This window comes from Ailuropoda melanoleuca, chromosome 17 (assembly GCF_002007445.2).
Source record: "Ailuropoda melanoleuca isolate Jingjing chromosome 17, ASM200744v2, whole genome shotgun sequence".
Classification (NCBI taxonomy): domain Eukaryota; kingdom Metazoa; phylum Chordata; class Mammalia; order Carnivora; family Ursidae; genus Ailuropoda; species Ailuropoda melanoleuca.
In genome coordinates, this window is record NC_048234.1 from 8,416,934 (window position 1) to 8,666,339 (window position 249,406).

At 45.5% G+C, this 249,406-nt stretch overlaps 2 protein-coding genes and 1 long non-coding RNA gene across 3 annotated transcripts in view; 2 read left to right on the forward strand and 1 right to left on the reverse strand.

Annotated features, from left to right (window-relative positions):
• Positions 1 to 48,955: 48,955 nt before the first annotated feature.
• Positions 48,956 to 50,099, reverse strand: LOC117797013. The gene is made up of 2 exons (XR_004621823.1): positions 49,651 to 50,099; positions 48,956 to 49,383 (listed from the first exon to the last, which is right to left on the reverse strand). It is a non-coding gene; the product is annotated as an uncharacterized LOC117797013 (long non-coding RNA).
• A 4-nt stretch (positions 50,100 to 50,103) lies between these two features.
• On the forward strand, positions 50,104 to 176,205 carry LOC100472806 (protoheme IX farnesyltransferase, mitochondrial). Its single transcript, XM_002927914.4, has 7 exons — positions 50,104 to 50,282; positions 54,584 to 54,717; positions 56,609 to 56,930; positions 82,020 to 82,144; positions 138,337 to 138,407; positions 161,931 to 162,163; positions 175,423 to 176,205. The coding sequence occupies exons 1-7, from the start codon at positions 50,240 to 50,242 to the stop codon at positions 175,827 to 175,829; spliced, it is 1,335 nt and encodes a 444-aa protein (XP_002927960.2). The 5' UTR covers positions 50,104 to 50,239; the 3' UTR covers positions 175,830 to 176,205.
• Positions 176,206 to 215,790: 39,585 nt separating this feature from the next.
• The window catches only part of LOC100473060 (heparan sulfate glucosamine 3-O-sulfotransferase 3B1), a 54,375-nt gene continuing 20,759 nt past the window's right edge, over positions 215,791 to 249,406 (forward strand). Inside the window, exon 1 of the mRNA XM_034646947.1 lies at positions 215,791 to 216,958. Within this exon, the coding sequence (XP_034502838.1) occupies positions 216,405 to 216,958 (554 nt within the window). The 5' untranslated portion in view covers positions 215,791 to 216,404. The remainder of the gene's footprint in view (positions 216,959 to 249,406) is intronic.

Here is a 249,406-nt window from a genome sequence, read left to right on the forward strand (position 1 = left end):
ATGACTGAAAAGGGAGAGGTCACGACCAGCACCATTGAAATTGCAAGGATTATTAGAAACTTTTATCAACAGCTATATGCCAAAAAACTAAACAATCTGGAAGAGATGGAGGCCTTCCTGGAAACCTATAAACTACCAAGACTGAAACAGGAAGAAATAGATTTCTTAAATAGGCCAATTAACTATGAAGAAATTGAGTCAGTGATAAACAACCTTCCAAATAATAAAACTCCAGGCCCAGACGGTTTTCCTGGGGAATTCTACCAAACATTCAAAGAAGAAATAATACCTATTCTCCTAAAGCTATTTCAAAAAATAGAAACAGAAGGAAAGCTACCAAACTCATTCTATGAGGCTAATATTACCTTGATCCCCAAACCAGGCAAAGACCCCCTCAAAAAGGAGAATTACAGACCGATTTCTCTAATGAATATGGATGCCAAAATCCTCAACAAGATCCTTGCTAATAGAATCCAACAGTACATTAAAAGGATTATCCATCATGACCAAGTGGGATTCATACCTGGGATGCAAGCATGGTTCAACACTCGCAAATCAATCAATGTGATACATCATATCAACAAGAAAAGACTCAAGAACCATATGATCCTCTCAATTGATGCAGAAAAAGCATTTGACAAAATACAGCATCCTTTCCTGATTAAAACCCTTCAGAGTGTAGGAATAGAGGGTACATTTCTCAATCTCATAAAAGCCATCTATGAAAAGCCTACTGCAAGCATTATTCTCAATGGGGAAAAGCTGGAAGCCTTTCCCTTAAGATCAGGAACACGACAAGGATGCCCACTCTCGCCACTATTATTCAACATAGTACTAGAAGTCCTTGCAACAGCAATCAGAAGACAAAAAGGGATCAAAGGTATCCAAATCGGCAAAGAAGAAGTCAAACTGTCTCTCTTTGCAGATGACATGATACTCTATATGGAAAACCCAAAGGAATCCACTCCCAAACTATTAGAAGTTATAGAACAATTCAGTAAGGTGGCAGGATACAAAATCAATGCCCAGAAATCAGTTGCATTTCTATACACGAATAACGAGACTGAAGAAAGAGAAATTAGGGAATCCATCCCATTTACAATAACACCAAAAACCATGCGTTACCTTGGAATTAACTTAACCAGAGACGTAAAGGACCTATATGCTAGAAACTATAGATCACTTTTGAAAGATATTGAGGAAGACATAAAAAGATGGAAAAATATTCCATGCTCATGGATTGGAAGAATTAACATAGTTAAAATGTCCATACTACCCAGAGCAATCTACACTTTCAATGCTATCCCGATCAAAATACCGAGGACATTTTTCAAAGAACTGGAACAAATAGTCCTTAAATTTGTATGGAACCAGAAAAGGCCCCGAATCTCCAAGGAACTGTTGAAAAGGAAAAACAAAGCTGGGGGCATCACAATGCCGGATTTCGAGCTGTACTACAAAGCTGTGATCACAAAGACAGCATGGTACTGGCACAAAAACAGACACATCGACCAATGGAACAGAATAGAGAACCCAGAAATGGACCCTCGGCTCTTTGGGCAACTAATCTTTGATAAAGCAGGAAAAAACATCCGGTGGAAAAAAGACAGTCTCTTCAATAAATGGTGCTGGGAAAATTGGACAGCTACATGCAAAAGAATGAAACTTGACCACTCTCTCACACCATACACAAAAATAAACTCCAAATGGATGAAAGACCTCAATGTGAGACAGGAATCCATCAAAATTCTAGAGGAGAACATAGGCAACAACTTCTATGACATCGGCCAGAGCAACCTTTTTCACGACACATCTCCAAAGGCAAGAGAAATAAAAGATAAAATGAACTTATGGGACTTTATCAGGATAAAGAGCTTCTGCACAGCCAAGGAAACAGTCAAAAAAACTAAGAGACAGCCCACGGAATGGGAGAATATATTTGCAAAGGACACCACAGATAAAGGACTGGTATCCAAGATCTACAAAGAACTTCTCAAACTCAATACACGAGAAACAAATAAACAAATCATAAAATGGGCAGAAGATATGAACAGACACTTTTCCAATGAAGACATACAAATGGCTAACAGACACATGAAAAAATGTTCAAAATCATTAGCCATCAGGGAAATTCAAATCAAAACCACACTGAGATACCACCTTACGCCAGTTAGAATGGCAAAGATAGACAAGGCAAGAAACAACAATTGTTGGAGAGGATGTGGAGAAAGGGGATCCCTCCTACATTGTTGGTGGGAATGCAAGTTGGTACAGCCACTCTGGAAAACAGTGTGGAGGTCCCTTAAAAAGTTAAAAATTGAACTACCCTATGACCCAGCCATTGCACTACTGGGTGTTTACCCCAAAGATACAGACGTAGTAAAGAGAAGGGCCATATGCACCCCAATGTTCATAGCTGCATTGTCCACAATAGCCAAATCATGGAAGGAGCCGAGATGCCCTTCAACAGATGACTGGATTAAGAAGCTGTGGTCCATATATACAATGGAATATTACTCAGCTATCAGAAAGAACGAATTCTCAACATTTGCTGCAACATGGACGGCACTGGAGGAGATAATGCTAAGTGAAATAAGTCAAGCAGAGAAAGACAATTATCATATGATTTCTCTCATCTATGGAACATAAGAACTAGGATGATCGGTAGGGGAAGAAAGGGATAAAGAAAGGGGGGGGTAATGAGAAGGGGGAATGAAACATGAGAGACTATGGACTCTGAGAAACAAACTGAGGGCCTCAGAGGGGAGGGGGGTAGGGGAACGGGATAGACCGGTGATGGGTGGTAAGGAGGGCACGTATTGCATGGTGCACTGGGTGTTATACACAACTAATGAATCATCGAACTTTACATCGGAAACGGGATGTACTGTATGGTGACTAACATAATATAATAAAAAATCATTAAAAAAAGAAAAGAAAAGAAAGCCAATAGATAGCATCTCAAAAGTCAACAAGTAACAGGATCAAAATAGTATTTAGAGATATACACCAGAATAAATCATAAAAGGATTGAAAGCAAGTACAGGGACTTACAGATGGGCTGTGGCAGTTTTCACCAAAAGTACGAGGCAACTTTTCAATAAACATGCCTGTATTGATTTGATTTTTTTAAAAATTTCAGATTGAAATAAGAGATGAGATTTTGAAAGGAATTATTTGGATTTTCTACTTACCTGGATTCAAAAATGTGCCAGGTTTTACTGTATATGGTTAGAAAAAAAAATCAGCTTCTAAATTAATAGCATTCGATCAAACAAAGGTTGGTTTTCTTTCTTCTTTGTTGTCTTTGTCCAGGCTGCTGTGACAAAATTCCACAAACTGGGTGGCTTATGAACAGCAGAAATGTATTTCTCCCAGTTCTGAGGCTGAGAGGTCCAAGATCAAGGTACCGCTATGGTAGCCTACTGGTGAGGATCCTCGTCCTGGGTCATAGCCATCTTCTCGCTGTGTGTTAGCATGGTGCGGAGGGGCGAGGGAGCTCTCTGGAACCTCTTTTATAAAGGCAGTAATCCAATTCATGAGGGTACCATCCTCCTCAGGATCTAAGCCCCTCCCAAAAGCCCCACTTCCTGGTACCGTCAGTCACATCAGGCATCAGAAGTTCAACACATGAATTTGGGAAGACACAAAACATCCAACCCATGCATTTACCTATCAAGTTTTTGAATGGGTGTCCCATGCCAACGTTTACAAAGATAAAACGCAGTTAGAAGCAAGGTGCTTCCCCACTCTCGGGGATCCAAACGTGTCCCAGTGAATCAGACTAGAATCAATGAGGCACTTCTCACAGTGGCCAATTTAAGATTTAACAGATCTTAGATCTCTTTCACAGGTCACAGATTTAACAGTCCTCAACTGTCCCCCAAATCCCAACTTCCTGTGGTTTTGCTTGCCAAGGTCATGTATCTCTCGTTAGCTCCCACCCAGCAGTGGGACCAAGAGAAGGCCCACATGGTGGTAACAGAACAGATAAGTAACAGTAGGAGAAACATTTATCAGTTCAACAAACATTCCTGCTGTAGACCAGGCACTGGGCTCAGCTCTGGAGAGATCTCATTAGGAAGTACATCAGGATTTTCAATACATTGTGGCAAATGCTTAGATTAAAATACCCAAAGGGCATGGTGAGAGCCCAGATAAGAGACACACCCAGATGACCCTCTTGAGTGACCTTCTTTTTTTTTTTAATTTTTTTTAAAAGATTTTATTTTTATTTATGTGACAGAGAGACAGCCAGCGAGAGAGGGAGCACAGCAGAGGAGTGGGAGAGGAAGAAGCAGGCTCCCAGCGGAGGAGCCCGATGTGGGACTTGATCCTGGAACACCGGGATCACGCCCTGAGCCAAAGGCAGACGCTTAACGACTGTGCTACCCAGGCGCCCCTTGAGTGACCTTCTTGAAGAAGGTATGATTGAGGATTAAGCAGTTAAGAGATGGGGCGCCTGGGTGTCTCAGTCAGTTGAGTGTCCAACTCTTAGTTTCAGCTCAGATCATGATCTCACAGTTGTGAGATTGAGCCCCGCGTCAGGCTCCAAGCTCAGCGAGGAGTCTGCTTGGGATCCTCTCTCTTCCCTCTCCATCAGTCCCTCACCCCACTCACATGCTCTTTCTCTCTTTAAAATAAATAAATGAACCTTAAAAAAAAAAAAAGACGTTAAGAGTAAGATTAAGAAATGAGGGCAGTTCGGCTCAGGGCGTGATCCCGGCGTTGTGGGATCGAGCCCCATGTCAGGCTCCTCCTCTATGAGCCTGCTTCTTCCTCTCCCACTCCCCCTGCTTGTGTTCCCTCTCTCGCTGGCTGTCTCTATCTCTGTCAAATAAATAAATAAAAAATCTTTAAAAAAAAAAAAAGAAATGAGGGCAGGTTTAGAACACAGACCCTAGAGCCAGACAGACCTCAGCTCTGACCCCAGCTCCGTTAATTTTGAAACCAGTAGTAAGTCACTTAACCTTTCCAAGCTTTAGTTTTGCCCGCTGTCAAATCAGCTAAGAGATAGTGTACACAAAGTACCTAGTGAATAACAGGCACTCAAAGATGCTTCTTACAATGATTCTTTTCAAATTTAAAGGACTCCTATCATGTAGAACAGAGTAGAGGCATCCAGGTCTTCCAGAGGGAAAAGACATGGATGAATTTCAGAGAAAAGGGCCCTGGCCCTCTTCCCAGGACAGAGTTCTAGGGAAAGAGAAAGAAATCTAAAAATAACTTATGGAATCTTTGATCAGGGAAGACACAGGTCTTATTGTTTGGATGAAATATGGAGATGCAGCAAAATTCAGAGTAGAAATTGGGGTGTGAAACGTCTAGGAAGAGGAGCTTTAGATCTCTCCCCAGTTTTTTCTGGTATGGTGAGTTGGTACATCCAAGCAGTGGATGAGCTTGCTGCCACCCAGGAATGCACTTGGAACTAGAATTGAGGAAAATGTTTGGTTACTTCAGTTAAACCAATGACCGAGAAGCAGGTCGGGTGCTGGATGTAGTGAGGACCGACAGATACAAAGCCTTGACCCCTAATGTGCTTCATCAACCCATCAAAACTTAGAGGAACCTTGGGGAGGGGGATGTTGTGAACTGACAGTACTTAACAGAATGAGAGCCCCAAACAGAAATTTAGGTTGAATTAGAAAAATGAGTCACTTCTTTTTCCATACCACAGTTTGTAAGCTGATGCTTGTACCTGTTACATTCATTCTTCTAAAAATCTCCAAAACATTCCAAAGCTCCAACAGGCTTGGGACTCACTGAATTATTTATGCTTTGCAGGAGCCGAAGCTTGCGCATGTCAATGCCCAGGGGCGACTGAGCCCTGAGAACACATGAGACCAAGGTGGATGTTGGAATGCCAGCTTCCTAACCTAACTGTTGTTTAGAGCACAAATACATCAGCTTGATCTGCACACACTCTCCCTGTAGTCAGTCTAGATGGATGCCACATATTATAAGAAGTCACTCTCGGGGCGCCTGGGTGGCTCAGTTGGTCAAGTGTCTGCTTTTGGCTCAGGTCATGATCCCAGGGTCCTGAGATCATGTGTTGGGCTCCCCACTCAGCGGGAACCTGTTACTCCATCTACAGCTCCCTCTGCTTGTGCTCTCTCACTTGCTCTCTCACTTGCTCTCTCAAATAAATAAATAAAATCTTAAAAGAGAGAGAGAAGTCACTCTCGTCATGAGGACAAGAAACATGAGAAGTCAGGATGGTCAGCACACTCCCCGTGGATAGCCAGCACTCTTGCTCTACTTAGTCTTTCGAAGACTTCAGATAGTCCATAGCTATGGTCCAAATCCTTAGGATGCCATGTGAGTTTCTGCCCTCTTGTCTGACCATGTCTCACCATTCCCCCTCACAACGCCACCACTCCCGCATCATGGAAGTTCTTGCAAGACATGTGTCTACCCGAAGCACCCTTCCTTACCCTACTTCTTCTATGAGACCCACTTCATCAGCTAACTTACTAATATTGAAAGAAGATTTCACTAACCTCTGGCTTCTACTGCTGCTATTGAGAAGACAGGCATCAGTCTAAGCAGAACCTTCTTAATAGGTGACCCATGTTTTCTCTGTGGCTTCACTTAAGATCTTGTCTTTGACCTTACATGTTATGCAGTTTCATTATGATGTGCCCGGGTTTGACACGTCTTCTTGCATATTCCTTTCTGGAACTTGTTTGACTTCCTGAGTCTCAAATTGGTATCTTTCATCCATTATGGTCTTTTTTTTTTTTTTTTTGTCTATTCTCTATCTGTTCAAATATTGATGCTCCCCTTCCTCGCTTTCATTCTCTCCTCTCCTTCTGGAATTGTGAGTAAATATTTTTCTATCTCTTTTTACCTCTGTACTGTAGTCCAGCATTTCTTTAAATCTATTTTCTAGCTCACTAGTTCTCTCTTCTACTGGGTCTTATCTGCTGTTAAACTCATATAGTGAGTTTTAAAATTTTGATTATGGTATTTTTCAAATCTGCTTGATCATCTTTATACTCTCATGTCCCTTTAATGTCTTCTTGATTTCTTTAGATATGCCTACTTTATAATCTATCGACAGCTCCAACATCTGAAATCTTTTTGTGTTTGATATTGGTGTCTATACTTTCTGCTGTCTCTCACTCGTGGTAACTTGCTTCATTGTTATTTGGGCATTTCTTACACCAATTAGTATCTTTTGGAAGTTCTTACATAAGAATTTTTTTTTAGGTCTGGTTTAAAGGTTGGTTCCTTCAGAGAAATCCTCCATAGAGGACTTATTTTTGTGTCTGCCAGGTGTCAGAAAGCACAAACAACTCAAGATCACTTTAAATAAAATTCTAGGCCTGAGGATTTTGCAGAGATTCCAGTTAGTACCACTTTGGGCCACAAATCCGTGTGAGAAATCAGTGGCAAGAGACGTGGATTCAATGGGGAAATTTTTTCTTTTACTCAGCAAACGATTTCAAGACCAGGAAATTTTCTGGATGTTCCTTGGATGTCAAATTATTTCTAGTTCAGTTTTACACAGTAACCTTCGGGAGCCCCAGCTCTACTGATGGGAGCACCAATTATATCCTGCATCTTGGGCAGCCCCTATACTCTGTCTTCTGTCCCTTGAAGCTGTAAGAACAAAAGCTTATGGTCACCAGGATTCAGTATATATTCGTGAGTATTCTGCTCATCCCTTTGAGTCTCTACGTTCACTTAATTTGGCCTCTAAGGAATCCTTATTTTTATAGCAGTTTATCAGTAGAAGCTTTTAAAAATTTGATCGCATTTTAACTAGCATTTTGTTGTGTTCAGAGGAACAACTGGCCAGAGCCTCAAGTCTACCATACTGTTTGACACAGATGTCTGGAGTTATTTGTTTTCATAACTGCCTTCCCGATAATGAACTATTTGTGAAGGAGGCACCATGTCTTGTTTATCTATCACCTGTTGCAGTGTGAGGAACTCAGCAAGTGTTTGCTGATTAAAATTATGAATGAATGTAAGTTTGATTAAAGTACAGAGCCCATTCAAAGGGATACAATTTTATTTTCTTTGTAACTACAATTTAATGAAAGAGTAATGTTTTTGAAGCTTTTCCTTTCACTAAAAATGACTTTCTCCATAATAGGTTCACTCTTTTCTCCAGAAGAGAAAAAAAAATGTAAAGGTAAGGTGATACTAACTTCAAGAAAATTCTGGAGGGGCGCCTGGGTGACTCAGTGGGTTAAGCATCTGCCTTCAGCTCAGGTCGTGATCCCAGGGTCCTAGGATTGAGTCCCACATCAGGCTCCCTGCTCAGCGGGAAGTCTGCTTCTCCTTCTGCCTCTCTCTCTGTCTCTCATGAATAAATAAATACAATCTTAAAAAAAATTGTGGAGAAAATAGTATATTATAGAATATTTCAGCATGCTCAGAGAAACTTAATGAAGTTAAAAACCTCTGGAAAAAGAACTGGAATTTTGTTTTACCTCAATCATTAAATATCATCCTATATTTAACACTGCTTATATTTTAATAAGGGAAGCTAAGTAAACTCATCGTTATGAAATACACTTGGAGCAGACACACAATTTAAGTGGAAAAAACAACCCAGACTTTTGTGATCAGATATATTCTTACATGATAAGAATACAAAACTCTTTAAGTACAAGCTAACCCATTTATAAGAATGGTTCCCTCAGAGAGACTTTGTACCTCCAAACTTATGAAGAGGCATACCACTGCTTTACCCAGGTCCATGTGCCTTACCCATTTTTGCCTGAGCAGACCTGTGTTAGCTTAGTTCTTCTGGAATGGCTAACTAGGACCTGGAATAATCACAGAAAGACATTGGGTAAAAAAAAGGAATGAATCTATGGCTGTTGTTGTGGAAAATAGTATGGCAGGTTCTTAAAAAATTAAACATAGAAGTACCAAACGATCCAGCAATTCCACTTTTGGATGGAGATATATATACCCCAAAGACCTGAAAACAGGGACTTGAACAGGTATTTGTACACCTATGTTTATAGCAGCATTATTTACAATGATTGCCAAAAGGTGGCAACAGCCCAAGTGGCCACTGATGGATGAATGGGTAAACAAAATGTGGTATATATATCCAAGGAAATAGTCAACCTTAAAAAGTAAGGAAATCCTGGGATGCCTGGGTTGCTCATTTGGTTAAGCATCGGACTCCTGATTTTGGCTCAGCTCATGATCTCAGGGTCTTGAGATCAAGCCCTGCATCAGGCTCCATGCTGGGTGTGGAGTCTGCTTAAGATTCTCTCTCTCCCTTTCCTTCTGTCCCTCCCCCCTGCTCATGTACTCACACACTCTCTCTCTAAAAAATAAATAATAAAAAAAATATTTTTTTTAATTTGAAAAAATATTTTTTAAAAAGAAAGGAAATCCAGACACATTACAACATGGATGAACCCTGAAGACATTATGCTCAGTGAAATAAGCCAGTTACAAAAGGACAGATTCCATACAATTCTCCTTCTGTGAGGCACCTAGGGTCATCAAATTCATAGAGATATAAGGTAGAATGGTGGTTCCAGGATCTGGGTGTGGAGGATGATGAGGGAGTTAGTGTGTAATGGATATGGAGTTTCAGTTTGGGAAGATAAAACATTCTGAAAATCAGAAGTAGTGATGGTTGCACAACAGTGTGCATGCACTTCATGCCTCCGAACTGTACACTTAAAATTGTTTAAATGGTAAATTGTATGCTATGTGTATTTTATCATAATAAAAAAAAATCTATGGCTGCACTCTCGAAAAGAAATCCTACATGTCAGAAGCTAGCAGAGAGCTGAGGGCCACAGCACATGGGCATGAGTTGATATTCTTGTCATTGGAGTTATCTAATCTGGTTACTTAGGAATTCAACACTTGATGGATTGCTAACTCAGTGAAAACTAGGACTAATAAACTTTGCCCACTAGTCCAGAGAGACAATATGGAAGTTGTCTCAGCCATGACTCTAGCTGGGGAATTAGAAGGCTAAATCAATAAATAATTCCTCCATGGAAACTCAACATACCAGGCCTGTGTGTTTAGAGGTTGCACCACGCTGCATTCATGGTGTGGGAAATCCCTGAGCCAAAAAGTAATATAAAATTGCTCTTGGGCTGGTACTAGCTCTGGGGTGTTCAGGAGAAGCAAACAAAAACACACTGGAGGGATTCTTTGACCACTCAGGCTGCCCAGATTCCCAAAGAAAAATGAGTCCCTCTTATAACCCCAAGTTACAATGTGCACAAGGATATTATTCATTGTGAATGAAAGTCAACAAAAATAGGAAACATAAGAACTAAAGCTCCCAAATACAAAATAATTGAAAAATAACCCAAAAGAGAGTACAATATGACATGAATGAATAAAGGTATTAAATGATACAGAAGTGATAAGGTAGAAAAAGAATTAATGAACTGGAGGCCAAATCTGGGTAGATTGCCCAGAACACACATTGAAAGATGTTAGAACACACGAAATTTTAAAGAGAAGTTAGAAGACATGGAATATATATTGAAAAACTCCAATGTACATCTAATAGAAATGCCAGGAAGAGAGAATAAAGATGGGGAAGAATTCAGAAGAAACAGTGTTCAAAATGATAATAGCCTAGAATTATCTAGATTTGATTTAAAAAAATGAATTTTCAGATTAAAGAAGCCCAGTAAGTCTAAACATAATAAAAATAAATTACATTTCAATTCATGCAGTGAAATGATATAAAATCTAAGGAAACCAAAATATCCAGTGGCAGGGGGAAATAAATTATCAATAACAGAACAACAACCTAAATGGCAATGAAATTTTTAACAGTAATGTTAGAGGCTGGAAGGCATGGAATAATAGTTTCAAAGTGCTGAGGGAAAGTAATCAGCAACTTAGAATTCTACTATCAGCTACACTGAAGAGAGCGGGTGAAATAAAGTGAGAAGGGGTTATTAGTGTTTGCCACCAGGAGAAGAAAGCAAAAATAATACACTCACCATGGAGCAAAGTACATACTTGGTAAAGCTAAATAAACATTGACTCAAANCTCATCTATGGAACATAAGAAATAGGATGATCGGTAGGGGAAGAAAGGGATAAAGAAAGGGGGGGTAATCAGAAGGGGGAATGAAACATGAGAGACTATGGACTATGAGAAACAAACTGAGGACTTCAGAGGGGAGGGGGTGGGGGAATGGGATAGACCGGTGATGGGTGGTAAGGAGGGCACGTATTGCATGGTGCACTGGGTGTTATACGCAACTAATAGAGGCATCGAACTTTACATCGGAATCCGGGGATGTACTGTATGGTGACTAACACAATATAATAAAAAATCATTAAAAAAAAACAAAATATAAAAAATAGAAATAAGGAATAATTTGGAGGGTAGCATTTAAAAATAAAATACTCGCAAACCATAATATACAAGTTGGATGGGTGACAGCGATTGGGGTTAAAGCATTCTGAGGTCCCAGTCTTATGTCAAGTCACAGATGCATGTTAACAAGCTAATGGTTGATGCTATGATAAATAGGAATAGAATTAATAATTTCCAAAGAGAAGATCAAAAAATAGGGGAATAAAGTAAATATTCACCCTAAAAAGAAAGTTTTGAAACAAATGTGGTATCATGGTAAAATCTGATAGAGCCAGGGGTGCCTGGGTGGCACAGCGGTTAAGCATCTGCCTTCGGCTCAGGGCGTGATCCCGGCGTTATGGGATCGAGCCCCACATCGGGCTCCTCTGCTATGAGCCTGCTTCTTCCTCTTCCACTCCCCCTGCTTGTGTTCCCTCTCTTGCTGGCTGTCTCTATCTCTGTCAAATAAATAAAAATCTTTAAAAAAAAAATCTGATAGAGCTGGGTACTAGGTACACAGAATTTTTTAACATCTATACTGGTCTCTACTCTTATCTACATGTATGAAATATTTCATATAAATAATAATAATTATCATAATGATATTGAAAACCTAATCATCAAGCAAAGGAGAAGGCAGAATCTAAAGAAAAATCTGATCAATGCTGCTGAATGTAAAGATTCTCTTATTAATTACAATATTAAAAAACTTGTATCAAGAAAAAATTCGGTATAGACTGTGTATCAAAGATATATCTAAAATATAATGGAAAAGTGAATGATAAAGGATGGAAAGATATATACCAGGCAATTATTAACTAAAAAATGGCCACCATTTGACAGAGGTATCAGATAAAAGAATAATTAAGGCAAAAGACAATGTTGAGGATAAAGAGAGCACTACATATTAATAAAAGGAAAAATTTATCAGAAAGTTGTAGTAATCATATATGTACCTAACAATTTAGCCTCAAAACATATAAAGCAAGAGTGGATGAAAAACAAAAAGAAATTAATGAATCAATATAGACGAAGATTGTTAATATTCCTTTCTCAGAATTTACAGATTAAGCAGACAAAAAATTGGTAATGGTAGAGACAATATAGACAACACAATTAAGCTGATCAAAGGGAGAGATGTAGAGTCCTGAGAATTAAAGAACACACATTTTCAAGTACACATGGCATATTTTAAATAAATTGACTATATCATATGCTACCAACCAAGTCCCAACAAATGACAAAGAATTTATATCCTACAGACTACAACATAAAATTAAAAATCAGGAACCAAAAAATGATTCAAAATGCTTGGAAATTTTTAAAAAATATTTCCAAGCAAGCAGTGAGTAAAGAAGAAATAATGCAATATAACCAAATCATAATACAAACACTAAATACTGAATCTGGAAAACAGCAAGAGGTGCCCTGATAAAAGTTTTCCAACAGGTTCTCTGGGTTGGAGTGTGTGTGTGTGTGTGTGTGTGTGTATGTTTGTTGGGGGATGGGATGGGGGGGTAGACGTGCAGCATCTGCCAACATCTGTATTATAAATATCCCACCGGGTCTATTTCAGGCTATCAACTCAAAGGGCAAAATTGGAAAGAAATACACACTATCAACTCTCACAAACCAGTATGAGCTGGCTACAGTTGGTTCTGGCACACCACTGTAAACAATTGAAATATATCTTCAAATGCATATATTAAACAAAGAAAAAAGGTTGAAACTGATTTTACTTAGTATCTAAATCAAAGGCTAGAAAAAGAACAGGAGAGTAAACCCAAAAGAATTAGAAGGAAGGAAATAATAAAGATAAGAGCAGAAGTTAATAACATAAAAACAAAGACACAGTCAAGAAGATTAACAGAAGGGGGGAAAATGGCTCTTTTGGAAGACAAATTAACTAGGCAAACATCTGGCTAACATGATCAAAAGAAGAGAAATTAAAATAAAAATAAACAATGCTCCGAATAGAAAGAACATATGAGATGCAGTAGAAAAATAAAAGATAAATATAAATGATGCCAACGAGCTTGAAAACTTAGATTAAAAGGGCAATTTTCTGGAAAAATACTAAGAACAAAACTGACTCAAGAAAAAGTATAAAATGTGAGCACACATGTTACTATCAAAGAAACAGAATCAATTCCTTTGCTCCCTGCTGTGGCTCTCCCTTAGCACACACAAACACAATCACCAAGCCTGGTTGGTTTTACAGGTAAGTTCTGCCTTCAAGAAATGGATAATTTTAATATCATAAAATTGCTTCAGAAAAATAGAAGGAAGAAAGCTATCCAGCTCATTTTATGAGGCCATTAAACCTTGAAACAAAACTGGAAAGAAAAACCATAGGCCACTTTCATACATGAACAAAGAGACAAGTGTATGACATAGCATATTATTTTAAAAATCCGGCAGTGTAATTTCATAACTCATTGCTAATTAAGATTTATTCAAGAATGTAAAAAAATCCCTTCGACAATCAATTCATATAATCATCACATGAACAGGTTAAAGGAGAAAAATCATTTCCATAGATGCAGAAAAAGTATTTAACACAATTCAAAAATCATTCCTGATTAGTGTGAATATATGTCCCCTAAATAAAAAAAATCCTCTTTAGCAAACTAGGAATAGATGGGAACTCTCTTAACTTAAAAGGACATCTTTGAAAAATCCAGCGCAAAACAAAAATCACTAATGTTAAAAACATAAGAATTACTCCCTTATTCTGGTTTCGATGTTATATGTAGGTACTAGCTAACAAAATAAGAAAATAAAAGAAAAAATTAAAGACCGAAATGTTCATAGCAACCTTATTCGTAACAGTCAAAATTTCAAAGCAACCCAAATGTCTTTCAACGGGAGAATGGGTAAACAAGTTATGGACTATCCACACAATGGAATACTGTTCAGTCATAAAAAGAACGCATTGCTGGTGGTGGCAACGACATGGATGAATCTTAAAATAACATTATGCTGTGCAAAAGCAACCAATCTCAAAATAAAATATACCGTGTGATTCCATTTATAGAAAGTTCAAGAATAGGAAACACTGATAGCCACAGAAACCTGACAGTTGTTTGCCTACAAATCAACTGCAGTTAGGGATTGACTGCAGGGAGGAAGCCTTTTGGATTTGGAGTGATGAACTGTGTTCTATATCCTGATTGGGGTGTTGATTATACAAGTATATATAGTTGTCAGAGCTAATTGAACTGAATAAGATCTGTGTACTTCGTTGTTTGGTAATTATATCTCAATTTTAAAAGCACAGTAGATACAAAAGGCTAAAGAAAGACTGGGAAGAAGGGGGTAATGTAATCGGTACATACAATGTGTTTATATAGAATATCCAAGAGAATCTACAAATAAATATTTGTACAAATAAGAAAGTTTAACGAGTTGCCAGAAATCAATATTACAAAAATCAATAGTTATTTTTAAAGGACATTATTAACCATGGCAATAAAAGCTTTTAAGGTGCCCAGAAATAAATCTAACAAATGGTGTGTGTGTAAGATTTTTATGGAGAAAGCCACAAAACCTTATTGGAGGGGGAAAGAAAAAAGGATTTACTATATTCATGGATGGGAGGGTTCAGTATTTTAAAGATTGCAATTTTCCCCCAATTTACCTATAAATTCAATATTTTTTCAATAAAAATCTCAGTTGGGTTTTTCAAAGACCTGACAGAATAAGCTAGAAAACTGCAAAGAAAAAGGAGGGGAGGCGGCTTCGGAAAGAGGAGGAGGAAAAGAAAAAGGGGGTTATCCTTTTGAATATTGGTATTCATCATAAAGCTATAGTAATTTAAATAGTGTGATATTGCCACAGGGAATAGAGAGCTTAGAAATAGAACCACTTAGCTATGGAAATTTGGAATATGACAGAGATGGCATTGTAAATCACTGGGCAAAGAATGAAAGCATTCAATAAATGATGCTCAGACATCACCATATGGAAAAAGAGAAATCCAACTATTCGTATGCAAAAGGGTAAAATTGGATATTGACTGCGTATCATGCACAAAAATCACATAAATGTGAAAATCAAAACCTAAAAAGAAAATATAGGTGCTCACTTCAGCAGCACAATTATTTTTAAAAATGTAGGAGAATATCTTGATGACATCTGCATACTGTCATATGATTTATAGTAAAAGTGGAAGCCATATTGAGAAAAGAAATATTGTAAATATAATTACATTAAACTAAGGACTTCTGTGTACCAGGACAATGACAAAAAGGAGGCACATAGCTACTGTGGGAAGGTGTTTACAACCCATATAATTAACTTTATATAATTAGAATATAATAGAATTCCTTAAAAATCAAGCAAGACAATCCAAGAAAAAAAAGAAACACAAATAAACATATGAAAAGATGTTTTAACCTATCCAGTAATCAAAGAAAGTGTAAATTAGAATGAAATACCGTCCATACCTATAGGGTGGGCAAAAATCAATAGCCAATAATAAATACATCCGATTCCAACAAGGGTGGGGCTACAGGGAAATGGGAAGCTTTATGCAGAGCTGGCATGGCTGCAAATTGGTAAAGCTATTTTGAAGAACAATTCTGGAATAACTGTTTAAAAAAGGAAGCGTTGATGATGTTTTTCCGACCAGAAATTTGGCTTCTAGATGTTTGCCATGGAGCTGTACGTGCAAAGACATATGTGCAAGAAATGTTCATTGCAACGTGGCTTGTAACAACAAAAAACTAGGGGAAAAAAACACAAGTGTTACCAAATCATATATTTTTCTAAATATAAAAAATCCAATGCATATTTATTATGGCTGCATATGTATTTAGAGATAGTACATAATGATATATAGCAATATCAGTATAGGGGTGGTATATGGGAAACTTAAATTGCCTGGGTTGGAATCGAGGTTACCAGCTATATGGTCTTGGACAAATTATTTAACCAATCTTTCCTCTTCCCCTCATCTATAAAATGGGGTATGATAATAGTATCTATGTCATATGTCTACAGTGGGCATTAAAGGAGCTAATGTATGCAAAGTGCTTAGAATAATGGCTAGCATCCAGTACATTTGCTGCTTTTATTACCATCATTATCATCATCATCACCATCACCATCGTCATCGCCATTGTCATTACCATCATCATCAAGACAATGGTTACCACTAATGCGAAGGGAGGAGAAATGACGGAGGTAAATCTATAGCTTTATCTGTAAGGAAATATGGCTACGTTAACATATATTAAGCTTGAATCTAATATGAATATAAGGCCAAGGGTACTAAGTACATGATTATTTGCCGATAACTTTCTGGGCTTTGCTGTGTATTTCAAATCTTTCATATATTAAAAGTTCCCTTTTTTTTTTAAAGTAAAAAGATGAATGGTCTGTGGAATATTATGGAGAAATGTTTAAGCTGCCCTTGTATATTGAATACTGTGAGAGGAAATTATGGTGGGAACATATTTTTGGACAAGTGCTTGACAGCCAAAGGCTAGCAACAGCAAGTTACAAAGTCTGCAATTAAAGAAAGAAAAGCCAGGGAAGTTACAAGTAATTCTTTCCAAGAACATCCGGGATCTCAAAGTTGCAGAAAAATGTGCAGAAATGCAGTTTCTAGGGAGGACAAGCACAGAGTTCCTGCAAGTGCCAAAGAAATAATGTTAGTTGATATAAGGATCCCAAAAACGTCTCCTGAGAGAACTATTATAGTAAACTTGTAGAACATTTATTCATTTTTTTAATGAATATTTACTGAGCCTCAATCATGTATATGTATATGTTTGCTCTTTGACTTTTTGCCCAAGGGAGACCAGCTATTATTTCTTAAAAAGAAAGGAAATTTGGGGTGCCTGGGTGGCTCAGTTGGCTAAGCATCTGACTCTTGATCTCAGCTGAGGTCTTGATCTCGGGATCGTGAGTTCAAGCCCCGTGTCAGACTCCGCATTGGGTGTGGAACCTTCTTAACAACAAAAAAATTTTTTAAAGAAAGAAAACTTTTATGTCCTTTATGTACATATATCACAATAAAGGGCTTTGCAGCTATAGTCCTAGGAAGAAGATTATCCATCCGTCAGAGTGCTTTCAGTAGCAAGGAGCAATAGCCATCTAGATCTTAAATCACAGGGGTTTATTGTTATCTCATTAAGGAAAAGTCTGAAGCAAAGTAGTCCCAGGGCTGATTCAATTGCTCAGCAACATTCACAACACTCAGACCCTTTCTGCCTCTCTGTTCTGCTATCTTGTATATCAGGAATGTTCCACTCAAGGTAATGAGATGCTTACAGCAAATCTCCATCGCGTCTTCTAGCAACCAACTCAAAGGCAGGAAACAAGTCAAGGGACAGACCCCCTGCTTGTCTGCCATGTTATCAGGTAGAAAAATCGTTCCCAGAAACCCACTCAAGAGAATTTCTTTTCTATCTTCAGGACCAGAACTGGGTCACCAGACTTTCCCTAAACCATTCATTGGCAAACAGAACTGGGGTTACCGTGACTGTTTTAAGACTCATCACTAACTCATCACCTAGGACTGGAATCAGCTTCTTTTAGACTATTACCCCTTGTACCTGAACAAAGCCTAAGTTATGTTATCAAGGAGGAAAGCCACAGGAGAAATGTGAGCAACTCCCACTAATGAAAGAGGCAAAGGCAAACAATAGGGAAAACAGACCTACACGGCATCTACCCAGTTTTCTCTAGTAAGACATGTGGCTTATAGCAGACACTATTACCTGTATCCAATGGTTATTACCAACCTCTTTCTTACCAGCAGGGCCAGATTTGCTTATTCTTGCGTTCCTGGACCCAATTCCAATGTGGAGGTGAGGAGTTGTTCTCCCACACATGACACCAACCAAGTCTTAGTCACAGATCAGGTGTCTGAGAATTCAACCTAATTCTAACACTATCTACCCAGAGATAGCATCAGATCCCACAGGTTAAGGGGTTCGGTCGTCCAAGACTGCTCCACATCCCCCATTTGAGACGCCAGACACAAGCCTCAGGCTGTTACCTGTGCTTCTCACTGACCAACCACAGATGAGAGGTTCCAGTAACCTTAAATGTGATTAATTTGCTAAGGCAGCTCACAGAACTCAGGGAAATACTTTCTTACATTGACAAGTTCATTAAAGGATATGAACCAATAGCTGGATGTAGACATAAAGAAGAGGAGGTCCCAAACAAAGGAGCTTCCCTCTTGGGTTGTTTTTTTTTTTTTTTAAGATTTATTTATTTACTTATTTGAGAGAGAGAGAGAGAGGGAGGAGCAGAGGGAGAAGGACAAGCAGACTCCACGTGAGCACAGCCTGGTACAAAGCTCTATCTCAGGACACTGAGATTCTGACCTGAGACACATCAAGAGGCAGGAGCTCAACCAACTGAGCCACCCAGGAACCCCTCCCTTGGGTTTTTAAGGAGGCTTCATTACATAGTCATGATTGACTAAGTCATTGGCCACTGACTGATTCAATCTCCTCTCCCTCCCCCATCCCCAGTGGGGATGGGACCGAAAATTCCAGCCTCCTAATCACAGGGTTGTTTCTCCTGGAAACCAGCCGTCATTCTTAGGTCTGGCCAGCCTTAAAGTTATCTCATTAACATTAAAAAGACACCTTAACAACTCTTAGCATTTAGAAAATCCCAAGGGTTTGGGGCCCTGTGAGCCAGAACTATGGAAGAAGATCAATAACACTTCATCCAGATGACCACAGGATATTTCTCATATATCACAATATCACTTTTATGCTTCGAGCAGCCAAATGCTTTCCAGAGATTGGGGCTCTTTATGGCCTATGGGTGAATCTTCATTGGTCTGGACCCACCCAAGTAATTCCATCTCCTTGCCAGTGACCAGTATAGGAATGGAAATGTGGCATGAAGGGAAGTCTTCTGGGGAGCCTCTGGACAGGCACAGAAGAGAAGAGGGCCCCTCTCTAGTGTGGGGACACTGCTGTGGGGATATCTTGGCTGTAACCATTACAGTCATCTTGCAACCATGAGGGACATCAGGCTTTAGCTATCGTAGTGAGAATAGGCCCTGGATGTTATTGTCAACTTGCTAAATTAATCAACCTATTAGCCAGTCTACTCCTAAACTTCTTATAATATGAGATAATAAGTTTTCTTCTTTGTTTAGGCCATTTTAGTTTGATTCTTTGGCACACGCTGTCAAATCATTCTGATGGCATACTCTTTTGAAAATATAAAGCAATTTAAAGAGAGATTTTTTTTAAACCTAGATAAAAAAAAAAGAAACTAACGAGAGCACCTCTAGCTGCTTTAAATTGGTTTGAATCCACGTGTTCAGAATAATCAAGTGTCATAATACCTAAGGAAAACCTTTTACTAAGCATTTCCTCTCTGTAAGGCACTTTTATGAGCCCCATGATGAGGTAGCCATTGAGCAAGTAGGTAGGGACACAAAAAAATATGGAAATGCATAATCCTTAAATTCAAGGAGCTTATACTACAGTTGGGGAAAAAGTTCGCTTGACAGTAAAAATTCTAAATTATACATCAGTTTTAGAGAAGTGGTCCCATTATGTTCAAAGATGGTACCTATTATCAGTCAAGTAATAAATTGTACCATCACTCCATAATACATCAAATATCAGAATCCCTTTCCACACAAAAATCTCTACTTCCTAAAGTACATTAGAAAAACCTTTAATTTCATAAGATCAATCCTTTTTTTTGAAATAGCAACCGACATCTGAACAGATTTACTTTACCCCTGAGCAAGCTGAAAATTCATACAGAAAGACCTCGTGCCTGATTTTGTACTTAAAGCACTTTACCGTTTATGAATGATTGTCATAGACCTGGAATTAGTGGAGTCTAGATTAATGAGTCTTCACTGAATTTGCATGGGAGTATGGTGATACCTGATTTGATAGTTTAACATTAAATTTATGGAGGAAAAGAAAGCCACCGCGGAGATGGTGGAGAGCAAGTTGACCTGTTCACGCTTGATGTAACACACTTTGGTATTTATGGAGAGAGTGCCCAAGGCAAGCAGGAATCTAAGTAGTGATAAGTGTGCATTTTGCCTTCATGGGGACCCTGAGGGAGATGAAGAGTGGTAAGCCTTGGCAGGAAAGCAGCAACCCAGATATAAAATACTTCAGCTCTGAATGTGTCTACCAGAGCATAAATTTATTAAAACCCCATTTTAGACCATAAAGCAAATGCATCAACAAAGCAGCAGCTCCCACAAGCTAAGTCAGGTTTGTTTTGTGTTTTGTTGTAGTATTTTTCCTTTAAATAAAAGTAAGCGTGGTTTAGCAACCCTGGGCTTTAAAAGAGGCCTCTCAAGCACCAGGTCGATGGTTGGTTTTAGAAGAGTTGGTGTGCTCCGAAATACAGAACGGCCAAGTCGTGGCCTTCTGTGTAAAACCACTTGAAAGCCTTTCTCTACGGTGGAAGGTTCCATTTTCTTCTGTAAAAACCAGCAAGTACCAACACAGCCTATAAATAGTAGTTCTTCATTAATAGAGGGTGGTCATTTCCACTGAATCCCAACTGGGAGAGTTTGACTGGATCAGACAGAAGAGGGGAAAGGCAGGTGGAGAACGAAAGAAGCTACAAGATACAAAGTGGGGGGGGTGTTTCAGCTTCTAAAACTTCCTCTTCATCAGACAGACTCCTGTTTGCAAGGGCTGTCTGTCCCCCACTTTTCATGGAATCCTGCGATCCTGGAGGAGGGTGTTACTACGTTGATTTTTAAATGAACGTGTTTCAGTGTCAATGCCATGAAAGACAGGGGAAGATGGAGAAACTGTCACAAATTGGTGGAGACTGAGGACACATGATAGCTAAACGCAATGTGGCATCCTGGATTGAATCCCAGAGTCGAGAAAGGACACGAGTGGAAAGACTGGGGAAAATCCGAATAATGTGTCTAGTTTAGTTAATTGCGCTGTACTGTGTTAATTTCTTATTTCTTAACAGTTCATCTTTATCTTTCCTGGACACTAAAATTTACTACCTAAGGCTATGTTTAAAAGTAAAACATGTTCAAGAAATTATTTTCTGTGTGACAGAAATGCAGTGTGTTTTTCTCCAGTTTAAGCGGTGATGGTCACGGAATGGGTCTTCACTATTGAACATGATATCTAAAGAAATACCTAAACCCGATATTGAAAGGAATCCAGGGAACTCACATGACTTGACTTCAAGGGAAATATTATGTCCGGTATTGTCCATATGCTCATCGTCTCTTGAGAGAGATCAATGTGCGTGAGGAGAAAACTGAAGCATACCATTGTCAATACTATTACTCCTTACCTACTTCCTACATGCCAATCTATTTACCAGCAGTGTCCTGGGAAAGAACTAGAATTTGGGGAAGCCAAGAGGCAGGGCAAGGAGATTACAAGGAATTCATAGCTATGGGCTCTGGGTTCAAAGCCTTAGGCATATAAGAACAGCTATCTTTCCACCCATACTTTGTAGCCTAAATTTCCATGTGAGATTTCATTTGGGAAAAAATTTCTATTTCAGTTTCACCATGGTGGGGTGGGGGTAGGGGAGAACATTCTTTTTCAAATATCCACGAAAACAGAATGGAGTGAATCCCCTTGTACACATCATCTAGCTTCAACAATTATCCATACATGGCCATTCTGATCTCATTTATACCATAATCACTCCCCCACCGTCTGCTCCCACAAGATTATTTTGCGATAAATCTCAGTCAGACATCACATCTTTGTATCTGTAAATATTTCTGTATGCATCTCTAAAAGATCTTATTTTGTGTGAAAAAACATAACCACATTATGCTAAGTGAAAGAAACCAACCACGAAAAGACAAATACTCTATGACTCCGCGCATATGACACACTTAGAGTAGTCAAAATTATAGACAGAAAGGAGAATGGGAGTTGCCAGGGGCTAGAAAGAAGGGGGAAGTGGGGGATTAGCGTTTAATGGGTACAGAGATTCAGTTTTGCAAGATCAAAAGAATTGTGGACATCAATGGTGGCGATGGTTGCACAACATTATAAATGTATCTATTGTCACTGAACTGTACACTTAAAAATGGTTGGTTGGTAAATTTTGTTATGTGTGTTTTACCACAATAAAAAAATAGAACAAAAACAATTAAAAAAAATACAACCACAGTAGCCTTCTCATACTGAAAAAATTAACTCTAATGCCTCCTCAAATACCCAGGAAGTGTTTAAATTTCCCCAATTACTCACAAGCTTTTTTTTTTTTTTTTTTTTTTTTACAGTTTCTTTAAACAAGATTCACACTTTGCGCTTGGTTTTTACGTCTCTTAATTGTTATATAATCTAAAGGTCTGCAGAATTTTGCATTTTCTGGGTTTTACTGGTTACATCCTTGTGGTGTCATTTAACACATTCTTCCGGGTATAGGTTTTTCTTCTGCTGAACCTCCGCCCCCCCACCCCGCACACACATTCTTCATTCTCATGTCTGTTCTGGGCCCTGTTATGCTAAGCACCCCCCAGAAGGGATTTGATTCATTGCTTTGGTTTTATTCTGGTACACTTGAGAACTGCACACCCACCTACCCAATGGAAATCATCTCCAATCTCAATGAGATGGTCCAAAACAGAGTTCACGGTCTTCTCTCCCTTCCACTATCAAACCTTCAGCGCTTCCTGCGTTCCTTTCTCCTCAGTGAACGGAACCACGGTCTGCACAGAGGTCCAAGCCACAAGCATGGGCGCCATCTTGGGCCCCTCCCTCTCCTACACTTCCTAAACCATCTGTTCCAAGTCCTGTCAATTCTACCTGACATCCATCACCCACACCAACACTCCAGTTGATGCCACTCCTCTCGCTTATCTGGATCTTACCTGGAATCTCTTTGGATCGCTTTAACAGGCCCCTGAGTGGTTTTCCTATTAAAATTCTCCCTGTATTGCACATTACCTTTTCACTCTGCACTTAGAATTTGTCTTCCTAAAACAAATCTGACTACATTGCTCTGCTATTTAGAACCCTTCAACAGCTCTTCATTCCTATAAGGATAAAATCCAGACTGTTAGACGTGGAAAGCCTTTCAAGATTTGGACCCTTCCTTCCTTTCAAGACTCACTTCTCTCCTACCTCCTCTATTACCCCTCCCACTACACCCCTGTCATCGAGGGCTCCTTCTCTAGATATGCCTTCAGGCTCTTATCCCTCTTCTCATTGCCCTCACAGCCTGTTCCCTTCAACTGCTTAAACCCTACTCGTGCTTGGATTTATGCTGTGATGGTCCTCCTGTTCCCTTGGCTGTAATCCCCCAAGGACAGTGTTGGTGGTTTCTCCTCTATGCTCTCACAGCCCCTAGATTCAGCCCTAACAGCACTGTTTGTATCTCTCACTACCCAGAAATATCCCTAAGAGCATGTCTTGATGCTTTTGTGTGCTTAGGAAAAATGCCTTGGCATGCACTGGAGTAAAGGAATAAATGAATGAATCAATCAATGGGTGAGTGAAAACTTCTTATGTGAATGATCTAAGTACAACAAAGGCAAGCTAGATAATTCTGATTTTCAAAAATTCCCATCTGTTAGCCTTTTAATATAAACTACTCAGATTCGTCCAATACCAAGCCACTATTCCCTTTATCTGGCACCATAGGACTTTTTTAATGTGGCAAAAGAAAATTCTCTTCAAAGCATTTCCCAGATAAATGATGAAGTTAGAACACAGGGCATAGAACTGAACCAAAGCTATTAGTTAACGTGCTCCTAATATCTGATAACTCTCCTGTGAGTACAGGAGATTATGGATCTTGAGGACGTTCCGAAACAATCTGTTAAAAAAATCAGATGCAATATTAAACTGTTTTCTTTCCAAAATACCAAAAGTGTGCAATATTCTGCTCTTAGGAGGCTATTTCTATTAATGTGACATTTCTGTGGCTTTTTAAGTCCATATTTCTAATGTTGTACTCCCTCTTAACAGGCTTGGATCCTCTTTTGATTTGTCAATAATGCCACTAGAGTTCTTTGGTGACTGTCCTAGATGAGGGTCCTTCCACCACCCCTCCTGCGGCCTCTCTGGCGCTCAAAGAAATATAAAAGAGAAACCATGAAAGCCTGCAAGCTTAGAAAATGCTCTTGACCTTATGATGGCCACTGTCATCTTAGGAGATGATGAGGTGATCTCTCAAACCCAGTTCCAAGGGATAAACATTGATAGTTTATATAGGTTATTATGTCCCTCCTTGCTCACTCCCCTTTTTACCATCACAATGCATATCCCATTAATAATATGATAAGGACTAGGAGAAGCAAACCTCCAAATTCCCTCATGAAGTCCCCGTTCCAAATAGTATATCCCAATAGTATTTGTTTTTTAGCAAAAATATATTTTTTTATTTATAATTGACAGTTCCTCGAATGAAAACCATACATTTTTACACATACAATTTCATTTGGTTAAATGTGCCCACACTACAGAACTTCGACACAGTGAGCACCAGAAACCAAGCGAGCAGTAGGAAATGCAAGCACTAAAATGCATTTTTGAACTGAGTAAGGCCCTGCCTCAGTGAGGCAAGTTGTATAGATAAATGTCTATATACACATTAAAAGTTTTTCTAGCTCCAGGGGGGCCTGGGTGGCTCAGTTGTTAAGCATCTGCCTTCAGCTCAGGTCATGACCCCAGAGTCCTGGGATTGAGCCCCACGTCGGGCTCCCTGCTCAGTGGGAAGCCTCCTTCTCCCTCTCCCACTCCCCCTGCTTTGTTCCCTCTCTCTGTGTCTCTCTCTCTCAAATAAATAAATAAAATCTTAAAAAAAAAAAAAGTTCTACTAGATCCAACAGCAGCTTTTTTTTTTTAAATAAAAAGAAAAGAAAAACATTACCTGTCTCATTTTACTTAAAGTGACTGGACAGTATCATTTTCTGTTTAATTTCAGTGGGAGTTGCTAGGCTTGCTTCTGTCCTAGCTCATACACATACTAGAAAGCAGATACCGACAGTGTATCCATAAGGAACCTCATCTGTGATATCAGAAGCCCTCACTGTATGCTGCCCAATCAGCCCTTGAAAAGCACCTTCTAGGTAAGATCTTTCCAGATTTTTAGCTGCAGGAAAAGCAAGAATAGCCATAATCATCCAAGCATCTGTGGGAAAAGGCTAGCAGAAAAGAGGAGGTAAAGCAAGTGTGCTCTCATTAATCACAACCAAAGAAACAGCAGAGCCTAAAAGGATCCCAAAGACGAATTGAGGGATTCCGGGGTGACTCAGTCAGTTAAGCATCTGCTTTCAGCTCAGGTCATGATCTCAGGGTCCTGGGGTCGAGCCCTGCATCAGGCTCCCTGCTCAGCAGGGAGTCTGCTTCTCCCTCTCGCTCTCCCTCTGTGCTCTTTCTCTTTCAAATAAATAAATAAAATCTTAAACAAAAAAATGAGCTAAATTGGAGGCATCCAGGTGGCTAAGTCGGTTAAGCACCTGACTCTTGGTTTAGCTCAGGTCATGATCTCAGGGTCCTGGGATCGAGCCCCGAGTCAGGTTCGGTGCTCAGCACGGAGTCGGCTTCTCCCTCTCCCTCTCCCTCTGTTCCTCCTCTCTCTCTCCCTCTCATATAAATAAAATCTTAAAAAAAAAAAAAAAGATGAGTTGAATTGAACTTAGTTCAATTATTCTCATTGTACTTAAGGTAATAAATTTACCTCTAAGTACAGTTTAATCCACACCCGATTAAGCGTGATATGTAATCTCAAAAAGTAGTCTGAAATTGCTGTTTTGATTTCTTCTTCATCTCAGATTATTCAAGAAAATTTTAAATTGCCAAGAAGTTTTATTTTTTGGGTGTTTATGCTTGTGCTAAAACTTGTAAGTTTTCTTGCATTTGGGGCCTGTATGATTCCTATGATTTGGGATTTATTGGAAAGTTTGTGGCTTCTAGTACGAACAGTATTTATAAATATTTCATGATATAGTGTGTGGTTTGTTTCAAGATTTGTTCCTTTTGTTTATAGTTCTTCTTGATCACAGTAACAATGATTACGTAAACGTCAGCTTTTTTTATGCTTTCATTATACATCACTATTTTTTTATAGAATATTCTCTTATTCTCGAAGTCTTTGTTGTAATTTATTTCCAGTGAGCAGGACATTTTCAGGTCTTTTTTTTTTTTTTTAGGACAGGCATAACATGAGGTGTACTTTCTGAGTCCCCAAATATATCTAAAAATATCTCTGTCACGTTTCCACGTAAAACCATACTGGCTTGGGTGCCTGAGCGGCTCAGTCAGTTAAATGTCTGACTCTTGGTTTCAGCTCAGGTCATGATCTCAGGGTCGTGGGATGGAGCCCCACGTCAGGCTCTGTGCTCAGCGTGGAGCCTGACTGAGATTCTCTTTCTCCCTCTCCCTCTGCCCCTCCCCCTGCTCATGCTCTCTCTCTCTCTCAAATAAATATGTAAATCTAAAAAAAACCAAACAAACCCATACTGGCTTGATATAGAACCCTTAGGTTACTTTTTTCCCCTGCAGAATTATATTTTATTTTATTTTATTTTTTTTAAAGATTTTTTTTTAAATTTATTTATTCGACTGAGATAGAGACAGCCAGCGAGAGAGGGAACACAAGCAGGGGGAGTGGGAGAGGAAGAAGCAGGCTCATAGCGGAGGAGCCTGATGTGGGGCTCGATCCCATAACTCTGGGATCACGCCCTGAGCCGAAGCCAGACGCTTAACCGCTGTGCCACCCAGGTGCCCCTGCAGAATTATATTTTAATTTTCATTTTTTTCTGGTATTTATTTTTACAGGGGAAAAAAATAATCCCTAATTTTTCCCATTACGTTGAAATTCCTTGAAATTAAAAAATTTTAATTCGGATAATCTAGGTCTCTTTTCACCAAATTTGCCTGACATTAATTTTGCCCTTTCATTTAAATATCTAAATCTTTTTCTGGTTTTAAAAAAAAATGATGCATAATTTCTTTCATTATTTTTTTTAAATGTTTTATTATGTTATGTTAGTCACCATACAGTACATCATTAGTTTTTGATGCAGTGTTCCATGATTCATTGTTTGCATGTAACACCCAGGGCTCCATGCAATACGGGCCCTCGTTAATACCCATCACCGGCCTATCCCAATCCCCCACCCCCCTCCCCTCTGAAACCCTCAATTTGTCTCCCAGAGTCCATAGTCTCTCGTGGTTCATTCCCCCTTCTGCTTACTCCCCCTTCATTCTTCTACTGATCTCCCTGCTATTCCTTATGTTCCATAAATGAGTGAAACCATATGATAATTGTCTTTCTCTGCTTGACTTATTTCATAGCATAATCTCCTCCTAGAAGTCCTTGCAACAGCAATCAGAAAACAAAAAAGAATAAAAGGTATTCAAATTGGCAAAGAAGTCAAACTCTCTCTCTTTGCAGATGACATGATACTTTATATGGAAAACCCAAAAGACTCCACCCCCAAATTACTAGAACACATAGAACAATTCAGTAATGTGGCAGGATACAAAATCAATGCTCAGAAATCAGTTGCATTTCTATACACGAACAATGAGACTGAAGAAAGAGAAATTAGGGAATCAATTCCATTTACAATAGCACCAAAAATCATACGATACCTTGGAACTAACTTAACCATAGAGGTAAAGGATCTGTATTCTAGAAACTACAGAACACTGTTGAAAGACATTGAAGAAGACACAAAAAGATGGAAAAATATTCCATGCTCATGGATCGGAAGAATAAACATAGTTAAAATGTCTATGCTACCCAGAGCAATCTACACTTTCAACGCCATCCCGATCAAAATACCAATGACATTTTTCAAAGAGCTGGAACAAACAATCCTAAAATTTGTGTGGAACCAGAAAAGACACCGAATCGCCAAGGGAAATGTTGAAAAAGAAAAACAAAGCTGGGGGCATCACGTTGCCTGATTTCAAGTTATACTACAAAGCTGTGATCACCAAGACAGCATGGTACTGGCACAAAAACAGACACATAGACCAACGGAACAGAACAGAGAATCCAGAAATGGACCCTCGGCTCTATGGTCAACTAATCTTTGACAAAGCAGGAATTTCTTTCATTATTGCTTCTCTTTGCATGCTTTGTTCTTTCTTACTAGAAGTACGTTTGTGTATATATGAAATTTCTTGATTTTCTCTTCAGAGTGTCTCTCTTCTATAACTCTTCATATATTGCTAAAATTAATAGACTTCTTAAAGCACTTTTAGTTTTCAGGGAATAAAATGAGAGCAAAGTAATCTTGAGTTCGGGTGCTCATTTCTTGCAACCTGTGAGCCCAAATGAATATATCACCACAAATTAAAGTCTATAGTTCATAGGGTTCACTCCCGTTGTACTACATTCTATAGGATTTTTAAAAAGATTTTATTTATTGGAGAGAGAGCGCACACGATATAGAAAGAGAGAGAGAGAGAACACGCACGAGTGGGGTGAGGAGAAGGGCAGAGTGAGAGGGAGAAGTAGGCTCCCCGCTGAGCAGATGTTTAGCCGACTGAGCCACCCAGTCGCCCCTACATTCTATGGGCTTTTGATAAATACATAATAGCTTCCATTCACTCATACAGTGACTTGCAGAATAATAGTTTCACTTCCCTAAAAATCTCCTGTACTCTACTTATTCATCCTTCCCTCATACCCTCCTAACTCCTGACTTTTTAACTGTCTCCATCGTTTTCTCTTTCTCACAATGTCATATAAATGGAATCATAAAGTATGTTGCCTCTTCAGATTGGCTTCTTTCCCTTAGCGATGTGCATTTAAGGTTCCTCTATGCCTTTTAATGGCTTGATAGCTCTTTATTTTTTTTTATTGCTTAATAATATTCTTTGTCTGGATGGACCAGAGTTTGCTTATCCATTCACCTACTGAAGGACATCTTGGTCGCTTCCAAGACTTGGCAGTTATGAATAAAGCTTCTCCTAACACCTGTGTGCAGCTTTTTATGGGAACATAAGTTTTCAGCTCATTTGTGTAAATACCAAGGACCACAATTGCTGGATCATCTGGTGAGAATGTATTTACTTCCATAAGAAAGCGCCAAGCTGTCTTCCAAAGTAGCTGTATCATTTTGCATTCCCACCGGCAATGAATAAGAGGTCCCAATCCTCCGCATGGTCTCCAGAACTTGATGCTGTCAGTATACTGAATTTGGCCATTCCAAAAGGTGGGTAGTGGGATCTCATTGTTTTATTTACACGTCCCCACTCACATATGGTGTAGCACATCTTTTCCTATGTTCATTTGCCACCTGTGTATCTTCTTTGCCGAAACATCTGTTCTTATCTTTGGCTCATTTTTAATGGTTTTTTTCCCCCAAGATTTTATTTATTTTAGAGAGAGAGAAAGAGCACAAGCAGGGGGAGGGGCAGAGGGGGAGAGAGAGAAAGAATCTCAAGCAGATTCCGCGCTGAGCACGGAGCCCATTGCGGGCTTGATCCCACGACCCTGAGATCATGACCTGAGCCGAAATCAAGAGTCGGCTGTTCAACCAACTGAGCCACCCAGGCACCCCTTAATGGGTTGTTTTCTTGTTTTTCAGTTCTTTTTGAACCTTGAACACCAGTCCTTTAACTGATACGTGTTTTGCAAAGATTTCCTCCCAGTCTGGGGCTTGTCTTCTCGTGCTCTTCACAGTGTCTTTTTTGTAAAGCAGGACTTCCTAAACGGTGTTATATCTAAAGTAGTCATCACCAAATGCAAGGTCACCTAGATTTTTGCCCATGTGTCTTCTAGGAGTTTTACAGTTGGGCATTTTTTGTGTAGATCTATGATGCATTTTGAGTTAATTTTTGCTAAAAGGGGGGAAGTCTATGTCTAGATTAATTTCTTTTGCTTATGGACATAAAATTGTGACAGCACCATTTCTTATATACTTTTTTTTCAGATAAGCTTCTTCGTTTGTTGCTGTTTTTGTTGTTGTTGTTTTTAGTTTTCATTTATTTATTTAACAGAGGGAACATAAGCAAGGGGAGTGTGAGAGGGAGAAGCAGGCTTCCCGCCGAGCAGGGAGCCAGATGCTGGGCTCGATCCCAGGACCCTGGGATCATGACCTGAGCCTCTTCTTCGTTTTTTCCTTTGAATTCTAGGAGAACTTGAACTTTCCCCCCAAGTCTCTTAATTCATTTTCTGTACTCTCCAGTCTCCCGTTCCCTGTTTCTATTGATGTTTAGTAATCGCTTCTAGTTAACTCTTTACTTTTTATCTGATTCTTTCCTTATCTCAGAGTGTTTTGGTAAGTGAGCAATGACCTCTCCAGTTTTCTTGGAGAATATGGACTACGGATTTTTTTTTTAACTTAAATATGTAGAAATTGGGGGAGCATGCATCCTGCTGAGGGTCTGCCTACATCTGTTATATTGCCATCTAGTCACTGATAGCTAAATACAGGATAGTGTTCAAAAGTGTTCCAGTTTGGACAATAAATTATATGATCGCTCTCCATGCAAAACTTAGTTATGTTTCCCTGAGGTTCCGCTGAGCCTTGTTTTCACTGTGTGCTTCGGCCTTCTCACTTCATGCTTCTTTCATTACGGCTGAAAGACATTAATTGTCATCCTTTATTATTTTACCCTGTGCACACAAGTCATTCCACATGATACATCATTTAACCTTTCCCCAAATCCGACAAGTCAGAACTATCCTCCCCATTTTACCGGTGGAGAAATTGATGCCCAGAGATGGGGGCTGGGGGCAGGGCAGAGCTCTGTGCTTTTCTTAACTTTCCTTACTATGAAAAAGCCTACAAGACAAGAGGTAGGAGAGGGTCGTTGCTGTATTGGCTGGCTTGTTTTAGAGAGAGAAAGTGGAGGAGCCCTTTGACCCAGGCTGGTATCTGGCAAAGGTGACACTTTCTTGAGGTTTCCAGGAGGCATCTTTCCGTGTGTAGAACATTTGGGATGGGAATGGACGTGGATAATGAGCAGAAGCAGAGTCAGACCTCTCCTTCTGAGAGGCTGAGGATGACTCCTTTTGCAGAATGACCAAGCCAGAAAGATACTTCTGGGCCTGCAGAAATCCAGCCTGCCTGCAAAATCTACCCCTGGCCTGCACCCCTGACTTTGAGAGCTACCTACATGGCCTTCGTCAGTCCTATGACGTGGTGCAGGATGAATACAAAGGCCAAAAAGTTGACCAGCGCAGGAAGACTGACAACAATGGCCCTGATGTATTAAACATTCAATAGACTGAGAGGCTGGACACAATGACTACCCCTGATACATGGACCTCACCAGAGATGTGGCCCAGCCCAAACATATTTTAAACCCAATGATGATCCAAACTGACTTCTCCAGAAAGTAATCACCCTGAATACACTAAGTCCTCCAGACATAGAACAAGCCTGATACGTGGGCCACTTCACACACTCAAAGCAGCACTGACTCGCTACCATCCCAGACCTACTAAGATGCACAAGCCCCTCCTAGCACCATGAGAGGCTCCACCTGCTGGAACCACGGTGGGTAAGGTGGAGAAAGAGGCCAACTTGAGATCACCTGGAGTTCCCAGTGGAGCAACACCTTCCATCCTCTAGCCATACAAAACCCTGCTACTGAAAGTGTGGTCCACGGTCCGGGAGCCTTGGTATCACCTAGACATCTGTCAGAAGTGCAAAAACTCAGACCCCACCCCAGACCTACTGAATCACAATCTGTATAATAAATTCCCCAGGGGGGTTGCGTGCCCCGGTGGCTCAGTCAGTTAAGCGTCTGCCTTCCGCTCAGGTCATGATCCCAGGGTCCTGGGATCGAGTCTCACATCGAGCTCCCTGCTCAGCGGGGTGTCTGCTTCTCCCTCTCCTCCCCACTCCTGCTCTCTCTCGCTATCTCTGTCTCTCTCTCTCAAATAAACAAATAAAATCTTAAAAACAAATTAGTTAATTAAAAAAAATTCCCCAGGGCGCTCATATGCATTTGAAGAATGAGAAACACTGATACAAACATTTGCATATCTTTCTAGAAGTTTGAGCTGGGCATCCAGGAGCCGAAGGATGATTGCACATCCATCGTTCAGGTGAAAACGTGCCTGTTCACTCTCGAATGTTGTCATAGGCAACACAGCAAGCAGGTGGTGATGGTTTACAAGTAACATGTGTTTTCGAAGCTTTATTTTCTTACTCTTTAAAAAAAATCATCTCAGGATATGCACATACTTCTGTGAGCCTAATCCAATGCCAAAACAGAATTACGAGAATTCCACATGCTTCCAAGTCTGTCACAGGGATAAACTTCTGGCAGAATCTGCCTGTTTCCCTCAAAATCTGAATACAATCCTGGTCGGGTACATATTACTCTGTTGGCTGGACTCATTCATAGTGATCCCTGACAAGAGCAAGATTATTAATTGTGTTGATGATAAAACATAGGAAAAATAAACAAAATGCATTATCACGTTATGAATTACTGAGAACTGTGAGAATGGTTTTCACGTATATCTCACTCTTCACAGGTACCCAAGTCCACGAGGAAACTTCCATGGGGCTCATTGATCCGGTTCCCTGATTTTGAACCATTGGCCAAATGCGTTCTGATGTTTCCAATGACTCCACCTGACACGGAGAATCTGTGTTTGCCTTGCTCAGAAAGTTGAGATGGGTTCTGTCGGAGTTGTTTTCATTCCCTTCCAAACATTTCAGTCCCGGATGAAGGGAGAAGGGAAATCTACCCTTTCTCTTTGCCAGATTAGAATTCCGACTGCCTGGAAGGACTAAGAGATCGGCGGATACTGCCTTACTGGCTTCCCCCTCCCCCCATAACACACACACACACACACACACACACACACACACACTAAAGCAGCAGTCACGTTACTCCGGGCTGTTTGTCTTACAGAAGTGATGTATTAGAAAGAAAAAAAAAGGGGGGGGGGAGAAAAAGGAATCTCTTTCTGGCTATTGAGCTTCAAATACCCGTATTCCAAAAGCATAGATTTTGGACAATTTCCTTCCCTATGATCAGAGAAGCAATGAGATCGTGGGTGAAGGATGTCCGTTCTACTTCCAATCCCCCTGCCCCCCCCACCAGAAGAAGGAGACCTCTTTGTTAGCACAAAGGTACTTCTGCTCACCAAGCAGTAAGCCTGGATGGTTTCATCCACCCACAGGGCACACTGTTTCCTATTTGGACCATCCAGATGGGTGCCTTTTTCTGATTTGCATGAAGGCAACATATATGCTCACAGAGACCTAGGGAGGGGGTGGTTCCTGGGCAACAGGGGCTCAGTTTCCTGCGCTTCAATCGGGCCCAGGAAGGTCAGGAGGTAAGGAGAGGACCTAGATTTGCAATCCCCATGTAGATTCCTCAGGAGACAGAAAGCCTCCAGAGAAGAAATGGTTTGGGACATATCTAGGCAGAGGCAACATCACGTCTTGCTGTTTCTTGTGCCAGAGCAGGGAGCAGGACCAGCAAAGAAACTGCTGCATCGTGAGGGGCCTTGCCGAAAGATGGAGAAACAGGTCCACTGTGAACTTCACAGACAAGGAAATGGAGGAAGGAGAGAGCACGGACAGAGGGGGCTAGCTGGAGAAAACCAAAATCTTAACCAGAACTCAAATGATGAATACCTGCTCTTCCCTGACCTGTCACTCCCCCTCCTGACAAATGTCCACCTTATTAGATAAGCTTACCAGTATTTTCAGGGAGCGGGGGACAGTGCAAAGGGCAGTGGACCCAGAGTTGACTGAGTCTAAACTTTCTCCATCACGGTAGAATAGAAGCTTGGGCTGGAAGGTAAAGTGGTTACCGGAAAAGGGAAATAAATTGAATAAAAGAGGATATATTTCTTGCTTCCCTATATTTGTAGGCTGAGAGTTACACCTGCTACACTTTCTTCTGCCCAGTCAGGCACCACTATTTATTTTGAGACGGAGACACTACATAACATCATGCTTTTAATCAGCATTAAGTGCACATTTTTTAACTTGGCAAACGATGTAGTTCCTTAGAAAAACATTTTTGGTTTTCTGTGTGTGTTTTTTTAAAACAGCGTAATTCTCCAAAACAACATTTAAGGAATTCTTAAGCAAATTCAGATTTTTTCTGATACTAATTAGTGGCAATATCCTGAACTCTTACATTCTAGACAAAGTTTTCTAATAGCACAAATATTTCACAACTTATGGATAAATTCATAATCTGTATGACGTACCAATTACTTTGTCGATGTTTAAAGCATCTTAACTTACTTAAGCTCACTGTGTTTGTCCTCTCATTTTTAAGAAACAAACTAGTTTTGAGCCCAAATTAAAGGTATAATTGTATTTTAAAAAAAGATGTTTAAAACAAAATAGGACATCTTGACCCATTTTAAAAGCAGCAGCCTGGTAAATAAATACAGGCATGGTAAATAAAGGTCTCTGGCATTCTTCTCTATGAAGCAATAGTTGGAAGAGATGAATGAAAAATAAATTAATACAGTAATTTTCCTACTTGGCTCCTCTTCTAAACTTTCTTCAGCTCTCCAGCCTTTATACTAGATTTGCCCTAGTTATTATTTGAAGGGGACAGTCATGGAAAAGTCTTGGGAAGTGTTATAAAGTTTGTTTCCCAATTAAGATATATGTTTTTTTCTAATATGGATTTTAAAAAATGTTCTATGTTTAAAAGTCTTCGGTATACAGCAACGACAACAAAATCTTTCTGGTTTACAAGTCAGAAACAAGGAAAAATACACATTACTTTTCACTTTTACAGAAATGCACATCTCATGTGCACCCAGATTCAGACACAGACCCTGAAATCGAAAGTACACAATTCGAACAATTGTCACCAGCATCCATTTGTCACCGACTTCAAATCAGAAATGTTTTATTTTTATTTCAGTTTTCTTTGGTCCCCCACCCTCAACCCCTGCCATATTCTCATCATCCCCAATAGTCTTTCCACTCTGCTACATTCTTCTTGAAATCAGGGTGTAAAGTGACCTCTTCCAGAAACCTTTCCCCAGGTCAGTGTACCCTCCCCTTTACAAAAACTGCACAGAAATTATTTCCAGCCCTCCACATCAATCTTAGACCTTTAATTTCAATTGCACACTTATGTGGGGCCCATGTTATGCCCGCTGTTCTACTCTATTCCATTAGCTTCTCCGTGAGGGTACACACAGATGTACTTTAGACTTTGGGACTTCACGTCCCCAAATTTGGGGCTACACACCTTTCCCATCTCTGGGAGAGATGGACATTAAACTTTCCAGCATTAATTTCTCATTTTCTTGGTAGTGAAATCCTCAAAAGTGACCACATTAAACAACTCCACTTCTCAACTTCTCTGAATTTGGGGGGAAAGAGGAAGGATGTAAATGGTGGTTGTTGAGTGAAGCGTGGGGGGAAAGCCCCCTTTTTTTGGCTTTCTCTTCCTCCCCTTCTTTTTGTCGGGACAGGAAATGATGACTGCAGTCTGATGATTCCACCTTGGGATCTTGAAGATTGAAGCTCTTGTAATAAGGGTGGTTGAGCTAGAAGACAAGGGGGCTGAATCCCTCATGACTGGATGGGACCGCCATTCTGAAGTTGGGTTGTCCACTGTGTAACAGGTAAGTTTCCATCAGAGAAGCAGAATACGAAAGTGTGTGTGTGTGTGTGTGTGTGTGTGTGTGTGTGCATGTGTGCTTGCATGTGTTCTGTGACAGAGACTGGAGCTCGACTAATTGTAGGAGCTGGTTAAGCAGTGTTTCATAACTAAGGCTCTTGTCTTTGCCCCTGATGCTGGAGCTGCACACAGCTGAGAAGGAAAGATGGATAGGAGGTGAAAGACAAGAACAAAAGGGAACACACAAGCACAATCTAGAGTCCTTGGGACAGACTGAACCCATGGTAGGTCTTACTGACTCTGATCTGAGAGGTGTAAACATCCCTTAGAAACCGGGGGGTCTTATCATGGAGCTAAATACATACACCTGACCCAGGCACCCAAGAAATGAAAGGAGGATCCAAAAAAAGGTGGAACAATGGTGGGCCCAGGTGATTGCCTCACACCAATGGTGTGAGCCAACAGATAATCGATAACATGTGTGAGCTACAAAATGGCTGCCATGGGCCTTCTCCTCCCCAAACCTCTCTGTGACCCAGTCAAACCAGGGACACACAGGAAAGGGGATTCTGAGATATGTAGTTTCATACTGCTTGAAGTTGACTTTACAAAGCCATCATATTCTGGATTTCTGTAAATTTTTCTATTTTTTTTAAGATTTTATTTATTTATTTGACAGAGAGAGACACAGTGAGAGAGGGAACACCAGCAGGGGGAGTGGGAGAGGGAGAAGCAGGCTTCCTGCTGAGCAGGGAGCCCGATGTGGGGCTCAAACCCAGGACCCTGGGATCATGTCCTGAGCTGAAGGCAGACGCTTAACAACTGAGCCACCCAGGCACCCCTAAATTTTCTATTTTTAAAACTACTTTATTTGGGACACTATTAGCAACTTTATTTGGATGCTGGGCCCCTATAAATAAACTAGATAATGAATATGACATGTGGACTCATAACTTCAACACAGAGACTTTTCTTGTCTTGATTCTATGTAAGACATCACTTTAAAGTAAACTTTTGAAAACCTTCAAGAAATGCATAGTTGGAGACGGAAAAGTTAAAAGGTCAAGGCACTGATTGAGAAGGGTAGAATGGAAGAATGGAAAGAAAAGAATCCTATTCTTCATTCTGGAAAGAAGGCCGGGAAGGGATAATGTCATCGTCTAATTGGTCACAAAAGACATGGGCAAGGGAAATATGGGGCCTGTAAGGAAAATTCTGAAATGTTAGTTCCAGGATGAAAGAATAATATCACAATGCGAAGTTGTTTTTTTAAGTATGGCCGTTTTTGAGCATGGCGTAAACTTCTGCAATATAAGTGTTTATGTTTGGAGTTTGCTACTAACTCGTACAAATGAGATAGTTCCTTGTAATTTTGGAAGGCAGGTGTCATACCACCTGTGTCAGGTAGACCCTCTGGAACGGAGTTAGGATTGCAAGGTGGCCAGTGGAAGGGGTGGGATGCCTGTGAACAATAAAAGGGGCAGGAAGCAGAACTGACAGAGAAAGCTTAGAGAGCCTAATGGAGCTCTGACTCCCATGAAGAAAGGGGAGGGAAGCAGGAAGCCCAGGGAAAGCCTCAGATTATGATACAGATTTGACAAAGATTAGGTTAATTCCAGTGGGGAGCCCTGGAAGAGCCCCACATCGAACAGAAATGGTGCCAAGCGCTAGTATTCATGTGATGTGCAGTCACTGATTGGGACATTTCTAGAAAGAATATGGTGTCGACTCAAAAGCTGGGTTGAATCCTGAAGGTGCTGGCATTGGAGGCTGTCAGCTAACTGCACTCCTTACAGATGAACACCAGGCTCTTCCTCGAAGGAGATCTAAGTAGCACACCTCTGTGGCTGCCGCAAGCACAGTTACTAATACACATATCCTTTCAACACAGCGACAAACCCGTTTCTCAAAGCTAAGATGAGAAGAACGATACTTTTTAGGGCAGAACGACTTGCCTCAGATCAGACATTAATTGGAAAGAATGACTAAGAAATTAGTGGGCCTCTTCCAAAATATCTTACTCTTGATTTTGAGCTAGGAGTTTTCACTGCGTTCACACAGACCCTAAACCAGATTGCAACACATGTCAACATTTAGAGAACTTTCTATACTTGAGATGTTCTACTCGAGAGAGGAATAGAAAGAGTAATAAAATAACTATTAAGTACCTGCTGGATACAAAGAATGGTGCTTGGTACTTTGCAGGTACCATGGGTTTAACTTGGTTGTCCTACAGATTATACACTATAATTCCATTTTACAGATGAGGGCCAGAAAAGTTCAGCGGCCTAGGATCAATCACCCAGCAAATTGTAATGGTTAGGCCTGATTTAGATCTGGTGTACCTGACTCCCAACTCTTCCACTCAGTTCTTTCTTGTCCTACAATTCACAATTACTTACTAGAGTCTAACTTCTGACTTGAACTCCAACTCTGCTGGCATCAGAAGTATCTAACAGTTGGTGTGGGAAGGTGGTTGGGATTATAAAGAAAAGAAGATTGGCCATGCGTTGATGGTTGCTGAAGGAATTACCCCTACCCATATTTGAGGAGGGTCATTATACGAATTTCTTTGCTTTTTATATATTTGAAAATTTCCGTAATAAACCTAGGCTTATAGGAATTTTCATTCTGTAAAGGCACAGATGGTTCGGCACCTAACCAGGACATTATGAAGGACCCCAACTGGCCACACACACACACACAGAGTTAAAAACATCTTCTAGAACAAACAATGCAGATATTAATTAGCTGTCAAGGTGCAAAACACAAGTCTAGAGATCTCCGCGTTTCCAGCATATATCAGTATAAGCAAATGTTCCCTTTCCGTGCATGAATCACAGCATTCAGCAACATTCACTGTCATGTTCCTCACCGTTTGCTCAAGCCCAGCCAAACCAAACGAGGGATCACCAGTGGAGAGAACGGCAAATGTTTGCAAACTGTGAGCAAATTAGGAGAGCGTCCTACATTTAGAGAGACATGAATTATTGTGTGCAGATATAAATAAACATTGTTCTCAGCTCAGGCTCTGTCAACACCTCAGCCCTCCACACAAACTCATCCAAAGATAAATGAGCTAGTGTTACTCATACCTGATGAGCTCCAAAAACCACCTGAAGGGGCACACGCTGTACTTTGCTAAGCTTGTTTGCAAAACTCAGCCCTGGGAATACAAAGCTACCACAAAGTATGCAGCCAACTCTGAAATATGTGTTTTTAGGGAGCCATAAGGGCAAAACAGTCATTCTCTTTTGTTGATCCACGTTCCGAATCTTGGCAGGGGGCCCTCCGGGGGTCCCATAATTATTTTTCCCTCTACCTTGTCCATTTTTTTAATTAAGGCATGCTTATTGTATAATGTTTTAAAATACAATCAAAAGGAACATTTAAAATTGCCTTAATTCTACCAACCAGAAGTAACCACTGCTAATTTTGAACATATGCTTCTAGAATTTTTAATGCATATATAAACTCTTCAGAATTAAAATAGGAACATACTGGAGGTAACTTGCATTGTTCATTCAAAAAGAGCCTATGAACATTTTAATACCTATAAACAACCTTTACAACAATATTTACAATGTCTGCACACATGGACATAAAACAATTTATTAGGTCAAGACATATTATTGGATATTTACCAAGAACTGAATACTCAGGCTGCTATCACATTTTTGCTCCTGAAACTGAGCTTGGATAAATATTTTAATAGATAATAATTTCTACAAATCCATCATTATTTCCTTAGGATAAATCCTTAGAAGTAGAATGCACAGATTAGAACTTTGGAGGCTTCTAATATGAATTGCCTTCCAGAGAGAAGGTATAAAAGGTTACATTCCTCATCATTATACACTCTTAACGGCACTGAATGATGATTATTCTTTTTTTTTTATTTTTGCCAATTCAATAGGTAGAGCATTATATCACATTTTTTTTTTTGGAATTTGTATTTCTCTTACACTAATGATATTGAAGTTTCATCATGTTTATTGAAAAATATACTATCTTCCTCTCTGTTCCTTTAGTTTTGTGCATTTAGTATTTATCTCTAAGGCTGTTCACATTTTAATAGTGGTATTTCCTTGTCTGTCCTATGTGATGCAATTTCTTTCCTCATTTTTGATTGCCTTTTAACTTAATTTGCTCTTTGGAACACAGACAAGTTGAAAATTTTTAGGTTAAAAAATGCATGTATCTTCCTCTTTATGGAGTCTATGATTTAAATTGTATTTAGACTTCCCTTCCGAATGTTATATTTTCTTCTATTACCTTATTAAAAAATTTTAATCCACCCAAAACAAACTTTGGAGAATAGTGTGAGAAATAGACATAACATTTTTTCTCCTAAGGGATAATTCAGTGATCCCTACAGTTCTTTATATAAACACTCTTACTTGATGTGATGAGCACTGGGTGGTGTATGCAAGCGTTGAATCACTATATTGCACACCTGAAACTAATATTACAATTTACGTTAAACTGGAATTTAAATAAAAACTTAAATAATAAAAACTGGAATTTAAATTTAAATAAGCACTCTTTTCCATACCAATTTAACACATCATCCTTATTTAAATATGTGAAATACTTATATAGTCTTTGGTCTGTTCTCAGACTTACCATTCTTTTTCAGTGATCCTGCTACGTATTCTTGGGCAAGTACCACCAAATTATTTTAGCTCTTGCCACTTTCCACTATGTTTTAATAACCTTAATGGGGAGCCCTATCTTATTCCATTTTATTTTCCGACTTTTCTTAGCTCTTCTTGCTCATTATTCTTCCTAAAACACTTTGGAATCATTTTATTAGGCACTGTGTCTGGGATTATGTTACAGTCATAGATTATATTGGAGAGAATTAACAGAACGACGATATTATTTCTCCTAACATAGAACGATGGTGTGTCTTTTCATGCATTGTAGTTATGCTGGGTGGGGCCACTGGATTAGCTCTGAGCCATGAGCTGGGAATATAAGAGACATTTACGTTTCCGTATCAGAGGGAATTAAGAGTATACATGAGTCTTTCACACTCTCTTCCTCTAAGATGACGACCACAGAGTCCACATCTTGAGAGTGGTGGAGTCACAATACGAAAATGGAAACAGCCTAGATCCTTGAGTTACTGCCTGGAGGGTGGCAATCTTGAAGTCACCCAGCCTGCGTCAAGCTTTAAGTGAGCAAGACAGAAATCTTTGGTTTGTGTCAAGCCATACATGTTTGCTGATTTGTTATCCCAGTATAGTCCCTTCGTAAACGTTGCAACTTTCTTCCTCAGTAAGTATTGATATGTCTCTTGTTATTGTGATAAGGGAATCAATAGCGTTTTCATTTACCATCATGTTAATTTCTACTGGATAGGGACAGGATCTCCATTTGCCTAGTAGGAGAGGAGGGGGACAGATACAAAGTAGGAACTTCACTGCTGCACCTAAAATCTTCTATTTCCTCAGCCAGAGCAGCAGGGCAATGCTCCAGGGCAGTATTTCCCAACGCAGACCCACTTCCTCTGTGTTGAGCCAGCTTGTGCTGCTGCCCTGCTTTCCTGAGCCGAGGAACTCATTCCAAGTAGAAAGGCGATTGAACGCTTCAAGCAGCCTCTGTGTCTGTACCTGATACACTCACTCCCAGATTGTTTGTCCTGGCTCCCAGCCCCTCTAAGTCCGGGGAGGGAGGGATTGGTTGAATTTTGCTTTGTGGCCCCTCCTCGTTCTCCGGACGTGAGTCTCACCCTTTCTATGTCATGAATCATGGACTGATGGGCTCTTTTCTCAATCTGGCCTCACCTATATACTCTAATTTGCAGGAGTTCTTAGAAACTTCTAGCCAAGTGGGCAGTACCCCTGATTTCACATGCACACATGTTCTTTTCATAGAAAATCGGGGTGGGGGGAGAATTAATTAAATGTGTGAGTGCAAGTCATCATTTTAGATCAGTGGTCCTTTCATGAATATTTTCATGAGAACTTGGAAAAACTAAGTGGAAACCCAGATGTCGGGTGAGGGAGCAAGTTATCTCCTCTACCCTCCACCATCCTCTCCATGTGGAAGGGAGTAGCACTCCCAAGATTTATTTTCCCACTGAAACTCTCCTTAGAAAATGGAAATGATTACGGTCAGTTTCAAATAATATTTTTCCCTCAGTTGCATAAATCACGAATGCTAGCCAGCACTCAGTCGATGTCCTTCCTTGTGTTCCTGTCAGTTCCTGGTTTTCAAACACCCATTCATGAATGAGATCTTATCTGTGGAAAGTTCTTCACAACTCTGGGGTCAAATATATCACATAGGAGTATTTTTTTTTTCATAAAGCAAAACTATTCAATTTAAATAGCTTCAGATTATGCCCTTTTAATATTTTTGGCATTAAAACGATCTATCTTTTATGGAGCAATTCTATGTACACTAGATGGTAGTTTGATCTGTTTTAAACGCCTTCACAAGGTTAAAAGTTGGCATTGCTGTGTTGGTTTCTAAATTATTTTTGAAATGTTTTGTGGTCTATATAATCCCAAACCCTGTGAACCACTGGAATGTATCTTCAAATAGTTTTTCAACAAGTGGAATATTTTCTGAGCCCTTGCATTTCTGAGAATGCCCGCCTGTCCCACTGAAAGACAAATCGCTGACTATCAAATTCTTAGCTCATAACTTTTTCCACCTCAAAACCCCATGGAGTCATTTGGCATCTAACTGTTGCAGAGGAAATGTCTGAGACCAACCCAAAGTTCTGTCCTCTTGTAAATAAATTTTTACTGAATAGTTGCAAGACTTTTTTTCTCCCCTTTCTCAAGGCATTGCAGTGTAATTTTCCCAGTGCATTTGCTGAGATGGCATGTGTGCTGGCTGATGGCCAAGGGGAGACATTCTGGCATCACCCAAGTTCGAATCTAGTTCAACACGTCACCAGCCACTGTATCCTGGGCAGTGTTATGGGTCGAATTGCATCCACCAAAAAGATATGTTGAAGTCCTATCCCCCAGTACCCTTGAACATGACCTTAGTTGGCAGTAGGGTCTTTGCCAATGCAATCAAATGAAGATGAGGTCATTAGGGTGGGCTCTCATTCAATGACTCATATCTTTATAAGAAAAGAGAAATTTGGGGGCGCCTGGGTGGCACAGCGGTTAAGCGTCTGCCTTCAGCTCAGGGCGTGATCCTGGCGTTCCGGGATCGAGCCCCATCAGGCTCCTCTGCTATGAGCCTGCTTCTTCCTCTCCCACTCCCCCTGCTTGTTGTTCCCTCTCTCGCTGGCTGTCTCTATCTCTGTCCAATAAATAAAATCTTTAAAAAAAAAAAAAGAGAAATTTGGACACACACACACTGTACATTGTGTGAAGACACAGACATAGACACAGAAGGAAGATGGCCACATGAAGACAAACTGGAGTTTCGCTGCCACATGCCAAGGAATGGAATGACCGGAGTGATCAGAAGCTGAAGGAGGCGAGGAAGGTCCTCCCCTAGAGGCCTCAGAAGGAACATGGCCCTGCTGGGACCTTGATTTCAAATTTCCAGCCTCCATAACTGGGAGACAACACACAACTGTTGTTTTAAGCCACCCAGTTTGTGGTGCTTTGTTATGGAAGGTCTGGGCAATGAATACAGATTTCTCAAAGACTATGAACTTCAATTACTTTATCTATAAAATGTAGATAATAATTTGTTAGCAGACTGTTGAGAAGATGAAATGTGGTGAGATGGGACAAGATATGTAAGTATCTGGTACACAGTAAATAGGTTATATCACCATCTTGCTCCCCACTCCCCCATCGCCTTCCTTGGGTAGCTTTCTCTCCTGGAAATGCTTTCTCTTTCTGTCCTCTTGACATTTTTCATACAAAACTTATATGATTTTTATAGAATAATGCAGTCATTAACTGTGGATTCCCAGGCCCACCCCCAAAGATTTTTTGATTCAGTAGGTCTTAGGTAGACCTCCAGAATGAATATTATTTGAAGGTGTCCAGACGTGAACTCTCATTAAGTATCGAAAGTGCGATGTAATTTAAGTGGTAGACCTGGTATTAGTATTCCTGTTCTATAAATACAGAAACCGGGGTCAAAGGAAATTGAACCCAAGTCAGAAAACGTAAAATCAAGTAGTTTTTTGAGGCTGAGCTTCAAGAACTTCAATAGTTTGATGAAATGTGAAACTCTAGAGTGGTATGAAAAAACACCAGATAATGAGGGCTCTATAATATATAAAATATGGGAGACGGTCCAGTATTGGATTAAGAACACATGGAATCAGCAAGGTTTAAACTCTAGCTGTGGCCCTTACTTTCTAGCTGCACGATCTTGAGAAAAACTATTTAACCTTTCACGGTCTCAAGCTCTTCTCATCTGAAAATGGGAATAACACATATCAGGGTTCTTGTGGAAGCGAGTGAGATGCCACAACAAAGCTTTTAATACACGTCATTGATTTGTTTTTGCAAACACGCATTGATCTTTATTTCAAAAGAGGTCACAACATCTTCATTTCCTGGTCTTGACTGCCTTAAAAGTAAAAATGCAGAGAGAACGTAGGTCCATAGGTGAGAATTAGTAACTTATTTCAGAAAAGACGTGATGTCCATGCTTTCCTGCTAGCTTATAAATGAGTAATTGTTGTGAGAATAACTTCCTTGGGATTCTTATTAATTTGCCTTTAACAGGTCTCCTTGTATCTTGGGATTCTGTTTTCACAACAGTGACAGGTCACTTAACCAAAACACGTAAGAACCATTTTTAAGAGTTGTTAGTAGCTAACAGAAAAAATGTGTTTAAGGATGCTCTCAGTGGGTTATGATTTTCTCAATGAATAGTGATTTGTTTCCTGCTACTCTTGGAACATTTCATTCTATTCTTGCACTAGGCCCCAGGATGCTGAGGATGGGACCAGGAAAGGAATCCTTTTCTGATGTGGGGGAGCAGGATATTTTGACATCATCAAAGGAGTCAGGCACACAGAAAATAACAAGCGAAAGGACAGGAAACGCATCTGCACAAAACTGCTTCTTTTATTTTGGTGTTATTTAAACCACTGTGGATTTATATCGAATTAGAAACAGCCAACATATTCAAATCCGTTTTATTTTTTTGTTGAACAGGACATGCTTTTCAGGTATCTGATTCCAGTTGTTTCTCCATGTCAACTGTCCTCAGCAAGCTGCAATGCCAGGTTGCTCACCTCCCCTGTCCTACTCGTTGAATAGATCATCCAGGATGCGAAGAACCGGAAACCGCATAGTAGCTTACACTTAACGGTATGCTTGTAGCAGTTAAGTCTGCAATGGATGTTCCAGACAGGGCAGTGGCTCAACATTTTTTTTTAAATTTTTTAAAGATTTTATTTATTAGAGAGAGAGAGAGAAAGAGAGCACACAAGCAGGGAGAGGGGCAGAGGTAGAAGGAGAAGAAGACTCCCCACTGAGCAGGGAGCCAACTTGGGGCTTGACCCCAGGACCCTGGGATCATGACCTGAGCCAAAGGCAGACGCTTGATGGACTGAGCCACCCACGTGCCCCTGGCTCACCAATTTCACTCAGAAACTGGGCTCTGTTTCTTCCACCCTGCTTCCCACTGCCTGTTCTCTTGTCCTCAAGCTTGTCACTTCATAGTTGCAACATGGGAATTATATTCTCAGCCTGGCTTCCTGAGAATGAAAGGGAAGGGCCAAGAAAGTACCTTCCTTGGCTTGCCCGGCTTTTTTCGCAGTAAACAAAATTATTCCAGAAACATTGCCTGCAGGTCTCTCCTATCTTTCGAACCAAACTGTGTAACGTGGCCGTCTTCGGAGTTAAACTGTGGGAAATGTGAACTAGATTACTCTGATGGACTTAAGGCGATCATGATTCACCTCCTGGGGCTGGACGTGTTGCTTCCCTTCACAAAATGAGAGCATCATTTAAGAAGGCAGAAGGCCAGGGCAGTGACTAGCATTTCCTATTGTGTATCTCTCTGCTGCTCTTTTCTTTTTTCTGCTTTCTGGGACCACACTTTTCCCTTCTGATATCCCAAAACTCATGTATGGAAGCAGCCCTGGGGAGCTGAGAGGGAAAAGTGCAGCCGGTTACAGCCGAGGTGTTGGATCTGATTGGCACGATCTTGGACTCAGATCCTATCCTGATGTTACCAGTTATCCCGGAGGAACTATTCGCGGGTCAGACTAACTGATTTAAGCCTGGTCAAGCTCATAGGAGGCTGATTTGTAAACTCTAAGCTACACACTTCGAGTGGAACATCTATTCAAATAAGAGCTCACAGCCGTTTCTCTGCCCTGACTCTGAATCTACTTTGTACACTCTTCTAACACTTCAACACCCCTCCCCCCACCGGAAACCCTTGAAGTTTCTAAATTGCAATAACCCTGACCTCTTCCTCTTGTTCCCCTGGCCAGAGATGTGGTAGCTGCTTCCTGCAGTTCCTACTTCTGTGATGCCAGAGAGATCGCTCTTCATGCTTTTGTCTACCCAGTTAACACTTTTGTCCATGCGGATTCTGATATCAAATTCACTGTTCAATTAGTTGGTGTGACTTCTCTCTCCTGACCGGACCTGACCTGGTGGCGCTGTCAGGTAGAGCCAGACGGCCAAGGGCAGGGTGCTGAAATACTCAATGCTTCCTCACACCTGAGTTGCCAGTAGCAGTTGACCTTTACTAAGCTTCCAAAGGAGGAAGCCATTAAAGCCATTGTTTATGATTACATTAAGGTCCTGGACACACCCACTTACGTGGAAACTCTTAAGTCTGGTGAGCAGAGCTAGACCTGGTGGGAGCCCATTTGACTAGGAGTCTGAGCATCCACCCCTCTTCCAAGCCCCTTTCAAAGCAGGAGACCGCTCTCAGGCAAGGAACAAACCGAGGCCTGTCTTATCACCACCCACTCCCAAAAGTCATGGGACCAGAAGAGCCATCAAAGGTGACGGGCAGTGGCAGTAGATTCCGAGAGAAGAAAATTCGAAGACCAGAAATCTCAAAAGACTGAATCCAGAAAAGATGTGAAGTCGAACCCAGTATTCTTTTTAAAATTTTATTTATTTATTTGAGAGAGAGAGAGAGAGTACGAGCATGGGGGGTAGGGGATATAGAGGGAGAGGGAGGAGCAGACTTCCTGCTGAGCAGGGAGCAGGACGCAGGGCTCAATCCCAGGACCCTGGGATCATGACCCAAGCTGAAGGCAGATGCCCAGCTGACTGAGCCCCTCAGGTGCCCTGAAACCCAGTATTTTAATCTCTTTGACCTTCCTTCCAAAAGCTGGGCTCTTAGCAGCACGCTCTGTAACCTCTACACCTTACATCATTTCATTTGTAAAGTTACTAAAGGTAAAGTAAGGGATGAGACAGACACTATAACGACACAGAAAAATGCTGGCCGGGATGTCTGGAGAGGGGGTTCTGCTGCTTACAGTAAATTAACCTCTCTGGACCCTACTTTCCAAATCTATGAAATGAAAAGGTCGAGGTCTATGGATGTCTGACGCCTACCCCTCCAAATCCCATTAATCAACATTGTAAAGGACAAGGCTTCTGTGCAGCTGTTTTCTAAAGAAACCTGTCCAGTAACAGTAAGTCTAATGAAACATGATAGTTTCAAATCAGGAAGTCTGACTCACCTTAGACTAAGTAAAAACCGTCAGTACAAACATATTCCAATCCCTGAAACTGTTCGTGTGTGTGTGTGTGTGTGTGTGTGTGTGTGTGTGTAAGGCATTTCCCAAGTTTTCATGGTATTTCACAAAATGGGTTGTGTTCAAAATGTTTGGAAAACAGCAGGTTCAACAAAATTGTGAAAGACTCTTTTACAGAGAGAGAGAGAGAGAGAGAGAGAGAGAGAGAGTGCAAGTGTGCTGGGGCAGGTGAGGAGGGGCAGAAGCTGGATGGAGAGAGAGAGGATCTTAAATGTGGAGCCTGACTTGGGGCTTGATCTCACAATCCTGAGATCAAGACCTAAGCCGAAATCAAGAGTCACGTACCCAACCCGTTGAGCCACCCAGGTGACCCTGTGGCAGACTCTTTTAGTTGCTTACCCAAAATCCATTCCTTACTTCTTCCCCAGATTTAACATTACTTCGATGTGATTAGGGACAGCTTCCCTTGCAGCTAAGGGTGGCCAACTCATTGTGTACAGCCATGGAACCCTGTTCTTTCTAGAAGTACTTCTGGGGATTACTTTTCAGGAGAGTATGCTTTGAGACTATTGACCTGGGGTAACTTAATTATAAACATTTAGATAGATGAATGCACTTCCTGACCAATCACACCAAGATGTATCCATCTTTTAGGCCATGTATCACATAAAACATTCACTCTGGTTTCTCTCAATAAATTGGGGCATCTGGGTGGCTTAGTTGGTAGGTGTCTGCCTTTGGCTCGGGTCATGATCCCAGGATCCTGGGATCAAGTCCCACATCGGGCTCCCTTGCTCAGTGCAGAGCCTGCTTCTCCCTCTTTCTCTGCCTGCCACTCCCCCTGCTTGTTCTAATAAATAAACAAAATCTTAAAAAAAAAAAGATAATAAATAAAAACTTATGCATTAATTTGTGGAAAGGATTTAAAATGAAGGAAAAATCTGATAGCCAGAGAGGAACACGTCTATTCAACACCTTGTCAATCATAAACCAAGAGCACTTGGGAATTTGTATTTTCTGAGCATATGAAATATAACATTCATGTTAATCTTCTAGACATAGCTGTGTCGTCAAGTTAAAAAAAAAAAGAAAGAAAAAAAAAGCTGAAATCCAGTAATTCTCAGTTCTGTGTACCAAAATCACCTGACGTGCTTTAAAAAGGAAATTACAGGTCTCTTCCTTCCATTCCACACCCCTTCTGATTTAATTGGTCTCTAACTGGCTTAGGCATCTGTAATTTTTGAAGCCCTCTCGGTGATTCTGTCAGCCAGCCAATGTTGAAATACCATGGTTTACAAATCACAGAAGCTGTGACACTTCAGGACGCTCAGGTGAACAAGGCTGTACGGTATGGTAGGAAGAACAGGTATAAGGGGTTCTGGTCTTGGTTCTGAAACCCAGTAGCTAGGAGACTTTGGGCAGATCACTGAAAACTCTGAGGCTCCACGTGTCAAATCATAAAGACTTGCTATGGATATGAACACCAAATGTTTATAAAAGCACGCGATAAAGTACAAGGAGTTTGAAAACTTTCAACACAGTATTTAATGCTGCTTTTCTCTACATGGAGTGTCCTTTTCCAGTCTGCAGGAAAAATCTGTCCTCCGACTGAATGGAGTTCAAATCTCTGAGGTCTTCCCTGACCCAATTAGAACTGTTACCTCATCTGTATTTCTGCAATACCTTTTACATTACACCATCACGCGGACTATTAACTGAACCTCTCCCACCCTCACTGGCACAGCGCAAGCTCCCACAGAAGCTCCCACAGATCGGGACAATCTTACTCTTCCTATCCTGTGTCTAGCAATGTTAGCAGAGGTGAACCAAAACGGCTATCACCTTATGAATGAGCACACAAATTGCCCTTATAGAAGCAGTTACCTATTTCTCTCCTTTTTCCAAAAGCTGCATCTTTCTTCCTCAGCGTCCTTTTACTTGTGAAACTCCTACATTAAAAAACAATAAAACAGAGGATTGATCATTTATTTGAGCCTATCCACAGTAGGTGCCTGGCTACCCATTATAGAGACATTATTTAATTCTCTCGACCATCTTATAAAATAGATATTACCCCCGTTATACAGCTAGATAATGAAGTTCGGGGGAGGGGGGGCTTATGTAATAATTTGCTCAAGCAGGTCAGAGGCCAGAGGTGAAGTGAGGACTCGAATACAGCCCTCTCACCAGAGCTCGACACCAACCACCACACGCACCTGTCACATCTTGAGATACTCTGACGATTCCACTCCCCGGTGTGGCTCAGGGACAAGCAACCCCGAGTTCACTGGTCAGCCCGCTTGATAGCCAATAGAGTAAAGCTGCCACTGATCAGACTGGAAGGTGGCGGAATCGCCCCGAGAACCATTATCTCTTGACGATTCAGTCTGCAAAGCGTCCCAAACGTGACTTTAAATTGAAGCGCGCGGAACCCGCAGTCCAGCCCTGCCCCTCGCACGACGTCACTGGGATCCGGCCAGAGGACGCCTGGAAACCTCTGGGGAACAGAGGCGCGGGCCGACGTCCGCGCGCGGCCTCTTTTCCGGAAAGACTCAGCCACACCGTGCTCTTCCCGTTTCTCGAAGTAACCTCAGGCCTCAGACCTCCGGCACTGCACTCTCCCGCCCGCCCCGTGGCGAACACCTCCGGTCACAGTCCTTTCCTTCCGCGTCTCGCTCGCCGGAAGTGACGCACCGGAAGCGGCTCCGCTCCCACGGGGGCGGGGAAGGAAGATGGCGGCCCCCAGCAGCCGGTGAGGAGAGAGGAGGACACGGGGATCCCGGGGAGCGCCGGGACTCTTGCGTAATGGCCGCATCCCCGCACACTGTTTCCTCACGCCTCCTGACAGGTACGGCACCCGTCCTTGGGCACGACTTTGGGAAAAGTCTCATCTTGTTGCCACGTGCAACGCCGTGGTTCCGGCTGGCTGCAACCTTGGGAGCCCTTGGCGAGGTCGGCTGGGCACCGGTGGGGGGAAGTGACCTCTGGAGCAGCCTGAAGTGAAGACGCCGTGGAACTAGGGTCTAGTCTTGCCCTGTGGCCCCGGTGGTCCGCACTGCCTCCGTCCCCCTCCCCCGGAGGGGTGGTGTCCTGTGCTGCCTTCGGTTTTCCGTGAGGAGGCTGGTAGAGAGGATGGAGTAGAACCTTGTCTCCCCCCCTTCCCCCGAGTTTCTCGGTTTCTCAGAGCCTCAGTTCCTTGTTACAAGTGTAAGTTACTTGTAAGCTCCCTTGTGAGGACTAGCGAGCGCTTTTCCCTCACTCAGAAGCCTTGTTCCAATTCCATGGGTTGTGCTGACAACGATGATGATGTCATGATAAAGATAAAATGGTACAGATGATGACAGCTATAGATAGTGGGCCACAGTCCCTCTCGAACTTTTGGCTTTGTACCATCAGCGTGGGCCCTGATAATCATCCTCCCACTTAAAGGACCTGTAACAACTACCTGTTAAAGTTGGTAGGTGCTTCCGTGGCCCTTGGCTAGGTCTCAGTTCAAGTGGCACCTTTTCGGAGATGCCTACCCTGACCTCCCTATTTAAGATAGACACCTGCCCCTCTTTTCTCGCATCACTCATTTCTTTCCCCACGGTTAGCATAGTCTGTAAAAAAAATTTTTTTTTAGGATTTTATTTTTTTGAGAGAGCATGGGAGGGCAGAGAGAGAGGGAGAAGCAGGCTCTGGGGCTCCGTCCCAGGACCCCAGGGATCATGAACTGAGTCACCCAGGAGCCACTGTAATTGTTTATTTATATACAGGTTTATTGTGTATTTCTCCCAACTAGAATATAAACCCTGTGAAGGTAAGGGACCGTTCCTCTCTGGCTGGTCTCTGCGCTCCCAGGGCCAAAAACAGTACGTCTATATTGTTGACTTTAAGTAGTTGTCAGTTAATCGTATTTGTCCACTCATTATGGAGATTAATTAAAGAAATGCTGAAGAGGAGTTTGGGAATTGTTTTGCTCCCAGTAGTTTTGATGCTATCAAATGGCTGTGTGAGGAATGTGTTGTTGGTGGTCTGTGTTGGAGATGGGTAGCAGAAGCCAGGGACTCCTTTTTGGTCCAAATTCCATTTTTAGGCCTCACCTATTCACAAGCTTTCTGCAGCGCGGAGCAGTGTTGATCACAGTGACTCTATGAAACTCCTTTCTTCCTTTTCTCTTATCATATTGTTGTTTTATGGGCCTCTTGGCTGTGTAACCTCAGGCCATATCATTTGTGTTTTCTGGTATTGGGTTTACTCATCTATAAAATGAGGCATTTGAACCAGATGATCTCAAAGGTCCCTTCTTGTTCAAAAAGAGGGGAGGAGAGTGGGAAGCGGGAGGGAGTATAGATGAAACAAGATTGGCCATGGTTTGAATAATCGTTGAAGCTGGGGAATAAGTAATGGGAGCTCATTGTATTCTTACATTATTGTCTATGACTGAAATTTTTCATAATGAAAAGTTTTTTTAAAAAGGTCTGCGATTCTTTTTTGTGTCATCCCTGACTGTGAGTGTTCTTTGATCGTGACCCTAGGCACTGATTTCTCAGAGAGCTCATCCTTTCTTAGTGTTTGAATTGCTACCTCCACATGGAGGTAGCAATTCAATTTTCACAGTGAGCGTTCCTCAGGCTAGCTGCCCTTCTGCCTTTCAGTCCCCTACTCGCAGCTTCCTGTAAGAACAATCTTACTTCACTGCTCAGAGTTCCCCAGTTCTAGTAAGTGGGCTGCATATGGTTTGTTGCTGGATCAGTCTTTTCAGTGCTGGTACAAAGACAGTTTAGCTTCCTGAAACCATGAACACAATCCCCCCCAAAATCTGCTAGTGAGTGGTCTGTACAACCTGCTATGACCCACTTGAAAGATCATTACACAAGCCTGATATGGAAGCACCATGGCGGAAAGGGGGGGCAGAAGGCAAAGTGCGACCGTTTTAGCTATCTAGTGATTGTGTCTGCTTTTGCTTCTAAAAATTCAAAATATTTTATCTCCATTTAAAGAAATTCAGGAGCTACAGTTAACGCATCTGTGCACCACATCTTAAAAGCTCTACCATTATGACTCAGTATGATATCGAATGGTGGATATGGCCATGTTTGCAGATTTTTAATGTAATGCTTATAAGCTCTGGGTATCTTCAAACCTACGTTTGTTTACACAGGGCTGAAATGTCTTTCAGTTTCTAGGCACCGATTCATAGAAATGGAACATGTTTTGACTGAGTGAAGTGTTTTCATCATTTAAAAGTGCAGTTTCCAGCTGGTTTCTTTTTTTTCCTTACTACTATTCTGTAAAATCTCAGTTTGACCCACTTAACCTTGAGAGATATTTTACAAGGTGGTTCTTTCCCTCCCAGCAACTTTTATTTCTCATTGGACCAAATGACCTCAAAACTGGTTTTGAAATTGAGGCCCAAACACTAAAACTTTGATGTTTTCTGACATAATCTTTTATTTATATTTTTAAATTTTGTTTGTTTATTTGAGAGATAGAGAGTGCACATGCACAGGAGCTGGGGGAGGGGTAGAAGGAGAGGGAGAAGCTGACTCCCCACTGAGCAGGGAGCCCTAAGCGAAGCAAAGGGAAGCGAAGAGGGGCAGCAGGGCTCAATCCCAGGACCCCGGGATCATGACCTGAGCCGAAGGCAGACGCTTAACTGACTGAGCCACCCAGGCGCCCTGACATATTTTAATATTAAAATCCTATCTTCCCAAAGAACAATGTCAAGGCAAAAAAAAAGGGAAATTGAACACCATCAAACAAAACGAGCAAACCCTTGAGTATCAGGACTCATTTGAAAGGACATTTCAGAGGACTAATTTCAGTGCTACTGTTCCCTCCCGTACACATATGCAGGCAGTGACATTCACATATATGGAAAATAAGCATTTCATAATTAACCAAGGTTGGGGAGTATGACTCCAGTGAGGAAGTGAGTTATCTCCAGTCTAGGATAATTGCCATGTATTCTGAGGGGCAGTGATACTTCCAAGTAAGTTATGTAGAAAATCCAGTCACCAAACATTATCTCGTTGTAGAGAAAGCACTCTGCCAGCTGTTGTAGCAGAGCTGAGTGAAGGAGAACCCCTGGCCATCAAGGAACCCAAAACTACGATGCCAGAAACAAATGGAAGCAATTGGCGGTAGGAAGTGCCATAAAAAAAAAAGAGTATAAAGTGATAGAGTGGTTGAAAAGAGACTTTGAAAATTTGACAGGCAGAGAGTGGAGGCAAGACACGGCCAGCAGGGACACATCAACAGAGATGAGCAAATTGTGAAATCTGTGGTGTGCTTAGTGGAGACTGATGAGTTATACATACGTGTCTGGGCAAGTACTGTCTATCCTGGGCTTCCGAAAGAAAACCCATCTTTACAACCCATGCGTGTGGAGATACTGAGAGAGTAATTGGAAGTAGGCATGATGTCCCTGGAAATGAGTCGAAGCTTAGAAATTACCTTATAATTGCGTTTTCTCTGGGACAATATATAGTGGGACACAAGGGACACAAATGTCTTAAAGTGGCCAGACATGGCAAGAGGAGATGAGTGAAGGTGGCAGAGAATGAGAAATATTTTGGGTCATGGAAGCCATGGGACCATCGCTTGCTTACCTGGCCTTACACAGAAGCATTGGATTTGTTATTTGAGAGAAGGTTTCTTTCGATTAAAGGCCAAATTCAGACCACAGCTATTTTGCTTCTTCCTGCCTAGACTGATAGAGCCAAACTTCACTGAGGACTCTTTCCGCTCCCTTTTGGTTAGTTGCCTTACCCAACATGGCCAGAGTATTAATCTGAAATGTATTTTCCAGTTTATTGTCACTTGCTGAGAAAACCTGTGTGTCTCATTTTCCACTATTTTAAAAGGGACTCAACTGATTGTTTTATATTTTTCTCCAAAAGATCTGCAAGTGTGGTCATTTCAGCATTTCATGATAAAACCATAACTATCCCAAACTGAGACACTACTCTATCCCTGCTGGAAGAATTACGCTTAGTGAATCGAGCTGATACGTGGCAGTGATTCACGAATCCGATCAGAGTTCCGACCCATCACAAGTGCCGTTGCTTACGGTGGTGGCCGGCTTTGTTTCTGGGTAGGCACGGCCAGCATTTGGTGAGAATCACTAATCATGTGACCTTTGTCTTCCCTTTTTCTCTCTTACAGGTTGGGTAGGAGGATGTGTCTGGTATCTAGAGAGAAGAGCTCTGCAGGAATCCCCTCACACCTTCATGCATCTTTTCAGAAGTGTCAGCAAGCAGTGGATTACATTTCAGCACTTGACCTTCCTCAGGCGCATGGTATGTTCAGAAGACCATCCCCACTCTGCTGCTGTCTGCCTTTACTTTCTTTGTATGAGGGAATTGAGAAATACCGATGAAAAGAAGAGTTCTAGGAAGTACCACTTGAAAAAGACTTCTATTTAGTGTTCTCTTGAGTTTATCCAAAACCTTAATTCCTTGTTTTGATTATTCGTAACTGAAACCAGAATAGTCCCGGCGTTGGAGGTTAAAAGTATGATCTTGAACTTGCTGATTAAGTTTGGAGGAAGATTGAAAACTTCTGAAATATTTCACCTGGGAGAAAATTGGGAAAAGCTGAACCGTTATCTTACGTCTCTTTAAATTCTTTAAAGTTTTGTGAATATATCAGTGATACAGAAATAATTTAACAGTGTGGCCTTCCCATTTTCCTTCATCAGCAGTGCATCTAAAAGTCTTTTAAATGTATGCACCTCTGAGTAGACTCAAGCAAATTGAGATTTTAGAATTTGCTCGGCATTTTTATAGTGGGCATTACTCCTACGTCCCGGTCCTCTAGGTTGGCTCCATGATACTGTGGCGACATGCTAGCTTACTCTTAATTACCAGTGAGGGCATTTGCCAATAAATAGAAAAGTATAGAATGGAGAAATGATAGCTAAAAACTCATAACTATGATGCAAGCGTGAACAATGAACAAATTTCATAATCTCAAACCTGAGTTGACGCTTCTGTCCTCTTTTTTAATTTAGAATGCCAACTTTAACTTAAAACTTAAAGTTCACTTAAAATCTTAATGTAACTCATTATTTTGATAAGGGATTTACATTTCCAGAAACGTTCTTATTTCTTACGTTGGGGAACAAGGATAATGGGTATTTAGTTAGTTATTTCAGCTCTGATTTATTTGACAAAACTGTGACAAGATCAGTTAGAATGCAAAGGATTAAAACAGAGCAGAAGCATTGTTCAAACAATACTAATTTACTAGTACTTATGGGAAGTTACTGTTCCATTACTACATCTCCTTCATAAGTCATTTTTAGTTGGCTGATTAAGGATAATGGGTATTTAGAAGAGGAACGCAAGTATGCATAATGCTTTTTTTATATACACAGAATTCTGGGTTCATTCATGAGTTCGTAATTCCTTTCTAGGACTAGTGTATGTAATTTCAAGTCTTCGTGATACAACAGAAAAGTCATTTAACTGATTATCAGAGTAGGTGACGCCGAGTACCAGGGCCACTTACAACTAACTGGTTGTCAGCCCTTGTCGGTTACAACTAGCTGGTTGTTGACTCTGTCGCTTTATTTCTGAGCCTTGGTTTTCTCTTCTGTAAGTTAAAGAAAGAGATACTGATAATGATCCGGCTTCTTAAATAGCCTTTAAGAAGCACAAATAAGAAATACACTTTATAAACTATGAACATCTATGTTATATAAAACTATGCAGTGCCTCACTATGTTAGTAATAGTTGCTGTTTCTTGCTAGTAAGCGATAGCCCTGAATTGCACCTTATCACCGAGCCCCTGCACTGTTTGCCTAGAAATGTGGAAAGTCAACAGGTTGACTTGGGCTCTTGATGTTAGAACATTTTTTCAATGTATTTGGTACCATGTTGGGGATCATGTGGAGGGAATGCATAAGAAATAAATTTATATTTCTTTCAAGGAACTTTAATGTCCAGAATTTTCTAATCCATACAATTAAAAACCAACACCGAGGTGTCAGTTATGTTCTCCATACCTCTTAATGTAGTGATTTCCATGTAACAAACGCTCGAATATTCGTTAATTCAGCATGTATTTACAAAAGTATAGGAAAATCCTTCCAGTTCTCTAACAGACTGGTGGGAGGTGTTCCCCAACAGCGATGTAAGAGCACTTTGGGCCTTGGGTTTAGAGTAACATGTACTTTCCTTATTTAGTATGTCACACAACTGAACAGAAGCCTCAACCAGCAAGTAAAACGGAAGCCAGAACCCGTGTCCTCTCCTTTCCTTGAGAAAACACCTTTGGGTCAGGCCAAAGCAGAAATCTGTGAAATGAGACCTCTTCCGCCCCCCAGCCTCCCTTTACCCAGAAAACCAAATGAAAAAGAATTGCTAGAACTGGAATCAGCCTCCATAATTGACAGCTCGCTAGATGCAGAGAAAGAGACAAAGGAGGAAAAGCACTGGAAAGAGATGAAGTTGCATCTGGATGATTTGCCAGGAATTTTGGCGCGGCTGTCCAAAATCAAGCTCACAGGTACTTTGTTTCTCTGATACAGTTAGGTTCTTTACTCGAAACTTTATTTTTAGTTGAACAAAACGCTCGTTTTATCACAGCACCAAAAGGAATGTCTTGAAACTACCAATCCTCTATTAGTATTTTTTTCTCTCTTTGATTTAATTGGGATTCAAACTCAACTTTTCCAGATTCCTGTTTACACAGAACTGTAAAGAGTTTTGCAGTAAACATATTGTACTAAAACTAGTCTTTTTTTATTTGCAATTAAAGTAGAATGCCTGTCCTGGTTATTTCCTTGTCTTTTTGTGTTCTTACGCCTGCTACCCTTTAAAGATGGCAGTGGGGTAATGAGTTCTGTTTGAGTTCTGAAAACAAAAGGGCCTGCACACCTGTGGCCACTGGGACTCCGAGCGCACCGCGGGGTTTTGCTTCTTGTAGGGCCTCTGCGATTGTCCCAGGCATGCAAGGATTTAGAGTGCATCTCTGGAGAAAAGGTCTGGAACCAGACTGTATGACCTCAGGCTAGCAAACTGTACCAAATTTTATTGTATGCGTTGAGTATTAACCCATAATTCTGTCATTCGGTTATCACAGCCGCCCGGTGGGTCAGGCAAAGCACTATGGTCCTCATCCCATCTGGCAGCTAAACTTAGAAGTAGCTTATTCTGGGCTAACCGTGTTCGGAAGGTATGTTCTGGGTCATCTGCAGCTTGAACACCCCGATTCTCCTTTTCTGCTTGGACGAGCATAGGGAGAAGAAATACAGTGGGGGTCATAATAAAGTTAAACCCGGTACCCTTTGAGGAAAGAAGTGGAAAGCAATGTTACTGAGTCAAAATGGAGAAATGAACAGATGAGACCGAGAGGTTTTGGAGAGTAGAGAAGACCAGGGAAAGAGTGGTGTGTGTGTGTGTGTGTGTGTGTGTGTTTCAGGACAGTTGAGCCTGAAATCCCAGGCAAAAGGAGGTAAAGCAGGTAACTTCTGTCCTCGGTGACCAAAGTCACTTAAAGAAAATCTTTTTGGGGGGGGAGGGTAGAAGAGCTAAAAAATCATAGTAAGACTTACCTCGTGGAACTCGAGACGGTGAGGCCAATTGCAGGTGGCTTCCTTGAAAACAGGTCTCAGTGCTTTATGGCCGCTGAGCAAGGCATCACCACATTCCAGTGAAAAGTTATCTTTTGTCCTTTATACATGCGGTGTATCATGTTGCTGACGTGGTAAGAATGACTGCCAAAGGATGTCACCCCAAAAACGAGTCCTCAGTCTGAAGGCAGCAGAAGTGACCTCTGTCAGCAGCAGGAGCCGGTTGCATTGCGCGCCGTGTCGTTGAGCGTGCGTTCACGTCAGCATCGCCCTCTCGCTCTGCAGACTGCTTCCGTCTCACCGTCCCATTCCTGGCGGTGATACCAGCTTTCTTTGCTTCCCCCAGACGGGAAACCTTAGTATCATCCTTAATTCTTCGCTCTGCAGTCTCCCTGCCTCTAGTCTAACATCCAGCAGTTAGCATTGGTGTCTTTTCAACGCCTGTGAGATTGCTCATCCCGTTTCTTTCTTTTTTTTAAAAGATTTTATTTATTTGACAGAGAGAGACAGCCAGTGAGAGAGGGAACATAAGTGGGGGGAGTAGGAGAGGAAGAAGCAGGCTCCCAGCGGAGGAGCCTGATGTGGGGCGCGATCCCAGAATGCTGGGATCACGCCCTGAGCCAAAGGCAGATGCTTAACGACTGTGCCACCTAGGCGCCCCACTCATCCTGTTTCTGAAGCTGCAGTCCTAGCTGAGGTCCAAAACACAGGAGGCTTGTGGTCACTGCAGCCGCTCCCAGCTATTGTCTCCACCTCTCTCCTCCTGCTGGACCGACTTTCCCAAAACATTGCTTCTACATATTCCTTACCTACTCAAGAGTCTGCAGTCCTTCCATATTGCCTCCTGCCTCAACTCTGCTGGCTTTAGAGGAAAGTTGTGATCTGTAGTGATTAAACTCTCGCCCAGAAACAGACCCCGTCCCACCCCCCACCGTGCCCGCTACCCTGTCCTGCCAATTAGGCTAGGCCTTCCACCCACCATACCCATTCCTTCCGCCTCCATGGGAGACTGGTTGGCCTCTCTCATATCCAGTTAGAGCCCTCCAGACTTCTCCATTAAGCCTTCTCTTGCCTGCTTTTGGCTTGACTCTCCCTTCTCAAAGCTTGGAATATGGATTTGAGGTCCAGCAGACTTGAGTTCAGATCCTGGCTAGGACATTTACTAGTCAAGTGAGCCTTTGTGCAGTTTCTCAGCCTTGTTGAGACAACTTCCTCACCTGTAGAGTAGGAACAATAATAAATCCTCGAAGAGTTAAATCACATAATGCATTCAGAGTACCCTGCAGCAGGCCTGACGCAGGGAGCACCCCCAAGGTTAGTTTCCAAATAGACGTTTGCTTGTCTATTTAATGTATATTCCCCTAAGATGTTCGAGGGCAAAAATCCTGCCATCTCCGTGTTGGGTATTGTCGTCTCTTGAGTCCAGAGAAGCTCTGAGTCCAAGCTTCTCACTTGGAAGGACTTGCTGTTAAGAGGGAACATGACAAACTGAAGTCGTCCAGAGTAGGACAACTGCGAGGAAGAGGGGATATGGAAACCCCGTCACTTGGGGAAGGAGATTGGCTTGGGAGAGAGAAGGGAGGAGGGAGAAAGAAGGCAAGCAAAGAGAGAGTGGCCATGTTCGAGTAGCTGTAGGTCCTGTGATGTAAGGGAGCAGTGCTAGGGCAGAATGGTCGAGAGTCCAGTCCAGAGGGCAGAAAAAGGAGATTGCACGTCCAGCAGCATGAAGGAGAGCTGTCAGAATGTTTGGATGGGAAATGGGCTGCCTTGTGAGGCAGTGGTCCTTGTCATTGGAACCATCCAGGTAGAAGCAGGTCATCTTTGGGGGAAGTTGAAGGGATTCCTGCATTGTGTAGTGGGTGGATCTAGATGATACTAGAAGCCGGCCTCCCTTCAGTATTTGTTGGGTGCCTACCTTGCACCTTTGTGCGAGATGCCAAAGATACGGAGATACATGATTTCTGTCCTCAAGAAGAAGCTGATCGTGTGGTGGGGAGATTTTATAGCTATACATATATATATATATATACACACAAATAAAACAACTGTGGTCAGATGCGTCTGCATTTCAAACCCAGAACCTTTAGTAACCTTTGTGATCTTGGGTCATTAACCTTAGAGTGTCGTAGTCTTTATCTGTGAGACAGAGATAATGAGATAATGGTACTCACTTATAGCCTCACCATGAGGATTAAATGAGATAATGTGTGTGAAACACTCCTGTCCCCAGCACCTTGGAGATGCTTAATTAGCTATTATTAATACTATTATTCTTGCTATATCCATATTTAGGCCAGTTGGTGTTATGGGCGTTGTAGCAGCTGTGTGGTAAGGCAGAGCGGGCACCCAGCGAAGGGAGTATTGTTTCTGCCTGCGAAGGGGGTTGAGGTGAATGAGTGTTTACTAGGTACGGAAGGCAAGGATTGTAAGCAGAGGGAGAAGGCTTTGCAAAGGCAAAGAAGCTACATGCATCCTGGCATCTTCCGAAAACTGCGGATTCGAGGAGCGATGCAGCAGGACCTGTGTGTGACACGGAGGAGATGCTCCCTGAGAGTGTGAAGAGTTAGGCAGGGCCACGGTGCCATGTTGGCATGCACTTCATGCTAGGGACTTTGGCTCTAATGCCCAAGCAGCAGGAAGTTCTGGAAGGTTCTTTGGAGGAACATACAATCACTTTGTGTTCTGTCTCATTTTCAAGTGGCTTCATTATGACCTGATTATTATAGACTTATTGCAACAAAAATTAAAATAATACAGAAACATGTATCCAAAATTGAAAAAGTATCCTTTCCGGCCATTCTAGATCAAACCGCTGCTTGAAATGTAGCCTCTTCTGTGTATCTGTAAATAGGCAGATCTAAAGCCATGGATGTGGTTGTACGTTTTAGTGGAAATAGGATCATTACCCGTACACACCCACGCACGGTTCTGCACTTGCCACTTTCTCTCGCTGTATAGCTTTCGCTGAAAGTATTTGCCGCTGCCTACGCTCCCATTATGGAGAACTGCCATCGTTTGCTGACCTAACCTTTACTGCTAAACATGCAGGCTGTTTCCAGCACGTGGGAATCTGATTCCCTCTGTATTCTGTGCTTATGCATAAGCAGTCTTTTTTTTTTTTTTAAGATTTTATTTATTTATTCGACAGAGATAGAGACAGCCAGCGAGAGAGGGAACACAAGCAGGGGGAGTGGGAGAGGAAGAAGCAGGCTCGTAGTGGAAGAGCCCGATGTGGGGCTCGATCCAATAACGCCAGGATCACGCCCTGAGCCGAAGGCAGATGCTTAACCGCTGTGCCACCCAGGCGCCCCATGCATAAGCAGTCTTTACCAGTTTTGCCTCTAGGATAACGGAAAACGATTTTTATGTGTGTTAGGTTTCACGTTTTAAGTCATGATGGGATTTAGCATCTTTTTCTCTATTTTGATCATTTGTATTTTTTCTTCTATTTTTTGTTTCTTATACCCTCAGTCATTTCATACTGATATTTTTTGTGATGTTTTGTTGTGTTGTTTCATTTTGCCCCACAGAGATATTAACTTTTATGTATTCAAATTATTTATTAGTTGGTTTTTTTTTTTTTTTAATGCTTAGAAAGATTTTTCTCTGCCCTGTGGTTATAAAAGCATTCACTCATGTTTTTTTCCTGGTACTTTTCTATTTTTATCATATTCTCTAAGGTGTGGGAACCATGTCGAATTTAGTTCCACAGAAGGATTGATTAAGAGATCTGTGGTAGCAGCATCATTGAGCAAGGGTTGCCTGATTTTGTAAATAAAGTTTTATTGGAACACAGCCATATCCGTTTGTTCTATGCTGACATCATGCTGTATCAGCAGAGCCGAGTAATTGTGATAGAAAAGCCTGGAAAACCTGAAACATTTCTTCTCTGGTTGTTTAGAGGGAAAAACTTGCTGAGCCAGGCTATAGAGCACAGGCCAGTGAGAGGTAAGCATGATGACCAGCATACCAGTGTTAGTCAGCTGAGACATGACATGGGCTGCACTAAGGCTGTGGTGGGTTAGGGGGAGAGGGGAGAGAGAGAGATTGAGGAAATAGAATGAGCAGGACCTTACGTAGAGGTGGGAGGGTGCTGGGAGGCCTGGAATAAAAGGTTAGGACACAGAGCCGCAAAGAGTTGGGCTGCCACGAAGCAAGCATTCTCCAGTTCTCTGGGCCTCGTGCTTTTTACTATACTACACCCGACCCAGTTCTCAGAGAGAGCATGGTGTAGTGACCTGGGGGCCAGAGTCCCTGCATTCAGACCCTGGCTCTTACTAATTGAGTGACCTTGAGCAAGTTCCATAAAAAAAGAAAAAAACACACAGCAACTCTGTGTGCCTCAGTTTACCCACCTGTAAAGTAGAGCTAATGCTAGCTGCTTCAAAGGGTTGTTCTGACTAAATGGGATAAAATTTGCAAACTACATAGGTGATAGGTTCAGAGCTATACACTTGTCTCTTAAAAAATAAATCTGCTACCTAGGCACTGACGCAGGCATTCGAGTTTGAGATGATTATCCCTGCTCTAGAAAAACTTCCAGCTCTCTGGTATGGATCAATGGTAGCGTGAGGCTGAAGAGTGTGAACACTGAAGGAAGAAACAGGTTTTGGGGGGAAAGGTGAAGAGCTCAGGTTTGGACTCGTGGATTTTGAGCTGCCACTGCCATATCCCGGTGGAGGGGTTCCAGTGGGCAGTTGGCCGTGGAGGACAGGAGCTCAGATAACATGGGGCTGCAAGCCTGAGGGGTCTGCAGCGTGGAGCCAGCCACAAAGCCTACGTGGTAGTGAACAAAGTTGTCCGAGGTCGACGTGTAGTAACCAGAAGACCAAGGACGTTTGGGGTGCATCCACTTTTAAGGATTGGGTAGAGCGTGTAATAGAGCCTGCCAGAAGCTAAATGGTCAGAGGAAGGGAAACAGGAAAGGGCTTCATCACAGAAGCCAAAAGAAGGCACAGTTCATTAAGGAAGTGATGACCAACACTTTTTTTTTTAAATAGATTTCACTCCCAATATGGGGCTCGAACTCACAACCGTGAGGTCACGAGTCTCATGCTCTCCCCACTGAGCCAGACAACGGCCCAAGCAAGCGAGCAACACTTAAATGCTAGAGGTCTACTAAGAGGTCTGGACGGAGAGTTATTTTATTTGGCCGTTAGGAAGTCAGTGTTGACTGACTGCTAAATCAGAAAATAATTGTCAGTGTTTCCTCTTCTTAGAGCCTTAAATGAGGTCCTTGAAATGATTCATTTAAAATAATTCCTTAAAGTTTATCTTCAGAGTGCTAACTTCTTCGGGAACAGAAGGAAAGTATGGTAATTGGGTTCAGATCCATTTTTTTGGTGGGAGGCCACACCTTCCTCGCCTTCATCCTGGCTGCTGTCGTCATGCTTTTCCTGTTATGTGCCTTAACGGTGTTGTATATCAGAACAGGCATTCCGGCTGCAGGGTTTGATATTTAAAACAGTGACTGAAATCTAAAGCAATGATTAAATTGCTCATTTAATAGTACATAATGTGTTAGAGAGTGTGCATTGACTCATCGGTTCCCACACATCAGTGTGCTAATGAGCGCACACCGCCCACGTGTTCACACGACACTTCCTGGCCACCGTCCCCAGGGATCTCGATCCTGTAGGCCTGGGACAGGACCCAGAGATCTGCATTTCTGACAAGCATGCCAGATGATCTAATGCAGGTGGTCCTGGACCACCCTTCAAGCAAGTGAAGTAGGTGTTGGGCAGGAAGAGTGCTGGTCCCAGACCCCGTGGTCTGGCTGGATGTGGGGGGCACTCACCTAGTGCGAGCCAGAGCGGCCCTCGCTACCGCTGGCAGCAGGAAAAGCCAGCTGGGCAGGATCTGGACCACACAAGAGACGGATGCGAAAGCAAGGTGCACCGAGGAAAAGGGGAGCAGCAGGCTGCCTGCAACCACAGATGGAGAAGTCCCAGGGCAGTAAATTTTCCCTCGTATCATTTTATATATTCCATGCCCCAGGTTTCTGGATGAGCTAATTGAATTAAAGTCATTTCCTTCTGCTTATCCCATTTAAAGAGGCAGCACCCTTTGGGTGACCCCTACCCCCTTATTTGACCTTTTACCTCCCTATTTAGTTTATTACTTGAATTCGCACATGACTTGGAGTCAGCAGGTTTTTTTTATTTAAGAAAATCCTTGGTATCTATCAATTGATTTCTTTCGGACTCTTAACATCTTGGGCCATTCATTTATAGCTAATGATAGCCGAGGCAGAAATATCTGAGAGTCAGCGATCACTTTTATAGAACTAGTCTTTCTTTACCTTCCTTTGTTTATAGCTGTAATATACCAAGGATAATTAACTATAGAATAAGTGAAGGGCCATACAGTGATCCTACTTGTATTTCATTTGTAGGATAGCGGGATAGCAGCAGACGGATGCCTTGCCCTACATGCCAGGATTTGAGCCAAATGTTTGTTGGTGCTATACCATTTAAGGATTTGTTTTTTCTATCTATGAAAGGAAGTAAGACTGAATTTATAAAGAAGTCATAATATGTCTCCCTTGAGTTTTTCTTGCCAACTGAGCTATTTACAATATGTTTTTGGAGTTTGTTGCAAGGACCACACTGGGTTGGGAAATTTTATTTGGGTTAGGATCATAAGAGGCTTTGGTGACTCAAATGAGTTTATACTTAATATGGGTCAATAAAAAGCAGGGTTTTTTTCTCCCCCTGCCCTCGAATAACATCTCTGCTGTAAAGCTACAACGTACTTTCTGAGACCAGAACACGAAAATAGATTGTTTGTTGGAACCAATAGATTATGCTGTTGATGGGACTGATATAAACTACAGTCTGTCAACGTATAGATTTTTTCCCCCTAGAGCCGAGAATGCTTTTTGTTAAAAGAAAAAAAAAAACCCACAAGAATAGAGGATACAATTTTATTTTAGATTGCTTGTATGGTTTTTAAAAGGCAACTTACTGTAATCTTCAGCTCTCAGATACTGTATAAGGAATCTTTATATTGATCGAGTAGAATTATGATTTCCTGACTTTTCATTTATATTTTGAAATAATTGCCTTAATAATATTATGCTTATAAATGTTAAAATGGTATCTTTATTAATTGTTTACTATTAGGAAACAAAATGGAAAATACAGATAAGCAAAAATGAAAAGAATGTAATCTCCCCTTAATTTCTGCCTTTCAAAATAATACGCATTTTTATTATTTTGGCATATTCTAGAATTTTTTTCTATACATCCTATTCATACGTGTTTGCTTCTTAAGCAGATGTAAGATCACAATGTCAATGCTTTTTGCAAAATATTATTATGTGCATATGTTTTTGTGTCAGTATGTTTACCCTGTTTTTGCTGACTTAATTTAAAGTTTTAAAAGGAGTGTTTTCTTACGAAGGAAACATGTAATATAAAAAGGTCCCCTTTGGCCTGGGCAGGTAATTGTTTGGCATACAGTGTTTGAGCCCCTTCTGTGTGCACCATGCGTCTTAGTATGAACAGCATGGCCTCTGGACTCAGGCTGGCTGGGCTGCAGTCTCTCCTCTACCATTTATTGACTTTGTGATAACGGACACATATCTTTTCATTTCTGTAAGCCTCAGTTTCTTCATCGGTAAAATAGGGGTAATCCTACCTCATGGGTTTGTTGTCAAGATTATGTGAGATAGGGGCGCCTGGGTGGCGCAGCGGTTAAACGTCTGCCTTCGGCTCAGGGCGTGATCCCGGCGTTATGGGATCGAGCCCCACATCAGGCTCCTCTGCTATGCCTGCTTCTTCCTCTCCCACTCCCCCTGCTTGTGTTCCCTCTCTCCCTGGCTGTCTCTATCTCTGTCAAATAAATAAAATCCTTTAAAAAAAAAAAAAAAAAAAAAAAGATTATGTGAGATAATGCAGGAAAATAATTGAGTACTGAACCTATCATACAGTAAAGGTTCAAGAAAGGTTAGTTTTCTCCATGTTATGTTATATATTATATTTATTATATTATATTATATTAACACATACATAGGTTTTGATGTGTTTGTTTTATAAAAATGGGCTCATAATACACATTTTGTTCAGTTATTTGCTTTTTGCCCTAATAGTGTGTTACAGACAAGCTTCCTTGTCCCTATAGTTAAATCTGCTTCCTTTTTTTTTTTTTTTTAAGGTTGCTTGTACTCCATAGTGTGGATACATTGAATTTATTGAACCATTTCCTGTTTGATACTTAGGTAGTCAATAGCCTTTACTACTAGTAATAATGATTTTTAATATCATCATACATCTGTCCTTGTACACATTTATTTCTGAAAGAGCCTTAGACATGCACTTTTGCTTTTATTTTACTTTTTAATTTTTTTTTTAAGATTTTATTTATTTATTTGAGGGAGAGAGAAAACAAGCGGAGTGGGGAGGAGCAAGGGAGCGGGGAAAAAACAGGGAGCCCGCTGAGCAGGGAGCCCGATGCGGGACTCGATCCCAGGACCCTGAGATCATGACCTGAGCCGAAGGTAGACACTTAACCGACTGAGCCACCCAGGCTCCCAGTACACTTTTGCTTTTAACGGGTAGATAGCATGCTGTTGCATGGCTGTGTCGTAATTTATTTACCACCTATTCCCTTTAGATTGTTTTCAGTTTTTTTTGTTACAAATGGTGCTGTAACATCCGTGACCATTTTCCTGTGGTAGGTGCCTACAGGGGGCCTTGGTGAATCAAAGGCTATGCAGACTCTGGAAGCTTTTATTTTTTCTAACGGATTTCTCTTGAGAAAAGTTCGCACCAGTCTGTGCTGTTATTAACCAACTCTCTATACCTTCACCAGTGAATGCTAGATGATAATATACTTTTCGAAATGACTGCCTCTTTGGTGGGTGAAGAATGGCACTGGAGTGTTTAAATCTAGTAATTTTTTTTTTTAATTTTGTGATTTTATATTTTCATTTAAATACTTCCCTTCGAGGAAATGTATTTCAGGTGATGGTATAAGGTGGAGATACCCAGTTTTTAATGGTCATTAACCAGTGTTGAATGTCATACACACAGATCTAAGAATTTGTGAAATTCTGTCCCTGGTAGACAAAACCCCATTGCCCTTAACCCAAAAAAATTCTGTTCGTATTTTAATGGAAATTTCCACATGTGTACAGATGAATTGAGATCTTTACGATATTACCTCGTCTTCATTTATCCAAATCTTTTATGCTCTCAAGTTTTATCGTTTTCTTTGAATAGACTATATATTCTTACTGATGATTGAAATAGTAAAAAAAATATATATATATTTTCAGTTGATTCTTTCTTGAGTTTTTCAGGTAATCAAGTAATGATCAGGTTGTCTCCTTTTTCATATTTATACCAATTATTTCATTGTCTGCTGTAATCCCTGCTTTATTCCGTTCCCTCCACTTGCCCTCCTCACTGTAGTTTCTGCTTCGTTCAGAAGGCTCCGTGAGGTGTGTTACGTACAACACTGATTTGATTTGATGCTGTCTGCTTCTCATTACCGCTCCAGACTTCGAGCCTTCTGCTCTGGCAATTTCTGTTTCTGTATCCTTTTCTTAGCCTTTTTATTCTGTTTCACGGGGTTTGTTTTTTCTGCTTCGTCCACTCATCCCCCTGCTATTCACGGATCCCTTTTATGCCCCAGGTGTGCCCTTCCAAGTGTCCGGGGTAGGGTGACGTCCCCCCCACGCAGGCCCCCCGCTCCTGGGTCCATTCTGTGGGGAGCTGGTTCTGTGGCACATCTCCTTCAGAAATATATTTAACCTCTTTTTTGTCCATGCTATTTGTTTTCTTTTATGTTGTGGAATCCTTTTTTTAAAGCTTCCAATTGGCCTATTTTACCACTCTTCATCTTAATCCATTCCTGAGTGAAGAGGACTCTTCCCGACAGTAGTCACACCCCCCAACAGAGTGTAACGTCCAGGAGGACAGGCATTTTGTCCGTTCGCACCGTTCCACCCTCCCTGCCTTGAGCAACGCCTGGCACATAGTAGGCGCTCATCATGGACTGATTGAAGGAATGCACAGTTGGATTTTTCTTGATCACCTACCAGTCTAACTTGGCACTGTTGGATTTCTCTTGGGTTTTAAATTGGAGGATGGAGGTTATCGGTTCACGTGATCAGTGTAAAGTTCCTGTGGTCTGAAGAGATGCAGAGGGAGCTGGCTACCAGCAAGGGGAACTTTTTCTCGAAAGGGGTTTGCACGGTGTTTTTGAAATCACAGCGCCAGTGTCTTGCTCCCCAAGTCTGGTTTTTGGTGTATCTCCCCCTTCTCTCAGCAGAGCCCAGCCTTTTCTCTGGTGCTGCTGCCTGCGGAGCTGAAGCATACCCCCAGGGCGTCGTGTTAGTGGGCATCCTGCTATGCTGGATTAGATGGGCTAGAATGTTTCTGCATTGTCTTGGTGAGGACATCAAGGCAAGGCCCTGCTTTCTCTTTGGTGTGACCACTTTTCTCTGCCTCTGTGATGTGACTGCCTCTATAAATACTCTTGCTGGGATGGGGAAGGAGTTTTCATAGAGTGGGCCTATCCCACCCGTGGTCCCCCCCTGGCCTCTGTCCCTGGCTTCCTACCGCTCCACGTTAGGAAGAAATAATGGGTACTGTCAAACAGCCTTCATTTCCCATATTTTTCTATTTCCTTATTAGTTGGTACTTAGGTACTCTCACTTTTTGCCAATCAAATAATGAAAGTAGTAAGTCATCTCTCAGCAACTGTCTTCAATTGAGTTTCCTCTGTGCTATATATTTAATAAATGTTTCTTGAGGATTTTAAGTATATCCTCTCTGCCTAGTTTTTTGCTGATGGAGCTTTTTCTGTGGTTTTTAGTTTTATTCCTTCATTTCAGCTGGTTTCTGGGAGGGGTGAGCCATGAAGATGCCTTAGCCAATGTTCTAAGATGAAAAATACGTGTATCTAGGTTATTCTGTTTTCTGGTGATTTATTTGTTTTATATCAGTTCAGTGTTAATTAAATTGATCGTAAGTGTGAGATGCTATGGTTGATGCCAGAGGAGCATAAAGATAAATTTCATGAGGATGATAATCATTCTCAAAAGGTATTGACAAATTTGGGGCGCCTGGGGGCTCAGTCGGTTGAGCATCTAGCCCTTGATTTCTGCTCAGGGTCGTGGGATCCAGCCCTGAGTTGGGCTCCCTGCTCAGTGGGGAGTCTACTCCTCCCTCTCCTTTTGCCCCTCCCCCCAGTTCATGCTCTCTCTCTCAAATAAATAAATAAAATCTTTAGAAACATAGATTAACAAATTTAAAGACAAGAAACAGGAAAAAAAAATAAGGTTGAGAATGGGCTCAGCTGCACGTAACTGAAAACTTGAAGAACAGTGACTTAAACAAATAAAGGGTTTATTTTTCTCTTGTTTAGAGGAGTGCGAAATTACGAGCTAGCACTAAAGGATATTGTCAGCATAGCCAGCTCCTCCTTTTGGCCGCCGTTATGTGCTCGTGGCTTTTGTTCTCAAGACCCCAGAATGGCTGCCACCCCTCCGTCGTCATGCTATACTCCCGGCCGAAAGAATGAAGAAGGGGGCCTGTGTGGAAAGGCAGAACCCTCCTTACAAGACTTTGCGTTTCCATTTGAAAGGAAAGCTCTTGACGGGGACCTCCCCTTCAGTCTCCCTGGCCAGTGTGGTACAAAGTGCTACCTCTAGCTGCAAGGGAGGTTGGAAAGTCTGGCATCATTCTTACAGAAGTGAAGCATCGAAAATCCAGCCACGTCGACTGCCAGTAGCCAAGTGGTCTGTGTTGCCCTGGCACTCACCGGGCTGTCTAAATTGCAGCTCATCCCCTTCCAGGCAGAGGACGTAGGGCTGCCCGCCTCTCCACGGTCCACTTTCCCAAAGAAGACCCTATGCCGCCGCGTAGTCTGCGGAGGGACCTGCCCCGTGCGTAGAGTGTTTCAGCGAGGGCCAGCTTGCCAAGGCGACACTGACTTCCCCAGTAGTGGTGGTGGGTGTCTTTCCCTAGCATCTTGATCGGCACATGCACATTTGGCGACCCGTCCTGAAGTCCGAGTTGTGCCCCTGCAGGCACCGAGGGCTTTGGCGTCTGGCTCCGTTCGCTTCCCCCCCAAGGCCACCGTCAGCCTGGAGAGCGTCCCTGTCTGTAGTGATTCGAACGCTTCATTTGCCATCAAGAGCCTTGCAATGCTGGTTATCACACAGATGTCTGGTTCTCATCTGCAGTCTGGGTCTGGGCAGGGGTTGGTGCTGGCAGTGTGCCCCGGCTCGGAAGGCCCCCGGAACACCCTTTGAGAAACTCTTCCTCTCTGGAGAACTTCCTCTCCCCGACCGCCCTTCGCTGCCAGCAAAGTACTCGCTCCCCATTTCAAACGGACACGAAGGTTGAGTTCTCTTCAAGTGGGAGCCCCGAGACTTCCTGCCAGCGCAGTTTATCTGAACTCACACCCGTTTTTGCCTTTTCTCCCCTGGACCCGGTTCCTCTCCCCCGCTACCTCCTGCCAGTGTGGACAGCTCCATCCACAGGACACCTGGGCGTCCTCCCGACCTCCGTGGGGGGTGTGTTGTCCGAGTCTCCAGGGAGGTTCACATGCTGGCTTCTCACCCCTGCACGGCGGACTGGCCCAGGTGCCTAGATCTCTCTGGCTTTGGGGTATTCACAAGAGCTTGGTTTCCCAATTCAGAGCCAAGTATGCTAGCGTCTCCTTTATTGAGCTCAAGGAATGAAACACAAAAGCGAGTTTTAAGAGAATACTACAAGGTTACCACTTTAAGTGCTAAAAAAAGTTTTTGCTCAATAGCTTTATGTTTTAATATCGCAAAAACGGCGGGATGGTGAATTTGGAGAGGACAAAGAATGGAAAGAGCATATCAATATTTTGTAAGAAGATACAGGGTGCATTTTTAAGATTTTATTTTTTTGAGAGACGGGAGAGAGAGCATGAGTGTGGGAGGTGGTCAGAGAAGCAGACTCCCTGTTGAGCAGGGAGCCGGATGTGGGACTCAGTCTCAGGACCCTGGGATCATGACCTGAGCTGAAGGCAGACGCTTCACTGAGCAGGGAGCATGATGCGGGGCTCAGTCTCAGGACCCCAAGGTCATGACCTGAGCCGAAGGCAGACACTTAACCGACTGAGCCACCCAGGCACCCACCCCACAAGGCTGCCTTTTTATGTGTATTTACACTTCGTGATTTTTATTTTGTCCATAGGTGGGGAGTGAATGTGTGATTTTTATTTTTTTTGTCTGTAGATGGAGAGTGAATGTTGTGGGGGTTTTTGTTTCTTTGTTTGTTTGTGCATAGGCAGGGAGTGAAAGTTTGTCTGGAGCCTTTTCTCCCCCTGTGGCTTTTGTGTTGGCTTTTCCTTCTGCCTCCAACAGTTACAACCTCGCCCCCTTTCCTGCTCAGCAGGCTGACTCCTACTTACCCTTCTGCCTTCCACTTTGACACCAGTCTGGGGAGCCTCCTAAGCGAGGAGCCCCGTCTGTGTTCTTCACAGCATCCTTGACTTGCCCCTCCGAAGCACTAACAACACGCTGTGTTGTAACGCCTGTTGGCTTGTCTGAACGTTCACCAGCATGTGAGCACCAGGACGGCAGGAACCGCATCTGCCTCGTTCACTGTTGCAGTCCGGGGGTGCTGGGGGCCCAGCTCAAGCCTTGCACGTAATAGGTGCTCAAAAAACAGACGATCAGGGGCGCCTGGGTGGCGCAGTCGTTAAGCATCTGCCTTCAGCTCAGGGCGTGATCCCAGAGTCCTGGGATCGAGCCCCACATCAGGCTCCTCCGCTGGGAGCCTGCTTCTTCCTCTCCCACTCCCCCTGCTTGTGTTCCCTCTCTCGCTGGCTGTCTCTCTCTGTCAAATAAATAAAATTTTTAAAAAACAGAAAACAAAACAAAAAAAACCAGATGATCAGTGGAGGGAAAGAAGTATGACAAACTCTGTCCCCATCATCTGCAGAATTTTAAACAGTTTAGCCTTTAATTAGAAATAATCGATTATTTTACTCTACTGGAGTAGTTGAATGCTTCGTGGTGACTGAAAACTGTTTACTGTACCTGAACCAGGTGACTTCAGGCTGTCATGCTTTGTTCTGTTGTCATTCCGTACTGAAGTTTTTAACGTGCTACCTTATTTTGTAACCCAGCCCTACTGTGTTACCCAGAAAGGTCACGGAACTTGTGAAAGCTTGGAAGCTCAGAGGGGCCCATGAGGACGTGACTTTGCTTTAATCTAGTCCCCAGCTAAGAGACCTTTTTTTTGGGGGGGGGGATCTTTCAGATAAGTAGTGACCATAAAGGTTATTGATGAGTCATCTCTTAGGGGCGCCTGGGTGGCACAGCGGTTGAGCGTCTGCCTTCAGCTCAGGGCATGATCCCGGCGTTATGGAATTGAGCCCCACATCAGGCTCCTCTGCTATGAGCCTGCTTCTTCCTCTCCCACTCCCCCTGCTTGTGTTCCCTCTCTCGCTGGCTGTCTCTATCTCTGTCGAATAAATAAATAAAATCTTAAAAAAAAAAAAATGAGTCATCTCTTAGAGTTGGCAAATGATTATTGATTGTCAGTTTCACTTAAAGGGACAGCCGCGTCATTAAGAGAACTCTTCCATTTGTTGGTTATCTTAAAAGTATTTCTGAAAAAGTCTTCATGCCAGAAAGTTATCTTGAACGCCCAGAATAATGACATAGCCGACATTATTTCGTACCTAATCACCAGGAGTAAACGAAAATTTTCCATGCAAAACAAGATCACAGTGCATTAATAAATCTATGCATTTAGGCCCAGATACAACTAACAAGTGAGCAGGCCCATTTTATTGACCCGTTACATGTGTAGCAAAAAATGTTCAAATGTAGATAAACACTGAATACTGTCAAAATCAGAATGATGCTTTAAATGAACACTTCATCTTAGTTCTTTATTTTAAAGGTTTATCGTAGGGGCGCCTGGGTGGCACAGCGGTTAAGCGTCTGCCTTCGGCTCAGGGCGTGATCCCGGCGTTCCGGGATTGAGCCCCACGTCAGGCTCCTCTGCTGAGAGCCTGCTTCTTCCTCTCCCACTCCCCCTGCTTGTGTTCCCTCTCTCGCTGACTGTCTCTATCTCTGTCAAATAAATCAATAAAATCTTAAAAAAAAAAAAAAAAAAAAAAAAAGTTTATCGTAAAATATCTGCTCCCTGGACAGTAACACTTCAACAATTTTGAGATGAAACAGGAAAAGTTCAGCTAACAGTGTCTTCTTGCCAAACTCCTTTTTTGAAAGACAGATTTCCACTTCTTAAAAGTTTAGTGTGCATCAGTTTTATGGAAAAGTTTTCTAGTTAATTACAAAGGTTGCAAAGTGGTGTTTATTAAGTATATTAAGAAGTATTTCTTTATTGAAAAGAGGAAAAAGAAGTCTAAAAATAGGATGACAGTAGAAAAGCTTGGGTGGTTCAAGGAAAAACTAATTGAAAGAACAATCTTGTTGCATTATTAACTTAGATACAAACAGGTTTTATTTATGTATTTATTTAAACAGAAGACCTGATAGATATTTCATTTCCCTTTTCTGACTGAAAATCCAAACCAAATGCTTCCTGGTGAATTGCCTTGGGGACCATACTTAAATGTTTCATTTTGGTAGCAGTATTGCTCCATCAATTTGAAGTATGAGTTTTAATTTGGTCCTAGGATTTTTTTGGACTGGCTTTGGTCATTAAGTATGTGGAAAAAAAGACAGAGGGAAGCAGGAAGTCCCCGTAAGTTCTTAATTTTGCAGCTGTGTTATTAAAAATCTCTATAGAAAGTCTTATCTTTTAACCAGAAGTGGTTATGGTTTGTAATCAGTTACCCCGGATTGATACCCTTTAATGTGGCTGAGCAAAAAAATACCTTGTCTCTCATCAGCTGACTTTTCATCTGAATTTAGCAGTAAGCAGAAGCATTACCACCTTCTTTGATATGTGTGTTGGTAAGAGGACTGTGTCAAGAGGTTCGCAGACCACCGCCAAGCCAGGAAGCCTAAAAAACTCACTTAAATTAGAAATTGAACCATTTGAAGCTTAAGCTGTTAATAGAAATGAAGAGAGAGGAGGAAATCTTAAGTACAGCTATTAAGTAAAAACTACATGCTCATTTTAAAATCAGAAAAGACTTAATTCCTGCCTCTTAATTAAGTTACATCATTTTGAACCTTGAGATCAGCTAACGGATTCCATTGCTCGGACACACACATAAGCAAAACCACGTACAGGTTCATTAACTGCCTGTTCCTGTCAGCTTTGTACATGCAAAGCTTTAAAGAGAACACGTCTCAGGTTTGTAGGATTTGGATTCCAGTGTTGCACAGTAACCGCTGTCCGCGATAATGAGATATAATAGATCACAAGGATAATTTGAAATCTATAGAGAGTCTCAAACTCTCATTTAGCCGGGGGTTTTAATCTTTTGACTAAATCTTTTACCAGAGTTGATAATTATCCAAATTGATTTATTGGAATTTTGTTTTTCACTTAATTCTTTAGGAGCCCATGCTAAAAAAATAAAATAAATAATAATAATAATAATAGTGAGGTTTTAAAAGACAGAGATAAAATCAGGATGTAGATGACCGGTTTATAATCCCATCCTTACAGTTATTTTTAACTGATGATCTCGGGAAATAAAGTGCCTTCGTTATGCTTATGCTCAGAGAACAGTAGTTCTGAAAGTATTGAGCCTTTAAAAAAAATCTTTTCTTTTTTCTTTCTGTCTGACTGTCTTTCTGTCTTTCTGTCTCTGTCAAAGAATATCCCATAAAGCAGAGAGCCAAACATTGTGCATAACCGTGTGATTCTCTTGATTAGACCCTGGAATGATTTCACTACCACTGATTTGTGCATGACTCTCTCTACGAAATCAGACGTTATTAGCTACCATCGCTTACGTTGCTGTTTTCTCAGAGCAGGGCCTACAGAGTTTGTTAGTCATGTATTTTATCAGTAAAGAAGTTTTAAGTGCACATCCCTATATTTATAACGTTTATGCTAGTGTGTATAAAATGTCACATATAGCAGGACGATGGTTACTTGCAAATGAAATTCATGTACTCTTACACCAATGCACCGTGTTCATTTTAAGATATGCGTAATGTGTGTTTTAAAATAATTAAAGTCAAACATAAGTGAACATTCTCATGGTTTCTTGCCATGTTCCTCCTCAGTTATCCACACCCTCCTTTTTTTGGAAGTGCAGTGCCTCCGAGATTTAAATACACATAAAAGCACTTCGGCATTGTAAAGTGCTTCACAAACGTAAGTTTTGTTTTTTATCGTTACCATTTTTACCATTTTTAGTCCACATTTATGAAAGGACTGCTCTCCAGTCACTCGCCTGGAGCCACGGAGAAGTAACTCGGGTCACAACGTAGAGGCACGTGGAGCTTGTTGGCAAGTGTTTTGTTGTCTCTCGAAGTTCCTTAAGGCGCCGCTTTGAAATATGAAGTCTAAGCTTCGTGGCCAGAGACATATTTCACCTAGAATTCTAGCAACCACATTTCAAGAATTACCAAGAACACCACTTACTAGTGCTAAGTCCTTATTTGTGGGCATTGTGCTGAATGCTTTTGTTAGAGTGGAACACTAGTGTGTCTCTTAAAGGTCTCACAAGGTGTGGACAAGAGTGCAGAAGTCAAGAGTTGTTGGTCCCTAGGGACACTTAGCTTGGGGAAACCAAGACGGTGGGATCGTTGCATTTGAGCGAAAGATTGTGCTGAGAGAGGGGTCCTTCAGTGTCACTCGGGAAGAGAGAAATGACAGGGAGGTATTTCAAGGAAGCTGATTTGACTCGGTGGAGAGAGAACTGTCCAACGGCTAGAGCTCTTGTGTACAGAAGGGGAGAATAACTTCCCATCCCCAGATTTGGAGATAGCATCCATCTGAAAGGTTGTCCCGGGGGGTTCTGAGATCAGGACAGAGATGCCACCAGTTGACCCTAAGTTCCCTTTGACCTTAATTTAAGGTCGTATTATTCTTCAAGTTAGCTCCTTGCTGTAACCACTTATATCTATTCAGTACAGAAGGCCTGGGCCAGAGCCTTCAGACTGGTTATCTACACCTCTGTTTGCGCTGTCACCGCCCTTCCCAGGCCCTCACCACCTTTTCCTCCCCTGCAGTCCGTTCTCTGCATTGTTGATAGACTGGTCATTCCTAAAAGCTACTCTCCTCATGGCATGCACTACTTTTCTTTTCCTGCAAAACAAGTTACCACAACTTAACAGTTTAAAACAGCACACAGTTACCATTTCCCCGCTTCTGTGGGTCACGAGTCCAGGCCTGGCCCGGCCGGATCCTCTGCTTGGGGTCTCACCGAGCTTGAAATCAGCACGATGGTCCGGGCTGTGGTTCTCACCTGGGGTCCCCTTCCAGGCTCGCGGCAGAATTCATTTCTTTGCCTGGCTCTCCCCGTTCCTTGCCTTGCGGCCCTCCTTGCCAGTTCCCATCAGGGACTCTTGCTTACTTCTAGCCCTGTGGGGCCGGCGTTCTTGCGACTATTTCAGAATAAATATATGTTATATGGAGCATAAGGAAGAACTTCTCCCTGGAGAGGGCTGGCAGACGAGAACATATTTGTTGACTCCGTGAGTGATGGGCTCTGGAAGAAGGTGGCCCTGGCTGGAAGAGATTGGTGGGGCCGCAGCTGAGATGAGCTTGGGCCAAATATTCAGACTTCCTATATCCTAAGAACCTTCAGAGACCACCACTGACCGTCTTTGCACAAGGGTGCTTGCAATTCACTGGCTGGACACCCACCCGTGGGCAGGAATGGCAGTGGGTCGGGCTTCATGGGGGATGGGCATATTCCTCTTCCTTGACTTCCTTCCAGAGCCGTCATCCCAAAAGCTTGCCGGCCAGCGCCTCCGGGCCTCTCTCAGATGGGTCACTCTTCGTTGGCAACATTGATTTTATGTTTACATGTGAAGGGACAGAATATGAGATTACCAAATAAAATATAATTTCAAGTGCTATTAATGAAAGAATATATTACACTCACTTTTAATGAGATCCTGGTGTTGCAGAATGATTCCATGTAATGAATCCCAGGAAATCAATGAAAAGTTTAATTACAGTTGTGGCAGTGCTGTATGAGAATATTGCCTTGGTCAATTTTGCTTGTACAGTTTATCAATCCTTTCTGCCCTCCTCTTTCTTTAAATTAATTGCCTTGATGAAGTAAGGATAAATACATTCTTTGTTAGCATTGGATGTTTTTAAGAAACGTGTTACAAAATGCAGATTTCCTCCTTAATAATGATAATAATAATGATAGTCCTGATGAGGGTTTATTGTACATTATAGTTTGTACAGTTTTAAATTAGGCAGAGTTTCCGTTTTGTAAACTGAGTCCTTGTTAGGTCTTACTAAAACATCGTCCTTTCCCTTTGTTAGTTTTTTTTGCAAACCACCTTGCCTCTTCTCAACTCCTGAGTTGACCCGTTAGTCAAAATTTGATGTGCCTTCTGTATCATTCATCACTCAGTCAAGCTCTGAGGCAAATAAAAGGAGAAACAAGATACTTTCTCCTCTGAATTAACAGTTTTATTTTTATGTAGCTGCACACCCTTTCTGGGCTTAAACAAAGTGAGTTTTCTTCTTGCAGCATTTTTATCTGGACAGTTCAGTGATTATGGTATTGTCCTGTCCACTACGATGGAAATTGCTCTTTTTATTTGTTTATAAAACACAATACAAAATGTTGATGTGGATATTGAGAGATAGCTAAAGTTACTTTGGTGACTCTGGATTTTGCTAATTATATATGGAGAAAGTTATTGTGCACTTTCTGTGCTCTTTTAACTACCATAGTTGTTTATTAATAGTCTACTTTTGGTTTGAGGTTCAAGGCTTTGAGAGTCAAGCTTTATTTTAGGGGTGCCTGGGTGGCTTAGTCGGTGAAGAGTCTAACTCTTGATTTTGGCACAGGTCACGATCTCAGGGCTGTGAGATGGAGCCCTGAGTCGGGCTCCGTACTCGGCTGGGAGTCTGCTTGAGATGCTGTCTCTCCCTCTGCTTTGCCCTTCCCCACTGCACTCTCCCTCTACTCTGTCTCTCAAATAAATAAGTAAATCTTAAAAAATATATATATATTATATATATTTCAACTGATTGACTCCATGGGTGGGAGCAATTCACTTAGTTCGTTTTGAGAGGGAAAGCCCCGCTGTCTCTTTTCCTCCCAATTCTCCCAGTGACACCATCCACCTGTCTTCCTGGGTGGGTCAGTTGAGAAGTAGCCGGGTGTTAACAGACTTCTCTTCCAGTCCTGGCTTGTCACCACCCACGGTGATATATGAGGAGTCGCCTGACCTCTCTGGAGAGCTCTTAAGTTGTGCAAAGCAAGATGACTCATTTTGGGACACCGGCCTGTCCGCGAGGCTTGGTGATCGATGATGGCGTGTATCCATAAAGAATGAAAAAGCCTCCTCACAGAAGGAAGGTGTTTTGAGTATTCTAAAAGGAGCTTTGTTTGCTCTAAAACAGGTTACTTTCCTTAGGAGTCATTACATAGTTGCAGGTATGGCTCAGTGGGCCGTCAAGTGAGGGGCTGTTCTTTCCCCATCGTTGGTAGAACGAACGTCCTTTTACTTGCACCTGCGATGACCGTGGGCAAGCCTGGAGTCACGTGGTATTTTCTTCTGGGTGTAAGTCTCTGTGTGGCTGGTCGCTGGTCTGGGCTTAGGTGAGATCGCTGTGCTCCCACTCTGGCCAGCCCCAGAGCCGAGGAAGGGAGGGGGGAGCAGTACACACTTGCTCGCCCAGGCCGGCCTCTTTTTTCCTGTTTGCCTTCATGTGCTAATCTTCCGCTTGTCTTTTTATAACCTTTTATCATTCTTGTACTTGCTCTGCTATCTCCTTCATGCGGTGCCTCTGTCCTCTGTTCTGGAGGGAAATCTCCTCCCAGGAGATGTGGACGCACACCACATTTGGGGGACAACATCGTTAAAGGAGGGACCTTTTGGCCAACGGCATGTTCGGGTGACCATCTATACACACGTACTCAAGTTCCCTTTGCATGTTGTCATTGAGCCCAATCAAAGAAACACAGAAATGCCAAGAAAACTGTGTCCGGACTAGACATTAGGGGCTTGTCCGTATGGTAAAACAACAAAGAGTTTCTGTATGCTGCTGATGAAACTAGATTGACAGACATGCCACCCAATTCCAGATCATTAGGAAGAGCCGTCAGTGTCCCAGCCATTTCTTGTTGATGTCAGTGGTGGTGCCCCCCCACCACACCTCCTCCTCCTGGTTCTTGTCTCCTGATGTTTTTTGTGTCTGACGTCGTTTCCATTCCCCCCATCTGTGAAGTTTTGACATTTTTTAAAAGATTTTATTTATTTTTTAAAGAGAGAGAAAGAGAACACACGTGGGGAGACGAAATGCAAGCAGACTCCCCGCTGAGTGCAGAGCCTGACAAAGGGCTCGATCTCACGACCCCGAGATCACAACCTGAGCCGAAATCAAGAATCAGGCACTTATTAACCAACTGAACCACCCAGGCGCCCCGAAGTTCTGACATTTTTTATATACTTCTTTCCACCGAACTTCATTGATAATCTCATGCATTCCCTCAGGCTCAGCCGTGGTCTCTGGGCAAGTGACCCTAGAGCTTCGTGCCTCTCTCCTGCCTCCCCAGTCTCTCCTGAGCTCCAGGTTCATATTCCTTCTACTTTCTGTACATTTTTACTTGGGTATCCTGTGGTCCTTCAAAAGCAGCACATTTTCCTAAGACCAGCCAGCTCCATCACCTTTCCCCAGGTGGACTTCTTTCGGTTAATATTATAATTCTTCTCCAAGTCACCCAGTGGTGCAGCACTTTACCTTTTATCCTTTTTTTGTGGTTATTTTGTTTTGTCTTTCTCCTTCTCGTAATTGCCAAGTCCTAACAACTGACCAGTCACAATATCCCTTATATCTATTTGAGTCCCGCTTTTATTACCCTTAGAGTGGATTAACAGGAGAGCCTCTCCAATTGTTTTTCTGAAAAACCCGCTGCCAGTGGTAAATCGCAGTGCCGACTGCTTCTAGGCTGACCTTCCAGTGACAGGTCACTTCCTTGCATTGGGCTGTCAGTGACTCTGTCCTGCCAACCAGACGACATGCAAACTATTCAACTAGAAATTCTGCCGTCTGGCAGCCACCACTCTTCCACCCCAACCCCTTCCTCTATACTTGCCATAATGGTAGCCCTGAAAATCTAGCAGTGAACCACATAGCTCCTGCCTGAAGGAGTATCTGGGGAGGGCCTCCCTAAGAAGTCGTATATGAAGGGCTCCTGGGTAGCTCAGTCGGGGAAGCGTCCGACTCTTGACTTTGGCTCAGGTCATGATCCTGGGGTCCTGGGATCGAGCCCAGTGTCAGGCTCCCTGCTCAGCGGGGAGCCTGTTCTCCCTCTGCCTGCTGCCCCCCCCCCGCTTGTGCTCTCTCTCCTCTTTCTCTGACAAATAAATAAAATCTAAAAAATAAAATATCATTTTGGAGAGGGGCAAGGTGGAACAAGGAGCCCACTTAGGGACAAGCTCCTGCCGTTGTCCAGAGAAGATAATACCTTGGACTAGATTACATGTTTCTCAGCCTCAGCACTATTGACATTTTGGACCAGAAAATTCTTTGTTGTGGGGGCTGTCCTGTGCACGAGACGAGGTTTAGAGGCATCCCTGGCCTGTGTCTGCCCACCTCCAGCGTGACAACCAAATATGTCTCCAGATGTTACCAGATGTCCCCAGGGGACAGAACCACCCTTGGTGGTGAGTCAGTGGGCTTGATGGGGGCGTTAGAGGTGGGTTTGAAACAGACAGTACTCGCAGCCGATGGGATGTCAAGCAGGGCAAGAGAGACTGAGTAGTGCTTCCGACGTGTTTGGTTTGAAATCCTGGCAGATGGCATCAGATTTCTTTAGGCTCTTGACATTGGTCTCTCTTGCCCCTGTGCCTGTTCGTGGAACTATCCAACCACCTGTGATGTCACCCACCCTACCATTCTTCTCCTTTTCTCACCTCCCCTCCTGAAGGTCCAGCTTCAATGCCATCTTCTTGAAGTCTTCTCCCATCAGCCCACCACTGGCGATCCTTTTTCCAGTGAATTTCTACAGCCCTGGATCAGTACCGCCCCTAGACACTTTCTGGGCCTGTCAGCCTCTGTAAACCCCCAGGAAAGAAGGACCAGGGCCTAAAGGAAGGAGCAGCCTTAGCAGATGCTTGAATTATATGGGTTTGCTTGTACACCTTGCCACGTCCCTCTGTTCCCATTGGTGGCTGTAGGATTATCATTTCCCACTGGTCATCCTCTAACCGTAATCTGGACCCCAGAACCATTTTCTTTTACAGGCGAGCCTCTGCTCAGGTGGTCTGGAGCTTATCACAGAATTGGGACACTTACCATATGCTGCCCTGTGTTAGAATTATTGATGTATGGGGGCGCCTGGGTGGCACAGCGGTTAGGCATCTGCCTTGGGCTCGGGGCGTGATCCCGGCATTGTGGGATCGGGCCCCACATCAGGCTCCTCCACTATGAGCCTGCTTCTTCCTCTCCCACTCCCTGCTTGTGTTCCCTCTCTCGCTGCCTGTCTCTATCTCTGTCAAATAAATAAATAAAATCTTAAAAAAAAAAAAAAGAATTATTGATGTATGACTGTCATCTCCCTGTCAAGTAAAGTGCCTGAGAGCAGGAAGGAACCCTTACATACCTTTATCCCATACACTGCCTGATGCCCAGCACAGTACTGATCATGAATTAGGTAGTCAGTAAATGTTTGTTGAATGAATAAGTGACTGATTGGATCGGAACATCACTTTTTTTGTTTTTTTTTTTTACTCTTATGGAAGTTAAAGGAAAATTAGCATTTTTCTATAATGAACACATATAATTTTGATAATCAGAAAAATTTTTTAAATCTTTTAATGAGAGAGGAACAGCCTATAGTTTGTGTCGCCGATGAGACCGAATTGGTTTGTATGGAAGAGGGATTGGTTTTTGGTGTTTATAGTCCAGAGTGTGCTTTGGTGATGAGACATCTGCTCTGTTTCTCTGTTGCAGCTCTGGTCGTCAGCACCACTTCAGCCGGGTTTGTGCTGGCCCCAGGACCTTTTGACTGGCCCTGTTTCCTGCTCACTTCTCTGGGCACAGGCCTCGCATCCTGTGCTGCCAATTCCATCAATCAGGTCAGTGGGTCACTTTTCAGCTCGATCGTGGTATTATTACTTTTTCCTAGACTGTGGTACTGTCACATTTTTTAAAAAAGATTTGCCCAAACCACATACACAGATGAAGAGGTTCCAGGAACTTGGGACACTGCGTATCTTGTCAGGGTCTCTGGGTAGCAGAGCTGATCTGTCTCATCTCTCGAGGTGATGGTTTTCGGGTGAGAGAGCAGTCGTGTGTCTGCTTCAACTGACCAGGAGTCCTTGGGTTGGAAGCGTTTCAGAGCCGTCAGACTTTGCTCTCATCCGTTTCAGGCACATTCCCCTGAGCTTATCCTTTTTTGTGTTCTTCTTTCTTTGGTTTGATTTGTTTGCATTTGTTTACATACACAGCAATGTATTTTTTTAAGATTTATTTATTTATTTTGGCGGAGGAGGGGCAGAGGGAGAGAGAATCCCAAGTAGATGCCATGCTGAGTGCGGAGCCCGACGTGGGGCTCGATCTCACGACCCTGAGATCATGACCTGAGCCAAAACCAAGAGTCATACGCTCGACCGACTGCACCACCCAGGTGCCCCAACGGTGTTTTTTAAACAAGTATATCCAGGGTGCCTGGGTGGCTCAGCTGTTAAGCGTCTGCCTCCAGCTCAAGTCATGATCCCAGGGTCCTGGGATCGAGCCCCGCATCGGGCTCCCTGCTCCATGGGAAGCCTGCTTCTCCCTCTCACACGCCCCCTGCTTGTGTTCCCTCTCTCGCTGTCTCTGTCAAATAACTAAATAAATAAAATCTTTAAAAAAATAAAGAATAAATAAGTATATCCAGCTTTCTAAAAAAAAGACAGTAATTCAGTATTCAGTAAACTTGGGGTATGGAGTCATAGAATATATTAAACAATTAATTAGCATGTTATTTTTAATGCATGTTTTTCCCCCTGTTATTTTAAACGTCAAAATAGTTCTCTAAAAATTAGCTCTCCCCCCGGCCCCCGGCCTGGTCATTGTGGTGTGTGCCCCCACGCATCCTTTTTCTCATCAGATACCAGAGTGAAAAAGTCTTGGCTAAAACTTAAGGAAAGTCGTTTTCATCACCAGAACACCCAAGAGGAGTTGGCCCAGTTTTAAAACAGGAATTCATCTTACGAGGAGGAAAACAGCGTGGCTGAGTGGATATATAAGTTGGTATTCTGTTAAAGATGGGAATTTTAATTTGATGATGCCTCAAATCATTATGCTTTCACAATGTGTTATCAGCTGCTTGCGGGGGGGGACTCAATCTATTTCAAATAAGGCTTATTTTTTGTTATCATTTTTGTTACTATTTTTAATGGCCAAACAGTCTTTTAGGGAGGCCCCACCAGTCCTGCCCCACTCCAGACGTACCATCCCATCCTGTAAACCATGGTGCAGCCCTTCAAGCTGTTCTTCCTTCTGCTCCCCTCCCTCACTGCTTGGCTAAGAGAAGCATCCTGGTTTCACAATGAACATGTTTTTAATGAAATTCTGAGTAGAAAGCAATATAAGCAAAATGGATTTGTGTTGCTATTTTGGGTCTATTTCTCAAAATATTTTTAAAATTATTACTTTTATTTAATTATAAATCTAGGTCGTGAGATTAAGCCAGGAACACATTCCAATTTTCAGGCCCCTTTTTTCAGTTGAAGAGCTGCACTTAATCCTTGAGATGTTAACTGCTGTCTCCTGCTTAAATTACATAGATTTAAATAAAAATTTAAAATGGAAGTGTAGGCATTTAGAAAAACAGCAACAACTAACTAATAAGCATCATATGGTTCAGAAATCCCCAAACATTATAAAAAATAATACAGTTGCCTTGAGTTTGAGCTGCTGTGCTCCTTCCATCACCCCCCCCCCCGGCCTAAAAAAAGGGGGTTCAAGATTTTATCGTGGAAAAAAAGCCTGTCACTACCAAGAAATTACCTAGAGAGAAAAAAATGGAATGATTTACATTTAGGCAGAAGTTTCCAGAAACTGAACATAAGCTAAGGTGTTAGAAATTTTAAAAGTTTAAATGCGTTTGGCTGCTTTGTTTTGTCGTCTGTAGGAAGTATATTTGCTGCAGGGGTGACTTAGGGTCTGTCCATCTCAAACTCCTGAGACAAGCAGACGGCGGAAGGCGGGATGGGATTCTTTCCGGAACGGACAAATCGTGTTGTCTGCCTCCTCTCGTTAGCGTTTTCTTCTTAGCTTGGCTTCCTAGCCCGGTTCTGCACTCACTCACGCAGCTCTCCTGTCCTTCCTTTGCAACACTCCACGTCCTCCTCCATGGTCGCTCGTCCCCCTCGTGCGTAACATGGGCCCTTAATTTCTTCATCTTCTCGTGTTCATCCTGTCACCTCCTTCCACTCACCCTGGGCTCCAGTTTCCTTTGGAAACATCACAGTACTTAAACATCTTAATGACCACCATCACTGTTGAATTCCGCCGTTGTTATGGTATCGGTAAGCTTCCCAGATTATAATATTTTCTCAATTTCGTTGGAAGGAGTTTAGTTCTAGTATTACTAAGCAGTCGCACAGAATTAAAATAAAGGCATTCGAGAGCACTTTCATTAGTGCCTTTAATTAGAGGGAGCGGAGAGAAGAGCACTGGGCACCAAGCCTTTCACTGAGTTTTGAATAGCAGGTGAAGAAGTAGCTATTGGTGAAAAGCATGAGCTTCCTGCTTTTTTAGGGAACTGGCATCCGACTTAAAGAATGCATACATGTGGTTGGTATGGATAAAAGTTTACAGCTTCTTACGGAGTTCCGTGGGAGGAAAAAAAATTTCTTTCCGTCCGCATTTATAAAAGGATTCGAGTTACATTTCATATTTTTTAAATACTTCTTTTAGCTGTTACTAATTGAGTTCTGAGTGTTGCTTCTTTGTACCCCACGTCTGTGATCTCTTGTGAAAGTAGGAAAAAATAAAGCTTTGGAAAACAATTCCTGCGTTTGTTTTAGGGAGAGAAAATGAGCTTCAGCTTCTGATTTATGATGTAATGACTAACGGATAAATATATATATATATTTAGAACCACTAACATTAAAACGTAAGAAGGAATTACGTCCATGTTTTGTAAAATACACGCGTGCTTCATTTGAAACCATAGTGAGGCCTGAAAACAGGCGTGCCTTCAAAGGAGGAAAGCCATCCTTAAAATTTAGCAACTGAAAGATAAAATGTGGTAGATGGCTGGGGCGCCTGGGTGGCAGAGCGGTTAAGCATCTGCCTTCGGCTCAGGGCGTGATCCTGGCGTTATGGGATCGAGCCCCACGTCAGGCTCCTCTGCTATGAGCCTGCTTCTTCCTCTCCCACTCCCCCTGCTTGTGTTCCCTCTCTCGCTGGCTGTCTCTATCTCTGTCTTATAAATAAATAAAAAAAATCTTTAAAAAAAAAAATGTGGTAGATGGCTTTGACGGATCAAATCTGAGAAAAGAGCGACTCAAGAGTGAAAAGCTGAGTAAATTCAAATGGGATGAATTAAAAAAATTGAAAAAGGTAAGACTTGTTAGAAAATTATCAGCATAATGGAGTATTTGACATAGTAGATATTGTTACGATAAACTGTATTTGGGATTGTTTTACTTACGTTACATAGAGATTCTTTTTTTTAAGATTTTTTTTTATTTATTTATTTGACATAGATAGAGACAGCCAGGGAGAGAGGGAACACAAGCACGGAGTGGGAGAGGAAGAAGCAGGCTCATAGCGGAGGAGCCCTGATGTGGGGCTTGATCCCATAACGCCGGGATCACGCCCTGAGCCGAAGGCAGACGCCCAACCACTGTGCCACCCAGGCGCCCCAAGATTTTTTTTTTTTAATAGAGGTTAGGAGTGGATGTCAATCAATACCTTCCTACAGGATCCATTTTCTTGGTGACCTGCTGTCCCCCCTGATGGAGGTGCCCCACTTTCTCGATCTATGCTCTGTTGTCGCAGCTTTGGGCTTCTGAAGGCACCGCACACACCTCTGAGTGTTTTCAGAGGACAAGATAGTGGCAGTGGCGTGGATGGGGTGAGGGCTGCCAGCCATCCCATATATGAGACCAATTTCACTTGGAATGTAGGGTCTTAACAAAATAACTAATTGTTGACGTTCATACAGTGTTTAGAGTTTACAAAGCATATTTACATCAATTATTATTTAAACCTTTCTACCCCATGAGGGAGGTGGCATTACTGCCATTTCTATTTGTAAAACATTCTGTTTCACCTTCAAATTACTCTTTTTTTTTTTTAAGATTTTATAAATTTATTTGAGAGAGAGCGCGTGCACGTGTGCACACAGTGGGAGAGAGAGAGACAGGCTCCCCGCTAAGTAGGGAGCCTGACACGGGGCTCGATCCCAGGACCCTGAATTCATTACCTGAGCTGAAGGCAGCCACATAACCCACTAAGACACCTTGGTGCCCCCGAATTATTCTTTTTAAAAAAAGCATTTTAACAAATGTATTATGCAAATAATGGTTCCATTGCAGATCAGTGAGAAAATATAAATTAACAAAAATAGCAATAACATTCTTTATTTTATGTTTCCCTGTGTTTCTGAGTCAGAGCAGAGGGCAAACGGAAACCTCTGGCTTTGTGGGGCTTCTATCCCACCACCCAGATAGAAATGATTTATGTGTATAATACATATAGCTTCTATATATTTCTCCCTTAAATGTTGTATCATGAATATTTTTCCATGTCAGTATTTGCTATAACATGGTATATAGGTATAGAGTGATTTGTTTAATCAGTCTCTCCTTATTTGGCATTTTAAGGATTTCTACACTTTTGCCCACGTAAGTAATGCTGAGCTGAAAATCTTGTAGCTAAACATTTGAACATGTCCTTAGTTATTTCTTTAGTTAAATTACTAAAATCGTGTGTTAAAAGAGACATAGTTTTTAAAATACAAAGTTAAGGGGCACCTGGGTGGCTGAGTCGGTTAAGCCTCTGATTCTTGATTTTGGCTCAGGTCATGATCTCAGGGTCATGAGACCGAGCCCCGTGTCGGGCTCTGCACTCAGCGTGGAGTCAGGTTGAGATTCTCTCTCCCCCTCCCTCTGTCCCCGCTCTCTCTTTCTCTCTCTTTAAAGAAATCTTAAAATAACATAAAAAGTTAACATCAAACAAGGTATGTATTGCAAGTGCAGAGAAATTCCTTCCCGGGAGGTCTTTTGTTTGTGTGTTTGCATATTTTAAATCACCTTATGCTTCTGTGCGGCACCTGCGAAGAGCTCATCATGGACAGCGCATGTCAGGAAGTCTGGGCCAGGTTTGTAGGTAACGTTAAGTGCGTTCTTTTAATTCAAGGTGTTTTGATGATGTAGGACGCGGAGGTATTTTTTGTTTTGGGGCGGGGGAGGCTTTTGATGTTTGTTGGCCATTGTGTTTGCCAGTATATTCTGATGTGTGCAGATCGGATTATTAACTCTTTGTCCTGTAACGTCTGAATATTTTCTACAGTTTTCTTTTGAAGCACAGACATTTCGTATGTTTGTGCCGGCAGAACTTTTCATTTTTAACATAGGGATTCTTGGCCTCGGCGCTCTTGCCAGCGTGGGTTGGCTGACTTTGTTGTGAGGGGCTGTCCTGTGCTTTGTGGGGTGTCGCCCGGCATCCCTGGTCTTAACCCACCGGCCGGTATCAGCAACACACCCCTGAGTTGTGACAACTGAAAACGTCTTCAGACATTGCCCAGTGTTCCCTGGGGACCAAAATCGCCCCTGATTGAGAACCACTGCTTTAATGATTTCTCCTTTTGATTTCACTCTCAGATCTTTACCCACGATCCTGGCTACAGTTTCTGCCTCAGGCATTCTCTGGCTCACGTTTCTCTGTGTGTAACTACCCACTGATAGCTGGGCGACCATATGTCCTGCTTTATGCTTGCATTCCTGGCGTAATTATTAATAATGCCCCCTTTTCCCTCTCTCCGCTCTTCCAGTTTGGACAAGAAATTATATGGGCTCTATTCATAGCCCCCCTTGCCTTCAGTCTTTCACCCGAAATGAGAGGTGGTAAAAGCACCTTTGTCCCCAAAGATCTGGCCTTGGGTTCTGGCTCTTCTCCTAACACGTGTGCAGACTGGACAAGTGGGGGTTTCCACCCTGTGGGCCGGGCCCCCTGACTTGCCTCTCCTCTACCATTTCTGTAGTCACAGGCAGGACCCACTGCCGGGCTGAACTGTGTTGCTGCACGTGCACACAGAAAACAGAGCTTAAAGAGTCGTCTTCTCCACTGTTCCTCTGTTAGTAAATTGTTTTTTTTTTATTTTTTTTTTAAAGATTTTATTTATTTATTTGACAGAGAGAGACAGCCAGCGAGAGAGGGAACACAAGCAGGGGCAGTGGGAGAGGAAGAAGCAGGCTCATAGCGGAGGAGCCTGATGTGGGGCTCGATCCCATAACGCCGGGATCACGCCCTGAGCCAAAGGCAGACGCTTAACCGCTGTGCCACCCAGGCGCCCCTGTTAGTAAATTGTTGAAGAACATTGACGATTTCTTTTGTGTTGGATCTCTTTCATTTTCACACTAGCCCCGGCAGATACTGCTTACACGTTTACCACTGATTGCCGTGGCGGCCGGTTCCCTAGGTGGGCAGCCCGACGATTGGAAATGTCTTCCTCGTATGGAGCAGAGTATGTGTCCTTACAGCTCCAGCCTGTTGCTCGTAGTTCTCCTCTCTGGGAGAGCTCAGCTTGTCTTCTTCCATGCGACAGTCCTTTCAAGCTATCGCTTTCTAACCACGGTTAACAGGCACTTGTGGCATCACCGTATAATTCTTCCTCTGTATCTCTTCCCTGGAGAACTCTCAACTTTGAGACTAACAGTTATGACTTAATTGCTCTGTACATCCAGCTTCTCTTCCCCACAAGCGTGTAGCAGGCCAGTGGGGTAAAATTCCCAAGGACGGCATGTTGGGAATAAAGGAACATCGATGGGGGAAGTGGGGGAAAGGAGCAAGAAGTGGTGTTCATCGTAACCATAATCGCAGCTAACACTTACTTCGCAATTGCTGTATGCCAAGGAATGTTCGAAGCATTGTGCATTAGCTCATCTGCTTAAGTCTAGGTTCATAGGATTTCCCCTCCTCCTCCCCCCCCAAAATGGCTTTTTTTGAAAGATCAAATAAACGATGAATGAATTCATAACCTAGACTTAGCTCTAAGAACCACTGATGTTCTCGGGGACTTTATTTTGGAGAAAATTACAAGAAAGGCACAAAACATAAGTAAACTTTCAGATCTGCCAGGTAGGTTATAATTAGAAAGTAAAGCTGATAAGGGTATGTTATCTCTAGGATCTAGTGTCTCTGGGAATGCTGAAGAGTTTTTCTGAAAGGAAATGAAAGAGATCAAGAGGTGTGAATGAAGCAAGGTCAAGAAGAAACGTGTTTTTTGTTTGATACTGACAGTGCTTGAGAGACTTCATGGCTGAAATAAGGTAAAAAGGAAGAGCTTTGGATAAAAAGCTCTGAATTACAGGGTGGGTAGGGCCACAGAAAATTCACAGCCTTTTAAACTCTGAAAGGAGAAACAGATAAAGATTTTTCTGTTTTCCCAGTGAATACAAGATTAATATCTAATGCACCTTTCTCTGTTCTCCCTTTCTGTGATGTCTCTTTTGTTTTGACGATGCCATCTGCCTTGAGCAACAGGAATTGACTTTCATCTTCTGTGTTGAACGAAAGTGGTTATTAAACTTGGTGGCATCTTCTAGGAGAATAAGACCGATGTGAGCAAACATCAGTGATGGGATTCATAGAACATCCTATGTGTAAAAGAAATCAATATGAGGGGGCGCCTGGGCGGTGCAGCCGTTAAGCGTCTGCCTTTGGCTCAGGGCGTGATCCCGACGTTCCGGGGATCGAGTCCCACATCAGGTTCCTCCGCTGGGAGCCTGCTTCTTCCTCTCCCACTCCCCCTGCTGTGTTCCCTCTCTCGCTGGCTGTCTCTCTGTCACATAAATAAATAAAATCTTTTTAAAAAAATCAATATGAGGAATATACTTTCCCTCTGGATGTTGTGACTTGTTTGACTTTGATGTTCTAACCGGCGGGCAACTCGCATTCGTTGAGTGGCCTCTGAAGTCCACAACTTGTGCCTTCTTCAGATGATTCACATTAGCTACTGCGCCAGATCAGATCTGCCTAGAGCCTCTGACTAGCATGTGGGAAAGAGTCGCCAACCAAATATGTTTTTTATATAAGGCAAATGACGAGCATTACTGAACGATGTCCAAAAGAAGACGCATTTTAAATGCGGACTCTCCTTTCCTGAATTTATGTAACCCCAAATCGTTCCTAAATTGCGTTTGATTCCCCTCTCCGGAATGATCCGTCGGAGTGAGTTTGGCATTGGTATTCGTAACGAAAATAACTCCAGGTGAAGTTTTGCCGCAAATGCAGAGATGACGATAATGTGAACGTGAATCTGTAGATAGTGTTTTGTAATTTGCACGCCACCGTAACTGGCCATTATTTAATTCAGTTTATTCATTTTGCCTCTTATGACATCTCCGTGAGGTGGCATTATTCCAGCGTGGTAGAGGAGTAAAATGAAGCTTAGGGATGCCATGGATCACATGTCTGAAAATGGTCAAATTGGGAACAAAACCTATAGACCATGGACTCTAGGTTCGCTGCATTTTCCTCCCAATTGAAATGTCCTGGTGCAGTCCCCACTTCAGAATGGGGTTACTCGCATTAATATGAGTCTTCCTTCCACCGGGCTAACTGCCGACATCGTTGCCACTACGTGCTAACGGTGGTCATAGAGCCGTGTCCGTGAGAGTGGAGGATTTAAAGCACTTTGCCTTTGGAAAGCTAGGCGCTCAATTAACGCTAGCTGTTTTTATTGATATTAATATGAAAGTGTGGTCTGTGTTCAGCCCATATCCTCCATGCTTTCGGAATCTGATTCTCCATCAGCTGTCTCCAGTTAGGGTCTCAAGACAGAGACTGGGAAGGGAAGGTGTGTTAATTTTCCTCAGTGTACGGAGACTTGGGCTCTACTTGCAAACTATAATATGTGTGCACACTTAGAATATACGTACACACTTCTTTCAGGTGTGGATTTACCTTCATTTGAATTCTTCACATTTGAATGCCTGGTTTCTTTGGTTCAGCAGACATTACTGGTTCCCCACGATTTCGTAGGAGCTGTGGAATGGTGTAGTCGGTTCTGGTAAATCTAAGAAGTGCCGGTAAAAAATGGTTCGTGAATCAAACAGCAGATGTTTAACCGAGACATAATGGAAAGAATACCAATTTGGATTTTTGGAGTTAGGATTCTTGGCTTGTGTCTTGGGTAGTGTGTCGTGATTAAACCTGGTTTGGGGGACTCGGAGACTGCCCCCTTCCTGGATGTCTCTATGTCATTCCATTGCGAAATCAAGCTGAGTTTCTTCCCAAGTGATTTCTCTCATTCTTCTTTTCTTTTCTTTTTTCTTTTCTTTTCTTCTTTTCCTTTCCTTTCCCTTTCCTTTCCTTTCCTTTTCCTTTCCTTTCCTTTCTTCTCTTCTCTTCCCTTTTCTTTTCTTTTCCTTTCCTCCCCCCTTCCCTTTCTTTTCTTTCCTGTCTTCAGTTATGTTTTACTTTTCCCAATAGTCTGTTCATCTGAATCCCAGTAGCCTCTTTGTTTTCTGCTGCAAACTGCAGACTCCCCCTTCCCCCTCCCCATTCTCTAGGTTAGGGGGACTCCAGCTGACTGAGGGCTGATGACAAGGATTCGAAGCTGACTGTGTGGCCCATCTCTGGGAGACTTGTCTGTCCCCAGGAGACTTGTCCTTACTTTATCTCATACGCACTCCCTTTGCCTTCGTGACAAACTGCTTTTAAGGTTTAATACATAAAAAATTTTGATGCCTTGATATTTGTACTGTAAAATTAGAGTCATTTGCTGATCCTGAATTCCCTGCTGAGCTCCCAGACACTTGAAAGGAGCAGGGCTAGGAATCGGGGCGTCTGGGATGGACAGTGGAACAGATTGTTGTATCCATGCTCTTTAACCCAGACCAGCTTTCGAGAACTCTTTGTATTGCTGTTTCCAGCCCCAAACTGCTTCAGGTGAGCGATTAGACCTTTAAAAGCTGTGTGTAAATGATTACGTAAATCCTAAAAATTCACATTTTCATGACCACCCAGTTCTGTCTTATTGATTTTCTAAGGAGTTGTAGGAAATATTGTTTGGCAAGAAGGGGAAATTACTTACCTGTGTGATTAATCTTAAGGAAAATTTCACTCTGGCATTTCCTTCAGATCCTATGCCAGATTTCTCCCGGAAGCAGTGATCACAGAGGGAACAAAGAAATTCTAAAGGATTTGAATGATGGAATGTAGAGATAGGATGAAACAAAAGAGAAAATTTGGTAGTTAATAAGATTTATGTATACTTGTAATTTAGAGTGTCCTTATGCCTTAAAATACACAGTGCAACCTTAAAATACTAAGAGAGTGTGCAATTTAGCTTTTATTCCAACTGAGGTTCCTTTTTTTTTTAAAGATTTTTTTATTTATTTATTCGACAGAGATAGAGACAGCCAGCGAGAGAGGGAACACAAGCAGGGGGAGTGGGAGAGGAAGAAGCAGCCTCCCAGGGGAAGAGCCTGATGTGGGGCCCGATCCCATAACGCCAGGATCATGCCCTGAGCCGAAGGCAGACACCCAACTGCTGTGCCACCCAGGCGCCCCCAACTGAGTTTCCTTTTGAACTGGAAGATACTTACTTGTTAGCTTATAAGAAAGAAAAGTAACACTGAGATAAAAATCTAGTAATATTTCTGAGTAACGTTACTCCGGTATGGCTTCAGGCGCCAAGTCTGGTCGATGGTCTAGAATGTGCTGTTGCTCACACTGCTGTCGTGAGGTGAACCGAATGAGAAGGATTCCCAGTGCTGCGTGTCATTGCCACAGGCAGCTTGCCGAAACCCCATGCGTAAAGATCCGTCCCCTGAAGTTACTGCTGTCCTCTCCTAATTTAACACGATTGGTTAACTGTAAAAATATCTTAAGGCCAGATTCTTAGTTCTTGTAAAAAACACTCAGGGATTTGAAGATCGGGGTATTTAGTAAAGGACAGACTGTCCTTTGCCTGGATTCCCTCCACAGTTTACACTTACTCTTGAGTGAAGGACCGAGTGAACAGCAAAAGAGCTCATTTAAATAAGCGTGCGGTTAACCTTGCACAATTCGGCAGTCCTGATTCAAAGTCTAATGTGTTTTCTCACAAGAAGGGCAGCGGTTGATGTCTTTCAACAGGTAGATATATTCAGCCATCCCAACTGTCTCTGGTGTAAGTAAAGTGAGCTTCTGCTAAAAAAAAAAAAAAAAAAAAAAATGACCCTTTTCATAAGTACTTGGTGAATATTCAGGCTTGAGGACTTGGCCTTAATGCCTTGGAAAGACAGGAACATGCGACTGGACGAGTTCTCACTCGCACAGAATTTTGTTTATTCTGCATAGTTCAGGTTAAAATTATTGAGGCAGGGAAAGCTGTTGAAATCCCCTTGATGTTTACCTGCCTGTTAGAAATTTCGATTTGCCTGGGACCAGAAAGCAAAGCGTCATTAAAGTAGCAGAAAGTGCTAATGCCGTATGGTGGCCTTTTCCTGAAAGTTCTTTACAGAAAGAATCCTCACGCATCTACTGATGACTTTTGCTAGTGATAGCAAGATCTGTCCCTGCCCTGGAGCAGCTGCCAGCTAGCAGAGGAAGACAGACGTCTAGGTAAGTACAATAAATAATTAAGTATGTTGCTACTGCGGTAGAAACAGGCAGTGCCTTCGGTGTACAAAAGAAGGCATAGGGAGCGGTCATTTCTACCTGGGGAGGTCAGGAAGGCTTCACAGAGAAGGCACCGGAGTCCCAGAAGCAAGGTTAGGTGGGTGTTCATCAGGTAGAGAGAACATCATGAGTAAAGATACAGGGGATGTGAAATTCTATGAATAGGAGACCATCTGGGCGCCCGCACACAATACAGTGTAGCAGAAACATAAGGCCCACGGTGCCAGGGATCCTACGAGAGAGTTGGCTGAAGTAGTCATCGGGCCAGGTCATAAGGGGCCTTGCGTGCCTTGCGAAGCACCCAGACTTACCCTGTAGGTATCGGGCAGCCACTGGTAGGTGTTAATAAGGCCACAACACAACTAACTACTGGCTTTCTGTCACTCTAAGGATAGAGAAGACCGTCCTAACTTTGACCTACAGACTCTGCGTGGCCAGTTTCTTCCCCAGACTCTCCTCCTTCCCCTGCCCACACCTTAGATCACAGGGTGGTCTGCCTGGATCTCTGCTAAAATGTCACCCAGTCAACAAGTGTTTCTTGAGCACCTGGTTTGTGCCAGGCACTGTGCTGGGCACACATATAGGTCACTCCTCTCGTGGTGTTTTACATAGAAGAGCAAGAGTTGCGCAATAAATATACAAATAAATACCAAGAAAGTAGCAGGCAGGGACAGGACTAGGTGGAAAGTAAAAGCAGACAGTGCAGCCCTATCAGGGTCCTCACAGACTTCCTGTCCCCCCGACCTGTCACCTGTTCCTCATACATCACACCATGCAGCTTTCCTTTGTAAAGTGCTTTGCACGATTTTAAGTGGACATTCAGGTGATCGATTGTAAGCTCAGCAAGCGCAGGGGCCCTGTTTGTTTATCCACAAATCAGGTCCTGGCGCAAGGGAGCTGCTCGGAGGCCAGTAAGGACCGGTGGTCGAGAACGGCCTCAGGGCAGGATCTGTATCTGCCCCTTATTAGCCCTGTGACTTTGGAAAATGAAATGATACATTTAGTCCTTAGAGAAGGGCCTGGTACTTACTAAGCATGCACTTCATGTTAATTATGTGACTATTTATTAATGATCATTTATTGAATGAGGGAGGCGGGGGGATTTTGCTTTCTCTAAAAGTTGGTTTAGCCATTCCATGAACCAAAGCCGGAGGACAGATCGATTCAGATAACACAGTAGGTAAGATCCCGAGGGCCAGAGGGGCATCATCAGGACAGACACAGAGTTGAAAGGCCCCATCGTTAATCGGATGTCTGTCCTAGTGAGGAAAAGACAGGTGGAGGTGATTTCGGACACGGGTGGCGTGCCATCCCAGGAGGCAGGGAATCCCGAAGAAGGAGTGAGTCTTGGCAAGGAAATAATAATTCAGCTTGGATTTGGTGGGTGGGTTCCAGGTTTGCCATGCTCTCTCCTGGTGTATCCAGGGGGAGATGGATTGAGCCCTCGGTGGCTCCCAGGAGATTTTGACGAGGGGATAGAGAAACCAAGCGTGCGGAGGGCTGGGCCCATGAAGCTGCTGGTTGACAGAGGAGAGTGAACGAATGGGGGGCAGGGGGGAGCGGTGCAGACTTGAGGACAGTCGAGAGGATGGGACCCACGGAGCTGCAGCAGTGTTAAAATTTGTGGCGTTTTCTGTGATGGGAAAATAAAGGTACTGGACAGATGGAGTGAAGGCTGTGACACAGGAGTGCGACTGGATTAGCCTAGAGTAAGACCTGTGTCCTTCCTTCAGGCGCTCTGGCCTCGGCCTCCGCTTTTCTACCTCTGGCACCCTGCTCTCCCCACACCGGCGGTGCCTGCTTCCTTGCCAGCCCCCAGCCCGTCCAGAACTCTCCGCCGCACAGTCTTGGCAATCCCTGTGCCCTTTGCCTGCTCATTCCCCCCTCTACCCAGGTAGCGCCTCCTTGGAGGTAAGGACACAGGGGCACTTTCTGCCCTCCCATCCCTCTCCTCTGGCATATTCTTTCTGGTTGTCTGTTTCCTAGAATGTCAGCACCGCGAGAGCAGAGACCTGGTTTGATCCATTGTTCATCCCGCAGTGCCTAGAAAATTGTCTGACGCACAATAGGAGCTCAGCGTATGAATGAACGAATACATAAGTCCCAACTGTTGCCCGTTGTTTGGTGGGAGAAATAGCCATCAGTCAAAAAATCACACAGATAAATGTCCAATTACAACTGTGGTAAGTGGTGCGCACAGAGGGGTCGCCTAACCTCTCCCTTGAGGCAGAGTTGGATTGATGCCGGGTGGAAGTCCAAGCTGGAGACCTGTGCTTGGCCCTCATTGCTCACTTTGTTTTTCCCATCCGTGGCTTCCCGGGGTGGGGAGGGAATTCCCTGGGGACGGATCTAGCCCTGCTTCTCCCCCCCCACCCCCCCTCAGGGTACTGAGTTTCTAGGACTGTAATTGCCTTTGTAGGAGGCAGTCTTGCTGGAAAGTGATTATAGGCAAGCCTTAGAAATGAGTCTTTTTTTTTTTTTTAAAGCTATTCCCTGGTCACGAGGATCTCATCTTAGTCACCCGCAGTGACTTTTTCCATTTTCAGAGACACATAGTCTCAGGTCTCTTCCTCACCTGTTTTACTTGCTGTTTTAGGGCTGTGTGGTGGTCTTGACGAATTGGAGAGTGATCTGAGCAAGGGATTGGCCTAGAGAAATGCAGGCCCCGTGTTGCTGGAACCTCTGCTCCTTGAATACAGGCTGGACACTTGGGTTTTCATGTGAAATTTCTTGACTTTTAAGTGTTAAATATTGGCTCAATTTGTTGTTGTCGGCTCAGTTGTATGTAAATCCCGTGCGTACCGAACAAAACCTGTCAGTGGGTTGGATTTGCCTGGAGGACTCCCCCCCACCGCTCCCTCCCACACCAGTTCTAGCCTTTGAAATAGGATATATAATTTATATGTCATCGTCTGCCAGAATTTTTTTAAAAAGAAGAAAGATCTTCCTTCTGAAAATAGAATTCTCAATGATTAACTAGTGAAATGTGGTTTTCTCTCCTGATTTTCAACACACCGAGAAAAGTGAGGCACAGATATCAGTAACTTCCTTAGAATCAAGCCATGGATGCTGAATTGTACTTTGTGGGTTAAGCTGCTGGCTTTCTTGGCCATGTGTGGCTCCTCGAGCTGGACCATGAGGGAGCTCATTATTTTTAAATTAAAAAGGGGGGGTGCTAGGGCTTTAGCACCCAAAAGGTAAAGGCGAGGAAGGTCAAGTAAAAATTGCTTCAAGAAACACCTGGAAATTTCAAATGTGTTTACAATTATTTCTCCACCGATGGCGCCTTATGTTTCAGAGAGTGCCATTAATTCTAATAGAGTAACACACAGCTCTTTGTGAAATTTAAGTCCACTGAGTATCAGTACCTTCAAAGACAATAAAAACCCCAGCCCGCATTTATCTGTTCCCCTGTGAGGAGTTACTACAATGTATATTGTGTCATTCCATGTGAAATGGCTTTGGCTTAATCGTCTCTCATTTATTTGCAGTTGTCCGAGGTCAGCTTTCCATGCCGCAGTTGTCAAACAGCTGTCAAATTAAGAGACCAGATCCTGAAGTTCATTTACATTTCGTGCCATTCCATCCCCGTACATTTCTCGGCTTAAGTATTGGAATAGTCATCCACATTTCTTAATCATCCTGCCCCCCTCATTAGCCCGTTTCTTTCACTGCAAATGCCTACACATACATTAAGTGCGATATCCTAAGTATTTTTATTATTTTCCAAGCATCGTGTTAAAAAATTCACATGAACTTTACCAACAGCAACAGAAAATCAGCTTGCATTAGACAGCCAATTAACTTCACTGCTCTTTTTTTGCAAGAAGAGAAAATCCAGTCAATTTAAACTCGTGACCCTTATTTTCATTGTCATGCTGCTTTTCACCCTTACTTTTATCGTTTCCGTCAAGTTGAAATCTAAATCGTAATTGACCGTAGAACTCTTCATTTGCTTTCTAAATGTCGGCATGGGGTAGCGTAAGAGTAACGAATTCAGCATTCATTTTTAATAATCCGTTGATCAAAGCAGTACTCCTGGATATGCCATTGATGTTTTACTACAAAGTATCTCAGGCTGCCAGCAGGTGACATCGCCACTCTGTTGCTCTGTAAACGAGGTGCGGAAAAGTTAAACTGAGGCATCTTAAGATCTTGAAGAGTGTCTTTGAGCAACAGTAGATTTGAATCGGGTGGCACCATGGAAGTGATGAGGACCATCCTACGGACAGGAGCCAGGAGCCAGGGAAGAGGCGAGGAAGCAGAGCAGGGAAGTTATTTGGGAAATTATTTGATTGGCTGTAGCTTTAGCGGTTGCCTTATTTGGGAAAGTTGGCTGTTTGTGATTGGTTGCCCTTGGGTTTTACCTTCTTAACCTTGAGGCGTTATAGGCTCAGGTTTTGGTTTGCTTCTGTCCTAGCTGCTAAGGTGTTAGAACCGCCTCGGTGTCATGGCCTCCTCGTCCCCTCGGCTTAACGGACATCCACTCTTAGGTGTCTGAGGAATACTGTGGAGTTCAGTCATGTGCTGGAAGAGCTACAGGCACGTGTAACTGTTAGCTGTTGGGTAGAAAACACCTAAGATGGACACTGTTACGTTTGGTTGTTAGATCAGAAAGTGGTAGAGCACAAAACATTCCCACGTGAGTTATAGTTAACCTTCTGCACTGAGGTCACTTAAACCAATATTTGTTTAGCACTTGTTTTCCATAACCTTGTGTGTTACGCCGGGCTTAACCTTTTCTGGGTTTTGACACGTTCCACTCTCATCTCAGAGGTTCTCGTCTGTTTCTCCGGTGCAACCTTTATTAAATAGCACATTGCCTTTTTACAGATCTGAAGGGTCCACTGACCTCTGAGCCCCTCTTTGGCTAAAAGGTCATATTTTATTTACCTAACTCTCTGGCACTCGGTGAATGGTTGTTGAATAAATGAATGAGAAAATGAGTCAGCAAATGAGAACCTATGTTCCCGGGTTTAAAGGAGCCTAAATAAACATTATTCCTTTGTTATTCTAACTTCATGGAAGCTATGATTTAAAAATGAAGTTACATTTTACTAGGTAAAGAGGAAGATAATCCCATTATTTGTACAAATTTTCTGGGAAATTTATCTGTCATTTTTGAAAGGATTAGCATTGAGATCGTAATAAAACAAGTGAAATTAAAATTGGGTAATGCAAAGCAAGCAGATAAAATCCAGCTAAATTGAATGACAGTATAAAAGTTATCTATGACAGGGGTGCCTGGGTGGCACAGCAGTTAAGCGTCTGCCTTCCACTCAGGGCGTGATCCCGGTGTTATGGGATCGAGCCCCACATCAGGCTCCTCCGCTGTGAGCCTGCTTCTTCCTCTCCCACTCCCCTGCTTGTGTTCCCTCTCTCGCTGGCTGTCTCTGTCAAATAAATAAATAAAATCTTTAAAAAAAAAAAAGTTATCTACTATAGCAAAATAGGTTGTTTCAAACAATACTAAACGAAATTGTGTATTAATTTCATCTACGTTGTCATTTGAAGGTTTTTAAAAATTATTCTTCATTAACTGGTCTTCCAAAGTGATTTGGAGACACCATTATGAGTTATGTGTTCTCTGTTATTACAACAAATAGTGAAAACACATGCCATTGATATATTTCCTTGTCAGAAACATCATTACCAGACAGAGAACTTAGGTGGGAGATAGAGAAACCCAGACTCTCCATATATCCTCCCACCTACCCAACAGCTCCACTTGGATTTCTGCAAGATAACTGAAATGTTACTTCTGAACCCAAACTCCCCATCTTTTACCTCGAGCCTGCTCTGACTGCTCGTCTCAGCTGCTGTTAACCAATCCTATGTGACGGTTGCTCAGGTCAGACACTTTGGAGTCTCTCATGATCCCCAGTGTTCTCTCAAACCCCATATCAGTCCTCCAGGATACACACACACACACACACACACACACACACACACACACACGAGTTAGCTGCGGGGTTGTGGGAAGTGGCTAGAGGATGTCTGGACTGTACAGCCAACTCTCACAATCTTCACATTACCAGGACTAGGACTGTTGCCTGGGTTATTATTTTTTTTTTTTTAAGATTTTATTTTTTTGAGAGAGAGAGAGAAAGCACAAGCAGGGGGAAGGAGAGGCACAGAGGGAGAAGCAGATTCCCCGCTGAGCAGGGAGCCAGAAGCAGGGCTCGATCCCAGGACTCTGAGATCATGACCCGAGCTGAAGGCAGACGCTTAGTTGACTGAGCCACCTAGGCGCCCCCCTTGCCTGGGTTATTGTAATAACCACCTAACTGGTGTGGCTCCTTCTACCCTGGCCTTCTCCAGACGGTTCCCAGAACAGCGTTCAGGGTAATGTTCTAAAACGTAAGTGGCATCACATCCCTCCTCTGGTGAAACCCTCCAGGCCCATGTGAACACCTGTTCTGTTTCTTCCCATTAGCAACTGTTTTGTTTTTTTTAAGTCTTGAGAAGAAGAAAACAGCCTTACGTTCATAATGCGTGAATTATAAGCATTTATTAGTCATATGGATTTTCTTATTTAATTGCCATGATTGTCTTTTGTCCACTTTAGCGTGAAGATACTTTCTTTTTCAAGGACACCTAAGAGCTTTTTGTGTACTTAACCATTTGTTGCAAATATTTTTCCAAGCCTGCTCTTGACATTGCACTTTAATTATGTTTATGTTGTTTTGGAACACAGTTGACCCTTGAACAACACGGGGCCGCTTACACGGTGGGTTTCTTTCTATGAATACAGTATGATACTGGGAATGTATTTTCTCTGCCTCCTGACTTTCTTGGTTACATGCTCTTTCCTCTAGCTTCCTTCGTTGTAAGAATACAGTTTATAATACATACCACGTACAGAATGGGTGTTCATCATTGTTGTCATGGAGAAGGCTTCTGGTCAACAGTAGGCTGTCAGTAGTTAAGCTCCTGGGGAGTCAAGTTGAAGGTGGATTTCTGGCTGTGCCGGGGGTCAGCACCCCTCCCCCCTGTGTTGTTCAAGCCTCTGTGTTCAAGCCTTACGCTTTTAAATATTCAAATCTGTCATTTTATAAAAGCTTCTTCCTTGAGAAGAATAATTAGAAAGGCCTTAGATCTTAACATGTGGATTCTTTTCAAAAATAGGTTGTGGGTTGGCTACTTAACTTGCTTTGGTTTTAAATTGTCAGCTTCCTATCCTAGGATTATTTCGAAATGCCACTGTTGTAAGAGCTACGTTCCTGTACACTCTGGATTGGTGTCTGTTTCCAGAACCGCACCCTGTTAAGTAGTGTATCTCTACTGTACACCCGAGTATCCGAGAGAGCGAGGTTTCCCGCAGTGCGTTTCTTTTTCAAGACTTTTGTGGTGCTTCTCATTGGTTTGTTGTTTCAGATGAATCACTGTTTTGAAGTCCTTACACACGAAAATTGGGATTTTAATCAGAACTACATTGTATCACTAAATTTATCAGACAAAAGTAGACATCTTTGCACTAGTGTTCTTATTCAAGAGCGTTTCTTAGATTTTAGTCTCAGTTTCCTTAGATTCTAAGATTTGCTAACACTCGAGGACAGGAGGGTCCTAATAGAACACTGGACAGCATTAGATCATAATCAGTCTGAAGATGAGGGGCGCCTGGGTGGCTCAGTCGTTAGGCGTCTGCCTTCGGCTCAGGGCGTGATCCCGGCATTCTGGGATCGAGCCCCACATCGGGCTCCTCCGCCGGGAGCCTGCTTCTTCCTCTCCCACTCCCCCTGCTTGTGTTCCCTCTCTCGCTGGCTGTCTCTCTCTCTCTGTCAAATAAATAAATAAAATCTTTTTAAAAAAATCAGTCTGAAGATGAATGTGTTTCAGAAACATTAAAATGTAAGGGAGAAAAGCACATACAGGAGTCAAATACGCTAATCTTGTCCTGTTTGCTCACACTCTATATTTTAGTAAAATGCAACTGCTAAAATTTAGAGCTTGTACCTTTTTTTTTTTTGAGTGTTCATTCCAAAGTTTTCTTAGTCAGCTCTTACATTTTTAGTTCATTTAGAATAGTTTAATTTTTCGTCCATTTTCTTTTTATATCTGCCCGCGCCCAGGCAGCTTTTTTCTCCTCCCATACAAGTACGTCGTCATATCTTCCTTTGGTTCTTTTATGGTATTGAGAGTGAAAAAGCAAATGCTTTCCAGAATTTACTTTCTGTTCGTTGCTAGTAGGATTTTTTTTTTTTTCCCAAACGTACATTCTGCTGCTTCCCACTTTTTCTGTTGGGACGTCTGTCAGTCCCCCCGTTTATTCCCCCCATTTATTCAGCCTTGGCCTCACAGGGGCATATTTCTTGAACCTCCAGGACTTGATGCTCCAATCCTCCTCTCCGCTCCTGTGGTTTGCCACAGTGCATACGTTTCTCCCACCCACCTTGATGGTAGAGACTGTTGATCTGCTCTGAAGTGTGTTATCTCCCGGCCCCACTTCCTGTATTCTATAGAAGTCTGTAATGTTCGCTTTCGTGAGGCAGTTGCCTCATGTATTCAACTCATGTTCTACTAGTCTGTCTTCAGCTGAGCGCCTATTATATATACCAGTCACTAGGCAACAGCGTTCACAGCGGTAAGCGAGAAACAGACACGATCCTTCCTCTCAGTGGACCTGACGCCTCGTGGGGAGTAAGGAGGCAGACAAAAATTAAATAATCGCAAGTTTCGTTGGAAAAATTAGAAGATGCTTTAGTGAGTGCTGCAAATGAGAGATACTGCTGGTACTGTTTGAGCTGGTAAAAGTGACGGAAATGATATTGGGGCTGAGATCCTACAGATGAGTTTACCAGGGAAATAGGAAGAAGGTTCTAGGCAGAGTGAATGACGTGCACAGGCCCCATGGCAGAAGGGAGCGTGGTTTAGAATACTGAGAGCACTGTGAATGCACAGAAACAGGGACGGGGACGTGGAGGGAAATGAGGCTGCATGAGAGGACAGTCGGTGTAGTGTATGGTCTTATGGGCTATGTTAAGTTTTTTTGTTTTGGGGTTTTGTTTTGTTTTTTTCTCTGAATTGTGTTTGGAAACCATTGTCGTCCGTTTGCGGAGAGAGATAAACTGAACCAATTTGTTATTTGAGCCAGAATGGACACAGACAACAGCCAGGAGGCTTTGCCATGCTCTAGGCAAGAGCTGCTGATGGCTTACACCAGGCTGGTGCACAAGGGGGCGATTTGGAGAGAGATTGAAGAGATAAAATGAACAGTACTTACAGACTGATTAGCGGTGGAGAAAAAAAAGGGAGAAAAGTTGTCTAGGTTGAGTCCTAGGGTGTGGCTCGTAAGATCCAGTGGATGGTGATACCACCATTCACTGCTCAAAGAGGACCTAGGTTTGCTGGAAGGACCCTGAGTTCAGTTTGGAAATGTTGAATTTGCGGTGCCTCAGTGTAGCCGAGAGGAAATGTCAAGTAGACAGATGGCTATATGGGGCCTGGAAGTCAGAACAGAAAAATGTGCTGCAGGTAGAAGTTTGACAGTCGTGTGCATAGAAGTGGTCATCGTAGCTGAGGACACGAATGAGGTTAATTGGCCCAGTAGCAGCCCTGAGGAGCCATGCTACGTAATGGCACGTGGAAGAGGATGACCTTGCCAAAGACACTAAGAAGAAAGCCAGGAAGAAAACCAAGCCACCGCAGAAGCAGAATGGTGTCAGTAAGAAGCGGGGAGTGGCCAGAGGTCTGGAACGGTATCCGGAGGTTAGTGGGCTGGAGACTAAGAAAGTCTCTTGGGGACGGCGACGAGGAGATCATGGGCGATCCTTAGGAGGGCTGTTTTGGAATAGTCCAGTGGATGCGGAGGCCACGGGCCCACAATGGGGCAGTATTCCAGAAGATGTCATTCACGTGGGGTCAGAGTGAATGGTCCTTTAAGGAGTGGTGCAGGACGGTAACCCCGGGAAGCCAGGTTGCAACGAGAAGTGGAGGGTGGTGAAGTGGCCAGCGTGTTATCCCCATGGCGGAGTGGTAGACGACCCTGTCCTCCGCCAAATGGAGCTCAAGGTCACGGGCAGATACACCAGCCCAGTGAACCCGGCTGTCCTCCCGCACTGACCGTGGTGCTGTTGGCCTCTGGCATGTTCTTCACCGCCTGGTTCTGTGTGTATGAGGTGACTGCGTCTACAGAGGCTGCTCTGTGGCCTCTCTCGTCGTGGGCTTTGGAGTCCTCTTCCTGCCACTCTTGTTGGCACCTGCGAATGAGCTCCCGAGGGCTCCAGCCAGGCGGCTTCCCTGAAGCCCTGCTTTTGTAAATTCATTTCTTGACTACTGCGGACGTGTCCCACCTGCTGCTCACGATACAGGCAGATGCGTGACTGTCAGAAAATAAAAAAGGTGCCACGGAGGTGGTGAGTGTGAGACACTTCACAGGGAAATGATGAGTGAAAGCCATGGCCTCTGGAATCGAGTCCGCAGGCTTGTCCAGGCTGGGTGTCTCCAGCATTAGAACTAGACCCTCCGCAGTAACAGAAGTTAGGATGCGGAGAATCGAGAGCCCTGTAACTTTCCGTCTTCCCGTCCAGGCATCGGTTGTGTTTCCTTTTCTGCTGTCTTCCGTACCATTAATTTCCTTTCTTGACAGGTTCGTCTGTCTGTCTTTCTGGAATCTGCACATGTTGTCACACTCCCTCTGCCTATGACTAATTTCCTTCTTGGTGGGTTTTGTTCTTTAATATTTCTAGTGCCGATTTTAATTTCGTAAGGATAGTTTTAAAATGACTCGTTCGCATCTTCCAGCTCTCTTTTCCTATTGTGCCTGCCTCACCCAGCTGCACTTCATCTCACCTTTGATTTTGTGCTTTGTGATCTGAATTCTGTTATGAATAGGAAGTAAACATCCATTAAAAAAATTACGCATTTATTCCCAGGTACTTTCTAAGAACCACAGCGAGGGAAAAACAATAAATTGCGAAACTTAAACCAGAAGCAGGGTTAATGGTTAGGGATGCATATCTTAATACCCTGCCCCATTGCCATAGTGGCCCCAGCTTAGCCACTTCCGCTTTAAGCAGCCCAATAATCAACACGAAAGTGAAAATAATCATGAGTTCCAACAGTGGCAGCATCCTGATAGAGAAGCTGTGTAGCATAATGTTAGCGCTAAGAACACGGGTGTGAGCCGAGGTGTGTGACATGGGGCAAGTTAGTTAACCTTTCTGTGTTTTGGTTTCTTCATCTGTAAAATGGAGACAGTAATAATAGTAACTGCCTGTATCATGTGCTGTCATTGGAGACAGGTAAATAGGACATTATTTCTACACCTACAGCCTAGTGGGATGGGGGCTGTATACACAGGTAACCGTGGTTGAGCATAGAAAGTAAATAAGGGAAACGAAGCGATATAGGATATCATAGAAGAAAGATTCTCTCTGGCTTGGATGGTGGAAAGAGTTAGGTCTGGATTCCAGAGGAGATGGTGCATTGATTTTGAAGATGATTGGACGGTTTCAGTCAGAAGAAATAACCTGGGCCCAAACAGGGGCTCTAGAAACACATATGCAAACATGCATGTGTATGGTATGGAAGGACCTAGAATGTCAGGTTGCAGAAAGGAAGTAATTGGCCATAAGACTGGAGCCGTGTTGTAGAGTGTCAAAATGGCCTAGTAGGAGATGAGATTTAATTCAGGAGGAGGTAAAGAGCCATTGACACAGGAAAAGCCTGGAGGCATGTTGACCAGTCAGGGTATAATCACCACAGACCCAGCAAGCGCAGACAATGGGAACTCAGAAATGATGGTGATAGTAAGGCAGAGGAAATGAATTTGAGGGGGACAAGGGAGCCTTCCTTCTGAGAAAGTTCATTGACTTTGAGCTTTGACTTTATTACTGTGCTGATGCACTTGCTGGCCTGGGTGGTGCCTACGTTCTGTAATCAGTGTCCTCGTCTTCGAGAACACGTCAGGTTGCAACGCCTCTGCGTGCTCTGGCAGTCACTGTCACCCAGTCAAGGGAAGTCACCGTCATCCAGTGAAACCAAAATACAACCTTGCCATCTGTGGTCTTCCCGAATCCACAGTAGCCTACTTTCTGTAGTTTATCATACTTTGGTTAACAATTTTTTTTTCAAGGGGGTGCCTGGGTGGCACAGTCCTTAAGCATCTGCCTTCGGCTCAGGGCGTGATCCCAGCGTTCTGGGATCGAGCCCCACATCGGGCTCCTCTGCTAGGAGCCTGCTTCTTCCTCTCCCACTCCCCGTGCTTGTGTTCCCTCTCTCGCTGGCTCTCTGTCAAATAAATTTTAAAAAAATCTTTAAAAAAAATTTTTTTTTTCAAGGAGTGAAAATCAAGAAAAATGTGATACAATTATAAATGAGACTCGTAATAGAAAGTATTTCTCCTGTACTTTTGTGAAGAGGGATTAGCAGTGCTTTTTCATGAAATTGGGGGAAAAAATTTTTTTAGAAATGTCAAACTTTCTATTTAAATTTCCAGTTCTCACTTATTCCATTAATTAATTACCTAACTTTTGCTACCTAGAAATTTCAAAAATGTTAAAATTGGGGTGTATTACAAGTGAGGCAAACTTGGCTAATGATCATTTCTTAGAAATTCTTACTCTTACTTGAAGCTCTGGAATGGTAGTGGTGGGACCAGGAACTCTTTTTAGTTGCTGGTCAGATGACCGCGGCCGTTTCCGTGGAGAATAAACCCAGCCTGTTGCTATCCTTCTTTTTGGGTGATTTTTCCCTCTGTAGATGTTTTTATTGACACTTGTCCAATTTGATGAAGGGTGGACTGAGATGGTCAGCGGTCTGTCCTTTGTAAGAGGAGACTCGTTTGTGTCTTTGTGGACATCCTTGAACTCTGTGAAACCTGATGTCACCTGTGTAGAAATCTCACCATTATCAGAGTTGTAAATAGAGGGCTGCTCCCTTTTCCAGTCCACACGTGATTCCCTTCTGTCAGGTGTGTGCCCGATAACTGCCTCCACCTTCTATCTCATCTGTTACTAGATTGGTTCTGTTGGGTCGGTTCCTGCCTCTGTGGGAACAGCATCAGCACTCTATGCCTTAGGCAAGGAGTCCCCGCAGCTCTGTGTCTGCAGGGTGGCCAGGTGTCCCCTCTCCTGCCAGTCTCTTATATCTTCTGGTTCCTGGTCAAGTGGGCTATGCTTTGAACTTCCCTTTTGGCTCTGCTTGCAGCAGGTAAGCCCTCCAGGTTTGTGCCTTGGATGACTCACTGCTTCCTCTTGCCTCTGGCTCGGCTACTTTGCAAATAACCATAATCATATGATGATGATAATGGAGACCATCACTTTAGGTCACAGGGCACTTTACATACAGCATCTGATTTTTATCTCCATAGACGTTGTGTTCACTACCTGTCAGCTGGGAAGATGGATGCCCAGAGATGTTAAGTGCTCTTCCTGAGGTCATTTGGCCAAATGGCCGAGCTAGAAGTCATTCCAGTTTTATCTGACTCTTGAGCTCTTTGTGGCCTGACTCTGATGTAGCCCCCTGATGTCTAACCTCGTTTGACCAAGCCTTCACTCACAGTGCGTCTATCCCGATTCTTACCTTCCTTTTGCCATCAGCAGATTTTTGGATCTCATCTGTTCCTCTGATGTTTCCTGCTTGATGCTTTCAGGCTTGTCGTGCCTCTCTCTGTTCTAGCTCCTCGCAGTAGCCCGAGATTTTTCGAGGTGCAGGGCTGACTGAAGTCTTGGTGGGTGGCAGTGACTGTGTTGAGATTGAGGAAGAAAAATGCCCTTGACCAACTGGAAGAGGTCCTGCCAGGTAGCAAATGGCGCTCCGATCTCGGAGACTTGGCCTGCTCGTGACCGCAAGACACGCCACACTGTTCCTTAGTCATCCCAGAAGCCGAGGTACTGAACATTGGTGCTGGACTGATCCGTTGGCCAAAGTACCATTGCTTCAGTAAACCATGTTACCGGAATATCGTTCATGATAATGCATCTGTCAGAAACTGGTTAAATTCTGCCTAAACCCAGAGAAACCAAGGTGATGTCTCCAGTGCTTGCCTTTGGGGGAGTTGCCTCTACATGGAGTTAACCTGGTTGAGAAAGGGCTTGAGAGGGGCCCCTGGGTGCCTCAGTCAGTGAAGCGTCTGCCTTCGGCTCAGGTCATGATCCCAGGGTCCTGGGATCGAGTCCCCGCATCGGGCACCCTGCTCGGCGGGGAGTCTGCCTCTCCCCTTGGGCTCATGCTCGCTCGCTCTCACTCACCCCCCCCCCAAATAAATAAAATCTTGGAAAAAAGAAAGAAAAAGGGCTTGAGAGCTGAAGCCACACCCATTCAGTACTAGAACTAAAGGACACCTTAGAGGTTGTGGAGAGAAGCCGAGGAATGAGACTAGTACCGTAATGCCTTACATTTCTAGAGCACTTTACAGTTTACAGAGCTATTTCATGTGGCAGGTCTTTGAGGTACATGGGGTCACCAAGTGAGTGCAGTAGGAAACCGAGGCTCAGTTCAAATGCCTTGTCTTGTACCAAAGCTCAAACTCAGAATCCATTCTTCTATCACTAAACCTACTGGTTCTGCCCGCTCACACAGTAGACTTCTGATCTGGGGAAGTGACTCCCAGAATTTCTCTGTAGGCTGTAGATTCACAGTCTGCTGTAATGAATCTGGGTCTCCAGGTCATAAATCTATTCTCAGCAGCATTAACTCAATAATTTCCTTGAGATTATATGACTAGAGTGGACTCGCGTAGGCCATATTGTTGATGCGTGAGCTGTGAAAATTAAAACGTTCTTTAAGAATTCCAGATTTCCCCCCAGTTGTGGATAAAGTAGCCTGGAGCACGATGGAAACACATGAAACTAATTTGTCTGATGAAAAAGAAAAAAAAATTACACAAATCATAAAATTAGGAAGGCAGTTTATAATGGAAGGCATTAAATAGGGAACGTCAATGTTATTTCTGTGGTCTATTTGGTATTACATTTTAATGTAAATAATGTTTCCCAAAGAAACTGTGAAATTGATTAATAAATCCCATCCCCTCCCGTGTGAGGCCGCCGCGAGCCAGGGCGCTCCGTCCACGGAGAAGCGTTCTCAGGCTCACAGGGGCGTGGAAGGGCTGCCACTAGGAGAACAACAGGTGCGCACAATTTATGTTCAAGAGTAGTTTAAGTATCTTTAATCAGACCGCTTTAAGTCAAACCATATGATGCTCAGACAGAGACATGTTTGCGTTCAGTATCAAGTACTTTCCCCTTTCCTCAGTGCTCCGTATTAGTAGCACCCAGCTGTGAAACTAAGCTTGCCTTTTGTGACTTAAAAGCAGATAAAATGTTTACAACAGTTACAGTTGATTGCATGGTGGTTAGTTTCACATTTCTCACTCCCGTGGTGTGACAGTGGGTCTCCGAAGAATAAATCAGGTACCTGCCTCTGGCTTCCTGCTCAGTCCGGCTAGAAATAGGTTTGCTGTTGCAGCAAATACTGCAAGATGACCGCTCTGTTAGACGCACGCGGCCCTTTTCTGCTGGGGACAGGAACCGCTTCGTCTGGACTCTGTGAATTGTGAACCACCGCTGTAGAGAAATTCGTATTTAGAGCTCGTTACCCTTCGTTGCCATTTCTCCCAGGATAGAGAAGTGGGGGAGAGTTGCTGCAAAGTAGAGCCCTGTCCCAAGAATAGTGCGCCAGAAGCTACATTCTGGACTTCCCATGATTCCCATTAACACGGAATTAAGAGGTTAGAGTAAAATTGGCACAGGACAATTCAAAGTTGGTTTTTTTCCGTATTCTGTTCAGAATGTTCGAGTTCGGGTGTGCCTCTGCTAGTCCTGCTGTTCTTTGTTGGTGTGGATTTGTTCTCACAGTTCGTGTGCACATGTAATTTGTTAATGGGCCTCCTGATAATTAAGATGGTGTATTCATTTCATAACACCCTGTTGTTAGGTGATTACTTGTGGGAATTACATAAAGAGGGAAAAACTGACCTGTCACGTTCTTGCCCTCGGTGGTCCAGTGCAGAGAGCCCTCCTCAGCTTCCTCAGCGTCCCCCCTGTGCTTCGATTTCTCGACCTGTGGAAATGTGAAGTCTTCGTTCCCACCCTCAGGAGCGATTGTGGGGTGAGGTGTTTTCCTGCTGCGCGAATCCGTGGTGAGCATTGGGTATCATCTGTTCTGTGCGTGGCGAGTCACCGTCATTTTATAAGTTAAGCCTGAAACAAATACCCTGCAGTTTTAGAAACGTTCCCTTTTGTGTAAAATTATTTAAATTTCCTTCTTTTTCCTCTTGCATTATCTGTTTTCACTTCGGTTTGAGATAGAGAATGGCCAGTAAGAGCAGGTGACAAATTGATTTATGAGATGCCGCTTGGGTTTTTTTCCTCCCCCGCCCCGAAATGTGAACTTCGTCTTTAAATGTGTTTACACAGGTTGTCACCGATGAACGCACGTTGGTAAAATAACTACAGGAATGTTTTTACCCTGTCACCTCCAGTTGGAACATTTCATGGAGGCACTGAAAATTCGAAGGCTCCACTCCTGCAGCTGATAGGAAGGGACAGCATGGCCTTCTTGCCCACCATTGTCATCTTACTAATAAAAATGTTACGTTGTCCCGCAGCCTTCCAGAAAGGAAGTTGAGGTGCCATTTGTAACGTTTGCAGTGTGACATTTGCCCTTGGCTGAATAAGCCTCGTGCCGTATCAAGGGGCTTCCCTGCCACTGAGAGGGAAGCACTGGGGCTATTGAAAAATAAATTTTTACTTGAATCCCAAAAACCACATTGCAAAATGTCAAACATACACAGTATTCAGGGCCAGAGGATGAAATGCAGCTCTTTTGAAAGGCAAATAAATTTGAGAACGGATTACGAAGGGAGATGCCCGTGGGTTTAAAGAACTGAACCAGGACTCCTACGAGGAAGAGTGGTTGAGGCCTGTGTGTTTTCATCTTTATTCTGTGTTCCCTGAGAAGACTTCACAGCTAATGTTCTGGGTAGTAGAAGGCATCCAGTTCGCTTTCAGTCTTTAAAATACATGTCACTACTTAAGTAGGGTAGACAGCAGCACTAATCATATTAAGCACAGTGTCTGAACTCACGGTGAATGCATAATTAATGTATTGTTTTTGAGGACCTAATGTATTAGTCAGGGGCAAGAGCGTCACGGAGAGCCTCTTCTGTGGGCCCTTCGGTGGTGCTGTTTTTGCACGGCCGCGGCTAACCGTGCTCACTAAATCTGTTTTGTTACACCTCTAATACGCACCAAAGCCATCAGACAGCCCCCATTAAAGTGTTTGCCACAGAGAACTCTCTCTGGGATAGTAAATGCTAATTCAGTGTCAATTAGAAAAATGCTTCCAACAAAACACCGCGATTAATAAGGGTCCTTGTGTTGATTCATTGCTGGGATTTTTTTCCCCCCATTCCTTATAAGGATCCGTCTTTCATTACCTGCTATTTATTATTTTAAATATGTTTAGCTTGAAGGCACTTTACCATTTCATCTTTATTTTAAAATGTACCCAAATGTTTACTTCTCCATCAATATCCATTTAAACTGAAGCCATTCGGGTCTCACTAATTTAAATTCCTTTAGTCAAACCATTGAATAAAAGGTTCGGTATAAACTCTTGAATTACTGCATTCAAACACACTTTTAAAAGTTTCTGATTTCTATAATCCTCTTCTCGGTTTTAAAAATGTAGAATGCACACTTTAAAAATAAATTCAGCTTTAAGAAACCTCCCATTGCCTCCCCTAATTCACAACTGAAAACGAACTTTTCTTCACAGCTTTCAGACTTTATGTAGATGTGTTGAAATTTTAATAATGGGATTTTTACTTTCTCATATATACAGTTTTTAAGCTATCTGGTTGAACTCTTTAACGGTGAAAGTGGTCACTATTCTGTTTTTCTTATTATTTTCATGAAAATAATTTTTGTTAAGCTCATTGATAGGAGGGTGTTTGGGGAGGAGGCGGGGGGGGTGTCAGCCAGGTGGGGGCATGTGATGGGGAGAACGTGGTCATGTGCCTTTGGTAATTTGGTGTTTTATATATATATACTTCTGTGTAATGTTTTATTAGTGTTAAAAATTACAAGGAAATATTTAAGTATTAATCAGTGTGAGCATTATTGAGATATGCTAAATCATACTGATTTGGTCTCTGATCTGTTTTTAACTTTAGAGAAAAATAAGTTGTTAATAACTATAATTCATGTTTCCTTAAATAATAGAATCATAGATTTGGTGCAAAGGACCAAAAGTCCAGGCTTCATATTTAAATCTTTGAAATACAATCTTGAAAGAAAATAGCTTAATTTGACCAAGACTGTGGTAAAACTTTTGAATTAGCTTTGGCTCTTTTTAAGAGAGTTAGTTTTAACTCAGATCATGGAGCAATGTGTAAATTTAAGCTATTTGCTTTCTTTGTTAAACCAACTTCTCTACTATAGAGGTATGTTTTTTAAAAAATTTAATGTTTCGAATAGATTATTTTTTGAAGAGTATTTTTCCTGTATCCACTTTCCCGGTGATCCCAGTTAAGTCAGATTAGAGAGCATTGAGACATCCTGATGGGGTTGGCGACAGCTCGGCTGTAATAAGTATATCTCACTATTTATTATTCGTACCTCGGTTTTCTCAAATATTTATGTAGTGCTGGCAAAGAAGAACAGGCGACATATATTCTGATATAAAGTCTTAAAGTTTTTAAGTGAAAATAAGATGAAGTCAGTTTAAATTTTCTCTACCTATAGGAAGTTTTAAGATCACTTACAAAACTAAATGCAGTAAATGCATTCTACTCGTTCGATTCATGTAGGTCAAAAACTAAGAAAAGAATATTGAGCTAGCCAACTCCAGTAAATAAAAATTTTATGTACGTGTGTGAATGTGATGCCCGGAGAATCTGTGCGTTCTGCCCTATGCTTGAATTAAAATGTTAATATTGTTACTCTGTCGTTCTGTATTTAGAAATAATTTTTTTTTGCACACTTAGATGTTCTTCTAATTACACGCTACTAACAAGTTATTATTTTGCCCTCAAGTACTGAAACATTCTGGTAACATGGCCACATCAAAGTTAGTACCACCTTCAGAAGTGTTTTTAATTTTTTTCAAAAGTTGCATTTTTAATAGTAATTTGAATCTTTAACTCTGTCTGTATACGTGTGCACGCGTGCGTGTGTGGTTTTTAAATTATAGCATGGAACCTTGAAGGCCTAGCCAGTCCCTCAAATTTGTTGCAGATGTCGTATATAAATCTGATTTATCTTTTTTTTTTTACAGTGTAGACATTTTATGTTTAATTTTACTCTTTTTAGTACCTCTGATAGTGTAATAAGCGAATTTCACTAACGGAATTCTTAGTACAAAGCAAAGATAGGAAGACAAGCTATCTTATGCTCCTACGTAGAATTTAAAACTCAGGAAGATTGTGGAATTATGTCATTTTATCTATTTTAACTCTGCAGTTTTGAGCATTTGCATTTTCAGCCGTTACTTATGTTTTCAGTTATATACTTATGAGATAAAAATGTTAGCTTTGAACATCAGAAGGGGACAGTGCTTACTTGACAAAAGCTATCCCTATGGTCATTAATAAAAAATGCTAGTATCAGATACTTACTTTTGTTTTCAGGTACGACTTGATGATGATACCTGTTTCTTGTTCTTCTATTTTATATTTTAGAAATAGACACTCTCTCAAATATTCTTTTGGTCTCAATAAACTGTCAAAATTGGGTGACTTAGGACACATATTATCCAGAATCCTCCTAACACAGTGTGCAGGGTGTAAGGACCCCCAGTTGTTTTGCGTGCATGAATTCCTGTAAAAATGCTTTCAGCTCAAATATTTAGATAATTAAATAAAAGGGTATTGGCGGAGGGGAACAGGGTGCTTTGAGAGGGAAGTTAAGTACGTTACGGGGGGATTTATGATAGTACAGCTGGACCGAGTTACAGCAAGCACACGGAATCTAAACAAAAGCATTTTACTCTGAGAAGAGCATATCTCAAGGTACACTTCTAAAATCTGGATTTCTGCGTTTATTTTTTTAAAACACCTGTTTTGCATTAGTAAAAATAAATCTTTTTCTTTAGCTGTAAGATATTGCTAAGGACGTTATGCTTAAATTTTAGTTTGCAGAAATAAAATTTCTTCCCTTTGATGAGACCTTATTTTTATATTGTTACGGCCATGTATAAATAATGGAACCTTTCCTCAGCTGATGAGCTGCTTGCCACGAAGGCTCTCAGTTTCTCCTACCTGAATTCCATCGTTTGATTTCTGGTTATACAGACTGTCTGAATCAGCTTAAAACTTCCTGCGGCATTTACCTCTTTTGTCATCTTTACCGGGATCTTATTCTTAGTGCTGATGTGAGTAGAGCTGTTTTTACTTTGTCTTATATGGGTAAACGAGGTCATTCAACCTCCTGTATTTTTGTTTGCTTTTCCTCTGTTTCTTTAAGGCCTCTTGAGAAAACTCATAATCACCTCGCAGTGATTTTCTTCATTGCACTGTAGTGACGCACTGTTGGCCACACGTCCCGTTAGCAAAAGATGCAAAAATGCAGGCTGGTTGTGCCCCAGAAAGGCAGACCTCTTTACTTTGAAAAGCACGCCTGTATTGAAAAGCCACCTTTTGCGGAGCTCTGATAGCAAGAGGATGGGAGAGACTGGGTAAAACACGGCCAAATACGGTTTTGTTTCTGTGTATCGAAAGATCAAGACTGCAAGCCTACTTCTCCTTTCTCAGCCTGCACGTCAGCTTGTTTAGGAAGTTCTGCAGTCACCTATGAAGAAACCCAGATAAATTAGCTTGCGATACTCCTTAATCCCAGGTGTGTATACCTGTGGGCCCTAGCATCTTCTCACAGCTCCTGCCTCCCAGGAGAATACAGGGCATGTGCTGAAGTCAGCCATGCCCGCCCGGCGTTTCAACCCAAGTCAAGGAAGGAAAATCCTTTGGATGTAAATGGGAGGTGTTTAGTCCCCAATTAAATTACACTGGAAAAATAAGTACCGGAGGGGTGAAAATATGCTTCTTCCTTCACAGTAATTCCACTCTTCCTAAGAAAATACTGCTCCCATATTTGTAAAATATTTTTACAAGTCAAGGCACTAGATATGTTATTGTTATTGTGTGATTTTTCCTCTTTAAGATAAAATCTGAGTCCTGTCTGTCAATGATTGGGGGATTTGAAGCCCAATCACCACCTCTGTAATGGAGCTTCGTAGACAATTAAAAATTCTCAGGAACTTCTAACTAAGTTATTTGTATTAGATGGGAATCTACATGGGAGTGTACTGGTTCAGATCACACTTTTGGGAGTAGAACAGGCGTGGACTCAAATTCTAGCCCCGCGTACTTACTAGGGGTGTTGTTTATGTAACTACCTAATTTTGTGGACCCTCAGCTTTTTCATCTAGAAACTGAGGCCTCTAACATCAGCCCTCTAGAATTTGTTTCTGAGACCTAAGTTAGGTCTGTAATTTTTAAAACTTTCGTCTTGCCATCTTCTTCATCACTGCCTTTGTCTTCGTGGCCATCGTCTCCATGATCACCGCTCTCTTTGCCACGTCCCGTCTTCATGGCCCTCTTCTCCATTGTCTTCGTCTTTGTTGTTTTCCCTTCCTCCTTTGCTGTGATTTTTCCCTCTTCGTCATCCTGCCCCCCATCTCTCCCTCCTCCTTCGCTTCTCTTCTCCTTTATCATCTCCTCGAACACGAGACCCTCCAGGAACCTTCCTAGAGCCTTGCGGACTCTTCCAATGCTGACAGCCCCTGAGTTCTCAAGCCTGTGTTCGAGAAGTCCTCACAGAGTGGCTGGTCTGTGGCTGTGCCTCCTTAAATGGTAGCTTCTTCCTAAGATCAGGAACTCAGCTCCACATTGTATCCCCAGCAGCACACGATGGATGCTTAATAGCATTCTTCTCAAATACATGAACAATTGGATTTCCCTTGTGATGTGTTGTTCGGTTATATTCAAGTCAGTTAAATGAATGGCCAACTGGTCATTGGTTTGTAAGCTTCTTAAAAATGGCAGTTTATATGACGAGGAAGTCCAATAGTTGCTGTAATTTAGAAGAGTAACCACAAAGCAGCTTACAGAAAACTAAAAGACGTGTCCATGGAAGGAATGACTCTGTACCCATGACAGATGATGACGTAGGTCTATCTGTGTATGTGTATTTTAACGCCAGTGACGTTCACTGTACGTTGCTCAGTGAAAGAGCCTATTACAAAATGGTCCATATGGAGGTGGAGCTAAAACTCTCTTAGCTCTTTATATATGAGTAGCAGTACTGTGGTTTTTCTTTTATTTTTTTCTTTACTTTTCCGTTTTCTCTGATTTTATAATTAGAAAACAAAGCGTGAAACTTGTTTAAAGCCTAAGAAAACTGTTTTATATATTAAATGACGAATACACAGACTGCTTTGCCTGTGGTCAGATGGGGTTCTGAAGACTTCCATCGAACTTAAGGTTATCACTAACGTCTTAATTACAGTTCCATAATTAAACACAATAGTCAGTGCTCTATTGCTGGAATTTTCCCAGCGATTCACAATTTTGGATGTTTCCTTCACAATCAAATACACCATCCCCCAGCTTAACCCACTAACTAAACACTGAAGATTGCAAGTTCTAGGCACGGGTTTTGCTTTACGGTTTTTCTGATCACTGGTACCAGTGCTTTCGGTTTTCATCTAATACTCATTTTGCAGATATGAGAGAAGACTCAATAAAATATTTAAATAATTGCACTAGTACTATCATTGAGACCAGAGAAGCAATACTGCCAAACTCAAATGTGACAAGGCTCTGTAATGGCTCAGATTTGTTATTTGTTAGCCGGTGTACAAAAGTTAGAACTTGTATCACAGAAGACCATTTTAGGTGTATTTAAAATATATAATGTACAAGGAGGAACATACAGATGTTAAAGACTGTATATGAGGTGAGGACAATGAGTTCTCAGAACCCATTCTAACATACCCCTGATACTGTGGAATAGTCCCGTTTAAACGCAGGGACAAACACCTATGTGCAAGGCTGATATTCAGCAGTTACTCATTGTTCAAATAGGGTTGATAAATAGCTCCTGCCCCTAGGCTGCCTCCCTTCCCCCCTTTCTAGGACTCCCGGACTTCAGAGCAGTGTAGCAAGGGGGCCAGTATCCCTTTGGATTGGCCCCATGCCCATGCTATACTAGTTGCTAAATATTTTGAATTGCCCCTGCTCTGTATCACTTACAAGTTGTGGTTAAAAAAATTGCACCAACCGTCTTTTTAGCAAAAAGGACCTCAGTTTTATGCAATTAAACCTCAGCCCAAGGGAAAACCTAGAAGCAACCAAACAGGCTATGATACAGAGAAACAAAAAGGGGCACAAACGTACCCATCTCATTTTACCTAAGGCTATATAAACATATGTCTATGAAAAAGCACTTCCAAGTGAAATAATATACGTGGAAACATTATGTAAGCTGTGAAATACTATTTAAGGCTAATTTATTCATAAGCCCGTGAGGCTGAAAGATTGAAAATGTTCCATGAGACTAGGTGGGTCACATCTAAAACACTGTTGAATGGGATTGCAGGCTGGTGATAAGACCAGCAGCCCTTCATTGAGCACTTAGTAAATACCAGACACTGATGCAACAACTTTGAGAGGCAGGTATCATCATCCTGTTCCAGAGCCAATGAAACAGCAGAAACACAAAAATGCCCCTAGCTTGGCTTGTGTTTCCCCTGTGTTCCCTGGCTTGAGTCATACACACCAGGGAGTTTCTGCCTCTTTGACTTTTCTCCTCCCCTGGGACACTAGAGAGATGTTAACACTACCTCTGTGTCTGGCAGAACCCCATAGCAAAAGCCAAGGGAGTAGGAACGGGAAGGTTCCAATTCTCAACTTAACTTACAGTGAGGAAAGTGAGTCCCCTGTGAGGGGATGTGTCTGGCCCCAGCTTCGCACAGTGAGACAGTTTTAAAGTAAGCGAATGTGACAAGATGACCAGGTTATACCATGAACCGTACTGGATGGAGCCAGCCAGACAGCCAAGACATCCCACTTCAGATGTCCTACTGGTAACCATTTAGAAAGCAGTATTAGAAAATATTATAAAGCAGTGTTTTCCTCTTCAGTGATAGTACCGCGGCCCATATTGTTACCGTATGAGAACAGCACTTACACAGGAGTATTTTGAAACCGACAAACCCATTGTCCTGAAGAATGTTGGTGTGTGTATTGCAATACTGACATTCATCCGGAGTGGAAAGTAATTAGGAAGGAGACTGAAACCACAGCCAGTAGCTCCTTGACAGAGTCCTTTTCATTTAGGGGATCTTCCGACTAAAAGAAGTTGGGGGATTAAATGATAAAATGATGAATCATAGGATTGTTTATGATTTCCTAGTAACTAGACTTTTCCTTTTCAGTATGTGCATTTTTATTCTTTATATCTATGTCAAAGTACTTAAATTTGCTTTTGTTTGGGTTTCATTTTCCGTCATATTCCTACATTCTACGTTAGAATTTAATCACAAACAAAATGCCACATCATTCTTTACCCAAACATCATGAAATCATTGCAGATGAGGTGAGGAGATAAAGTAATTGGATTAGAAATGGGTGGTTTAAGTTTACACCATTTTATTATATCAGGAATTTTTGATATTTGAGACGTCGATCTCCACAGCTGTGCGATCGCTTGTGCCCAAGATGAGATGCATATATGAAACCAGGTTCTGTAACTTTGTTATTTTAAATGCTAAAGGAGGGTAAGTGCAGAGGCTCAAATCTATTACCTAAGAAAGCTTCATCTGAAATAAAACAATTGATGGATTAATTTATACGACACAGAGGTATGATCCTTGTATTACTAAATACTCCTTTCTTTGACTCTCTGCTTTCTGTTCCTTTGAGTTTATAAGCATCTTAGTGAATGGTGGCAGGAGTGTGTGGGCATAATGGTTTGTGTTTAAACATTTTCTATCTGTAGTTTTCCCCTAATCTTAAAAATTACCACTTTATGTATTTTTCTTTTTTTCTTTTTTTTTTTTTTTTTTTAGTCTAACAAATACACGGACCTATTGCGGACTATTTGTTTATAAAGTGTTAAATTTTCAGTAGGCTATATATGGAGTTTAACCTCCTAACCCATTAAATTATTTGAGAAGGAGAAAAAGAAATCTGTCTGTTGCATTAAGAAACATCAATATCAAAGAACAGTCCTGGTATTTTGAATTTTTCCTGTGTTTATGCTGATGTTAAATCATTGCCTAAGAAATTTTTAGGTAGTATTAGATAAAATGTATGCACTATAGAAATTTAATCATCTAATCATGTTGAACGAATTGTGTGATTAGAACTTTAACCATTATTTTGGTACGTGTAATTCATTTTAGGTTTAATTCCTGAATGAACCAGTGTAAGTCAAATTTGAGGGTTTTGTCGCAAGTTTTAAGTTAAAAATTTGTAATGTAACTCTGGCAGCTTATTTATAGAGGTGCTGTGTGGTGTTTGTCAAGTTCTTTACAAAGGAGCCAGGAAAAGCTCGGGTTAGCGTAGACTTTATAAAATTCCCTGGAATTTCCATCAAATTTATTAAAAATAAGCCATTGAGTCAACTTTTTTTTATTAGAAATGCAGTTTTAAAACTATTGTAGTAGTTCAGCTTTATTCATTTAGTTAGACTGAGTTGCAGGTACGTTTTGTATTTTTCATGAAAACAAAAAAATTAAAATACAACTGTTGAACGTATTTTTAAAAATAATTACAGCATTTTAAAATGTGTATTTAAGGGAATCGTTACTAAAATACTCTTTTGACTCACATACTGAAGGAAGCTTTGAGGGAGCCTCTGGTTATCCGTTCATCTGTGTTACTGTAGATGCAGTTAGGTTACATTAATTTGTACTAACTAGATTTGTGAACGGTTCAAATTGTGGACTGTTTCTAAAGAAATCCAATATTGTTGGTTTTCAAATTAAATTAAAATAATAAAGTCCTTGAAGAGTTTCTTACTGCTAGGAGTAATCTTTGAGTGTGGGTATTGTGTCTATGTTTGTATGCCCCATGGTAGCTCATAGTTTAACTAACCGAATTAACGAACTTGGTTTGTAATTGTACACAATGTGTGACATAAAGTACTTGATAAAACATACTTGAAGGTACTTAAACATTTGATTATCAAGCATTTCAAATGCCTGCCCTCACTATCAACACGAAATATTGTTAAAACTATGAAATGATACTATACTGAAGGAAAGAGTTTCTTACATGAAGATCAGTTTCATCCTGATTTTAATATGGATGATGGGAAAAAATGGCTAATTAGTAAAGTTTAAATCCATGAAATTTTTATCATAATTGAAATTAAGGAAACATCCTTTTTTAAAAAAAAGTCTCTAATTCAGATTTTTCATTAGTTCCAGTGTAATCTTAATTAGTGAAGTTAGCCTGAGTTGGCGTAAGTGAGACTATCTGTTATCACACAGAAATCTTTTCTTTTTATAAAATGCGTTCGGTAGCAGAGATACTGAATGACTTGGATTTTACAGAGAGAGTCTCTGGTGTCCCTAGTGTTTCTTTGGGTCCATGTTTCTGACTTCATTTTAGTTCTTCTTTGCTTTGGTGTTAAAGAATTCCTTTTGACGCCAAAAATATTAATAATAATCCTTTAGTTACTTGTGATTAAAGGTTTCATGGCGTAGACTCCACAATGTGTTCAGATTCAACAAATGTTAGTGCCTGAAGGAAAAAGCAATGACTCTCCAAAATCCATCACATAAAGATCTTTAAAGAGTACAGTTTTTCGTGTTTCACTGAGTTGTCCCTGACACTGGTGACCTTTAGGAATATTGTTGATGGAAATACTTACACGCTTGTTAACGTCCTCTTAAAGAATATGAAGGAGATAAAAATAAAGTTACCTTCTCCATTCGCTTCAGTAAATAACTTCTATGTGAGAAAATGTTTGTTTTCTGGAAAAAAATTAACCGGGTCTTAGAACTACCTTAATGGTCGTTCGTACTGGAAGATGAAAAGCACCTGTGTTTGTCAGCTAGTGTTTCAGCCCGGAATCACTCTGTAAGAAGCCTAATTGTGTTTTGTGTGTGGGGCACAGATGTTTGCACCTCCAAAAAGGGGTAGCGAGCCCATAAAAAAGAGATCAGACCTGTTCCCAAAGAATATGTGTGGCATAGTACACTGTTGGAGAGGATTTTGAAATCAACTGGCTGATCATAAGCTTAGAAAGCAGCAGCACCTTACAGCTTTCCAGCAGAAAGCATGCCTTCCAAAGTAGTTCTCTGACGCGACATGAGTAAAGTAAACATTCTGGGTGCTTTCTTAAAGTGGACTCTTTATTTTGAGATCATCATAGATGGGCATGCAGTTGTAAGAAGAGAGAGAGAGCCCATGTGTCCCCCTCCACACTTTCCCCGTGGGAACATCTGTGGAACTCTAGTACAGTACACACCCCGGGTCCTGACTCTCCCTCATTTGTGAAAAAGGCTTTTTACTTCTATCTACATGGCCAGAGCACAGCACCATTTATTTTTCTTTTATTCTGAATAAAAGACAGCAGTGCATAACTATACACATAGGAACTACCTTTAAAGTTAACCTAATAAATATATAATGAGATTTCTCTTATTACTTTCGGGTCAGAAAGATTCATACGATAAAGCTGTTCATTTTTGAATAGTTGAATCATATGAAATTTTATATGGAATGCTCTTTGCTTTCCTATACAGTTTAGTTAATTGGTCTGTTGACAGATTTTTTTTTTTTTGGATTTTTTTTTAATCAGATTCGTCTATGGACTATATTAAGTTGACATCTCAGTAATTTCTGGTAATTAACCAATATCACAATGACAAAATTTCTTTGGAACAAACGCAGCCATTTTTGTTAGGAATGAAAATATGTTAGGGTTGATTTAAAGGCAAGCGCTTCACTGATTTTAGATATTAGATTATTAGTTCTCCAATTTTACTGTCTGTAAAGAATTACCTGGGTCACTGAAAATGCAGGCTCCCTATCTCCACTCTGCTTTCTAGAAGCTCCTGGTGGGGCCTCGGGTTTTGGTGCAGGTGGCCCCCCGAACTACACTTTGAAAAACCCTTAGATTTTGTAGCATTCTACTGTAGAGGCAATAGAATGTTTCAAGTTTTTCCCTGTTACTTTTTGGAATTTGTAGATCTCAGTGTTACAGTTCAGTAACACTTCTGCCTTCCAGCTGAAATCTTTTTTCAAACCTACGGCCAAGAACTTGGGAGATGCAAAGGTGTTTGTACAGTAAAGAAGAGAGCTAGGGATGGAGGCAGAGAGACGCCCTAAAAACACCACCTTCTATAATTTCATTTAATCAGTAAGCTGGTTGTTTTGTTTTGTTTCCATCAAGCCTTTTTTATTTTTAAGTAATGACAGAAATAATTGAAAGCAATAAGTTAAGGATTAGAGATGATGGTAGAGAGGAAGGAAACAGTAGCATACAACAAAGCAAAGAAAATGTAAAGGTGATTTATTTTAAGACGCTTAGGAGTTAGTCCTGTGAAGGCGGGCATCCTGCGTCCCTGGAAACCATGTGAAGTGATGCTCAGTAAATTGTTTTCAAAGTTCAGAACGGGGAGAAGTTTTAGAAACATTTCCATCGAAAACGGATTTTAATTTTATAAACATAGCTATTCAAAGCAGAAAATAACTTCATACGTCTAGAAAATTCACCTGTACGCAACATTTTACTTCCCAGAGATGACAGAAAAATGAGGTGTGACTTGCTCGCTTGACTTTGAAGAATAGGGTTTGAGAGAAGGGTTTCTCAGGAGAAGCTAGGTAATTAATAAATACCTTGTTTTAGACTTTTTTCTTGCTAGTACCAAAAAAAGTCTTCCTTTGGTTTCATTCGTTTCTGGTTTGGGTCGCCCTCTCTCTTCGACTGTGACATACTGATGCTTTAGGAAATTTCTTGCCATACAGCGCCATTGAGACCTTGGTTATTTAGATACCATACTTACGTTTTCCTGGCCTGGATGCATCAGAGCTTATAGAGAATCTTTTACATTTTCCTTCTGTTTTGTTGTTGTTTTTTTTAAAATCATCTTATTTATGAGGTTAGCAGAAAAGAGCACCCGTTTCACTGACAGCATTAGAATGTAAGTATGTAGTGAAAGGGGACAGAGATGTGTGCGATTATAGTCTGTTCGTACAGATCTTTGCACGTGCCAGTGGCTGTGTGTTAACAGTCACAATTTTACCAACCTCTAAAGATGGTCTGTGAAGCAAAGTTGTGGGGTTTGGTGTACATCTCTGTTGAAATCTTTTCCTTTGTGTGTTTTTATTTTTCATTTAAAATCATCTGACTTCGCGTTTACTTCAGTTGCCCTAAGAACATGGGTTTTTGCTTTTAAATCCGTAAAAAGGGTCTCTGAGGCTGTGTGAAGGAATGAGCCGTTTCATGCATAACGATGTGTTCAGGCTCCTCTCCCACCTTAAATTGCAGTTTGGAAGGATGTTCCAAGGCCGGCCTCCTCACTGCTGCTGGTCAGAGTGTAAATCGGGGTCATCTTTCTGGAGGGAAATTTGGGAAGCATAGTTAAAATTCTTAGAAATGTAAATTCCCTTCAATCCAACACTTAACATGTCTAGAATTTTTTTCTCAATAAGCTACCGAAGTGGACACAAATACTTTCTAATATAAATAAATATACTAGACAGAATTTCAACATACAAAAATGGGCTCAGTTAAAGTAAACTGTGTTTTTTCCAGGTAATGGAATGCTATACGGTGTCTTAAAATTTAAATCACATTTCCAAATGCTATTTAATGACACAAGAAGCTGATGGATGTTAAATGAAAAAACTACTAGATTTTAACAGTATATATGTAATAATGCAAATGTATATGTCTGAATGGTAGATCCAAAAATATTTGTACCTTTTCACCCTGCATTTCTCCTTTTGGAAATCAGTGTATCCTAAGTGAGAGTAAATAAATATTTACACCTCTTTTTAAAACACTGAACAGAGATGAAGAGATTAAAAGTAATTCTCCCTGTGTGAGTTATTACATATTAAATGTTTTAATACAGAAAATTGGATGGATAGTATTAAAACAGCACAGTTAGGATGCTGATGTGAGAACATAAGAACTTTCTAAAATACGTCACTGCAAAATGATAAATAGTGTAGAGAGGAAGAATAAATAGCATTAAGGTGCAGAAAGTCTAAGCAGAAAGTCTGCTATATTGAGTGTCAAAAGGAAGGGAGGATTTGAGTCCTAACATTTTGGGGGGGAAATCTCTTCCAAATTGGGAAATCATTGCTATTTTCAGTCTTAAATGCAATTCGTAAGTCCAAACTAATTGACATGTCCTTCAACAAATTGCCTGTTTTCTGTTTGGTTGGTTTGTTTGTCGGCTTGTTTTTGGTAATTCTATCAGAGCTCTTTAATTCCAAAATGTTCTTGAGTGGCAGACTTATTTCTACAACCTAGCAATCTTTCTACATTAAAATAAACTGAATCTCAATACTCTGATTCCAATTCTTTCAACTATTTCTTAAAGAGATGGTCATTAAAGGAGACACATGAATAGAGTTTCCTGCAGAGGAAATAACATCACTCAATAACACTATATTGGTTTATAGTTCTTGTCTAATTTTTTTCGATACACACCCACAAATCGCATCCTGTATAAGACATGCCATAATCTTTTTCTTTTCATACCCAGTCATGAACTTCCCAGATCACTAAATATGATTTGCTTTGAAAAAGTTTTTAAAACTCTGTTGATTGTGCCATTATATGGATCAAGCAAAAGTTACATTAACTAAGCCCATGTTGTTGGATTTTGGAATTCTGTCTAATAATTTATAAGGAATTCCACGGCCCTTACATGTACCAGTGGTTCTTTTCGAAAAGAATAAAGTCATTTGAAACATGCTCTCCCGTGATCTCCTCAAGCTAACTGCTATATTGGTGGCAAGACTGGTCTCTTTTGAATTATTTGTGAAGGTCTTGGGTGCTAGCCACATAAGTCAACGTAGACTTTCCCCCCGAATTCTCAGTTGCCTTGTACCCCAGTGCCTGGTGGGCCAAATTTTGGATGTACCAGCATGGAGAATCCTAATCTGTCCTTCCGCCGAACTCATAACTGGCAGAGAGTATCTGCATTTCTGTGAATCTTACCGTAGTGCCTCTTGCTGTTTCATACGTAAGAATCCCATCTCCTGAGCTAGGCTATTGGATGGAGCCCAGGTCTGTATCTCGCGCTGCCTTACGGTCTCATGCTCGCTCTTGCCTCTTGCTCAAGCATAATGCCGTATGGTTCGTAGGATAGTGATTAAACACAGGGACTCTGGAGTCAGACTGTCTGGGTTTGAACCCAAACCTTACGACCGAGGTTAATTCCTTTCCTTCCCCTCATCCTTCAAATGCTGATAACGGTATTACGTACCTACCAGAAAACTGCGGTGAGGATTACCTGAGCTAGTGGTTAATGGACAGGCTTAAGAACAGTCACCCCTCGGTACATAACAACTAGTAATAGTCCACGGTTCCTGACTTAAGAAACGAATCAGTGCATTGTTGTAGCCTTATCAGCATAAAAAAGGCATGTCCCATCGGTGCTCTGTATTTTGCTTGTCTGTTACATTCATTCGATTATGAAACTAACCATAGATTTTCACCTGCTTTGATGAAGCTGTGAATGGTTATCATGAGAGGCACTTTACGAGCATTTTAACAAACGCTGACAATATTCGCCGGGATCTGTCAATTATTTATTCATAATAGACTTGCCGGTTACCCTGTACAAAATCTATTTCCTGCATTACTACATCCATAGCTGTGAATGTACACTGTTTTTTCCAGGGGAAAGCTGATCAAAATAAAAGGTTTTATAATTTTATAATGGCAGTTACATAAGAAAGTTTCAAGTGAAACAGCCCAGTTACATTTTTTATGCCTAAATGAGCCAGTGGGATTTCTTGGCAATAAAATAGTGTAGTGATTGCAGACTTAAACGTTTTGTTCATCGCCATCAGGACGCAAAGTGGAAAAGCTACAGATGTGCACGTTTGAAGCCTTATTAAACCAAGGAGGATCCCTTTGTTGTCTCCAGTATTTAGTATCAAAAATGGTTTCAGCTTGTAACATTTACTGAATCACGGCTTAGGCTGCTGGTCTAAGTGTCTGTAAATTCTTGAACAAACTAGAGCATGCTACAGTAATAATAAACATAAAACAAATATTCTGAGAAACGTGGACTTAGCAAGCTGCAGCTGGTCATAAACAAGTCAAGCTCTGGGAAATAGCATTTTGGAAAAGTGTTCCTAAAAGTGAAGAAACCTTTTACAAAAGGAGCTTCCTCTAGAAGTCTCTTTGACCAGGTGATCTTCGTAAGGACCTTCCACCCTCAAACTCACCTTCCAAAGCATTTGTGGTGAACATTTTACATTTCTAATGTGTTTTTGGAAAACCTAAAAGGTTTATTGTGGTTTGGGAAATATAACATTAAATGCTTTAAAATATTCCCAAACCATGTGCAAATCCTTTTTTAAAGAATATAGCCACATGTATCTGTGTAATTTATTCCTCGTGTTTATTATTTCTCTCCCTTTTTATTATAATAAAAGAAAACCTTGGAAAGAGAAAAACCATAGAGCCACCACTCTGAAGCAAATAGTCAACTATAAATTAAGCCATTAATTTATAATTAAATTTAGAGTGAATCATTAATCATTAAATGTAGAGTTCCTCATTGCCTTTGTAAAGAACATTTTCCCTTTTATTAGTGATACTGAAATAATATATCTTTGTTTTCATATTCCTGCTTGTGTTTTTATTTTTAATTTTAAGCGTTTTATATTAAGAGTAGTCTCATTGACCTATTATGAGACCATGCAGAATTCAGATTATTAAATGTGTAATATATGTGGCGAATAATCTTCAGCGAGCCTGTTCTTTTAATTGCAGCATTAGATCTGGTTTCTTGGTCCCACTGCTCTCAAAATCTTCGCTTGCAGTGGTATTTTCAAGAGAAAACTTTTAATAGAATTAATTTGAAGTCATCACATTTTGATAAATGATGAAGGAAGTGATGTCTCAAATTTTTTTAACTTAGCAGTTTGAAAAAATAATGGACTTAAACTAGATTCCATATATTCTTTCGAAAACTCACACGTGAATATTATCTAGGGTTTTCAAACCTGATTATAAGTTATGGTGCTAGTCTATCTGTTGAAGATCAGTTGACAAAATCCCAACTCCCCAAGTTGGGACTTGTCTTATTAATTTGTATTATACCTATAAAGCCTACCTTTTATGAGAAAGTGGGGGTATTTTTAGTCTATCTCACTACGGTATAAAAGTCACTGCCACCTGGATAGGCTAAACTAAATGAAGTAACGGTTAGATAATTTGGCATTTCAGACTATTTTCTTATAAAGACATTCATTATCTAGCATTGTTTTATATCATTACAGATTTAATTATAAGGTGTCTGTTTACCTTTATTTGCTATAGATTTTGTGGGAGCGATCGTGGTGGTTGTTACTTTATCCTGGCACATAGAATTGAGAATTTCTCTGCCTCCCTTAAGAGCAGCAGTATGTGATCTGGAAGATTTTTTTTTTTTAATATAAGTTTGCATTAAATTGAGAGCTGTGGGCCATTTGACATGTCTGAAGTCACATCTCTCATTAGAAGTACCCTCAATTAAGTCTTAAAATGCTTTATCTATAAAACATGACTTGGAATAGTGTTTAAAATTTAGTCCAGAGCCAGCTTCTCACCGTTTGTTATTTTACCATCATCGTTGCTAGTAGGGGGCCCATCCAGGCCTTCCCGTGTCTCCCCTTAATCAAGAGTAAGAAAGGGAGGACGGGCCCTCCCACTAGTGTATTTGAAAAGAAACTCAAAAGAAATGTAGTCAGTAAAACTAAATCCTTTTTTGTTTGGAAGTATTTCCTTAAGACATTAACACTCTCTGTTTAACTCATATTTGTCAGAAAATTAGATTGCTACTTTACACAGGTCGTGTGTGAACATAGAAAATTGTTTGTGTGTGTGTGTGTGTGTATTCCTAATATTCTAAGAACTGCCTCTGAGACAGAAAACTGATACAGACAGGAGCCATACAGGCATGTAATCTGTTGTAATTCTTTACTTTTAAAAATGTTTAATTTTTTATATTGAAGTATAGTTGACATACGGTGTTATATTAGTTTCAGATATACAACCTAGTGATTCAACAATTCTGTATATTAAGCTGTGTTCGCCACGATAACTGTACTTACCATCTGTCACCATACACCATTATTACATCTATTACGATCTTTAAACATTGGGATTTGATGACCAAATGCCACTTACCCAGCTGTATAATCTTAATAAATTCACAGTCACATCAGTTACTGTAATTCATAGGCGTTTTGAAATGTTGCCTGCTTTCTGGGGTTCAGCTGATATTTGGCAGAAAAGTTAGAAATATTTAAGTTCCCTTTATGCCATTTTTATTTCATTAAGTTAAAACTTTTAAAGAAAGATAAAAACTCAAAACGAACGTCTACTGTACCTTTTCTAGTAGCTCCTGGTAAGTAGGAATTTTTAGCCGCATGTCTTAGAAGAGTAAACATTATCCCCAGTTTGGTCCTGACCGGAGGAGGACTGGAAATATTTTCCGTGTGGATTGACCTCTGTTATTTTCAGGTCGTTCTGGAAGGCGGTGTGTGCACAGACTACACTCTCAGAACACAGTGATCGCGCTTACGGTGCATCATGGGCTTTTGTTTGCCTTTTCAGGAAAGAAGCCACATACTTAAACTTTGGAGGATTCTGGGATAGTACCCAATGTCCCTTGCACTGTGGGTGACAGATGTCTGGCCCCACCAGAGGAATTTTCAACCGTTTCATGGCTTTCAGCAGAGGGACGCTTAGACCCTCCTCTGCTGTGTGGATGGTCCATTCCTGCACTTAGATATACATTCTGAACGTATCAGACTCAGAAGTAAGGCATTTCCAGTAAACCAGGTTGAGGGGAAAGCAGTGGGAATATAGTGACAGGAACAATTGTAAAATCTGTCAGAAGTATGTCACTTGGTGACTACCGTTTGCAGTATCCCCGGGCCCCCTTTGAAAACATCCTGGTGTCTTTTATGTGCTATTTTTATCCTTTGATGCAAGCTCGTTATTTCTCATCATTTATTTATTATTTTGACATTATAGTCATTGTTTTCATTCACCATATAGTTTTTTTTAACCGAAATTCATAAACACATCTTGTATTATACTTGCTTTAAACATGAAGATGCTTAGTTATTTTGAACTAATTTTAGGGAATCGGTAAAAGAATATTCTAGGATCGTGGGCGATGCGGGCGGTAGACAAATTTTACTAAAGTTGAAATCCATTTTAAGTGTTCCCCCATCACAGAATCTCGGAGGTGGAGGGAACGGGGAGGGTCATGAAAAGGAGAGGTCTGAAGTCACTCTACTAAGATAACATTTGCTAAGAAAGTTGGTGTCTCCTGGTGCACCAAATCCTTTCCCTTTTCAGTCGCACAGCCTTCGAAGTTCAAAAATAAACTGTAATCTTAGAAGAAATGTGTTAAGCTTTCAACATGTTAACTGAAAATTTACAGAAAGAACGTGTTAACTGTTTTTTCAAAGGTATATATTCAACGCCCCCCACCCCGGCCACCTCCCTTTTGCTCCCCCCTTCCCTCTCTCTCTGCTGCACAGAGCAACGCGGTGATGAAACCAACAGGTGCCTGGAGTCGCTGGAGCAAACTGGCTCCGTGCCCACTTGCATACAGTAGAGATATTGTGTCACTCAGGTCTGGTGTATTGCCGTGTCCTTAGGAGGAAAAGGATAACCCAGTTGAAATACATACTGCAACTCCTGAGGGATTAAGTGTGTTTCCTTTGCTTTATAGTTCAGAATTTTACAGTTTCTTTGTTGGGGAGTTCTCAGATTGCTTAATGATTTCTCTAGCCCCTCGCCCCGGCCCGTTGTGACCAGATGTACCAGAGCCGCATTTGAACCCCTGTAGACTTGCCAGTTTTATTGCTCAACGTGCAGTATAACCTTTCCTTTTCTGAGTATCCTACCATTCTTCTGCTGCCGAGTACTAGAAAAGATGATTTTACTTATGTCTGGCCTTTTTAAAATGGTCATGTCCTCATTTCTTTCTTTCCTTTTTTTTTTTTTTTTTTTTTTTAAGAGCGGCATTTAAACTCTTTCTGGTATTTGAGGGAGCCATTTCCGAGGTCAGACTCTTGTCATATTATTTTATCACTGCTCATGTTGTGAGTAAGGAGGCTATTTTGTTTTACAGTTGTGGAGGGATCCGCAAGGGTTTATTAATGTGATGGCCTTGAGTCCCTATTAGGGTGGGATGAGGTGTAGAGAGCAGTAGTTGAGGAAAGATTTTCTCATCTCTTAAGCCCTAGTCTTAAAACTCTGTGTGTTGTTTTTAATTTTGCAGTCTGTCTGTTCATGTCAATAGCCTTTAGTGGGCTTTAGTGCCTTTGTACGTTGTTCTTCACAACCGGCCTTCAGAATAAACTCTTTTAAAAATGGTTTTTTGCGAAGATGGGATTATAGTCCTTGGCAGCTGTTAGAGCAGAAATTCCTCTGAGCTTATCTGGAGGTTTTGGAGGGCTCTTAACCTCACCCTGGACACCCCCTGCTACTGATCACGCTGGCTCAGATGAGGGCCCCAGACTTCACGAAGACTGGGAAGAGAGACCGTTGTCTCTCTCTTCCAGATGCTAACCTGGTGCTGACGTCAGGTAGTAACATCCGGGTGTATGTGGGGCTGGGGCGAAAATAAACATGTTCCGGTACAGATGGGGGTACTCCAACCAAAAGCGGCAAGCTGACTATACCGTGGAGAAAAGGGATAGTTGATGGGATAGCTTTCCTGGGAGGTGGGAGGGAACAGGATGGACAGCCTGGGTGGAGGGACCACAGAAGTAAGAGCTGGAAACGACAGTTCCCTGTTAGATGTCATGCGTGGAAGGGAGGAGGTGGAAGGGAGGAGCCGGGGGATGCCCGAGAGCCGCCAGACGTGAAATCTCCTTGCGGAGCTCAGGCCGAGTTGGTGGGAGAGGTCGTGTGGGCCAGCCCGGGCGCGGAGAGCCGCGTGAAACCGCGGATCAGGAACTTGCTGTGGGGAGGGCGGGCTTTGTGGCGTCGCCCCTGCGCAGGTGGACAGGTGGCTCGGAGCGCCGAGCGGGGTCGCCCCTGCGCAGGTGGCCAGGTGGCTCCGAGCGCCGAGCGCTCTGACACCCGCCCTTTCAAGCCCAAATCCAATAGTCAGGACACGGCCACAACACAGCTTAATGGGAGAGGGAAGCAACGGGAACCTGCGCGGGTGGACAGGTGGCTCCGAGGGCCAAGCGGGGTCGCCCCTGCGCGGGTGGCCAGGTGGCACCGAGGACCCAGCTGGGAGCACGAACCTGGGATCGATGGCAGCTCCTGCAACCCGGCTTGTGTCTGGAAAGATCGCTTTGGCCACTGTGTGAACAGTTGGCCCCGGGGATCCCTACTGGCACCAGGAAGTGCTTTGGAGGCTGTTGTAACCTAGGAAACAAGAAATGGGGGCTGTAATTCAGGAAGAGGCTGTGAGCCCACGCGGTGGGAAATGGGTGTACTTGAGAAATGCTCAGGATCAACATTTTGTCCTCTTGTGATGGGGGGGTGGGTTCTAATTGGCCAAGGCTCCCTAAGTGTGGGTTTTATGCTAGATCAGTTCAGAAATTCTTTATTAGTTAACCTAAAGAGGGTCTGTCCAAATACTATATTTGTATCATTTAATTTTTTATTATCTTTTTTTCTGAAGTAGAAAACACATGGTCTTTATAGACAATTATAAAATACAGAAGGGTAAAGGATCATATATCACCCCATATCTTTCTACCCAGAGAGAAATCTTGTAAATATTTTGATGTACTTTCCTTCCACTTTTTTTCAGAAAGCATTGTTACAAATCGAGATCTCTCAGGCAGGAGAAGGGGTGACCTATTGTACCAGGTTTTTGAAGCTGGTCAAAATTGATGAGACGTTCTGAGTTTTGTTACTTACAGGATGTGGTACTTTGGGTCTCTCCTAAGTGCCGGGTGACCTTTTCTGGCCTTTCTGTTATTTTCCTTTAAGAGTGAAGGCTTCACATACAGTTTAATAAGAGATAGATGTCTTGAGCCACATGTTTAGGGGAGCACGTTGCCCCAGTCACCACCAGGGGTGAAAAGCCACTTCTGAGGAATACCGGGGCACATACTGACTGGCTGAGGTGCCTCATGGGGAAAGACCCATGGGAACAAGGAGTCTTACTTCGCTCGTTTATTCTCAGTATGGCAGAACACTGGTAACAGCCAGAGAGGGATGGCTGCCTGGGGATCCTAGCTGATGTGTATGCCCAAAGTAATGGCCTGTGGAATCCTGCTGGATAAGGGGCCGCTCCCTGTGCTTTATTTATTTATTTTTTCAGCATCCCTTTTAACTTGGTCCGAGATTGATTGAGACATTATCTTGGACCTTGGAAGCTGTGAGCCAGATTGGAATGACAAACACTTGTTGGCAGCTTTGACAAGACGGATGGGAAAACAAACTCCCGACAAGGTTCGCGCGTTTGTTTCTCTATTGAGTCTCAAGAAGAACGTTGCTCTTGTGAGTCGGCGTAGGGAAAGAAAGAGTTGCGCCTTGTTATCGAAGTCAATATTTTCTGAGCCTGACTTCCAGACGGCTCTAGAACACATCTACTTTTTTGCCCAGGGTTTAATTAACCAGAGGAAGAATAGGGAAGTTCATCACATGGGGCAGGTTATATTTCTGTCCACTCTTGGTATCTGTGTCATTTTCACCCATGAAATTCAGCAGTACCCTTAAGTACACATTATCTCCTGGGATTAATAGGTATATTTTATATCTGAGCATCATCTCTTTGGAGTAATAATAATTACTAATATGAAGGCATGGTATAATAACTCACAAAAGGCATCTAATAAATATTTACCCATTGGTGTATAGTGTCCTATATCTTCAGCATATGAGGATGAGGAAAAAACAATGATCCGTTTACTGTAGTATTAAATAGAACTATTAAATTGATTCCCAAACTGATTGTGAGACACAGATGAATATATGTTACTTATGTTCCTATTGATAAATGCCTTTCAGATACTTAAACTAGGAATACCTTTTTGCTGTGGGCAAGTTACTTTATAAGTATGACGTGTGAAATGAAGTGATTTGGGGTTGTTTTACAGTGAGTCATAAATAATTTCGCTGCTTCCGTCTGCCTGACAATAGAATTTGTCTTTCCTATAGAAAAGATAACTTTGGGGGCTTGAGGGAGATACAGCGTGGTGGTGTCTCTCCACCGACACCCCTCCCCTGCTTGTAGGATAGTCCCCTCCGCCCCTAGCCGTGAAGATGGCTCTGGACTTCTCTTTTAGAGCTGTCAGGAAATCAGCTTTCTGCCACGGTTGCCAGGAGCGTGGGAGTCTAAGGCTGCCAGTGCTGTTTGGCTGCTCTGTGGAAAGGGCCTGCAAGCAGGAATATGGCAAGCACATTCAAGAGATGGAAAGAGCTGGAATCATGGCGGCACATTTGACACAGAATCCAGTCAGTCCTAAAAGCAGGTACCACCCTGTTGTAGAGAGAAAGCTCCATTTCTCTTTGAGCCACTTTGAATTGTCTTTCTACCTTTAGCTGCCCCAGGGGCCCGAGGGATAAAACAGAATACAGGATCTCTGGAGGGTTCAGCAGGAAGGAGGATATGACTGATTGGAAGGAAGATGGTGAGGTAGGACAGCTGAGTAAAAAGGAAAAAGCTTAAAATGAAAGGAACTCCAAAAGATTGCTGGATTTTTATGAGGAAGGAGTCTGAAAAACTTGTTTTGAAAATGAACATAAATGGAAAGTAAGTTGTTTGCTGAATTAAAAAGCAAAGTATTATTCCCTTCTGCGCAATACAGTGCTTACGTTTGAAATATTTTCCAGTCTTCGTGTAATAGGCTGCTGGAGGCAAGAGGTGCAGTTCCATACAGGGTTGACAGCAAACTTTCCTGGGCTTTGGTTTGTAAAATCCAAGGAAAGATTTTCAGTGGCCCAGTTCAAATCAGATACCCGCTCAGTAAGCCAATCACTGTGTCCAGATAGGGATGCTGGGTTGTACGGCCATTTAAGACCCAATGAACAGTCTTCCAAAGGCAGGTCAGCCACAAGCGTGGCCCCTGAGAGAACCAGTGTGCCCCGAGCGGCAGTCCAAATTGTGTTCACTACAGTATGTATTATTTCTGCCGTTATTCGACGTAGTCAGAGTTATCTGGAAAAGGGGCAGAACAGCATATTCAGAGGGTTGGCAATACTGCATTTGTGTTTTGTTTTTAACACAAGTTGGAAGAGTTTTACTGCACTGCTTCAGAAGTAATGGAGCCAACCAAAATGATAAGGACATCGTGAAAAACTTACTCTAAAGCCCAGGAACAAAGTGAGTAGATTAAGCCAGCTGGAGGTTCTAAAGTCTTCAGATTTCTCATCTAACTACCCCACACTTTATGTTTTGGAAATGTGCTTGAAATATCTAAGTGAGAGCAGTAAATCTAACGGAAAGGCATTATAGAAAATGCACGAAAAATGGAATAAAGTGGCATAATGAGGTCTGGTCCCCTGGGGCTAGGAAGGATTGTCGCGCGCTCACTGAAGTGAACCATTGGTCTTGGTTCTCATGGTCTTACTACCCAAAAGTTACTTGTCCTGCTAAATGTTAAGCCTTCTTGGAAGTTAGACACTCCTGCCAATTTCCGTCACCCTACACTTTCACGTTCTCGTTGGTTCTAGACCTCGGTTCCATCTTTGGATGGCTGGCGTGACAGAAATGTCGACAAGCTAGTATCCTTTCTTCATGCAGATGAAATCACTCGTTCATTCCTGAACTAAGACTTGAGAACTGCCAAAATAGTTATTTATATGAGTCTCTGTGTTGCATTAGATAAACACCTTACCAGCGTTTGAATAACATGATTTGTAATTGGAATCCTCATTACTCCTGTGAAATTAAATTAATGGGTTATGAAGGAAAGATTATTTCAAATACCTATAGAATGTGTTTGAATGTCGGGGTAGGGAGGGAATTTAAACAGACAGAACATTTCAATTACATGTAACTTGAACTAGTTCAATAAAGAATGTAGACTTTCGGGGGCAAATAATTCTTTAACACATATAAATCATTGTAAAATGAATGTAATACAATCTACAATTGTACGTATTCATTTGCCTTGATGGTTCATTGAATAAATTACTTGTGCCTATTTGCATAGCTCTCTTTAACATTAAGAATTATAAATTCACGTGTCTCAGGAAGCCTGTCACTCAGAATTCCAGATAAGATGAGCATACTGAAAGTTAAATACTTTTAAATAGTGGCACTTTTGACAGTAACAGAGAAGAAGCCTGTATTGGGGTTTGATCAGAAGGTCAGAACCACCGTGAGTGATGTTAAGGGGAGGGGGGTGTATTATGGGGAATCAAGCCGATGCGGTGCTGGGAGCGAAGCTGTCTGGAAAGCTGCTGGGCCCGTACCTGGCGCTGGGCCGAGGTAAGCAGGACTGTCAGAGAGGAAAGGGGCGGGGGGGGAGCCGCCTGAGATCTGCAAGGCTGAGCTGAAACTCACCAGAACAAACCAGAACATGTGTCTGTCTCTTCCTGCTTCCAAGCCTGCAACTTGGATGAACCAGGTACCCCGCAGAAGAGCGGTTGCATTTCTCCGTGCAACAGCACACAGACTTGGCCCAGTATGAATGAGAGGTGGACGGGCTCAGGGATTGGCTGCAGCCCAGAGAGCTGGCAGGAGCTGGAGAAGTTGCAGCCACGGTGCCCCTCCAGCCCACTAGGGCAGCCAGCCCCCCCTCAGCTGTGGAGTGTGAGCATGGCTGCGACTTCAGTTCCACCTTTCAAACCCCCTGCCAGCTCTGTGGGTCACCTGAATGTCCAGCTGTGCAGGACTGGGGGTGGGGAGCAGGGTCGCTCCCGGTTAACTAAACTGACATGGCACAAACCAAGCAGCCATCATGGTTCACCCCTCGTCAGCTTAGCACTCGGACACACTTCACGATCAAACTTAGCTTCCAAAGAAGGCGATAGGAAAATTGTGTTTATGCCAAACATGGTGAAATGGTCCCTCTTACAACCAACATTCACTAGTCCCTTTCTGCGTTCTTTCTCTTCAAGCTGGGTCACAGAGCCCCTTGATGTCGTGCAACCTAAATTCTGAGACATGATGCGAAATACTAGTAGCATACATTCAGTGGTAGGAGAATGGGAGAGAGGAATAAAAACATAGGTTTATATATATGAATATGATTATATGAAAATAAAAGGATTCAGGATTCTTCCATTCCTGTGTCTGCCCCTGGTCACAGGACCACAGCTGGTATTTGTAACTACCTTTTCCGGCCAGCCAGTCCATATTTCCTTTGTCCTTGGCAGACACCTTAGACGGTTATAGTTCCTTGCCACCGGAAATGACCCAAAACAGTTCTAGAAGGGTCTGGAAGTGGAGCTCTTAGACACTGCTAGTTGGAATGTAAATGGCAGGTCCCCGTGGTGAAACTGTGTACACTTCAAAAGGCTCTTGGGCTAGAGGGTAAGGCAGGATGTTGATTTCTCTCCATCTCCACTGCCACAGCCTTGTTAGGCCCTCACCATCTGTCCCAGGGCCATTACAGCCAAAATCATCCTCCAAGTGGCAGTCAATAGTGACCTGCCCAAAATGCATCTCCTACTGTAAAGCTGAAATGTAACTGTCATCTCTCACTGTGAAGCCTGGCCTTGAACCTCTGTGCCATCCGGAACTCTTTCCAGCTACTCGAGCCTATCATGAAGTTTCTGCTTCCCGTGTCTTTCTGTATGTTTCCCTTGCATCTAGACTGCTCTTTTCTTCCCTCCAGGCCCCTTAAAGCATCTGACTCCTGCTGAGTCTTGAAGTCTGTTTAAGAGTGCTAGAAGGAGGGGCGCCTGGGTGGCTCAGTCGTTATGTGTCTGCCTTCAGCTCAGGGCGTGATCCCGGAGTCCTGGGATCGAGCCCCACATCGGGCTCCTCCGCTGGGAGCCTGCTTTCCTCTCCCAATCCTCCTGCTTGTGTTCCCTCTCTCACTGGCTGTCTCTCTGTCAAATAAATAAATAAAATCTTAAAAAAAAAAAAAAAAAGTGTGCTGGAAGGATGCATGCCCTGCCTGCCTGCCTCCCCGGCTGCTTCAGGGCCCATTTTAGCACATCTCTCTTTCATTGTACTGTGCACATTATTATAATCATCTGTATCGTGGTCTTTCTGCTAGATTAAAGGTCAACAACCCTTTTTCAGTAAAGGGCCAAAGAGTAAATATTTTAGGGTTTGTGGGCCATACCGTCTCTGTTGCAACTACCCAGCCCAGCCGCTGGGGTGTGAGGGCAGCCATAGCAAGACGTAGACAGCAAGTGTGGGTGAGTTCCAACACAACTCTACTAATGGACACTGAAACCTGACTCTCCCATAATTTTCACATGTCCCAGAATGTTCTTCTGCTTTGCGTTTATTTTTCCAGTCATTAAAAAAAATTAAAAAAAATTTTTTTTTCATCTTGTGAGCTGTACAGAAACAGGTGCAGGCTGGATGTCGCCTGTGAGCTTGCTGACCCGTATGTTATAGTGTGAATTTCTGGAGAGCAGACCCAGTACCTCGTTGTTAGGGTGACCATACCAGTGTATCGTCCAGACTGGGATGCTTGGAGAGTGAGAAGGGGTGCTGGTAATGATGCTGGGATCACAGGTGTGAAAGGGGAGCTGCCCCAGACAGAGAGAGGTGGTTACGCCGGTCACGATGTCGCCTTGTTTGCCTTTTATAGTTTCATCTGGGGTCCTAATCCCTCAGCCCTGGTTCTTGATGTTAGTGGCCCATTTCCATTGGTTGATTCACAGGCGTGGGGACGTGTGCAAGGTTCTGAAATTGTCTAGAGCACGAAAGCTTTACACCTGCAACAGTTAACTTCCTCTGAAGGAAGCAACTGTATATTTAACTGTGGTTTTCAGAGTGGATCAAAGTGGAACCATGTGTATTCTAGACAATGAATGCTTATAATTTTTTAAAGATTTTATTTGAGAGAGAGCATGGATGGGGTGAGGGGCAGGGGGAGAAGGGGAAGCAGACTCCCCGCTGAGCAGGGAGCCCGATGCAGGACTCGATCCCAGGACCCCGAGATCATGACCTGAGCTGAAGGCAGACGCTTACTGACTGAGCCACCCAGGCACGCACCCCTTTTGCATATAATTTTTAAATGTGTCTCTCCCCGAGAATTTTCCTCCGTTTTGAGTGCCAAGAGTATGAGTTCATAAGATCAAAATTAAATGACATTTACTGTGGACAGAAGTACAGAACTGAAGCAGAAGGGAATTATTGTTTCATGTTATATTTAATGTCTTCTGTCTTTTTTTCAATCTTTTTGCAGTTTTTTGAGGTGCCGTTTGATTCAAACATGAATAGGACAAAGAACAGACCTCTGGTTCGTGGACAGATCAGGTAAAATCATGAAATCACCTCTATCACCTTCTAGAACATTCCTTTGCTTGCTTATCCTGAATCATGTCCCAGTCTTTTGCCTTGAGCTGTAAGGTGAAAATAACACCCCCCCCCCAAGAGACACGTTGATTTGGATGCATAGTACTTTTCAACTCTCCCCAAAATGTACTACAGAGCACTTAAAACAGATCTAAGATTTACTGTTCTGTTGTGGGAGTAACTCATGCAATGGATTTCTTTATGAAATTCCATTTTGAAACACGGACTTGTTTCGCTTGGAGTAGCTGAGGATGAAAACATTCCATTAACACAAATGATTTCAGACAAATCCATATAGGGTCTCCGAAGAAAGATCTGTCTGAAGCCTTACTTTTTCAGACAAACTGATAATGCTGTTATCTGCCGAGTAAAGCACTACCCCATTACTCTCCTTGCTACCAAATTCAATTAAGTAGAACTAAAAGGCATATAAATATTTTAATATCACTAATGGTTAATAATTAAACATTTTACTTCCTGGAGACCTTGAAATTGGCATTTTAAAATATTTTTTTCAAATCCCGTGGATATCATAAGCCAAGAAGGATAAAAAGAACCAAATGGTTTTACTGACAATTCTAAATCAGTGAGTCCTCTCCTCCCATTTCATGGGCGGTGCCCTCACGGAGCATAAAATGTATTGGGGTAACACTTGTGGATCAGATAATCACAAATATTCAGTAAAACCGTAAAGGAAACAAACGCCATATGGTCAGAAGTGTACGTAAAAATGACTTTTAATATTAGCTGTTTGGAGCCGTTCAGTTCTTCAGTGCATTTAAAATACCGTTATATTGCATTGGGCGATGGAAACATATGAGAGCAGAAATCTCATATCCCCTGATACTCTATTTCTTTTTTTTGAAATATAAATAAAGCCATGTGCTGCGTTTTTATTTAAAGTGTCAGGAGTACTTTTATCTGGGTGGAGTTGTTCTGGATGAGCAAATGCAAGCTCTCTGGCCCATCTCAAAAGCTAGAAGCTGCCCGTGCCGCTGGTGGGATCACAGGGAAGTCCTTCCTGCAGGGAAATCACAGTCTCCCCGAGAACTGGGGGAAATGTAGGACAGGCCCAGCAAGCAGCCCTCAGGCATCTAATGATGATCGGATAAAGGCTTGCCGTTCTCCTAGTATCTCGTCTTACTCTGCTCAGTGTGGTGGTTTCCTGTGCCCAGGAAAGCCGAGTGGACCAGTGCATCCAGGGAGAGGCACACGTGGCCTTGGTGGTTGGCATTGGCAGCGCCCATCCTTTACAGGAGAGAGGCTGCTGCACAAGTATTAGTCTTGTTAAACCGGTACCTTCATCTTTTGTTTGCAAGATGACCCAGGCAGAATCTCATCTATGATAAGAAATCTTAATTGCTACCTAAAGCAGCCTCTAAAAGGGCAAATGATAGGGCTGAAAAAGGGACTCCAGCTTATCTGAAGAACTGGGATGTATATTATCAAACAGGTACAAGGAGCTGTTCCAAGTCTGGGGCAGAAGAATCTTGCCCTGAGAATCATAGTTTTAAAACCAAAGACTTTATATCTCACTGCTTAGTGTTTATTATAACCTAGTAAGTGAGTATTTTATAAGTGGGTGGCTGTGGGGGGTATAATAGAAAGTCTCACAGACCATCCATTAGCATTAATTTCTCAGCTTTGGTGGTTCTGACGTTCACAGTGGCTATTGGGCATTTACGCGCAAAGCCCAGCCAGTTTATTTTGAAGTTCTCGATTTGGTATTTACTGCTCCATTTGACTTGGGCTGATCTACCTTACTGAACCTATCCCACTTCATAGACTTTGCAGTTTGGCGTATGAAGTGTAAGTTCCCGACGTTATTGACGGGTCTGGGAAGGAAGTCCTTGGACATCTTTGCTGATGACGGCTGTTTCTGTCTTTGTACCTAGCTTGGCCTCTCCAGTCTAAAGAAATACTATGAGCATTTACGGGAATATATATATATATATATATATATGATTGCAATTTGTTTTGAAAATTTTTACTGAAGTAAATAAAATTATATTCTAAGGAGTTAAAGAAATATACTAAGGAAAGAAACATATGCCTGGACCAGTTGTTCTGGTTTTGGGGGTTTTTTGTTTTGTTTTGTTTTGTTTTGTTTTGATAACCTGGGAAATCAGTACAGTCGTGCACACCCATGGCTGCCATTCTCTGAACTTTTTGTCCTGCCCTCCCGAAAAACATGGCAGGGTGGGTGGGCACTGAACGCTTTGTGGAGCTGACCCAGAAGATAGTGCTTTGTTTTGTTTTGTTTTGCTTGTTTAATTTATTCTTTATTCCAGAAAGGGTTAGAGGTATCATAAGACTGTATTTTAGCAAAGCAGAGACACGTATAGAGAAAGTCAGGGTTATAGAAAATAGAGTATGCGATAAATGGTAAAAACAAGGAAAACTTCTCCAGTTCACATAGTTAATAAGGTTGAACTGTGGATTTCATTCTGCATTCCCAGGGAAATCACATCTCCATCGTTAAGGGTAAGCATTGCATGCACTACTGATATTTAATTCTCCCTGCAGCACCATGAGATAGATGCTGTTGAATGCCCCCAGTATGCAGGTGGGAAACTGAGGATCCAAGTATTACAAAGAAGCGGCAGAACCAAAATTGGGCCTACTTGCAGTCCCTGCCCTGAGTCCGTAACAACTACACATAACTGCCTTTGAAAGCCTCTTTGTCCATAAGAAGAAAACACTACTCTTGGGAGACCAAACGTCTGCCTCTCTATTCTTTAAAAAATAAGACTGGATGCTTGGTGATGATCTTAGAAGAATGTCCTGTGTGACTTCCATGGAGGAAGCAAATCATTTTCTGAGGCATCTCTTGGCACAAGCTGGGGGGAAATACCAAAGAACAGCTCCTGCTGAGAACCGTTTAGAGTGAATCGCCTTGAAGCAGGTTGGGTGGAAGAAGCTGTTGGCCAGACATTTTGGCCTAAGGAGCCTCTCTGGTGGTTCAGCCTCATCCAGGGATTAGAGATTGATTTATTTATTTGAGAGACAGAGAGAGGAAGAGAGCAGGGGCAGAGGCAGAGGGAGAGGGGATCTCAAGCAGACTCCCTGCTGAGCGCGGAGCCTGACGTAGGGCTTGATCCCAGGACCCGGAGATCACAATCTGAGCCGAAACCAAGAGTTGGACGCTCAACCGACCGAGTCACTCAGGTGCCCCTGATCCAGGGGTTAAACTGAGACCACGAAAGAGAGAGGAGAGAGGGTGCCAGTCTTGTCTGTGTGTCAGGCAGTGTGGGGAATATCATCCACCACAGGACATGATTGTAAAGTGGCCGTTCATCCCGGTTTGGCCAGGACAGCCCTGCTTTACCCCAGGATTCCTGATGGCGTTCACTCTCACTCTCAGTGATGTCCAGGCTGGGTGGTGACTCTGTGCCACCTGATACAGATGGTGGGGATGGTGCTGATGTTCACAGAATTCCCCTGTTTTTTAAGTCTATTTCCTATAAATGCCAGTTGCTTTTTTTGACTAGAGGAGGGGGGAAAAGCACATAAACAGAAAGTATATTGTGTCTAAATTAGTATGTACACATCGTAACAAATACCTCTCTAAATAGCTTTTTTTTTTTTTAAGATTTATTTATTTATTTATTTATTTGACAGAGAGAGCATGCGTGAACAGGAGAGCACAAGCAGGGGGAGCAACAGAGGGAGAGGGAGAAGCAGACTTCCCACTAAGCAGGGAGCCCAACTCAGGGCTCAATCCCAGGATGCTGAGATCATGATCTGAGCCGAAGACAGATGCTTAACTGACTGAGCCACCCAGGTGCCCCTCTAAATAGCTTTTTTAAAATGACACTCAGTGTCTTTACATTTGCTTATAAATTAGAGAAGAGAAGTAAGGTCAGCTAACTGGTTTGGACATTTCTGGCAAAAATGTCATGGTTCTGAATGACTTGTCAGGAGAGAGTAGGACTTAGCACTCCCTTTTGATTCTCTGGCAGAGAATGGAGCATAGAATTCACGTCACACGTCAGGAACTCACATTGAAGGGCGAGTCAACTCACCTTAGGAGTCAAATCCACAAGTCACGTAATGAAGGTAAATGTCATTGGAAAGTCAGATTCAGTGTGATCCAATTTTAACTTGGTGACTGGAGAAAGTTAACCAGCAATTTTTTAAAAAATCTGTATAATAGAAGGCATTTCAGTCTTCAGGTGTTCTTCATATGGTAGTCAGAGTCTAGTGAAAAATGTTACCTAACACATTCGAAGCTTGGGCAAGTCACTGAATTAACCTCTTTCCCCACCGCCTCTCCCTCCTGGAGGGATCGCAGTTCCAATCTTGTTCATCTCATGCCATCGCCGTGCAGGTAACAACAAGAGCCATAAAATCATGCAAATACATGTGCATTATTGGGAAGAAGGTTTAAAATCAAGTGGAAAAAAGAGTTATTGGTAGAAATTTCACCTGTTTTCAAAATTTGCATTAAAATATAAATATTCTAACACTTATCAGGCAATAACATATAAAAGAAATTTAGATTAGCTTCCAGGGTTAGAGAGAAAGAAGCAAAACACTTGGAAAGAGAGAGAACTCAGAAAGTGGTAGGTGTACGTGTTTCCATGGCCATGCCGGTGTTGGTTGGACCACTCAGTGGTGGCGTTACCGAATCCTTCCTTCCCACTGCCACCATCAGGACACGTTTGTAAGAGAAGGTTGTCCCAGTAGAACAGTGTGCCCGTTGCCAGGGTCACTGAGAGGTGGATGACAGGCTCTCCATTGTCTTTGGATCACATGGAGGAAGTGGCAGCCCCAGTGTATAAGGACGCGAAGTGCTGTCATGAGAAGGACAGTTTACACCACAAATGTATCTCTGAATGCACCTGCCAGCCAGGCCCTGCACCAGACCAGAGGTGGAATGGTCCGCACGGCAGGAGGGGCATGCTGGGTGATGAAGAGGAGAACCTGACCCCCAGACTGCAGAAGTCCAGGATGGACTTAGTGGAAGGGTGATTTCTTGAAGCTGAGAACCAGAAAATGAGTGAGAGTTGACCCAGCCTGTTCACCTCCCAAGTTCTTTCCGTTCCTTCCTCCTCTGGCCGCGCCTTTGTCGGTGGTCGCTAGCCCCCTTCTGATCTCATTCTTTCTCTGCACACGCTGTACTCTTCACTGTCCGTACCTCCTGCCCAGACTGTTCTTCTGAGCAGAGACCCTTTGAAAGTCTCTTTTGGGGTGCCTCTGGAGGCATATCAGCTTCTGGATGTATATATCCCAGTACATCACTTCCTCTCCCATGCTGGCTTTGTGTTCATTCACATTGCAAAGGCAGGTGCCTGTAAGTCACTCCAGACTTTCCGTCCCACCCCCTTCATCCGACTGTGGGCAAGACTGTGTCTTTCCAGCCCCAGAAGCACCCTGGAGTCTGCCCTCTCGCCCTACCGCGCTCGGCAGAGCATCCCCAGCTTGCCCCAGTCATTATAACCGCACCCCAGCTGGTCTCCAACCACTCTTTCCGGCTGTCTTCCATAGCTTCTCCTTCAGTGATCACATCGGTTTCTGGCTTAAAACCTTTGGACGTCTTCTAAACATATTTAAGAGGAAATATTTTATTTTCAGTGCTTTACTGCATCTTATAAGGCCTTTCAGGGTCTGAACCTTCCCGGTCCTCGCAGCCTCACCCCCTCGCGATGTTCACCTTTACTCATTCATCCCTCTGTGTTCGGTTGTGCCTGAACAGAACTGCTGGTATTTTCACCTGTCCTGCCAGGCGTGCTGACCTTGCCCCTCCGTGGCCCCGGGGATGGTGTTGTGCCAGGTGTTCCTTCCACTGGAAGGACAGCTCCTCGTGCATTCCAGCAAGGTGGGGTTAGATGTTTTGTCTTGGAGCATGTGCTGTTATTTGGGCGCCCCTCTGGCTCTGTTACATTGTGTTTTCTTCCAAGACAAAGGTTGAGTCCCATCTGCATATCTCCAGCACCCAAGATCACTTACATGAAGCCATTTCCTGAGTGTCTCCTCTGTGCCCGGCACTATTTTTAATGCCACGATACCAGAGGGAACAAAGCAGACAAGAATCCTTCACGTCACGGAGCCTGCATTTCAGTTATCACGTCTGGCAGCTCTCTGATGCTTAATGAGGGATGGGTGCACCGATGGATGGATGGATGGGTGGACGGACGGACAGACGTTAGAGACGTAGAAATGACCTCCCAAGCAAGGGAAATACAGAAGCGGAGACTGAGACAGGAATACTTGGCGCATGGCATCAAGGGGGTGAGGAGGCCACTGGGACACGCGCGAGCAATCAGTGAGGAGGAAGCGTGAGCACGAGGGTCGGGGTGGGCCATAGACCTTGACAGACAAACCGACTTTTGATAGAATAAACCAGAGGTCATGCCAGGCAAGATGGACATGAGGAGCAAAGGTGCAGGGAAGGGAACGCAAAGTAGGTGTTTCAGGATAAAAACATATGACTTGGCCAGACTCAGAGGGAAGGGTTTGAAGGAGCCTCGTGAGGAAGCGAAGCCGGGAAGGAGGCTGAGAAAACGTGCCTGCCACACCAAATTCTGTAGGGCTTGGACCGCGGCGTGTGTTGTGCCGGGGCTCTTCAGCGCGAGACAAGAAAGAAACAACAGGCCTGTGTCTCGGAAAGGAAGAAAAGCACTCTCCGTTCACAGACAGTGTGACCGTTTACGTGGAAAATTCAAATGAATCTACAAAATGCTATGAGAACTCGTAAATGAATATAGCAGGGGCATGAGAGACAAGGTCAGGACACAGAATCCAGCTTCAGGAAGCTAGGCAAAGAATTCTCATGTGAAACGCAAAAAGCACAAACCATAGATGAAGTAATAGGTAAATTAGACTTCACCAAAATAAAAATGTCTGCTCTCCCAGAAACTCTTCGGAAAATGACCGGACCAGCCACAGAGTGGGAGAAAATATTTGCAAAGCATGGAGCTCACGGTGGTCTTGGGTCCAGAATACATACAAAATCCCTAAAACCCACCACCAAGAAAACAACCCAATTAAAACATGGACAAAACATTCAAGCAAACACTCCACTAAAGAAGACGGACATACAGGGTGTCTGGGTGGCTCAGTCATTCAGCGTCTGCCTTCAGCTCAGGTCATGATGTCAGGGTCCTGGGATCGGGTCCCACATGGGCCTCGCTGCTCCATGGGGAGCCTGCTTCTCCCTCTCCCTAGCTCATGCTTGCTTGCTCTCTCTCTCAAGTAAAATCTTTTAAAAAAAATAAATAAAAATTAAAAAAATAAAGAAGACACACAGATACCAAATAAATGCATAAGAAGGTTTTCAACATCACTAGTCATTAGGGGAAATGCAAATGAAAACCACAATGAGATGCCTGCTGCACATCTATGAAAACAGTTAACATTTGTAAAGCAGTAATACAAAGTGCTGGCAGGGATGCGGAATGCCGGGCATCCTCCTGGGTTGCTGGTGTGAGTACAAAGGGGTACAGTTACTTTTTATAAAACAGTTCGGCAGATTCCCATAAAGCGGAATGAGATTTGCCCTATAACCCCACTCCTGCGTGTCTCTGGAAACACATGTCCACGCAAAGACGTGTATGTGAGTATTTGTAACAGTTTGAATTGTGATTGCCGAAAGCATCCTAACTGTCCCTCAGCTGGTGAGTGTGTGGGTACGGTGACGTGGATACGGTTCCACAGCATTGTAAGTGAAAGATACCAGGGGTTGCGTACTGTACGATTCCGTCTGTATGACATTTTGGAAAGCCAAAACTGTAGGGACAGAGGGCAGATCAGTGGTAACCAGGAATTGGGGGAGAAGGAAGGGGTTTGAGGACAGAGGAGCGTGAAGGAACTTTGTGAGGGGTCAGAAATAGTTTATATCTTGGTCGTGGAGACGGTTATACAATTGTATATCTTTTTCAGAGCACAGAACTAACCATACCCCTGAAACGTGTGGATTTTACTGTGTGCAAAACGACTGGGTTTTCAGAGCACTCGGTTTTCCCTGGGGACCATACTGATGTAGATTGCAGAACTTAAGATTTTGGGGTCACCCTGCCTGGATTCAAAATCCAGCTTCTTCTCCTGCATCACCGGGCAGGAGCATAGTCGTAAACTGCTGTAGTCTCTTCCCTGAAATGGGGATAGCACCCTTACCTCACAGGGTTCGATGAGAACGCGGCTCTTCTTCTAAAGCAGACGGTGAAGGACAATGCGGTCATCCCTGTGGTGGTGACTCCTTTTTCAACAACCATGTGCTGAGCATCTCTGGGCTTTAGGCTCTGGCTAAATGCTGGAATGTGGCTGACATGACCCAGTACCTGCCCTCCTTAACGGTGGTGTGGGGGAGGAAGAAGGTAAACCAGTGAACAAGTAAATTTTAAAAGGTCATTCTAGGTGGCCATCAGCGGTACAAAGAAAATAAACAAACAGGTGATATGGAGCAATTGGTGGAGACCCTTTGAGAAAGAGAAGTAGAGAGACGCTGCATTTGAGGAGTGGTGTATGCATCAAGACCCGAAGGGTAAGGACGCACAGAGAGCAGCAGGTGCAAAGCCCAGGTGGTCAGTGGGCCTGACATGGGGAAGAGAACGGAGGCCGCCGTGGCCAGACGGAGCAGAGTGGTATGGGATGAGATGCAGCATAGTGAGAAGTCCGGCTTGAATCCTGGGGGCACTGGGACGCCGGGAATGAGTCATAACTATGGGATTGCTGTGATCGCATTTATGTGTCTGAAAGAACTCTTCAGAATGTACCAGAGCATCACAAGAGTGAGCAGAGGCCTGGTACGGGCCCAGGGGAGTGGATGATGGCGTGGACCAGGGCGGTCACGGCGGAGGTCAAGTTTGCTGTTGCTCCATTCAGAAAGCGGGCTGGCCGCCATTGCCTGCAGGTTCGCTTGAATTGTATCTGCTTTTCAAAGCCTTTCCATCTCTCCTCCCACAAATAAACCCCGCCCGTCCCTGCCTCCCTGCCTTTGCTTCTCCTGTCCACCTGCCTTCTGGAGCTTTCTGTCTTCCACAGCTTCTGCATGTCCCTTGAGGAAGGTCTCCACTGTCTGCAGCTCTCTACACCTTTTTTAAATTCTGCAGCCTCGGTACAGGCACCGCATAATTCGTCAGGAGGGAGAGTAGCTAAGCAGACAGGAAAACCAAACCCCAGAGAAATAGCAGCCCCACTGTCCCGTTGAGCACTCACAGCCGCCACAGCAAAAATACACGGCTGTTCCGTCCGAGTGCCAGTGCCTGACGTTCCTACAGAGAGGACTAGACCCCTGCAGGGAGACAGACCTCTCTAGGAACCCCCATCTCTCCTCCCCTGGGAGCCATAAAAGCCGAACGGTCTGAGCACCCACCTGTCTAAATACAGGCCTTCCTTTTGTTCCCGCCTTTCGTGGAACTCAGTGATTCTCAAACTTGAGCGGACGTCATTTCCCAGAATTGGACATACGTAACCTTGCATGCACTTTCTGGATCACTGCAGGGAATCCTGAAGGCTAATTTTGAGTATAATGTATTTTCACCATGGGGCTGACCTACATAAAAGAAACAAACGGCAGCCCCACTGTGTTTCCAGACTGTGAAAGTGCACGCGGTCCTGTGACGGGTCTGATTTCCAGCCTCGATGCTGCCTGCCCTCTGTTTCCCGAGCGGCCATCGCGGCTTCGTTGTTTCCGGTGATGGAGAAAGTAACGTTCAATGCATTTAATAAATGAGTAATAGTAAGATAATGGACGGTTTTCGAAAAAGCCGGTTACAATATGCACACACCCGTTACGTTTTAGGCAACAGAAACTTTCTGCAGTTGTGTTGAGAATCAAAGGTAAAAGTCTTTATAGCTAAAATGCCATCTAATAAGGATAAAATCGGTGAAATTACACTATCATTTGTTTCATTTTCCCAAGGAGGATAGAGAGGACAGTACTTTTAATTATCTCTTTTATCGCCTACATAAAATGCCAAGTCTGTATATCGAAGGTTCTCACTCACCACTAATAAAAGAAAGACTGTCTGCCTTATCAACTCTTGGGAAAATATGCTTTTCCTAGTGGATAGAAAGATGACTTTTTCGTTGTTTGGTTTTTTTTTTAATACTAAGATGACATGTTTAAATCCATCCTCACTCTTGCAGGCCCACAAGAAGTGATTACTTCCTCTGACCTAGAGAACGCTGTGGCCTTAATAATTGCAGGTGGTTAATAGAAACATCCTTTTGTAGCTTCTGTTTACCAAATGTAATTCCTGTGGAAACATTTGACCCCGTGGCTTTCTGTGCTTTTTACTTCAGCCCTGGGGCCTTTGTGGCAGAATTATTTATCAGTCTTTAATGGCTTGGGGACCACTTGATGAGTTCGAGCACAGTGTACCTCACATCACTTAGGAAGAATCCCGGAGGCTCGGGCCTAACCTCGGAGTCCTGGTGCCTTTGGCTGGAGAGCTCTGGCATCACCATTTGCCTCTGAGGACGCCTGGAGACAATGGCTCCGGAGGGTCCCGGTGGCGCAGTTTTCTGGTATTGGCGCCTCACCACAGAGTTTATCCCCTGTGAACTTGGAGCCAAATGCCTCTGTTCCCCTGGGGCTGTGTGTCCGCACGGCCTTGTCACAGCCTTAGCGAGCCACAGCTCCGTAATCTGGGGCCACGTTGCTGGGAAGGAACTTGTCACAGCCAAAACCAAGAAGTGTGACTCCTCTGAGCCTCTGTTTCCTTTCCTTCCACCCCTTTCCATGTCACGGGTACGCTCTGGGACTCCTTCCACTCACTGGAGCTCCCTGGCTACTTGCCGCCTTGGTCCTAATTGGGTAAAATGGATCTGGTAGTTTGAGGATGGCGAGGGTGAGGGGTCAGAGGAAGAGGGGGAGTTAGAAGGGGACGTCCCCAGTAGTTCTTCTAAGGTGCATCTCAGATCTGCTTAGGAGGACCGACTCTTTTTCCATAGCAGATGATAGCTGCTGGAAGTCGACACCTGTTTTTTGGCGGTTGTTGGGGACCCCGTTTCTACCTGTGGTCCCCAAGCTCAAAGACCTAGAGACCAGCTCGCCTGAGAGTAGGTGTTGGGCTCAGACTCTCCCTAGGGTCTCTTGTACCTTCTGACTTCATATTTGGACGAGTGGTCCTTCTGTCTTGGGAGAAAAGTCTGCTCCATCAGGTGCTGCATCTGGTTTTTCTCTTACTGTCCTTATCGCCAGACTTCTGGGAAGGATGTCCACCTCCGCTTTTCTCTGTACTTCCAACTTCATTTTCCTCTCTCAGCACCTTGGCTCTCCTGATCCCGCTTTGGCTTGAACAGACTCAGCAATAACATGGCAGCCTCAGCCTCAGCCCCCGGGCGTCCCAGCGGAGTCCTCTGCCCCAGTACCAAAGCCTCGTGAGAGGAAACAGAACTGTCCAAGCTGGGGCCAGATGCTTCATCCCGGGCCAGGCCCCTGGGGCAAGGGAAGGGGATGCAGGGACGGTAGAGCAAGGGGGTGCAGGGTGGGAGCGGGGAGTCTCACGGAGGACCGAAGGCTACTCCTTGCACTGAACTTGAACTTGCTCTTGGCCAGACGTGCGTCTCAGGCGCTCATTCTGCTTTGTCGCCTTCTAGCTGTGACCCACCTCCCCCACGCCCAGTAGACGCGCTTTAGGTCAAATTCTTTCCGTGAAGATATTAGATTTGATATTTACTGGGTCTTGCAGACGTATGCATCCTCCCTCGCCATCCTCTGTGCGGAGCCTTCCCCGGCTCTGCCGAAGCCAGAGTTTTCCTCTTTTAGGTTCTCTTTCAGGTTCTGTTTGGGTTCCGTTTCTGTTTTACGTTCTCTTTGTTTTCAGAGAAGACAGAGGGTTGTAGACACCTTTAATCCACCCTCTTTGCCTATTTCGAGGTCCCTCAGACTGAAATTTCTAATGTAGCCTAAACACGTATTTTTGGTTAAGCAATATCCTTTTTCCTGGTCTGTCCTAACTAAAATGAATTGTTCTTAGGAATGTCAAGGTCTAGCGTTTCCTCTGTATATTTTAGAATTAAATAATTCCTTTGTCTAATTCAATTCATTAAGAATTTATTGATTACCGATAATGTTACCAGCACTGGCGAGTTCTGTTTTTTATGATGCTGAAAAGGCTTATAATCTGGGTGAAAAAATTAGCCAGGTGCATAAAACACTTTGCAGACGGCCGAGGCAGCCCATCAGTACGCACTGAGTGAAACGAGGGAAGTGGGACAAGCAAGAGGGGCTCTGGGAGTTCAGGTAAAAGGAGGTCCGGGTAAGGACTGCCCGGACAGCGAAAGAGCTTCCTGAAAACAGGCCTGGCCGGGCCTCCTTCCTTGTTATTTTTGAAACGCGTGTGTCTTTTGATGACCTGTCCTGGAATTAGCCGTTTTCCAGCTTGGTGATGCTGACAGGGAAATAAGGCATGTCCCTGTTCGTTTTTCCAACCTAATGGATCGACCGGGATGCTGCAGGCGGGAGAGATAGAAGGATAAGAGTGGGCGGAAAGGTTATTGAGACAAATGAAAACACTGGGGGTCGGGGTCGGCCAGTACCTGTTGTTTAAATAAATGACGAAGGTGGAGTTTTCGAAGTGAAATGAATGGATTGTTTAGTTGGCATGATTAACTTAAAGAACGGGGTTTAGCTGAAGCATTATAGGGATTTACAGGAGACATTTTTCAAATTTACTGAAGGTTTTACCAGTAAGCACTTAAGCAGATGTAAACATTTTGCAGGCTGCAGGGGAGCTGTGAATATTATCCATCACCCAGGCCCACGGGTCCGGCAGACAAGTACCCAGGCCAGGCGAACGCTCCGCAGAGTTTCTAAGGATTGTTATGATTCGTCTCTGGGTGTGTATATACTGCGAGTGTAATAAGAACATAAACATTTTACAAGTATAGAAATTTCTTTTTTTTTTTTATTTTAGCGTTAGCCGGTCATTTGAAGTGTCAGGAAAGACAAATTTGGTCTCCACTTAATAATCGTGGTGCTAAGGTAGAGAATTGTGTTCTGAAAATCATTCCACATGACGCACCACGCGGGATGAAGAGCCAGTAGGAAGGTTATGTACACGTCGTCGTGCTCCGCCATGGCAGTGGGCGAAAGAAGGGAGCGCTGGCGTTTTCTGGAAGTGAAGGTTCCTTTCCCTCATTGTCCTAAGGAAGAAGAAAGCACTTAGAGTGACTTGGAAGCATGGTGAGCTGCGAACATTTCTCGCGAGCCGTCCTGGGGATGGGGGAGTCTTCAGTTCCCATGTCCCATCTTATAACCAAAAAACATTGAGCTCTTCTCATAAATATGCATATAAAGAGTTAACTGTCACATCCTAGTAACCCGGTCAGTCCCTTGTGGCCAGTTGAGCAGTAAGTCTTAGAAGCCAACACCTTTTATGAATCACCTGGAGTCAGTGAGTCTCACATCCTGTCACTTTCTCTCTCTCTTCTCACATGAGACGAGCTGAAAAGATTGACACGATGAAACGCCCTTCCCGTTGATTGGTGGGGGGTGGTCTGAAGGTGGTGTTTGTTCCCTCTTGGGTGTGGTTTGTAAAGGTCTGTCTCAGCCAACATTGGGGGCACACTGGCCTTGGAAACGGGGAACAGAAAGATGAATGGTCCAGAGTGCAGGCCCTAAACCTGTTAGGATGTGGTGGGATGGGCGGGAGAGGCCGCAGATCTGTCTGCAGAAGGACTGAGATGCCTGTGAGAGCCAAGGGCATGCGGACCACCCATGGGCCAGGGTGGGGGGCAGGAAGGAGAGCAGGCTGAGGGGAAACGTGCTTGGAGGACTTGTTTGGATGTCGAGGCTGAATCTCAGAGGCTGGGAAAGGAATGGCCACACCAGACTGAAGAAAGTACGGGAGGGGTCAGTTCTAGGGCAGTGGAGCCATGTGTACTTCGTAGTGGAGACCTTTCTGATTGCAAAATGGCGGCCGACGGGCCAGATTCTGAAGAGACTTTTTTTTGTTTGTTTGGCCCACTATGCTTTTCTACTTAAAAATAGCCAGCACTTAAAAATAGAAAATGTTAATGGAAAGCCCCAGGTTTCTGGGCTTTTTAGCACGTTCCCACATGATATCTGCTGGTCAGACCTGAGGACCAGTCCCCACCATTCTTCACCACCCGTGCTTCTTCAAGGAGTCCCCCTTTGCTCTTTTACATTGCCAGCCTGGTCCCTCTGGACATCTCTGCGTCTGCAGACACTCCCCCAGGCCAGAGGCTCCGGTCCGAGCAGCTACCTGTATCTCCACCTTCGTCCGGGGGTAGCATGTGCCTCCAGGTTCTCTCCAGACCTGCAGGATGGGTAGTGTTATTCCCTAGCCTTCTTACAATTGTGTTTTATTAACGCTTTCCAAAGACTCCTTAAAATTCAGTGACCCTCACTTTATGGAGGTGAACAAAGCCGCTTTTTGAAATAGAATCCTATAAATTAAAAGGGGAAGGGGTTAGGAAAATTAAACCGTCTGGCTCAACCAGGGAAAAGGAAAAATATCGAGGTGTTATGGGAGCTGGGGGTAGCAGAGGAGCTCAGGAGTTTGAGAAATCCACTGAGACTTGGTTTCCGTGGATGGGATCAAACTGCGGGACTCTCTCCTTGAAAATTCCAGTCTTCGTACAAATAGGTTATCCTTAATTTAGACTGAATAGAGGTGGCATAACTCAAGAGTCCCCATTTGCCATATCCCTGAATTAGAAGGTCGCATCGCATCTCAGAGGTCAACAGTGAGTAAGGCTCTTCGCTCCCCCCATCCCTGCCTGTCTTGCTTATCTCCCTCCTAGATTAGTAAGATTCCTTCAGTTGATTTTTCAAACTCATTCAGCTCAGACCTGCTTTGTTGTCTTCCTTGGGGGAGGATCTTAATATAATGCCACAGCCCCACATCCTGAATATAGTCGTGCCAAACATATGTGTTTATTCTTGAATTTCTCTTAAGCATTTGTTTTAAGAATTATTTATTTGTGAGAGAGAGAGAGTACATGCCGGGGGTGGGGAGGTGGAAGGAGAGGGGGAGAGAGAATCTCAAGCAGACTCCCCGCTGAACATGGAGCCCATCATGGAGTTCAGTCTCACGACCCTGAGATCTCGACCTGAGCCAAAATCAAGCGTCAGACATTCAACCGACTGAGCCACCCAGCGGCTCTTAAACATGTTTTTAAATTTAATTTTTAGGCAGGTTACCATCATTATTTATGTAATTGATAGCTTTTCCAAAACTGCTATAATTAATTTTCTCTTAAAATATGTTTTGTGTCCACCTTTTCTTCACCTGTTCCTTAAATTCTGAATTTTCATCAGTCCTTGTGGTATCTGTAACTTGAGTCTTATTCAGAAATAGAAAACTCCTGAATAAGATGCTGGGGAGACATTTTCAAAACAGTTTATCTGTAGAGACTTTCCCCCCAAAACTCAGGTCAGATCTCAAATGTGGGATTTATACAGGAAATTAAAGCTAAATTGGCTTGGTTTGATTAAGGTTGGGGGTTTTCTTTTGTCCTTCAAAGAAGGAGATTTTATTTTGTAATTTAAAAACCATTTATTCTAGCAGAATGACCAAGAAGTATGAGACTGATTTTTGTATAAACCAATTACCTACAGAGCTGCTTATAGTATAAAGCCGTCTCGACTTAATGTAATGTTTCGTAGACCTCTCCAACACATGACTTAAACAGAAAGACCACGTCTGTCCAGTAAGTTATTTCAAAGTCAAGTAATTTAAATTACGTTTATTAAGTGCAACCGTCATCAAATTAAAGCTTGCATATATTTTTTTTCTCATTTGTTCCCAATTTCTACAGAAAAGTCCACTTCAATAGAGCCACTAAGGATTGGTGTTTAATAAGCAAAGAAATATATTATTTTAAAGGAAGAATAAATAATCCATAGAAATGTGTGGACAGATTCTCCTTCCTCTAGTCTTTTTCTTTTCGGGAGTAGCCTTGGGCAGGAAAGGCAGAAGGAGAAGCCCACCCATGCACTGATGCTCGGTAGAAAGATATCTCAATTTGAAATGTAATTCAGTTTTGGATATGAGTTGGGAAATAAATCATTATTCACCTCTCAGCATGAGCCACGAACCTATTTGCCTGTGTGAATGAATATGAAAAAATCGTTCTAGTTCAATGGCTAGATTCTTTTTTCTGCCACCATCCTTCCTCCCCCCCCAGTGCTGTTTCCCTTATTCATCCCTTAATTCTGTTTTATTGAAAATTAGAAATTGTTTGCAATACCATCACACCCCATTCATCTGCTTTGCTCATCTTCATGTCAGTTATCTCTGGTGATAACCATTGTCAGAGATACGAATCTCCTCTCCTTAATAAAGGCCATTACAGTGTTGCAAATATGCGAGAGCACCAACATTTGGGGGAGAAAAGCGTTTTTCATGTGATCCCGTTTTTCCTGGTGCTGGTTTACTTTATTTTAATTTTTTTGTAATTTGATAGAACAAAGTTAAATTCTTAAAGTTATCATTGCCATTTTAATCATTATTAGAAAATGCTACGCAGGGCGCCTGGGTGGCTCAGTCGGTTAAGCGTCTGCCTTTGGCTCAGGTCATGATCCCAGGGTTCCTGGGATCGAGCCCCGCATCGGGCTCCCTGCTCAGCGGGGAGGCTGCTTCTCCCTCTGCCCCATCCCCTGCTCATCCTCGCTCTCTCTCTCAGCCATCGTACTTTTATAACTTACAATCCAGAGACATTCTCGAGTCCGTATACATGTATTTTCATATTCTGATGCGTATCCATACGCCTTCATAAGTGTGAAAAAATAAATCAGCGGGAGCTTCTGCCTCCTTCCTGTTTAGGTAACGCCGTCTCATTTCGCCAGTTCTTGTAGCCGATGTGACAGTTTGAGAATTCATCGTACTTGTGTGTGTTTAATGTCTGCCTTCCTTTTGAGACTAAACATCGCCGTCTGCTGTATACCCACACTTAGCATAGTGGCTGACCATACCAGCAGTGAGAGAAATCGTAGTAAAGGAACGAGAGACCACAGGAACGCGGTGCGCTCATTTGGTGAGCGCTGTGCTAAGTGCTTTATTTACGTTCCTGCATTTACTTCCTAACTCCGAAGTCCTCCCATTCTACAGATGAAGAAACTAAGACCAACGGGTTAAATAATTTGCTCAAGGTCATACAGCTCAATGAGCCAGAGCCCCTGCCTTCCCTGCAGTCTTGTTCCTGAGCCTTTTTGTATAAGCCACTTTGACATGAGCTCCAACCTTGCCATCAAAAGAACCCTAAGACACCCCCGATTTTACAGTTGAGGACACTAGGGATCAGAGAGGTTAGGTAATTTGCCCCCTTTTACATAGCTAGTTCAAATCAGAACTTGAACTCAGACCACCTGATTCCTGTCCATCATGCTTAGTTACACTGCTATATGGAAACCAGAATATCATACTACTACTAAAAAGAACATTAACACATTTTAAAAACATTTTTGGTATGAAAATGTTCCAGGAGACACAATAGTAGAGATAGTACAGCAAACCCCAGCAAACTTGTCACCCAGAATCCACAAGATTAGCAAGACATCGACATGCTTGCTTCATCTCACCCTTGTCATGGCGAAAACTCTTAGCAGCATGACTAGATTAAATCAAGGTAGATGGAGCAGAGAGGCGGGGGGACGTACCTGTAGTCCGTCAGTGAGCAAAGACAGCTAGGCTGCTGCCCTGTGTTCTCTCCACTTAGAATGTGTCAAGAGACACATGTCAACAGACAGCGGGAAATGGGCGACCTACCCAGGCCAGCTTCTCTCGGCACTGGCGGTGGAGTGGAGATGGAGGCCTTCTGTAGGCTCAGCCTCCGTTGGCTTGGCCAGAGGTAGGCCAGATGGGCCAACACCACACTGGTAACAGCGTAGCACTGAGTCTCAGACACTGGCAAGCCTCCGGGTCACCTGGACCCCTAACGAGTCCCTCAGTGACGCCGATGCTGGGGGTCTGGGGACTACACTCCGACAGAACCCCAGACCCCACCAGGGAGAGTTCCATCTCGGCCCAGGGAATTCCAAGGAAGCCTGCCTGGCCTTTCTTCTCGTTTTGCTTCTAGAAATCAGGCCTCAGAGCAGCACTTGAAATGGAAGCCACCTGCTAAGGAATTTAGATGATAAAAAAGGAGCAAAAGGATTATGGGGAAAATGTTTAGGAAAACAATTTAAGCAACATCTTGAATAAGAAATGATAAAAAGGGAAATAACTCTGTGTATGTATGTGTGTGTGTGTATGTTTCCAGGTTTGGGGTACTTTCCAAGACCCATCCAGAAGTGGGAGAGAGCAGATGGGTTTTTTGATCAAGGGCTGAGCACTGTGATTGGGAGGAAGAGTATATTGAGTTGTTGACCTGAAATAACAAGAAGTCAATCTTCAACAAAATTATCCTTCCAGTCTTTGAGATGTAGCCCGGGCTTTTATGTGCACTAAAGCAGAAAATCATAGTTGTATTTAACTGAGATGAGAAAGGAACACACTTGACTAATCCTTTTCTGCATCCGAAGTAGATCTCTTTATTAAAATGGCTAAATTTGGGGCGCCAAACGGGTGGCTCGGTGGGTTAAGCATAGATCTCTTTATTAAAACTGCTAAATTTAAGCAGCTTTAATATCACCGTGATTGTTCAAGATTTCATGGTAAATCAGATGCAGAGGCCACTTGGGACACACTGTCTTCATCCCAGAACCATCCCTGTTGCTCGTGTTTTCCTGCTTGCAGTGGTGGCGTGGCTCACCATTCTCTTCCTCCCAGCTGCCCAACGCGACCTTCTCTCGTGAGGTGAGGGAATGCTTGTCTGTCTTCGCTGGTCCCCAAGGCAGGCCAAGGGGTCCTTGTGAAAAGCACATCTGGTCCTTTTCTTCCCCTGTTGAAAAAGCAGGGAAAACTTTTTTGACCCCGCATTTGCCCAGAGGCGATGTTCAGATAGATGTCTCAGCGATTCCTTCCCGGGGCTCCCTGACACCTCCCACCCCTTGTGCTGCACCCACTGCCTGAAACACTCCTTTCCATCCTTCCAGCTCCTTTCCCGTCCACCCAGCACTTCTGGCTAGAATCCTTCCCTGCCCTCCCCCAATACCCATACGCTGTCCATTAGTGGTCCCAGAGTGCCCCTCTGCTTAACTGTATCATTGCAGTGTAAGTGCCCCCAGGACAAGGACCATGTCTGTCTTGCTCCCCACATTATATCCTAGGCCTGCCCATGGTTTGTAGTTTTGTGTTTTTTTTTTTTCTTTTTTTTATAGTGCTTCCCATTGTTTTCATCTCAGGAAATGCAATAGGAAGTTAGGCTCTTTCTACAAGAGGGTAAACCAAAGGAGCTTTTAAACCCACGGGAGGCGGCTCCCAGCAGAAGGCAACAGCCTAAAGGCTCCAGCCGCCCCAGACCCTCAGCAGACCCAAGAAATCAGAGAATCAGTAAGTCATGTTACAGCAGCGTGCCCCCACGTACCAGTTGGGTCAAATGAGTGAGCCAACAAGTGCATCCTGAGCGCAGATCCTGTTTCCAAGTTACTTTACTTGTATAGTTGACCCTTGAACAACACGGGTTTGAACTGTGCAGGTCCACATATATGCAGATTTTTTTCAATAAATCTCTTGGGAAAACTTTTTGGAGATTTGCAACGAAAAACAGACGAACCGCGTAGCGTAGAAATTTCAAACAAATTAAAAGGCGAGGTATGTCATGAATGCATACATATAGGTAGATACCAGCCTATTTTGACATATACCGTCATAAATATACACACATCTATTATTAAAAGTTAAAATGTATCAAAACTCATACACAGAAACATTGGCAGAGCGCACGCGGTGCCATTTGAGGGGAGAGAAAGGCAAACAGTGGATTACATGCAGTATGGAATCACAACCGCATAAAATTAACTGCTGTCATAATTTCGTAACCACCTCTCGTCGCCACTGTGGTAGGTCAAGCGTTGCGAGCGTCCGCTTAAAATGCCGTGTGTGTCGCTGATCGTGCCTGCACGAGCAGTTCATCTCTCCAGTAAAGCGCGCATCACAGTAAAGAAGGGTCTCCTGCAGTTCTATCAGTAGTGAAGTCTGGGCGGAGTCAAAAGTTACATGTGGATTTTCTCCTTTTTAAAATTTTTATTTATTTATTTTTAGAGAGAGCGTGTCCGAGTGGCAGGGGGAGGGAGAGGAAGAGAGAGACTTTTAAGCAGGCTCCATGCCCAGCTCGGAGCCCAGCTCAGGGCTCGATCTCACGACCCTGAGATCATGACCTGAGCCAAAGTCAAAAGTCGGATGCTTAAGTGGCTGAGCCCCCCAGGCGACCCCTGGATTTTCAACTGTACGTTGGGGTCAGCACTCCATCCTCCTCACTGTCTCAAGGTCATCTGAGTCTCAGTTTCTCATCTGTGAAATGGGAATAATCCTATCCGAATAAACATGTTTTACTTTGTTAATTTCTGTTTTTGTTTTTAACACCATACCCAGTGTTGATACAGTTTCTAGAAATAGACTTTCTCATGTACTGCTGGTGGGAGCGTGAACTGGCCTAAACCCTCTGGAGTACAGACGGGTGGTACCAGGCAAATCCCTAAAAATGTGCCTGTCATCTGGCTTAGCTATCTCACGTCTGGGAATTTGCCCTCCGAATTTATCCTAATCAGAAGTATGAACAATAGTCTATGAGCTACTTAACACCCACGTTAAAAGGGGAACATATGAAGTGTCCAGGAGGGGTATGCTGATTGAATTAATCGTGAAATATTTAGAGTAGGCCACTACGTAGCTATTAATGATGACAATACAAAAGAATTCCGAGCGGCACAGGGAAATTATTAAGATATACTGAAATAAAGTACGGAACAATATCACAGCTCAGTACGTTGTTATTTTTTAAATAGATATATCACTGGAAAAAAAAAGATGAAGAAGATACAAATCCGCGTGTTTCACTGAGTAATTGAGAATTTCTTATTTGTAATCCTCTGTAGTTCCAGATTTTCTGAAAAGAACAGATAGGATTTCAATAGTCGATGTTTCAGGAAAACAAAAGCCATCACAGGAAAATACACTCCACAGAGTTTGCAGTTGGACACCTTTGCCCATTAATAATGTGAGAAATCTGTGAAGTTCACCGATTCAGGCCTCCTTATACCAGGAGGAAAAATATGTCCCTTGAGCCTCCAGGTGCCAGGGATGGTTGTGGCTACCTGGGTAAATAGTGCTTATGTAGCTTGTCAGTCTCCCCAGTTTCCATCCGTGCCCCCGAGCACACTGATTGAAACACCAAAATTAAGCCTCATGATTTTCTGGGATGCCTACAGGGGTCAGGAACTAAACTTCCATGTGAAATTGCCTATCTCAATAAATTAAATTCATGTGTGCTTTTCTAAAAGGGCTTTTCATAACACTAATACCTTTGAATCCAACTGGCTTCCATAGACCTAAGAGAAGGAGCGAACAACCTCCTTTTTTTTTTTTTAACACAAGGTCCAATTCAGGAAAAATAAAAATGTTTATGAGCCACATTTTTCTCCCACCCAAAATCTCACTTTTTACAGTCCCGTAGGAAAAAAAAAAACAAACAAAAAACAACTCTGTTCTTATAAGCTATAAATGACCTTATTGCAAGAAGGACAACAGTTGTAACATTTTCACTGCTTTTTGGCCATCTTTTTCTGGGCATAGTTGAGATATAACAGCCCAGAGCCATCTTCCTGATTTTTCTTCTGGAGAGTTACAGCTGTTTAGTGTGGTCGTGGGCTTTCCTTGGCAGGAGCAGAGGCACTGGTGGGAGTTGTCAGGGTGGGACAGACTACAGTCAGGATGAAAGTTCGAGGGGGCCCAAAAGAGGGACCCCATGCTCCAGAAGAGGTAGCCAGGAGGCAGGGTGGAAATTCACCATCCCTATGGAGCATGCTTGAACAAGCACCTTGGCAATAGTGTATCTGCATATGTTCTCTTCTCCATCAAAACTCCTTCTCTTGGGGCGCCTGGGTGGTTCAGTCGGTTAAGTGTCTGCCTTCAGCTCAGGTCATGATCCCGGGGTTCTGGTATTGAGTTCCACATCGGACTCCCCGCTCAGCAGGAAGCCTGCTTCTCCCTTCTGCCTGCTGCTCCCCCTACTTGTGCTCTCTGTCAAATAAATAAATAAAATCTTAAAAAAAAACAAAAACCCTCCCCCTCTGCTGGGTTCCATCTTCAGGGCTGGTGTCCACAGGATCGGATCTGATCTAATCGAGTGGGATCACTGAGCCCCATGCAGTTTCCTCAGAGGTGGAATTATGGCCTCCATAGGAGAAGGTTTGAGGGACTTCCTCGGGTTTCTTAAGAAAGAATAAATAGGGACGCCTGGGTGGCTCAGTCGGTTAAGCGTCTGACTCTTAATTTCTGCTCAGGTCTTGATCTCAGGGTCATGAGATTGAGCCCCACGTCAGGTTCCGTGTGGGATTCCACGCCGGGTTCCGTGGTGTTGGTCGTGGAACCTATTTAAAAAAAAAAAAAGAATAACCAAACATGCATATAACCAGGAGCTTATAGATGCGATTCAGCTAAGTCTTTCACAAGATTCCACACAAAGTCCACCTTAGAAAGTGGGCTCTGATGAGAATCAGTCTTGGACTCGTCACTGCCAGTTGAGAGTTGTGTTTGACCGTTTTCACTGCGTGCATAACATCGTAGGACTCCCCTTGAAAGCCTGTGTCTCTGAAAGCAGCTGTTGCAGGAAAGAACTCAGCTCAAGTACCCTGTCACCACGGAGCGGCCCCCTGGTGTTTCACGGTTGGCACTGCGCTGGTCCCATGCTGAGCCTGTAATTCATACAGATAGATACACCCAGACACACGATCATTATCCATTACTGCTAATGGGGTGATGTTTTTAAATGAAGTATAAATACAGGGGCAGAAGGGCTTCCAGAATGAAGTCACTGGTTTCTGCCCAAACGATACAGTATTGTGTTGCGGGTCGTTATCAGTAGCTGTCAGGTCCCTCGCACTAACTGTAAGACGGAACCCTGGGTGGCTCAGTCGGTTAAGCATCTGACCCCAGGGTCCTGGGATCGAACCCCACGTTGGGCTCCCTGCTCAGCAGGGAGCCTGCTTCTCCCTCTGCCTCTCCCCTGGCTTGTGCTCTCTCTTGCTCACTCTCTCAAATAAATAAAACCTTAAAAAACGAACAGAACTCTGCCCCAAGCAGGCACTGGTCTGCTTCGCCCTCACTTCAGCCCATGGGGAAGAGCAGTGAACCATCTCTGCCATACAGATGAGCAAAGTGACTCACGCTCATCGTCCCACAGCCAGGAAGGGGCACAGCCTGCGTGCCGATCCAGGGCCTCTAACCTCGACTCTTAAGCTTCATTCCCAGCTGGCAGATGCAAGAGGAGCAGCCAGAACACCTGCAGACACAGTCCCTCCTGGTTTTAGGTGTCGCAGAGAGGATGCCGCATCACGGGAGGAAGGCGAGCCGCAGGCCTCCCAGGTCACCCCACTGGGCAGGCGGATGGTTCGCTCCGACAGGGCTGTGCGCCGCGCGGTTAACTGGACCGGAAAGTGATTGCTCTGTGTTCGCTGCTCTTTTTCAGCCCGTTGCTAGCCGTGACCTTTGCCACTTGCTGCGCCGTTCCAGGAGTTGCCCTCCTGACCTGGGGGGTGAACCCCCTCACGGGAGCCCTGGGGGTCTTCAACATTTTCCTGTATACGTGCTGCTACACCCCCCTGAAGAGGATTAGCATCGCCAACACGTGGGTGGGCGCCGTGGTCGGAGCCGTCCCGCCCGTCATGGGCTGGACAGCAGCTACCGGCAGCCTGGACGCTGGTGAGTAGCTCGCGTCTGATGGGTCCCCTCGCACCCGCAGCTCACGGCAGGGGTGCGGGAGCCAAGCCGAGCATAGCGCCCTCTGCCGGCGAGCACTAGCACTGCTAGTCAGAGGCCTTTCCTCCCCGGAGCCCCAGTCCATGCTGGCCCATTTAATTCTGTGCTGATTGTCTTGGCGGATGCGGCCGTTGGAAATACTGTGAATGCAGAGCCCGAGGGCGACCGTGTGGTCCGGCTTCCAGGCGAGAGCGCGTGCTTTCCGGGGCCGGGCCGGGAACGTCTGGGGGAGAAACTAGAGGAAAAGCAGTGGCTGCACAGCTAGAATGAAAAGCAGGTTCCTAAAAATCACGAATCAGGTTGGGGCTGATGATTCCTTTGGGGTGTCCCGCATCGCGGGGGAGGTGTCTGGAACCAGGCCTCCAAGCTCTCCTCACGGCGCATGCTCCCTCGTGGGCTGCCCCCGGCATCAGCTCTTCCCTCCCCCACAGCCAGGTCGTTCCCTCCCACCCGCTGGTAAAGAAGCAGACCTATTTTCATTAGTTTCTAATTTATTTTTATACGATTTGCTTAAATTGTTCGTGGTGTCTACAATAAAACCATTGAAACACATCTCATTTTTGGTGGTATGTCACAACGAAATTTGTGGGGTGAAAATAGCTCATTTTTACCATCTGTAAGGGAAGCTTCACAGTCTAATTAGCCAAGTAATTAGTGTTTTTGACCAACACTTAGGAAGGAAGTGGTGAGGTTTCCTGCAATATATGTAAGTACATATTTTTCACATGAGAGATCAAAAGGCAGTTGACCATAAACCATTGCCCCGTAAGCCACATTTCTGAAGCTTTTCATAAAAGCCCTTACGCTCTGACTTGGCAAGCTTACAAAGGCGATTGCACCTTTAGAATGATCGTCTCTTAGGACGGTTTTAATATCCTGTAAATGTTGGAGTTTCATGAATCTACAAATAAAATATTCTAGAACGTACATGCCCATTTGCTCCGTGATAAGCCCCACGCCAGAATCTCGTCCATGTGAGAGCTGTGGCAGCACGGCGGTGAGGAGCGAGCCCTCAGGAACAGGGGTGCCTGATTTCGGACCCCAGCTCCACCTCTCATTAGCCACTGGTCATGATGGCCTTTGGAATGTTCTAGATTTCTTTATGCTGCTGTCTCCTCCTCTCCCATGCAGTCCCTTCTCATGGAGTTGTCATGAGGATTAAGTAGGTTATTATTAAGTATTCCTCATTTGTACAGTAGATGGATTCATACAGATAGAGAAAGGTCATGAGATTTTATTGAGTTGCAAACTCTGAGCAATATGTGATTGTTACCAGGTTTGGTGGGAAAGGCCCCTGGGTCCTTAGTGACGGCTGTCTTGGGCAAGGGTGGAGAAGGTGGGAAGCATGGGTTTGACATCCCTAGACTAGATGGTGTCTGAACTTCCCCCTCATTTGCACCTGCATACCACCAAATTCCTGGTCAGATTCCTCCTCCTAGTTCTGCCTGGAGTCCCAAGCTTGACCCAAACTTTTGTTTCCCCTAGCCCCAGTAAAACCTAGCTCTCCCCTCCTGTACCTCTCCAGACCTTTCTAGTGATTGCCCAGACGTCCAAGGTGGGGCCCCTGAAAGCAGCCCCCCATCTGCAGCGATGCGGTGCCCCAAGTCACCTGCCTATCTGATGGACACAGCCCCACACCCTGCCAGGAGTGCCAGAACCTTATGCAGGCTCCTCAAACCCAGCCTCAAGGAACCAGGCCCCCACAACTCCCTTTTCTCTCTGGGAACTCCCAGACAGAGTCATGGCTGGGGCCAAGTATGACAGCCCCAGAGACCGGTGTCACTGGAGATAGGTGGGGGCCTTCGGTCCAGGGCCATGCAGAACTTGGTTGCCTCTGGCATCTGTCGGTCACCTAGATTCTTGGTGAGGGTGGAGACCTTTGTTGTACTCCCAGGAGGTTCCCTCGAGAGGATTTTGAGCCTCAGCATGTTTTGGCTAGAGCTGCATCCCCAGAGGCCAGAGAAAGAAAGAACTTTGCAAACGTCTTCCCACTTAGGACTACACATTCAGGCAGGAGTCCTTACGTGTTCAGGGACGGTGCGGATTTGGCCGAAATGCTAATAGTCATATTTAAAATTTTTTTAAAAATTTAACTTTGGGGTATAGTCATTCTGCAATCCAAATTCAATCATTTGTATACAGATTCCTTAATGAGGGATAGCTAAGGGCCAGACTTAGGTTGCAGGGTAAAAATGCATGTTTATCTTGAAAAATGAGACCCCATCACCTACCTGAACTCACCCTGACATCAGGCAGAGCCGTCTGAAACAGATTGGTGTCACCACAGACAGACGTTCCTCTGGCGGCTGACCTGTATTACATCCTTTTTCTTCAAATCCTAGAGGCGCAGGGCAGGGCACACATTTATGGTGTGGTTTACTGCCCCCCGAATTCTAATTCAGTCCGCCTTACACCTGAAGTCTTGTCAGATTTACAGAGTTACTTTACATAATGCTTTAAACTGCTTCCCAAAAAAGGGTTCAAAACATTCATTTGCTAGAGCAAACTTGAGAGAAGCTGCAAATCTTTGATTAAAATTGAATGAATGAAAGAATGAATCAGTCAATCAATAAGTACCTTCCATTTTACAACGGACAAAACTGGATTAATCCCAGGTCAGCTGCCAAATATTTATTGAGCCTTCGTTATGTGGCAGGGACTACGAAGGAGGATGTGATCCAAAGAAATAAGGTAGAATCTGAGAGAATGTGGTTTCAACATTAATATTGCTGGGATTTTAGACACTGGGTTGAATAAAATTACATATATATAATTTTGTCACCTTCCAGAACTGTACCATCCATTAGGACAACCCCTAGCCCCATGTGGCCATTTAAATGTCAGTGTAAACCAAATAAACTTAAACGCTGAGTTCTTCAGTCCCAGGAGCCGTGTTTAAGATGCTCACGGCCACACACGGCCAGGAGCTGCCATATTGATGGCACAACGAAGAGCGTTTCCATCCTTGCGGAAAGTTCACAGGTCAGTTCTGCCAAGAAGGACACACTGATGTCCTTATGAACCTATATGATCCATCTTCCTTGTGAGTTCGTGCTTTAAATACTAGGGCATTGAATGGGACTGCACCTGTGGTCTCCCCAGATTCTAAAGCAGTGGTTCGCAAATTCGAGTACACCTCAGAATTACCCAGCAGGCTTCCTAAAACCCAGATTCCTGGAGCCTGAGAACTTGCATTTCTAGCAAGCTGCCAGGTGATGCCAATGTCCCTGGTCCAGGGACCACTGTAGGAACCACCAGCCTGAAAAGACAGAACCAGAGAGAGCTCTAGATGTCACGCTATCTTGGAAGTACCTAAGGATTTGGGCAGAGGGGGTGGGCAGGTGGCATTATTTGGGACTCACTCATGGCATCATTTGTATCACCCACGGAGGTTAGGTCTCTTGTCTGGGTTCTTATCTCAGGGGACATGTTTGCTTGAAAAAGCCCTGCTGAGAAAAAAAGTGGCCCCGCATGGTTTCCCTTCTGTGGGATCTCCAGATCATTTTGTCTTTGACCCTCAAAAGAGTGATCACTTTGGAGAAGCGTATGAATACAAGAGTCTTTGAAGTCCTCCACTGAACTGCGTTGATAGGAAGGAAGAGAGGAGGGTGGAGGAGGGGCAGGGAGACCACCCACTCAGCTCATCAGCCTGCCCCGTCCAGCAGGTGACAGTGGGGACCTGTGTGCTGGGCACTGAGGAATTTGGACTTTATTGAAAGGCGCTAAAGACCCATTGGTGGTTTCAGCAGGAGAGCAGCAGGGCCCGGAGTTGAGGATTCTCTAACAGTGTACTGTAGGTGGGTTCTCCCTGGTGTTGGAAAGCAGCACTTTGCTGAGCCCTCCTTGGTCCTCCCAAGCCTGTGTGCCTTCTGTCTCCTCCTGCCCCGTTCCGGGGGGCCTCTACCTGTCCTGGGCCTGGCCTCCACCCTCCTGCCTTCCCTAGTCACATTCCACCCCTCATATTTAGTGAAGCATCAATCCAGTCCTCCTTTGAAAGAGCAGCATGTGGACACCCGTGAACCTCCAGGTGGAAGTGGATGTGGGGTGCACGTGTGAAGGGAGGCCCACTGAATGCTGTCCATGCCTTTGCCCCCCCCACGGCCTCTTTCCTTGGCTCCTCAGCCAGGACATCCAATACCCGACGCCAATACCTTGGTCCCTCAGTCAGCCTGACCATGGGACCCTCCATAAAGGCCCTTCCCGGGCCCAGAAGGCGGTCAGCAAGATTGGAGAGGAAGAGCTTGAGGCCAGTGGGCAGTGGAAACCCTAAGCCTCCAGACCTGTCTAGCTGAGAAGAAAGATGCAAAATAAGTAGCCCTAGAAAACGATTTGCATCCCAGATTTGCATCCCAGACAGCTTGCGGAGTAAGGAAATGTTAACGTTCCAAAGTACTTTCCCCCCTTCTCAGCGTCTAGATCTTTTTGTGGTTTCTGTGGTGGCTACAGAGCCAATTAAGACCTCCAGAGGGCCTGAGCCCTGAAGAGAGAGATTACGCTGCCTTCCGTCCTCCAGTCAAGACCGAAAACCTAAAATAAGCATAAGGACATCCCATGGGGTTCTGATCCCCCCCCACAACAGCTACTTTGTTGTTTTTTTCATCAGTGAAAAAAAGCATTTCTCCTTGTTCTAGCTGCTCCCCAGGCAGTGTGCGTGCAGAGGGCGTGTGTCTGACATGTCCCTTAGGTACCCCAGCACCTGGAGAGGGAGGCCGGAATTGGGGCGGGAGGGGAGCCCAACAGATCAGCGGAGGGAAACCCGGAAAGCCAAACCAGTGTGAGTTCTTGGTATCCGCTCTTTCCAGCTCTTCTCAGTGGAAACAGCTACCCTTGCGCGCGCGGTGGGGCTTTTGTCCCCAGCGGGGCTGTATTGTCGCATGCCAAGCCCTGGCTCCGAAAGCCCCGTTGGCGGCCATCTTGTCCATAAAGGTGTAGTCATCATAATGGGACTGTACCTGTGTCCACTTCCCTCCGAGATGCGGGGTTAGGCCTTTTCTCCCACCTGCCTCATTACTTTGCCTTTTTTTTTTTTAAGCTGAACTGCTATTAGCAGAAAACATTAAAAATGCTTACCAGCAAAAAAAACAACAACCACCACCACCCAGGAAGGCCAACCAAGAGGGCCGCTTTCTGGCCCCTGGTGTGGCCAGGACAGCAGGGAGAGAAGTGACCCGGGAAAGGCCCTGGGGAGGGGTTGCTTTGGGGAGGGGGGCGCCACAGATAAAGTGCTGGCTGCAGACAGTCCAGCCCCCAGTGGGCCTGGAGCCACAGGCATTAGGCTTCTCAACAGTGTTTACCTCCAGGGACGACTTTAGTTTATCTTGGGGGCTTCAGGGTAAAGTACCTTCCCCTCCTCCTTGCCAAAGCCACCTCTCTCTCTCTCCCCATCACCCCCGTTGGTTCAGAAAGCCTCAGGTTCTGTTTGGTCTTTTCTCCCAATCTGATCCGATCCCAGGTCTGGGGAGTTTGTGGAACGGGCCAGGGTGACGGTGTTGTAGAGTTGATGTGTAAATCGCCTTGGGTTTGTAATTCAAATGTTGTTGTGTGGTAAACATTAATTATGTCAGCCAACATTCAGTTACAAATGAGGACTCAGCCCTGGGCCCTTATCGGGAAGTGACATTTGGCAGATGGATGGTTTTAGTAACCAAAAAGAGAAGGAGATTTTTTTTAGCCTCAGCTGGTAAACTACAAAATGTTAAATACTGTTTCACTATATTTACCTCCTTTATTCCAGGATGAGAAAAGAGAATTGAACAGAGGGAATGTTCCATTCACTCGCTCGTTCAACAAATATTTATTGAGGCCTTCTTAAGTACCTGGCTCTGTTGAACCGAAGCACTTTCAAAGATTCCCTTTAGAACACTGGTTCAGTTTGAAATGAAACTTGAAAGTGAGTGTCTGTGTTCATTTTGTGTGCGATGTTTTTTCCTTAACTAGCCTCAGAGGGTCTCATTAATTAAGATAAATGATATTTTTAAAGACAGGGTGAATAAGGAACATTTTCATGGGAATATTAGCAAACCAAACAATATTAGAGCCCTGTTCTCTTCGAAGAGAAAACCCACAAAAGGCTGAGAAAGAACGTACTAGAAATAAGTTGCTAGACCCAAGACTGACAGTATAATTGGAGGCCGCCTTTGGTACGACTGAGGAAGTACGCTCGGGGTTGACCACAGCTTTTAGGGAGCCCGGCTGGTGCCTTCCTGAGGGAAATGACAGTGCCTCGGAAGGGCAGCCTCTGGCAGACACGGTGCACATTTAGTCAGTCCTGTTCAGGGAACATGTTAGTATTGGGATAATAAAGACGGAAATACCCTGAGATGTGAGTGAGCTAGGGGAGTACGGAACGTTGGGATTTCTTAGAGAACCAGCAGATGCCCCAAACTAAACTTCCCTGTAGGGAAATGGTAAGAAAAGAAGAGGGGGGCAGCTTTTTTTCAGATTCAGAGCCCTGTGCCTCCTTTACCCCTGTCTCCCTTCAGACAGAAGCCTCTGGTGACTCTGTGGGGACGGTGGGCGGTGCGCGATATGGTGAGGGAGGCAGAGCGCCTGTGCCCCTCTCACTGACCCTCTTCATCATTCCTGAGTCACTTCCAAAGAATTCTTCCAGGGCAAGCTGTCACTGCCCACTCGGGTCCCTATTTTCAGAGGACCCGCAGTCTTGCCTTTTGTCAGTGCGCGGTTGATCAACTGGCCCCACACCCTCTTCCCTTTATGTCCAGCGCCTCGAAGTCTATTACACAGTGGAAGCCGACCTGTTTCACAAGCTCCTTTGTGTTCCACCTCAAAGGGAAAGCTTCGGAATCTGTGACCATGAAGCTTTGGGTTTGGCTCTGCTTCCCTAGCCAGCCCCCGCTTTACATAACCATGTAGCCCTGAGAGCACAAATACAACCAGTCAGGGAACAGACCGGCTACCAAGGGCCACATTAGGAGGCAGCCTATTGTACTGGGGAGGGCAGACCGCCCCAGCCCAGCACCAAGGTTCACTGGAGCTGTTTCTTTGTCTTTTTCAAGGCCATGGGTGGGCAGTGAATGACAATGAATGGGTTTGGGGTCGAGGCGGGAAGGGGTTGAATGTGAGCCCACCAGGCAGCAGAGGAAGCAAGCTGAAACCACTGAACCCCGGTCCAAAAGGAATTTTGTTTTGGGAGAGCACCAAGGTGAAGATTCTTGTCTGTGTCCTCTCGGGAAACTGCGTGACTGCAATTGCCTTGGCTTTGTTTGCCAACAAAATGATGGATGGACACTGGACAACTCTTTCTCCACCCGACCCGGGCAGAGGTAACAGTGGTTGAGATCCCCCCCCCCCGCGCACCCCTCAGTCAGTATGGTGTAAAAATGATAGATGTTTTGAGAAGGTTTAAAAACCGCATGTATTTGCAAAGAGTCACCAGGAAGACATTGGTTAGCCTTGCCCCATCTAATATTAATATGCTTCCCCTAATCAAAGCAGGGTGCCACGAGACGTGGCTTCTCTCCTGCTCTTCACACATGCACAGCATGGTAGATGGGCTGGTGTCCATTTTCTGTATCTGGAGGAGAAGAAATAATGCCCCGGACACACCTGGTTACTCTCCGGTGTTGCCTTTGAGCTGGGATTGTGGGTTCGTGACGCCAGAAAGTTGCTGCCCTCTGGAGAACCATAACCCCCAGAGACGCCACTTACATCCTAGATTTTTGGTATTGTATAGAGTCAAAGACCAACAAATATTTGCCTAAAAGAACGGATATGATTAAACCAAATGCAATGCACGTGTTGTACAGAGGTGGGGAGGAAAGTGCGAAAACACATTGCAAAGAAGCAGAAAAGGCAGTTTGTGTGAATAGATTGGGACTCAGAGAGCATCTTCAGATCCCAGTTTACACGTCACTTCTTCCAGGAAGCCTTCCCTGACCTAAGGCTGACTTGGGTCTTCCCCTTCTGTGTCCCCCACAAGGAGTCCCCCTAAGGTGACCTTCAGAGAGGCCTTGAGAACACACTGCACCTCTCATCACACAGTGGGTCCCAGAGGATAGGCGCAGGAACAGCAGACTGCTCTGGGGGCGGGGGGAGTGAGGCTGAGCGGAGGCCTTTGAGTCAGTAAACTGAGTGCTCTGTGTTTACCCCACAAGGAAGGTGGGTTCCACCACAGCCCCCGGACTAATGCAAGTCTTCCTGTTCCGGTTCACCTTATCTTGATGAAGAGAGCAATTTGTTTTACATCTTTTGTAGGAGAGCCCAAGTAGAACCGTGTGGGGGTGGTGGTTTTCTGATTACAAACCATTAAGGCTAAGCTGTGATTTCTAAAGCTCTTTCATTTGTGACATGAGCCAAACCCACACCCAATTTCCTCTCGCATAGAAAGCAGCATGCTACTCTTATGAAAATGATTTTTTTAATTATGTTATTTTAAGCAGAAGCATAACCGAAAATGCATATTGAGCAAAACAGAATACTCCAGTTGGCACATGAAAAAGAGGGCCTTTTGAGAAAGGCAAGCAAGAGCCCACATTGGGGCCGGGATCATTTTAACCGTTTCCAGCCTGGTTTCCCGGTGGAGTTTGCTTTTCCTTAGCTCTTTCAACACAGCAGCAGAAGGGCTGCGGGGCCCTGGCTTACCCGATTCCCTCCCCCGGTTCTGAGTCCTCACTGACATCCTGTCTCTTGCCAGGACACCTCTCAGGCTTGTCCACTCCCCCCCTCCCCCTGTGCCCCGGTTGTCATCACTGAAGCCCATAATCTGTTCAGACCCTTTGGGTGGGAGGCCAGTCCCAGAGAGCAGGCCAGCTGCTCCCTGTACCTCATTCTCGAGACCTCAGAGTGCCCCAAGGCTGCAAGAATCTAACAGCACCCCCTCTTTCCTGGTCCTTTTATGATCTCCTTTTCCATCAGCACACGACGGAGAAGTCCAACCTTCCCCTTCTGTCCTTTCCAGTTCCCCAGGGGCACTCACTGTCAAGACAGAGACTGTTTGTGCCTAAGGGAAACAAACTTTTTTTTAAGGTCCTGGGACCCCTCATAAACCCGCAAATGCAGTTTGTCCTTCCAGCAAGCTCCGACTCTACCCAGCAACAGCGACATTTGAATTGGCACCCAGTGGTCCGCTGTTATCAGTCAGAGTCAATGGGGGCAACATCCTTCTAAAAGAAGGTTCTGCTGTATGTGAACATTCCTGGGTGGGAGCGTTAAGGAATCTTTTCATCTGTAAGAAGGGAGTGATGTCACCCCTGGAAGGTGGTCATGAGGACGAGTGGATGCATAATTCTTCCACCCAAAGCCTGGCGTATGACCGCCACAAGGCATTTAACTGGGATGTCTTGCAGGCACCTCACATTCAAAATGGCCCCAAATAGAGCTCTTTTGTGCCTCCACCATGAACACACTCACCTGTGTGTGTCCCCGGTGATCCCCACCTGAGTACAAGGATCGGTGTCTGCCACCCCCATGGCTCCCATGACGCCTGATCGGCCTACAGATGCCCACGTGGCCCGGCCCCCGGGCTGTGGCTCCCCGTCCCTTGCTGCAGCCGCCAGTCTGTCCCAGAAACCTAGCTGAAGCCACCGTTTGCAGGACCCGATGTGGTGCACTTTTCACTGAGTTGGGGCATGGTGTGAATGTGGCCTCTGGGAAGGCCTTCCCCTAGCCATGAGCCTCCAGCCACCCCATCGCGTGGCCCTGTTCTGACCATAAGTAGCATTCATCGCTGTCACGCGTGATCCTGTGTCTCTCCCTCCAGACCTGGAATGGGGCTCGGTCTTGCTCCCCACCGCCCGTTAGCATCTAGAATGGCGCCTGGCATGCGGCTGACGCCCACCATCTGTTCACCAGGGGAATGGAGTCCACGAATAGTGGCTGCTTCCATTATTATTGTGAAAATTGGAGTTACGTTTACATGAACTAAAATATATATGTATCAGCTTATTTATAGACGGGGTTAAAGTGGATCGGAGGGATTTGGCAGCAACCTTACCGAAACAGGGATGCGCGCATCAAGTCTTGGTTATTTTGTAATCTTGGAAGGCTGTAAAGGAATTGATTGAGTTACGGAACCCGAGAGCCACCGTCACTGGACCCGAAGGCCGGCCCCCAGTCCTGTGCAGTCTGCACCCACACGAGTTCTACTTGGTATGCTACAACTGCCTACCAGGCTGAATTCAGAAATGGGCGCGCGTCTGCCCCGAACAGTATGAGTAAAAGTCACCATTCTGTCTGGGAGGGGCCGAGAAAACCTGCCCCTATTGTCGCTGTGCAGCCCACGCCGCAGAGGAATACAGATCATAGATTAAAAGAGAGGCTCATTCCCTCTGATCCTCCTTGGCGTGGGCACCACAGGGCCCCTGCTGGACCTTGGAAGCCCCAGCCTGGTTATTCTGAACGATTCTGAATTATTTAAGCTGCCTTCTCGCCTGCTGAGCTCTGTTTTAGCAGTAGTATGCCCCCCCCGCCCCTTCTGTGAACCTTCCCACAGATGAGGGGTTTAACAAATGCTCATTACCTGCCATAGGACCGTGGTGACAAATTTCCAACCTCTGTGCAGGCCGGTGCTGGCCAGGGTAGATGACACAGTGGGGTAGTGAGCTCTCAGTTTCCTGACCGGGGGCCCCAGGAGGCAAGGCACAGAGGCAGAGCAGCCCAGAGGAGGGAGGAATGGAGGAGGGGAGGCTGAATCCTTAGAGTTGGCCCTGCCGGTTCACAGATCAGTGCTGGGAGACAGCAACCTCGGGGGGCTTGTGGTAAAGCCTTTCTTCGTACACGTGGGCTCCCACTGGTGCGGTGGAGCCCGTTCTGCAGTGGCGTCGAGCACTTTCTGTATTCTACCCCAGAGAGGCAAGGGAAGTGACCGTGCCCTTCAGGAACTTGCATTCAAGCCGAAACCACAGGAGCACGTAATGATGGGACACCGGGGCTTACCCGGTGGCAGACGCAGGTATGAGTAGCTCCCGGACACACATCCGGGCTCAGACCCGTCTTCACGACTGCCTGGCTGCCATCTGGATGTCCCAGAGGCGTGTCAGGCTGAACACACTCAAGGTCACACTCCTGCGCTGTCCTCCCTGTCTCCCCTGTCATCTCAAGGAAAGGCATCTCCACGGGGCCCCTCTTGATACCTCCCCCTCCCTCCCCTGCTCATTGCATACTCACTCCCTGCCACTTGGCCTCCCGAAGCCCTCTCAGGTCCATCCTCTTTACAGCGCACTGTCACCACCTTGATCCCAGCTCCTGTCACCCCTCATCTCAGCCCCTGATTGGCCCCCCTGCCTGCCCGGGGCCCCTCCAGCGTGTTCCTTCACAGACCAGTCAAGTGACACTGCTGCACTTTCCTCGCACGCCCCCTCCTTTGCGCGCCCCCTCCCCATGTGCCCATGTGCACACACTCACAGCCTTAAACATGTCACCATCTCTCCACGGCAATCTCCCTTGTGTTTGGGATTGAACCAGTACTTAGCACGGCCTGCAGAGTTGGGGGTGGTGTGCCCTGCCCATCCCTTCAGCCACTCTCGCGTCCTTTTTTGATTTTGATGATATTTTTTTAAATTATCGTATGGCAAACTGACCTTTTTTTCTTGTGACAGACTGCTCTATGAACCCTAACACATGTTCTCACCTCCTTTTAATACCCTGGTTACGCTGTGCACCTTCCTGCCCCTTCGTGACGACTTCTCCCTCTGCCAGCCCCCAGGGGACCAGGTCACTCGTCCCACAGAGATCAGTTCCAATGACCCTTCCTCAGAGACGTCTCCTCTGCCCGCCTCAACTGGGTCTTGTTCTGTGTCCTCATGGCACGAACTTCTCCTGCACAGCTGTTGAGTGGTAATGTAGATTCAGTGGTGTGCCTCTTGATTTAATGCCGCACTGGTGAACCCCCCACCCCACCCCAGGAGGGGCATCTGTGGATTTGTGCTCGCCATCCTACCCCCAGTGCCTGGGACAGTGCTCACCACTTAGTAATAGGTGCTCAGCAAACACTTTGTGTGTGAGTAAATGGGCAGGGAGGTGCTCAGCAAACACACTGTTCGTGAGTATATGGGCAGGGAGGTGCTCAGCAAACACGCCATTCGTGAGTATATGGGCAGGGAGGTGCTCAGCAAACATGCCGTTCGTGAGTATATGGGCAGGGAGGTGCTCAGCAAACACTTCGTGTGTGAGGAAATGGGCAGGGAGGGGCTCAGCAACACGCCGTTCGTGAGTAAATGGGCAGGGGGTCACCTGCATGGGAATGAGCAACCCTGAAGTCAGGACTTGAGGGAGGCGGCTTAGTGTGGTAGGGGAGCTGGTCTCCACACCAGACAGGTTTGTTCTCAATCCCTCCTTCACCTCTTTTTGTGCAATTTAACATCCTCTGAGCTGTGTTGGCTCACTTAATGAGCATAAAACCGACCTAACGGCCTAGAGGTAGGAGTAAATGAGCTAAACTGCGTGCAAGTCTCTCTTAGTAGGTGCTGTGTCACTGGCAGCCTGCATCCCACCCTGTGGGTGAGGCAAGGCCCTGTTCCAGGCAGCGGGGCTAAATGCTGCATGAGATCCTAATACGTCCTTGTTGAAAACCTGCAAAGCCACAGACGAGTTCTCCTGCTCGGGGACCATGTCCCTTTACGCCGCTCCATTGAACACACGCTGTTTTTGTACCTCCTGCCCCACGGTGCAGGCTCTATGGAACAGGCCAGACCCCTGCCCTGGAAACCTGGCAGCCCACCGTGACAGTCAGGATGCAGACAAGAGCCAGGACGCTCAGCGTGGGCCAGGAACTACCTTCAGTACTGTCCTTGGGAGCAGGGAGTTGCCAGCCACCCCGGGGACCTTGTCCAGGAGGCCAGGCCGGCTTGGGACTTGGGTGGCCCTCCGCCTCCCTCCAAGCGCCCCCGCCAGTAGAGCCGAAGCCCTCACACTGAGGTCCCCCCGGCAGGTGCAGGGGTTTCCGTGGTGGTTACGATGCGGTGGGCACTGCGTGGACGGGAGCCACGGGTGCTCCGTGACCTGGGGGGAGGAGGGTAGTGAGAAAGCTGGGGAGTCTTGGAGAGTGTGCACTAGCCCCTCGCCCAGGCTTGTCTCACTGCCAGGCTGACCTGGACAGGCAGAGGCGAGAACAGAGGCTGGCAGGGGATCTGAGAGCCGCGTGCATTGCGGAGGGAGCACCTCGGGCGCCGGGAAACGATGCTTTTGCGCACCTCTGACCGCAGCCTCTCTCTGCTTTCCCCCTTGTCTCCCCAACGTGCATACAGGAGCCTTCCTCCTGGGAGGGATCCTCTACTCGTGGCAGTTCCCCCATTTCAACGCCCTGAGCTGGGGCCTCCGCGAGGACTACTCCCGCGGCGGCTACTGCATGATGTCGGTCACGCACCCGGCCCTGTGCCGCCGCGTCGCCCTGCGCCACTGCCTGGCCTTGATCGGACTGTCGGCGGCGGCGCCCGCCCTGCACGTCACCACGTGGACCTTCCCCGTCATCTCCCTGCCCATCAACCTGTACATTTCCTACCTCGGCTTCCGGTTCTACCGTGACGCGGACCGGAAGAGCTCCCGGAAGCTCTTCTTCTGCAGCCTGTGGCACCTGCCGTTGCTCCTGTTGTTAATGCTCACGTGCAAGCGGCCCCCGGGGGCGAGCGGTGCGGGGGGCGAGCCTCGGAGCTGAAGCCCGGGGGCGCGTGGGAGAGAAGCAGAAACACGTGCTGGGACACGCGCATTTCTCTTCCCCCTTGGCGGTCAGACAAGAATATTTTGGTAACTCTGGAGCTCCAGAAGGGAAATTGCTGGGTTTTAGTACAAGATCGTGAAATGATTTGGTGCTCAGTGATCACCCCACTATTTTTTTTTAAATGATAACGTCCCAAATGCTCCCCAAATAATAGGTTGGCTCAGGTGATGAACAAAGAGCATCTTCTCTGGAAGGGTCTTTATCTGTTTCTTCCTCCAGCACCGCTGTTGTTTTTTTTTCTCCTCCTGTGGATGTACAAGTGCACCTCTTCCTTTTACACACACACACACACACACACACACACACACACACACACTCTCCCCACCTGGCCAGCCGAGGTGGCCAGATGCAGGGAGCACCGGGACTGTGTCCGTGGTCCTGTGTCCTCAGGTCCCTGGAGGGCCACGTCGGAGGCTGTGCGCACTGCTGGCCCTCCTGCGAATGAACCAGGGGCCCCGGCTCCAGCTTTCTCACATATATTCTCAACCGCATATTCGCCCAGACAATAATACAATACCAAGGATGCGCTGCCGCCCGACTTTCCAAGGGAGAATTCCAAACGGTTGCCTAGGGGATCTCGGACAGGACTGCCAGCCCCCGGCCCACCCCCCTTATGGGCCCGCATTTCAACGACTCCAAGGAATCAAAGGCATCTTTATATTTCGCTCGAAATACAGGGGGCGCCTGAAGCATTTCATTCTGGAAGGGTGGCGCTAGACTTCATACCAGCAGTCCGTCTGCCTCTGACCTGTTACTGTCCCCCTTCGGCCACTGCGGCCATCCGAGCAGGGAAATCCAAAAAAAGGTGAGCTGGCCTAGCCAGCCACATAGCTCACATTCTTGCCCCTTAAGTAAAAAACATATTTCCCTCCAGGTACCTTCTGAATTCAGAAATTAGCCCCCATACATCCAATGGCCGTAAGAGCCAGAGGCTTGGGCTGGATTCCTGGTGGGGATGCGTCCGGTTCCGGGAGTTGTGTGAGTTAACCTGTGTCCAGGTGTGGCCTCAGTCACCTGTGGTTCCTTCCATCCGTCCTTCACGAACACCACTAGTCTGCTGTCGAACCCCACTTGCCGAAAGGTCTTGATGCTGAACAGGATGTTTGCATGACTCCGTCTCCTGGGGGCACCCCTGTCCTGGAAGAATTCATTTCGGGGAGTTTAAGCAACATTCAGACGGTCCCTGCAATGTGCCTGTTCTCAGAAATTTCTAAAGCGACTGCAGACACCGTCTGACCCCTGTTTCTACTTATCTGCAATATTACCTCTTGGCTGTATCCAGGTTCTTTACTGTGGGGAACGTGGCATAGGAAGAACGTCTGCAAAGAACATCGACACCTTGTTGCAGCCTTCAAATTTGTAAAATGCCTCGTTTCTCTTTTCCTGCCGCAATAAACCGGTATGTGAGAACAAAGCATGTGTGAGGTCCTTTCTTTAATCACCTCGTATGGAGTTTGCACTGGTCCTGACAGACTTGCTAACACTTGACTCACTTTTACGAGCTAGCAGACGATTAGAACGCCATCAGTATTTCGGTGTCAAGGTGTATAAGTGAACACACTGGATTTTTTTTTTTTTTAAGATTCATCTATTATAGCGGGAGAGAGAGAGAGAGGAGGAGGGGCAGAGGGAGAGAGAGAATCCCAAGCAGACTCCCCGCCCAGCGTGGAGCCCGACTCAGGGTTCGATCTCAAGACCCTGAGATCATGACCTGAGCCGAAATCAAGACTCAGATGCTTAACTGACTGAGCCACCCAGGCGCCCCCGCACTTGATTTTTAATATTTGTACACGCCAAAGAATAATAAGCATAATTATTAAGCATAATGATTATTAAGGAGAAGAGCCATGACCCATCCACCCTCACCCTCCCTTCAGTTTGGAATCCCCCAGTCTCTCCCTTCTTCCTTCAAAACCACCACAGAAATCATCCTCAGGGCCTTCTAGGCCTGTCGTTCTCCTGCTATGAAAATACCAATGGCTTGGGTACCATCCATGCCAGGCAAATGAATTCCAGTTTGTCAACACTCAGACCCGTTTTCTCTCCGGGGATCTTCGATGTNCCCCCCCCCCACCTCCCCAAACCCCTGTCCTGTAGGTCCCGGTGTTGAACGTGGATTTCAAGCTCCGGGGACCACCCCCCGCTCCCAGCTACCCCCCAGGCCTCAGGATGTTTCTCGCTCACCCAAGGTCCTGGGGCACCTCGTTTCTTCACACCTGACCTTGACCACCTTTCCTAAGGATTCCGTGCTCATCAGCAGTACCCAGGTGGGTGAAGTCGGTTGTTTAATGGGGTATCTTTGGAAAGTCTTGGCCTACACGACCACTCCCTTGGGCACACGCACGCAGTATGTCTCCTGGGATCTGAAGTTAAAAATTTTACAAATCTCTGTTTGCTTCCTCCTGTACTTCCCAAGCCTACCCTTCGCAAGTGCAGGACCCTTCTCCCTGGGGAACACCTCCCACCCCGCTCCTGAATTAGTGGTCGGGAGCGAAGCCTGGGATATGCTCTCTGGACTAATCAGTTTTCATCCGGGTCCTTCAAGGCCACTCAGCTGTAAGCGCCAGACTAGACCCCAGGGCCCCGAGGGGGTAGGGGCTGCTCGTTCCGGAGGAAGGGGTTGAGATACGAAACGGTTCCACCGGGAGACCGGTTATTCCAGAACAGAGCAAATGAATGAAAGGGGAAAAGGACACATCTGGCCACTTCATCATTAGCTTTTTAAAAAGATGCTTCTTAGGGGCGCCTGGGTGGCACAGCGGTTAAGCGTCTGCCTTCGGCTCAGGGCGTGATCCCGGCGTTATGGGATCGAGCCCCACATCAGGCTCCTCCGCTATGAGCCTGCTTCTTCCTCTCCCACTCCCCCTGCTTGTGTTCCCTCTCTCGCTGGCCGTCTCTATCTCTGTCAAATAAATAAATAAAATCTTTTTAAAAAAAATGCTTCTTAGCATAATATTCCCTCTGACCCTGGGGAAACTGTACCAGCCTCCTTTTCTTTCAGGAAAGCCACCGTATCAGTTATAAGGATAAAACCACATTTCACCAAAGGCTCGTCTCTGGAAGCCTACAGCTGCCTGGGGAATGCTTTGCCTGCTCCCAGGACCCATTTTTGTCTTTTCAAAGACAAAAAGGGGCTCCATAGAGACACCTGTCGACATACATGGGCTGGGAGCACCCCATTCGCCAGTTCTGGAAGAGAAAAGCAAAACTGCCGAGAGCCGTGCTTTGCCCTGAATCTCCCTCCGCTTGTTCACCCTGGTTTCTCCCCACCCCGCCGTCATCCTTCCCTCCTATCTGCTGTGCTAGGAAAACAGCGGTGACCCAGCACTTCTCTGCCAGGCAGCCGTGCTGGGAGCAGAGCAAAGCTGTTCCTACTCGCTGCCCCTGGTGTGACAGGAGGCTCACTCCTCTGTGTCTGCTAGAGCCAGGGTCCCTGACACCCACCTCTCCCCTACTCCCCGCCCCGCCCCAGGTAATAGGATATTGTAACTGACCGCAGGAGGGTCCCGTCTAAGGACATGCTCATGTTCCAAGACAGCAGCTAGTTTGACTTGAGTGGAAATGGGGATGTTGCTTTGGTTCTTTGGAATTAGAGGCCCGTGAGGGATGACCCCCAAGGCTCTGTTTCTGCCGGGGGCACATTCTCTCCCTCTGGTCGGGTCAGTGGTGTCAAGCAACCCAGCGTCTAAGGCAAGAGGAAGATAAACAGGGTCCAGCCATTGGCGTGGACACTTGGCGGGCTGTTTTGGGACCTTTCCCATCAGCTGTCACACTGTAGGTACGTTTCTATCTACTAATTTTCCTAGACTGGAAGTGAGTAAGAGCGTGGACTTGCTTAGTCTTTGTTGGAAACTCAAATATGTTAGTTTCCCAGCATCTTTAGGCCACAACTTCCTAAGCAAATAGAAGAGTTAAAGAGATGTTCTGGATCAAAGAGCCTCTGGCCCGCACTTCCTCATTCAGGTTCTGTCCCACGGTCGCTGGGCCCCGCCAGGCACATCACAGAACACCTGAGAGGCCAGGCACCTGGCAGCCTCTGATCTCCCCAAGCCTGCGTTCTGATGGGCCCAGCCTGGGTCACCGCTCACGGTGATCCATCAGGGAGGCCACCGGCCGGAAAATGTCCTCTGACTCTGACCACCACTCCCCTCCCCTGCTGCCCACCAGTTTGGGTCTTCGATGTGTCCCTGGACTTTGCCTGCTCTAACTTGAGACGGCCACCTAGCCAAGCACCATTCCCGCTGCGCCCGTCTCTCTTAGGACTCATCGATATGCAACCTGCATGTTGTATTTACCTGTTTATAGTCCGTTCCCTGCTTCCCCGCCACCCCCATTAGACTAAAACCCCACTGAGGCAGCTCTGTTTCTCACCGCTGTGTCCACTGGCCCCTAGAACCAGGCCTGACACGGCTGGCGCTCGGTCAGGGACAGAAGGAAGGCGTGGGTGGCTTCAGGGGAGCCGTTGGAGGGGGGAGGTGGCCAGACCCGGAGGAGGGACAGCAGTCTCTGCGGGAGTCCTAGACCAGCCCTTGAGGGTGGTGGAGAGGGGTGCCCACCCCGTGGGAATGAATCTGGGGCAGATGCAGCTTTCTGCTCCGGGCAAAGAATCAGCCACGTTGAGCCAAGATGAGTTACTATCATTTCTTGATTTCACTCAGACTTTGTCTTCCGAATTGTGGTCAGTTTTTACCACTTCCTCTATCTTCAGGGCTGTCTTGGCTCAAGTACATAGCAGCAGAGTGTCTGTCCTTAGTCGAGTGGACTTCTTGGCCAATCTCTCTCTCTCTTTGCCTCTCCAGTCCAGCCCCCCCCTTTTTTTTGGCTTTTTCAAATACATTAGCAGAGAACTCAGTGTCTTGCTACCTTCTTCCCCTAAAGTCATTGCTTCGACTCCTTCCCAGCAACTGTGAGGTCAGCTAACACCTGTGGCGTGTGAGAGCCAGCCCACATCCCGGGTTGGCCGAAATGAATGGAACCCACCCAGTTCATACATTGGGGGACCCATCTGAGAAGTGCAGGCCAAGAGAATGGGGCCCCCAAGCGCAGAGAAGGTCAAGAAGGCAGGTTGGCTGGCTTGGGTGGGTGAAAACAGGGTGCCACCAAAAGCCCGTCTCTCCTTGGCGGGGACCCACTCTTAGGGGACAGCTCCTCTCCCTAAGGCCAAGCCCAGTGCAGAGCTGGGGACTGGTGGGAGCAGGGAGGGTAACCCCGCCCCACCCCGAAGATCTCAAGTCGGCAAGGTGACTAGGACAAACAATCCAAGAGGCATCAGCCAGACAAATACAAGCAAGACCTCACCCACCACCCCTTCCCAGCTTCAACAATCAAACACAAGCCAAAATGAGAGGCACCTTCCCCCCAGAGGGGGTGGGTTAACTCAAGCTATTCAGTCTCTTATCAGCTGAGCAAATATCCCAGGGCGCTATGCTGCTTTGCCCCAGGCCTTAGGTGGGATAAGGAGAGGAACCCAGATCTGTCCCTGACACCCCCCCAATTCACTCTGGAGATTCGGGGGGAGGGAGGACCACAGCGGCGGCATGGGAGTCACAGGGGGCACCCCAAGTTTCTGACCCAGAGCTCTTGAATGGTCTTCACCATCTCCGGGCCCCACCGCCTTGCCGTGGGGGGTTTGCTCAGCCCCTCCTGGGCCTTCTCCACACCTACTGCTCCAGGATCCTGGTTCCTGGGTCTCTCAGTTGCATGCTTTGACCCTCTCCTCTGGGCTCTACACCCATCTCACGGCCGTCTGCCTGTGGGTCCTCACCCTCTACTCAGGATATCTGAGCCAAAGTGAGCCTATAGCTCTCCATGCCCCACTCACACCTTCTTGTTCTTATGGGGCTCGCTGGCGCCCAGGCATCATCTCAGTTGGGCTTCTGCGCTCAGGGAAGAGTTCAGTGTCAGCCACTGGCCATCAGGCTGAATGTGGCAGTGGAGGGGAGCTGGGGGGCGAAGTCATTCCCGGCACAGACCAGGGTGAGCAAGGCCCCGCGGGACGTTTCGTGGAGTGTCTGGAAGTGTCTGGAAGAACAGGCAGCTCTGCGCAGCTGGAGCAAGGGCGCAAGGGATGGATGGGGGGTGAGACTGAAGGCACAGAATCGGCCAACTTCGTATATGCCTCAGGAAGTAGTCTGGCCTTCACCCTAGGGGCAATGGGGAGCCACTGAAGACAGCAGGAAGATAGCAGTCCAGGTTCATGCCTTAGAAAGAAAATTCAGGCCATGGTGTGGAAGGTAGATGGGGAAAACTGGGGAGACTAGCCAAGGATAAAGGGTCTGAACCTGGGCAGACGAGGGAGAGGGGCAAAGGCTGGGTAGAGGGAAACCCACAGGCCTGGTTGGGTGGTCGGCAAAAAGATCCTGGAATATTCCGGGGTCCCAGCTTGGGAGACAAGGTGGTGCCAGTCACTGATGGCCTTGACCACTGGTCTGAGCTCCTGCCGAAGACCCAGACGGCCTCAGCCTGCCCCCACCCTTCCTGCACACACAAGCCTGCCTCCCCCAGGCATGCAGAGCACCGACAGTTTAAGCCTCTGCCTGACGCTCTAGAAAATCTTCTGTCCAGGCTGAGCTGCAGTCACGTGAGATGGCACAGTGTGCTCTAAGAACCCGCTAGCTCTAGAGGACCTGCACTGTCTTTGGGCTGGGACCATGGCCCCAGGCTCCCCTCAGCCAAAGGTTCTGGAACAGAAACTCCTCCCTCCCCCTCCTCCTCTCCACCCTTCTGAGTCTCTCCAGTCTACCCATCAGCATATTCATTTATTTAGGTCCCCCAGGCTGCCACCTGGCACTGGTTCATCTCTAAAATATAGCTGATCCATCCAGAACTAGCCTGAGAGAGAAATCCACAGCTCATCTCCCGGCAGAGCATACCCTCCTCAGTTAACCGTTAACCAACCTTTGTATCGTTTTGGACTCTCAGTTGCAAGTGACAGGAAACTGCCACAGGCCTAATTAAGAGAAGGAATGTGTTGGTTCATGGAGCTGAAAGGTCCAGAAGCAGGCTGGCTTCAGGCATGGCTCCATCCAGGCGGCAGTGTGTTCCCTCTCCTTGCTGTTGGCACAAGTCTTAGCAAGCTCTGTCCCCTTAAGATGGGGGAACCCCTATTATTCGCAAGTATTTGTTGACTACTTAACCTGTGCCAGGTGCTGGGGATGCAGCAGTGAACAAAACAGTCAAATATCCCTGCCCTCATGCCTGAGATAGCTCTAGAAGAAAATGGCGGCCGGTGGGGGCGGGGGGAGACCCAACCTGGTAACTATGGTTACCTCTGGGGTGGGGAACTGGTGGCTGGGAGTCAGCTTCTTATCCAAACCTAGTAAGAAAGGAAGTCTTGGGTGGTTGGGGCACACGCCTGGGTGGCTCAGTCGGTTACGCAAATGCTTTTGGCTCAGATCATGATTCCAGGGCTCAGGATCCAGGCCTGTGTCTGTGTCCTCCAACTCCCTGCTTCTTTCTCTCCCTCTCCTCCTCCCGCTGTGGGATCACTGGCGTGCACGCTCTCTCTCTCAAATAAATAAATAAGATCTTAAAAAAAAAAAAAAGGAAGTCTTGGTATTGAGATGCTGGCCTTAATTGGCCTGATTTAGGGCTTGTGCCCATTCTTGACCCACTCAGCCTGGTTCAAGTCAACCCAAGACCCCATACAGAGGCAGTGATCCCCTTCCATGATGAAGGTTTGGGAAATGTGGTAGGAACCGGGTTAAGGGAGGGGAAGTACCTTCTAGTTTGGTCCTCAGGGAGACTTTGGGGTCAGGGCACTGAAGAAGTGGGCCCATGGCTGGAACCCCAAAAGAGAACCCCCAGGCCTTGGGGAGGGGGTCCCAGCAAAGGCAGGGCCCAGCTGCTGGGCAGACCCACAGACCCTCCCCCCCATCACCACAGCGGCAAGCTGAAGGTTTTGCCCATGATATGGTTGTCCCGACCCTATTACACCTGTGGTCCAGGAGTCACTGTCAAGAAAGACCACACCTATTTGCAGGTGCGGATCAAGGTCAGTTTATCATAAAGCCATTTACCAGATGAAAACCCAGGGCCTCTCCCTACCTGTTCTTTACCCCAAATCAGCCGCACCCCTGGGATTTCCTAGCCAGGCCCCTACTCAGGGGGAGGCAGAGCCTGAAAAGAATAGCCTAATGGGCACCTTTCACCTTTGGGCACTTTCTTCTCTAAATAAGATGTTGCTAGGAAGACACTTCCGCTTTCTTAGGAATTGTTTGGGGCAAAACGCTTCCCAATCCATGAGCCAGAAATGAGGCAGCCAGTCCATTTTTCAGAGGCTGCCCCCCCCCACACTGCAACCCTGGGTATGTGCAGGGAGCAGAGGGAGAGGCCTCTCCCAGCCCGCCAGGGGTCTGTCTGACCGTCCCCCAGCCACCAGCCTGCTGGGCACCCACTCCCCCCCAGACCCTCGGGAAGGGGGAAAACATCTGCCTCGAGCAATGCTCCCACTCGCCCAGGCAGTGGCCCTCTCCCTCAGAATTGTCCCTGCTCCCTCAACTAGAAAGGGACACTTGGCATCCCCCGGGGAAGTATTTTAATGCTAATTTGTTTAGTCAAAAAGAGGAGCCCAAACAGATGTGGGCCATTTGGCGGGGATGTAGTTCATTTGTTAGCAAGTGCAAAAGCCTCCTTGGCAGGATATTAAATATTACCTTGGCTATTCACAAACACTTCATATTTCAAGAAAGGAAGGGAGGCAAAGGCCGCGTCCTATAAATCAGCCTTTCAAAGAGGCAGAAAGAGGCAAACATTTGATAAATCTATGTCATTGGAGCGGGAGATCAAAGGCCCTAACATATGTACTCGTGCACCCAGCATTCCAACAGACAGCCATCCCACACACACCGGCAGCCGCGACTGCTTGGGAAGGAAAGAATTAGCCAGCTCTGATCTGCAATCAGCCGTCCATCAGCCACCGCTGCGTCTCGGCGACAGGTCGAGGGGCTAGGAGGGTGTGGTGGCCGTGTTCTCAGGGCAGGCGACCCGGCGGCAAGGGCCTCCATCCACAGCCTCCGTCGTGAGGATGATGCCATCCGGTCCCTACACCTGCACTAGACGAAGGCCACTTCAAGACCACCGTTATCGGCCACAGACCCGCAGCCCCCAACACGGAAAAAATAAATATACATTGGCCATCGCGGACAGCAGCAAGTCAGGGTGCCGGCCCCGTCTGCGGGTTCCAAGCCAGCCCAGGGCTCTCGGGGTCTCATCACTGTAAGCGTCACTTCCTTCTCCTCCAGCTTTTCTACCACATCCACAGCCCTGTCCCTCTCCTTACTCTTGTGCTCACTTTGCCTTCGACCCAGCTTGTGTTTTCGCGGGGCAGTCATGCTAATCATTTGGAAACACCCACCCCCGCCAAATATCTCTTGAAAGGCCCCAGTGGCCGCATCCGAGAGCTCTTGTTCCGGTGGCTAAAGTGTCCTCTGTCACGTGCTTCTGGGTGACAGCTGATGGACCGTGCGGGGGGAGGACAGGCCATTCCAACTGTCCGTTCCAACGTCAGTAGGATGCTTCAGATTGGCTCAGAATGCAAAGGCAGGCGGCCCGTTGAGCCGGGAATCCACGCAGACCCCGCACGACGGGTGGGTGCTGGGGTGGCCGGGCTTCCTTGCTTCAAACGAAGAGCTGGCATGCCCTCCTCGCCTGGGTCCCATCCGCTGGCTAAGGGGGGGCTGATGGCCACACCTTGGCCCACATCCTGGAGCTCCTGTTCCTTGCATTTCCTTGTGCTCACTTGGCGAGAATGTCAACCTGAGGCTCACGCCTGCATCTGGCCAGCTGACGGTGACTGGAGGAGGATGCCCTCTCCCCCTCCCCCCCCCCGGGTTGGCCTCCGTGCAGTTCATGGTCAAGGCATTCAGCACAGCCCTGATGTGCCTAGGTCCCCTCACTGCCTCTGAGCTGTGCGGCCCACACGTTCTGCCCTGTCCGCCAGCTCCAACCTCCCCCCATTCTCTCTCACCTGATGAACCCACTCCCTGCCTCGCAGAGAAAGGGAGCAATCAAAAGAGAATTTCCACCAACCACGGCTGACTCATCACCCACCTTCCAGCATCTTCTCTGGGGAGTCGGCTCACGGGTGGGCTTCTGGGAGGGGCTGTTCTCTCTAAAGCCAGACCCTCTGTACATGCATTAATCTAATTCCCTCTCCCCTGTTCGAAGACACTGCTCCAGAAAACCTCCCCTCTCCCTCCTGCAACACGGATTCCCTATTCTGGGCGGATCTATTCCACAACCACACAAACGTGCCACATCTCCCATTTAAAAGGAAAACAGAACAAAACAAAAACCCCTTGTGACTCCACTTCCTCTACTGGCTGCCCTCTCGTTCCTTTGCTCCCCTTTGCAGCAAAATTCGAGAGAGCCGTGGGGGAGCCTCTGCTTTCAATTACCTTCCCCCGTGGCCTCTTATACCCACCAGGCTTCCGCCCCACCGCTCTGTTGTAACCGCTGGTGTCACGGTCACCTGTGACCTCCGCGTTGCTAAACCCAATGGGCAATTCTCCGTCCTCACCTGACTTGACCTCTTAGCAGCACTGGGCCCAGCTGCGTGCTTTCTCTTCCTCTTGGCTTCTAGTAGCCCCAAGGCTGCTGGGTTTTCTTCCTGCTTCACTGGAGGCTCGCTGTCAGCCTGGGCTGCTGGTTCTCCTTCTTCAATCTCTGACCCTCTTCTCCTTCCTCCCCTTCCTCACCCCCTTGTGATCCCAGGCAGTCCCATGACTGGGAGCACCAGCCATGCACGGGGGACTCCTGAAGGTGTCTCTGCAGCGTTGACTCTTTGAGCTGATTCCAGTCTTGTCTATCCACCTGCCTGGTAGGCATTTCCATCTAGATGTCTAAAACACACTGCAGACCCAACACCCCCACCAGACTCCTGCTCTCCATCCCCCCCACCGTCTGCCCACCCAGGCCTTCATTCCCCGTTCGCTCCGCCAGAATCTTTACACCCTCCTCCCTTCCTCTCCTCCGCCGTGTCCAATTTCCCTGAAAATCCTGTCCACTGGATCTTCAGGATGGAGCCAGAGTCCAGCCACCTCTCACTGTCGGTCATAGTCATGGTCACTGGCGTCTCTTGGCGGGGGGGATCCAATGGCTCCCTTCCTTCCCTGCCCTGCCGTGGTCTACGTCGTCACCACTGCTGGAGAGATCATTTTAAACCATCTCCGCCATGCACCCTGCGGGGGTTTCTCAGAGTAAATGGCCCACCAGTCCGTACAGGATGAACACCCCGGGACCCTCCTGACCTCACCCCCCATGTGCTCCCCTTGCGGCCTGTACTCCAGCCTCCCTGGCCCCCTTGCCGTCTTCACACAGGCCGGATTCACTTGGGCCTGAGGGTCCTTGCTAGATGGTTCTTCCAGCTGCCACTATCCTTCTCCAGACGACCACAGAACTAACTGGCCACCGTCCCGTCACCGGTCCTCCTGTCCCCCAGAGCGCTCAGGGCGCTCTAACGAATGTGTCCTGGCTTGTCTGTCTCCCTCACCCATTCCTTTCCTCACTGGACAGTACGTGCCTTTGGGCACCATCTTTGTTCAGTTCACCTTGCATCCCAAGTCCCTCAGATGATGCCAGGCCCACCATCGATCCCAAGACCGTGTGACCAAATGAATAATACTGAACGCGTGGGGGATTTTCTGACGAGAAAAATGTTTTCATTGAGTACATTCGTCTTCTGTTACCGCCTGACAAGCTACCACAAACTTGCAGTTAAAACAACACGCCATTTACTGTCTCTGATTTCTGTAGGTCACCAGTCAGGGCACAGGGTGTCTGGGTCCCCTGCTCAGGATCTCGCCTGAGGATCTCACAGGCAGGTCCCCTCAGAGGCTCCACCACAGAAAGGTCACCTTCCAAGTTCCCTCGGGTTGTTGACACAGTTCCCCTCCTGTGGTTATAGGGGTCCCGCCAGTGGGGCAGCTAGAGGCCACCCCCTTCCTCAAATCACTGGCCTTCTCCACAGAACCACTCACAATGTGGAAGCTTCCCTCTTCAAAGCCATCAGTGGAGAACCCCTCAAGAACAGGCATCATGTTATCATGGAGTGATGTCTCGTCCCCTCTGCCACCATCTTTTGCACAGATAACCCACTGTTCCTAAGGGCAGAAGCTAAAAGCTTTGGAGGAAGTACCCACAATGCCCATAGGAACACTCTTCACTGAGATGGAGCTAACAGGGAGTTTGTCAGTAAAAGAAGTTGAAAGAAGAAAAGTTACCTGAAGGACATTTCATGTCAAGCAGATAAGTGTTACAGAGCCCTCGACAGTCTGCAAGGGTCTAACTTCAAGGTAGAAAGTTCCAGATTAGTTGTAGATTATTTAGTGACTGGTAATCAGAAACAATGAATAAAGGACAGCTGATCGCACCTAAATGTGCTTGCTTCAAGGTCATTGGCTTTCATTTGCATTTGCACATTTTTTTAATGTACCACAAATGTCAAAACTTAGCTATCATTTTTTTTCCTTAATAAATTCTCATTGCTCCTGAAGAAGGTCATTGGTACCTGGAGTGGAATATTACAAATAGCGATCCCTACAGTGTGGACTCGATCATCTAAGGCAAAGTGAGCAGGGCTCCTTCGATCTCTGGTTGAGACATTGGAAATCTTTTTTATATTATAGTGTAGTTGTTGGTTAAATGTTGGCTTTGATACCTTGGGAGTCAGCCCACGGGGTTATGCAAGCTAAGAGTTTGGGGCTACTTTCCCAAGACTTGCTGGACAGATGAAAACATATATCTGATACAAAATCTAAAGTTCCTTTCGACTCTGATATTCTTACACATTCTACTTATGCCTATCCTTGAGGAGCTCACGAATACGACGCCATTGAAGGAAATGCCTGTTCCCCCCGCCTTGTGAATTGCCCTCAGCTAGTTCTTTATTCGTAACTAAATATTGCTCCAATCTCATTGTGACTCAGACTTGTAAATAGTCTTAGACAAGATTCAACAAGAACAACAGACCTGGTTGTTAGGTCAAACCCTGACTCTGCTACTCACATACCAGGAAGGGCAACATTGGTTTGCCAAGGGTAGCAGGGACCCGCTACTCAATGGGTACAGTGGTCATTAGGTAGCTACCTTATATCCATTCTACTCTGAGCAATGAGGCTCTTGACCCAACCTCTGCAAGCCCACCTCACCTGCAATGGAATTGGCTTAAGAATGGGCATGTGGCTTGGTCCTGGCCAATAAGACATGAGGAGAGTGGGCGAGGTGGCTTCTGGGAAAGGTCTCCCCTAGTATGTAAGACAAGGGGCCATCCCACCTCCTCTGAGCATGTGGTGCCTGGATGGGATGCCTGCAAATGTTCCGGGGAGTACAGAGCCAGAAAATCTGCAGCAAAGAGGAAGTAGGACCTCCTGTCTTACTGTGATTTGAGAGAATGGACTGCCTATTATTTAAAACGATTTTAATCAGCAGCAGCCAAAAGCATCCTAATTGACGACATGAAGGGGATAATACAGTCCTTCACTATCTCCCTGTAACACATGGCCTGTCCACAGGGGTACCACTGGAAGCCCCAAGAAATGGTTCCAGGAGCTCTGACCCTGGTGCCCCCCCTTTACCAGCCAATATGGATGAGAAGACGGTAAGCACAGATGGGGAGGCAGTCTCCTCCAAACACCGCCTGGGAGAACTGATAGAACACACTGAGCCACTTGGCTGATATTCCCCAAGATCACAGGCCGGTGCTCCCCGTCTGCTGTTTTAACTACTGCCTGTAATCTTGACTTATAAGATGTCAACTAGGATTTTTCACCTAATTGCTTTGGATGTAATGTGGTTACCTCAATGACTGCAATGGCTGAGATGCAGATGGATGGGGCTGGGAGTTTAGCTCAAGAGTTAGGAAGCAGGAATGGATCCCAGCCCCTTGCCCATCTTGGAGGGCCAACCGGTTTTCAGAAACCTTGAGGACATAAACATGGTCAGTAGACGTGGACAGAAATCTTCTTTTCTTTTCTGATGAGATGTGTCTCAGCTGCCGTGGCTGCACTCAGGGCCCTAGAACAGAGTTTCTCATCCTTAGCACTACTGGTGTTTGGGGCCAAATAATTCTTTGCTGTAGGGTTTTAGCAGCACCCCTGGCCTCTGCTCACCAGGGGGCCAGTAACACTACGCAGTCGTGAAAACCAAAAATGTTTCCACACGTTGTTCCAAGTGTCCCCCGGGGGAGGTAATCACCCCCCCACCCCAGCAAGAACATTGTCTTAGAATTACTCTCAAACAGCAAATTATCTTGTTATCTTCACCACCAAGCCATCCACTCACCTTCATTCCGCTAACAACTCCCTGACTTCTCCACGTGCAACTACCCCCTTCTGCCCTCAGCCCATAGGGTTTGGGTGAGGCTGACTGTCCACCAGGTACCACAGGTGACATGTTAGCTGGCCTTCAGTGGGAGCACAGCATCCTCTTGGCCCCAGAGATCTGGTCAGGACTGGTCATGTGGTCTGACTCATGACCAGGTGATTCAAGCGTACGACTTTGACTTGAGCTGTGGGAATTGTACTTTTGAGAAAATACTCCCGCTGTTGCTGGCTGCCATCTTGTCGCCTGAGAGACGGCTTCTGGGGAAGTAGCCACTGCAGAGGAAAACAGAGCAAAGAGAAGGGGAGGGGCTAGTTCCTGACGACATTACCTGAGCCCCTGAATCCAGCAGTGATGGCTGCTCAGTGCCTCCCTTGGACTTTCCACTTCTATGAGCCAATCGGTTTCTTTTGGGACTTAGCCATTTTGTGTTGTTTCCTTGCAGAGAATCTTTACTTCTGTATTTGATAAGTTTTGATCTATCAAAACTATCATTTGCAATCTCTAATTTTGCTTGACCTTCCCAATATCCACAGCCTTTTTCTGCACGAGGACTATAGCTTCCCTGGAAGATTGCACTTTTCTCTTTCCTGCTTTCCCTTCCTTTAGGACCCTCTCAAGGATGCTTAGGGCCTGAAGGACCCTCTCAAGGATGCTTAGGGCCTGAAGGACAAGGATGAGGACAGGAAAAGTCATTCCCTTTAGAGGAATGAGACCCTCCTCCTCTGGGCCTGGAGAGTGGGGTAAAGTGATGGGTAAAGAAACAGATCGTGTAATGATTAATTTTATGTGTCAGTTCAACTGGGCCACCAGGTGTCCAGATATCCGACTGAACATTATTCTGGGCGGGTCTATGAGGGCCTTTCTAGATGAGATTAGCATTTGAATCCATAGGCTGAGTAAAGCAGATTAGCCTCCCCAGTGTGGGTGGGGCTCACGCAATCTGTGGAAGGCCTGAGTAGGACAGAAAGGTGGATGGAGTGAGCGTTCGCTCCCTCTGCCTGATTGTCTTGGAGCAGGGACATTGGTCTTCTGCCTTCAGACTCAGACTCGGACTAGAACCTTCATCATCTGCTCTCTCACTTCTCAGGCCTTTGGACTCAGACTGGACCCATTTCATTGACTCTCCTAGGTCATTAGCTTGCCCGTCTGGGACTACAAAGCTTAAGACTAATTAGTCTCCATAACTGCATGAGCCAATCCCCTATAATCAATCATCCAATCAACCTATCAGTCAGTCAGTCGATCAATCCTACTAATTCTGTTTCTCTGCAGAGCCCAGACTAATCAGATAGGTTTTGGCCGAACCAAGGTGCAAGGAGAAAATCAATGCCTTGCTCTGAAATCAAGCTCTCTCTCCCTTGCTTGTTTACACTTCCCGGACGTGGACGAGGCCACCCTGGTAATTAACCTTTGCCGCTTCACTGAGTGGGGATCCCAGCATCTTAGAAAGTTCCAGTGAAACAAGTTGGGAATGTGGACACAAGGCTCCAAGGAATTTTGCGGAAGACTTTATGTAATCGGGAATGACGTGGTAACTTCTGGGTTTGCTTTTGGGGGCGTCTTTTATATCTTTATATCTTACCTACATGGGACAGAAGTTGCCTAAGCTGAAAGATGAAACATACACGTATATGTATACATACATTTTATAGACTCCTCCCCAAAACAGCATCCTTATTTGTGCATTACGGGCAGCTAACATAAGACTTACAAAGACTGATGGTTACTCGGTATCCCTGCAGTGGTTTCCTATGTCTAGAGCGCTAAGATTAACATACTTTGAGACTCCCCTAAGAGATAAGACCCCCGCCGCCTAGAAAATGAACCCACGCCTACAAAATTTTGTAATTTCAGAGGCTCCGTGGATTCCCCCAAAGAAATCAGGCCGTGGGGAGTAATCAGGCTGTCTCTAGTATTGGGGAGGTGGTTTCTTTCTTTTTTTTTTTTTTTTTAGTATATGTTTTTAAGATTTTATTTATCTATTAGTGAGAGAAAGCAAGAGTGGGGGGAGGAGCAGAAGAGAGGGAAAAGAGGGCTCCCCACTGAGCAAAGAGCCTGATGGGGGATTCGATCCCCAAACCCTGGGATCATGACTCGAGTTAAAGGCAGACCCTTAACCCACTGAGCCTCCCAGGCGCCCCGGGGAGGTGGTTTCTTAATAGATTGTTGCCCTGCTCTTTTTAAGTGCCTATTTTATCTCAAAAGCTTTGGAGAGCACGTCCATTTGCATCGTCCACATACGATGGGAATATCACACCTTGAGGAGTCGGGCAGATCCAAATCTGAATTATGGTCTGCCACTCCGCGGTGTCACTGCGGACACGCGTCACCACCTCTGCGAGCCCCGAGCCTGTCTCCCCCTCTGTGAGATGGAACAATCCCTCGCCATTTCAGAAGTCAGGGCAAACAACTGCAGTAAATAATTCATAGCCTTTGCTCTGTGCTGTGCGGCGTCACTGAACTTTTCGTTTGACTTACAATTTTGCTGAACGGCCCGATTGCCTTGGCCTCGTGTCGACGCAGCCAGCTGCTTCGCCGTGGAACGAGACAGAAAACAAAATCATAATGCCTGCAATGTAGGGTGTGGGCGTGTGTGTGAGCTTGCGTGTCAGTATCTGGCTGGGTTTCCTGGTTCGCTTTATGCACTCATCCTAGGCATCTGGGTGCTTTTCTGTTTCCATGTATGTGCTGTGTAGACCCACCCCTCCATACACACACACACACACACACACACACACAAACACACAGACGCACGTACACGATTGATCCCCCCTTCCCTTCCCTCTACACACACCCCACTAAATTCTCTTGGCTCCTCCTCCATGCGGACCTCATCAGCCCTCACTCCCTCTCCACATGTCCTAGTTTCCTAGGGCTCCTGTAGCCAATTCCCACCACACTAGGGGCTTAAGACAACAGAGATTTGTCCTCCCAGTTCTGGAGGTCGGAAACATGAACTCAGTGTCGCCGGGCTGAAATCACGATGTCCATAGGAGTGTGCTCCCTTGGGAGAGTCTGGGGACGAGTCCCTCCTTGCTTCTCCCGGCGTCCGGTGGCCATCAGCTTCCCTTGGTTTATGGTTTATGGCCATATCACTATCTCCTTTGTCACATCGTCTTCGTGTGTGTGTGTGTGTGTGTGTGTGTGTGTGTGTGTGTGAGCGAATTCTCTCCACCTGTCTCATATAAGGACTTGCCTCCTTAGGACTCACCTGGCTCAACCAGGATAACTGTCCCCTCGATCTCCCGGCTGAACCCACACCTGCCCCCACCACCCAGCCACTTGCTGCCATCGTCACCTGAACTTGAAGCCACTCCTCTGTCCAAGGCTTGCCAAAGAATCACTGCCCACAGTCCCTTCTCACCAGCACTCAGCTCCACCTCTGGGATCATCTCTACCCTGTATTTATCCTTCCATTTCTCCTCACATCCCAGCCAGTAATCCTCATTGACAACAACATCCATTTTTAATGAGCCAGGAGTTGCCTTTGATCTCTTGGCTCACGGCCTCCCGGCCTCACTTGACTTCCAGCCCCACTTCCCATCTGCCACCCACGAGGGGGCCGCGTCCTCACCGCCTGGCGTTCCCCGCACATGGGTCCCAACAGCAGTTCTGTTGGACACGAATTTCGTTCACCCCAAATTTCCTCAACTGTCCTCTTTCTCTTCTGTGCATTTCTTAAGGCTGCCACTGTGAAAATCACCGCAGACTTTGTGCCTCAAAGCAACCAGGTTTACTCCCTCCCGGCCCCAGAGGGAGGAGGTTTGAAATCAAGGCGTGGGCAAGGCCTCCTTCCGCCTGGAGCCTCCAGGGAGAGGCCTCCCTGCCTCCTCCAGCTTCTGGTGGCTTTAGGCCTTCCTTGGTTTGTGGCCCCTTCACTCCAAGCTCTGCCCAGATCTATGCACATCCTTGTCCTCTGTGTCTCCTCCCCGCCTTCTAGGACGATGTTCCTCGTTGGGAGTTAGGGCCCCTCCGCAACCCAGAATGACCTCATCTTTACTCTGTAGAGACCCCTTTTCCAAAGAAAGCTCTCTTCCAAATCAAGGGCTGGGTGGAGAAATCTTTTGTGAGACCGCCATTCAAACCACCTCACCTCTCCAGTTTCTAATTGGAAAACCAGGCCACACTGGAGGGCCCGGGCCCTGGCTTCCTGCAGTCCGCAAGGGGACAGATGCTGAGATGTGCAGGTGTGAGGAAATAGCTCCCAGATGATGAACTTTGACCCGTGGGAAATAAGAGGCAGAGAGCAGATGGATAAAGCCCACCCCACCGCCGTGGCCCCCCACCATGCTTCTGGAGAAGGCTCGTGTGCCCGTGAGCAAGCCTGCCACCAGCCTGCCCAGACTCTTCTAGAAGTAAATGCCCCCAAGTACCACCTGTCCTCTCCCCATGCCTCCACTCAGGTCCCGTCGCCGCCCACCTGCACCTCTGTGGGATTGTGCCTCTTACATACGTTGTTAGCACCTCACTCCCTCACTCCCTGCATCCAGCTTTGTTTTCCAGAACAATCGAACTATGACTCTGGCCAGCTATGCTCCGAGTTTCTGTTGAGCGGGAAAGTAGCCGCGGTCACCTCTTGAGATATGTTGCTTGCTGTTTGGATGACCTTGCTCGTCGCACAGACCACGGCTGATGCGCTCAGATACCTGTGGGCTGCCCCAAGTCCTGCGATGGGGACTTGGCACGCAGGGGGTCCGGGATGACAGCTCTGCCCAGTGGGGACAGTGCGCAACCAGAACATCTGGGATTCCTGTGCAGAGCTGTGTGACGGAGGAGCTCCCAGGTAGGGAGAGGGGCAGGTGCAGAGACAGACAGGACAGTGGTGTGACGGCAGAGATGACCAAAGAAGACAGAGCATGGCAGGTGCACTCCTGGGGGGTGGCAGGGACAGAGTGACAGTTTTCTGGAGGCCTGATTGGGCAACTGGGCTTCAGTCTTGAGAGGCAGCGGGTGGCCAGGAAGGACACTTCTTGTCCTGCGCCCCGATGCCCTTGGGGTCCTAACACCAAACTCCTGTCCCCTGAGCCAGTGACGGCACCCTGACCCCTTGCAGCCTAAGGGAGCTCAAGGAGCACACCCCGCTTGGCCCTTAACCTCCCTGAAGCCCCTGCTAAACGTCATCACCAGGCGTTTTTCATCATTGCGCCATTACGCCGGTCCCCAGATGAGCCACTGTCATTTTACCCACCTTGCCACTGTGTGCACGCCACCAACACTGCCATCCCAGGCTCTCCTGTCCTCTCAGCCTCTCTCTGCGTTGTTCCTTCATAGACCCGTAGATACTTCTTCCTTCCACTCTTTGTCTCATTATAGTGAGACATTTCCTTATGGTTAAAATGACGCCAAACTTATCATGTGTGCCATTTTTAAGTGTATAGTTAGGGGTAGATTCACAATGTTGTGTAACCATCGCCACTATCTGTCTCTCAAAACATTTCCAGAACAGAAATGACCATGAAACGTGAACTCCCCATTCCTCCCTACCCCCCAGCCCCTGCGAACCTTCATTCTACTTTCTGTCCGGATGAATTTGTGTTCTTCTAACTTCCCCGGAGATGTGACTCGTGCAATATGTGTCTTTTTGTGTCTGGCTTATTCCACTTGACATGATGCTTTCAAGGTTCGTCCATGATGTAGCAGGTGTCAGACCTGCATTCCCTTTTAGGACTGAGTCATATTCCTTTGGTGTATACACCCCATTTATTTATCGCCATCTGTTGATAGACTCTTGGGCTGTTCCTACGTTTTGGTGATCGTATAAATAATGAGTATACAAGGATCTGTTCAAGGCCCCGTTTTCCAATGGGGGGCATATATGTCTAGGATTGGAATTACTGAATCGTACGGTAATTCTGTGTTCGATGTCGTGAGGAACTGCCAAAATGTTCTCGCAAGCATCTGAGCTGTTTGATGGTCTCACCAGCCATGCATGAGGGTCCCGGTTTCTCCACATCCTCCCCAACTCTTGTTCCTCGCCATTTTGTTTTTTGTTTTGAAATAACCATCATAATGTGTGCAAAGCAGGGTCTCATTTTGGTTGTGATGGGCCTTTCCTCAGTGACTAATGATTCTGAGCATCTTTACATGTGCTTATCGGCCACTGGTACACCTTCTTTGGAGGAATGTCTATTCAAGACATTGACCGTTTTCGAAGCGGGCTGTTTGCATTTTTGTGCTTGAGTTTTAGAAGTTCTTTCTATATTCTGAATATCAGTTCTTATCTGATACATGACTTGCAAATATTTTATCCCATTCCATGAATTGTCTTCTCATTCTCTTGATAGGAATTGATGGCATTGATAGTGTCCTTTGGTGTTTTTTTTTTTTTTTTTTTTTTACTGTCTGTGGTTTTGGTGTCGTGTCCAAGAAATCATTGCCAAAGCCATTGTCATGAAGATTTTCCCCCAGTGTTTTCTTCTAATAGTTTGACAGTTTCAGCTTTTAAGGTTAGCCTCTGAGCTATTTTGAGTTAGTTTTTGTATTCGATGTAAGGTAACGGTCCAACATGATTCTCTGCATGTGGTTATCCGTTTTTCCATAACTATTTGTGGAAAAGATTGTCCTTTCCCATTGAATGGTGTGGAACCCACGTTGAAAATCAACCGACCACATATGGGAGGGTTTATTGGGGTCTCTGTTCTATTCCATTGGTCTGTATGTCTGCCTTTATGTCAGCACCATACTGTTTTGGTTACTTCTTTGCAGTAAGTTTTGAAATCTGGAAGTTTGAGTCCTCCGAGCTTGTTGGTCCTTTTCAACATTGTTTTAGGGGCTTAGGGTCCTTTGAGATGCCACATGAATTTGAAGGTAGATTTTTCTATTTACGCAAAAAAAAAAAATGCTTTTGGAGCTTTGATACGGATCTCACAGAATCTGTAAAATTTTGGGCAGAATTATTATCTTAACAGTATTGAATCTTCCAAGTCATGAGCACACAAAATGTTGTTCTATTTATTTATGTCTTCCTTTAATTACTTTTAGTGACGATGTCTTACAGCTTTCAGTTTATAAGTCTTTCGCTTCCTCGGTGAGATTTGTTCCGAAGTATTTTATTCTTTTTCATAGTGTAAATGGAATTGCTTTCTTAAATGTTTTTGGATTGTTCCTCATTAGCATATAGAAATGCAACCAATTTTTGAGTGTCAATTATGTTTCCTGCAAATCTGCTGGGTGTGTTTATCCACTCGAACAATGTTTTTGTGGAATCTTTAGGATTCTTTCACATATGAGGTTTTGTCATCTGTGAACAGGGATAACTGTATTTTTCCTTTCTAATTTGGGTGACTTTTATTTGTTTTGGTCTATTTGCTCTCGCTTAGGACTTCCATGACTATGTTAAAGAGACATGGTGAAAATGGACATTTTTTTCCTAGTTCCTGATTTTAGAAAAAAGGGTCATTGATTATTGAGTATGCTGTTACCTGTGGGCTTTACATAAACGGCCTTTATTATGCTGAGGAAACTCCCTTCTAGTCTCACTTTATTGAGTATTTTTTTAATCATGAAAGAATGGTTAATTTTGTCAAATTTTTTTGCATCAATTGAGATGATCATGAGTTTTTTTCCCTTTACTATATTAATGTGATAGTTTAGATTGATCCATTTTCATATGTTGAATTATCCTTGCATTCCAGGAGTAAATTATACTCAGGCATGTTGTATAGTATTCTTGATATGCTGCTAAAAATTTTGTGATTATTTTACTGAGGACTTTTGCAACAATATTAATAAAGGATAATTTCACTGCTTCCTATAAGTTTTGCTATGTTGTTTTTCATTTTCATTTGTCTCAAGGTATCTTAAATTTCCCTTGTTGTTTCTTCTTTGATCTATTTGTTAAGAATGTGTTAATTTCCACATATTTGTGAATTTTCCTATTTTCCTTCTGCTGTTAACTTTTTTTTTTTTTTAAAGATTTTATTTATTTATTTGACAGAGATAGAGACAGCCAGCGAGAAGGAACACAAGCAGGGGGAGTGGGAGAGGAAAGCAGGCTCATAGCAGAGGAGGCCTGATGTGGGGCTCGATCCCACAATGCCGGGATCACGCCCTGAGCCGAAGGCAGACGCCCAACCGCTGTGCCACTCAGGCGCCCCTCCTTCTGCTGTTAACTTCTAGTTTCATTCCATTGTGATGGAGAAACATACTTTGCATGATGTTAATCTTTTTAAATGCGTTAAAACTTGTTTTATGGCTTAACATATGGTCTATCCTAGAGAATGTTCCACACGCTCCTTAGGAAAAATATGTATTCTGTTGTTGTTGGGTACAGTGTTCTGTCTGTCTTTTGGGTCTAATTAGTTTAACTTGTTCAGATCCCTTATTTCTTTATTGATCTATCCATACTGAAAGTGAAGTATTGAACTCTCCAACTATCACTAGAATTATCTGTTTCTCCTGTCAATTCCATCAATATTTGCTTTACAAATTTGGGGACGGGTCTGTTGTTTGGTGCATACATGTTTATAATTGTTATATTATCTTGATGAACTGACCCTTTAATCAATATGTAATGTCTTTTTTGTTGTTGTTTCTTTGTAACAGGTTTTGATTTAAAGTCTATTTTGTCTGGTAGTAGTATAACCACAACAGCTCTCTTTTGGTTACTACTTGCATGGACTATCTTTTTCTATCCTTTAATTTTCAACCTATTTGTGTCTTTAGGTCTAATGTGCATCTCCTGTAGACAGCATATATTTGGATGGTGTTTCCTTTATCCATTCTACCTTTTGATCACATAGTTTAAACCATTTGCATTAAAAGTAGCTACTGATGAGGAAGGACACCCTCGACTTCGCATATGTTTTCTGTATCTCTTATAGCTTTTTTGCCCCTCATTTCCTCTTTTACCACCTTCTTTTGTGTTTAGTTGATTTTTTTGTAGTGACAGATTTTGCTTTCCTCTTCATTTCCTTTTGTGTGTATTCTGTAGATATTTTTGTTGGGGCTATTGGGACATTATGTTTGATTTTTCTAATTATAACATTCTAATTTTAATTGATATCAACCTAACTTCAATAGCATATAATATACAGCTCCTTTTCCACCTCTTTCTGTTATGGGTATTGCAATTTACACCTTTATACATTGTGAGTCCAACAACATAAATATTTACTTTTATGCATTTGTCTCTTAAATCAAGTAGAAAATAAAAAGTGGAGTTATCAACCAAACTTACAATAATACCGGCTTTTATATTTGCACATGTATTTTTTTTAAAGATTTTATTTATTTATTTGACAGAGAGAGCCAGCGAGAGAGGGAACACAAGCAGGGGGAGTGGGAGAGGAAGAAGCAGGCTCCCAGCAGAGGAGCCTGATGTGGGGCTCGATCCCATAACGCTGGGATCACAACCTGAGCCGAAGGCAGACGCTTAAGGACTGCGCCTTAAGGACTGCGCCACCCAGGCCCCCCTATATTTGCACACGTATTTACCTTTATCAGAGTCCTTTGTTTCTTTCTGCAGCTCCAAGTTGCCTCCAGCATTCTCATTGCCATCTGAATGAGGTCCTTTGCATTTCTTACAGAGCACTTGTAGGCTTACCAAACTCTCACAGCTTTAGTTTGTCTGAGAATGCTTTAATTGCCCCCTCATTTGTGAAGGTCAGTCTTGCCAGATCCAGAATTCTTGTTTGACAATTGTTTTTGTATCAGCACTTTAAATATATGATCCCCTGGCCTTCTGGTGTCCCAAGTTTCTATGGGGAAATCAACAAGTGGTCTTATTGAAGATTGCTCAGATGTGTTGAGTCTCCTCTCTTGTTGTGGCTTTCAAGATTTTCTCTTTGTCTCTGGCTTTTGACAGTTTGATTATAACGTGTCTTGCTGTGAGTCTTTCTGAGTTTACTCTACTCGCAGTTTATAGGGCTTCTTGGCTTTGTATGCTCAGATCTTTCATCAAATTTGGCTGTTAATTCTTGAAATAATCTTCCTGCCCCTTCATCTCTCTCTCTCTCCTCGTTCTTGGGCTCCCCTAATGTGATGTTGGTTTATCCACTGGATGGTGTCCCACAGGTCCCTTAGGCTCTGTTAACTTTAACGGAAAGACCTCCAAGTGGAAATGTTGAGTAGGGAGTAGTACATGAAACTGTGGCTCAGAGATGAGAAGACTGAGCTGGAAGAGACACATAGATCAATGGACCAGAATAGAAAGCCCAGAAAAGAACCCACAATTATATGGTCAATTAATCTTTGATAAAGGAGACAAGACTATGCAATGGGAAAAAGACAGTCTCATCAACAAATGGTGTTGGGGAAACTGAACATCTACATGCAAAAGAATGAAACTGGACCCCTTTCTTACACCACACACAAAAAGAAACTCAAAGTGGATTAAGGACCTAAATGTGAGACCTGAAGCCACAAAAATCCTGGAAGAGAACAAAGGCAGTAATTTCTCTGACACTGGCCACTAGCAACATCTTTTTAGATTTGTCTCCTGAGGCAAGGGAAGCAAGAAGCAAAAATAAACTATTGGGACTACAACAAAATAAAACCTTCTGCACAGTGAAGGAAAGAATCAACAAAACTAAAAGTCAACCTACTGAATGGGAGAAGATATTTGCAAATGACATATCTGATAAAGGGTTAGTATCCAAAATATATAAAGAACTTATACAACTCGACTCCAAAAAAATCAGATAATCCAGTTAAAAAATGGACGGGGTGGGGGGGGGCGGTGCCTGGGTGGCACAGCGGTTAAGCATCTGCCTTTGGCTCAGGGCGTGATCCCGGCGTTATGGGATCGAGCCCCACATCAGGCTCCTCCGCTATGAGCCTGCTTCTTCCTCTCCCACTCCCCCTGCTTGTGTTCCCTCTCTCGCTGGCTGTTTCTATCTCTGTTGAATAAATAAATAAAATCTTTAAAAAAATGGGCGGAAGACATGAACAGACATTTCTCCAAAGAAGACATACACGTGGTCACATGAAAAGATGTTCAACACCACTCATCATCAGGGACATGCAAATCACAACAACGAGGCATCACCCCACACCTGTCAGGATGGGTAAAATAAAAAAAACTCAAGAAACAAGTGTTGGTGAGGATGTGGAGAAAAAGGAACCCTCGTGCACTGTTGGTGGGAATGCAAACTGGTGCAGCCGCTGTGGAAAACAGTATGGAGGTTCCTCAAGAAATTAAAAATAGAACTACCCTACAGTCCAGGAATCAAACTACTGGGTATTTACTCAAGGACTATGAAAACACTAATTTGAAGGGATACATGCCTCCCTATGTTTACTGCAGCCTTATTTACAATAGCCAAATATGGAATTAGCACAACTGTCCACTGATAGATGAATGGATAAAGAAAAGGTGGTATATATATACAATGGACTATTATTTGGCCATAAGAAGAGCACAATCTTGCCATTTACAACATGGATGGATCTAGAGAGTATAATGCTAAATGAAATGTCAGTCAGAAAAACACAAATACCATATGATGTCACTCGTATATGAAATTTAAGAAACAAAGCAGTGAACAAGAGTCAAAAAAAGAGAGACAAACCAAAAAACAGACTCTTAACTATAGAGAACACACTGATGGTCACCAGAGGGGAGGTGGGTGGGGGGACGAGCGAAATAGGTAAGGGGATTAAGAGCGCACTTACCTCGATGAGCACTGAGTCATATATGGAAGTGCTGAATCACTCTATTGTGCACCTGAAACTAATATAACACTGTATGTTAACTATACTGGAATTAAAATAAAATAAAATGACCGAGCTATAGATAAAAACTTGGAAGTCATCAAAACATAGACCATATTCCAATCCATGGGTTTTGATGAAGTCACCTAGGGAGACCATAGAGAGGGGAAAAAAAGAGGTGGGGACCCCAAACCCTCCAACCTAACATTTAAAGGCCAAGCAAATCAGGTGACCCAGCAAAAGAACTGCACAATGCCAGCTAGGCTCTGCAAGGTGCCCAGATCAGACCCCCTGAGCCTGGATTCGCTAAAACAAACGTTCTCTGGAATTATGCCCTGAGATCTGTTTGCAAGTTATCCATGTGTGTACTCTGTATCCATGTGTGTACTCTGGAATCATTAATGCCAAAGGCAAATGGAAGAGCATAAAACGCTATTTTAAAAAGTCAGTAAATCCTTCCTGGATGGGGCAGAGAGATCCTCAAGGCCTCTTCGAGATCTCTGCTCCCATCATGCCATCACGCCATGCAGGGATCACTCGGGCTTCCTCAGTTGCTTTAGGAAATAACGATTTGTCTTTGAGCCACCAGAGCGGATCAGAGGGCTGGGGGAGAGGGAGAGAAAGTCCTTGTATACAGCTGTCTCGATTTCCATCTGAATTCACTTTTCAAATTCACATTTACATTAGTATGCTTTTGGGAAGCCTGGGTGGCTCAGTTGGTTAAGTGTCTGCCTTCTGCTCAGGTCATGATCCCGGGGTGCTGGGATCAGTCCTGCATCGGGCTCCCTGCTCAGCAGGGAGCCTGCTTCTCCCTCTGCCTGCCACCCCCTCTGCTTGTGCTCTCTCTGTCTCTCTCTCTGTGTCAAATAAATAAATAAAACATTAAAAAAATAAATTAGTATGTTTTTTCTCTTTTACAATGAATATATACCTTTATAGTACCTACGCTTAATGCTTTCAGGATTCTTCTATAGGCCGTGAGCTGTATGAAGCTGTGGACTGTGTTTCTGTTGTGAACACAGTGCCTAGCCCTAGGGGTGGCTTGAGGGAGGCCAAATGAATGAAGGAAGGAAGGAGGATGTGTTGCGCTACTGAAGGAGCCAGAAACTCATTTACTTTAGAATCTGGGGGATCTAAAGCAGACCACAAACTGACATCATCCGTGCATAAGTTGTTAGTTTAATGCAGTAACCCCACGTGCTTAATTACTTCAATTACTTTGAGCAACACCAATTTGTTGGCCACTTACTCTCAGTCTAGGATCGTGGCAGGCACCAGGTCAGGGGTAGGGAGCATTTACAAAGAACTGGGAGAGCTGGTCCCTGGGTGGTGTGCTAAGATATGTACAAATAGAAGAAAACGAACAACACAGGAGTGGTCTATGCACCCCCCCCCAGGGCAGACCTAGGTCGGGAGGCACTTGGGTGGTGGAATGGAGACAGTCAGGGTCATGTCTGTTTGGCCTCTTTGTTGAAGTCTAGATGACCTTGGGCAAGTCAGTTCACATTGCTGGAAAGCAGCATTCTCTTCCTTCCATAAAAGGGAATACTTTGACTCAGTGCACACAGAAGTCCCTTTGACTCCAACATTGTCATTTTGTCTTTGTCTTCAGGAACTATCTGGAAGGAACAGGGGTGTGTAGAGGCAGAGGTTAGAAGCTGGAGTTACAGAGGCCCTAATATACTTGTTTTTGGCTCAACAGTTAATGGCCCTCAGGGCTCTTTCCAAATTCGATTTCAAAAATGTAACATTTAAAATCACAGCACTTTAAAACTGCAAGCAATTTCACATAACGATCCAATTTTCCAGCTTTTGCTGGAAAAATGGGAAGATCTGACAATACCAGGACATGCTAGCTCAGAGGTGGTGGGTGCTGCCTTCCCATTTCCTTTGGACCCTCTCAGTTATTTCTTACCTGTCCTGGTGGCCTAAGTGTTGCCCGAATTTCAGAGCCGGTATATAGAGCAGGAGTTCAAGTTTATCCTGCAGGCAAGTGATTTTCATGGACATATGTCCATGGACAGTGGGCGGGAGCTTCCTAGTGAGATAGATCAGAATGTCTGAGTGCGTTTTCAATCCCAGAGATTCTAAGGAATCTCTTCCCCCTTCCTTACCTGAGAATCACCGGATGTCATGAGCCACGGTGGAGATGTGAGTATTGCGAGGGAAGCGCGTACAGAGATCATTTACGTAATGGCGAGAAGAGCTAGCATCCATTGAGACATAGATCTCGCACTGCTCTAAACCATCTGGCATTACCTGCCCATTTTACAGATGGAAACTGAGGCATAGAGATATTAATGAATTGTTTTCTCTGAGCCCTGGGTTGGCAGTGACTGAGCCAGATACTCTTACTGCCGATGAAATCAAGGCTGAGAGCTTGGTACCAGGTACCAGGTGTGTTCAACCAAAACCCACAGAGAGTCTCTGAGTGGGGAGGGAGCAGGCTGAAACTGGTGTCCGTGAGCACCGCCAACCCGGGTGGGCAGAGCCGAGCCTGGGGGCTGAATGTTACTTGACTTGACTGTAACGGCTAGAAAAGCAATCCCAGCAGAACATTTTTACTCCAGTAGAGTGTGTTACTTTTAACACACTGTTAACCTCTTCCAAACAAATTCTTAAACCGACGAAGTAAGCGGCAGCTCCGGATTTTATAAACCAACCTCATTTTTTTGGTGCAATCACATTCGTGCTTTTGTGCCAAGCAGATGGAAATGGGGTCCAAAGTCTGCCCGTGGCCTGTGGAAGTTTAAAAGGTGGGCGGAACACTCTGGAGACAAAGCCCACCATTCAGCACCCTAATTTTCGTGGATGGCTTATGAAAGTCAGCATCACTACTTTGCACTCACAGTCTTCCCAAAAAACACCAGGCGTTCCGATTTCAGGCAGGTTTCCCAAAAGCTCAAAGTTAAGAAATTCATAAAGTGCTAATAGAAGTCCAAAGGGAAAAAAAAGGCATTCCCTGTTTGGCCAGTTTTTTCCTCTAATGCACTTAGCAAAGCAAGGGAGCCGGGTGTAACATGTGTGACGACAGGGAACTCTCCGGTCTATTACTTCAGCCTGTTTGGTGACTACCGGGAATTGAAAATGATTGAAAATGAAGAACAGGTTACAAAGGTGATTTCCAGAGGGAGAAAGAGCGGAAGAAGGAAAAGAACGGTCAGAAATGGAAGAGGGGGGACGCATCAATAGCGAAGTGAATGCCATGTGACATTACTAGGGAGAAGCGAGGGGCAGAGGGGCAGAGAGGCATAGTATGGAAACCTCTGGAATCGGCAGCCTTCTGAATGAGAAACAGAGCAAGGGAGAGTGTGCGTTTGCTATTTTTTTTTTCAAGCAAGTTGGAGAACCTGGTGACCATTCACAAAAATGGTACCAAACCTCTGACTGCAGAGAACATTCCAAGTGAACGTATTTCAAGATTTCAAAGAGATCACTAGTTATTTTTCAACGGGTTTGGTTTGGAAGAAATCCCCATAGGACTCCAGAAAGCCAACCAAATACTGGGGCCAATAACTTCCTGCCACTTTAAGAGGAATCACTTTGAAATATCTGGTAAGTGTATGCAGACCTTCGGGATATGGGATGTGAGAACCAAAGATGCCCCCAGACACTTCTGTAGATTTTCTCTTTGATTAAAGCAACAAGATTCCTTTTTAGCCAATAAGTAAGTAAAGTGTGGTTCAAAGGCTCTCAAACTGCCACCTGCGACTTCAAAAGCTCTTTCAATTCCTCAAGCAATTTTCTATGGGGCACTTGCACTCCTGGGCGTGGTTTCCACGTTTCTAGCCACACTCTCTCTGTGTGAAGGAAGCATCAGTCTCCGATGGCGGATTTTCAGTATGAACCTATCCACGGAGGTATTTGTCTGCCCTTATGGCTATGATGGTGGAAAGGGAGAAAGTTCCTATTTTACACAGATAGGTGAGGGCATGGACAGGAAATCTAGATTTTGGTTCAGTTTTTAAAATTAAATGTTGAGGTGGGGTGCCTGGGTGGCTCAGTCAGTTGAGCATCGACTCTTGGTTTTGGCTCAGGTCGTGATCTCGGGGTTGTGGGGTCAGGCCCCCGTGTTGGGCTCCACACTCGGTGTGGAGTCTGCTTGGGATTCTGTCTCCCTCTTCCTCTGCCCCCCGACTCGTGCTGTCTCTCTCTAAATAAATAAATCTTTAAAAAAGATTAAATGTTGAGGTGACTGACAATTCCTCATCTGTGTTCCTGCGGACGAGTCTGCTATCCTACGAACTGGGCTCACGTGTAAGTAAAAGTACGCTAAAGCACACTGATTATTAACGAGAGGCAAATAAAAAGGGGCGCACTGAGATACCAGTTCACATCTGTGAGGATGGCCGCTGTTGGAAAAAAAACTGTCGACGAGGATGTGGAGAGAGTGGAATCTTTGTGCGCTGTTGGTAGGAATGTGCAATGATGGAACTGCTGTGGGAAACAGTATGGCGGTTCCTCAAATAATGAAACACAGAATTTCCATATGATCCAGCAACTCCATTGCTGGATATATTGCCAAAAGAATTGAAAGGAAGGTTTCTAAGAGATATTTCTATGCCCTCGCTCATAACAGCACTATTCATAATAGGCAGAAAGCAGAGGCAACTGACATGGGTGGATGGATAAACAGAGTGTGGTAAGTTCAACAGAACATTATTCACCCTTAAAAAAGAAGGAAATCTGGACACCTGCTACAACAGGGATGACCCCTGAGGACATAATGCTGAATGGAATAAATCAGACACAAAAAGACAAATACTATATGAGTCTACTTACATGAGGTGCCTAGAGTAGTCAAATTGATAGGGACAGAAAGTAGAAGGACTGTTGCCAATGGCCAGGGAGGGAGAAGGGGGGATTATTGCTCAGTAAGTATAGAGTTTCGGTTTTGCAAGACAAAAAAAATTCTAGAGATTGGCTGAACAACAATGTGAGAGACCGTGAAAGATACCAGGTGGCGTGTTTCCCTGAGTGTAACAATGTACCACAACCACCAAAAGAATGGTTTTATGGGGCGCCTGGGTGACCCAGTCGTTAAGCGTCTGCCTTTGGCTCAGGGCGTGATCCCAGTGTTCTGGGATCGAGCCCCACATCAGGCTCCCTGCTCTGCTGCAAGCCTGCTTCTTCCTCTCCCATGCCCCCTGCTTGTGTTCCCTCTCTCACAGGCTATCTCTCTCTCTCTGTCAAATAAATAAATAAAATCTTTAAGAAAAAAAAAAAGAATGGTTTTAGATAGATAGATATAGATAGATATATCTATAATTTACAAATCAATAAGAGAATGGGGAGAAAAGTAGAAAACACAATCTAATAGATGATTAGAAATGAGAAAAAAAAAGTAAGAGAAAGAAAACAGATTCTAAAATACAACGTAGCACTAAGCCTGTGTCATTAATTATAATAAAAAGGGGAAAACTCCGTCTCTGTAATATTTTATGAAAAAAGATAAATTATGCTTAAACATCTGGATAGTGGTGTTACAGATGTGCTGATACGGTTTTCTTTGCCTTTCGATGTTTGAGTATTTCCTAATTTAAAAAAATATGTACTTTAAAAGGAGTACAAGGAAAAAGAAAGCATACATCACAAGAGGAATTAGTTTAGAAATCTTATTAAGAAGTGAGGAGTGTCTGTATTGTGACTAATATAACATAATAAAAAATTTAAAAAAAAAAAAAAAAAGAAGTGAGGAGTGTTTGTCACCAAAGCTGGCAAGGATATGGAGTGACAGGAACTCTCATGTGGGTGGAAACAAAAAATGATGCAACCTGCTTGGAAGACACAATGGTCGCTTCTTAGAAAAATAAACATATTCTCACCACATGACCCAGCAATTGCACTGCTTTGTATTTGCTCGAATGCGTTGGAAAATCATGCCCGCACAAAAGTGCACATGAATATTTAAAACAGCTGTATTTATAATTGCCAGAACTTGGAAGCAGCCAAGATGTCCACGTAGGTGACTGGATACACAAACGCCATATATCCGGACACGAGAATATCGTTCAGCAATGAAAAGAAGTGACCTATCAAGCCGGGAAAAGTCATGGAGAAATCTTAAATGCATATTGCTAAGTGAAAGAATCCAATCTAAAACAGCAACACTGTGTGGCTCCAACTGTATGATATTCTAGAAAAAACAAAATTATGGAGAGAGGAAAAAAAAAAATCAGTGGTTCCCAGGGGCTTGAGAGGAGGGAGGGATGAGTAGATGGTTGTGTTTCAGGCAGTGAAATTTTCTGTATGGCAACATAATGGTGGGTACGTGTCTCCCACAATGAGTTTGTCAAAACTCATTGAGTGTGTAACACAAAGTGTGTTATACCCTAATGTAAACCGTGGACTTTACATAATAATAATGTGTCACTATCGGCTCATCAGAGCTAACCAATGTACCAAACTAACACAGGACACTAAGATTAGGGGAAAGCGTGGATGGGAGTGGCACTGAGCAGATGAACAGGAGCTCCGTACTTTCCACGCAGTTCTTTGTCAACCCAAAACTGCTCTAAAAAGGAAAGCCTGTTAATTAAATAAACGTGAAGAGTAAGAATAATAATTCCGAAACTCTCAAAAAATTGCAATGACAAAAAATTACGAATGCAACGCTTCTGAAAAACCAACGAGGTCAAAGAATAGATTTGACCTTTCAAATAAACCGGCTTTCCTTCTGAAGGGGTACAAGCCGAGTCATCGCAGCCAACCCCAGACATCTCTGGAGGGCGTCTGAGCTCCAGAGCTTCCCTTGGGGTCAGCAAAGGACACCGCACCTCAGCACAGCTGGACTTCTCCCTCTACCCAAGCCTGCCCCACTCACCCCCTTCCTTCTACAGATGTTGGTCCCAAGGCACTCCGTCATAAACATCCTGTACACTCATCCTTCCCCAGCTACATATCATCCGCTGATATCCTTTTTTTTTTTTTAAAGATTTTATTTATTTATTTGACAGACAGCCAGCGAGAGAGGGAACACAAGCAGGGGGAGGGGGAGGAAGAAGCAGGCTCCCAGCAGAGAAGTCTGAATGTGGGGCTTGATCCCAGAACGCTGGGATCACGCCCTGAGCCAAAGGCAGACGCTTAACGACTGTGCCACCCAGGCACCCCCATCAGCTGATATCCTTGAGGGGCATGAGCTCAGGGAGAAAAATTAGACAATGAAGATATGCCAATAAGCGGTTAAAAAAAATTGGAGCTGCGGAATAAAACATAGACAGTGATTGAGATAAAGTACTCGGTAGAGGTGTGGAACTGCAGAATGGATACCATGAAAGAATGAACTAGCAAAATTCCATGCCAGGAGAAAGCAGAACAAGTATAAAATTCTAAGCGGGAAAAAAACGTGTAACTCAAGATTTTTATACCCAGACAAATTTCATCTTCAAGTCTAAAAAGGCAATGGATAGACATTCTCAAGGTGTCAAAAGGTAAATCCCCCACGAACACTTTCAAAACAACATCAACAATAGCCATTTATTCCATGAATTCCAATCAGCTGTGATATGTGTCAAAAATGACACTCTTGCTGGGGTTGCCTGGATGGCTCAGGTGGTTAAGCGTCCAACTGATGGTTTCCGCTTGGGTCGTGATCTCCTGGGTTGTGGGATTGAGCCTCACATCACATCACATCGGGTTCCACTCTCAGCGGGGAGTCGGCTTGAAGATTCTATCCCTTTGCCCCTCCCCCCACTTGCACTCTCCCTCTCTCAAATAAATAAATAAATCTTTAAAAAAAATGAAGCTCTCAGGGGCGCCTGGGTGGCACAGTGGTTAAGCGTCTGCCTTCGGCTCAGGGCGTGATCCCGGCGTTCTGGGATCGAGCCCCACATCAGGCTCCTCTGCTATGAACCTGCTTCTCCCTCTCCCACTCCCCCTGCTTGTGTTCCCTCTCTCGCTGGCTGTCTCTATCTCTGTCGAATAAATAAATAAAACTTAAAAAAAAATGAAGCTCTCAGATTTCTTGGTTCCACTGAGTCACATAAAAATAAAATGAAAAGCAGACAATTTATGGAATTGCAGTTAAGTGTCGAATTATCAACCTTGACCAAGTAAAATGAAGTCTACATTAGTTAACTTTTTTTTAAGTTGCAGGCGTGAAAACAAGTATAAGTGTGCTAACTCACTCATGTTTCAAAGTGAGGAGTGAATAAATATATATCGTCTCTATAAATAAAACGCATAATTTAAAAAAATGACTCCAAATGCTTGCATTTTATTTTCTTAACTTTAGAGGTGCCTTTTAGGACACCACAGTCCCAGGGATAAAGAAACATGTATTACTTCAATAATTCCTTACTTTTAAATTGAAGTTATCTATAGTTAGCATTTTAAAACACACACACACACACACAAACGGATATGGATTGATCCCCCATATTTTGGCAGAATATTACTATTGAATGCCCCCCTCAGACCAAAAAAAAAAAAAAAGGCAGAGTAATAGATGCTTGTATTTGCATAAAATACTTAGCAAGCGTGGTGGCCTCTGGAGAGCGTGACTTGGGGTTTGGGGTCAAAGAGTCATGCCTGACTCTACATTCCTTACAAATTTGATTTTTTCAGGGTTCGTATAAATGTTTCCATCATTAAAAAAAAGAAACTAGCATAATAATGAAGGCATAACAGGTGAGAAAGTAGAAACTATACGTGTGTTTGGCTTTGCAGAACAGCAACCACCAAAAAAACCAGGAGTGTGTCCGGAGGCTGATGTGAATCATAGCATAGAAAGGGAGGGACCCAGGTTGGGTTCCACGGGGTTGTGTATAGTACCTTTTTGAGCGAGTGCCCTTGGGACCAATACCTGTGGAAGGAAGGTGCAATGTCCTTTGTCGACCCCACAGGAAGCTCTGGGGCTCTGATTGCCCTCCGGAGCTGTCTGGATTGGCTGGGACGACCATGTCTCTACCCCTGCACCTGTCACTGGATGGGGGCCACCCTGGGAAGAGGTGGGACCGGACATTCAGCTAGCTGCTCTCTACTGCAGTTGTCTGCAGTCTTAGAGGGGCCCGCAGCAGACACACCAGCAGGTGGGGTGACAGGGCCTTCATTGACAGTGCCTGCGGGGTCCCATGGGTGTCCACCACAGGAGAGGCTGACACCTCGGGCAAGGGGAGGGGGAAGAGACATCCTTGAAGCAGGAACGGCTGAGATCCAGAGCAACAGTGGGGTCCCTCTGTGCTGGGTTGGCCTGCAGCTTCTTCATTGTGACAAAAGGGAAGAAGGGGCTTGGGGTGGGTGTTAGTGGGAAGGTTTGGTGGAAAGAAGGTGTAGACAATCTCCTATTAGCATCAATGTTCTCCAAAGAAGGTTGGAGAAATGCTGTCTCTTGGCAAAGTGGGCCTCCTGGAGACACTTAGGAGAGTTGCAGACGCCTTTAATGGGACCATAGTTAAGTTTGCAGAGGGAAAATTCCGCAGGTCCAGTCACCTCCGTGGCAAGATTTCCTCCAGCAACTCAGTGGCTCAGGCTGGAAAGGTTGAAGACAGGATTGGGCTTGGATTTCCCTGGCCAGGAGAGTAAGGTGGAGGAAGAGAGGGACCAAAGGCATTTGCAGAAGAAGAGCACAATGACAGACAGTGGAACTGGGGCTCAGAAGGGTTGTGTAACTTACTCAAAGTCGCACAGCCCGTAAATGGTTGGGAACCAGATTAGGGAAAGGGGTGCAGCTCTGGTATATGGTACTGGGGAGCCTGGCAGGAAACATGACACACTCCTGGCTGGGTAATTTGAGGGGAGTAATTTGGGTAATAAAAGGACTATAAACAAAGTTGCTGGAAGAGGAGAGAACACACAGGAACAGCACTGTGCCTGGGCCCCCTCGTAGGTGACCGGGACAGTCATGCCAGGACCTGGTGACAGCATGTCTGCGTGGAGAGGATTTCACGGTGACGTCCAGGCAGAGAAGCAGCCAGCCTCTGATGGCCCAGCCAGGAGGGAGCCCGGGCATGAGTACAACTCCCTCAGTCTCCCCACCATTCCCTGCCCCATTTGCCAGAGGACAAGGAAACCTCCAGGCTCAGAGCAAGGTGCATTGCGGAATGAACGCACAACTACGACCCCTCAGGGGACACAAGTCACCGAACCAGTCTGGCATCCAACTTCTTTCAGCCCTAAGATCGGAGCCATCACCCACCTTCTGTGGTTTGCAGAGGGCTCCTCGGGCACGCCGGCGCTTTACTGCGATGACCCGCCGCAGGACAATCACCCCAGCGCTGCCCGGTGGGTCCCACCGAGGCTGGACCAGTACGCGCTCCCCTAAGCGCAGGGGGAGCGCGGCGCTGGGAAGTGCTTCCTTCCTCTGGCGAAGCCCTCCAGCCACTCTTACCGGAATTTCGAACCCCGCCTCCGCCTGGCCAGCGGCTGCCCCGGGGCTGGACAGGTGCCCGCAGCTGGCAGGTAGCTCCTCGCGCGCAGAGCGGCGCCCTCCACCCCCGGAGGAGATGGGGTGCCGCGGCCACCTAGACACCCGGTGACTTGGGAGGCCACGGAAGCTCCGGGGCGCGCGAGGAGGCGCCGCAGAAGCCCAAGCGGACGGGAAAGTCTCCTTCCCCGAGGGCAGGGGTGACCCGCGGGTCGCGGCAGTCGTTGATCTCCGCCTCTCGCCACCCGGCGGCTGTCAGAGCGCCCCCTGGCGGGCGGGCATTGGAGGCGCGACCGCGACCCAGGCCCGCACCTCCCGCCCCCGGGAGGAGGACGAATGGAGCTTGCAGCTGCGAACCCGCGGGAGGCCGCCTAGCTGCGGCGCGGGGGTGGGAGGGTCCGGGTTCCGGTGCCCGCCCCGCAGGGAGCAGCGGTGGGGCACCGACCTGGGAGGCTGTGGGTCACGAGGCGGAGCTGGCAGGGGGCTCGAGCAGCTGCGGGCGCCTCCCTTCCCGAGGCCAGAAGCGGAGAAACTTCAGGCGGAAAGTACCGCGGCGATCTGTTGGCTCAAGTCCCCTCTTCTACAGATGGGGAATTTTAGGGCCCGGGAATGACCCGCCTGGGTCACCTGGCGGGCCGTTGGCAGCAGGACCCGGGCAAAGAGGAAAAGGGGCGGACCCCCTGAGGCGGCCCTGTCCTTTTGGGACCGGGTTCGAACCCTCAGAGGCCCTAGGTGAGCCCCCCCCATTAGGTAATCCCAAACCAACCAACCAACCAAAATAAAATATGAACTTTACAAGGGTGCTCAAATTGAACTAGCTCCTTTCCAGGCTTTCTGAATGCAAATATTATGAATAATTTGACCAAAGGTAAACCTTTCTCCAGTTGTGGGTGGCGGCGCTTTGCTGCTGGCCTGGCTTGGAGGGGGGCGGCACTGCTAAGCAATGTTTAGGGACAGGAGCTCAAACTGGGTTCACGGTCAGCGTCACCACCAGCTCTGAGTAGGGATGAGACTCGGGTTCCACATCTGCAGAATGGGAGCATGGGAGAGCCGGCGTTGGCCCAGGGCAGAGCCGGCAGCGGCAGCCAGGCAAAGAGGTTTCGGGGCGCATTCCCAGCCCAGTGGACGAAAGGGCCAAAACGTCGGGTCACAGCCCAGGCGCTGCTCGGGCCGCAGATGACCCGCCAACCTCGGGTGGCTGGAATCATCGAGAACTCCCCCATTGTTCTGGTGGGGATTGAACGCGCGCAGGGTGGACGCGGGCGGCCACTTGGCTCTGGGGTGCTCAGCTCTGCGGAACACTCCGGGCAATTTCCGATGCCCACGTTTTGCTTCCACTTCCTCCCCTCCCTTCACCGCCGGAAAAAGGGCCCTAAATATACCCGGCGGCTTGGAATAGTAATCCCCGACTTTTCTTTTACACTGGGCTTCTCTAGCTCTCAGGACAGAGAACATTTTTATTAGGAGCATTAAAATCCTGAAAATAAATAAATAAATAAAAAACAAAAAAACACACAACCCACCTCCCCAACTGTAAGATTCACACCCAACCAGGCCTGAAGTTTGCCACACCGGGAGCTACAATTCGCCCGCACACACAAATCATAAACCACTACCACCCTCTCCCCCAAATCTTCCAAAGTCAGCAAATCCACAGCCCCCTCAATAATGAGAATTTATTAAACACACACCCTTTGGAGACACTATTGCCGTCTTCCATTTCCAAAATAAAGGGTCGGGCCAATGCTCAGAAACGCATTCGCGTGTTTGCGAAGTTTAAATAAGTTCATAATTACCTAATGAAATTTAAAATTAAGGGCGAATAAGTCCCTTCTGCAGAACAAATACATCCCAGCGACAGGGGTAAAGAAAAACGGGAAAGAAATCCCTCTCCCCCACCCCCTCAAACATAAAAGGGGCAGGAGAATCTTCTCCCTAGATTATTTCCCCCTCAGCAGTTTTGTAGGAAAATGTGTTGGGCGCAAGGTAGTTGCAAAGGGGTGGCGCGGGGCACAGCCGGGGCGCGTCGGTCCCACGGTGGCCTCTTGGGTTATCTGAACCTTCTCGGGTCATTGCTGCCTCTCTCTGGCACATCTTCGAACCGGAGGCTGGCTTTTTCAGTGTGCTCCGGACAGAGGGGAACTCGCCCCGGGGTTGGGCTGCGGGGACTCGGGACACTTGGGGACATTTACTGAGGGCGCGAAGGCTAGTCTCGGGCAGCGGGCAGAGGGACGAGGGCTCAGGTAGGTTCCGCCGTGCAGGCTGGCGCCGGCAGTAAAGTGCCGCGTGGGCGGCCGCTCTCGGTGAGTCACCCCAGGGGGCGACACTCAGCCCCGGGGGGGCCCCGCTGGGGTTGGAATCGGAAGGAACGTTCTCTCCCGGAAAGGCGCGAAGCCGGGCGTTGGAGGCCCGCTGGCCCCGCCGGAGCGGGGTTGCAGGCGCTGAAAACTTTCTGAACACTACCGGGATGAATTTGAGCATCCCAAGCTTCCGAACGGCTAACGTGCAAACGCCGGGGCAAGAATGCTGCGGCGTGAGGCACCCTGCGCCCGCGCTTCCGCCGCGAGGCTTTACAGCTCTGCGGAAGCTTGGCTCCCCCGCCCCGAAGGTCCCTTTGCAGAAAACTGGGGAGAGCAACTAACACGGGATTTTGACCTAAGTAAGTGCAAGTCAGTGATCGATTTGCTCCAAGTTAATTTTGACTTAAAAAGAAAAAAAATCATTGGTTAAGAAACACCTGATCATTCGTGTAACAGGTCAGCAAACCGAACTGTCTCCCAAATGAAGGCGAATGGAATGTTGGCTTTAATACGTATTCAGGGAAAGGGGAGGAGAGAACATTGTCTTAAACCTGACGTCCCCAACACACTCGTATCCGGACAGAACTTTCTACACGTGACTTTCACACTCCCTTTTCGACCACGAAACTTCCTACCAGACTATCTCTCACGGTTAATTTCTTCCTTCGCTCCCCCGACCTTTCCCGGCGGATTGCGGAGGTAGGGAAGATTTTTTTTCCCCCCGAGGGCAGTTTACACCAATCTCAGTTAACCCGCAGCCCGAAAGAGATCAATTTCTGGCAAAGAATAAGAAGGAAAAAACTTTTTAAAAAGTTGACAGCCGTTTACAAACTTTCCACTTAAACTTCCTACACTGGTGCCTGTCCCGGAAGGCCCCCCTTTCCGAGACCCCGGCGTGGGATGGTCGGGTCTGGGGGCTGCAGGTATTTCCGGCCTGACTCTCGCACATCCAACCCCCTTCCCACTGCACATCTCAGGCGCGCGCGCGCACACACACACCACGAGCCCGCCAGCGAAACATCTGGATCTGGAACTCGAGTGCCGACACAAGGGCAACTACACGCCAAGGCTGGCTCCTGGGGAGCGAATGCGGAAATGCGCGCGGGAGCGGGAGCGCAGCATAGCACCACTTGGCGGGGTCGGACCTCTCCCAAAGATCTGTCAATCCAGCATCCTTCCGACCATCTGCTCCTGTCACCAGCCCCTGGCTCCGCCCCCCTGAGTCCGCCCCGTGTCCCGCAGCCAATAGCAACCTCCGACCTCTCTCCACCGCCCCAAACCCTTTCCACACCCCCACGTTCCAGGAGCCGGTTGGCTGCCGAACGCTCTGCGAAGCGCCTGTAGCTGCAGGGCGCTCCGGGGTTCTGGTAGGTGGAGCGACCCGTCACTCCGGAAGGCTGGGCCCGCCCACCCCACCTCGGTCTCGGGCTCTCTTCCTGCGCAGTTCTTCGCAGCCTCCGCGGGGAAGTGCCGGGGCTGCTCCCCAGGCTCAGTTGGCAGGACTGCGAGAAGGCAGCCCCGGCGAGCGGCCGTGCGCACCGTCTGCAGCGACCAGGGAGCGGGAGTGCGGCGTCCTCTGGCCCAGGCAGGAGAAGCTCCTCGGCCAGCAGTTGCCGCCACCCCGACTTTCGTTCCAGTTGAGGCTCCTCCCGGGCAACATGTCAAAAGCCGCCACCGCTACAGCTGCCGCCGCCACCTGGGGAAGAGCAGCAGCAGCAGCAGCGGCGGCGGCAGCGGAGGCTGCGGGCGCGCGGGGGCAATAAACCGAACCACCCCGGCATCCTGCGGGCCAGGGAACCGTCTCCGCGCTCACAGCTCCGGCGGGCCCCGCGCCATGTGCTGAGCTATGTCCCTTGCCGCGCCCCCGGGGTGCGCATGGGGCAGCGCCTGAGCGGCGGCCGATCCTGCCTCGATGTCCCCGGCCGGCTCCTGCCGCAGCCGCCGCCGTCCCCGCCACCGGTGAGGAGGAAGCTCGCGCTGCTCTTCGCCATGCTCTGCATCTGGCTCTACATGTTCCTGTACTCGTGCGCCGGCTCGTGCGCCGCCGCGCCGGGGCTGCTGCTGCTCGGCTCGGGGTCCCGCGCCGCCCACGCTCCGCCGGCCCTGGCTCCGGGTCCCGATGGGACTGCCCCGCGGCTGCCGCTCCAGGCGGCGCCGGTCACCCCGCTGGCTGCGGGCAAGGAGCCGGCCGAGGGCGCCGCGAGCCAAGAGGAGCAGAGTCCCGAGACGCCGGACTCCCCCAGCTCCATCTCCAGCTTCTTTAGTGGGTCCGGGAGCAAGCAGCTGCCGCAAGCCATCATCATCGGCGTGAAGAAGGGCGGCACGCGGGCGCTGCTCGAGTTCCTGCGCGTGCACCCCGACGTGCGCGCCGTGGGCGCCGAGCCCCACTTCTTTGACCGCAGCTACGACAAGGGCCTCGCCTGGTACCGGTGAGTTCCCCTGCCAGGGCCAAGGGCCCGGGCGGCAGCCGCGATCAAGACCGGCAGAAGAGGGAGACGTGGCATGTGCTGGGGAAGTGACAGGGGTACAGCCCCCGACCACCGGGGGGGTGGGGAGAGGGGCAGACGGAGGAATAACCGGCGGCGCCCAGAATCCCGCGCCAGCGTGGTACGGGGTGTTCGGGGCTCCGCTCTCTCCACGACGCGTAGAAAGTTCTCGAGGAGGTCTGGCTGCTCCGTGGCCCACGGTGCCCCTAGAATTAATCAAAGAAGGGGGACTGGCGACCGGGATGGCGCTCAGGGAAGCGCGCAGCCCTCTTAGCTGCGGCCGTTTCGCAAACGAGTCGATCCAGTGTTGCTCGTATTTTCATTTTTCCTCTCGGAGCCCGGGACGTTCTGCGCCCAGCCGGTCACGGTCTCCACCCTAGAGCAACTTCTGGAGCAGCTCTGCTCCCCGGATGGGGATGGGGGTGGGAGAGACGGCGTTTGTAAACTTTTTTCGTACAGCCCTACTTCTTGCTGGAACCCGAAGAGGGTTAGAGCCGCTTGGCTGGCGGGCGGCTTGGGCTCGGGAGGGTGAGCTGGGCGGGTGGCCCGGCGCCTCCGCCTGGCAGAAGCACCGACGCGCGGCGCGGAGCGTGGAGCGGTGCTGGTCCCTGTCGGGCAAAGGCGCGCACTGCAGCCGGCGGGAGCGGCGCGCAGCTTTGAAGGCTCCCGGGCGCCTCAGGCTCGGCTCGCTGGTTTCCGCCTCCTGGGCCTGGGTGCCGGGAGAGTGCGGGCAGGGACGCCCGTCTCCGCTGGCCCTGGACACGTCGGGGCGCCGAGAATGTACGGGGCTCATTGGTTGAGAAATGTGCATTGCCCGGAGATGCAGGCTTCCGGAAACTCGGATTTCGGGTCGGGTTGTGGGTCGGGTTCCAAAGGGGCAGCGGCCCTCGGGGTCCTAATGACGACCTCCGCCCAACGCTTTCCAAAGCTACCAGTCTTTGGAGCGAGCTTCTGGGTTGACCGAGCTTCCGGTGAGACGCGGGTGAGCAGGGGGTCCAGACTCCGACCTTCGGAAACTTGGTCGCCACCCAGGGGCCCCGGCCAACGGCCCCCACCTGTTCTCTCTGGTCATCAATCCCCCAACCCTCACAAGTATGACTCCATCAGGTCCCCGGCAGGCACCTCCCAGGCCCGAGATGCTCGGGACCTCGGAAAACAAAAGGGGAAAGTCGAACCGAACCCCATTCCCGGCTCCCATCCCCCACCCCCACCCGGGCTCCGGGAGAGCTAAAAGGGGGCTGACCCAGCGGATTAAAATCGCTCTCTTCCCAGCCTCGCCCTCCCCCTCCCTTTTGTCCCTGATGTTTTTATTATTGTCAGAAGTCGCCCAAGTCTCGAGGTTTAGCCAGCCGTGACAGTCACGCTTCCCACCGTTCCCGGGCCGTGGACACCGGCTGTTTAGAATGGGGCCTCCGGAGTCCCGACGTCTGGAGTCGCGTCCCGGCTCTGGCGGCTCGCTGGTGGCGCCGAGCCTCGGTGCTCCAGTCGGTGCAGTGGGGATCTTGTGGTTCCCACCGGGCGCGCCGGTGCGCTCGGGTGCCCGGCTGGCACGTGGGGGCTTCCCCGATTGTTAGCAGGGCCACCGGATGCATTGTCGTTACTACTTCTCCCACCAGTTCTCCTCCTCCTTCTCTTCCCGGGGTGGCAGGCTATAACGAGCTCCCTTGCAGGGGGAACCCACCAGGGCCGGAGGCAGCCCGGCATTTACTTAGATCAGAAAACTCGGAGCTGGGTTGGGAGGGACTGGCAGGAAAAGCGCCGAATCCGTCAAGGCAGGCGGTTGTAGGAGCCTCTGGGGCAGGCTGTGGAAAATCCCCACAGGAAGATTCACGCAGGCTCTTAGGCGGCCGCGCTCCACCTGCTACGTTCCTTTTGATTGACTCAAAACTGCTGAATCGAGCACGAGGCCGCCCTGGAAACCGTCGCCGCGCGCCTGCGGCGGGGAGCGCAGCCGGGGAGCCTCGGGCGGGACCCGGCGCCCGCGGGCCGCGTCGCGAGCGGCTGCGCTTCGGGGAGGCGGGGGGTTGGTCGTCTTCCCTAGCCATCCCCCAAAACGGAGGGGCCCTACCGACGGGGCCGGGAGGCCCAGGGCCGGCGGCGCTCACCCCGAGGGCCGGATGACGGGAGGGGCAAACTAGAAGACCCCCGCAGCTCGCCCCACGCGCCGCGATCCGGGGCTGCTCCAGCGGCGCCCGGCGAGACAGCAGGCTTAGTGGATGTTTTTCGGGGAAAACAAGTCTTCCAAAATGCCATCTGCTTGCTTAATTTTTTAATTGATTTAGAATATTTTGGATGTCTGGGCCGCCGTGTGGACTCAATTGAAGGCAGCCGTTTTAACTTTAAACAGACCCCACCGGGAGGAAACGCCTGTCCCAGAACAATTTTCCTAAAATCCGGTGCCCGGGGAGCCCCGCTCTCCCCCCAGGCTGGAGCTTGCTGGGCTCAGCCCAAGCCTAGCTGCTCGCGGGGAGGTTGTGTGCTCCATTGTAGCTCCCGCTGCGTCCGCACGGTCAGGCCTGAGACTGCGGTAGAGTATAAATAATAATTAACCGGAGAGAGTTGCAGTTCGGAAACGTGGTGAAAACAAGTCCCCAGAACCAGAGCAGAGGAGAGGGGGGAGACATTTTGGAGGCGTTCAGAAACTCCGGGCACGGGTGATTGAATCCGATAGGCAGCCTGGCAATGTGCAGGAGAACGAGGGCTTGGCTCTGTCTGAGCAAGTCGTTAATGGGTTTAATCCGTTGATACACGGTCCTGCTAGTGGCATAACCAGTACACCCAGGGCCTGGGCCCATTTGCATGGAGTCTTAGAACTGGAGCGGAGTTTTCTCCACTCGGCATCATGAGACACGATCCGCCCGAACCGGAGGGGGGATCGTAGTGGGATCGGGGCCTCCCGGGGTGGCGACCTTGCCACCCGCCAGAAATCAGGCGCTTTTCCGCCCCCTTACCTGCTACCGAAATCAAAAGTGATCGTAGGCGTGGTTCTTCCGCCCGGGCCCCGAGTTTGTTTTAGTCTGGGATTAAGACTCTTGTGGTTTCTTTTTTTTCCAGTTCATTATCCAGTTCGCTTTTTCTCTCTCTGATCAGGCCTCCCACGCTTAACAGGTGCTTAAAGGACCCCACAGTGACTCATCAGGACTTCTGGTGAAACTGGCCCTTACCTTCTGTGTCATGGTTGTGAAGGTGTTTGAAAAGCAGGGGGCAGTGGTTTCGGAGACCCTCACATATGCTAAGCCTGGAGAAGGCACCCCCTCCCCTACATTTAGGCTCTGAATATGGGTCTAACTTCTGAATTTAAAAAATGAAATATGTACGTTCTTTAATAAGTTTCTCTTCTTGATTTGGCTTAAGTGTGGTAGATTGCCATGAATTTTAATGACCCCAGTTTGGGGATTAATTTAGCCAAATATTGTGTGATTCTTTTTTTTTTTTTTTTAAATAGAGAACTATGCCTTAGGACAGTGGCAGAACTCCTTCCCCCACCCTGACTCTTCTTTCCATTTTTGGTTATACAAAAATAAGCTGACACTTCAATGCTGTGGCCACATTTAAAAAAAAAAAAAAAGCATAGTGTGTGGGTGGTTTAATAATGTTGATAGCTAACACTTATTGAATGTTGTCCCTGTGTGCCAGGCACTGTTTCAAGTTTTACAGGATTTAATTTAATCCTTATTACAATCCTGTGAAGTAGGTACTTTTACAGGCGAAGAAACACAGGCACAGAGAGGTTAAGCAACTGCCCCAAGGTCTCCCAGCCAGAAAGCGGCAAGGCTAATAGAGCCAGCCAGGCAGTCCTGATCCGGAGGTCACCCCGCGCTGTGCTACCTTGCTTAAGTGACCCAAGCATGATCTCGGTCACATATGATGAGTTCAAAATTGGGTTTGCTTTGAAAGAGCTTGCGTTTTGTGTTTGTACGTCCTGTGACCTCAGTGGGGATTGCTCAGTTTGTCTGACTGTTTCAAAAGAGGGTTAGCTCCAGAAGAGGCCAGCTACTCCATCCAAAGTTGGTTGGTAACTGGAGTAAGAATAATGACATCGCCATAGAAGTTTCATTTCTTTGCTGCATAGGATGGTCAGAGTCAATGGAGTCCTTAAAATGACAAAAATATCACTCAAATACAAAGGCAGGGAAAACATAGGGAGTGTCGGAGCAGACTTACTTTTTTCCATTTGCCTTTTTTAAGACTGGGAGGTGTGTGGGAGGACATAGGTTTAAATAAGATGTTACAGAACTTCTTGGAATGAATTTATTAATTAAAAAAAAATAACAGTGCCCCAAATCAACACTGAAAACTGGTACTCATTAATCAGAAGACGGTAAAACTAACATTTTCAGCAGATTTCTTTAGAAGTAGATTCAACCCACTCACTTCAAAAATCTCTCTTGAAAGCCAGTGGCTGAAAGTAGCAACTTTTCCTGCATTTTCAATTTAACAAATGCTGAGAAAACTGATTTTTCCCCTATTTTCCCCGACTGGTTTTGAAAACCTGGTGGCAAGGACTGCTTCTGTCTTCACCGAGGGAAATTTAAATCCGATCTGATTGGAGATAATCCTTTTTGAAGTAATTTGCACTCTCTCAGTCCTGGAGTTTAAACCAAATATGCAACTCCCTTCAAGGTGCTGCTGGGTGAAGATCAAAAAAATCTACATTTATATGCAACAATTTGAAATACAAACCATCATGTTACAAAGCTGTCAAGATTTATTAGCAAGACAGTGTAGCATGTGTTGAACTCTGGTTTTAATTAGGCACCTAAATTAGACCATAAAATGGTTGATTAATCTTTTACAAGTTGAGGGGAAAATATAACATAAATTAACCTAATCATAAGTGTTTCCCCAGATGCTCTGAGTTAATAAAATAGTCACTATCTAATAGCAACCTATTTGTTTGAGGTAAATAAAATGCTTAAATGTATGAATTAAATTACCCTTAGCTTCCAAGTGATATGGCATTAATGAACAGGTCTCTAAAAAATTAGCCTATGTCTTAAAAAATATTCATCGACATAAGATACTATAATTAGGAATTAAAAGTTGACTAGATTTTGCCTTTTTACAGGAGCCACGAGTATTAAAAACTTACAGTTTAATACAGACTAATACTTATAAAGACAGTTTCCCAGCTAAAGTTGTATTGTTCGCGATTTTTTAAGTGATCTGTCACAGCTGTTTTTCAATTTGGTGTTTTGTTTTTGTTTGAAGAAAAACTTATTGGGCTCTAGAAAAATCATATGTCACAAAACCTCATTCCGAATATGTTTGCTGGTTTACCTTTTTGTTTAAAACATGTTGTAGGCTGTAAGGTTTTGATTGCAGAAGTTGACCCTCTTGATGGCTAAAATTATTTAGAATTAAAAGTGCACCAGAAATTTAAAAAAAAAACAAAAACCAACACAACCCACTGGCCAGCTAGTGTTATGAATCAGGGAAGTGGAATTTATTTCGAGCTTCAGAACTGATATACGTGCCTCAGATTGCTTGCTGACTGCTCTGTCAGTGGTTTCTCAATACTTTATGTCCTCACTCTATGAACATGGAAATTAAGTTGATTGACAGAAACACAAAATGTCTACTCCAAAGGCAAGCATAATGAACATTTCTTTTGCTGTGAATAGAGTTAGTTTCCAAATAGGGCGCTTACCTCTCTCATTGAACAGTGGGTGATTTCAGACAGTAAGGGAAATTTCAGTCTTAGGCTGTTGGGATAGTCAGGAATCCCAGCAAAATGAATTCCCCAAGTATGTGGCATATTTTCAAGGGTAATGAATACAGTATGCTGCCTACCTCAAATGAAAACATTTACCATGACCGAAAAGAAATGAGATACTGATATCTTTGAAAGCTACTTGTAAGTACAGCATGAACTTTTTCCAATACTGAAAGCATTGCCTTGTTAGAAATCCCCTATTGCGCTCAAACACTACCAAAATAAAACTCACACCAAATAAAACTGATGTTAGCGTATATCGATATTCCCCCCCCCGAATTTAGACTTGGGGAAAAGCTGAGAGTGTGAGGAGCAATGCCCAGCTTGATAACATGATAATAAATAATTTTCACTGCAGCCAAGAGGCTATGTGTTAAGATACTGCTCATGCTAATAAAATCCCCCATTAATTTTCTTTGCACGTAGGGAAGAGTTATTAATTTCCTTTATATCGATATCTGACATTCTTTAAGCAGGTATTTTGGTGAATTGAAACGTATTAAAAATAGCCTAAGTTACGGAGTCATTCAAAAAATTCACTCTGTTGCATCATGGGTGAAACGTAAATAGCAAGGCAGTGCTGCAGTCGTTTGGCCGCCCAAAGAGAGCTGCTTTTAAAAACTGACCGTGGATCTGGTTAGAGGGACTACCAGCGGGGACTTTGTTCTCTACTCACGTTATAAAAGTATGTATGAAAAAAAAAAAAAAGTATGCGTGTATATACATATATTCACTGTGACTTTAAGTTGGTAGCATTCGTTATGGAACAGATAAGCTCTTAGGATAAAATTCTAAATATAGCAAAGGTGTTAAAATAAGACTCTGCTTTAACATGAAGTTGGTGGTATTTCAGCCCAGGCTAGACTACTTCTTGCCAAGGGATCAGTACTTTTAAACGCTTTTGACCAGAGTGTGAATGATTCCATGTGGGTTCATCAGGCAACCTGGGGGCGGAGGATTCAGAACCCCCGTCCCCCCTCCCTGCCCCCCCAAGTCTCTGTCCCACGCTACTCCACATGGGGCCGCTTGCTCAGAAGCCCATGCAATGCTGAAAGATGGTTCTGGGCAGTGTGAAGCTTGGGGCAACAAATGGGAGAATGGGGGGAAAATGGGGAAGACAAGCGAGAAGCAGCAGATTTCCGACGCACACTCTTGACTGAATGGCTGACGGGCAGGAGGATGGGTCTGGTGACAGAAGCGTTCAGCATGTCCCCACACGGGCCCCCGGCGCGGCCACGTGTCCGTCCCTTTCGGGGAAGCCAGGGGAACGCTCGCCCGGACCTGGCGCCCGGGAAGGTGGCCGAGCGCGCGGCCAGTGGCAGAGAAAATGGCTCCGCGGCTGGAATCAGTCAGCGCGGCCCCTGTGTCGCGTGGGATCACTACATCTGGTCCAGGACCGCTGAGCCCCGGAGACAGATGGCGGAGCCTCTAGGGGCGGGGGCGGGGCCGGCGGCCGGGCGGGGACTGCCCCTCCGCCCCCGGGTCGCCGGCTGCAGCCATGTGACCAGCCCGAGTGCCGCGCTCCGGCCTCACCTGTTGGGTCGGGTCCGGCCCCGCCGAGCTGCCCGCGCGCCCGCGGGGGGCGGGGCCGATGGCCCCTGACCCAGCGATGATTGGCCCGAGCGATTTCCAGGAGGCCAATGGCGTTCCGCCTGCGCGACGGCCCCGCCCAGAGAGGGCGGGCGCAGCCGGGGTGGGCAGGCTTTCCCCGCTGCCCTGCAACGCGCGGGTGGCGTTAAGCTGGTCCTGAGCTAAGCCTCACGGGCTAATGTGTTTGCTCCCTCCCTTTCTTTCCCGGCTCTCTGTCTGTTCTGAGCCCTCCTGCACAATTTTCCCCTGCCTTCTGGAGGGGGAGGTGGTGTCTCCTCGACATGTTTGCCTCCGTCCCGTAGAGCTGGGGGGCAGAGTCGGCCTCGCCCTCCCTTGAACCCCTGGCTGTTGGGGCGCGGGCTGGAATGAATGAATGAATGAATGAATGAATGAATGAATGAATGAATGAATGAATGTCGGGCAAGGAAGCCGACTTGGAAGGCTTTGGAGGGAGGGGGAGATGGCTCTCGAGGAAGTGAACAGTGGAGTCAGTTTTCAGCCAGCACGTGTTTTCTCTTTCTCTCTTCCCAGCCCCTCACCCTCTTCTCTCTGGGGGCAGGCACTCTGTGATCCTGGGTTCACTCGCTTCTGTGATGGGGGCCTGGAATGCGAGTCAGCAGATTGAGTGGACTCTCCAAACTTGCTTCAGTTCCATGAATGGGGGCCCCTTAAGGGACAGGATGAAGACAAAAAGTGGACAAGGCCCCGGGTGGGGAGGAGAGGAGGAAAAGGAAACCGCAAATCAGTTGGGGACCCCCTTCTGATTCCTGAGTTTCTGCTGGACCGAGACTAGGTGGCTCGCTGCCCCCACTCCATCTCCCCCAACACTTTCCCGCTGCACCCCCACGTGCCTCTCGAGGGCGCGCACTTCCAGGTCGCCCTCCTTCCCGCAGCACCCCCACCTCATAACCACAGGGGGTCGGAATGGCTCCTCTTGGGCACCCCCCGGAGCGCCCTTCTGCTCCCCCAGCCTGCAGGTGGGCACTCACGAGCTTACCCTTCTCTAGGGCAGTGGAAGGTGAAATGACAGCCTTAGAAAGCCTCTTGTCAGGCTGGGATTTACACTGTGCACTGGGATGTCTGTTGTGGGTTTGGATGAGACGCCTTTTTGGGGGGGGCGATTTTTTTTTTTTTTTTTGCAGAGGTGCAGGAGATGACCTGTATTAAAAAGGTCGGGAGCGCACGTACGACAATGCTCTTGGCTGCAGGAGAGGAAGGAGAAATGCAGGATTTGGGCCTTAGGTCCATTAAAGTCTTCCCCCAGCTGAAAGGCCTCTCCCTCCCCCTGTTCGCTTCTAAGGCTGGAATGGAGTCCTGGCTTAGCTTAGCCCTTCCTCTTGCTGTGCTGTTCCTGGGGTCCCTGGTGCCCTCCGGGCTGATTGTTACAGCGTCTCCAGGCACTTAGCATATGCTTGTGCTGCCAGTTAACACAGATACACAAAGAAGAAAACATCCTGTTCCCAGCCCTGAGCTTTTATCGGAGCCCCAAGTGGGTGCGTGGGTGGGGGGGGAGGGGTGGGCACGTCTTTGTATCTGACTTGAAACACGCAAGCGGAGGAAGTGAAAGGTGACCATTTTATGTCTTTTTTCTGCAGTCCGTGCATAATACGCTTTTCTAAATCATACTGACCTATTTTTTTCACTCCTCTAACAAGGATTCATTTACTGAGCACTTATTTTTTTAAAAAAATATACAACCTTTATCTTTCAAAAACCGTTTTAGGATCACAGCAAAATGGAGCAAAAAGACAGTTCCACATTGGCCCTGTGCACACACATGCCCAGCCTCCCCCAGGGTCAGCACGCAGCAGGAGTGGTCTGTTTCCACTGATGAACTCACAGCATCATCGTCCAGACCCCATAGCTTACTTTGGGCCTTGCAGAGTTTACAACATTGCTTTTGATGTCGCACAGGGTATGGCTTTTGACAAATGTATAATGACGTGCATCTGTCTTTATCATATCCTACAGAATTAACACCACTGCCCTGAAAATGCCCTGTGAGCACTGGTTTTTATCAGGTGCTATGCCAGGCAGCCACTGGAGTCCTTAGAAGTACGAGAGACACGAACTTGTCCTTCAGAGGCCTGCGTTAGTCTGTGAACTAAGACAAAAAAATCCACAGACTCAAAGACCTGGCAGAGGAATTGAAGCACCAATTTGAAAAAAGTCATGAGCCCTGCCGAATCACTACTAATTCTAAAAACCTTTTCGAGGAGAACGGGAAGCCCCTGATAAAATAGTGCAAATGAAGACATGTGATTGTGTCTTTGACTTTCCAGGAGCTCTCCGAAGAGAGCTAGGGAGATAGGAAGGAATGTCAGTTACTATGTGATGCAATAGGCAAAAAAAAAAAAAAAAAAAAAAAAAAAAAAAAGAAAGAAATCTCAGCCTTAGTGAGTGAGAGCCTGCTGTGTGCTGGGAGTGATGTTTCCTGTGTGATTTCCCCCACATCGCAGAGGAGGAAAAGGAAGCTCTCTGAGATTGCCTAAGGTCATACAGCTGGATCTGTAGGTGGCCCAGCCTCTTGAACCCAGAGCCTCCCGGGGGCCCTGCAAACGCCACGTCTTGGGGCTCCCATGCACGGCTGAAACCCGACCTGGTGTCCCTTCTGGTCCAGTGCATTGTTTCTTTCCCCCCAAGCCACAGACTTCTCCAGGGTTGTATTTTTCCCTCTCCTCTTCTGTTCCCCGTGCCTACTTTTCCTTCTGCTGCCCATATCCACTGCTCAGCCTCGTCTTGGATGGAAGGACATCTGTGTTGGTAGATGGCCGTCTGTATGCTTGTCATGCGTGCACCCACCATCCCTTTTCACACCACTCCCGTAGCCCGGACTCCCGAGGTGAGATCTGTGTGTTTGATGGTGCTTTTCGGACCCCAGTCTCCTCCCGTTTCTTCATTTACCAACCTGTTCTCTTTCACCTATCCCCCCCCCCAACCACCATGCCTCCCCCATTCTGTTCCCAGATCACATGGAATCTCTCCCCACTCCCTCCCTACGGACTGTCGCTTCCCCTCTGTGTTCTCTGACACCCTAACCACCTTTACCGGGGCCAGCGGAGACATCCTGCTTTGTGCTGTCCCCAGCAGCCGTGCAGGAGAAGGTCTCACCATAGAGCCGATCTGGCCCCCGCTGAGTTCACGCCCTTGTCCAAGAACTCGGCTCCTTCTCTGCAGCTTGCTCGCTGTTCGGGTCACCTCCGATTACCCGTGCGAAGACCCACTGTGCGCACGGGAACTTCTGGATGGCGTCTTCTTTCTTCAAGTGCCCGATCACAGAATTCCTTGCACACAGGTAGAAACTCCAGAGAGATCATGGCATCTGTAGGAATACCTCTCGCTTAAATATTTCTTCTCACCATGGCCTGATTTTCTGTTTCTCCAAGACGTCCCTCCAACAGTTCTAGGAAGTGGTACATTCTTTCTTTTCTGTGTTCTTTGAAGAAAATCCCAGGCACCGTATTATTTTATCTATAAATCTGGCTTTTTTATTTTTAAAGTCAGATTCTTATTTCACATACCTAGAAGAAAGTGTACGAAGGAGAAGCATGCAGCCTGAAGAATGCTCACAAGGTCAACGTCCTGATGTAACCGCAGTGTATGAACTCTAGAAGCCACTGTCATGCCCCCTTCCGGCCCCTGTCCCTGCCCCACGGATAATGACTGTTGTCCTCCCTTTCACCACTGCAGACTAGTTTTGCCTGCTGCTGTAAAATCCCGGAGTAAATACTTGCAGGGTTTTAAAAACCTGTAAATTCGTTGCCAAAATTGACAGACTGAGAAGTTTCACAAACAAATCTAGATTTTCTGCGGCTTTTATGAAGGATCTGACAGTCCTCGTGGTAACAGGTGGCTAGAGCTGGAGAGCAGCTACACCTGTGCATGGGGCATATTCTCTTCTGTTTGACACAGTCCCCACTGTTCCTTATTGTATCCCACTTGCCCAGCTTCACTCATTTGTTACCTGCCCGGTGCTGGGTCAAATCAGTGCCAGACAGAGTGGGAGCTACGGACTGTCCCCGGCTCCCCTCTTTCAGGTGTGTACTATTATGGGATTGAATTTCCTCCATCTAGTTTCTCATGGGCATTTTTGTTAGATTTTGGCATCAGCTTTTCCCTACTTGACTTGGTTTTCATTGTACCCCGCTATCAAAATTCTGGGAGAGGCTGCATGGCGCTCTGCCCACTAGGACCATTTGAAATCAGAATCAGGATCCTCAAATCCATTTGAATGACATGCTTCTCCTAGTTAAAAAATGTTGCTGGTTCTTTAACTGGCTCCTCTTCCATGCCTCCCCCGCCCCCCCCCACCACTTGGGGGTCAGCCTTTTGCTACAGTCTTTGTGACCTTGGCTAAATCACTTGAGGTCTTTGGTATCAATGTCCCCGGGTGTGCAGTGGAGATGAGCCCATCCGTGTTTGCAAACTGGTGCGGGACTTGTCTTCCCAGTCTGTTGTGGGCTGATGGGTTGTCCTACTTTGTGTAATGAGCCCGCAGCTCATGACTTGTGCAGTAGCCAAGCTGGTCTATACCCCAACCGTGAGTTCACTGATCTGGACCCTATGTCAAGTGGCTTAGACTGCTTTAAATGCCTGCTGTTGGGTTCTACATTTATCTTCTTGGGGACAGTGTGCAGGTAGCCTGCAGACTGCACTTGGAGAAGTACTGTCTCAAGTGTCTTCAGTGAACAGAAAGTTCTAGAAAGATAAAAAGGTGATGTGTTGGGGAAATGGTTCTGTGTTAGCTTATTAAAGGCCCTGAGAAGTCCTGCAGACAAAAAAAAAAAAAAACCCAGGGCAAAACAAAAATCTGCTTCATGTTCTCACACCTGGTATTTCCCCCTGAGTACAGAATCCTGTTTTTGTTCAATATCGACTGATCACCCATGGCGGGGTGTTTGTCCTGATGCCATTTTGGGGTGCATTAGCAGAGCAGGGCTCCAGGGTTTCTCAAGTTTTGAAGAGTCTGCCCCCTGACCCTGCTCTCTGTGCACCTTTAGCCCTTGGAACCAATAAGCTATTCCTTCTCATGGCGAGGTAGACCAGCTACGTCTCCCACCTGTGAAGTTATCTCAAAGGTAATGTGTGGGCACCCCTGTGCTACCGGGGTGATCGTGCAGAAAAAGTAAAGAAGGAGAAGAGGGGGCTCACGGAAAAAGAGGAGAGGGGGCTCGCGGTAAATCGGACACCCTGGGCAGAAAGGCGCCGAGGCTGAGGCCAGGGGAAGCTGACTTGCTCCTGAGGATTTCAAGTCGGGTCTTGCTGCCGGCTTCGTTAGAAGGCCTCCCCTGGCTGGTGTTCCCCCAGCGGCCTAATTGCTGCTTCAGCCATTCCTCCAAGAAGCTCCTGTCTGCTTTCAAAGGTCAGCGCTCCGTCTGGGTGGTACTTGATGGTGCTGGAGAAAGGGTGAGGCGCTCCTCCAGCCGGCCTGGCGCTGTGTAGCCCCCGTGGTCTGTGTGTGTGTTCATTATCACACCGAGACGATCGCTCACCCCACACACGGGTCTCCAGGAAATACAGCGCTCACTGCCTCGGATCAGCGTTGGCAGCCCTGAGCTGCAAAAGAAACCAATCGCTTTTTTTTTTTTTTTTTTAATGTGCATTTTCCCTTTTGTTGCCTGGGGCCAAGGGGGAACACTTAGAAGTGTTCTTTAGACACAGAGCACCGGAAACGAAGGAAACTTTCAGATTAGGAGTCACTGGGAAAGGAGGCGAGTGGAACCTTTTTACAGCGAGAGGGGGGGATTAATTTACCTGTTTGTACAAAACTTAAGTTACAAAGGTGTCTGGATTTCCCCTCCAAGCACTCTCAACTTGCCAGAACGATCTTATTATCTTCTGATACACTTACCATTGGCTCCTTGTGTTGGGTGAAATTCTAACACCTGTTTGGACGGCCCGCTCACCTCTGCCCTGAGCTCTTGCTAACAGCGGAGACGCTTGGCAAGGGGCTTTTCATATGCTCTGGAGGGAGGTGGTTTCACACCAGAGTGGGGTCCCCTGTTGTATGTACCTGACCAGCTTTTCATGCTTATCTCACTTTTCTTCCTATAAGGTTACGTATCTTTTAACGAGATATTTAATACCCATCTTCTCGTTGTGTGGGGCCTTCTAAAAATCAGGCAGTAAAGGCAGACTTATTGCCAAGTCACGGCCAGGGCATCTCGATGGCAGGGCTGCTGCGATGTGGCGTCTGCCGCTTATCCGTGCGTGATTGGATTTTATGCACCAGACAGGTTTTGAACCCTGGAAGTGGGTCGAGCCGTCTAAAAGCGTTTGGGAAAATAAGAGGTTAAGCCGTTGTCAGAGCCTTAAGGTGCTCACAGTCTTGGTGAGCAGAGAGAAGGGGGCCCAAAGAAAGGCCACTGTTGAGCTGGGCTTTGAAGCATGCATAGGAGTTTGCTGACCCATCATCTCAGAAAGCAGATTAAAAGCATTGAGGGCAGAGCAGCACTGTGGGAAAGGCCCAGAGAGAGGAGTGGCAAAGCATTGGGGGTTGGGTGGATCAGAGGAGGTGTCCTGGATTGGGAGAGGAGGCGGGCTCGGAAGTTGAATGTTACGTTGGGGGTGAAGCCTTTATCTTACTGGCCAGAGGGGTTCTGGGGGGGCCAGCTGAGCCTCCCTTACTCAAGAAATTGACAGATTTCATGTTAGCGTTGCATTTGAACTCTTTTCCCATATTTTTGAGGAAAACGCTACGAAATCATTTGGTATTTCAAGGAGGAGGAAGCAAGAAAACTTCTAGGTGGTTTCCTAATATGAACAGCGCTGAGCTTCGCGAGGGAATTTGCGTGTGGCTCTCGCAGTTTTGAAAACGAGCATCTGCTCCCCACGGTGCTCATGAGATGGGGCGGGACACGCATCCTTCCTTCCTACAGAGCCCACCCCTCCCTGTTGCCTCTCTGGGTAATTTGGAGGACTGTCCCAAAGGGCCTTCGCTCTGTGGTCTGAAGTTTTGGGGGCAAAGAGGGCCATTCTTGCCCAACTCCCAACCGGGCTCCGAATGCCAGCCTCTCCAGCCCGATGCCGTGGGAAAACGGATGACTGCAAGCTTGTGGGCTTAGGGCTGGTGTCCTAACCAGTTCTACTGGGGGAGGACCCCTCATTCCTTGGGAGGGGCCAGTGAACAAGCAGAGGAAGCCAGGGGGAGGAGGGAACACCCCTCCTGGGGTAGCCTAGGGCAAACCTGCATCCTCCTGTGTCCGATTCCGGAGCAGGTGGAGAGATTTTTCTGGCTCCTGGTTGCCGGCACTCCCAAAGTGATGGAGTCCCATCCCATCACCCACTGTGGAGGAGCTCAGTTAAGTTTGGGAGCTGTCCATGTCAGCATTTAAAAGTGACTGCAGTTACAGGGGCGCCTGGGGGGCTCCGTGGGGTAAGCATCTGCCTTCAGCTCAGGTCATGACCTCAGTGTCCTAGGATCGAGCCCCAAGTCAGGCTCCGTGCTCAGTGGGGAGTCTGCTTCTCCCTCTGCCACTCCCCCTGCTTGTGTGCTCTCTCTCTGTCAAATAAATAAATAAAATCTTTAAAAAAGAAAGTGCCTGTAGTTATCCATCAGGTGTGGCTTAGGATTGCGTTTCCCTTGGGGGGCTCAGGAGAGCAGGGGCTCCTGGTTAGAGGGCTGCCCGCTTGAGTGGGACAGGCCCTGGGCACCAGGCCTTTCTCTTATTCCCATCTCCCCTGGTTCCCTCATGCGTGGTTATTCTTAGCCTTGTGTTTTCCTCCCGGCCCAGCTGGAAACCCCAGCACCGAACAGCCCGTGGCTTTTATGTGCTCTGCATTGGCCAGGGAGCACGCGTGCCAGCTTCCCGAGGACTCAGGCTTTTGTTCATTTTGAGGTCTTTGATCAAAGGAGCCACCTCATCTTCCCCAGATGGTGTCTTTCGGGGACGTCAGTGGCGGGGGTGGGGAGGGGATGGGCACGTCACCTACAGGTGTCTGTCATCTGTGGTTGCTCAGCGTCCAGATGTGGTACGTGGTCCGGGAGCGCAGGGTGTGCACTCAGCAGTGGGAGACAGCAGAGGCCCCGCTGCAGGGAAAGGGGCTCCCCGCGCGATCGCCCTGTTGGGGTTCAGCGGTGGGCTTAGGTCCGGAACGTGGGCCCCGCTCCCGCCGTGAAGAAGTTCCCAGCTGCTTGTCGGTTACATCCTGTTGTGGCTTCGGTGCTGGTTCGTGTGGCTTGTGGACTCCGTGGCTTCTCTGTACTCGGTGGACTGTAGTGAGGGGACCATCCGGAGGAAGTTGGTGTTCCGGACTCCCCTGAGGATGGTGTCCACTGGACACCAGCGACAGGGATGGAAAATTGGGGAGGATTTCACTTAGCTCCGGGTGTCCCTGTCTGGGAACGCCCGCTGGTGTTGCTTTTTTGGTTCCTTAGGGTCGCGTGGTTTTTATTAATTTATGGAGCATCTCTTCCCTGCCAGACTCTGGGGCTGCAAAGAGCCGTTCATTTCGAAGATATTTAGTGCGCGTTTATTGTATCCACACTATCTGATCCTGTCCTCCTGTGGTTTCTATTCTACTAGGGGGATGCCTAGTAAATGCAGAGTAAAGAAACTAATAAAAAAAGAATGCCGCCGCTGATAAGAGCCATGAAGAGAAATCAGACAGAACAGAGCGTCAGAGGGTTAGCGAGGGTTAGCCGGGAGGAAGGAGCGATCTTAGGAGGTCTTTTTCCCCCAGAGGTGATGTGGAGTAGAAGCCTGAATGCAGAGGAGGGATCTTCAAGGGTCCAGGGGGTGGGCGTGTACCCCCAGAGAAAGCATTGTGACCACAGTGAAGAGATCAAAGGAAGTGGGGGGAGAGGACAGAGAAGAGGCTCGTTATGTTCTTAATGTATTCTTAGCACGAAAGGATGCCAGTGGGGGCTCTGTGAACGGGAGCCGCAGGATCTGACCTACTTTTTAGAAAAACCCTGACCACTTAGTGGAGACTGGCCAGAGAGCGTTGAGGGAGAAGGCAGGGGTTGAGATGGCTCAGGAGACCTTGAAACGTGCAAAAAGAGAGGGATGGTTAAGGCAGAAAAATACTGCAGAGGAAGACCTGTTCTGGGTGGGGGAGGATCGCCACTGGGAAGGAAGGCTTCCAAGAGCAGGGGACACCCTAGTAAGGTTTTGACGGACGAATAGGAGTTCACGTGCAGACCCCGTGGGGAAGGGGGACTTCTTGGCAAAAGGAATAAATATGGAAAGGTAAGGAGGTCTACCTGAAAAGGTGTGGTGGATGCAGGGAAGGATGTGCAGAGGACAAACGTAAGCAAAGTAGGACAGCATCCGGGGGACCGAGGTCTTTGGTGAGTAAGCCTTCACATCATGACTTCAGGGCTTAACTAGCACGGCGTACTCTGCACTGTCTCTCTCTCAAGTATTTCAGCCTTGGAAGTGGGATTTACAAGATGCCCCTAAGTAGCGTTAAATGGGAATCGCTTTTGCCAATGATCAGAAAAGATGCCACCCGGGGTGGGGGGGAGGCAAGTGCTTGAGATCCTCTCAGGATGTGTTCGGGACCCACGTCCTCTAAGCCGGTTGCTTTTCTCTTGTCTGGATGGAGCCTGTCATTAGGGTAAAGCCTAAAGCCATGTAATTAGAAATTCCACTGCTCAGCTCTTCGGACCTACAACAGAACGGCCCTGCGGACGCTTGGCTCCCGCATTCTTAGAAGCTGAGCAGGGCCGGGTTGCCCGTGCCAAAATGCCATACCCCATAATTAAGAGGTGGCTTTGCAGGCACACACCTGTTCTGAATGTGCAATTAGGGCCTGTCGCCCTTCTTACTGGAGCTTGTGCCTCTGCATGGACAGCTCGCGCAGGGGTGGCGGGGCGTACGTATGGGTTTATATCCCCCCCGTGCCCCCTTAACACTCTCCGCACCCCCGGCCCCCTTTCCTTTCTTCCTCTCTAATCCCAAACCATCTTTTCTCTGTTTTGTGTGTTTGTTTTTTCTGAATGCCAAATTTCTGATCATTTCATCTCAAGCTGCCTCTTCTGTAATTTTATCAAGAGCCACCCGGGTTCACTGCGCCTTTATCTGCGAACCGGAGTGAGAAAATCTTGCAATCTTGCGCCTTCTGCTGTTGGTGGTTTTTCTTACGGTTCAGGAGGGAATGGCAAGGAAGGGGGCCAGCTTGGAGGACTGGAGGAAGGATGGTGCCTGGGGGCGAGCATTTGGTGGTGGGTTTTTTTTTTCCCTAGCATTGTTCATCAGATCCTTTTCACTCTGCATTCCTGGTTGATAGCCAGGCTAATTTAATTTCCAGCGGAGAGCCTACTTCCCCAGATGATGGTAATCTCAAATAGTTAATGAGCTAGAAGAGACAGCCTCTTGAATTGATTCTTGGGGCTCCACTCCGTGGCTTCGCAGTACCAATTTATCAGCCTGTTTGTTTCTGGACTTGCGAGGCTCGTTCAGCCTGGCGTAGCTTCAGGAATCTCTTCCCCACTTCCAAAGGCGGGTTGAGCTGTGACTTTCTGGCTCTCTGGACATTTAGAGCCAGCTCACTTTTTCCTTTTCACCCCTGGTTTATGGAAAGGGAAGAGGGAGAGCGGAGAGGATGACCTCGGGTCAGTTTCTCTGTCTAGGACACCTGTCAAGCGCACCGAGAAAAATTCTCATTCTTTCCTTCCGTCCAGCATGGGGTGTCCAGCCTTTAGGGTGCAAAGCCTGGAGCAGTGCTGTCGTGTGGAGTATTGGTCCTAGCATCTGGGGCGAGCGCTTTCCTCCTGCAGAGCACGGACACCGCTGGAAGATGAAGGGTTCAAGTGTGCAATGGGAACAGTGACCGAGGGAGGGATTAGGGCCTTGCTTGGGGGAGGCTAATCTGATTATTTTCATGTGTGTGATCATTTGTTTCAGAAGGGTTGAGTGAGAAATGAACTCAGAAATAAGGCAGGAGTGCAGGGAGCCAGTAAGAGGTTTAGTTCCCAGTTTCTAGATTAATCTCCCTCTTCACACACACACACACACACACACACACACACACACACACACAGTTACACACATTTATTTTTAGTGTATGTTTATTTCATTATAATTCCAAAAATTAACTTGAAACCAACGATTTTGGGACTCCTGGGCGGCACAGCTGGTTAAGTGTCTCTCGGTTTAGGGCAGGTCATGATCTCAGGGTTGTGAGATCGAGCCCCGAGTCGGGCTACATGCTCCGCAGTGAGCTTGCTTGGGTTTCTTTTCCCATCTCTGCCCTTCCCCACCGTGTGTTCAATGTGAAGCTCTTGTTCTCTCAAATAATAAATAAATCTTAAAAAAAAAAACAAAAACAAAACCCACAACTCTTTTTATTTCTTATTATCAGAATGGGAGAGGAGGTGGGAACTTCCTTAGGAAGGGGGAAGGTGGTGTGAGGTGAGTCAGGTGGGTCTGGTGGGATGGTCGCTGTATTTGAGCCTTTTGATCTTGAGGGTTCTTAGGATACTTCTGTTCTGAATGAGAGCTGGGTGAGGGTCCCAGGAAAGGGAGTCCTTCCTCGATCAGATAGCCTATTTGGGCCCTAAAGAAATCTCTCGGAATTCCAGATCCATGGAGACCTCTCAGGACAGGTGGGACACCAGCTTGGGGTGTCTTCCGACAGTCAGATGGTTCCGTTTCTCAGTGTGTTCCGTGGTAAAGGAGCCTGCCTGCCAGGGGCAAGTTAATCAGGGAACCTCTCGCCAGCCCAGGAAGACGGTCTTGGGAGGGGTTTGAGCTCGATTAATTTCCCAGATTAATTTCCCAGCCGTCAGCTAATGGGGCAGCAGAGAGCCCATCTCTTGTTTTCTCCTTTTGGTGGTGTTTGCTCATGGGCTTAGTGCTGTGTTCCCAGCCCCCGGGATGTGGAAATGGATTCATTTGGAAAAGTAGCAGCTTAAAGGCCTTTATTTGGTTTTGTCCATGAACGGAGAACGCCAGGGAGCGTTTCAGAGAGAGGCAGCCTGCGCCTGGCCCCCTGCCTCTGGCTTGCCTCCCAAAGAGGCCTCCCACCGGCCCCAGGCTGACCCATCTGCCTAGAATTGGCCTTTCTGGAACAGAATTCTAGCCAGAACCGGGGGTGATACTCCCCTTCTCCCCAGTTTTTATTTATTTTTATTTACATACACAAAAACCTAAATCCTCATTGGTTTATGATGCTTCTGGGAGGGGCACCTACGTTTTCCTGCTCAGTCCCTCCCCAAATACTCTGGGAAGCTACAACTCACGTGGGCGGGTGAATTCCCAGCACACGCGTGCCATGCCCTCAACCCCCCCTTGCCTGAATAGTGAAGGTGACCCTGGCGGCCACACCTTTTCCCCCCTCTGACCTCTTCCCAGCCTTTCACTTTTCCTTCCTTCCAAAAGTCTTTGCATGATCTGCTCTGTGATCTTCCTTCCCACCGCCCCCTTCCCAGCCCCCTTCCCATTCAAATCACAGAATCTCATTTATTCTCTATCTCCCTTTTGGGAAATCGCCCGAGGGGGCCGCAACCACAGACCCTTGTGACAGGAGGCAAGAGAAGCAGAGAAGCAGGGGCGGGCCACAGAGGGAGCAGGCCCAGGCCTAAGAAACGTCTCCCACGTGGCTGGATCCTTAGCTTCCTGGCCGCCTTCACAGAAAGACAGACCTCAAAGACACGTGTTGTAAGATCAAGCTGTTGGCTGAAAGGCGTGACTGTTCTTGGTACTGAGATTTGGGAGGGGGTTGGCATAAAGAGAACACCACTGGCACGAAGAGTGTCTTTCCAGCAAACACACGAGCATCTTTCCAACAACACATGGTCAATGCAGCTTTTTTGGTGAAGGATAATTTTCTAAAAACAAAAGGTAAAACCACAACTCCTTCTAGATACAATATTAAGGTTTATAGTTTCTTAATGATCACGGTAAGGATTTTATTTCACTCATTATTTTTAAATTAAATTAAATTTATTTATTTGTTTGGCAGAAAGAGAGGCAGGGGAGAAGCAGGCTTCCTGCTGAGTCAGGAGCCCAATGCAGGGCTCGATCCCAGGACCCTGGGATCATGACCTGAGCTGAAGGCAGATGCTTAACCGACTGAGCCACCCAGGCACCCCTCACTTATTATTTCTTTTTAATATTTTACTTATTTATTTTAGAAAGAGAGAGAGTGGTGGGGGTGCAGGGGAGAGGAAGAGGGAGAGAGAATCCCAAGCAGACTCCATGCTGAGCGTTGGAGCCAGATTCAGGGCTCGATCCCATGACCCTGAGATCATGACCTGAGCTGAAACCAAGAGTCAGACGCTTAACCAACTGAGCCACCCAGGCGCCCCTATTTGGCTCAGTATTTTGTTTTTTTTAAAGATTTTATTTATTTATTCGACAGAGATAGAGACAGCCAGCGAGAGAGGGAACACAAGCAGGGGGAGTGGGAGAGGAAGAAGCAGGCTCATAGCGGAGGAGCCTGATGTGGGGCTCGATCCCATAACGCCGGGATCATGCCCTGAGCCAAAGGCAGACGCTTAACCGCTGTGCCACCCAGGCGCCCCTATTTCGCTCAGTATTAATGAGAGAACCAGGCAGGTGTTAACCTTTGGTTCAAAGGAGAGATCAAAAGAACCTAAGTTCACTTGGAATAAGGAAATGTTGATATGAATTTTCAAAGAGGGTGGGAAACTCACTTTTTTCCCAAGTGGAGGGAAGTGGGGAGGGAAACCCACAGGGCCTCCTCCAGAAAGCGTTCGAGAACTGTATGGCATCGCGGTATGATTCACGGAGTTGCAAAACATTTCAAAGGCCTTAAAAGCCTACAGTCAGCTAACCGGAAGGAAGCGCTCTACGCGATGCTGTTTTCCCTTGGAGACACCTAGTAGTCTTGCTTTTTGCTCATTCTGAGTTTTCTGTACATTTTCTTCTGTCAGCCTTTAGGAGGCTTACGGAGCCCGAATCTGCGTAATCTGTGCTGTTGGGAAGCACGGTCCGCCACGTTCCTCATATATCTACGTGCCACTTGCCTCCTACACTTGACGTGGCTTTTCATTGCCTCCGATCAAATCCAATAACGTCTGTCTAGCATTTATTCACTTACCCACTTACCCTTTGTTCATCCAACAGCCACTTAGTGTTGCCACCGTGAAAACAAGGCGCAGCAGTTCTCAGCCCCCTTGAGCCCTGTAACAGCAGCTGGGTCAGGGTCATGCACACTCTGTGCGTGTGTGCACGTGCGTGGATTTGCAGGAGCGTGTTGGGAGGGTGGTGGTCATGAGAAGGGAGCAAGGATGGCTAACCCAGAATGGGGAAGGGGTGCGTGTCGTAGATATTTTTTTAGGAGGAGGAGGACTGGGAAGAATATTCTAGAAGGAGGGAAGTCCATGGGGGGAGGTGGCAGCAAGAAACTTCATGACCCATTTGAGGAAGTGCTGGTGCCTTCCCACAGCTGGGGTGGCGTGGAGTTGGGGGAGGGGTGAGAAAGGAAGGTGTGGGGAACATGGGGTACACTCGGGGAGGGGCGCATGCCCTGCCAGGGAGTTAGGACATCATACTTCCCATCCTGAGAGTCTGTGAAGGTTGCTGGCTTTGGCATTTGGAAGGCTGTCTGGGGACACTGGGTGGAGGGCTGGGTGGTGTGAATAAGGGGCAGCCAGCCCATTTTCCAGTCTTTCTAACCTGATTTTTCACTATTCCTCCAAAAAAAAAAAACAAAAAAACAAACTTCAGTCCAGGCGAAATGACCCGATCACTGTCTTAGGTTCCTAAACTTAGCTATCTTTTCTTTTTGACTTCTTCACTTCCACCTACCCATGGGAGTTGCTCAAGGAAGCTTCAGTTGTCCCAAAGGACACACCTTCTGGGCGCTTCTTTGCCCCATTTCTCACTTTGAGCGGAATATCTGTCATTACTCGTCCTGTGCATTGGTAAATTTCTCTCCAAATACACAGTCCGCCCCTGGAGGGCAAGAATCCTCCCCACAAATGTTAACATCCCCACCATATCACGGATTCCTTAATCATCCGCGATCAATATCTCGCCTATCTCTGGGCATTCAAGTTCAAGACCTTCCTCGTGTCTATGGCCTCTTAGTATAATTGTGTCACTTAATGTCGTGCGTGTGCTAATACATCCGCATTGCTCTAGAATTAACCTGGGGCGTCGGGATACGGAGATCACCACCATCCTTGAATCTGGCCCGTACGGTGCTAATGTATTATTCCATGTTACTCCCAGTTGTCTTTGCATGTTTGCTCTGTGGCCTCCGCAGTCATTTGGCATCCGGCCTTGCTGGCTCATTTCCTTCCATTCATTCACGAAGGTGTTCATGGGGCACATTACTGTCAAGTGCTTCCTATGCCCCGTGTTTTGCTGTTAGTCCTGTGCTTTTTGAAGATAAAAATCTTGAACACCCATGGCCCAAAGAGACACAAACAAAACACGGAGGGCAGTGAGAGTCCACCAATGGTTTTGTTCTTAGAAATCGCCATGAGGCTTAGAAATAGTTACAGGGTTAGTTTTCCGCTCAGGCTAACGCAGGCTGAAAGGCTCATCTCCCTGGTAATTCCTAGCAGGGCTGTCGCCAACCATTTCGTTATTTGATCTTCTTGCTTACGTTTGGTTCCCTTGTGGGCCTTGCAGGGTCGGGGGAGAGAACGCTTTGTCTAAAGCATGGAATCTCGGGAAATTTTAAGACTCACCAGTCAGGCTGGATGGTCTGCCAGAAAGTTCTTGTGGAAGGTAAAAGATGATGGGACACGCTTATGGGGACGTAGCTTCAACCTCCAGCACATTCCATCTCTCCTGTCTTTGGCCATGAAATGCACACACACAAAAAAGGTTGACCATGACTATAATGGCTGGGAATTTGAGGAGGTTGGACTTTTCTCCTGCTGAAAACGACTCTGGTGAACTTCCATAACTTCCTGAGCTGAGAATCCCAAAACGGGTGGGGTCAGGGGACTTCAGTGGGCGTCCTTGGCGTTTCCCTTGGCAATGCCGTGCCACTGATGTCCTTGAGACACCTTTCCGTCAGCCTTAAGCCCTGGATCAAACCAACCAGGAAGAAGTAAGGACTGAGGATGCTAAGAAATCTAAGTTAGGAATCAGCAGTTTTTTCCTTTGTCAGCAGTTTCTCTAAGTGCAGAGACTCGCTTGGATGTTGTCTCTGGGTGGAAAGCACTCCTTTTCTTCTCTAAAACATTCTTGAGCTGNGCGCTTCTTTGCCCCATTTCTCACTTTGAGCGGAATATCTGTCATTACTCGTCCTGTGCATTGGTAAATTTCTCTCCAAATACACAGTCCGCCCCTGGAGGGCAAGAATCCTCCCCACAAATGTTAACATCCCCACCATATCACGGATTCCTTAATCATCCGCGATCAATATCTCGCCTATCTCTGGGCATTCAAGTTCAAGACCTTCCTCGTGTCTATGGCCTCTTAGTATAATTGTGTCACTTAATGTCGTGCGTGTGCTAATACATCCGCATTGCTCTAGAATTAACCTGGGGCGTCGGGATACGGAGATCACCACCATCCTTGAATCTGGCCCGTACGGTGCTAATGTATTATTCCATGTTACTCCCAGTTGTCTTTGCATGTTTGCTCTGTGGCCTCCGCAGTCATTTGGCGTCCGGCCTTGCTGGCTCATTTCCTTCCATTCATTCACGAAGGTGTTCATGGGGCACATTACTGTCAAGTGCTTCCTATGCCCCGTGTTTTGCTGTTAGTCCTGTGCTTTTTGAAGATAAAAATCTTGAACACCCATGGCCCAAAGAGACACAAACAAAACACGGAGGGCAGTGAGAGTCCACCAATGGTTTTGTTCTTAGAAATCGCCATGAGGCTTAGAAATAGTTACAGGGTTAGTTTTCCGCTCAGGCTAACGCAGGCTGAAAGGCTCATCTCCCTGGTAATTCCTAGCAGGGCTGTCGCCAACCATTTCGTTATTTGATCTTCTTGCTTACGTTTGGTTCCCTTGTGGGCCTTGCAGGGTCGGGGGAGAGAACGCTTTGTCTAAAGCATGGAATCTCGGGAAATTTTAAGACTCACCAGTCAGGCTGGATGGTCTGCCAGAAAGTTCTTGTGGAAGGTAAAAGATGATGGGACACGCTTATGGGGACGTAGCTTCAACCTCCAGCACATTCCATCTCTCCTGTCTTTGGCCATGAAATGCACACACACAAAAAAGGTTGACCATGACTATAATGGCTGGGAATTTGAGGAGGTTGGACTTTTCTCCTGCTGAAAACGACTCTGGTGAACTTCCATAACTTCCTGAGCTGAGAATCCCAAAACGGGTGGGGTCAGGGGACTTCAGTGGGCGTCCTTGGCGTTTCCCTTGGCAATGCCGTGCCACTGATGTCCTTGAGACACCTTTCCGTCAGCCTTAAGCCCTGGATCAAACCAACCAGGAAGAAGTAAGGACTGAGGATGCTAAGAAATCTAAGTTAGGAATCAGCAGTTTTTTCCTTTGTCAGCAGTTTCTCTAAGTGCAGAGACTCGCTTGGATGTTGTCTCTGGGTGGAAAGCACTCCTTTTCTTCTCTAAAACATTCTTGAGCTATTTAAAGCCTGTGATAAGGGAAGTTTATTTGTACTCATTTCCCTTTAGTTTAGCTTCACTTAAACTTACGTCTCCGGATTTTTATGGACCTCATTTACTTTATACTGTTTTCAGTTGATCACCATAAAACGGGGTTCTGTTTGTTGAGTCGAGGGGAAGCAGAGAACGGGATGGAGCCCTTGTCTTGGACTTACGTCAGAGTTACTGGGATTTCTCTGGTCCCAAACCCTACCAGGAGGCGGGAAGGAAGCTGATGACATCAGGTCTTTACCACGTAGATCCGGTTTCGGCCAGTTGGGTGGTTTCTTTACATGGGCGTCAGACGGTCCCCCGCCCCTAGACTGTGGCTCTTGCGCTGCTCCTTGTAAACCTCTCTAAAAAAGAGAGAGAAGGAGTCCTCCCACCTCGGTTGTGTTCCTATTAAAGTCCGCCTCGTTTCCCATTCTTCCTTGGCTTGGATCATCGCATTCATTCAGGGAAGTCAACCCAAGAAGGAGCCCTCAGTTTTCCTTTGTCTCCCACGTCCTCCCAGGGGACTAAGAAGGAAGGTCGGAATATGAGATCCTTCGTAGTGCAGTTGAAGAATTAACGGAAGGCAAGACTCCTTCAGATACTTGTTCGTTCGTTTGTTTTAAAGATTTATTGATTTATTTATAATTATGTTATGTTAGTCACCATACAGTATATCCTTAGTTTTTGATGTAATGTTCCAAAGATTTTATTTTATTTTATTTTATGTTATTTTATTTATTTTATTTATTTATTTTTATTTTATTTTATTTTATTTATTATTTTATTTTATTTATTTATTTATTTATTTGAGNGGGACGTAGCTTCAACCTCCAGCACATTCCATCTCTCCTGTCTTTGGCCATGAAATGCACACACACAAAAAAGGTTGACCATGACTATAATGGCTGGGAATTTGAGGAGGTTGGACTTTTCTCCTGCTGAAAACGACTCTGGTGAACTTCCATAACTTCCTGAGCTGAGAATCCCAAAACGGGTGGGGTCAGGGGACTTCAGTGGGCGTCCTTGGCGTTTCCCTTGGCAATGCCGTGCCACTGATGTCCTTGAGACACCTTTCCGTCAGCCTTAAGCCCTGGATCAAACCAACCAGGAAGAAGTAAGGACTGAGGATGCTAAGAAATCTAAGTTAGGAATCAGCAGTTTTTTCCTTTGTCAGCAGTTTCTCTAAGTGCAGAGACTCGCTTGGATGTTGTCTCTGGGTGGAAAGCACTCCTTTTCTTCTCTAAAACATTCTTGAGCTATTTAAAGCCTGTGATAAGGGAAGTTTATTTGTACTCATTTCCCTTTAGTTTAGCTTCACTTAAACTTACGTCTCCGGATTTTTATGGACCTCATTTACTTTATACTGTTTTCAGTTGATCACCATAAAACGGGGTTCTGTTTGTTGAGTCGAGGGGAAGCAGAGAACGGGATGGAGCCCTTGTCTTGGACTTACGTCAGAGTTACTGGGATTTCTCTGGTCCCAAACCCTACCAGGAGGCGGGAAGGAAGCTGATGACATCAGGTCTTTACCACGTAGATCCGGTTTCGGCCAGTTGGGTGGTTTCTTTACATGGGCGTCAGACGGTCCCCCGCCCCTAGACTGTGGCTCTTNGAGGGGAAGCAGAGAACGGGATGGAGCCCTTGTCTTGGACTTACGTCAAGTCAAGAGTTACTGGGATTTCTCTGGTCCCAAACCCTACCAGGAGGCGGGAAGGAAGCTGATGACATCAGGTCTTTACCACGTAGATCCGGTTTCGGCCAGTTGGGTGGTTTCTTTACATGGGCGTCAGACGGTCCCCCGCCCCTAGACTGTGGCTCTTGCGCTGCTCCTTGTAAACCTCTCTAAAAAAGAGAGAGAAGGAGTCCTCCCACCTCGGTTGTGTTCCTATTAAAGTCCGCCTCGTTTCCCATTCTTCCTTGGCTTGGATCATCGCATTCATTCAGGGAAGTCAACCCAAGAAGGAGCCCTCAGTTTTCCTTTGTCTCCCACGTCCTCCCAGGGGACTAAGAAGGAAGGTCGGAATATGAGATCCTTCGTAGTGCAGTTGAAGAATTAACGGAAGGCAAGACTCCTTCAGATACTTGTTCGTTCGTTTGTTTTAAAGATTTATTGATTTATTTATAATTATGTTATGTTAGTCACCATACAGTATATCCTTAGTTTTTGATGTAATGTTCCAAAGATTTTATTTTATTTTATTTTATGTTATTTTATTTATTTTATTTATTTATTTTTATTTTATTTTATTTTATTTATTATTTTATTTTATTTATTTATTTATTTATTTGAGAGAGACAGCCAGCCAGAGAGGGAACACAAGCAGGGGGAGTGGGAGAGGAGGAAGCAGGCTCCCAGCGGAGGAGCCCGATGCAGGGCTTGATCCCAGGACTCTGGGATCACGCCCTGAGCCAAAGGGAGACACTTGATGACTGAGCCACCCAGGGGCCCCCTAAAGGTTTTATTTTTAAGGCATCTCTACATCCAACATGAGGCTTCAGCTCACAACCCCGAGATCAAGAGCATGTGCCCCACCCATGGAGCCTGCCAGGCACCCCTCAAATACTTGCTTTTTTACATAAGCTTTTGAATTTGGGAACCAGTTTGGTGTTTCTGTTCCTTTAGCCGTATTTCCCTAGAAATACCCCTAGTATCTAGGGTGATTTGCTAAAGGAGATAATAGGAAGAGATACGGGTGGAGTTCATTCCACCTTAACCCTTGGGTAGGGTTTTGCTGCTTTTAAGGGGTTACTCACCTGCAGACTACATTTGAATTGTGTTGTGTGTTTTTGGGTTTTTTTGTAAACGAGGCAGGACAAATATTTCCATTTTACAGATGAGGGAAGGCAGCTCAGAGATGTTGGGCAACTTGCCTAAGACCACACAGCCTGCCCTTGAACCCTATTTTTTCTTTCTACTCTTACCAGGCTATGTAACAAGTGGGTACATAGAGTTAGGGCGTGTTTAATAACATTGGCCTCTNGGAAGGAAGCTGATGACATCAGGTCTTTACCACGTAGATCCGGTTTCGGCCAGTTGGGTGGTTTCTTTACATGGGCGTCAGACGGTCCCCCGCCCCTAGACTGTGGCTCTTGCGCTGCTCCTTGTAAACCTCTCTAAAAAAGAGAGAGAAGGAGTCCTCCCACCTCGGTTGTGTTCCTATTAAAGTCCGCCTCGTTTCCCATTCTTCCTTGGCTTGGATCATCGCATTCATTCAGGGAAGTCAACCCAAGAAGGAGCCCTCAGTTTTCCTTTGTCTCCCACGTCCTCCCAGGGGACTAAGAAGGAAGGTCGGAATATGAGATCCTTCGTAGTGCAGTTGAAGAATTAACGGAAGGCAAGACTCCTTCAGATACTTGTTCGTTCGTTTGTTTTAAAGATTTATTGATTTATTTATAATTATGTTATGTTAGTCACCATACAGTATATCCTTAGTTTTTGATGTAATGTTCCAAAGATTTTATTTTATTTTATTTTATGTTATTTTATTTATTTTATTTATTTATTTTTATTTTATTTTATTTTATTTATTATTTTATTTTATTTATTTATTTATTTATTTGAGAGAGACAGCCAGCCAGAGAGGGAACACAAGCAGGGGGAGTGGGAGAGGAGGAAGCAGGCTCCCAGCGGAGGAGCCCGATGCAGGGCTTGATCCCAGGACTCTGGGATCACGCCCTGAGCCAAAGGGAGACACTTGATGACTGAGCCACCCAGGGGCCCCCTAAAGGTTTTATTTTTAAGGCATCTCTACATCCAACATGAGGCTTCAGCTCACAACCCCGAGATCAAGAGCATGTGCCCCACCCATGGAGCCTGCCAGGCACCCCTCAAATACTTGCTTTTTTACATAAGCTTTTGAATTTGGGAACCAGTTTGGTGTTTCTGTTCCTTTAGCCGTATTTCCCTAGAAATACCCCTAGTATCTAGGGTGATTTGCTAAAGGAGATAATAGGAAGAGATACGGGTGGAGTTCATTCCACCTTAACCCTTGGGTAGGGTTTTGCTGCTTTTAAGGGGTTACTCACCTGCAGACTACATTTGAATTGTGTTGTGTGTTTTTGGGTTTTTTTGTAAACGAGGCAGGACAAATATTTCCATTTTACAGATGAGGGAAGGCAGCTCAGAGATGTTGGGCAACTTGCCTAAGACCACACAGCCTGCCCTTGAACCCTATTTTTTCTTTCTACTCTTACCAGGCTATGTAACAAGTGGGTACATAGAGTTAGGGCGTGTTTAATAACATTGGCCTCTGTCTGAATTCCACCCTAGGGCTTGGTGTATACGGGCGCCCCTGAGGTGCGCAGTTTCTGCATATTACGAATGATCAAGCTGTTCGAAGAGGTTTCGCTTCACCCCTGCTGGCGGAAGGAGGAGGTGGAATAGGGGTGGTGTGGGAGAGCTGGATACCGTAAGGGTCACCTTTTAGAATTTTAAGCCAAAGAACATCCTTTTAAACCAGCTCATTCACTTGAGTATACAGGGACACCGAGTCCAAAGCTTTGAGTGCCAGTGCAAGGCCTTGGGTTCCTGTCAGGGGCAGGGTGGGGACCAGACCCCAGAGTGTCAGGTGCGCCTGTCCTCCAGGCTTTCACCGAGCACCAGAAAGCCCCCTCCCCTGGCCCTGTGGGTTCTCTCCCAGCTTCCCTGTAGGGGGTACTGATTTTCCTCGGATCTCGGTCCACCCGCAGGCAGTGTGAGGGCTTCAGAAGCTCCTGGGTGGAGTCCTGTTTACAAACTTTGGCCTCAAGTTACCAAGGGCACCGGGAAGGCGGCTTTTCTTGGGTGAGGCAGGGAGCTGGGAGAGGATTTATAGGACCAAGTGAGCACCGCTGCCCCAGGCTGGCGCTGGGTTCCCGGGTGCCTGCCCCAGGGAAAAGCAGCGGAGGCCAGCGCAGATCGGAGACCAAACCCCGGGTTTCGTGCATTCGGATTCGGGTGTCCCGCTCTCCTCCTTTCTGGGTCCTCTGCTCCGTCCCACGACAGGGCTGAATTTACTTGCTAAAAACTCAGCTTCCCAGAAGACTCTCTTTTTCTTTCTTTCCAATGATCAAAAATTGTTTGTTTGTTTGTTTCTGGGAAATGGGACACAGATGACTCGGATTTCTCAGGATTGGTCCCAGCCCACAGTGAGGTCCAATAAACGCCGGCAAGGCCCCAGAGAGCTCATCACAAAAGGCTATTAGCTTTTAATTGAAACCCTCCCTCCTCCCCCCACAACCCCCCCCCCTCAGCCCCTTCCAGGAACAGGAACTCGGGCCTTTGTGAAGCAGGGTCCATAACAGAGGATTCTGCCAAAATAAAGGCATCTTGAGTTGACCCAGAGGGGCGAGATTCTCTTTTGCGCCCCACCCCCTTATGGCATTCAGGGGCTTTTCATTTTCTGAGCAGTATTGAAATTCTAGGACAATGGAGGCCAAATCCTTGCAGTGGGGGTTGGGGGCTGGGGGTGGAGAAAGGAGAGAGGAGGGTTGGAAGAGGAGGGGTCTGGGGGAGTCATCAGCCTTTGTTAGGTTTTCTTCTTTCCTACCCATTACCTTAAAAAGAATAATAATAAAAGGAAGGGGAAAAGGGCCAGTAAACTTTATAATGAATAATGACATCACTTCCGGCAGCCCCCAGCGGTCCAGCTTCGGAGAGGAGAGACACTGAGAACAGCAGACTATTTACAATTTCATTTTAAATTATTTTTAAACCCTCCCCGAGGAGTTCTTTGATATGCAAACCTCTCCCCCAAATGGAGATAATTATTTATGGAGATGCGGCTCTTTGAAGGGGAGCTCTGAACGGGTGGGCTTTGAGCCTCCCTAGGAGAGGAAGAAGGTTCCAGATAAGGAGGGCCCCCCCCCAGCTGATACACATCTTGCTCCCACCCCTCCTCTTGCCTCCCCCGGGGAAGCCAGCGGCTTTAAAGAAGCAACTTCCCAGAGTGACAACCCACACAGTTCGAATTACTCAGCCTTCTCCAGCGTTGTCCACAGTCAAGGGTTTCCAGAAGCTCCTTCCTGGTCCCCGGGTGCCTGGTCTCTCTGTAGGAGAGGAAAGGGGAGGGGTCGGCTGCAGCTCCTGTGGGTTGGACCCCAGAGACGCACTGTGATTTATAGGGTCACAAGGTAGAAAGACACCGGGGAGATTTTTGGGGTGCCCCGATATTTAGGGCTGGTAGACAGGCCTTCGGAGAAGGTAAGAGGAGCTTCTCCCCCCCCCCCCTTGTTANGAGCTTCTCCCCCCCCCTTGTTACCACACAGACGCCTGTGATTAGGGCCGTGATGACCCTGCGGCCTGCTCTTTCTCTTGCCCCTGGGTTTTCTCTTGAAAATGCTTTAATACCACTTTGGCCTGGGGTACCAAGTGCCCCCTGACACCTCGGGCACACCCTCCCCACAACCTGCCAGCGACTTTCACTTCCAGAACTGTCTGGAAGCTTGGAAGCATGCTCCCTCCACCCCCCACCCCCACAGCCCTTCCTGCTGCCCCTTCAAGTTGGCCTCCCTGTGGTGGGGAGACTGAGGCACTCGCCTTGGGCTGAGCCGCCAGCCGCCCTCTCGCTGGTCTGGCTCCCTCACTCCAAGACCAGTTTTAGATTTCATGGCGAAACTGAGGGGAAGATGCTGAGATTGCCCACAGACACCCCGTCCCCCCAAGTGCAAGTGTACTCCACGGTCCACATTGCCCACCAAAGAGGGACATTTGCTACGACTGATGAACCCGCCTGGACTGGTCAAGGTCTGCCGGTCCCCTCTCAATGTGTTCCTTCCATGGGCTTGGACAAACCGATAACAACACGTGGCCCACATGATGGTGTCACGCAGACAATTTTCACTGAGCCGAAAACCCTCCTTGCTCCCCATCTGTNAAAACTGAAGGGAAGGTGCTGAGATTGCCCACAGACACCCCGTCCCAAGTGCAAGTGTACTCCACGGTCCACATTGCCCACCAAAGAGGGACATTTGCTACGACTGATGAACCCGCCTGGACAGGTCAAGGTCTGCCGGTCCCCTCTCAATGTGTTCCTTCCATGGGCTTGGACAAACCGATAACAACACGTGGCCCACATGATGGTGTCACGCAGACAATTTTCACTGAGCCGAAAACCCTCCTTGCTCCCCATCTGTTCCTCTTTCCTCTCCCCTGATCTCTGCGATCCCAGCATCTCTGAGTTTAGCTGGTGCTTGTGGGTTTATCAGGTGGCATTAGACTTGCTTTTACCTTTTGAAGGCGATGTCCTTGTTTCCTAGACAGTTGTGGGACTGTGCACATATTACGAAGGAGGTGGTTTATTTTTATTTTATTTTTTATTTTAACGTTTTTTTATTATATTATGTTAGTCACCATACAGTACATCCCTGGATTCCGATGTAAAGTTCGATGATTCATTAGTTGCGTATAACACCCAGTGCACCATGCAATACGTGCCCTCCTTACTACCCATCACCAGTCTATCCCATTCCCCCACCCCCCTCCCCTCTGAAGCCCTCAGTTTGTTTCTCAGAGTCCATAGTCTCTCATGCTTCATTCCCCCTTCTGATTACCCCCCCTTTCTTTATCCCTTTCTTCCCCTACCGATCATCCTAGTTCTTATGTTCCATAGATGAGAGAAA

Bases quoted from the DNA above. Each gene is read 5' to 3' on its own strand.
- LOC100472806 (XM_002927914.4), top strand. From the start codon at position 50,240: ATGGCCGCATCCCCGCACACTGTTTCCTCACGCCTCCTGACAG. The intron at 50,283-54,583 runs GTACGGCACCCG...TCTCTCTTACAG, and splicing joins TTCCTCACGCCTCCTGACAG to GTTGGGTAGGAGGATGTGTC. The intron at 56,931-82,019 runs GTACTTTGTTTC...TCTCTGTTGCAG, and splicing joins GTCCAAAATCAAGCTCACAG to CTCTGGTCGTCAGCACCACT.